Genomic DNA, 248,599 nt, shown 5'->3' on the forward strand with positions numbered 1-248,599 from the left:
GAGTGGGGTGCCATAGTCTATGACTTAGCAATTCCATTTCCAGGTATTTACCCAAGACAATTGAGTAGTATATCCACAAAAAGCAAGTACATAAATATTCATGGCTAAAAATGGAAAACAATGCAATGTCCATCATCAGGAGAATGGATAATTTGTGAAAACTTTATACAGTGAAAAGCTATACAAAGACCAAAAAAGTATGAACTGTTGATTCATACAACACAGATAAATCTCAAATACATTATGTTGATTGAAAGACACCAGACACAAAGTGTACATATGTCGATCCTATTTACATGAGATTCAAGAATAGACAAAAACTATTCTACAGTGATCGAAGTCATGATAGTAATTACTGGGGTGTAGGGAAGGGTAGGCAAATGTATATTGACATGAAAGAACACATAGAATGATAGAAATGTTCCAGATCTTGATCTGGATAGCAATTAATTATGCAGGTATAATAAACATGCAAAAATTCAGCTGAAGTCAAATATTTAAAATTTGCCTGGTTCCTATACCTCAGTTTTTAAAATGTGCTCTATATTGTGTCTACACTGTAGTAAAAGCAATGCAATAAAAGTACTTTCATAATTTAAAAAAATATTTTAAAAATTCAAGGCTATCAAAGGTTGCTGTTTTCATTATGTCATAACAGGAAGATTATATCACCTCCAACTGGTTTGCCTACTACTAATTCCTCCTGTTTTTTTTTTTTTTTTTTTTTTGCCCAGTGCATATCTGATTTTGCTAATCTCCTGTTAACAAACTTCCTTGACTCCTCTGTGTCTGTGGGATAAAGTACAAACAGCTGTTAAGACAGACTTCCCTCATCCAATCCCTGGGTCTTTCCAGACACAGAGCAGCTTCTCTTCTCCATGCCCTTAACCCCCAGTATGTGTGCGTGTGCTCAGCCCCTCAGTCATGTTTGACTCTGCAGTCCCACGGACTGCAGCCCACCAGGCTCTGTCCACAGGATTTTCCAGGCAAGAATGCTGGGATCTGTTTCCATTTCTTTCTCCAGGGGATCTTTTCCACCCAGGGATGCAACCCATGTCTCCTGCATCTCCTGCACTGGCAGGCGAACTCTTTACCACTGAGCCACCTGGGAAGCCCCCACCTCCCAATATGCAGAACCTTCCATCTCTCTTCAACTTTGGACTCATGCCCTGTGGGTCTACTGCCCCACCTCTGCTTCTTCCTCTATCAAATTCCTCCTCACGTTTCACAGCCCAGCTCTCAAGGATTTGCTCTCAAATGTCTGCTACTGGTTTCTACAACCCTCAGCTCCTACCTTCCTGCCTCTTTGTGAGCTCAGCATATTTCTCATATTAAAACCCTCTGTATTTTATATGACCTACTCCCTGAGCTAAATGTTTTCTGAGAACTGGCATCATTTCATCTCTGGATCCCTGTGCTCAGGACTTTGCTAAATAAATGAGTACTAACAGATTGAATTATAAAGTTCGATTTTGTCCCAGATTTCTGGTTTTCGTTGTCATGTTGCTTCCTATCAAATTCTTCGCTCCAAGGCGACTTGGGGCTGAAAGTGGATATAGACGTGATATTTTAAATTAGAAATAAATTGGTATCCTCTCTAGTTTGGGTTTCCTATTTAAAGAGATACAAGTCTCCTGCGCTGTCCCATAGAGTAGCCATTAATTTGCAACTGTTTAAGTTAACTATAAGTAAAGGAAATAAAAAATTCAGTTTATCAGTCTCTTTAGCCACATTTCGAGTAGTCAAAAAGCCCCATGTGGGCAGTGGCTACCGTTATGGACAGCGCAGAATGGAACATTTCCATAATCGTATAAAGTTCTATGGGACAGCGTTGGAAATTTCTGGCCTTGACGCCTACTCTCCTCTCTTAGAACACTCTTCCGTCATCTTCCTCGCTTTCCCACCATTTCTCTTATAACCATCATCATACTTATGTCTATAATTCCTTGCGGCTTTTAATAGACTGAGGGTTTCAAGACGTCAGGTACTGTGACTTACTCCTGAAGCTTCGGTGTTTTATCTCTGCAGCTCAGGCACAGAGCAGACGCTCAACAAACGCTGAATTAATGAGTGACAAATGGGAGGAACCTTCCAGCTACACCAATCCCAAGTCCTTTCTCTATGCTGATCAGTTCTTCATGAGCCTCCAGCGTTTTTCAGTTTTTACGCTTATTTTTTAACCGTCTTCCAGCAGTTAAGAGGGAACGACAACGCACCAGCCCACTCCCGAGGCGTCCGCGGCGAGCGGCGGAGCAACACGCTCCTGCGGCCCGCCCCATCCCGCCTCCGCCCCGCCCCATCCCGCCTCCGCCCCGCCTCCGCCCCGCCCCCACCCGGCTCGCCGCCAGGCCGGGAGCCGGCGCCGCGGCCCCCTGGCTCACCACTGCGCAGGCGCGGCCCGCGAGCGTGGGTCGTCTGGAGGCTGCGAGCTGCTGGCACTTCCGAGCTCAGTGGTTTGCGGCCTTCGTCTGACCAGTTCCAGCCGCGCACTACCTGAGACAGCGAGGCGCAGCGAGGCGGCGAGCCGCTCTGGGCAGTGTGGTCATGGAGAATCAAGTGCTGACGCCTCACGTCTATTGGGCTCAGCGGCACCGCGAGCTGTATCTGCGCGTGGAGCTGAGTGATGTGCAGGTAAAGGCCGGGCGGCGGGACGTGCGCCGGGTCTCGGCTCTGGGGACCCGCTGGGACCCCCGTCCCCTTTGTCCCGAGAGGCAGCAGCGTGTCAGCGGGATCCAGGACGCGGTGCGCTCTGGGCTGCCAGGCCAGAGCACGGGCTGGCCCTCATCAAGGCAGACCCCGGGCGCGACCCCCTGAAGGCTCAGATACCTTGGGTGCTGCGTGAGCCCCGCGCAGCAGAGGCTGCCCCGGCAGCCTCTTTGTTCGCAGTTTGCGGCCTGGTGGAGCTGGAGCCTGGCCCTGGAGGCCTGGCTGTCTGGATTCGGGTTTGCCGAGGCCCCTCGAGGCGTGGGATGAGCTCGTTGGGTCGGAGATGCTGTGTGACAGTGGCTTGCCGGGCCGCGGCTGGACGTCCAGCGCTGGTCTTAGAGGTCCAGAGGTCCCCTCGGACCTTCAAGAGGCCCGCCGCTGCCTCGGGCGGGGGGGAGGGGGGCACACCCACCTCCCAGCCATTCAGTGATGGAAATCATTCATTTTAAAGTCCAGAAGACCCGGAAGGAGTGATTTCCCCCTCTCTTCTGAAGACTGTGGGCTCATGTTTGCTGAGTTGCATACAGAACTTCAAAATTATCTTAACTCACATTGAGCATTTATGCTTGATCTCATTGACTTCCACGTGAACAAGCCGAGGCTTCTTAAATGGTGGCCATCTCAGGACCTGTGTACCCCTCTGTCTCTGTCAAAACCATCCAGGATTCCATTCCCATCGTTGAGGAGCTGAAGTTTGTAGTCTGGAATGTTCTTTCTACAGTCGTTCTTATTCCCTACTCTCCTTGACATCTATGGCACTTTATAGCCTCCTTCACTCTGGCTTAACTCTCTCTGCCTCTGAGTCAGGCGTTTATATTCAGTTCTGACAGCCCATCTGGCATATTGTCTTGCAAGGGATAGGTGATCTTTGGTTGTAGACTTGAGTTTATTGAATTCAGTCTTTGCTTCTGGAATATAAACCTGTTTTCCTATTGAAAGATAGTACTGGCCAGAATGCTGTCGGCTGTGACACTGCGTGCTGTGTCGTTTAACATGTTAAACCAGGCTGAACTGTACTTTTACCTCAGAGGATGAATAAATGTTCTATGCAGTGTTCCTCTACTCTGCTTCAGGGTGTTTCAATAAAAAAGGAGAAAAAGCAAAATCTTTGTAGGTGGGGATCAAAGTCTCTTTCTAGAGAGAATTCTAACAGTAATCAATAAGAAAAGCATGGACCTTGTGTCCTGGCCATGTCTCTTAGATATTCAGTTAAACATTTTGTAGACCAGTTAAACTCAGAGACCCTCTCTAGTTGTAATAAGGATGTGATATCCTGGCATACTTCTGATACACAAACAGAAAAGCTGTTTTTAGGGGAGGTAGGGTGGTGTTGGAGGGGGGAAAAAAATGTAAATTTGTTGGGCAAATGAAAGCATCGCACTTAAATTTTTCCTGAAAGTTCTAAACCTTTTAGTTAAGAAACATGAACATACGTGTTAATTGTGTTTGTTATATTTTCAACTATGAACGTATGTGTTTGGAATATCTTATAGTTAAAGAAATGTAAAGGTGGAGGGAAAAAAAGGGATTTTTTTTGGAAAGAGAAATCCTTTTTTATTTTTAGGGAAAGAAATAAATATTTTGTCCCCAGTTGAGTTTTTTTTTCCCCCCTTAGATTGCTCGTCTGTAATTCTGAGGCATCCATTGGCGCTACTGTTAGTTTTAAAGTAACGTGTCAGTATCATTCATAAAAGAAATCCCCTACCATGTGTGAAACACTACAGATTTACAAAGATGAGTCAGACAGACTCAGCTTTCCAAGGGTATTCTATCTAGGAGGAAGGATATTATATATAAACAAAAAATTCTGTGCATGAGTATGTTTATTTGTAGATTTGGGGTTGAGTATTAAACCAGGTCCCTGGTGTTAAAGGAATTTGTTACCTCTCTTTTATTAATTCCCTGGTGGCTTTTATTAATTCTTTTATCACTTCACTGGTGGCTCAGATGGTAAGCGTCTGTCTCCAATGCAGGAAATCCAGGTTTGATCCCTGGGTTGGGAAGATCCCCTGGAGAAGGAAATGGCAGCCCACTCCGGTATTCTTGCCTGGAAAATCCCATGGGCGAAGGAGCCTGGTAGGCTGCCGTCCATGGGGCTGCAAAGAGTGGGACCTGACTGAGCGACTTCACTTTCACTTTCAGTTTACAGAAATAAGGTGAAGTATTCTTGTCAGACTGAAACTGGGAGAACTTTCTGGAAAGAGGACGGCATAGACTTTCAGATCATCTGATTTGCTGTAGGAGTCAATGCCTTATAACCAGGCACTGCCAGGAACACACCTCTAGTTAAACAAGTTTGTGTTTATTGCTCATCAGCAAGGGAGAGCATACCCTGTGGGCTAGATCACTAGAATGTTAGAACTGATCATAGGATTTGGACTTTGGAGACTGAGGGATAGACTAAGGGAGCAAGGATTCACTTTAGATTAGATGCTGTCAGAAAACAGGAGCAGTGCTATGGTTGGGTATCTGAATAAATCATATATAGGGAAGACGAATTGGTAGAGAAGTGGCAGTCACTTATTTTGGCCAAGGGGCAGGGTAACTGATGTCTTGTGAATGGCAGTGTGGCCGCGTTTTTGTCTGTGCTTGTTCAGAATTATGAAATGGCTTTATGTCATTTTATCAAGGTATCTTGTTAATGTATAATAGCAGAGTAACATGTCCTAGCTGTGAATGCCAGGCCAGCTTTTGAATGTCAGGGGCTGCTCCTTTTTAAAAACTTCCCAATTAATTACTCCATGCATGGCCTGTGGAACCAGTGATTCTGGCTTGGGATGAAGCCTTTAGTTTATTTGCTTAATGAAGACCATTTGTGGAGTACCTGCTTTTGTCTCACATTAAGCTGGGTTCTGAGTTGTTGGACAGTTCTCTACCGCCCCCTGCTTTCTGTAGCTTGTGTGTAAGTGAGTTTCAGTGTTGAATTCCAGTTTGGGGGCATCAGACATGCTCCCTTCCCGGGACACAGAGAACTGTCAGATTTTCGCATCTCTTCTCTGTCTTTGGAGTTGTAGAGCTAGTGTCTGATGAGAAACCACGACTGAGGTGAGAAGAAAAAGCCTTCGTCAGCAGCTGTTTCTGTGTTTGAGGTGAGCAGTAGCAAAGACACCAGTGAGAGTCCATCGGGGCTAAGGCACAGTTACTTTCAGAATAAAGTTGCTTTACAGGATAAGCATGAAGGACAGATTTGTGCCAACAACCATAGTTGTTAAAGCATTTGTTCATTTTTCGAGGTTTTTGTTCATTTCAGTTGTATGAGGGCTGTGTGTTTAGCTTTGTTTGGAAGCTGTTTGAAAGATGCTGTTCTTGACCTTACCTAATAGAGAGTCTGGTGGAAAGAGTTGGTTCCTTACTCTTCCACTTAATATCTGGTGTCCATGGATTATTCATTTAACCTTTATGAGCCTCAGTCTCTTCATACAAATAAATGTGAATAATAACACCTAATTCACGGGATTGTTTTGAGGCTTGAACTGGATAATAGATTTGAAAGTGCTCTGTGAATTCTAGTGTGCTACTCAAGTGTAAAACATTATTGTTGTGATACTAAACCTTAGATGAGAAACACAGAGAGCAATAGAACAGAACAGACTTACCCATGTGTGAAAACTTATTGAACAGCAGTGGTGGCTTTACAAATTAATGGAGGAAAGGGTGAACCATTCAGGAGATGGTGTTGGGACAATTGGTAATCCAAGTGGCAAAAAGATAAAATAAGATCTTGTCTTATGCCATACACAAAAGTCAATCTCTCCGTTTTCTGAGTCCTTCAGAAAAGACTCAGTTGGGTGTTGTGGCTTGGGATCTCTCATGTGGTTGTTCAGATGTCATTTGTGATTGACAACATGTGATGACCTGAAGTAGACTCTTCAAGGATGTGTCACTCACCTTATTGGCAAGTGGGTATCCATGAGTTAATCCTCCAGAGAGGATACATGGGACTGCTGGAGTGTTCTCACGCCCCGGTGTCCGAGTTTTCCCAGAGCGAGCTCAGAAGGAAGCTGCAGTGCCTTTTACGACCTAGCATGAGAAGTCACATCGTTCATTTCCACTGTGTTCTATTGGTTACACAGATTCCTGATGTCATTTGGAAGGCTGACGAGTATAAATACCAGGGGGAGAAGATCATGGGGGGCATCTTGCAGGTGGCAACCACAGAAGACTTATACTTGCATTTCCAGAAAAGAGAAAGAGAGAACATTCTCCAGTTCATTTGATGATGCAATTAGAAGAAAGGGAAATTATAGGCCAATCTCATTTATAGACATAGATGTTATTTTTTTTTATCGCTTCCGTGTCTCTTCCTTCCCAGTTTTGAGCTTGTTTCTGGCAAATTTTTTATTTTTTAATCAAAATATCTTCCTTAATTACCAACACCTTCGGAGAAGCTGACATGCCCGTGTACTGCTGGGTAGGAGTTGATGGTGGTTTAGTTGCTAAGTCGTGTCTGACTCTTGCGACCCCATGGACTGTAGCCCACCAGGTTCCTCTGTCGATGGGGTTCTCCAAGCAAGAATACTTGGTTGCCATTTCTTTCTCCAGGGGATCTTCCTGACCCAAGGATTGAACCCTGGTCTCCTGCTCTGCAGGCAGTTTCTTTACTGACTGAGCTACCAGGGAAGGAGTTAGCATCTAAAATCTGACTCAGTGCTTAATGAACTGCAGGCCTTGTGCTGTGGCTAGAGCTTAAACCTTGGCTGCTCACATCTTATGTCCGAGGAGAATAAACTGAGCTCCCCACAAACTCCTTTTTTCCCTTCCAAGTGAATTGGGATATGGGGAACACAGAGTAGGCAAAGAAGTGACCTAAATAGGAAATGTACCACTAAGACATCCCAGAACTCAAGCTTTCATGATAATACGCACACTAAAACCCTGCCACCCTTAGAGAGGAACCATGCCCCTGAAAGTATAACTTTTTTTGGTGAAGTTCCTTAATTCCCTGTCCCTGGCACAGAGAAGATCATCTGGCTTATTAGCCCCTGTGGGTGAGCTTCTCAGCCTTAAGTCTGTACTCTCACCGGGGAGGTTCTTGGCTTAAAAGCTCCCTCACCCAGCCTTCATGGCTGTGAGTGAAGCATTTAGGCTCCCACTGTTAGAATAAACATACCCTTCACCTTCTCTCTGTCTTGTTTGTTTTTCTTTGATGCAAGATGGAACACAGAGGGCAGAGCCTATAGAAGAAGAGTAAATGGACTAGTTATGGCACTGGAAACATGCTGCTTCATGCCTGTTCATTTTGATCTGGGAATTAGGATGCAAACTGTTTCTCATCCCCCGGGAAAAAAAAATTAAGTTGCTAAAAGGCACATAACAACTTCTGGGAATAAATGAACAATTTAGAGAATTTCCATCTCTTCTAGTCTTGGTTTGGCTAGAGGTTAAGAGAGCGTGGAACCTAAGACTAAGGGACTGCACGTTTCCATTTCCATCCAACTGCCTGTAATCTGCAGCCCTTCACGTAACATAGAGGAATTAATTTGTTTTTCATGATGCGGTATGGGTGTCCCTCCTGGTAAGGCTGTCCCCAGCCGTTCTGTTCCTATTATACTCACTCTCTTCTTAAACTCCCCTAACACTTAACTGTTGTAAATGCCCGTAACACTTAACTGTTTTTCACTGCTCTTTTGGTCTTGAGCATATGTTACTTGATACTATATTGTTTCTTCTCACAGGGTATGACTCATCAGTTCTGCTGGCCTCCCTGCCTCCGCAGCTCGGGCACTGAGTCTGAGATGTGTGTATTCCCCCGAGGCACCTCACACGGCACCATCTACCACTGCCCATGAGCAGAATGGACTGACTCAGTATATGATTGCTCTGCACAGCAGAGCAGTTTAGGGTCCTTCTTGGGGGAGCCTGCAGTCTCCCATGTGTACAGATAGAGAAATCCTCCACAGAGATGGGAGTAAATGACCGAATATATTCTCTGGAGGAAGCACAGGGCAGGAAGGTTGAGTCCCCAAGGTGGAAGGATGTAGGGAGGGAAGTAAGCCACTGGTTTTAATTTGATTTTTCTCTTCATTAAAATGCCCTTCTTGCTTTCTTGGTCTCTTTCCACAGAATCCTGCCATCAGCATCACTGAAAATGTGCTACATTTCAAAGGTCAGTATCTGGGCAAAGGTTCCCAGGCCCCTGCAGTTAGAGAGACATTGTGAGGGTTGCTTTTTATTTTTATCTGTTTATTTTACTCACTCTCTATTGATGTTCACCTTTCTGATACTCTTGGGGTAAATTATATTGTTTTGAGGTATATGATCAGAGAGCTCAGGAATTTAACATCCCACTTTCCCCTGGGAAAGGCAGCAGATGATAGCAAAATGGTATCCTAGGTTAGAAATCAGGAGATTTATCTTGTAGCTTAAAATTCTGCTACTAGTTTGGACAACTTATTGATTTCTGTGGGCCTATGAAATTAGGATATTGGGTTATAATCTGTGTTTCTTAAACTTGAAGATCCAAGGACACCTGAACATATATCTACAGGATCCTCTAGGGCCATAGACCCTAGATTGAGAAACATGTTAAGAGTTAAATATGGTCACTGTAGGTGATATTTGACTCCATTACACTCGTGAACGCAGTGGCAAATAGCCGCTGAACTCATATAAGTAAGTATTACTTGATTATAAGGTAACCATCTAGGTGACTCCAAATATGCTTCTTTTTAAAAATATTAGAACAAAACCCCCAAATAGAAATTTTCTTAACAAGACTTTGTGGCTCCCTGATGTTATACTTACAGACCAGTTTAATACACATTGTGCTTTAGACGATATCTGAAGCCTTTCCAGCTCTGAGAGTCTTTAATTCTGTGAATTCACCTCCATCTCCTTCTTAGTTCATCAGCAGGTTTTCTGCTGAGCCTGAGAGGGTAGGTCGGGATTCACTGATACCCAGTGGAGTGGGATTCTCCCTGCTGTCTTTCTATTCTGGTTTCTTGGAATGTCATTAGTAAGTGACTGGGTTATGGGAGATTGAAGAGTTTCTGCCTTATATGAGACTCCATCTACCTTAATATACTTATGTAAAAGCACAGCCTGGCTTTTGAATCGACTTTTCCAAGTGAGAGCCCTGGTGGTAATGGCTCAGATGTTGGAGGGAGCTCAGCATTTGAAAGGAAATTAAAATGATAAACGTGTATGTTGCCATGTGGAGCTTTCTAGACTGTCCTACCTTAAGGAATTTGTGGTCTTAGAGAATAGCTACCTGTAGCACATAATAGGCAAGTCCTTCCACACACAGTCAGATGAGGAAAGATAATCCCGAAAGTTAGAGGGCAGGGACATCCCGTAGTCACTGGCCTTTAGGCGTGGCACCTGCTGCCTTTGGGGGAAGATGCCATGTCAGGGCCCAGGAAGGGCATGATGGTCAACCTGAGGTCTTTCCCCCTAGTTCCACTTGTCCTCTCGGTAATGAGCTGAGAAAATGGTACCTCTCTTTTTTATTCCATTTGGAATGTGCTAAAGGAGCAGTCAGCTGCTTCATTGTCTACCCCTGGTTGTGTGTGCAAGTTGCTTCAGTCGTGTCCGACTCTTTGTGACCTCATGGACTTGGCCTGCCAGGCTCCTCTGTCCATGGGATTTCCCAGGCAAGAATACTGGAGAGGGTTGCCGTGCCCTCCTCCAGGGGATCTTCCTGACCCAGAGATGGAACCCATGTCTTATGTTTCCTGCACTGGCCGGCAGGTTCTTATCACTGGTGTCACCTGCAAAGTCTCCTGTCTCTGGTTGGATGGTGTTAAATTTAGAATTTTCTTTGAGACGGTATATTAGAGGGTCCGTGTACCCTGCAGCTTTCCTTAACTGCAGTCAAGAGAATACACCTACTTGACTTTTCTCTGCTGTAGATTCAGAGCCAAGATAAATGTGAACATTAAATTTATATAGAGTGTTACCTTTGGCTTTGCTTTCTGTATTCTTTTTGCTTGTCTGTTATTTATACTGGCCATCATTGAGGCCTCATTAGAATATTAAATATTCTAGAGCTGATCACGAGAAAGTCATAAGGAGATAAACTTTTGTCAAAGATTTAGCTTTCATCTAGCTGTTGAGTAGCTCTGCTTGCAAGCCCCCACTCACTTGATTTGCATACTTCTGAAAGAACAGCACCAAGCTAACATTTGAACGGCATTGCTCTGCTCAAGTTCACAGCAACCCATATTTCTTTATAGCTCAGGGGCATGGTGCCAAAGGAGACAATGTTTATGAATTTCACCTGGAGTTCTTAGACCTTGTGAAGCCAGAGGTATGTTCTTTCCTTCCTTACTTCCCTTTCTATTTTAAGAAATAAATACTTATAGTTTTGTTAAATGGGGGGCAAGCCTTATGGGGAAGAAGAAGATAAACCTAAGCAGAATATACTTTTGTTTGGAACAGAGCCCAGGTGTTAGCCACAGAGTAGGAGGAAAATTGGAGAACCTGAGTTGAATCTGGGCTCTGTCGTTATTAGTGGAGTGAAGACGTCTCCTCACTTCTTCGCATTTCAGTTTTCTCATATGTTACATGAAAGATTGGGTTAAGTGGATCTCTAAGGTTCTTTCCAGCTGTGAGTTTCTTAATAGTCAGCGGTGGTTTCAGGGTTTCTTACTAGTCAGCAGTCTGGGACTTGCTTTGGAGGCAAAGAGAGAGGCTGTATAGAGAAATAATGAGCTGGAGCAGCCCCTAAGAATTTGAGTTTAGTTGAGAAGGCTCTGTAGTGAAAGACTGATTTTAAAAAAAGGTGTAACTGAGAAAATGCTGGAAACCACTGACCATTTGAATTGAATCATCTTCATGGGAAGAAGGTTTGGAAGGCAGTGGTGCACCTGAGAAGGTGGTTGGATGTAGAGCCTGGCATGATGTAGGTCCGGTAGGGTGTTCATGCTAATTTCTGCCGAGATAACCAAGACTATCTGCCTTTCTTGTCTGGCTTTCCTCCTGTGTCCCCAGCGGGGCAGGGTGGTGGGGAGGGAACCAGAGCAAGACACTGCTGCTCTTGGCGTTCTTCCGAACCAGAGCAAGACACTGCTGCTCTTGGCGTTCTTCCTCATACCAGCCCTTGGTCTAGATGTTCTCTTTGCCCCAGGACTTTTAGGAACCGAGAAGGAATGGCAGTAAGTACCATGCAGCTTCTCTGTTCAGCCACAGTGGTTTGTGCAGTTTCAAGGGAAGGAGTGGGGGATGGGAAAGGGCATTCTCACGTTCTTGCTTTCTCTCCTAGCCGGTTTACAAACTGACCCAGAGGCAGGTAAACATCACTGTACAGAAGAAGGTGAGTCAATGGTGGGAGAGACTCACCAAGCAGGAGAAGCGCCCGCTGTTTTTGGCCCCTGACTTTGATCGTTGGCTGGACGAGTCTGATGCTGAAATGGAGCTCAGAGCCAAGGTCAGTAAGGATCTGGAATCTAGACAGAAATCATGAGGAACCCAAGTTATTTGGGGCACCTCAGATATCTATCAGGATCTGATAAAATAAGGACAAAAATATAAATTCACTGATTGACCTGGAGACGTGGTTTTATAGAAGTATTGGTCACGTATTTTGTAGACTGTTCCTCAACTGGGTTTTGTTTGATGTTTTTCTCATGATTAGCTTAGATGAGTTTTGCGTAGGAAGGCCTCAGAGGTAAAGTATCCTTCTTATCATGTCATATCAAGGTTGTATACTCTCAACATGACCTACAGCTATTGATGTTAATCTTGCTTCACCTAGATGTGGTTAATTTTTGGTAGGTTTCTCCACTGTATGGTTTCTCTAGGTTAAGTTAAGTTGCTCAGTCGTGTCCGACTCTTTGCAACCCCATGGACTGTAGCCCACCAGGCTCCTCCATCCATGGGATTCTGCAGGCAAGAATCCTGGAGTGGGTTGCCATTTCCTTCTCCAGGGATCTTCCCGACCCAGGATTGAACCCAGGTCTTCCGCATTAGAGGCAGATGCTTTAACCTCGGAGCCACCAGGGAAGCTCTACTCTGATGTTACTCCTCTCCTTTCTTTACTGTTTTCTTTGGAAGGAGGTCACTGTGCACAGTCCACACTCAACGAGCCAGGAGCTATGCTTCCCATTCTTAGGGTGGAGTATCTGTATACTTTCTTTGGAATTCTGCGTGGGAGATTTTTCTTTTCTCCTTTATTTATTATCGTTTATTTATATCAGTATACGTCAGTAGCAATGAGCACTCTGAGCACCCAGATCACCCAGATTCTGGTTTCCACTATCATCCTGCAATAAAAACAACAGGTCTGGGAATATATAAGATAAACCTGGAGCAGCTTACCGTGCCAGAAATTAAGGATGCACTTAAAAAAAAAAAAAAAAAGGCCCATGATAATGGAGCTGTGTCAAAGGGACACTGTTCTGATATAAATAAATGACAATATCCATACTGATTTATATTGTTTTATAGTTTGTGCTGTAATCCAATGCTGTGTTATATATCTTGTTGCTCAAATTGTTCTGTCTTTGGCCACTGGAAGCTCTTGCAGTAGGCTCTTGTGTCCCTTTGACACAGCTGCATCATCATGGGCCTTTTTTTTAAAGTGCATCCTTAATTTCTGGCATGGTAAGCTGCTCCAGGTTTATCTTGTATATTCCCAGGCTTGTTTTTATTGCAGGATGATAGTGGAAACCAGAATCCGGGTGATCTGGGTGCTAAAAGTGCTCATTGCTACTGACGTATTACTTTTAGGTTCTCTCAGCTGACAGCACAAGGAAATATATGTGTGTATACCAGCCCATGTATATACATGTATCTATAAGTATTTCCATATATATCCATCTATATCTATATTATCCTAATATAAGTTCACACTAGTGTTGGAGATTTGATTTTAGCTTCTAGAAAATCATCGAAGTCTTAAAAAATGAAATAGCAATCTGTTTCCTGTCTGAAATTTCCGTTTTGTTTCTACAACCATGACAAATTTTCTAGATGTCTTTTCCAGCTCGAAGATCTTAAGGCTGCCCACTTTGTAGTTTGGAAGCCAGCTGATTGGTTTAATTCTGTGAGCACTGGATAGTCATTCTATAGTGCCAGTGCTACCCAGTAAGGAGTCAGGCTTCTTAGTACCGTGACTTCAGACATTCTTCCCAAGGAAGTGAGAACACAATTGGAGGAGGAGGTGGCTTTGAAGGAGTCATATCGTTTTATCTCTCATGTGGGCTTCTGCAAGCATCTGGGAATTTTAACTTGTGGGTTTTTTTTTTTTTCAGTTTATTTTTTTACTGAAGTATAATTAAAATGCAATGTTAAATACATTATTGCTGTACAGCAGAGTCACTCATTTATACATATATATACACATCCTTTTTCATATTCTTTTCCCTTACGGTTTATCACAGGATATTGAATAAAGTTCCCTATACTGTACCATACAGTAGTCTAACTTGTGTTCTTGGAAAACTTCTGTCCAAATTCTAGGAAGAAGAACGCTTAAATAAACTCAGACTCGAAAGCCAAGGCTCCCCTGAAAGTAAGTTGCCCCTACTGCTATGGTAGTTACCAGTTAACTTGTGACAGAGATGGGAGTATGGGTGAGTGTGAAACGGCAGGAGGGCTCGTATTGGGTGGATGAGTTTATGAGAAATCCTTAATGCCCAACGCTTAAGCTGTGCAAACCCACATCAAAAGTATTATTTACTTTTAATGTTTCCCTGCTGTTGGGGGGCCTGACATCATCTGAGTACACCAAGGTTGGTGTAGCAGAATGGAAGAACCTCAGCCTCCTGGACTGGCCTAGTAGGGTGCTAGGTGGCAGCAAGTCCTGCAGAGACCTGGAAATTACTGCATAGGTCCATGACTACAGTTCTTCCAGTCTGGTGGTGTTTTCCTAACTGAGATCACAAGGGCTATGGTTGTCAGCCTTAAAGATAGAAAGTATTCTGTATAGTCCTGCTGTTCATTAACCTTTTAAAAATTCAGCTCTACTTTTATGTCTGTCCAAGTGTGTCTGTCTCTAAGTGTCTTATCTTCTGGGTATCATAGATTAAATTCAGCAGCTGTCTTAAATTCATGCTTTATGGAAAGCGTTGTCCTAGGCCTTTGAGCTTTGGAGCCAGTGAATCCATCAGAGCACCTGTGCTCGAAGAGCTTATCCATTCTGGTTGGAGGACCATGCAGGTCTATACAAGATTAATGCTGAAAAGCAGAATGAATAAGTGTTCCTCATGTGTCCAAAATAAAAAAACTTTTCAAGTTTTAGTGGCACTTATTTGGCATGCCATAACTAGGGAAAGAACTTCCCTGACAGCTCAGCTGGTAAAGAATCTGCCTGCGATGCAGGAGCCTGGTTTGATTCCTGGGATGGGAAGATCCTCTGGAGAAGGAATAGGCTACCCATTCCAGTATCTTGGGCTTCCCTTGTGGCTCAGCTGGTAAAGAATCCGCCTGCAATGTGGGAGACCTGGGTTTGACCCTTGGGTTGGGAAGATCCCCTGGGGAAGGGAAAGGCTACCCACTCCAGTGGCCACAGGACTGGAAAAGGTCAGTTTTCATTCCAATTCCAAAGAAAGGCAATGCCAAAGAATGTTCAAACTATCGCACAATTGCACTCATCTCACATACTAGTAAAGTAATGCTCAAAATTCTCCAAGCCAGGCTTCAGCAATACGTGAACCGTGAACTTCCAGATGTTGAACCTGGTTTTAGAAAAGGCAGAGGAACCAGAGATCAAATTGCCAACATCTGCTGGATCATCAAAAAAGCAAGAGAGTTCCAGAAAAACATCTACTTCTGCTTTATTGACTATGCCAAGCCTTTGACTGTGTGGATCACAGTAAACTGTGGAAAATTCTGAAAGAGATGGGAATAGCAGACCACCTGACCTGCCTCTTGAGAAACCTATATGCTGGTCAGGAAGCAACAGTTAGAACTGGACATGGAACAACAGACTGGTTCCAAACAGGAAAAGGAGTCCGTCAAGGCTGTATATTGTCACCCTGCTTATTTAACTTATATGCAGAGTGTATCATGAGAAACGCTGGGCTGGAAGAAGGACAAGCTGGAATCAAGATTACCAGGAGAAATATCAATAACCTCAGATAAGCAGATGATACCACCTTTATGGCAGAAAGTGAAGAGGAACTAAAAAGCCTCTTGATGAAAGTGAAAAAGGAGAGCGAAAAAGTTGGCTTAAAGCTCAACATTCAGAAAACGAAGATCATGGCATCCGGTCCCATCACTTCATGGAAATAGATGGGGAAACAGTGGAAACAGTGTCAGACTTTATTTTTTGGGGCTCCAGAATCACTGCAGATGGTGACTGCAGCCATTAAATTAAAAGACGCTTACTCCTTGGAAGGAAAGTTATGACCAACCTAGATAGCATATTGAAAAGCAGAGACATCACTTTGCCAACAAAGGTCCGTCTAGTCAAGGCTATGGTTTTTCCAGTGGTCATATATGGATGGGAGAGTTGGACTGTGAAGAAAGCTGAGCGCCGAATTGATGCTTTTGAACTGTGGTGTTGGAGAGGACCCTTGAGAGTCCCTTGGACTTCAAAGAGATCCAACCAGTCCATTCTGAAGGAGATCAGCCCTGAGTGTTCTTTGGAAGGAATGATGCTAAAGCTGAAACTCCAGTACTTTGGCCACCTCATACGTAGAGTTGGCTCATTGGAAAAGACTCTGATGCTGGGAGGGATTGGGGGCAGGAGGAAAAGGGGACGACAGAGATTGAGATGGCTGAATGGCATCACTGACTCGATGGACGTGAGTTTGAGCGAACTCCGGGAGCTGGTGATGGACAGGGAGGCCTGGTGTGCTGCGATTCATGGGGTCGCAAAGAGTCGGACACGACTGAGCTACTGAACTGAACCCACTCCAGTATTCTGGCCTAGAGAATTCCATGGACTGTGTAGTCCATGGGGTTGCAAAGAGTCGGACACGACTGAAGGGAAAATTTTAGAGCAGTTGTTTTCAAGCTATGTGCCATGGTACCCCAGGGATTCCCAGAGATGCTTTGGAGAGGTAGGCCAAGCAGGCAGGTACACTTCAATTAGAGCAGCTTGGCTTTTGTGTTTTATGTATTAGCGTCCTGAATAACACTTCTTATGGAAGTGTTCATAGAAGTCCATAAGATTTCTTATGGAAAAGATAATTTGTTGCTTTAAAAAAATTTTGAATAACCACTAATTTAGAGGAATTTTCTGCTTTAGAAAAGCAGAGGAGGGGAGAGGATTAGTGGAGATGAAGAAGAATGACATAAAAAGGCCACCTTTGGTGTTTAGAGGGATAAACTTCTGAAATATGTAAAAATTCTTACGTATGGATTATTTTATGATCTTAGAAAAAGCTTTTGCAGTTTTATCTAAATTCATAAAGTCTCCTAATAAAGTTCTTTAAATGGGGAAATGTAATACATTTTTGTAGTTTTGAAGAAAAAAAATTTAATTTGTTAAATGTTGCTATAAGTATGACTTTTTTGACCCTTTGAGATAAGGCTGTTTTTGATTGGACATACCAAGTGTGATTATTTGAGCATCAACCAAGTGTCTGTGCTGGATATCTCTATAGAAACACTGATATGTGGCTATAAAAATATGTAGGTAGGAATAAATGTGTAGCAGCAAAACCTGGACTCCAAAGCTCTTCTTAAGAATTATCCTTTCCTTTGCCCTACTCCTTTGACTCAACCGTGGCTCTGTCTAAGCTCCTTACTCCTCCCTTAATTCCATTATTTGCTATGTCTTCGAAAACCCTTAGGCTGCAAAGTTAATGACCTTTATTCTCCTTCCTTCTTCCTGGTTTGCAGTTTTCCAGCCTTTGGTTATATCCTCATTCTTCCATCTTCCAAAGCCCTGATTAGATAACCATCTCATCCATGCAGACTGGGCCTGATACATGCTTCTCCAGCCTAAAGTCATTTTCTCACCTTGAAATTCTCACAGGATATTACCTGTCGCTCTCAATCTTGAAATATGGATTTTAGATTGGAAACTCTCTGAGGGGAGCATCATGTCTTAACCATCTTTGAGGCTCAGTGATGCCACTCACAGTATCTTGCATGTTTTAGGTGTTCACTTAATGTTTGGTTGGATGGATACATGGTCAAATATTAGATTTTTAAAATTCAGTTTTTGTTTCTTTGAGGTATTTGACCTATATGTCCTAAAAAAATTCTAAAAAAGAAACTGTAGATTATATTAAGATGACAGGAGCAAGGACTGAATATTTTTCCTGATAATGCCTCCTTAGCTAGTCAGTTATTTTTTGCCAGATGTAATTTTTCCTTTTCCTTCTTTGATTTGTTAAGTCTGTATACTTACCCCTCAAGACTGTGAGGGAAAAGACCTCTGAAGTTATGCCTTGGACTACAACGTTTCTTATAATTTTGCTTATCTGTTTTCTATGGGACTAAGAGCCTGGTTTGTGCAGACCTGGGCCAGGTATTTGTTGAGGAGCTTAGGGCACTCATGTACGAAAGAGGGATGCAGTCATCCAGGTAAACCCCACATACCTGTCTCCTGCTGTGACTACTACTTTTAACATCTTTCTCCCTTTCTTTGCTTTTCAGCTCTTATAAGCTTGAAGAAAGGATACCTGTTCATGTATAATCTAGTGCAGTTCTTGGGATTCTCCTGGATATTTGTCAACATGACTGTGAGATTCTTTATCTTGGGAAAAGGCAAGTACACAGTTTCAAAGCTTGCTTTCTTTTTTGAGTAGTTTGGCCCACTATTCACCAGAAGTAACACTTTCTGCCTTTCAGCCTTCCACACCAACCCCTTCCACCCCCACCATATTTATGTAGCACTTCAGACCTTTCATTGTGTGTTCACATCTCTCACTTCCCATGACCTTGTGAAACAGGCTGCCTGGATGTTCTGTTCATTTAATAGGTGAGGAAACAGATTGGGAGATGGTCAAAGAAATGGTCCACATCCACCCAGCTAGCCAAGGGTGCATCTTGGACTAACATCCCTTTCTTATTCACTGCTTGATAGTTCATTTATAACTAACTAAATTGATGAGATACTCCTAGTGTCAAAGTTATACAGTCCTAAAGGGATCTCACTCCTTTGGAGCCTAAATAGACTAAATGGACTATTGTGAAACTGAATGAAAAGACTATCATAAAGGTATTAGTTCTTGCTAAATTAATTTTTATGTTTAGCAGAATTCTGGCCAAAGTAAATGACAATAGAACATTTTTGAGAATGTGATCTAAAGTATTCTGAAATTTTATTGTGAACCATAAATAGTAAAATTCGAGGGAAGAAACAGTAATGGGAGAGGATTTTCTCTATCTGCTATGAAAAAATAGTATTAATAGTATAGTATTAGTATAAGGATAGACTAATTAATAGAGCGATTAAGTAGCTCAAAAATAGCTCTTATATATTATTATTACAATACATTATGTAATATATAATATATATCCAGATTATGTATATGATAAAAAGGAATTTTGAATCAATGGAAAGGAAAATATTATCCAGTCATTTTTTTCTATTAGATGGGAAATCTATCTAATAATGTTCCCAAGGAAAATTGGCTTGATTTGCGAGGCAGATAATCTGTTTAACTCTTCTCATACTGTATATAAAGGGAAAAAAAAAATCCCCCCCAAAGACTTAGGAGTCATATATCAAAAAGTTAAGTCATAATAGAAGATATAAATAAACATTTATGAAAATCACATGTGGAGGGTTAGGATTTTCTAACTTTGAAAATAATAGAAGAAATCATAAGAAAAAGGTCAATGTATTTGATTACATAAAATGCCTAAATTTCTATATATCTAAAAATATCCATCCAAAACAACATTAAAGATTAAAAGCATATTGAGTTGAGCAAAATGAGGATGGAGGGTTGGTGAAAAATTGTAACAAATATTGGCAACTTTTTTTTTTTTTACATATAAACAACTTGTAAAATTGATTTTAAAATGTGAAAACTCTACCCAATAGATAAAGATCATGTACAGGCAGTTCATAAGAGGAAATAAAACTAATTTAACATACAGCAAAATGTTTAACTCAGTAATGGTGAAGGAAATGTATTTTTTATGTATCAGTTTTGCAAAGTTCTAAAAGAGGCCTAATTGAAAATAACATGTGCTAAAATAAACATAACAGTGGCTACTGGGGAGGGTGCAGAAGTACAGCTCTTTGGGAAAATCATTTTGCAAGGTACTCAAGAACCTCAGTGACCCAGATAACCACGATGGTGTGATCACTCGTCTAGATCCAGACATCCTGGAGTGCACAGTCAAATGGGCCTTAAGAAGCATCACTACAAACAAAGCTAGTGGAGGTGATGGAATTCCAGCTGAGCTATTTCAAATCCATAAAAGATGATACTGTTAAAATGCTGCACTCAATATGCCACCAAATTTGGAAAACTCAACAGTGGTCACAGGACTGGAAAAGGTCAGTTTTTCCTTCCAATCCCAAAAAAAGGCAATGTCAAAGAATGCTCAAACTACCTCACAATTGTACTCATCTCACACGCTAGCAAAGTAGTGCTCAAAATTCTCCAAGCTAGGCTTCACCGTAAACCAAGAACTTCCAGATGTTCAAGCTGGGTTTAGAAAAAGCAGAGGAACCAGAGATCAAATTGCCAACATCTGTTGGCTCATATAAAAAGCAAGAGAGTTCTGGAAAAGCATCTACTTCTGTTTCATTGACTTTTCCAAAACCTTTGACTGCGTGGATCACAACACACTGTAGAAAATTCTTCAAGAGATGGGAATACCAGACCACCTTACCTGCTTCCTGAGAAATCTGTATGCAGGTCAAGAAGCAACAGTTAGAACCAGACATGGAACAACAGACTGGTTTCAGATAGGGAAAGAAGTATGTCAAGGCTGTATATTGTTACCCTGCTTGTTCAACTTATATGCAGAGTACATCAAGTGAAATGCTGAGCTGGATGAAGCACAAGCTGAAATCAAGATTACTGGGAGAAATATCAATAACCTCAGGTACACAGATGACACCACCCTTATGCCAGAAAACAAAGAGGAACTAAGAGCCTCTTAATGAAAGGGAAAGAGAAGAGTGAAAAGGCTGGCTTAAAACTCAGCATTCAAAAAATTAAGATCATGGCATCCAGTCCCATTACTTTCTGTCTAATAGATGGGGAAACAACGGAAACAGTGACAGACTTTTCTTTCTCGGGCTCTGAAATCACTGCAGATGGTGACTGCAGCCATGAAATTTAAAGACGCTTGCTCCTTGGAAGAAAAGCTATGACCAACACAGACAGCATATTAAAAAGCAGAGGCATTACTGTGCTGGCAAAGGTCCGTATAATCAAAGCTATGGTTTTTTCCAGTGTGAGAATTGGATCATAAGTCTAAACACCAAAGAATTGATGCTTTTGAACTGTGGTGTTGGAGAGGACTCTTGAGAGTCCCTTGGACTGCAAAGAGGTCAAATCAGTCAATCCTAAGGAAATCAATCCTGAATATTCACTGGAAGGACTGATGCTGAAGCTAAGACTCCAGTACTTTGGCCACCTGATAGGAAGAGCTGACTTACTAGAAAAGACCCTGATACTGGGAAAGATTAAAGGCAGGAAGAGAAGGGGATGACAGAGGATGAGATGGTTGGATGGCATCACCGACTCAGTGGACATGAGTTTGAGCAAGCTCTGGGAGACGGTGAAGGACAGGGAAGCCTGGCTTGCTGTATAGTCCACACGGTCAGAAAGAGTCGGACATGACTGAACGACTGAATAGCAACAACAGTAGCAACATCAAGAACCTTAATTATTCATATCCAAGAAGAAGAAGCAACTTAGCAGCAGCAGCAGCAGCAGCAAAAAGTAGTTGTAAAAAATAAACATTATGGTATTATTTATATTAGTGACAAATTAGACACTATGTAAATGTCCATGAATGAAAGATTGCTTTAGATTGTTCCCTCAGTGGAATGTTGTGAAGCAAACGTAAAGTATTTAAAGAGGTTGTAAAATATGGAAAAATACTTATGATAGACTAAAAAAGTAACAAACTTGTTCTTCCAGTTTGTTCACACCAATATCAAAAGGAGAAAGGAAACAACCAATAAATGTGGAATGATTGGAAGAAAAGGCACCATTTTCTAATGGCTTGAATGGAACATTTAAAATTTTTCTTTATTTTGTAAAGTAAATATGAGGAAAAATATGAGCATGATGGAAAATAAGAAACTGTTTAAAAAGAGAAAAAGTCCTGTAGACTATTTTATTCTTCAGTCCTAAATTTTCCCATCGGAGGTTTGTAAAGGTGAATTGTTTTTTTTTTTGTTTGTTTTTGTGAAGGTGAATTGTAGTTAGCTCCAGAATCTTTAGAATGAAGTGCACGTTGTTTTTCCAGTCTTTCCTTGGATTTCTGCAAAGCACAGTAGTAAGCTAGTGAAAAACTTCCCAAATGCCTAGCACCTTATAGTCATGTGTAACCAGAAGTCCACTGATGGTTATTTAAAGAAGCAAAGGAAGTCTCGGACAGTTGTTCTCAGATCTATAGCTCTTACTAGTATGGATTTAACACAAGTTTCATGAGTAGGGACTTCCCAATTCCTAAATAATTTATTTAACCTATCATAGTTGTATTGGTTCTGAATGTTCCTGTGTGAGCCTGCTAGCCATTAGGTGACCCACTCCAAAAGCTGCTGAATTATCTGGGTCATGTGTTTAAAGTTAGCTGCCTGGAGCTGTAATTTCTGTCTGGGCTCTGAGCCCCTTCCTAACCACCTATTGGAATGGAGCTGCTGTTGTAATTCTCCCTCATTGGTCCTCAGAAGTATAGTAAGGACCTGGGCCTGGTACCAGGGGTCATAGTCTGTCCTTTGTAGTTACCTCTTTTTGAATAAAAGGTGGTGGTGAATAGCAAATTCTACACATGTACTTGGTTTATTTACATAAACATGTATAAGCTGAACTCATGTTAAGGAAATAGCAAACTTGTGGAAACTCATGTCTATCTCTCTATTAATAAACTTTTTTTAAACTAAATAAGGTTTTTTCCTAATTATAAAAATGTGTTAATTACTTACTTTAACTCTGCCGTAATTCCGTCTATCAGAATGATAGATTCTTGGCACTTTGCTGGATATCTTTCTAATAAACCCATGTACCTTTCTTAGGAAAAGTTGTTGAAGAAGAATTATGAGACTAAAGGGTAGATTGTTTTTAAGGATTCTACTGTATACTGCCCAGAAAGAGTGTACTGTTTTATACTACCACTGTTTAAATCCTTGTCCATTAACATGAGTACCTTGTTAGTACTTTCAAGAAATTTTTTTCAGATCATAAAAGTAAATGGGCTGGAGCTTCCCTGGTGGTCCAGTGGTTAAGAATCTGCCTGCTAATGCAGGGGACGTGGGTTCAATCCCTCGTCTGGGAAGATCCCACATGCCCCAGGGCAACTAAGCCCATGCACCGCAGCTGCTGAGCCTGTGCACCTAGAGCCCGGGCTCCTCAGCAAGAGAAGCCGCTGCGAGGAGAAGCCTGCACACGACAAGGAGAATAGCCCTGCTCACTGCAGCTAGAGAAGGCTCACGCGTAGCAACGAAGACCCAGCACAACCATAAATAAATAAATAAAAATGTAAAAAAGGAAATGGAGCAATTTAATAATGTTTGGAAAATGGGAGAAAACTGGGGAGGAGGTGTGGGGGGCCTAGAAGGGGAGGTGAATAAGCCATTGTCCCTCACTTAATATTTCCATACATTTCCTTTTAGTCTTTATTTTTTCTCCTGCAGGTAAAAGTTATCATCATGCTGTGTATACAGTTTTGCATCTTGTTTTTAAAACAGTATTATAAGCATGTTAGTGTTATTAATATTCTTTATAACAATCATTTTAGAAATCAGATTTTTATTCCTGAATGGAAACAAGGATGAATTTCCCATAAAATCAGATACAGAGCAACAAGATCTACTTTTATTTACCATATTCCAAATCTTAAGTCACAATTTTCTAGTGCAAAATAATGGAGAACCTGATTTGTCAAAGATAATTTGTCCAAAAAATTAAGAAGTGAATCTCTTGAAGAAAGATACCAGAATTTCACTGTAAATGGTGAAAAAAAATTGTGATTTTTGTCTTCACAAGGGACATTTAAAATTATGAATAAATTTTTTAATAGCAAAATTTAAATTGTAATTTTGCATTACTTCTTCAAAGAAAATAACTAATCAAATTTTGAACTTCCTCATTTTGTGGATTCACATTTGACTTTGTAGCAGGATTGTATAGTGGATCATTTTTGTGATTAGAGAGTGTTTTCAGTCTTGCCAGGGCCTGTTTTTTTCATTTGATATTTAAACTATCTTCTTTTTGAGGAGCCTGCAGTGTCATCTTTACCGGTAACTTGCCTAACTCTGCCATTTCTTAAAAACTCTAATAGGCAGGGAGGCAAGAATCCTAAACCTTCACAATATGCAGGACTAAGAACTGTCTTGCTCAAAATGTCAGTGGTGCCCTGCTTGAGAAACACTAAGAGGAATGTAAGAATTCAGGATGTCAAGTGAGGATCAGCATGGAAAGTGAAGGATATTAAATTATGGACCACTCCAGATTGATACCACAATTATTGACCTCAAATAAGCAACAACTCATTTTGTTATATAATATTCCATGAAATAGATATACTATAGTTTTCTCAAACTTTCCATACTTATAGGTTTAGATCATTTCTGTTTTAGTGCTCTTAAAAATATGTAATACTTCAGAGAACAGTCTCCTTGCTGAAGCTTTTATTCTTTTTCATTTTAGATTTTTTAGTTAGGATATATTCTCAGAATGAGAATTAATAGGATTAAGTATATAAATACAATTAAGGTTTTTGAAAGTTAATTTTATTCAGTACTTTTGTACCTCTGCATGTATTTATGATTGTATAGTTTTGATATTTTAAAAAGCTAGGTTTTTCATTCAATATATGTAATACAGTTTTAGCTTTAAATTAAATGAGATAATGGACCGGAAGGGAATTACCATTGTGCCTGATACATAGATTTTTCAGCATATAATAAGTGAGTGAAATCTAGGTATGCTTTTTTTCTTGCCTTTTAAAATTGAGAGGGGCATACAAGGTTTATGTGTTAACTTACTGGTAACCAATAAAATTTACTAATTAGGCCCATGGAGGCCTGCTCCCCTCCAGCTTAGTTGAGTAGTGAACTTGAATCTGACTGGATGTTTGTTATACTTTTCCTAAAGTTCATTTCATGTAAAGGCTTATCTAGATTGCAAAATACTTGTGTGTTGGCATTTGCCAATTGATTTACCTTTAATATGTGTTTGTCCCATAGAGTCCTTCTATGACACGTTCCACACTGTGGCTGACATGATGTATTTTTGCCAGATGCTGGCAGCCGTGGAATCTATCAATGCAGCAATTGGAGTCACTAAGACACCAGTGATACCTTCTCTTTCCCAGGTATTGAGCAGTTGATCTCAAGGGTGGGGAATGCAGGGTTTTGATGTTTATTCAGTAGGTATTCACACTTTGTTGAGAAGTTTCAATGAGTAAAAATACCTGTTTGCAGAGAAATAGCATTGTTTTCTCTGAATACACACACACAAAAAAATCTGTCCAGAAATACTGGTACTGGCTTGGGTACTTTCACATTTCTACCTGTTGCAGAGAAATAGCAGTGTTTTATCTGAACACACACACATATACACACACACACACAATCTGTAACACTGGTACTGACTTGGTACTTAAACTTGTTCTAAGCTGTTCTGTCTTTTTCTATGTACCTTGAATTTAATGGGTTTATGTTTCAGATAACACATTTATGTGCTGTCTTTTACGAATGTATTTTAAACTTTTTTTTTCTTCTGGGTCTTTTTAACAGCTTCTTGGAAGAAACTTCATTTTGTTTATCGTCTTTGGTACCGTGGAAGAAATGCAAAGCAAAGCTGTGGTTTTCTTTGTGTTTTATATATGGAGCACAGTTGAAATTTTCAGGTGGGTACAAATGCCAGGATGGTGTTTGAGTGCTCCTTTGACTATGGATAAGACTGTCTTATCCAGAGTCTCATTTTATTTGAGATTAAAGTTTCATGTGTGGAGTTCTACCTGCATCTATGTGCTCTGCAAAGTTGAGATAGTGTTTTTTTTTAAATTAAAACATTAAAGATACTTTTTTAGTTAAAAATTTTATTTTTTAATTAATTTATTATAATTGGAGGATAATTACTTTACAATATTGTGATGGTTTTTGCCATACTTCAGCATGAATTGGCCACAGGTATACATGTATCCCCCCGATCCTGAACCCCGTGCCTTCTTCCCTCCCTACCCTATCCCTCTGGGTTGTCCCAGAACACTGACTTTGGATATCCTCCTTCATACATTGAATTTGCACTGGTCATCTGTTTTACATATGGTAATATACGTCTCAGTGCTATTCTCTCAAATCACCCCACCCTCACCTTCTCCCCCTGAGACTAAAAGTCTGTTCTTTACATCTGTGTGTCCTTTGCTACCCTGCATGTAGGATCGTCAGTACTGTCGTTCTAAATTCCTTATATATACGTTAATATACAGTATTTTTCTCTTTTTGACTTACTTCACTCTGTATAATAGGCTCCAGGTTTATCCACCTCATTAGAACTGACTCAGATGTGTTCCTTTTTTATAGCTGAGTAATAGTCCCTGTGCATATGCACCACAACTTCCTCATCCATTCATCTGCCGATGGACATCTAGGCTGCTTCCATAAAAGACTAGTCAAGTGCAGTAGTGAGGAGGGGGAAAGAGTAGGATGAGGAGTTCGATCTGTAACTGTGAACAATCAATCGAGATAATGCACTACCTTCGGACAAGCCTATTATTTTTAATTTTGTTTTGGCCTTATGCCATGTGGGATCTTGGTTCCCTGACCAGGGATCGGACCCATGTCCCCTGCAATGGAAGCATGGAGTCGGACTGCCAGCAAGTCTGAGGCAGTTTTTTTTTTAAAGCGCTCAGTGGATCATAATACCAGCCTGGACACTGGGGAGCAGAGGGAGAGATCCAGAGAAACCAAAGGCCTATCTTACCCTTTAGGATCTTGCTGTCTTGTTGGAAAGAGAGGACTCATTCACATGGAAAAATTCTTGAAAGGGCTGAAGAAACATGTAACTGAAGAAACATCCCAGGCTGGATGAAGTACTGAAGACCAGCCTTCGAGAAGGGATGATAGAATAAATCTTTGGCTATAAGATTACTGACGTTTGAATTGACCTCTTATCTGATTCTTCTATTTTTGATTGTCAGTAGAAGAAGTTATCTTTTAAAAAAATAATTTTGTTTTTGGCTGTGCTGGGTCTTCATTGCTGTGTGGGAGCTCTCTCTATTTGTGGCGAGTGGGGGCTACTCTCTGGTTGTGTTGCCTCTAAACCACAGGCTCAGTCAATGTGGCGCATAGGATTTAGTTGCCCCGAGGCATGTAGACTCTTCCCAGACCAGGGATTGGACCTGTGTCCCCCCCATTGGCAGGTGAATTCTTTATCACTGGACCACCAGGGAAATCCAGAAGTTATCCTTTTCTTAAAGATCTGATTAAAGTAGATGTGTTCTGTACCAGACCATACATATTCCATACTTCTTCCCTTTCCAGCCAAGTGACCATTGGTTTTGCTAACTGACTCCTCAGTTCTGGGTTTGGTGATGTTTTGGTAAAGTTGACAGTTAAGAGGGAGAAAAGACATTAGCAGCCCTAGATTATGTCTTAACTGTAGTCTGCATCCCATGGCATCCTGTATACCCTCTAGTCTACTTAACACAAAAGTGAAAGAGATTATAGGTTCTTAATAGTAACTTTTACTGTTTGGGAGAAGCAAATTTATGTTAGCTCTTTTTAAGTAGAGTATGCCTGATTATAGATTAGAGGTCTTTTTGTATACTTTAATTTTGGGAAATGTTCATTTAGGCAGAGATAAAGTGTCAAAGTATCTGTCCTTACCTACTTGGAACATAGATCAGAACCAGGAATAAAGCCAAAATGCTTCTGAGCATCTGTTCCATGTACGGACCTTTTTCATAGAGGGTTCTTTTGAGACCTAAACTTACTTTGCCATTATCGAGAATTCATATCATTTTGGAGAAGGAAATGGCAGCCCATTCCAGTATTCTTGCCTGGAAAATCCCATGGACGGTGGAGCCTGGTCGGCTACCGTCCATGGGGTCACAAAGAGTCGGACATGACTGAGCAACTTCACTTTCACTTTCGCATCCTTTGAAGATTGGAGGAAGAGCACAATGGGAGTTCATTAATGGGAGTTCGTTAATTCTGCTAAAAAGCCATGTGTGAGTGATTGTGAAATTACTCTTCTTGAATGATGTTCTAGAGTTGCATTCAGTGGTTTTTAACATGTGAATGCCTTATTTCCAATAGGTACCCCTTCTACATGCTCTCCTGCATTGACATGGATTGGAAGGTGCTCACATGGCTTCGTTACACTGTGTGGATTCCCCTGTATCCTATGGGATGTTTGGCAGAAGGTACTTTAAAGAACTCTAGGTGTTATATCTTACCTCCACTGAGTAGCCAGACCTCTTTTCCTCCCTCTGCCAGCTTTAGTCTGATACACGGGTGTTGAACTTTTCAAGAATTTCTTTCTAGTGGTTTCCTTCCACAATACTGCTGTCGAGACTGTTCCAAGGAAGTAGTTCATTTTGTTAAGGTTTGGGAGCTGGGTGGTCATGCATTGCCTGCTTCCTATCTATATGGTAGTTTTAATCTTCCAAAGCAAGTTCATATTGATGACTTCATTTTATTATGACAAACACCTAATGAGTGAGTCAGATAGGTACTTTTCTCTCCATTTTATAGAATAGGAAGCTCAGTGCTATCAAATGACTGTTCCTCATTTACCTTTGCTGTCAGCCTGAAGGCTTACTTCCTAGGAAAGCTAGTGGGGAAAAAAGAAGAGGCGTGAGCCTGTTGTACAAAGGGAGGAGGAAGCATTTTCAACAAACCTAGAACCGAAACTTTGAAGAGTTAGAAGGTTCTATCGGTAAATGTAATTGTATTTCATTTGCTTCTAAAAAGTTCTTGTTTCTGCTTTCAGCTGTCTCAGTGATTCAGTCCATTCCAATATTTAATGAAACAGGAAGATTCAGCTTCACATTGCCATATCCAGTGAAAATCAAAGTTCGATTTTCCTTTTTTCTTCAGATTTACCTTATATTACTATTTTTAGGTAAGTATTGGCTCCATAATAGACTCTCTTTCTGTTGCTTCTTAGAAGGTAGTTAGATGATTCAAAGTTTTAGAAATCCCTGTTAGTATTCTTGCTTTCAAAAGAGTGGAAATAAGTTTAAGAACGAATTACATTGCAGAACAGACCCACTGGAGAATATGCCATGTGGAAATATTTCTTCCCACATCTTGATTGGCTGAGTTCTTTTCTTGAAATGCTCTTGGTCATTCAGACTTTCCCATATTTCATGTTTAAAATAATGTAAGAAACGCTTTTAAAACTGAATAAAAAGCTCATTTAACTTTTGCTGATTTCAGTAGCAGATTCCTTATCCAGAGGAATTGTTACAGAGGTGGTAACACAGCTGGCAGCAAGGAAGAAGGCAAGAAAGGCCTCCGTTCAAGCAGCTGCAAGACATCAGAAAGCCTTCTGCCTGACGATAGGAAAGCCCCCTATTCTTCATGTAAAACCTTGCTTATCAACTTTTATATAAAATCATAAATTCTTAACTCATAAAAACTAGGGACCTCCTGAGAACTAAAAGAAGAGATAGAGGAGTAAACCTAAATTACTGCAAAGTTGAGAGATTTAAAAGCCTTCCTAACTAGGAGGACTGTTTACTCTGGATAATGTTCTGACACATTTTAATATGATTTCTATGTATTTCTCCCTGTTGTATTTCACAAAAGTCATGAGGTGGCCTTAAGTATGGCTGTTTGGTCTCCTGGCAACAGAAGGATGTGACAGATAGTGTACTAGCTATCTTCTTCTGTGCAACAAATTACCCCAAAATGTTGCAGCTTAAGACAGCACACAGTTATTATCGCGCATGTATTCTGGGTCAGGAAGCAGGCAAGCTGGATGGGCCTGGCTCGGGGACCCTCATGAGGTTTCAGTCAAGCTGTCAGCTCAGTTGGGGCTATAGTTTCTGCAGACTTGACCGGGGCTGGAGGATGTACTGCAAGCTCGCTTGTGTAGCTCTGGGCAGGAAGGCTTCAGTGTCCTGCCATAGTACTTCTCCATGTGGACGCTCATAACATGGCTTCTCTCCAACGCAAATGATCTGGAAGAAAGCCAGAGTCAAACTCCCTTTTTTTTCCTTTAAAAATTTTATGTATTATTGAAATATATTTGACATAAAACATTGTGTAACTTTAAGGTGTATCAGTTGTAATAAGATTGCCATTGTAGTGATAATTAGCACTTCTATCACATCCGCCCTTTTTATAACCTAAACTCAGACTTACTGTTACTTTTGCTGTGTTCTCTTTGTTACACAGATCAACCTTGTACAGTGTGGGAGGGGAATACACAAGGGTATGGGATACCAGGAAGTAGGGATTACTGGGGACCAGCTTGGAGACTGGCTTCCCCAGACCGAGAGAGAGACCACGAAAAGTGAACCCAAGAAGTTGGAAAGCCCAGTGATCTTGGTTACTTATTTATTTGGTTGTGCCATGCATTTTGTGGGATCTTAGTTCCCCAACCAGAGACTGAACCTGGGCCCTCGGCAACAAAAGCTCAGAGTCCTAACCACTGGACCACGAGGGGATTCCTGGTCTTGGCCATTTAGAAATGGGGGAGAAGAGAACTACATCCTTTTGGAGCCCCTCGGAATCAGCGCATGGCAGAAGCGCAGTTAAATAAGACATATTATGAGTGCCCTCATAACAAAGGTTACCTTTTGTTCCATGTCTTCTTTTCCATTTCAGAAAGGATATTACCCATTTCAGAAAGATTTCAAACCAAAAATGTTACAGTCTTTGGTGCTTGAAGAGAGTAAGCATCACTTTGGAAAATGCCCTCATTAAAAGAGCTCTTTACTTCTATTCCCGCATAAGACTAGTACTGCTGTAATTAAGCTGCATGCAATGGACCTACTGAGAGTAGGAATAAATACTGGAAAGACCCTTAAAATATTTTACTAAAAAAGATGAATGTTAATGTTCACTAACCCTAGTGGCTTTTCCTTGTGTTGCATATTCTAACTTACAAGTTTCTATACTCATATTTAGCTTGCCTACAATGAGTGTGTAGTTGTTCTTATTCTTGAGAATGATACCCTAAATCTGCATAATTTAGGAGCAGTATAACAAGCAATTATATTTGTGTATAGATCAAAGATTCATTCTCTCACAGTAAGTCTATAAAATAAGTGTTTTTAACTCTATTGTACAATGAAAAAAATGGAGGTGAGGCTTCGCTACAGAACGCCTCAGTGATCACGTGGGATTGAAATTTTTTTCTGGCTCTGAAATCCTTTGTTTTCTAGTTCACTAAATTTTGCTTCCTAGAAAAGTGTCTCACACCTTTTAGGCTATTGCTTAATACATAGTATTGCCTAGCCTTGAATTAAAAATTAGGTTCTCTGTTTCAGATTTGTATATTTCAGTTTATGTAAATCCTACCTTAAAAGAAAGGAAAAAAAGAATATTGAATTCTAATTAATGAATTTTTTAGGGGTGAAGAGTATTGATGTCTTACATTGAAATACATAAAAAATGAGATGGGAATGGGTATGTGATTAAGTAAGTGTAATAAAGTTTAAATTTAGGTGGTGTTCACTGTACAATGATTTAATCTGTATATCTGAAAATTTCCATAGTAAAGCATGGGAGAAAATGACATTGTAAAACCCACTGGTGGAAAACTGAACTGTCTCTAGTGCATTGTTATTGTGTGTTCTAGGCTGTGCTTCTTGAGGAAATGCAGGAAGCACGGGGCTGTGGGATATGAAAAACAGACAGCTAGGGACTGTTCTACCCCAAGAACTTCCGCTTATAAACAGAGACAAAGATTCTAATTGGCCTTTTTTCTTTTCCAGGGTTATATGTAAATTTCCGTCATCTTTATAAACAGCGCAGGCGGCGCTTTGGACAAAAAAAGAAAAAGATCCACTAAACGGAAGAGATTTAGATGACTTCTTGCCAGTTTGAGCCTAATCTATAGTTCTTACAGTTTCACCTTCTTGTACTGATGTAAAAATTTTTTTAAAGTTAAATGATTAAATTCTCAGTGGCGCTATCTTTTTTTCCCCAGTAACATTCCTGATTACTGTATTACCTTAGTGTAGTCCTTGCATGACATGGATTCCTGACACCCGATGACAGGTTCATTCTTGCCTATTCTGTTAGTGACAGCAAAAGACTCAGCCATGCCCCCACCCACCCCATCTCCAGTCAGTCTGTTTCACAGGCCCCAGATACTTCTTCAGTGCCCCGAGGCTACCAGCTACTGGCCATGTGCATAGCTGAGGTGTGTTCTTTGCAGCTATTGCTTGTGGGGAAAAAAACCCCAAAAGACTACGTAGCTGTATAGGAGGCTCCAGAAGTGACTCAGAAAAAGACCTCATATATTCTGTACCCAAGGCGCTGCTTGTTAAGTGGGTTGGCATTGATTTTTTTGGGGGGGGAATTAAGTTTGACTCAGTTACTGATAAAAACATTTCTGAGTCCAGGTAGGGCTGGAGGACACATATTACCTGTGAAACTTTTGGTCTCTAGCAACATCTTAACCTGCATGGGCGCTGGAGAGCCACAGGGTGATTTGAGAGAAACCAGTCAGAACCTTGGAACACCATGATCACTTACATCATTTGTAGCTAAATCATAGCTGTTTTCAACATGAAAGAAAGACGAAAACCTTAGTTAGGAAACAGTGAGACTGTAAGAGTTCCAAACCCAGATGGCACTACAGGGATCAAAAAGGTCAGTCTGGCGATGCAGCCTGTGGCACGCTGGAAACTTCAGAGTAGACCACACTAAAAGTACCTAAGAACTGTCTTAGGCTGTGCACAGACAGACACTCAGCCTTCCTTCCCCTGTACTGAGTTCATGTACTTGTGTACCTGTCAGAGTCAGCTGGTGAGACTGTCTGTTTTTGAACATGCCTCAAAAACACCAGGTTTTTATTTTGCTGTTGTTTCACCTGTTTGCAGTAGGCCAGTGAAAACAGTGAGCACTCTGGCTGAAGAACCACCATCTGAGCCTTAATGAAGATTCCTTACAGGAAGTCCACCAACAGAGGAGGAAAATCTTATATGACCATCATCAAAACCATCAGTTTTCCCTAGTACATTCCAAGTAAACCAAGTAAAATAAGTAATGTTTGCCTGTAAGAATTTAAGGCATGATAGCTCTTTCTGTTCTGCCATTCCCACTGTTCCGGGGGAAGGGGGACTTGGATTATGCTGTTTCTCTGAGCCCAAGATGGAAACTTGGTTTGACCTAAAGACATCTGGTTCGTATAGGCCTAGACGAACCAGATGTCAAGTTCACTGCACTGAAGGATATTTTGCATGTGTGCAACTTCTGTCAACATTTGTCTGTATTAATTTCTGGTGTCTTCTCAACTGACTTTCGTAATTGGGCAGATGGGCTTTACAGTAGATTATGCTGTAAAGAATCTTGTATTATTCATTGTTACAAACCTTACTGCTGTCTGAAAAAGCTAAAGATTGTGTATTTCTATTAAAACATTTACAGTCAAAATCCTAGTAACTTGTGTTTAAAGATCATTTAGTCTAATGGTTTCTAAATTATTAGTGATAAATTCTTTTGTTTATACAAAATATTATATAGGCATACCTTGATTCATTACACGTCACAGATACTTGCATTTTTCAGAAAATGAAGATCCCTGTGTTGTCAGAGGATGGTTGGCTTTTCTTTTTTTAACCAATAAACTAGTTTTTACTCAAGGTGTGTACATTTTATCTTAGACATAATGCTACTGCACACTTAACAGACTGTAGTATAAACTAACATTTTCATATCCTGGGAAACCAAGAAATCTGTGATTCGCCTTATTTCAATACCTGCTTTATTGTGGTGGCCTGGAGGTGAACCTCCAAAATCTCCGAGGTATGCCTCTATAGCAGTACAGCATGTTATTAATAAATAAAACATGGTTGCTTGGCCTGGATGGCAGGGGAGCTTGGTAGAGAATGAATACATGAATATGTATGGCTGAGTCCTTGTGGTGTTCACCTAACACTATCACAACATTTTTAATTGGCTATACCTCAATACAAAATGAAAAGTTTTAAAACAACAAACAATATGGTTGCTTGGGCTGAAGCCTATGGGAGTAATTCCTTAGGACGTTTACAGAGCAATCTGAAAAGCACTGATGATGTAAATAAATCCCAGGGAAGCTTGATGACTTGCCCAAGGCCGTGAATCTAGCTGATGAACTAGAACTATAACTGACTACGGTGATGTCAGAACCTGGCTTTAGGCAGTGAGGCCTAACCAGTGTCAGAAATAAGGAAGTCAATATGGAACCCAAGGAACCTTCAAGAATCTATGCCACTTAGGAAGCTGAAATTATATTTAGGTTATAGGAGAAACCCAAGGCAAAAACCTACTGGTTTCCCAATGAAACCATTTTATAGAAAACCAAATATTTTATTTTCATTAAAAAATTCTGAATAAATGAGGATCATACATTTATGGTTGCTTGTTTGTATAAGTTTGGTTGTTTAAGTTTGTATCTCAAGTTACACCCAAAGCACCCTAAGGGTTGCCACTGACTTTTTTGCCCAAGTTTTAAGGAACTTCTGAAACTTACGAATGTTGGGTTTGTGTTTAGCAAGTCTCCTCTCCCAACCACAGGTACTTGAAAATGTCCCTATGGTTGGGAGAGGAAAGGAGTGGAGAGGTGTTTCAGGAACAGAACCCAAGCTGTTGGGTTTCCTGAGGATGGTGGAGAGGGCTCTACACTTAGTCCTTCAAGCGTTTCAGGAGATGTTCCCATTGTGGGAGCAACAGTTGTCTTTGGGATTTAAAAGACTCCGAGCTCCAGAAAGCAGCTGCCCACCTGCAGAACATTCTTGGAGTAGCAGAGTCAAACCTGTGAGGGGTGCGTCTCAGGCAGTCTCGGGAAGGTCTTCGGGTAGCCACTGCAGAGGTGAACAGACTGAAAAAGTTTTTACCCGAAATCATTCTCACTTGAAAAAAAAGAACGCTTCCAAAGTCAGCGTCATATTCTCTCTGCACTGCTCCCAGAGAAGTCTGTCTGCAGAGGTGTGATGTTGTGGTCATACCCAGCGTACTCAGAGGTGCCAGTACTGGCCAGCTTGAGCTGCTGGGCAGCGTGGGTCAGCTGGAACGCAGCGTCGGGGTGAGCCGTGTCGGGCAGCAGTGTGCACTCCCTTTCTAGCATGTCCGCCACCCCTTTGAGCAGGTCCAGGAAACCAAACGCCAAGGCAGCCTTTCGTAAACGGTTCAGCTCCTGAAACAAAACACCAATGTTCCTAAAATGTATTCTCCTCATCACATACTTTCTAAGTGCTCACTGTGACATATATTCCCCTTGACCCCCAAACTTAAATGAGTGTTTTTATATCAGAACAAATACTTGTACAGAGATGCCAATAATAAGAGGGTGTGATGACATGCCTGGGAAGTAGTTTCTCTACAGGTGGTCAGAAGGCAAAGGACGACAGGTTTCTGAAACTGAGGTTATCCTCACCACAGTTCATGACCACTTAGGCCAAACATGGTGAGGTGCTTTGCATACATCATTTCATGGACAGTACTCGTAACTCGGCTTCCCTGGGGGCACAGTGGTAAACAATCTGCCTACCAATGCAGGAGATGTGGGTTAGATCCCTGGGTCAGGAAGATCCCCTGGAGAAGGAAATGGCAATCTGCTCAGTATTCTTGCCTGGAGAATAATCCCATGGACAGAGGAGCCTGTCGGGCTATAGTCCATGGGGTCACAAAGAGTTGGACACGACTTGGCGACTAAACAACAACTCATAACTCGGAGGATACTTCATCTCTGTTACTCAGGTATGGAAAAGGCTTGCCCAAACCTCAGAGGGTTCTGAACCCTTCGGTGCCTCTCTGGCTGGAGCCTTAGACTGAATGACAATGAGTATGTCTGGAGGAGTCAGGAAGTCAGACCCCAAAGACTGCCTCAGAAAGAGAAGTCACAGTGGATGGAAGCAGAGAAACATGAAATGCCCCATCCATCACTTAGCAGTGTGACCTGGGCAAGTTGTGGGGCCTCTCTGGGTGTCAGTGGCCTCATTTACAAAACAAGGCTCACCTCTGCTGTGCCCACGGGAGGGGCTGACACAGCCATCTGGTAGAGGCCTTTTCCCGCTCTGTTATGTAGGTTATAAAAAACCAGAAGAAAGAAACAGACTTTCTGATCACCTTTCTCCTATCATCTGTTTACAAATGAAAAGTTCAGAAGAAGGCCAAAGTATAGACCTTGAATAGACAGCTCTGCAGGCAGGCAGGGGCTGCAGCCACAGAGTGGTCATCTAGGGCCAATATGGATTAAGGGCTTCGGTTAGGGGGAGGAATGGTGGGCTGAACCACTCTCTGGTTGAACTCTTGCCTGATTTCACCAGCTCGCTACATAATTAGGTTTGAAGACATAAAGGTAATGAGATAACACCCAAAGCGCCTATGTTCTCTGGAAGAGATGCTAGCCTGCGGATGACTGTGGGTACGATATTTTAAGATTAGCAAGTTAGGACACAGTTGACAATACTGCATACCTCATACTGCCACTTAATTTAATTTCAGCCAAATATCAGCAGGACAGGAGAAGCGAGAGTGAACTGAAATGCCGCCCCCGACCCCCCAACTCCACCCCATCTCTTGTGGCTTGACTCCACCACTGGTTCTGCATTAGTGAGGTATGATCCTGGAGGGCCATTCTTTTGCAATTTATAAATGTATATATTTTTTAAAAGGCTCACTTTCTCTTTAAAAGGCAGGTGAAATCCTATGTCTCTGACCACAGATTGAGCCTGTGCCCGCGGCACGGCAAGCATGGAGTCTGAACCACTGGCCCGCCAGGGAAGTCTCCTAAGTGGGCCATTTTAGAAGTCATTACCAGCAGCAGCTCCTCTGGCAAAGTACGAATGTTCTGAGCAGACACCATCCCTGGAAAACACATCCACTGGTTGCCTCGAGTTAGACTGGATACCCACTTGGGAACAGTGAGGAGCGTTAAGGGCTATGGCTCACAGGTCCTTTCAGCTCCTTCCCTCAGCCGTTCACAGCAGCACCAACACAGAGAGGACCTGCCAGGAGACCCAGCGCAGGGTCCTGGATTTAGGGCAGGCACAGACCTATCGCTTCTACTGATTTTACTGAGGAAAAACTGGAGGCACAAGCAAATGTTTCTAATTCCTGTCCATGTTCAGTGTTCACACTACTGTGAAACAGTTTATTTCCGGCAGGCAGCACAGAGCCCACCTTCGACTACTATAATTCCTACAGTCTCACCTTATAGAATGTCTGTGTTTTTTCAGGCAGTTTCCTTGCATTTCTTAAAATCTTCTGTACATCTGTCTGTACAGGGTAAAAAGAATTCAACGTTAGAATTCTGTGGTAAAAAGGGAAAGAATACAAAAGGATACCTTTAAATGGAAAAAAATTGAAAATGAGGAGTTATAGTGTAAAGACGAGCCTCCCTTCTGAGTTAATGTTATTGTTCAGCATTAGTAAATCATCTCTCTCCTTCAAAAGGCTTGATGATACTAAAGCTCATGGTGACAAAAATGAGCCTGTCTCACAAAAACACCCCCAGTAAACCCATACATCTATGGGCAGCTGCTTTTCGACAGGGATGCCAAGACCATTCAGTCGGGGGGAGAAGTCTGTTTAACAAATGGTGCCTGGATAACTGGATAGCCACCTGCAAAAGAATGAAGTTGGACCCTCACTTCATACCATACCCACAAAATTGACTCAAAATGGATCAGAGGCTTAAATGTTAAGAGCTAAACCTATAAAATTCTTACCATAAAACTTACTTATAAAACTCTTAAAACAACCCAGCAACAAAAGAAAAAAACTTGGCAAATGATCACAGCAGCATTATTCTCAACAGCCAAAAGGCAGAAATAATCCAAAAGTTCATCAACTGAATGAATGGAGAGGCAAATATGGACTTTATACACTGGACCATCATTTATTCAATGGGCTATTACTCAGCCATCAACAGGAATGAAGGACTGACACATGCTGCAACATGAATGACTGTGGAAAACATTACGCTGAGAGAAGTCAAGCACAAAAAGGCACACGTGTGACGCAGTTTACACGAAACATCCAGAACAGACAAAGCCTTACAGATGAGAGAAAGCAGATAAGTGGCTGCCTAGAGCTGGGGCAAGAGTGACTTGTTTAGCGGGTAAAGGATTTCCTTTCGGGGTGATGAACATGTTTTTGAACTAGACAGTGGTGATGGTCATGTAACACTGTGATTATATTAACGTCACTGAATTGAATACCTTAAAACGTCTGAAATGGTAACTTTTGTTATGTGCACCTCACCATAATAAAACAACACATCCAGACCAAAACAGAATTTAAAAAGCAGTTTTAGAAAAATTCAGCTCTCCTTCAGACAGGGAAGTGCTGGGGTCAGCGATGGCAAGAGAGAGGGAGAACTTTAATTTCCAACAAAGGGAAGAGGCCTCTTAGCCAGGGCAGGATGCGTCTGCCTCGTCTCCCTGAAAAGGGGGCTGGCAGAGACTATGCGTTGACAGAGGTTACTGCTGTGGTCAGGGCCTGACTGCCTCTTCTCATTTGGCTTGGACTGGACTCATGGGAGGAACAAAGGAAAAAAGAAAAGGCACTCATGTGAGAAAAAAAGTTCAAAAACCGATTTTTAAAAATATGTATGAATGACTTTGGGAGGAGAATGACAATGGGAGGAGAAAGTCACTGAGTCCCTTGCCTAAAGGCAGCACACCTTGATAACAGGATAATTTCATAGGAGCGTTCCATAAAGCGTTTCTGTGGTATTACATGGTAATGCTTTGACTTACATTGTGCCAGTGGGAGAAATAATCACATGAAGGTTTTTATGTCTTCCTCAAAACTGGTACTAAAGATAACACCTATAATATTATTCAATGACTCACCATGTCAAACCTTTTACGTTAAAATTTAATGCTGGAAAAAAATGTGTCTCTCTAGAAGAACTGACATGCTTCCTTTTATCAGACAAGGAGAACCATATAACCAACATGTTTTTTTTCTGACCTTGGTAGCAGGAAGCTCAAGAGCCAAATTGCTCAAACACAATTATCATTCTGCCTTGGCTTCCTGGAACACTGTCTCTCTTCTTCCTCTAGGTTTTATACTGCTCCAAATTTTGTAAAAAATGATTCTGCTACGTACGTGTTTTACTGTAGGCCACCTCAAATCCTTTTTGGAAATAATGACAAATGCTAGAAGTAAATGAATTACAAAGTATCAGAGGAAAAGAAAATCAAATCAAATGTCCGCCTGCCTGCAGGAATCCCTCCCCCTGTCCCCAGTGGAGAGCAACGTGGATGGTAATGTTACCTGCAGGCCACTGGGTTTGATCCACACCGTCACATTCTGGGCATAACTGCGCTTGTTTTTGGGCTGCAGGGGGAACGGGCTCTTATTATCATCCTCACCATAAGGGTTTTCTTTAGCATCTTAAAAGAAAAAAACAAGCTTGAAATGACATCTGGCAAAACACAATCAAGCACATTTCCAATTAGGTTAGAAGCTCTTTGAATCATTCGATCTCCTATATCCTATTACCTCCCTAATTAAGAAAAATCCATCAGGTTGGGGAACCTGCTCTCAGCACTAATGTTGGACAATGAACAATCAACTGAGGCCCAGGCAAGTGAAAAACAGCTTACTGTCTTTAAATATACAAGTTTTACCTATCTGCTTTATAAATTAAGGTCATAAAAGGATAAAAATACATAATACTAAAGTGTATATAAAAATACATGTATTCCTACATACTGCAATTCTACATAGTCTAGCCCAGCACTCTCCAACACAACTTTCTGTGATAAGGAAAGGTAGCTACACCCCATGGGACCACTGAACCCTTGACACCTGGCTAGTGTAGCAGAGGAACTGCATTTTATTTAATTAAATTTGAATAGCCTCCTGTGGTGAGTGGCTACTGGTTCAGACAGCATAGGTAGAGACATTGAGAACATTTAAAAGTGAAATTACATATATCCAATTTAAGGAAAAGAGCAAGGGAAGAAACACTTTCTTGGTGAAACATACCCCATTTTACGGCTTACTAGTTTGCTGCTTCCAAAGACATAAAGCCATGTTGGGTTTATAGCCACATGGATAAACAAAGATTTCTATTTTTCCACCTGCTTCCTGAGTCAATGATACTTTGTCACAAACTTACAAAGCATGCTTATTACCTCTTGGCTCATTTTATCAGTATCATCTTTCAGGGTAGATAGAGCAGGAATCATTTCCCCAACAAGACTGGGGAGCTTAAATCCCTTGCCCACATGTTCTTGTTGAAAACTGGAATTAGCTCGGCTTCTCTAACTGACCCAGAAGTGCTCTAACCCCAATCTGGTCATTAATTTGGATGCCTTATATGGCCCCATTCTACCTCTGTCACTGCCCTCTCCTCCTACCCCCTCCAAAAATTTATTTGATCAGCTTTTCCAGATGTTCCCATGAAGACTTGTCAATCCGTAAGCCTTTCTAAGTCAGGCCAAGATCCCAACAGTCGTTTCCCAGGCAACATGCTTATTTCCAACTTCTTGGCCACTGTTTCCGTTCTTCCCCTGTCTGCAATGCTCTCCTGTCCTCACTTATTTATTCCCTCCCTCAGTACTCATTATTCCTCTATAGTAAGATCTCACTATATAGGAAGCACCATGCTAAGGAAGTATGGCTAGAGAAGATTTTTTTTTCTGGCCTCAATGAAGAATATGAGTGTTTATGAAGGATATTTATTAAATTACAACTATGTGCAAAATACTTAACATATACAACTTATCTCCTTTTAGCAACTCAAGAGAGTAGATATTATTAGTCTCATTAAACATGAGGAAATTGAGGCTCAGTTTCACAGGGACAGCTGGGCCTGGTTTCTTCCCCCATTCAACACTGCCATTCCTCACCTACTCAAATGTACTTAAATTCCAGGTCCGGATCCCATCCTGCCTTCTCCATGGAGCTGTCCCAGTTATTTCTGGTAGATGACGATTTTTCTAGCCCCGCTTATCCTACAGCACTCAGTGTCAGTACCAAACATTTTGGCATCTTATCACAGCCTACCTGTATTGACTCTAATTGCTTGGAGCCTCTATGTGGAAACTGGCTTAGCAGACATTAATGAGAAAAGAACAGGAGATCTTACAAATAATAAATATCATAATAGAAAATTTCAAAAAATATTGGTTACAAGATAAGATTGAAGATATCTTACAGAAGGTAGAACAAAAAATTTCAATAAATGAAAAATATGGGTAGGATAAGAAAATTACACACATGCACACAAATACTATAAGCACATCTAGGAAAGGAGAACAAAAAATACGTGGAAGAAATCAAAGACATATTCGTGCTTCCAGGACTAGAATTGTGAGATGGAAGCGCTGAGTCCAGCACAATGAATGAAGAGACCAAAACCGAGGTATGTGATTCTGAACATCTAGAAAGCTAGGGACACTAGAAGAGCCTCGAGGTGCACAGAAGAAAGAGAGACCAGGGTCAAAGCTCGGACGGCCAGCATGGCACAAGACTCTCAGGAGCAACCCTGGAAGTCAGAAGAGACAGCAGAGTGAGCTTCAATACTCCAAGGGAAAACGATTCCCGACCTAGAACTCACTATTCAACCCCACCATCAGCAGAGTACAAGGGATGAAATACGGACATTTCCACGTATGTGAGATTCCCTCCTGCCCTTTTCTCAGGAGGATTCCTCAAACAGGAGAGTCGCGGGAGAGATGTGAAGGGAAGACTTGGGATGACAGCTATGCAGTGGGCCTAGAGAGTAACCAGTCCATTCATGAAACAAAAGGAAGATGACTCTCAGGAAAAAAAGAAAGCGACAACAAAATGCGTAAAGGATATATTTTGCTTAGGCAGGAATTAGTGACAGGTACATGGAAAAGAGCAAAGAAAAACAAGGGGAAGAAAAAGGCAGAGGAAGGCCACGAGAGCCCAGAGCGGCGGCTGCACTCGTCTGCAGCTGGCCTCCCCCAGCCTGGCTGCCAGGCTCTTTCCCGGATTCTGCGAGGAACGTCGGTGTCTTCCCTATATAGAGCTCTCCTGTTAATTACAGTTACTCAGAATACATTAATCCTACCTGCTAGAAAAAAGAAACAGCTAATTAAAAACAACGGTAGTATCTGGGGTAGGACACAAAGAGTTGCAAAACAAAGGAAATGTCACACTGTACTTAGCAGTGACTAACACTGACAGCGAGGACAGAGAACTGACTGAGCCGCCGAGAGCGCTAGGACCATACTGCAAGGAGCGAGCAAGGGGAAAGTGAAAACTATGACCACACGGCAAGGAGCGAGCAAGGGGAAATGTGCTTCTTGGGTGAGCAGCTGGGCAGGGATGGTAGTAGTAAGAGAAGAGCTAAGCAGTTTTCCCTGAAAAGTAAAAAAATGGCATTAAAAATACAGTCAAGAAATAGCTATATACTTAAATTATTTAGAAATGTAAGTAAAATATCAGAAGAAAAAATTAAAATTGGAGAATGGTTATCTGTAAGAACAGAATTAGGAGTAGAAGGGGTAGGTAAACAGTACTATTTTGCAAGCTTCCCTTTAATTAAAAAAACATAATTAAAACAGCAAGCTCTGTCATTCAAATGTGCCAACTGTGTGTCAGGTACTCATTTCCTAAGAAACTTCTCTCACCAACTAGCTAAGATAGGTTTTGTTGTTACTTACTACTTGTTACCATGACAATCCCAATCTCCTAGGACTGTTGTGAGAGTTAAATGAGATGACCCGTTTCATTTTGTCTAGCACAGTGCCTGGCACAGAGTTAAATTCAACAGATGTTAGTTCTTACTACCCTCATTGAAAAGAACAGAGGGAAAGAAAAAAAAAACAACCACCATGAATACAGGGCTGAGAAGAAAGCAGTTCCATCTGATTTAAGAATATGCACAATGAGCCAAGCATTGCTAGGTTGGCAGCCGGATCAGAAAGGAATGTGAATGCTACTACCTTAGATTACGGACAGGCAGCTGTGGTAAAAACTATCGCAACAGTTTAGGTTAAGTATCAGATGTAAATATTTTAGGCTTTGTGGATTATATGGTCTCTGTTGTAACTGCTCAATTTTGCCACTGAAGCAGGAGAGCAGCCATAGATACGTAAACGAATGGGAGAGATTCTGTAATAAAACTTAACAATAAAACTATAATTACAGAACAAGCAGTGGGTTAATTTGGCCTGCAGGCCATCGTTAGCTGACCTCTGATCTAAGTGACTTGCTTTCTGAGAAATCTGTATGCAGGTCAAGAAGCAACAGTTAGAACCAGATGTAGAACAACAAGCTGGTTCCAAACTGGGGAAAGAGCGTGTCAAGGCTGTATGCCACCCTGCTTATTTAACTTACATGCAGAGTACATCATGTGAAATGCCAGGCTGGATGAAGCACAGGCTGGAATCAAGATTACTGGGAGAAATATCAATAAGCTCAGACATGCACATGATACCACCGTTATGCCAGAAAGCGAAGAGGAACTAAAGAAAGAGCCTCTTGATGAATGTGAAAGAGGAGAGTGAAAAAGCTGGCTTAAAACTCAACATTCAAAAAACAAAGATCATGGTATTCAGTCCCATCACTTCATGGCAAACAGATGGGGAAACAATGGAAACACTGACAGGCTTTATTTTCTTGGGCTCCAAAATCACAGCAGATGGTGACTTGGCAGCCATGAAATGAAAAGACGCTTGCTCCTTGGAAGAAAAGCTGTGACCAACACAAGGACAGCATATTAAAAAGCAGAGACGTTACTTTGCCAACAAAAGTCCATCTAGTCAAAGCTATAGTTGTTTCAGTAGTCATGTACGGATGTGAGGGTTGGACTATAAAGAAAGCTGAGTGCAGAAGAATTGATGCTTTTGAACTGTGGTGTTGGAGAAGACTCTTGCGAGTCCCTTGGACTGCAAGGAGATCAAACTAGTCAATCCTAAAGGAAATCCACCCTGAATATTCATTGGAAGGACTGATGCTGAAGCTAAAGCTTCAATATTTTGGCCACCTGATGCAAAGAACTGACTTATTGGAAAAGACCTTGATGCTGGGAAAGATTGTAGGCAGGAAGAGAAGGGGACGACAGAGGATGAGATGGTTGGATGGCATCATCAACTCAATGGACACGGGTTTGGGTGAACTCCAGGAGTTGGTGATGGACAGGGAGGCCTGGTGTGCTGCCAGGCTTGGGGTTGCAAACAGTTGGAACACGACTGAGCAACTGAACTGAACTGAACTGATCTAAGTAAAAGGTAAAGAAACCCAGTACAAGGCAAGAGCCCTGAGGATCAAAGGTCAGAATGAATGTATGAATGCTGCAGAGTGAATAAAGGGGGTGAGGAATCCCTTTTTACACATACACACACCCCCCACCCCCCAGGTTCTCTTCCAATTACTGTCCTAATTTCTGTCCTCTTGTGGTCAAACTCATCATTTTCATTTCCTCTTCTCTAATTCATTCCTCAGCCTGTCTCCTGGCTAATCATTTGCCAAAACTGATTATTACAAAGCCACCAAGAATCTCTAACCTGTCAAGATCAAATGACTCTTGATTCATAGTGTCCTCTTCTTTCTTCTTGGTTTCTATTCTTCCCTAAAACTATTTAATCATTTAAAATACTCACTCTTTAATCATTTAAAATACTCATTCTACAGTATCTTTCAGATTAAGTCCTCAAGGTGCTAATCCTCCTATTGCTCTTCCTTCAAATCAAAGACCTTCACATGATTTTACAACTTTTTTTTCTTCAAATCACAAACACATCTCCAGGGAGGACTGTTTTTTCTGCAGTAGGGCCTCCCCTGTGGCTCAGCTGGTAAAGAATCCGCCTGCAATGCAGACCTGGGTTCGATCCCTGGAGTGGGAAGATCCCCTGGAGAAGAGAAAGGCTACCCACTCCAGTATTCTGGCCTGGAGAATTCCATGGACTGTATAGTCCATGATGTCGCAAAGAGTTGGATTCGACTGAGCAACTTTCACTTTCCCCCTGGGTTGTAGAGGAGTTTCTATAGAGCCATTACATTAGCTTCTGGAGGATGCACCACAGGTTTCACTGTCTCGGCTCCAGTGTTTACACTGTTTGGTTAGGGAATGGGCAGGGTTGAGCCGCATGGTGCAGGCCTTGGGCTTCCACGTCTCACAGGAGACTTTCAGACTTCTTTATGTGTAAAAAGTAGGCAGAAACAATGAATAGAATTTTTTTGTCGTCCTCTCACTTAGAGGGTAGACCTTCCACATTCCCTGCTTTACTCAAGAGATTTCAGTTCAGTCTTGTCTCCTGTTCCTGTGTGACCTTTAAAATCCCAGCCCCTGGAATCTAGCTCAAGAGCTGACAAACTATGGTTGGCTGTGTGTTTCTGAGTTAAGAATGTTTTTCTAATATTTAAAATGGTTTATGTATTGTGCTATGATGGCAGAGTTTAGTAGTTATGCCAAAAACCATAATTACCTATAAAATGCAAAATATTCATTATATACGGCCCTTTGCTGGAAAAGTTTGCTGACCCTTGGCCTAGCTTCTAGGGCCTATATTCCATCAAAATCTCTAGGCTTCGATGGCAAAAGGTATCCTTCAAACCTGAACTGACATGCACGCACATGTGTGTAAGACACTGCAGGCCACGACTTACATGTGCTCATGAGACACGGTACTTCCTTCGTGAATCTCTTTATTCTCTTGGCTTCTGTGACATCCTTTTTCGTGTACATTTTCTCTTATCTGCTTCTTCCTTCTCATTTTCCTTTACTGGTGCCATTTAGTGACCTCTAGTAGTTGGTCCTTTCTAGGGGTCTGGTCCTTTTCCCCTAAGGTATATACTTTCCTGAGGCTGCTGCTGCTGCTGCTGCTGCTGCTAAGTCGCTTCAGTCGTGTCCGACTCTGTGCAACCCCATAGACAGCAGCCCACCAGGCTCTGCCGTCCCTGGGATTCTCCAGGCAAGAACACTGGAGTGGGTTGCCATTTCCTTCTCCAATGCATGAAAGTGAAAAGTGAAAGTGAAGTCACTGAGTTGTGTCCAACTCTCAGCCACCCCATGGACTGCAGCCTACCAGGCTCCTCCTTCCATGGGACTTTCCAGGCAAGAGTACTGGAGTGGGGTGCCATTGCCTTCTCCGTTTCCTGAGGCCAGGACTTCTTCAAGTGTGGTTACTGACCTAGATTGTAATCAATTAGGTAATATTAAAACTGCAAGTTCTTGATCTTAAATCCAGACCTACTGAATTAGAAACTCTGTAAGTGGGGACCAGGAAACAGAATTTTAAAACAAGTTCTCCAGGTTTACTTTTGTATACCAAAACTCAAATTTGTAAACTATTGCCCTAGCAATCTCCCTCATTCTCACCATTATAAAGATCACTGATATGTTTATAACTAAAAATTGTATTTTCAACTCTGTCCTCTCTCCTGAACTCCAGATTTTTACAGGAATTGTCTATAGGTACCTTCACCTAAATCTCACAGGCATAAACATGCACAAGAGAAGTCCTTTCAAATCTACTATTCTGTTTCAATTATTAGTACCACCTTTCACCCTGCAGCCCGTCAGACACCTGGAATCATTCTCAACTCTGTTTCCTTTTTCCTTGTATCTAAATACTGCTGCTTCCACCTTCGAAATATCTTTGCATGGATCACATCCTCTCTTTTCCCAGCCACTGGCCTTGTACTGCGTCTCATCTTGAGATCCCCAGGACTGTTACAGGAGACTTCTAACAGCCAAGATGCCCATACCTTTTCAAATCCATATTCCACAGAGTTTTCTTTCTAAATGCAAAATTCATTATCTCTCACTTGGATTTCAGCCACACTGCACAACTCCAGAAGTTACCAGTACTTAGAATACACAGTCACCTAACTGGTATCTCCACTGTTCTCATCATAGCCAGAAGGATCTGATCATATTACTCTCCTTCAGCAGCTTCCCCATATCTGTAGAACAAAGTCTCAGATGAGGCCTGCCCTGCCTGCTGTCCCACTGCCAAACTCTAACCTACCATCTGGCCTTCCCACCCCTACCCTCCCACTTTGTGGTCTAGCTTCTTTCTTTTCTAGAGATGCTCTGTTTGGAGCAAATTTCTCTTTATCGTCAAACTCAGTAATGGTCTCTCTCCTCTGTGGAGATATGCCCAAGTCCTCAAGGAAGAGCTGACCATCCCCTACTTCAGGCCAACTGTGATCTCATGCCAGTTTAGGTTTACTATTCCACTTTCCACTAGTCTTTTGAGTAACTTCTGCTGACTCTTTAAGCCTGCAGACATGGCACAGAATAGGCTGCTTGGTAGATGTTCCTAAAATTGAAATGGGCCCAAATGAGTTCAGGGAGACACTACACTACAGTTGGAGCCTGAGTACCTAGGGGTACAAAGGCCTCAATCAGTAGGAGCAGAAAAATCAGAAGAAGAAATGGTTTATGGGAGAGAGGAAAGATGGTGGTTTCTGCCACAAACATGCTGATCTGAGGACCGTGACAGAATATCCAGGTGGAGAGGTCCAAGCAGGAACCTGGAAATACCGGTGCAAGATTCAGGGAGAGATCAAGCAGGATGAGAGTTAAGAGATATGTTGAGAGTCTGAAGCCAAAACAGCTGATGAAATAAACAAGAGAGAATAATAACCCAAGAGTAGAAGGCAAAGACCACCACCCTGGGAAATAGTGAGGCAAGGGGAAGAAAAGACAGGATGACAATTGGAAAAAGTTGCCAAGGAAAGAGATAAGCACCAGGTGAATGCAATGTGAGGAAAACTAAGGGAAACAGTTTCAAGAAGGAATGGGATTAAATTATCTAAGAATGTCTAGGGGTACCTGGGTTAAAAATAGTACAGTAAGGAAAGTTTGTTTCCCCTGAGCTGTAATGTTTAAAGTCCAAATGTTACACTCTCTTGGGGCTGTCCACATACACATCCAGCATCAGGAACCACAGGGCACTCATAAGGGAAATCATGCGCTCTCTGACTCACAGAGAGCGCCATTCAGAACAGTAGAGAGAAAACAAAGTCAGGATAAATAAAAATCTGATCTGGGGTATACCTGAAATTGGACCCAACTGCACCATTTTCCCTAGCCATGGGAGAGGTTCTGGGCCAGGCTCAAAGAGAGACATCATGAGGTTTGATTTCTTCTTGCTGTCAGCTTGAGAGTAGAGCATCCCATGCCATTCAGGACTAGATGGAGAGAAGACAGATGGTGAGAACAGCTTTACGCCTGGGACCGTCAAGCTAAATAACTCTACCCTGTGTTTTTCTCTCAAGAGACATGGCTTTCAGCTTTGAAATTAGGTGCACCATTCTTATTAAAGCCGAATCCTAAACCTACAAATGCATACTGCTGCTGCTGCTGCTGCTAAGTCACTTCAGTTGTGTCCGACTCTGTGCGACCCCATAGACGGCAGCCCACCAGGCTCCCCCGTCCCTGGGATTCTCCAGGCAAGAACACTGGAGTGGGTTGCTATTTCCTTCTCCAATGCGTGAAAGTGAAACGTGAAAGTGAAGTCGCTCAGTCGTTTCTGACCCTCAGCGACCCCATGGACTGCAGCCTTCCAGGCTCCTTCATCCATGGGATTTTCCAGCAAGAGTACTGGAGTGGGGTGCCATTGCCTTCTCCAAATGCATACTATTGCCCCCTAATATTAGCATTCTTTGGAGATATGTATTACTATTTAGCTATGTAGATACGGAAATAAAAAATAGTCTTATAAGAGAAAAAGAGAATCACAAGGGCAGCAGATAGCTGCAGGAGTGGTGAGGAGTAAGAGCTGTGACCTATAGGTCTCTTCAGCCACCTCCAAATCATTCACAGAAGTATCGCACAGAGAAGCCCTTCTAACACAGTGTGCAAAGCCATCACCCAGCTCTGTTCACACTTCTCAAAGGGCTTCAGGTGATTCTTGTATTCAGAATTAGTGCAAGTAACTTGAGCACCAAGAATCCAGCACACCGATATCTGAAAAGAATTGCATTTGTCTTTTTGGATTAGCTAATTTTAACTCAAGCAGAACTGGAGCCATGCTTCCTCCAGGTATTCTTAACAACTCTTGATCTTCTCTACCACTCAATCCCAGCTGATGGCCAGAGGATGACCAGTCACCTCTTCTTCTCTAACAAACAGGTATTCTCGAAAAGGAAGCAGGCGGTTCTGCATATTTTGAGACTATATCCAAAGTCAAAGCTAGAAGGGCATTCCTTATAGAGAAGGAATATAGCACAGTGGCTATGAGCATGGGCTACAGAGTCACACGCATGGATAAAAATCCTGACTCTTTCATTTAATATCTGTGTGACCTTGAGCAAGTACCATGACTTTGCTCTCTAAGTCTGTTTCCTCATCTAAGGCAACAGGGGGTAATACTGATACCTCTTGGATAGTGTTATGAGGGATTAAATGAGTTAACATATGTAAGGTGCCTAGAGGAGTATCTGGCACATGGTAAAATGTTCAGTATTATCAGCATCTTTTTTCATTTTATAGCTGAGAAGTCTGTGCATACTGTCTAAGATCCTAAAACAAGTTGGCAGCATTGCTTTAACTGACTCCAAGTTTCCTAGATAGGACAGAAAAGAGGAAAACTGAGAAGAGATATAATATAAAGGCAATATAAAGATCTACTGTACAGCACAGGGAACTCTGCTCAATGTTACATGGCAGCCTGGATGGGAGCAGAGTTTGGGGGAGAGTGCTGCTGCTGCTGCTGCTGCTGCTAAGTCACTGCAGTCGTGTCCAACTCTGTGCAACCCCATAGACAGCAGCCCACCAGGCTTCCCCGTCCCTGGGATTCTCCAGGCAAGAACACTGGAGTGGGTTGCTGTTTCCTTCTCTAGTGCATGAAAGTGAAAGGTGAAAGTCAAGTCGCTAAGTCGTGTCCGACTCTTAGCGACCCCATGGACTGCAGCCCACCAGGCTTCCCCGTCCCTGGGATTCTCCAGGCAAGAACACTGGAGTGGGTTGCTGTTTCCTTCTCCAGTGCATGAAAGTGAAAGGTGAAACTCAAGTCGCTAAGTCATGTCCGACTCTTAGCGACCCCATGGACTGCAGCCTACAAGGCTCCTCTGTCCATAGGATTTTCCAGGCAAGAGTACTGGAGTGGGGTGCCATTGCCTTCTCCTGGGGGAGAGTAGATACATGTATATGTACGGTTGAGTTCCTCTGTTGTTCACCTGAATCTATCACAACATTGTTAATCAGCTTACTCCAATACAAAATAAAAAGTAAAAAAAAAAAGAAATCAATGTAAAAAATACTTTATTAGGGAGGTGACATATGTATACACCTCTGAGTGATTCATGTGGATGAATTATCGTCCAATTAAAAATAAATAAATTTAAAGCAGGAAATAAAAAGTGCTCATCATCATCTAAAAAATATAAAGGCAATATAATTAGAAGACGCACTCTGTACTTATTCTAGTGGATGCTTTAAAGAGAAGTATAGACGGTGACAGTAGGTGGGAAGGATAAGGCAGGAAGAGAAGAAGAGTGATGAGATCCTTTCTATTCTTTCAGAAAAATCTGGGAAATACTTCCCTTTGTAAATTGATTCTCCCTTTCACTCAACAAACAGTAAAAAAGTTTCTTACCCTAACTGAACTATCGCCACCATTCCTTCCACTTTTAGGCTGCCATGAAGCAGGACACAAAAGTTGGGTATCTTGCCTGCAATCTGATTGGCTGAATTTTCATCTTCATTGTCATCAGTGATACCAGTACCCACCTCATCACCTTCTGTGAAAAGAGAGAAAACCAGTCAGACTGATATTAGCTAGAAAAGCCCCAAGCTCCAATTGCACTCTGGGCTGCTTCTAACCTTGGAAGGAGAGTACACAGAATTATAAAGGAATATTATAACAAGGAAGAAAAACTCATATTCTGGTTTTCCTATGTCCATATAAAATTCAGATTTCACATATTATATGAATTCTATTTATAGGAAACATCCAGAATAAGCAAATCTATACAGATAGAAAGGATATCAGTGGTTACCTGAAGCTAAGAGAGATGGAAGGTTAGGGATTGACAGCTAAAAGGTTTCTTTTTGAGGTAGTGAAAATTCTAAAATTCTGATTCAAAAACTGTGGTTATGGTTGCATAACTCTGTAAATACACTAGATACTCCTGAATTGTACACTTTAAATGAGTGAAGTATTTGGTATATGAATTATATTTCAGCAAAACTGTTACACAAAAAAATCAGTTTTCCATAGTTTCTACTAGAATACTAAGCTAGATGCTCTCTGGGAATTTTAGGCACCACTGAAACAGAAACAGAGGTTCAGAGATGTCAAGAGTGTTCTCAACTGACAGCCTTCAGGCAGCAAGTGGATGGGACACCCCAAAGAGCAGGGACTACTCCACAGGCTTCTTGACTCGCTTCTCCAACTCCAGCTTCTCTCATACACTCTGCCGACAGATGCATGCATCTTCCTTCAGGTAACTTCCTTCTGGAACCATCCGCTTACTCAAGCTGATTCAAAGACTTTCTAATTCAATAGGAAGACTCTGCCTGGCTTGATATTCAACAGCCCTTACAACATGGCTCCATTTTACCTTCCCATACTTTTCTTTCCACTGTTCTCCCCCATGAACTCTTTATTTTGCCCACTTTCTTTCCTGGCAATTTATATGGGTGTGCAGAATCCCCCCAGGACCTTAGAAATAGGGGAAACCTGGTTTTTATCAATACCAAGAACAATAAGCTAAAGTATAAACACAGTGATCACAACCAGTCATCTATGAGAACATATCAAAGATTTGGTCTATGTGATGGACGATTGTGGAACGCCCAAAACTCCAACTGAAATGACCGTGAGTAAATGGAATGTGATCGTAACTCAGCAGGGGGAAACCTGATTGACTGTATACATTTCTTGGAGAAAGCTGGTGAACATAAAGGAGATGGTCAGCCTAAAACAGAGAAAGGAGAAGTTTAAAGTGCTAGAGACTAACATTCTCCAGAGAGATGCTGAATTCAGGAGCTGTAGCTATAGTTGCTGGAGAAGTATACTCTGAAATAATGTGGCCTCACAAGGGCCTGGATTCATTCATTCATTCAACAGTGTTTACTGAGTAAGTGCTGAGTGCTGAGCGCCAGTAGAGAGCAGGTGCAGTCTCTCCTGTTATAAAGCTACATTCCACATTCATCAGGCAACCTTCTAAGAGAGACTTTGGTTTCTCCAGCATGATCCCACAGGGAAAGACAGAGCCCAAGATGAGGAACTAAGCAAGCATTCTCATCTCTAGGGAGGACTTCCACTGTAACTTAACAAGCAGCACACAGTAAATATGTGTCAAGTGCTTTCCAGTTATAAAGCAGAAGAATTCGTTTTTAATATATTAGGCAACATTCCATTTTTTAAAAAATCCAACCCAGTAAATACTCCTTTCCTCCAAAGTCTTCAAAATGGGCTATTCTACTATCTAACATTTAAGAATAACTTTAGATAATAAGATACTTCATACCTATCACTGGAAGAAGAAGAGAACTCACCTTTGTTAAGTGCTATAGGTAGGACCAGATGTCTGGACAGAACTGGGGGACTTGAAATATCTGCTATATCAATAAATCCCACTATTTCCAAATCTGAAAAGAAGGAATCAACATAGAATTAATTTGTTACAAACAATAAATGTTGGAGATGATGTGGAAAGAAGGAAACCCTCCTACATTGTTGGTGGGAATGTAAATTGGTACAGCCAATACTGTTCTCTATGGAGAACAGTATGGAAGTTCCTTAAAAACTAAAATTAGAGCTACCACATGACCCAGAAACCCTAATCCTGGGCATATATTTGGAGAAAACCACAATTTGAAAGGTTGCATGCACCCTGATGTTCAGTGCAGCACTACTTAGCCAGGACATGGAAATGTCCATTGACAGAGGAAGGGATAAAGAAGATGTGGTACCAAAACGCAATGGAATATCACTCAGCCGTAAAAAGGAATGGAATAATGCCATCTGTAGCAGTATGGATGGACCTAGAGACTGTTACACAGAGTGAAGTAAGTCAGAGAGAGAAAGACAAGTATCATATAATGTTGCTCATATGCGGAATCTAGAAAAATGTCATCGATGAACTTACTTGCAAGCAGAAATAGAATCACAGATGTACAAAACAAACTTATGGTTGCCAAAGGGGGAATTGGTGGTGGGACGAACTGGGAGACTGGGATTGATATATACCTACATTGAAACTGTACACAAAATAGATAACTAATGAGAAGCTACTGTATAGCACAGGGAACTCTACTCAGTGCTCTGTGGTGACCTAAATGGAAAGGAAATCTAAAACAGAGGAGTGTTTATATATATTTTATATATACATATATATACATGTATATATCTGATTCACTTTGCTGTACAACAGAAACCCACACAACATTGTAAAGCAATTATACGCCAATAAAAATTAGTTCATCTTATGGGAAAGTACATTATTTTCTATGTACTGGATTTCATAAACACTGTGTTTAGTTGGGGAATTCAAATATGTGATGACTAGGAAGGTTATTAGAAGTCTTTCTGAATGACTCTAGCACTTTGCATTTCAAGTAACTAAGAAAATAAACTAATAAAATTGAGAGAAAGAAATACATTTTCTACAAAACCAGGATTGCAGTCTATATATGACAATGATTTCTTTGCTTTATAGAAACTGTATTAAAGACCAAAAGTATTTTTTGAAAATTTAAAATTAGTTAAAAAAAAAAAAGTTGAAACCCAAAGTACACTCTAAAAGTTTCTCTCTGATTATATAGATATTAGTATGCTGCTGCTGCTGCTAAGTCGCTTCAGTCGTGTCCAACTCTGTGTGACCCCATAGACGGCAGCCCACCAGGCTCCTCTGTCCCTGGGATTCTCCAGGCAAGAACACTGGAATGGGTTGCCATTTCCTTCTTCAGTGCATGAAAGTGAAAAGTGAAAGTGAAGTCGCTCAGTCGTGTCCGACTCTTAGTGACCCCATGGACTGCAGCCTACCAGGCTCCTCCGTCCATGGGATTTCCCAGGCAAGAGTACTGGAGTGGGGTGACATTGCCTTCTCCGATAGATATTAGTATAAAAACTTAGAAAACACTAAAAACTGTAAAGAAGAAAAACAAAGTCATTCATTATTTATATCATTGGAAGAAGCCTTCATATTTTACTCATTTTCAAAAAATTTTTTAAAAAAGTCAGGATCATGGTGAGGACATACTTCTTATATTGAATAATCAGAAAATCTGATTCTCTGGACTTTTGGTGTCATTACCTTCTTTAGCTGATTAACAAATGAATTAGCATAAGCAGTTATATATATTTTTTCATTTGAGTAGAAAAAGGCCTATGTTTTAAAGTGGTTTAAATATAAGCTTTAACAAAAATCCTGGACTAAAGTTTATATAACGTAGTCCATTAAATAAAAAACAATTATCCTTATTTTCTTAGTGACTTAAAATGCAAAGTATTAGAGCCATTCAGAGAAATTTCCAATAACCTTCTTAGTCATTGTATTTGATTTCCCTACCTAAATACTGCTTATGAAATCTGATACATAGAAAGTAAAGTGCTTCTTGAAAGAAAAGATCTATTCAAAGTTACTCATCAAAAAAAAGATGGGAGTCTAACTGGTTTGAAGGCAACAAAACATTTGGCACCTTGCTATCTAGTTGCAAAGAAAGAGATGGATGCCCTACTTTTAGACAGCCGGGTACAGAAAATAAAGGCCCAGAAAATAGAAGAGTTTGTGCACAGCCTTTCCCTCAAAAACTCCTTAAAATCTATACATTTAAGAATGAAATGAACCTCCAGTTGTATTTAATTTTAATCATTTGGTGACTGAACAGCTACCTGGTGAATGTCTACTGAGCATGAGACAGTATGCCAGGCGCAGAGGGAGTCATGGTGACTAAAACAGTTGATGGTTCAACATGTACCCACCACTCAAGGAGTCCACCTGCCAATATCAGACAATTCTCTTCTCTACCACCCTAGTTACTTCAGATTCTTGGCTTTGCCAATCTAATCTAAGCATAGCACCGGCAAAATGAGCCACGTAGAAGTCATATACTTTGCTTTCTTTTAGTCATAATACAAGCAGCAGGATTAGAGGGGTACAGTATATCAGAGCTGAGACCTGAGAGATTCCACTTACCCAGCCAATAAGAACTAGAGGAAGTGACTTGTCCAGGGTCACAGAGGAAGACTCACACAGATAAGCCTAAAAGCTAGCTCTTCATACATGACCTTAATAATGATGCTAGTCAGCCTCTGGTGGCTCAGAGGTTAAAGCGTCTGCCTCCAATGTGGGAGACCCAGGTTTGATCCCTGGGTCGGGAAGATCCCTAGAGAAGGAAATGGCAACCCACTCCAGTATTCTTGCCTGGAGAATCCCATGGATGGAGGAGCCTGGTAGGCTATAGTCCATGGGGTTGCAAAGAGTCAGACATGACTGAGCGACTTCACTTTCAAGCTTCTACAAAGCTTTCCATGCTTCTCTCCATGCCTTTCAAGTCAGTCTTACTATCTCTATTAAAGAACCACCTCAAGGATTTCAATCCTAGTGAATTTGGCTCTGGTTTCCAATCTCTAGTGGTTATAATCATCTAGGACTGGAGATTAATTCATGACGTCCCCATGGAAGACCACTCATCTGCCAATCCTTAGGCAATGCACCCTCCCATCCAAAGTATACTGAGTATATATTTCTCTACAGCCCTCCTGGAGAGAGGAGAAGAAAATCAGAAGTGAGAAGAAAGTAAGGGTAACAGAAGAACTAGGGAGGAAGTTTAAAAAAAAAAAAGTTACCTGTATTAATGACTTTAGGGATAGGATCAATTTCCTCATCTATTACAAAAGGTTCTGGCCTGGGGAAGACTTGCACGTCAGCGGTTAGGTGGCCGCACTTGAGAACAGCGTGGAAAGGTGTATATGCCAGGTCTATCAGCTTTCTAGAATATGATGATGATTTGTTATAGGAAGACTAGTGTGACACATGTACTTTTTTCCAAGTAAATTTTTTTAAGATGTTAACTTTGTTTTCCCTTCAAGTTTATTCCAAAGCTATGATCTGACCATTCATGAAACAGAACAAAATCTGACATTTTTGGTGAAATTTCAATTCTGAAAAGCCCAAAAGCAAGTTCATCTTTGAAACTGCTGTCAATGTAAGGAAGTCGGTACCTGTAGGCATTATAGATTTAGATATGCTTAATTTAAAAGGGAGTAAACTTTTAAAAGTCACTACTATCAGTCATAATATCTGAAAAAATGTGCAACTTGGGAAAATGAAATGACACAATTAGAAATAGTAAACTAGATATTATTGTTTGCTATCAAATTATAATAATAGATTGTAAGAAGGCAAAAAAGCTCAATGTGTATACTCACCCAAACATAGACTGTACATTTTTCAAGCACAGAGGACCATCAATAGTAAAAATCTGCCCTTCACCATTGTTTAAATCTATAAGACGTTCAAGGCAATCCAAGGAATCAGTGCTCTGAAGCTAGAAAGCAAAACAACCCTTTTAAAGTGGCATAAAATGAGACATTATTATCAACACACCAAGGTCACATAAGGGAGATGATTTTTTTTTTAATCAATGTGAGAAGGAAAACAAGTTTGACTCAAAATTACCAAAAAGGAATGTTATAGAAAATTATACCAGTAGAGCTATTTCATTTCAAGTAGCTTTGCAATGATTCAGAGGTGACTGCAGCTAGTATTCACAGACCAGCTTCCATTCCAAATATTTCTAACATCTTTTAGTAAAAGCCATCATTATCTACATTTTACAGATAGAAAAACTGAGATGAAGAAAAATTAAATAACTTTCCAAACTAAATGGGAAAATCAGGAAGTGGAGTTTAATAAAACACTCATCAGAATAATGTTACTTTACAAAAAAAAAAGCATACTTCTGTCCACATTCCTAGCTTAATGGATGTTAAGACTTCCTAACTGAGGGAAACAATGAACACCAAAAAGAACATTTTGACTCTTCAGCATGTGAAGGATCTTTGTGGGAAGTAGGATGGATAACAACTCCTGCTATGTCTCTTGAGATGGGGCAACACTGTGCTTTCAGAGAGCATTTGAGACAGAAAGTCTTTTCAAATATAATTAGTAATCAGTCTCAGCTGAAACAATGCAGGTGGATGTGATAGTACAGGCATACCTCATTTATTGAGCTTCGCAGATACTGCCTTTTTTTTTTTAAATTGAAGGTTTGTGGCAAACCAGTGTCAAGCAATTTTATTGGCCCCATCCTTCCAACAGCATTTACTCACTTTGTTTCTATGTCACATTCTGGTAATTCTCCCAATATTTCAAACCCTCCACAAGCAAAAAGATTACAACTCGCTGAAGGCTCAGATGATAGTTAGCATTCTTGGGCAATAAAATATTTTTAAAATAAGGTATGTAGATTTTTTTTTTAGACTTAATGCTATTGTACACTTAACAGATTACAGTAAAGTATAAACAGAACTTTTATATGCACTGGGAAAGCAAGAAATTAATGCAAATTGCTTTATTGTGATTCCCACTTCAATGCAATTCCCGCTTCGTGGTGGTGGTCTGGAATATCCTACAGTATCTCTGAGGCATGCCTGTATACATAATGCAATATTAGTGGAATGCATTAAAAATTAAACTGAGTCCCAAAACATATCTAATCAAACTAAAAAGAACTTAGTACAAAGCATTACCTCCTCCAGATTTGCCATGCACATGATGTACAACTTAGATGGAAAAGGAAAAGGTAGTGGAAACCTGTTGCTCTCGCTGCGTTGGTTGTGAGTAGCCAAGGAGTGCCGCAGAGACCCTCTACCGATGCCAAGACAGCCATCTGTCACCAGAACAACCTGTTTGCCAAGAGTGAGAGGAGCTTTGTCCATGAAATAACATATTTATTTAAGGCAGTCTCATTCGGCAATGTTTGCATTTCTCCTGACTTACATTTGCACTGAAAAATGTACCTCTGCAGGGATACAAGCAAAGATGTGAATAAATCTCAATAACATTTTGTCAAGTGAAAGATGACAGACACATTGTATGATTCTATACATATATATATATATGTGAAGTTCTAGAACAGGTAAAACAAAACTAAGATAAATCAAATAGGGAATGTAGGGAGATACTGGGTAGGAAGGGGCGTGAGGAAACTGTAGGCTAATGGAAATGTTCTATAGCTTAACTGCAACAGCAGTTACATAAGTGTATACACTTGTATAAAACTCAATAAACTGTACACTTAAGATCTATGCATTTTACTATATTTTACCTAGTTAAACCTTTAAAGAAAAGCACCTATCTGTGAACACTTAAAAAAGGACAAAACTATTCATAACCAATTCTTACTTAACTGTATTAAAACTAGAATCCTACTTCTCAGACGAGGAGTTGGCACCTAAGGCGCTGCTGTCAAAAATGGCATAAGGATTTACGTGTGTCCCTAGGAGGTATCAGCACAGAGGTCTGAAGACTGATTCAGGATACTTTATTTTCAAAGATGACAAACTTTATCTACCCCTGGTCAACTAAAATGACAACTCCTTTAAACATGTATTTATTTACCATATATAGACATGACTTTTAAAATGCACTATTTAAAAACTATTTATTTATTGGCTGCACTGGGTCTTTGTTGCTGTGCGGGCTTTCTCTAGTTGCGGTGAGCAGGGGCTTCTCTTGTTGCAGAGCACAGGTTCTAGGTGTGAGTGCTTCAGTAGTTGCGGCACATGGGCCTGGTTGCTCAATGGCATGTGGGATGTTCCCAGACCAGGGATCGAACCTGCGTCCCCTGCACTGGCAGGTGAATTCTTATCCACTGTACTACCAGTGTGTATGAGCGCTCAGTCGTGTTAGACTCTTGTGACCCCATGGACTGTAACGTGCCAGGTTCCTCTGTCCATGCAATCTTCCAGGCAAGAACACTGGAGTGGGTTACCATTCCCTCTTCCAGGGGATCTTTCAAACCTAGGGATTGAACCCACATCTCTTATGTCTCCTACATTGGCAGGTGGATTCTTCACCAACAGCACCACCTGGGAAGTCCTGAAATGCATTCTTAATCAACCTATGATGTTTAAAAGACTTCAAAACATACCAACAATAGAGGTTAGTTACAGATCGTTTTCATTTTTCTCATTGCTTCCAAGTGATCCTGTGCAGGGTGGACTTCGCAAGCAATCCAGAGGAGGATTATTTTTGTTCCCTAACCTAGTCTAGTAACTTGACAATAACAGGCCAGTAAGGCAGTATTAGGTGGTTGTACCATGTGAAGTGCCATGATTCACATGTGCACACACGTGTATTCACTTATGTCTGACTCTTTATGACACCAAAGACTGTGGCCTGCCAAGCTCCCCTGTCCATGGGATTCTCCAGGCAAGAACACTGAAGTGAGTTGCCATTTTCTCCTCCAGGGGATCTTCCCCACTCAGGGATCGAACCCAGGTCTTCTGCATTGGCAGGAGGATTCTTTACCACCTGGGAAGCCCGTCAAGACTGGCACTTACTTCTAAAGCCCAAGAAGGCTTATTAGAGGTCCCCTGGAGAGATGTCATCTCTTGGGAAGGCAGGCAAGGCATATCCCTCTTCCAGGTACCAACAGCTGCTATCTAATGATTTACTTCTGCCACTAGCCTTTTCAGATGCTATATGATAATGAAATATTTTTTATAATGTCCAAATGGAACAGATTTACTCAGCTAATGACGACACAGTCCAGCTTTCTAAAAAATTGGCTAAAAATATTCCATATTAAAACAAATCCATTTGATATTAACTGATTATAAAAACAATCACTAATAACTTCCACTGTGTTTTGGACCTGGTTCACCCCAAAACTCACCAAGCAAGTCTAAGTGGATCCAGGCCCAGCTCCTTGCCCTCAGGGTACAGTATATCTCAAATTCAGATTCTTCCTTTTTGCAAAGGAAGAAGAAAACATTAAAAGGCACAAGTCTGCATGGTGCACAAGGTCTGGCTCTTACGTACTTTCTGAGTTTCTTCAAACACTGAAGAAGTAGCAAATGATACTAACTGTGTTATCTGCTAGCTTTCAGTTTGGAGGGTATTAACAACAAAACTTTACTTTTCATTATAGTTAGGAAGTTAGACAGTCTGTAATGTACCAAATAATGTTTATGAAGTAAGGTGCCAAAGATTTTAGTTTCTGAAAAGAAATAAAACGTATTTATTGGCTTTTTTCAGCAAGTGTCCACTACAGTGATCTGATTTTTAACCTTATTGTAGTAGCTCAGGGTCTTCACCAACTCATGACTTCATACTCTATCAACAGTATAGTTTTACGGTAAGAAAAGAGAAAAAAGCTTAAGAAGAAGCTGGGTTTACTGAGATACAATTTACATGCAATAAAACTCACCCTTATCTGTATATAGTTCTATGAGTTCCAACAAGTGCGTTCAGCGATGTAACCACTTTTGCAATCAGGATACAGACCAGTTCCATCGCTTCTCATATTCCTTCATGCTTTACTTAGGTCAACCCCTAATCTTTCCAACTGTTGATTCAGGTAGATTGTAGATTGCAGGCAGCTACAATCTTATATTTATTTAAAAACCAAATATCACTGATGCTACTGACACTACTGAGGAATTCTGTATTTGACCCTATAGTAAAAAATCATATACTATGGTCCACTGACTATTTCTATAAGCAAAGTTTACTGGAACAGAGCCACACTCATTTATTTACTTAATATCTATGGCTGTTTCTATGCTACAACAGAGCTGAGGAGCTGCCACAGACCTGCAAAGGCTAAAATACAGAAAGTTTCCTGACTCCTGTTGTAGACTATTATGATTTTCCCTGTAGCAACTTTACGGTTTTCTTCTTTAAAATAAACCACTTCTCAAAGTACCTCTTTATGGCAAATGCTCAATTGCTACAACTCTGCTCTGATTTGATGCTAACGTAGACCTATTGTGGACTCGAAGGAAAGGGCAACTGATTTTATGACATTGATACACCTCACTTTTTAGATGAGTCAATAGTTGAGAAGGTTAAAAGTGTGCTGAATAAATGCTACACTGGAATAATGCAGACAGACTATATTGTACAGATGTTTACAATTCTATCGCTCAGAATTATAATCATCCCTTTCAGAGAGTGTTCTAAAATTCCACTGCGAGCCCTCTGTACTTTATACAAATAATACCAGCCTTCAATAAGTCAATTTACTTGGAAGATGCTTTCCTTAACACATAATTGCACTGCTTTTTGAGTATACTGGTGTTGATTTGGTGTCTTCTTTTAAAAGATACCAATGGCATATGAGATAGTTTGTGGGAATTACAATGCATGCTGTGTTAGAGCCTGAAGAAAACTGAAGCACCTCAGTGGTTAATGCTTTTAACTTAGGGCAAAGAAAAAGAATTAATCTTTTACCTGACAAGGAATTGCGCCACCCCATTCTTGCTGAACGATATTGCAAACACCAACTAACGCAGACTCCAAGCAGGTTTTATCATAATCATCCATATTACTTAGTGCTTCCTGATTGAATGAAAGATAAAATTCTTCATTATTCTTTATTGTTTTCATTTTACTAGAAAAAAACATAAACTGTTCAAAGAATGAATGTCACAGGGGACCCTGCATTTCCGAGAGCCCAAAGTACACTTTCTTAAAGAAAACTGGTAAAACAGACTTCTTCAGCTGTAAAGGATGATAAAAAAGAGCTTCCCTTTATTTTGTTCTCTCATCAGGTGAGACTGAATAGCCCATCAAGTTTGTATTTTTGTAAATGATCTTGACAGAATAGTTAAAATGAAAAATGTTTAAGCACATCAACAAAAATAATGGAAAATTTACTGACTACTACCACCATCTTAGGCACTTTACATGCATTTAATCATGATAACATCCTGTAAGTTGTAGATGATTAACCTATTTTTAAAGTAAGGAAACTAAGGTACAAAATGATTAGGTAATTTTCCCAGGTCTTATGCCCAAGTGGCAGAATCTAGATTTGAACCCAGTCAGTCAGACTCTAAGGCTCCTGGTCTTAATCATCACTCTGCACTATCTATACAGCAATTCTTTACATTTCAAACTACTAAACATCCAAGGTCCTTAGTTTGCTTACTTATGAGAAATCTGGTACAATTAAAAAAAAAAAAACGTTGAGTCACTTTTTTAAAAAGTGAGATAAGTGATTTAACAAAATTTTATTACTTATATTTAAAAAGCAAACTACACTGATCCTGAATTTCTAAACTGCCTAGCAATTATTAAATTGTTCATGTTAATTTCACAAACACTGACTGCTGCTCCCTATCTGCAAGGAACTGCGCAAGGCATTGTTGGAAATATTAATAATTTAGAGATACTGCCAGAAAGTAAATTCTTTGGCATATCATAGACAAACCTTTGGAAGATAACACTAATCAATCAGTTTTAAAATGAGGATTTCTTGGCATCTGTAAATCAAAGGCTATTTGTTGGGGAGGAAATATACTCCTGAATTACTCTAGAATGAAGGCTTTTGTAAGGAAGGGCTATTTTTCATCTCAAGTTTATAGAAAAGTAGAAAATAGTAGTGTTGAACCTAAAGATCCCGAAACTTAGGGAACAATTCTCCCACAGAGAATTTCAGAAAATCAAGAGACGTGGCTACGGCAACAACTCATAGCTCTAACTGAGAGCTCTACCAAAGGCTGAGGGCCTACTGGTTTATAATCCTTGTTTTATAGTTATATTCAGAATAGTATACTCAGAGACTTATCATTAAGCAATTCCAGTTATAAATATTCAGTGCAGTATGATAACACTGCTTTCCTTCCTATAAATTTGGGCCCCGTACATATAATAACTCATTCCTTTTAGTACCTGTAGGGTGTTATAATCTCTTGTGAAGGGAACCATCAACTCCCAGAGGGATGAAAAAACCACCAGAGCTGTAAACTCAAGCTTGTAATTTGTGGCCATGTGCTCAAACAGCATTGTCAAACCATGGGCTGCCAGGTGCTTGCGCTGATATTCCTCGGACCCCTCGATAGACACAGGTCGGGTCATGGAAAGAGATACGTCCATTACCACCACTGTAGGCATGATGAAAGTGATCCCGGTATTCCCAATCCGAATGCAGACAGAAAGCTATAGAGAAATGCTGCAGAAAACAAACATGATTAGGTCTTTCATGTCATGGAAAAAAATGCGTTTTTTTCATCGCGCATGTGTGTGTGTTATTCGCTCAGTCATGTCTGACTATTTGCAACTTTGTGGACCTGTCAGGCTCCTCTGTCCATGGAATTCTCCAAGCAATAATCTGGAGTGGGTTGCCATTCCCTTCTCCAGGGCATCTTCCCAATACAGGGATTGAACCTGGGTCCCTGATGTTGCAGGCAGATCCTTTACTTTTCATCATAATTTTAACCAAACTTGATAGAAACAAGTGAAGGCAAACCCCATCAAGTTGAGGTAAGGGCAAATCTGCAGGGACATCAGAGGGAAGCAAGCAGCTTTGCTGATCTAGGTCCTCTGTATGAGGACCACTCCCAGAATCACCCACTAAATGGCTATAAATCAAGGATCATCTTAAGTTACCTCTAGTAGAAATAAAATAAAACAAAATATTAAATTCAAGTAGCCCCTGAGTTGAAGATCTTCAAATGTCATATAACTTAAAATAACAAACATTCCTACATGACCTCTCTAACACTTAATTTACTAAAGAACATTTCTAAAACATTTCTAGTCGTCTTGTGGTGTTTTTTGACAATCAACCATTTTGGGGGGCTATCCTACTCAATACAGCAGTGTTTGGGCAAGTGTTTGCTGCATTATCTCGTTGCTTGATGTCCTCATTAAAAAAACTGAATGCAAAATATACAGCGAAAGGGCTAGTAAAGTTATAGTTCAAACTAGACAAAGCAGGAAATCATTAAGTATGGCAGAAGCAACCAGTTGCCTCAGCAGTACTCATTATAGACACATCAGCAACGGTGTTTTAAATACGAAGGAAAAGAACAAACTTAAGAATATGTATGACAGGGGGCTTCCCTGGTGGTTCTAGTGTTAAAGAACCCTCCTGCCAATGCAGGGGGACATGGGTTTGATCCCTGGTCTGGGAAGATTCCACATGCCCAGGGGTGACTAAGCCCATGCACTGCAACTATTGAGCTGCAACTACTGAGCCCATCGCAACTAGAGAAAGCCTGTGTACTGCAACAAAGACCCAGGACAGCCACAAATAAATAAAATAAATAATAATACAAAAGGATATGTATGACAGCTGGCATTATCTCATGAAACTGTGTGAAAGTCAAAATGGAAAAAGAGAAAACAAAAAGCTCTTTAAAATTATGAATTGAGAATCAGTATGAAGAAAACATTTCTGTACTCAGAAATAAAAAAGTTTACAGATATATAGACCTGCTCTTGCTGCTGCTACTCTATTATTAAGAAAACTATAGTCTAGTCACACAGTGAAATATCATATAGTTATAAATAAATGACACATCAATATCAGAAATATTTATATAAAGTATCAGCAACTGAGAAAAGCAGGTCATAGGACTATATGTATATACTGATTACAACTTCATAAAAATCCTACTGCATATATTTAATTAGAGAAGTCTCAAGATGGACATAAATAAGTTAGAAATTAAATGTTCACTTAAGTTCTTTTTGGAACTTACTTCAAAACACTGCATGTTTTAGTACAGTGTCCAACTGCAAATATGTGATATTCTCAAATTCTATTTGTAAAAAGGCTGTTGGGAATTCAGGACATTAGGGATCACAGAAACAATGTTATAAAGGGGGATCAGGGGCTCAGGTTAAGTAGGAAAAGCCTTTTTACCACATAATAGCCTAGATACATTTCAAATACAGTAATGCCTCATGCATTCAACACAACTATAAACATTAATACTGCCCAGCACATTGCTGCCCTGATGTTTTAATTTACACTACCATTCTTCCAAGTGTGTGCTGCAAAACACTCTCCTGGACGGATGTTCCAAGACAAATGAGTTCAGGTCTTACTAAAGACACCGAGGGCTTCCCTGGTGGCTCAGTGGTAAAGAATGCACCTGCCAAAGTGGGAGACATGGGTGCAAGCTCTGGTCTGGGCAGATCCCACACATCACGGAGCAACTAAGCCCGTGTGCTACAACTATTGAGCCTGTGCCCTAAAGCCAGGAACCGCAACTACTGGAGCCCGTGCACCCCAGAGTCTTGCTCTGCAATAAGAGAAGCCACCGCAATGAGAAGCCCTGGCACTGCAACAAAGAGGGGCTCCCACTTGCTGCAACTAGAAAAAAGCCCACACAGTAACAAAGACCTAGCACAGCCAAAAATAAACACAAAAGACACAGAAACTCTACAGCAAAGAATTCAGTTTAAGTTGCTAACTTAAACTTTCCCATTTAATCCTTCTCTGATCATCAGTTAAGGTCCCATGGAACAAGTATTATGTAGAACAAACCCAGAAACATTGCCTTTTACTCAAGGGATCCAGGCTGTTGTGTTTTGATGCCTCCTCTTCATAACCAATTTTTGGACCATCAGTTTGCATTCTACTTGTCTCTGTAATCATCCTCCTTTTCAATTCTGGGCTTTTGGAGACTATGAGCTAGAAAGCCAAGTAATCCAGCTTGTTAAAACTGTGTCCAAAGTTAACAGGCTCAGAGAGTTTCTTCGAGAGTCAAATGCATGCACTGAGGCTTATCAACTTAGTACTATTTCATCTACTCATCTTTCCAGACCCTTTTTGGATCTCAGCTGTGTTGTTCAAGAAGTGAGGGTCTGTGCAATCCTGGTTCAACTACACTACATTAGACCACAAGCTCAACAGGAGCAGGGGCAGTGTGAGTTCTTGCCCATCAGTGTCTCTGAAGAACCCATCACATCAGAACCTCCCTGGTGGTCCAGTGGTTAAGATTCCCGGCTTCCATTGCAGGGGACGTGGGTTCTATCTCTGGTCCGGGAATTAAGATTCCACAGGCAGTGTGGCAAAAAAAAAAAAAAAAAGGAACAAAAGACTTTCCCACAATTGCCATATTGTATGTACTTGACAAAACTTGATAATTCTCAGTACCAGCTATAACATTAATTTTTGGCAAAACACATTACAATTTTTAACTCTGCACGCCAGAAACACACTTCCTCCTCTCCTCCTTCAGGCAGAGGTATCAGGAACTCCTATGCCTCTGCCTACACAGAGTTTATCCACCTCCTATGGTATTCCCACTCAAGCATACAGGCCTTTATGAAAGTTACTGAAAGTTGGGGATGAGCAGTACTGACCTCATCTCTTAGGAGAATGAGAATCAGGGGACACAGATTTAGACCATATATAAGAAAGCATTTCCATCCAGCTCATGAAATCTGCTGTAAGTCTGCTGTAATGGGTGACCACAGTCTGCAGTCTTGCCTTCTAGGAAGGCACCTCTGGAGCTGGCTCTTCCCACTGATGCGCGTGTGTCCACCCCCAAACATACCTCCTTAACAATAGCAGAGTCATAGGAAATCAATTCAGAACTCAGGTTGTAAACACAGAAGTAAAAGATTGAAGTGAATATTCTTGAAGAATGGTTCACTCAAGCAGCCTAGGCCTGATTAAAAGGAAAAAAATCCCTCCCCACACAGTCCAGTAATTCTGTGAAAACACGGTTTTGTCTCTCTTGGGTTGATTCTTACCTTTCACCCCACCCCCACACTTGTCGTAAGTACTGTTTGCAAACGATGCTTAAGACAACTGGTAGCCTTCTTTTCTCCAGAACAGTCTACTCTTGAGAAAAGCTCTTAGCCCCTTGATGTAGCCATCTCCATCAGCTACATATTTTTAATTCTTACCAGAAGGAGACAATTAGTTTATTCATAAAGAACTGATTCTTACCGCTCTTAAGGCGTGATTCCACTCGAATTTCTAGGGATCCACTAACCCACTCTTAAGTTTCTCTGTTGGCCTGGCATCCCTTGCCCGGTTGAGTCCCTCCACCTTTTTCAGTTAGAACTTCACCTCTCAAGTGCCAACCTGGAAATACAGAACTCCTGGATTTGGATCGCGTCTGCTTGGGGTTGTGTTTTTACCTTAAAAATCACTCAAACAATTTTGAGATCTAGAAGTCTTTCTTATGAGAAGAGGCGAAGGGGGCCTGGGGCAGGGGACCGAAACGGTGTGCTTGTGCGGAGCTTCAGCGCCGCACAATGAAGAGAGGCGCAGAACTGGCACCCAGGCAGCAGAAAAGCCGGGCGTTGGCCCCGCGCTGTTCCCCGCCGCGGACCCCTTCTCCTGCAGCTCTAAAAAACAATCAAAAGCAGCCTAGGCACTCCGGCCTCCTCCACTGACCCCGTGCCCATCACCGACCCAGTCCGTCCGCAAAAACTTTCCGCCCGCTCGCAGCAGCCGGAACTATAGGGCCGCGCGACGAAACGGAACTCAGCGCCCGGGATGCGCGAGTCGCTTGGGGCGGGGCTTTAAGGACTTTGTGGGCGGGGCGCTGATTCCGCGAGAAGCTACCGGGCTTGTCTTGCTCAGCGTCTCTCATCACAAAGATTTTGACACGACCGCCACCGACCTCTCTCCCCACAGGACCTCGACTTCGCCGGGCCCTGGGCTATGACCGCCTCTTCTCTCTTTCCCCGTTCCCGGGCTCTTCCTTTTTGCTTCTGGCCTTCTGCCCACCTGCCTCCCGTTGACTCATGGGCCTCAATTATCTGGGTAACCCCATGACCTGTTCATAGTCTGTCTCCTCACTCACCTGGGCCCGTTGGTGCACCAGCTTGACCCTCACTGGTATTTGCCCCTCTTCCCCGTCCCTCTTCAGACCCCGACTCATATCCTCTGAACCAGGTGACAGACCCCTCTTCCTACTCTTTTTTAAGTAATCCCTGCTTGAGTAGTGCCCATAAGCATACTGTGTATTTTTCGTAGCTGACGTGAGCCAGTTTCCATATCAAGACTTTCCCTCTTGGTCTCCTCGGCCCAGATGCTCACTTTGTCCCTCGCACAGAGTCGGACACGACTGAAGCAACTTAGCAGCAGCTTTTGAGGGAAGCAGGGAGAGGGTTCAGTCAGTTCCCTTGCCCTGGCCAAGGTCACTGCTGAGGATTTGCACTTAGGCTTTTCTGTGAGGCATCATGGGTCCTTGTCTGCCTCACCTCTGGCCACCCAGTGTCCCCATAGCAGCCTATGCCTCAGCGAGGTCTTTGAGGGGACAAGAAGAGACTTTCTTTCTAACCTCTTGGGAGCCAGGAAATGTCAGCTAGAGATAAGCCTGAATGAATGCCAGCAGGCCCCTGGCTAGTTATGGTTCAAAGAACAATTCTGTACCACAGAGGTTACAAGTGGGAACAGAAAGGCATCTAGAAGGCTTTGGGCCTTTGCCTCCTTTTCTTCCGATCTTCCCTGATGGGGTGTGGTAGGGGGTGGGTCAAGGAGGGAGGATGTTTTGAACTGAACAACTGAGTCTGACTAGTCACAGTTTGTTCTGTGGGAGAGTGTGGGCTCCAGTCGCTGTAGTTCTTTCCTGTCTCCTCCTTCTATCAGAGGAGGCAGAGGACAGCACATCAGTCCATGGGCATGTCCCTGGCAGAATCAGGGGCCAAGGACAGACTGCCTTATTTACTTCAGAACTCCTCTTCCAGCTTGGCTGGTCCCACCATCTCAAGACTGCTGTGCTTGAGCAGGCACTGGACTCTAGGTAAGTAAGGCTGCATCCTGATTACTTTGTTATAGTTTAAAATTCTTTCCCTAGTTGGAGGGATGTGGCCAAGAACGTGTGGGTAAGGGAGTTGTTGAGTTACCCCTAATGTGTGACAACAACCCTGTGCTCAGTTCCAGCTCAGTTCCACGGCCTGATTCGTTACCTTACCCAGTACTAAAGATTGAATATATTAGTTTGCTGATGGGTAATCACATCTTCTGAATACAGGCTTTCAGGAAACCTGGGAAGCAAAAGGACAGTTGATTAAAATTGATGATGAAAGGTAAAACTATCAAGAGGACCATATCACTTGAGGCAACTGGTAAGTGTTTCTGTTTTTTAATTCTTAGTAGAATTCCATTAAACAACAAAAGGTTGTTCAGTGAATATAAAATCAGAGAACATTAGCACAAAGAGTTAGAAGGTCTGAAAGGATGTGTCTTTCAAGTCAGAGCAGGCTAATGAATTTCTTTTTCCCACTCAGGAGACCTTTTGCATTTGCATGTTTCCACACATACATTAAAGGAAATCAATAAACAACTTCTTTTTGCATAATTTGTCATCCTCTTTATTTTTTCCTGCTTTGAAACAGTGGACCACTGTCACAGAGGCTTTGAAAGGCAGAGTGATTTGGTCTCCAGTTTGGCAGAGTAAAGGTTAGTGACAGAAATAACATGCTGCTCACAGAAGCCAGGTATTGGGGCTCAAGGGAGGTTCAGATACCCATCCAATCTCCTACAGCATGTGTTGAAATGTAGATTCTAAGGCCATGCTGACTGAATTGAAATTTCATGGATTGGTTCACTGTTAAGTTCCCCATATGATTTTTCACCTACAGAGAGGAAAGATAAGGAGTGAGTGAGGAAAAGGGGAAGAGAGAAAGTGAGGGGAAGGCAGTGAGTCCACATTCCTTTTCTGTTCTTCCCTCCCTTTCCATCTCCTATACTGTCCTTTGCACTATGTCTTCCTCCCTGCCTTCTCTAGTCTAGACCTTGTCCAGTGACAAATCATACTTCTAAGCTCCAGGCTATCTGCTTTCCCTCATCATTCCACCTTATTCCTCTATTTTCACCAAAGTAGAAGTCCAAAGAAATTGTAGATATGTCCCATTTGTCTTAATAATACTGAAGATGTTCAAACATAGACAAAGATGGGGAGCAGCATAATAAACCCCCACATACCCTTCACCTCGTTTCTACTGTCAGCTCAATTCTCAGTCCTCTTTCATTTATACCCTACCCACTTCTCTCCAACATTTTGTTTTGATGCAGATCACAGATTGCATAACATCTTATCCGTAAATATTTTATTATGTATCCCTAAAAGAGAAGGATTTTTTGATGAATAGGATTTATTTTTAGAGCACTTTTAGGTTCACAGTGAAATGGAGTGAAAGAACAGAGAGTTCTCATATCCTCTGCCTAGCACACACAGCCTCCACCACTGTCAATGTCCCAGCACCAGAGTGATACATTTGTTATACTCTATGAACCTACACTGACACAGCATTATCACCCAAAGTCCATAGTTTATTATAGGGTTCGCTCTTGGTGCTGTACATTCTGTGGGTTTTGACAAATGCATGGTGACATATATCTAGCATTGTAGCATTATACAGAATAGTTTCACCGCTCTAAAAATCCTCTTTGCTCTTTTTATCCCTCCCTCTTCAATGACTTCCAGGAACCACTGATGCTTTTACTTTCTTCATGATTTTGCTTTTCCAGAATGTCATATAGTTGGAATCATACAGTAGGTAGTCCTTTCAGTTTGGCTTCTTTTGCTTGGTAATATGCATTACCAAGTTCTTTCATTTCTTTAATATGCATTAAAGTTCTTTCATGTCTGTTTATGTGGAGAAGGCAATGGCAACCCACTCAAGTACTCTTGGCTGGAGAATCCCACAGACAGAGGAGCCTGGTGAGCTGCAGTCCATGGGGTCACTAAGAGACATGACTGAGTGACTTCACTTTCACTTTTCACTTTCATGCATTGGAGAAGGAAATGGCAACCCACTCCAGTGTTCTTGCCTGGAGAATCCCAGGGAAGGGGGAGCCTGGTGGGCTGCCATCTCTGGGGTCGCACAGAGTTGGACACGACTGAAGCGATTTAGCAGCAGCAGCAGCAGCAGCAGCATTGGTGGTTGTACTGTTACATATTCCTGATGCTCTACCTTCTCACCAGCATTTGATGTTGTCAGTGTTCTGGATTTTGACTATAGTAATAGGTAAATAGTGGTATATCATTGTTTTAATTTGCAGTTCCCTAGTGATATATGAGGAGAAGGCAATGGCACCCCACTCCAGTACTCTTGCCTGGAAAATCCCATGGATGGAGGAGCGGGGTAGGCTGCAGTCCATGGGGTCTCGAAGAGTCAGATACGACTGAGCGATTTCACTTTCACTTTTCACTTTCATGCATTGGAGAAGGAAATGGCAACCCACTCCAGGGTCCTTGCCTGGAGAATCCCAGCCTGGTGGGCTGCTGTCCATGGGGTTGCACAGAGTTGGACACAACTGAAGCGACTTAGCAGCAGCAGCAGCAGCAGTGACATATGATTTTGAACATCTTGTCATGTGCTTACTTGCCATCTGTATATCTAATTTGGTAAAGTGTCTGTTCCGGTGTTTTGCCCATTTTTTAATCAGATCATTTGCTTTCTTCTTGTTAAGTTTTAAGTGTGGTTTGTATATTTTGGATGTGTGTGTGCTTAGTTGCTCAGTTGTGTCCTACTCTTTGTGACCCCATGGACTGTAGGATTCTCCAGAAGAATACTGGAGTGGGTTGCTGTGCCCTCCCCCAGGGGATCTTTCCAACCCAGGGATTGAACCCAAGTCTCCCGCATTGCAGGCAGATTCTTTACTATCTGAGCCACCAGGGAAGCCCTTATTTTGGATAATGGTCCCTTATCAGATATGTATTTTGCAAATGTTTTCTCCCAATCTGACTTGTCTTCTCATCCTCTTGAAAGGGAGAGACTTAAGTCCATAACAATTACAGTACTATTATCACATTTAAAATAAATAGCAGTAAACCCCTATTTTCATCAAATACCTAGTCAACTTTCAAATATCCAGTTGACTCATAAATATCTTAAGTTTTACTTTTTTACACTTTGGTTGTTTGAATTAGGATCCAAGTAACATCCAGACATTGCAATCTCTTGATATATGTCTAAAGTTTCTTAATCTGTAGGTTTATTCCTACATATCTTTCTTTCTTTGCAGTATATTTCATAAAGAAATTCTGATCTCCCTCTCAGTCCTCCTTCAGTTTTTCCCACAGCATTTGAGAAAACGGCAAAGCTTTCTCAGTCTAAAATAATGGACTCATTGAAAAAAACAATTTTATACAATTGCAGTTTCAATTAACTTCATCTCTGCTCTGTGAATAGGGGTGAATCTTATCCACAGTTGGATCCCCAGAGTCTGGAATGTGACACTGAATATATATTTGTGGAAAGAAGATAGGAGGCAGGAAGAGAGGTTGTTAGGAAAAAGGTCAAAGAGAGAAAACAGAAAATTTGGTGGATGCTACATTTGTCTGAGAAAGTAGAACTGAACGTTTTCATTTAGAACATCCTCTCCTTTGAAAAATGATATAAAGTCTAAATTTTTAAAGGCTTCTCATAATATAGGCCTACATCTCTCTCTCCAGGCTCTCCCCTCACCCTCTTAAAACTTTGGTAATATCTTTCACTGAAAAAGCAGATAAAGCAAAACAAAACTATTTTTTTCAGTCAGTTCAGTTCAGTCACTCAGTCATGTCTGACTCTTTGCGACTCCATGAACTGCAACATGCCAGGCTTCCCTGTTCATCACCAACTCCTGGAGCTTGCTCAAACTCATGTCCATCGAGTCGGTGATGCCATCCAACCATCTCATCCTCTGTTGTCCCCTTCTCCTCCTGTCTTCAATCTTTCCCAGCATCAGGGTCTTTTCCAATGAGTCCATTCTTCGCATCAGGTGGCCAAAGTATTGCAGTTCAGCTTCAGCATCAGTCCTTCCAATGAATATTCAGAACTGATTTCCTTTAGGATGGACTGGTTTGATCTCCTTGCAGTCCAAGGGACTCTCCGGCGTCTTCTCCAACACCACAGTTCAAAAGTATCAATTCTTCTGCGCTCAGCCTTCTTTATGGTCCAGTTCTCACATCCATATATGACTGTTGGAAAAACCATAGCTTTGACTAGATGGACCTTTGTCGGCAAAGTGATGTCTGTGCTTTTTAATACACTGTCTAGGTTGGTTATAGCTTTTCTTCCAAGGAGCATGTGTTTTTTAATTTCCTGGCTGCAGTCACCATCTGCAGTGATTGTGCAGCCCAAGAAAAGAAAGTCTCTCACTGTTTCCACTGTTTCCCCATCTATTTGCCATGAAGTGATGGGACTGGATGCCATGATCTTTGTTTTTTGAATGTTGAGTTTTAAGCCAGCCTTTTCACTCTCCTCTTTCACTTTCATCAAGAGGCTCTTCAGTTCTTCTTCGCTTTCTGCCATGAGGGTGGTGTCATCTGTGTATCTGAGGTTATTGATATTTCTCCCAGCAGTCTGGATTCCAGCTTGTGCTTCATCTACATTTCGCGTGAGGTACTCTGCATATAGGTTAAATAAGCAGGTGACGGTATACAGCCTTGACATACTCCTTTCCCAATTTGAAACCAGTCTGTTGTTCCATGTCTGGTTCTAACTGTTGCTTCTTGACCTGCATACAGATTTCTCAGGAGACAGGTAAGGTGGTCTCATATTCCCATCTCTTTTAAGAATTTTCCATAGTTTGTCGTGATCCACACAGTCAAAGGCTGTGGAGTAGTCAATAAAGCAGAAGTAGATGTTTTTCTGGAACTCTCTTGCATTTTTTATGACACAGCAGATGTTGGCAATTTGATCTCTAGTTCCTCTGCCTTTTCTAAATCCAGCTTGAACAGCTGGAAGTTCTCTGTTCAGTTCATGTACTGTTGAAGCCTGGCTTGGAGAATTTTGAGCATTTGCTAGCATGTGAGATGAGTGCAATTGTGCGGTAGTTTGAATTTTCTTTGGCATTGCCTTTCTTTGGGATTGGAATGAAAACTGACCTTTTCCAGTCCTGTGGCCACTGCTGAGTTTTCCAAATTTGTTGGCATGTTGAGTGCAGCACTTTAACAGCGTCATCTTTTAGGATTTGAAATAGTTCAACTGTAATTCCATCACTTTGACTAGCTTTGTTTGTAGTGATGGTTTCTAAGGCCCAGTTGACTTCACATTCCAGGATGTCTGGCTCAAGGTGAGTGATCATACTACTGTGGTTGTCTGGGTCATTAAGATCTTTTTTGTATAGTTGTTATGTGTATTCTTGCCACCTCTACTTAATATTTTCTGCTTCTGTTAGGTCCATACCATTTCTGTGCTTTATTGTGCCCGCTTTTAGAAAGTTATAAAAAAGACTTACCTGAGGGGTGGTCCAGTGGTTGAGAATCTGCCTTGCAATGAAGGGGATACAGGGTTGATCCCTGGCCAGGGAACTAAGATGCCATATGCCACAGAGCCGCTAAGCCTGTGCATCACAACTAGAGTCCACATGCCATGCAAAAGGTCCCATATGATGCAACTGAGACCCAAGGTAGCCAGTAAATAAATAATGATAATAATTAAAAGTTACAGAATTAATTCATTTATATGGGAAAAATTCAAATTGTTTCAAAATACATGAAGTGAAAATTTAGTGAAAATTTATCTCCCTGCCTTAAGTATGATTCCAGTCACTGGGTTTGAGAGATATAGTACAAGGTTTGTTTGTTTGGTTGGTTTTATTCATTCTATATTTGCTGGTGACAAAAGTACATCCATTCTTATATAGTCTCTGCAGAAGTGTTTCTCCAGAAATATATTATGATTGGACTTACTATGGGCAGGGCATTTACTGTGCTAAGAATATTTAGTCAACAAACAGTTCTTGAGTTCCTACTTTGTGCAGGCACTAGGCAGACAGCCATGAACTGGTCAGGCAGAGTCCCATACCTCATGAAGCTGACATTCTGGGTGTCATTCCTTTTAGTTTTATGTCTATTTATTAACTGTGTGAATCACAACAAACTGTGGAAAATTCTTAACGAGATGGGAATACCAGACCACCTTACCTGCCTCCTAAGAAATCTGTATGCAGGTCAGGAACCAACAGTTAGAATGCAACATGGAACAACAGACTGGTTTCAAATTGGGAAAGGAGTATGTCAAGGCTGTGTATTGTCACCCTGCTTATTTAATTTATATGCAGAGTACATTGTGTGAAATGTTGGGGTGGATGAAGCACAAGCTGGAACTAAGATTGCCGGGAGAAATATCAATAACCTCAGATACACAGATGATACCATCCTTACGGCAGAAAGTGAAAAGGAACTAAAGAGCCTCTTGATGAAAGTGAAAGAGGAGAGTGAAAAGGCTGGCTTAAAACTCAACATTCAAAAAACAAAGATCATGGCATCCAGTCCCATCACTTCATGGCAAATAGATGGGGAAACAGTGGAAACAGTGAGAGACTTTCTTTTCTTGGGCTGCACAATCACTGCAGATGGTGACTGCAGCCAGGAAATTAAAAAACACATGCTCCTTGGAAGAAAAGCTATAACCAACCTAGACAGTGTATTAAAAAGCATAGACATCACTTTGCTGACAAAGGTCCATCTAGTCAAAGCTATGGTTTTTCCAACAGTCATGTATGGATGTGAGAACTGGACCATAAAGAAGGCTGAGCGCAGAAGAATTGATACTTTTGAACTGTGGTGTTGGAGAAGACGCCGGAGAGTCCCTTGGACTGCAAGGAGATCAAACCAGTCCATCCTAAAGGAAATCAGTTCTGAATATTCATTGGAAGGACTGATGCTGAAGCTGAACTGCAATACTTTGGCCACCTGATGCGAAGAATGGACTCATTGGAAAAGACCCTGATGCTGGGAAAGACTGAAGACAGGAGGAGAAGGGGACAACAGAGGATGAGATGGTTGGATGGTATCACCAACTCGATGGACATGAGTTTGAGCAAGCTCCAGGAGTTGGTGATGAACAGGGAAGCCTGGCATGCTGCAGTTCATGGAGTCACAAAGAGTCGGACATGGCTGAGCGACTGAACTGAACTGATTTCTTTTAGCTACTATATGATTGACTACTGCTGGAAAGATGAGAAATCCTTTATGTAACCAGTAGTTCATCACTGATTAGGTAGATTTCAGTTTTTGCTCTTCAAGCAATGCTGGCAGACTATCATTGGAGCTTTTCCTCTGAGTGAGATGGGAAGCCACTGGAATGTTTGGAGCGTGGAGAGACTTGATCTGACTTACCGTTTAGCAGGGTCACTTTGCTGCTATATCAGATTTACCCGCTATCACCAGTGTCTTCACCAGCATTGGATAATACATTTTTTAGTCTTTTTCAATTGATAAGCGGAAAATAAACAAACCCTCTCTACTGCTTCAGTTGACATCCCTTTTTTAAAATCAGATTTGACAGGGTGAGTTTTACTCGGTGGGCTGTTTCACACTTATTTAGAGAGCAGTTGTTAATTGTACTGATACTGTGTGGATTCCTGAGTGGTTGCACTGAAGCCCTCTGATAAGGCCTATTTGACCTGTCCTCTAGACCCCAGGCCCTTCTGGATAGGTACCTGACTGTGACGCTAAAATCCTGTCTCTGAAGTGATACCACCCTGAAGTGTCACCCCCTGTTGCAGGTATGGCTCCAGTCACTGGCTTGGAGAGAGGAAGTGTCATGGAATGTTTGGGGGCTTATTTTGCTCATTTCCACCAGTGACAATTGCATAGTCAGTTTAAAAAAATTCTATAAATGATATAAAGAATTAAAACACATTATTAGAGAAATGCAAATCAAAACCACAATGAGGTACCACTTCACACAAGTCAGAATGTCTGCGATCCAAAAATCTGCAAGCAATAAATGCTGGAGAGGGTGTGGAGAAAAGGGAACCCTCCTACACTGTTGGTGGGAATGCAAACTAGTACAGCCACTATGGAGAACAGTGTGGAGAGTCCTTAAAAAATTGCAAATAGAACTACCTTATGACCCAGCAATCCCACTGCTGGGCATACACACCGAGGAAACCAGAATTGAAAGAGACACATGTACCCCAATGTTCATTGCAGCACTGTTTATAATAGCCAGGACATGGAAACAACCTAGATGTCCATCAGCAGGTGAATGGATAAGAAAGCTGTGGTACATATACACAATGGAGTATTACTCAGCCGTTAAAAAGAATACATTTGAATCAGTTCTGATGAGATGGATGAAACTGGAGCCGATTATACAGAGTGAAGTAAGCCAGAAAGAAAAACACCAATACAGTATACTAACACATATATATGGAATTTAGGAAGATGGCAATGACGACCCTGTATGCAAGACAGCAAAAAAGACACAGATGTGTATAATGGACTTTTGGACTCTGAGGGAGAGGGACAGGGTGGGATGATTTGGGAGAATGGCATTGTAACATGTATACTGTATGTATAGACTGCCAGTCTATGTCCGACGCAGGATACAGCATGCTTGGGGCTGGTACATGGTGATGACCCAGAGAGATGTTATGGGGAGGGAGGTGGGAGGGGGGTTCATGTTTGGGAACGCATGCATATACACCCGTGCTGGATTCATGTCAATGTATGGCAAAACCTATACAGTATTGTAAAGTAAAATAAAGTAAAAATAAAAATAAAAAAAATAAAAAGGTAAAAAAAAAAGAATTAAAACAAAACAATATAAGCAAAAGGTCTTGGACAGTAACACAGTTCAATATCTGACGAATCCAAGTGCTTCCCCACAAGTTCTCATTGTACCTCTTACAGCACCCCATGAGGAAGTTTGTCTTTCTTGGTTTTATAAATGAGGAACCTGAGTATAAGAGACCTTCAGAGACTTCCTCCTGAAGCTTGTTACTTTATTAGAGGTTGCAAAGTAGTAGTAGGTCAAATCAGCCCTTTGCCTCATTTTGTTTGTCTTTAATATTTTAAAATTATTTTAGATGGAATGCTTATTAATGAGTCATTCATTCTCTGTCCAGACATAGCCCTTGTTACTCTCCACTGATTTTGAATAGAGCTGATTTAGCTTAATTTTGGACAAGGCAATGGCACCCCACTCCAGTACTCTTGCCTGGAAAATCCTATGGATGGAGGAGTCTGGTAGGCTGCAGTCCATGGGGTCGCTGAGGGTCGGACATGACTGAATGACTTCACTTTCACTTTTCACTTTCATGCATTGGAGAAGGAAATGGCAACCCACTCCAGTGTTCTTGCCTGGAGAATCCCAGGGATGGGGGAGCCTGGTGGGCTGCCGTCTCTGGGGTCACACAGAGTCAGACACGACTGAAGTGACTTAGCAGCAGCAGCTTAATTTTATCTGCCCAGGCCCTGAAGGTATTTGATTTTTGCAACCCTTGCCAAATCTTGTCTGCTTTTCACTGTGTAACTGTGGGGTCGATATCAACTTCTAAGGTAGGCCCAGAAATAAACAAGCCTCAGCCACAAGCCTCCTATGTCAGGTACAAAGCCTAATTCCTTCTCCCTCCTGTTCTAATGGAACCATGCATGAGAGAGGCCCTGAGCTGTAGAGGAGGGAGAGGAAAGCCCTGCCTGCCACCCGCGCAGCCCCTGATGTTCTAGTGACGGTCAGAGCTAGATTTACCTCACCTGTCCTGCCAGCTTGTTCCAGGCAGAGGATAAAATAAAGTGTGCATGGATGTTCAGTTGCTAAGTCGTGTCTGACTCTTTGTGATTCTGTGGACTGTAGCCTGCCAGATTCCTTTGTCCATAGGATTTCCCAGGCAAGAGTGCTGGAGTGGGTTGCCATATCCTTCTCCAGGGGATCTTTCCAACCCAGGGATTGAACCCTTACCTCTGGCACCTCCTGCGCTACAGGCAGATTCTTTAACACTGAGCCAGCTGGGAAGCCACAAACTAAGGCAAGTCTGTAGAAAAAGTACATTAGCTTCCCCTCTTTAGTGGTGCTGGTCTTTCTCTAGCAGTTTGATCTCTGAAAGGCCATGAGCTTCTATGAGTGGGATCTCCCCACCCAACACATGTGTAGTTCAGGTGCCCCATCTCTGAGCATCTCCTCACTGGGATGTACATCTCCAGTCCATCAACAAATGTATTTATTAAGTGACAGACACTGTTCTAGACTCTGAGATTCAGCTGTGATTAAGACAGATAAGGTCCCCATCCTTTTGGAGCTCACCTGCTAGTAAGAGATTAATGCAAGCATTAATCACTTTATTACACTAATAAACACACAGTAAAGCATCACAAAGAACTGACTCACTGAAAAAGACCCTGATCCTGGGAAAGACTGAAGGCAGGAGGAGAAGGGGACAACAGAGGGTGAGATGGTTGGATGGCATCACCGACTTGATGGACATGACTTTGAGCAAGCTCCGGGAGCTGGTGATGGACAGGGAAGCCTGGCTTGCTGCAGTCCTTGGGGTCACAAAGAGTCAGACACGACTAAGTGACTGAACTGAAAGTTTTGTCACAATGAAATACACGGAGATCTGCTGTACGCTAACAGTCTATGATCTCCAAAAGCAGAATAAGAACAACAGTATCAGGCACTTTTAATGTGTTTTACATAGTAATATTTGTGTGTATGTGCTAAGTTGCTTCAGTTGTGTCTGATTCTTTGTCACACTATGGCCTGTAGCCTGCCAGGCTCCTCTGTCCATGGGATTCTCCAGGCAAGTATACTGGAGTGGGTTGCTGTGCCCTCATCCTGGGGATCTTCTCAATCCAGGGATCAAACCCACGTCTCTTCCTTCCCCTGCCATGGCGGTGGGTTCTTTACCACTAGTGCCACCTGGGAAGCCTAACATTTATGTTAATATTACTTAATTCTTACAAATTTACCAAGCAAGTAATATCATTATCACTCCCCTTTTACAGGATAAGTTTACAGTCATTGAGAAGTTAAATTCTTGCCTAAATCACACTAGTACAGACAATGCTTCCACTCTTGGTTGAGCAGCACACTTTTCTACAGCCTGTGGTTGTTCAAAGTGTGCCACAATCCCATAGGAACAAGACACAGGAACCAGGTTTACCCCCAATAGTTAGGCTGTAGATACTAGATTGAACTCCTTGGTAACAGTTAAGAGTGTGTAAGAGAAAGGAATTATTTTCTGAGTATTTGTTTCTCTCCTTAATTTTCTTTCTTTCATTGCCATGCCTTGCGGTGGCTGCCTGGATCTTAGTTGTCCGACCAGGGATCAAACCCGTGCCCCCTGCAGTGGAAGCACGGTCTTAACCACTGGACTGCCAGTGAAGTCCTGTCCTGAATTTTCTATACTGCACAAATAACACTGTAAAAACAGAGGCATTATTCTAGAAAAAAAAATCACTCATAATTCCACCTCATGAATTGGGTTCCTTTTTCCCATCTTTTGGAATCAAACTGTGACTGTATTCGTTGGTATGAGAAGGAAAGTAACTAGATCTGGTTTTGCTTGTAGCATCTAAGAGGCAACAGTGTGGTAACTAGCAGAGGTCAGCCTCTCTACTCAAGCTTCCAACATCCAGAATGACCCCTGGACACCCAGAGATGAAGACAGCTCTTCCTCAGGAAGTGAGCTGTGTGTTGCAGCAGAGGGAGCTGGGTACCTTCACTCAGGGTAAAGTATGAGGCTGTGAGGGATTACCTGCTATTTCAGATGGAAGTAATCAAAGCATCATGTCCTCCTTGTACTGGGGGGGAAAGGAATGGGAGGGAGGAATAGTCAGTAAGTATCAGGCAGAGTTACTGGAATGATTGAAATGGTTTCCAGGTGAGTGGTTAGGATCATAAAACACCACCTCCCTCCCATTCCTTTGCTCCACTCCTGCTTCAGCCAGCTCCAGCCGGAGCTGGATGCACAACTTAAGTATTTTTGGGATCGTGGACAAAGAATGTTGCCCCTAGACAGTTAAGGTGCATATCAAGGAATACTTGCAGTAAGCTCTAATGCTTGCATCTTCCCATACCTAGAAAAGCACTGAACTCATTAGCTTGAGATGTCTGGTTTTCCTTTAACTGGCAGTAATTGTTTGATGTTCAACTATCTGGGTTTTTTACAAACACTTCTATATATCCTGACTCCTCCCTCACCTCTTCAGAACAGTCCCTCAGAACTATCTGAGACATTGTATCCTGGGCTTCAGTGCTTAGTAATTCCCCAAATAAAACATAATTCTTAACTTTCAGGTTATGCTTTTTTTTTCTTCAGTCAACACTTTGGATGACTATAAACGGACCCAGACTTCCCTCCTTTGCCTGAACTTTATGAGGAACCAGAGCCTTGGTACCAACAGAGGCCTCTAGGGCCCATTCGCCTCCTTGGAGGGTCCATATGAATTTGGGAGAGTCTCTTTCGGTTCTTGGATCTCCCGGTTGTTGGTTGATACTCCTGAGCTTTAATTGGCAGTGTGCAACAGGTACAACTTCGCTACCCATTTGAAAAAATACAAGGGGAGCCTCGTTGAAAGATACTAGGAGTTGCTTAGTTGAGAGACACTGAGCTGTCTAGATGGGCTTTCCAGGAGGCTCTAGTGGTAAAGAACCCACCTGTCAACACAGGAGACATAAGAGACATGGGTTTGATCCCTGGGTCAGGAAGATCCCCTGGAGGAGGGCATGGCAGCTCACTTCAGTGTTCTTGCTAGGTGGCCTAACATGTTTCCTAAATGAGGGGAGTCAGAAAGCCAGCTTGCAGTAATACTGAAGCCAGGTTTATGTATATTTAAACTTGTGAATATACAAACAAGTACTCACATAATTGGGAATTAAAGGAAGTCTCTCTGAAAACGGCCAATATGGGGGTCTTTATTGTATTCGCAATCAAGTCAGAGAAATCCAGCTTGGTAGAATTTTTTCTTTTCTTTTCAGAATTCTGACCTTAAAGAAACAAAAAGCCCTTCTAGGGAGAATTTGTAGTTCTCTCTTTGTGCTTTGAAATGTGAATGTGCTGCCTGATATTCTTAGTTGGGCGTGTGTGTGTTGAGAGCTTGGCCTCTGTCATCCGGAAGGTACACATATGGTGTTCATTTGACAGCTGGTTGAATAGACTGGAATTCTGAGCAGTTTGTTTGTTTGTTTTTTGGTCTTTCTGGTCTGACTGTGCCAACTCTTAGGGAAATTTGTCATAAGGGGCCCAGCCCAGAAGGGGCCTTTGTCATCTCCACCTTCATTGCATCCGCCTGTACAGTGGCTATACAGGTCCTTTACTTTCTTAGACTGTTTTTGGGAATAAACTTTCTAGATTTTGTGGAGTCTACATCTTTTGCACTCTGTCATGGGGATGCCTCTTGGCGTCTTACTGGTTTGAGTCACTGTTAAGACCCTACTCATCAGTAGCCAGACAGTGGATCTTCTCAATTGAAAAAGCTTCTCAATTGACAAAATTTTTAGAGAACTATCATTATAACCAGCTGTTTTATTGGTACCTATGAAAAAAAACAGATTATAAGGTAGAAGAAATACATACATATAATGGTTAATCTAATACTGCCTTATTTAAAACAAATAAACCAGTTTGGGAAGCCTTATTTGTGGTTTCTGCTTCCCCTCAATGGGTCTTACAGGTCCTAATAATAAACATTAGGATAATTAATGCTAATTAGGTTGATTAATAGGGAAATAAGGAAAAACTGAAGGGAAAGTCTAGCGACTTCTTTCCAACAAGGTGGAAATTTTAAATGGACTCATCCCAAAAGGATAAAGAAATCTTGAGATGGTTATTAAGAAATGGGGTAAATAAAATGGACATTAATAGGATTAAAACAGAAGATTTTGATACAATACTACTTAGCATTGGATGGGCCAGAGCAACCTCATATTGGTCCCCAATGTTAGAAGGCCCCATCCCAGTTTAAATACTGGGAGATATATGTACTGAATATGTCTATACTATAAATATATATTTACTGACTCTTGATTTTCAGTATATATTTATTTAAAAGTCTGGAAGAAGATTATACTGAGCTACCTGGCCAACAGTTACTTGGGGCCATAGGCCAATTAATAAAGTTAAAAGATTGATGAAAGGGCCTGGTCCCTCAGTCCCTCCATGGGGACCCCAGAGCCTTTTATACAAAAATAGATAAAATGATTAGGGGATAAAAAGAAAGGCAAGTTCCTAGGACTCCTTGTAAGACCAAGGCTTATTGATGAGGTCCTAATGGGAACTAAAGTTGATAGACTTGAAATAAAGCTTATAAAAATTGGTATATTTAAATAAGCTTTATCTAAGATGCTTTTATCTCTTTTGCCTAATTATATTGTGGGGTAGACATTGTATCTTACTGGGGAATGCTTCCCCTGCCTGGTATTATAAGATAGGGCATATAAATCTGCTTGTCAGACAATATTAACTAAATATGCTAAAGGAAACCACTAGGGTTACCTGAATTTGCACTATATAAAGTAGAAGCTGGGAGTTGATATTTAGGGGCTAGTAAAAATAATAATAGAGGTTTGTTTTTTTGCTCTGGGTTTAACCTGTACACGCAGATAGAGGACCTTTGTTAAATGCCTTGTACAAACTTTTGAAGGCATGATAAATTGAGCTAAGTTCTAGAACAGCACTTTTGATTTTCAGTTTAGTTGGAAATCTTTTCCTTGATATACAGTATATACATATATGTAGAAAGCAAATTAAAGAGAATATAGTTGGGCAAATTAATATTTTAATATCACTTAGGTGGCAGACCACTTCTTTGGGGGAATTAGAAGTAACTGTCTTTCCCTTGCAGATCTCTACAAAGCACAAATGTAAATACAGCCTCAGAGACTGAGGCTGAGCCTAATTAGCTCAGTCAGGTAGGATCTAAAACCAAAAGGAAAAAAAAGACTTTTTAAAACTCAAACACTGGAAAGGCTCCATTACCCAAAATCTAATTTATAGCCTCTTTAAGAGTTTGTTGTGCACAAATGCAAATCTTAAAAATCTGTTCCACAAATAGCAAAGCCTTAGTCATTTAAGCAAGCAAATTTAACTCATTCCTACTGTTATTTATAAACTAGAAAGTTTATATTGTAGTGCCTGATTTGTATTTATTAAACTGAAGCTATGAGGGGAATTTCCTGGAGGTCAAATGGTTAGGACTCTGAGCATCCTCTGCAGGGGGCCTGGGTTCAATCCCAGGTCTGGGAACTAAGATCCTGCAAGTTGTGTGACACAGCCAAAAAAAAGAAAAAAAGAAAAAGTGAAGCTATGAGATTTCTAGTTTTGTCTGTTTATATGTCTGTGTGTAGAGAGAGATGTCTCTACCTCTGGAGAATATTATCAAAATAAAAGTATGAGAGTTCTATTTAATTGACTTTAAAGTAAGCACTTACAAATTAAATATTTCTAAATAAAAAGGAATCTGGCCAGAATAAATTTCAGGTTCACATAATTTAGGAAATAGTCAATATTAAATTCAGTCCAATCGCTCAGTGGTGTCCGACTCTTTGTGATCCGTGGACTGCAGCATGTCTGGCTTCCCTGTCCATCCCCAACTCCCAGAGCTTGCTGAAACTCATGTCCATTGAGTCAGTGATGCCATACAACCATATCATCTTCTGTCATCCCCTTCTCCTCCTGCTTTCAGTCTTTCCCAGCTTCAGGATCTTTTCCAGTGATCATCTTCTGTCATCCCCTTCTCCTCCTGCTTTCAGTCTTTCCCAGCTTCAGGATCTTTTCCAGTGAGTCAGTTCTTCACATCAGGTGGCCAAAGTATTAGAGCTTCAGCTTCAGCATCAGTTCTTCCAGTGAACATTCAGGACTGATTTCCTTTAGGATCGACTCGTTTGATCTTGCAGTCCAAGGGACTCTCAAGAGTCTTCTCCCAACACCATAGTTCAAAAGCATCAATTCTTCGGTGCTCAACTTTCTTTATGGTCCAACTCTCACATCCATACATGACTACTGTAAAAACCATAGGTTTGACTAGACGGACCTTTGTCAGCAAAGTAATGTCTCTGCTTTTGAATATGCTGTCTAGGTTGGTCATAGCTTTTCTTCCAAGAAGCAAGTGTCTTTTAATTTCATGGCTACAGTCACCATCTGCAGTTTTTGGAGCCCCCCAAAATAATCTCTCACTGTTTCCATTGTTTCCCCATCTATTTGCCATGAAGTGATGGGCCTGGATGCCATGATCTTCGTTTTTTGAATGTTGAGTTTTAAGCCAGCCTTTTTACTCTCCTCTTTCACTTTCATCAAGAGGCTCTTCAGTTGCTCTTTGCTTTCTAAAATAAGGGTGGTATCATCTGCTTATCTGAGGTTATTGATATTTCTCCTGGCAATCTTGGTTCCAGCTTGTGCTTCATCCTCCCCGGCATAATAAGCGGGGTGACGGTATACAGCCTTGACTTATTCCTTTCCCAATTTGGAACCAGTTTGTTGTTCTATGTCCAGTTCTAACTGTTGCTTCTTGACCTGCATACAGATTTCTTAGGAGGCGGGTAAGGTGGTCTCGTATTCTCATATCTTCAAGAATTTTCCACAGTTAAATTAGTGTTTGGTATTATAGCTATCTTAAGCTTGTTGGTTTAATCAATACAGACATCTTATTTTTATTATACCTATGCTTCCCTGATGGCTCAGATGGTAAAGAATCTGCCTGCATTGCGGGAGACCCGGGTTCGATCCCTGGATTGAGAAGATCCCTTGGTGAAGGGAATGGCAACCCACTTCAGTATTTTTGCCTGGAGAATTCTATAGGCAGAGGAGCCTGGCAGGCTACAGTCTGTGGGGTCACAGAGTCAGACATGACTGAGAGAGTAACACACACACACAGATGTACTTATGGTCAACGTGTATGTGTTAGTTGCTCAGTCATGTCCAACTCTATGCAACCCCATGGACTGTAGCCCACCAGGCTCCTCTGTCCATGGGATTCTCCAGGCAAGAATGCTGGAGTGGATTGCCATGCCCTCTTCCAGGGGATCTTCCTGACCTAGGGATTGAACCTGGGTCTCCTACATTGCAGGCAGACTCTGGCATCTGAGCCACAAGGAAAGCCTCCAAAGGTCCATAAATTCATGTTATTTTTGTTGCAGAGTTGTCAGCAAGAAAAGAAAAGAAAACTTGGTATGATATTTTCACAAGTTATTAAAGTACAATACATGAGATAAGAGTTTTAAGATGAATTCTTTATGAATAATTATGTTTTGGGTATATCTATCTAAAATAGTTGCTTCATATTTTTAGTAACTTACAATTTTAGAGTTTTGCCAAATTATGTTAAATAATGGGAATTCATTGAATATTTAAATAAGATAAAACACTAGAATATTAATTACTAAACTGGTCTAAATTTATCTACTTTTGTCTTCCTATGAGAGGAAAACTAAAGATGTTTGGGGTTTATTAGACACATGTCTTGGAGAAGGCAATGGCACCCCACTCCAGTACTCTTGCCTGGAAAATCCCATGGATGGAGGAGCCTGGTAGGCTGCAGTACATGGGGTCGCTAAGAGTCTCTTTTCGCTTTCATGCATTGGAGAAGGAAATGGCAACCCACTCTAGTGTTCTTGCCTGGAGAATCCCAGAGACAGGGGAGCCTGGTGGGCTGCCGTCTCTGGGGTCGCACAGAGTTGGACACGACTGAAGCGACTTAGCAGCAGCAGCAGCAGCAGACACATGTCTTGCACTAAATTGAGAAAAAGAATTTTGCCATGAAGAGATCTATATTTAGATAGAATATTCCTAAACTTGCCAACCAGGAAATACTGGTATGACAAAAAGTAAACAATTACTTGCTGTTGGTTTTCTCTAAAGATCAAGGTTCTTAAGGGTTAAAATTGTAATATGTAATTAAAGTTACTAGAAATAATAAAGGAAATGTTTCAGTATTTCCTTCATCAAGGAAAATAGGGTGTGTGTTTTTAGCAAAAGATATGGAGAATGGAAGTGCATTTTGTTAAGGGGAAAGTGGTTTTGTGCTAAAGCTGATTATTCCTAAATGGAAAAGAAAATAAAAGATAAACTAATAGAAAAGTTGTGAAACGTTTTTGAAAAGGAAGCCCTGAGGAAAAATTTTGTACATGCTAGGCTGGGATTGGATTAAATTAATTAGGTAAGGGAATTTTGCTATTGAGAGTGGGCTAGTGCAGGATTAATGTTTGGTTTTCTCTCTATTAAGAGAGCAAAGGTTTCCTGGAATGTTGAGCTACTTTTGACAACAGATTGTGAGGTTTTTTGCTTTCATAATAATCTGTATTTGTTTTAAAAATCTTTTCTTGTCACTTTGGGTGGAAAGTTAAGTATTGTTTCACAGTGACCTATGATCCTATTTGATCAAGTGCTTTAAGACCTTTTGATATTTTTGACAAACTTCCTTTGGTCAAATTCTAAATAAAGTTCCTTTGACTTCCAGCTAACTTTGGGATGCTTCAAAGGGCCTCTGAAACATCACAAAGAGAGGAATATTAAACTAATTGGGCTTATTTGGTGTGTTAAATTATTTGAGAAGTATTGTTAAGTGACTTGAGATAAATGTTCTTGGATTATATTGTGTGAGTAAATGTCATTAATATAGATATTTCAGTTTATATGGAATTCCTAAAAGTTTGACATATCCTGGTAGTATCAGTCATATTCTAGTTATTATCTTAACATATTGTATGCTGCAGAAATGTCCACGTTTCTTGTTAATTGTGTTGTAATCCAGTCTTTAAACATGCCATTTTAAGTCTTTTGTCATTCGTAGACCATTGTTGTTTTACTCTGATGCAGCTGTAAAATGAAGGTTTCCAAGAAAATTCATAAAAAAGTCTTTTTGACAAATATAAATTTCTGATGACTTTTGGATTATATTACTGAACTGGGTAAGAAATTACAAAACTCCAATGGAAAATCTGGGAACTTCATCCAGATGAACAAGAATTAATTGCATGGGATTGAATCAACTGATAAGTATGATTTATAATTTTATAACTTTTTTATGACATATACTGGCTTTTAAATCTTTGTTTTCCAGAGAACCTTTCCTCTTACACTGTGACCTATAACGAGTTGATAAAGTATCCCTTTGTAAACAAAGATGAAACATTATCTTTTTTGTTTTACCTTATCCCTCCAGAATTTGGCTTCTCTAGCTGGCTCTCCGTGGACTTAATTGCTTATTACAACTGGTTCTGCCACTCATTATTTTAATTTTTTATCTCCTGTTGTTTTCAAATTATTTATTCCTTGTATTTCTCTCTGCTGTATTATGATTTTATTAACATCCTAGCTGTATTTTTATATCCTATCTATTTTTTGAGATTGTTGTCTCTTACATAAACCAATGTGTAGCTAGGCCTCCAATAAAATTACTGGTGACTAAAGGACTTCCCTGTAGCTTAGACTACAAATCTGCCTGCAATGCGGGAGATCTGGGTTTGATCCCTGGGTTGGAAAGATCCTCTAGAGAAGGAAATGGTAACCCACTCCAGTATTCTTGCCTGGGAAATCCCATGGACAGAGGAGTCTGATGGGCTACAGTCCATGGGGTTGCAAAAAGTTGGACATGACTGAGCGATTATCACTATGACTACTATGAAATGTCATGAGGCAGCTGATCATATATATAACTCTGCATAGAATAATTGTAATAGTGCAACTCGAGGTATGAGAAGCAGCAGCAAGGGAAAATATTTCCTGGATCATAATAGACTAATAAGATAGAAGATCCAGAGAATGTTTAAAAACAATTATTTATTTATTTATTTACTTTGGCCATGCCATGTGGCTTGAGGGATCTTAGTTCCCTGATCAGGGATTGAACCCAGGCCCTGGGTAGTGAAAGCACCAAGTCCTAACCATTTGGCTGCAAGGGTATTCCAGAGAATTTTAGATTATCAATAGGGCTTGATCCAAAATTAACACATTAACCTATCAACGGAATCTTTGCCTGATCCGAAGAATTGATGCTTTTGAACTGTGATGTTGGAGAAGATGCTGGAAAGTCTCTTGGACTGCAAGGAAATCAAACCAGTCAATCCTAAAGGAAATCAGTCCTGAATATTCACTGGAAGGACTGATGCTGAAGCTGAAGCTCCAATACTTTGGCCACCTGATGCGAAGAACTGACTCATTGGAAAAGACCCTGATGCTGGGAAAGATTGAAAGCAGGAGAAGGGGATGACAGAGGATGAGATTGTTGGATGGCATCACCAACTTGATGAACATGAGTTTCAGCAAGCTCTGGGAGTTGGTGATGGACAGGGAAGCCTGGCTTGGTACAGTCCATGGTGTTGCAAAGAGTTGGACATGACTGAGCGACTGAACTGACCTGACAGGCCTAGTGCCATGGGACAAACTTGGTCATAAAATGCCTCCTAAATGTTGGTCAGATTTATGACCTAGAGGAGGTGCTATGGGCAAAGGATAACACTTGCCATATCAGTAAACAAAGTATGTTATGGCCATCGAGCCATCGGATTCTGCCTCTGCCGCTGCCCCCACCACCATAGGTAAGGTGCATATCAAAGGAATAATTTCATTAAGCCCAGATTCTTGCACTATTCCATACATAGAAACTGGTAAACTCAATTTGAGATGTCTGCTTTTCTTTAACTGGCAGTAATCTTTTGATGTTGACTATGTGGGTTGTTTTTTTTTTTTTTGCAAAACTCCTATATTATTCTGGCACCCCCCATAGCTCTTTGGAACAGTCCCTCAGAGCTATCTCAGAGGCTGTATTCTGGGCTTAAGTCCACAGCCCAAATAAAACCTAATTCTCCACTTAAAATTTATTCATTTATTTATTGATGGCTGTATTGGGTATTCGTTGCTGTGTGCAGGCTTTCTCTTGTTGCAGCAAGCGAGGTCTACTCTCTGGTTATGGTCCACAGGCTTCTCACTGCACTGGCTTCTCTTGTTGAGAAGCGCAAGCTCTAGGCACCTGGGCTCAGTGGTTTGTGGTACTTAGGCTTAGTTGCCCCTTGGCACGTGGGATCTTCCAGGACTAGGGATTGAACCTGTGTTCCATGCATTGGCAGGCAGATTCTTAACCACCGGACCTCCAGGGAAGTACCAATTTTCCACTTTAAGGTTGTGCATTTTTTTTCAGTTGACAATATGTGCCAGCCTGCACTGGGGTGATCTGTCAGTGCCCTCTCCTCCAAGAATTTCCCTTAGAACTGATAAGATAGTTTTATGTGTGAAATGCTTTAAAGTTTATAAAGTATTTCCTCCACATTCCCTGACTTTTAAAAATAGATTTTATTTCTTAAAGCAGTTTTAGATTCACAGCAAAATTGACTGGGTATTCCCTTATTTTTAACTTTGATTTTCACATCCACCCTACAGATAGGTATGACAGGTGTTATTATCTCTGTATTTACATTTAAATTACATTTAGAATCATACAATAGCAAACAGAGCCTGGTGCTAACTGAGGTCGTCTGATCTTTTAAGCCTCAGATATTTTCACTTGGTTCCCAGAGTGCCTTCTAAATCTCTTCAAATCTATCTTCCCCCTGAGCATGGGAACCATGGATACCTGCTCATTCTCAGAGCTTAGAAATAAGTTTGAGAAGTTCCCACCATTTCCCACTTGAATGCAGGGGCCCACAGAGAACCCACCTAAGTCTCTGGTAGAAGGTCTACTCTCTCAGGCTCTGGTAGAGGCAGTGGGACTGAGAACTTGTACAATGCCCTGATAAGCTTCTTAGAAGCGGGTATTAGCTGGGATTGGATATCCTTCCCCTGAGACGCCCTTCACACCTGACCCTGCCTTGAATTAGGATTCCATAGGGTCAGGAGACAGGAGAATGGGGTGTTTTCTGCTGTACAGCTTCAGACCCACTCTTTGAGACCCTGATTCTGACAAGTTTCCAGAACTGAGAAGACACCCAGATGTCCAGGTTTGAAGGTAAATGATGTGATTATGTAGGAGGGACCAGCTGGGGTGTCAGCTCATCTCTGTTACGTAACATCAGAAAGAGATACTCTCGAAAGTTTCTTTAGCAGATTCAGAGTGTTGAATATATGGCAAAGGATAGGGTGGACAGGGAGATGGTGGAAAGACAATTATAGGAATCAAGGACAAAGAAGGAAGTTCATTTATTTCATAAGTCTCCTTTTGCTTTTTAAGACAGCTGTATTTGCATTGCTAATTAGAGTGGTATGTCCAGAAATACTGGTTCCTTAGGAAGCTCATCTGCACTGCTGCTCACTAGCTATGTGATATTGAGCAAGTCACGTCTCTCTGGACCTCAGTGTCTTCATGTCTCAAATGGGGAGTTGTATTAAACAGTGTAATTCATTCCACCTTTAATGACCTAAGATTCTATGTGTTATTCATTTCATTTCTAATATATTACTTCATATACAAAACTGATCATTTCTAGTTATTGTTTTGTAATTGTGGACATTGATTAGAGATTTAATATTTACTTGGACTGGGCCTTAAATATCCTTCCCTTCTGAGTCCTTATATAAATTTAATCCATATGGGGCATCGATTCTGTACAATGCTTTTCATAAACCTTATGTGTTTTTGCTGTCCCAACATTCCTGTGACATAGGTATTGTTATTGCTATTTACCTATATAGGTATTGTTATTACTATTATTATTTCTGTGAAATTAAATTTAAAAAGTTATAACACACATGATTAAAAGGTTAAACAGACTAAACAATAGACTACTGAAAAGTAAGTCTCCCTCTCATCCTGGATCCTTAGTTTCTCTTTTCCAGATGTCTTTTCAGAGATAATCTTTGCATAATCAAAGTATATGTTAGCATGCCCATTTTACAGATGAGGTGCTGAGGTTCAGCCTGTCCAGGGTGACACAGCTAGTAAGCAGCAGGTCTGGGAACCCAACCTTTGACTCTATTCCCCGTATTCCTCCCATGATACCGTGCTGTCTGGGAAGCTTTATGACATTGACTTTTAGGCTTTTGTCCGCTCTGAATGATGGTGGAATCATTTTAAGTCAGTCCAGTAAAAACACATAGAGCCTCGATGTCTCTGGATCTGCTTTCCATTACTGCCTCTTTCTGTCTAAAGCTTGAAATCATGTCTCCTTACTTCCTTTTTGCCTTTGATAAGTTAAGATCTGTGGCCTGGGGCACCAGCTACAGATGAGTGAGCTCTCAGCAACTCTGGCTGGACCTGAGGAGTGTGGGCAGACCTTTTGCAAGGACCCCAAGGAGGGCTGGGTAGACCCAGCTTAGGAACCTGGGCTGCTGGCATGCCTACACAGCAATGAGGACCTCGAGATGCTCTTTTTCCCATAAGGAAGCATTGTCTCCTGGAACAAAGGATAGTTGGTTTTTTTTTTTTTCCCCTGCAGAAACAGTTACCTTCTCAACAAAGGCTCCTGTGTGAATAGTCGCTCTTCCAGATGAGGGTTTAGTGGATCCCAGCTGTCCTTTTAGGAACAAATAACCTTGTCTTTTCTTTTTCTTTCTAGGTTTGTGGCTACCCCCTGGCTGGACTTTATGGAGGAATCTTCTCTGCTTTCTAATCTGAATCCCAGAGCATCCCCCATTTTTCTGTGGACAAAATGAGAGGCCTTCTATAGCCAGGCATAACTAGCCATCATGGGGAAATTGATCAGGATGGGGGCACAGGAAAGGCGGTCACTCTGGCCAAAGCGGCTTCATTGGAGCCGCCCCCTCTTCCTATTGGGAATGTTGATCATAGGTTCCACCTACCAGTACCTGACGAGCCCGCAGGGCCTCCCCACACTGTGGGCAGCAGTCTCTTCCCAGCACCCTGTAAAAGTAGCCAGCCGGGACCTTTCCAACAAGGAGATGATGATGGTGAGCAGTGAGACTTCAAAATCTAGCTCTGAAATGGAGGTTGAGGCATGGGCACCTGAAGCCACAGCAGGCAGAGATGGAACAACACCTGGCATAGCAATGAAGAACACCCCCAGTACACCTAGAAGAACAGCCAGCATCACTCCAACGATACCCAAGAATAACTACAGCCCAACACCAAAAGGCACAGGAAAAGTTAAGGAAGACACCTCAGCCACACCCAGCGGAGAACTGAATCACTACACTCGAAGCAGACCAATGGTAAATAGTTATACCCCCGTGACACCCAGGGGAGAAGTAAAGAGCTCCCGCCCAACTCAATCCAGGGGAAAGGTGGAGAAATACTCCCCATCCCCACTTGGTAGAATGGGAAACAGTTATGCCCCATCTACACTCGTGACAATGCCGAGGAGCCATGGGATCACCCCCAGAACAACAGTGAAAGACAGTGACATTATGGCAACCAAGAAAACGCTGGCGACCAACCCCTCCAAGAGACTAGTGGAGAAAACCACCCCAGCTCCTCTCAAGGAAATAAGTAACACCCCAACCTTCCTGTTAAGTGACTTAGAAACAGACACCTTGACTTCTCCAAGAAATTTGGTAGAAAAGAAGACCCTAACTACCCCCAGAAGAGTGGACAGTAATATCTCAACCAACCACCAGGAGTTGGTGGGGAAAAACAATCGGACAACACCCCAAGGAATGGTCCTGGAGCACACTGCGGCCGTCTCTGAGGGGCAAGTAACAATAAGCACCATGACACGCAGCAGCCCAGCAGAAACCAAAGCTTCTACTGATGCTTGGAAAGTCAGGAATCCCTTGTCCAGAACCAGTGCACCGACCATCAGAATATCCTCAACCACCTTCAGGGGGCTTTTGAAGAACCCTTCCAAAGCACCCAGCACCCCAGCAACTCCCAGAGTCAGGGCAAATCCGACCGTTCAGGTCCGCCACTGCCTGGTGGTGGAGCCAGCCCCAGTTGCACCCACTGCCCCCTCCCCTAGTTGGACAACAGCTGTGATCCCAGAGATTCCTAGTCCCTCAGGACAGCCAGACCTGCACCCCAAGGCAGAGTACCCCCGAGACCTGTTCAGTGTGGAGGAGCGGAGGCAGGGCTGGGTGGTCCTGCACATCTTTGGCATGATGTATGTGTTTGTAGCCTTGGCCATCGTTTGTGACGAGTACTTTGTCCCTGCCCTGGGCGTCATCACAGACAAGCTACAGATCTCTGAGGATGTGGCAGGCGCTACATTCATGGCTGCTGGAGGCTCTGCCCCCGAGCTTTTCACCTCCCTCATCGGCGTCTTCATCTCCCATAGCAACGTGGGCATTGGCACCATAGTGGGCTCTGCGGTGTTCAACATCCTCTTTGTCATTGGCACTTGTGCCCTCTTCTCCCGGGAGATCCTCAACCTCACCTGGTGGCCCTTGTTCCGTGACATCACCTTCTACATCTTTGACCTAATGATGCTCATCCTCTTCTTCCTGGATAGCCTTATTGCATGGTGGGAGAGCGTGCTACTGCTGCTGGCTTATGCCTTCTATGTGTTCACCATGAAGTGGAACAAACAGCTCGAGCTCTGGGTGAAGGAGCAGCTCAACAAGAGGCCAGTGGCCAAGGTCATGGCCCTAGGGGACCTCAGCAAGGTAAGAGCAGGTTGGCTCAGGCTTGTTTAGCCCCTTTTGGGCAAAAGAACGGAGGGGAGAAGGCAGGGACTGAAGAATGAAAAATGCTGGATCAGACCTCAAGAGATGAGTGAGTGTTCTGGTTCCCTCGCAATTCATTCAATATTTATAGAGTCCTATTCTCTGCCAGTTGCCATGCTGGGCCTTTGCAAGAATGACCTTGGGTCAACACCTAGTCATCCCATAAAATGGTCATTATTATGATCCCCCATTGGCAGGGGAAGAAACTGAGGCCTAATGAAGTTAAAGCACTTGTTCAGTGTCATAGGGAAAATAGGTGGTGGAGCTAGGATGAACCCAGGTTGGTTGGATTGGGTCTTCAGAAATGACATTTGAGCTGGGCTTTGGGGAATGTCCAAGGAGATATCAGGCAGGGAAAAATGATAATCTTTTCCATGTGCATGGTGTTTAGGGTTTATCTAGCAGCCTTACTTTCAATTAATCCTGTTTGTTCACATTCCAGACCTGGGGGAGCAGGGCTGGTAGCTTGGTTAGGGTCTGAGAAGGAGGAGGTTATTTGAGTTTGGTTTGGTTTTTAAAATATTGGAGGTGGGAGCTCCTCTCATCCACTGACAGGCCAGCCTTGGGTGTAGAGCTCTGTTTCGGTGCTGACTGGAGATCAGATATTAAGAGCTCCAACTCTGGGGCTTTCTTCTGACTCCACAGTTCCGTTCCAAGAATTTCTCTGCCTCTGTGAGGGACCTTCTTGCTAAATTCATTGCTGGAGTCAATAGTCTGAACAGTGCGATTTAACTGGAGAAGTGATCTCTAAACATCCATCCCAAAGTTTTTTGTTCCTTGAGACTCAAAAGTGAGAGGACCCTAGGGAACACAGACCTCACTTCTCTCATGCTCCTAAAGGTGAGTTTGGGCAAAGGTTGGCTCATAGCCTGCCTATTTCAGATCTCAGAGAAGCCACTAGTGTGAGCAGAATTTTGCGTGCAAAGAGTAGAAGGATTTAGCTGCTTAATCCAGCACAATTTTGATGAGCGGGCAGGATGGAGACCAAAGGCAGCAGTACATCTCAGAGCTATGTGGCACAAAGGAAATGAAATGCTCTCCTTTAGGACTTCTGAGATAACATGTGGTGTTCAGAGCATGGAACTGAGTTGCGAAATGTGGGTTCTAATCCAAGGCCCCCTCTAACTATTTGACCTTGGACAGACCCTCTTCCCATCTCTGGGGGAAATGACAGAGTCCAACTAATCATGAAAAGGTTCTGTTTCGCTCTAACATTCATTGTTAATGTCCTGTGTCTAAGTGAGTTCACTTCTGGCAGGCCCAACACAGCAGTTATCTATCTGATCAACTGACCTTCAATTAGTATATTTGTGTGGTGGCCCCAAAAGGAGAAATATCCTGCCCAAGTTTGGATAGCTGGAAGGCTTCCAAACTGGAATGGGAACCTGGTATCCTAACTTCCCATTCAGTGCTAACTTCCCAGATGACTGCTCTAAGAAGCCAGAGGCTTCAAAAAGAAAGGGAGACTCAGAGCATTACCTCGTTTAAACAAACAGGCCTCTCTCCTAACGAAGTTGTCAGGGCAGGCTTTGCTGAAGGTGGCTGTGAAACCTGGTACTCTTTTCTGGGAAAGCATCTGTGGTTTGGTGTATGTTAGACAAACAGTTTTCAAAATGCCTCTGACTTTCCTCCCAGTCCTTCGCAGTAATTCTGTTTTCATTGAAACTCTACAAATTCTCAATTTTCCATTTTATCAGAACTAGAGAAAGCTTGCCAAGCAAGTAAAGTATAATTGTGATTTCAAAAGAGAATTTGTAACTTACTTAAAAGACTCTTCAAGGTCTTTAGTAGCAGCTCTTTGCCAAGCAGTGAGAGCAGTGCTAATTACAACTGTTCTTATCTATTTATTAAAGCGGATCCAGTATGAATTTTAATTAACAGCATTATTAAAAAAAAAAAGTTGAAATACTGGCTGTCCTTGACAGTAAATTTGTATTTATTTAAAATTGAAAGCCTATAGTGAGGACTTTCTGGCATGAACAGCTGCCTTCTAAAAATTAGTGCAAATAACTAAAAAGCTATAACTATTTAGAAACGGATTTTGAAAACATGTGAATTTGCAGTTTCACCCCAGGTTTCTTATAGCCAGAGAGAGGGGCAACTGCTTTTGCTTGTATCGTTAATGTCTGTGTTTGGCTGCCCAAGACCTGTGATCATGTTCAGTCCAGTTCAGTTCAGCCGCTCAGTCGTGTCCGACTCTTTGCGACCCCATGAATCAGGGAGATAAATTAACCTGCCCTTCACTAACAGACTGAGGCAAGCTATTCTGTTTGAATTCTTCAAGGATTCTCTGAAAATCCAATCTTTGATCTGTGTTTTTCTTTTCTTTTTTGGCCATGCTGAGCAACATCAGGATCTCAGTTCCCCAACCAAGGTCTGAACCTGGGCCATGGCAGTGAAGGCTCAGAATCCTAACCACTAGGTGACCAGAGAACTCCCGTCTTGCAGGGTTTTACTGAAAAGTTGTTGAGATGATGTACGTATGTCACAGGGCCTGCACCAGTGTGGATTCCTTCCCTACTCCCTTTTCTGTGTTGGTACTCATTTTTGTGATTTATGCAAGGGTGTGTACTCACCCCTGCAAATTACCTTACTTTAACTATGAAACTTTAACTCAGAAAATGAGCTTGCCTTGTATGTCACTCACACTGACCTATCAGTTCACACCTCTTCCCTGACTAATGGGTCCCTTTGAGCATCACTTGGAGAAGGCAGGAAAACTAGGCTTAGTAAGTCAGCCATGCCCCAAAGGTAAGGAAGTAAGAAGTAGGGAAGGGGCAGACAGTGGTCAGGAGTCAAGGAGGAGGAGGGTTGGGGAGAAGTCAGAGCCACAACTGCTCAGGAAGTTTAAGCAGGGCAAAGAGAAGTAGAGGGCAGTGGGAGCCAGCTCCCAGGAACAGGAAAGACACTTGGGCCTCTCCCTTCCTCTCGTGGTAGCCGGGGGTGAGGTGTGGCCACAGGATTAGCCTCATCATTGCTATTAAATAGGGGAAATAATCTTTGTGTCTCCCAAAGGGCTAAGCTCAATGCCTCATCCCTAGCAGAAGCTCTGCAAGTATTTGGTTGTTTCCTTAGGGAAACAACCTGTTCCTCTAACAGGTCAGGGTCTCCGGTTTACAGAGAAAAGGGAATAGGGAAAGGAATCCACACTGGTGGAGGGCCTGTGACATACGTGCATCACCTCAACGACTTGTCAGTAGAACCCTGCAAGACGGGAGTCCTCTGGTGGCCTAGTGGTTAGGATTCTGGGCTTTCACGACCAAGGCCCAGGTTCAGACTCTGGTTGGGGAACTGAGATCCTGCATGTTGCTTGGCATGGCCAAAAAAGAAAAAAAAAAGAAAAAAGAAAAAAACCTCTGCGAGAATAGATTGTGATTGCCATTTTGCAGCTCAGAGGCTTGGAGAAGATAAGTAACTCAGCCGAAGTTGATAACTAGCTGGTGGTCCTTGTCAGCAGTTCATGAGCCTGTTTATCTGGGTTTTAACCCTGTTTCCTCTGATAACCTTCCCTGTTACCCTGGGAAAGTCAGTGCAACTTGATAAACCTATATTACTGAGCACTTAGATGAAAAGCAGTAAGAGGGACAGGCACAGACAAAAGCTTCTGTAAAGGGGACACTGTGCAAAGTGCTACAAAGTCGTTTTGCTTTTCTTCCAGATCTCACGCTGTTCATCTGTAAAGTGAATAGGATGAACTAGGGCAGGGTTTGGCAGACTTTTCCTGTAAAGGGCCAGACAGTAAATATTTTAGGCTTCTGCAGGCCGTATAGTCTCTTATCACAACTACTCAACTCTGTCACCATAGCCTGACAGCAGCCACAGACGATCAGTAAACAAATAGGAATGCCCTGTGGAGTTTTCCTGAGAGTTCTCCCACCTGAACAATTTGAAGATGTAAGATCGGCATAGAACAATTCATTTTTTAGTAAAATATTCACCCAGCTGTTATCTGTGGAGTTTCTCAGCTAGAGGAGCTTTCACTTTTTATTCTGCTCTGATAATCTAGAATCAGAATAAAGTGGGTTTTTTTTTTTTTTTTGGTGAATGATTCTATTCAGAGTTCACACTTGAAAATATTTCCAGAAAAAAAAATGATATAGTACCAAACACAAACACATAGTAACTAGAGTCTTTCTTTTAACACTGGCTGCAAAAAAAAAAAAAAATCAAAGCTAAGAATATTTCAGACAACATTGTCAAACTGATATGTATTGGTTTGAGAGTGCCTTTTATGAACCCAGTAAAGAAATGATAAATGTTTGTATCGTTATCAACACAGTCTAACTTAGCTTGCTCTGAAACTTTTGCACCTGGGTGTTATTTGTTGTGGTCCCAAATGATAAATATCTGACCTTCCTTGACCATGCATAGTTGCAGAAAGCTGGAGTTGAGGCTCTAACCTGGCTAAAACGCCTTATTGTGCTTGAAGGATGCTGGGCCCTTCTTTGTAGAGAGAGCTGCAGTCTTAGGTAGAAAGAACCAGCTGTCTGCATGAGATGCTGGCTGGCGAGACAGCCCTTCGCCACAGAGCACGAGAGGTGAAAAGGTATGCAAGCTGGGGAATGAGACTGGCCCAGGCTCCTTTGGAAGCCGTATCCTCATTCTGCCCCCGAGCATACTTCAGAGTGTGAAACCCCAGGAAGAAGTCTGTCACTCTCTTCTTCAGTGTGCTGCAGGCTAGTTTCTTCCTGGCAGTTAAAAAAAAAAAAAAATTAACAGGAACCCCAAGCAGACAGACCTGGTGTCTCTTTAGGAACCAGTCTTCCCTTTCTTGTCAGGGTTCACATTTATTCCGGTGCCTGCGCTGCCAGCCAGCCAGCTGTTTGCTGTGAACAAGCAGCAGCCACCAGCGCCCTTCCTGCCTCTGTGGGTCTGCCTTTGCCAGCTTGCCTGTGCTCCCGAAGCACTCACCCTAGTTAGTCTGAGGGGTTCCCTCCTCTGTTTCTCTCTCTCTCTCTCTTTTATTTTTTGGCTGCAGCATGCAGCTTGTGGGATCTTAGTTCCCCAACCAGGGATCAAACGCAGGCCCTTGGCAGTGAGAGCGTGGAGTCCTAACCACTGGATCACCAAGAGTTCCTTAAATTCTTAAATAATAGTCAGCTTCCCCCTAGTTATCAGGAAAATATGGCAAGAATCAAATCCTGAGTGTTAAGGCTTCTTTTCTTCATAAAATTCTCTTAAGCTTTCAGCATTCGTCTGCTGCTGGGTGCTAGCAGAGGACAAAATGAATCATAAGAAACAAGCAGATATTAACAGAAAAACTCAAACATCTGATCACACATTTAGAATGACTTATTTTTTCCTATAGATGTATGTAAAATCTCTTCTAGAGATTTTATATCTACTCATATAACAGGGTAATCTTTTTTCCCCTAGTGTATGTGATGGGATTAGATATGAATTTAGGTGAATGTGGATGTGAAGTCGCTCAGTCGTGTCCGACTCTTTGTGACCCCATGGACTGTAGCCTACCAGGCTCCTCCATCCATGGGATTTTCCAGGCAATAGTACTGGAGTGGATTGCCATTTCCTTCTCCAAGGGATCTTCCCAACCCAGGGATCGAACCCGGGTCTCCCGCATTGTAGACAGATGCTTTACCGTCTGAGCCACCAGGGAAGAAAACAGCATGACTTCTGGATGCTCTGCCACCTGAATACACTGGAAATATAAAACTGACAGAAAATGTTTTAATGTGGGGGAGTGGGCATGTGGATGATAGACAAGTAAAATAAGTTAACATATTTCCGAGTATGAAAAGTGCTGTGAAGACCATAAGCAGTGCACATGATGGAGAGTGAAGGTAGCGGGCCCTCGTCAGCCAGGGAGAGCAAGGGAGGCCTCCTGGAGGAGAAGTCCAAGTAGACTTGCAGAATGAGGATTCTTCTGGATTTCTTCCCCATGCTCCATAGGGGACGACGAGGAAACATTTGCAAAGACTCAAAGCAGGGACAGACCTTGATGCATTAGAGGAAAGAATTAGAGGTCAGGATTCTTGCCTGGGGAATCCCATGGAGCTGGGAGCCTACAGGCTACAGTCCATTGAGTTGCAAAGAGTGGGGATACAACTTAGCAACTAAATAGCAACAGCAGATATTTAGTGAGTAAGGGGAGAGTTGCTTCTGCAGGGCCCTGTGGTTCACATGCGGAGTTTGGGTCTTATGTGAAGTTCAGTGGGAAATGATGTAATGAGGAATCATATTTAAAAGGCCACTACCTAAGTGCTGTGTATAAAGTGAGTGGTGGGTGTGCGAGGGTGGAAGCAGGGAGTCAAGTCAAGAGATTGTTGTAGGTGTCCAGCATGTATTTGTGTGTGTATCTTTGAGAGGTATTTTGAAGGCAGTCACCTGGACTTGGTGGTACCATGGATGTGGAGGGCCAGTGAGAGCGAGGCAAGGAGTTGGCTTGAGCAGCGGGGTGGATGGTGGCACCATCTAGTGAGAAAAGGACGAGTATGGGAAGAACAGGTTCTGGGGAGACAAGTTCCCACCCTGGAATGAGTTTGAGAGTTTATGTCACCTCCAATGGATGCCTCTGAGAGGCAGTTGCACAAATGGACTTAAAGCTTATGAACAAGGTCAGGGCTGGAAGTAGAAATTTGTGAATTACCAACAAATGTATGGTTATTACAATCAAGGACCAGCTGATGCTACTCTGAGAGGGAGAAGGGGAGAGAGAGTTTAGGATTAAGCCCTAAAGAATTCCAGTGTTTGTTTATTTGGCAAACATTTATGGACTCTCTTTGTCAGAGACCTGTGTAGGAATTGGGGATACAGTGAGATAAGGCACAGTCCCAGCCCACAAGCGGCTCAGCCTGTCAGAGGAACAGGAGTTGATCCAGGTTTTGTGGGGTCTGACACTGTTTAAGAAAAGGAATATAAAACCATTGCTACAGAATTAAACATGAGGCCTTGGAAGGGTTTGTGTAGGGGAGAGATGGACCCTGAGGTTTAAGCTTTATCAGTTCTGTGGTAAATTCCTCTCAGTGGGGAAGACAGAAAAGTAAGGCTAACCTTTACCGTATCACGTGTGATGATATAGTTAAGTGCTGAGGGATTTAGCACTGCTGAGAGTGGACATCTCAACAGAAAGTCAAGGAAGGCTTTGTAGGGGAGGTGATGCTTAGCCAAATCTTGAAGGACAAGCAGGGGTTGGCTGACGGAAGAAGGGATAGGAGTCTCCTAGGCGTGTGTAAAGGCCAGTGCAGCTTCACCATCTCTCCTTCCCCTGGCCTTTATGCATGTCAAGGCACATTTTTAAATAGTAAAAAAAAAAAAAAAAAAAGGCATGTGAAACTAATTTTAATATTGCACTTCTAGCTACTGAGTTCTTGAAGTGAGGCTAGTCTGAATTGCAATGTGCTATAAGTATGAAAGGGTTTCAGAGGGTTAGGTTGAACAAAAGGGGCTTCTCAGGGGTTTCAGTGGTAAAGAATCTGCCTGCCAGTGCAGGAGATGTGGGTTCAGTTTCTGGGTTGGGATGATCCCCTGGAGGAGGAAATGGCAACCCACTCCAGTAATTCTTGCCTGGGAGACCCCATGGACAGAGGAGCCTGGCAGGCTGTAGTCCATGGGGTCTCAAAGAGTTGGGCATGATTGAGCAACTGAGCACGCATGTATGCGAAAAAAGGTAAAATTTTTTGTTAACATTTTAAAATTAATTACAAGTTGAACTATAATTTTGATATATTGAGTTAAAGTACATTATTAAAATTAATTTCACCTGTTTCTTTTATTGTTTAAAAATGTGACCACTAAAAAAATTAAAATTACATATGTGGCTTGCATTCTGTTGCTATCAGGCAAGCACTGGACTGAAGGTAAGCAGGAGGCTAGAATATGCTTAGCTAAGGAGACTCCCCCCTGAGGACTTTGAGCCCCCAAGGTGCAGGGAAGGGACATGATGTCCTTCTCTCAGAAAATCACTCTGGCTGAGGGGTGAACAACGAACCAGAAGAACAGACCAGGAGTCAGGAGGGAGTTATGGGATGGTAGGCAGGAGAATAGAGAAATGAGGCCACATTTGAGGACTTTCAGGAGCTAGGTCTGACAGGTATACATGAGCTATGGGGGGAGGAATTTGGGCAGACTTTCAGGTTTCCAGCCTAGACAAATGAGTGGGTCAGGGTGCTAGACTGTGTTCAGTGAAGTTATGGCTCAGACCAGGGATCTAGAAAATCTTTATTGAGTGAATGCCTAAAAGAATATCACAGACTCGCATGTGCAGTTTAGGAACTGTGTCTCAGATGATCTAGAAAGGGAGAGGTGGATCACCTGCTGCGTCGGTGGGAGATGGGAACTGGAGGTCAGGAGGACAGGCCCTTGAGGGGTTGCCCCGTGTGCCACCATTCCTGTGAGCAAGGGACCCTGCCACTCATCCTCATCAAGATTCCTCACAGGTGTTGGGGGCTTGGCTGGTATGAAAGTCGTCTTTAGTTTCCTCAGCCTCTTGGTTAGTTTTCATGAGGAGACGGTGGGCTGGTGGGGCTGAAGAAAGAGGGGGATGATTGGTGTGGTGTGAGAGGTTCATAGGGGAATGTGTGTGTAATAAGGGCATACTCTGAAAGCACCTCATTGCCGGTGCCAGTACCCATATATGGACCCATCTGTCACACTGAAATGTAGGCAGACGTTTGCATCCATTTACCTGAAATGTCAATAGTTTGAAACAGAGCCACTAGGAAATATAAATTTGACTTCATGTGATTTAGTAAAAGTAACACCAAAACAAACCTCTGAAAAGAGATTAGGAGATGGGGAATTCTGGCACTATTGTTGTGAATGTGGGCAAGTCACAGACCCCTTCTGCATCTGTCTTGTTATCTGCCAAGATTGCAATAATACTAGTCTTGTCTGTTTCATAGAGTTAGTATCAAGTGAGAAAATGCATGTGAAGGGCTTCAGAAAGTTAGAAGTGCCTACTGAGGGTAGAAGACGTTGATATATACAATGAAGACTGAACCCACAGGGGAGTACTTTGATTTAAATAAGTCTGACTGGAAGAGAAATCACTAGGCATGTGCTTCTTGGGGCAAAAGTCAGTCTCTCCTTTCCTTTTGTGGACAGAACCACTCATCCTAAAGGGTAGCTTGGCCACTCATATTTCTCAGAACTCACTGGTGAGAATCGGACATCATAAATAGTGAGGTGGCTGGGTTGTGGGGTTTGGTGCTGTAACCTCCTGTATCCCAGTGAAAGAGCGAATTTGTCCAAAAAATCCACAGTGCCCCCTTCATAATCCTACCGGTTGTTTCTATTTTGTTTCGTTCGTTGTATGTTCGTTCATCCATTCAACAGTGTGTGTCCAGGCATTCCAACCTCTACCACCCTTCAAAGATTACCTAGATTTCACCTACTTTTCAGAGGCTTCCGTGTCCATCCTAGCACATGTCTCTATCTATGTCTCTCATTTCTTCAGGCACATTCTGCTTTGTCATGTGTTGATGTTATCGTCGGTCTTGATTCTTTTCTGTAGCTAGAATCCATGCCCTGGACACCTTTGTGTCCCCACAACACTAGCACAGTTCCAGGTAGACAGCAGGTGCTCAGAAAATAAGAACTGAATGATGAGCAAATTGGGTGGATAAATGTTGGGTAGCCCCGAATCAGGCAGCATTTTCTGCATTTTCTGATCAGGCTGAGATGGGAGTGTAGGAAGTCCAGTTCTGCCGCTTGCCATGGAAGGTGATGGCATGGTGGTGGCAGTGCTAAGGTGAAGACGATTACTGGAGGAGGCCATTGGTGACTGTTCACTCATTCAGCCAGTATTTACTGAACCCTTGCTAAATGCCAGGCAGCGTTCTTATGCTTGGCATATAAGCAGGTATCATAAATGAAATAGATAGTCTATCTTTAAGGGTCTAGTGGGACAGTCAATTTATTTGTGTTTGCTAGCATACAAATGAAAGTGACGTGTTAGTTGCTCAGTCGTGCCCGAGTCTGGGACCCCATGGACTGCAGCCCACCAGGCTCCTCTGTCCATGGAATTCTCTAGGCAAGAATACTGGAGTGGGTTGCCATTTCCTTCTCCAGGGGATCTTCCCGATCCGGGGATTGGACCCTGGTCTCCTGCATTGCAGACAGATTCTTTACTTCTGAGCCACCAGGGTATCCCATACAAATAGCATACAAATTGGGGAAAGTGCTATGAAAGAAAAGAAGAGGCGTCCATAAAAGAGGATTAGATACACACCTTAGCTTCCCGGAGGAAGATGGCATATAAATGCAGACCTGAGCCATGGCAGGTGGGGAAGAGGGCTCCAAACAGAGGAGGAGGGGCCGTGTGATGCGGGTGAAGAGGGTGGCGCTGAGGGGCTGAAAGACGGTGTAGCTGAGTTGCTGCGCCTCAGCGAGTGGACACATTTGACTGGGAATGCATGCAGACTGAAGCCAGACTGTGGAAGTCCAGGCTGGGACATGTTAGAAACATTTTCTGAGGCCAGGTTATGTCTGGGTGTGTTTCTGTGTTTCCGCACGAGGGCTCCCTGGAGAGAGAGGGAAGTAGGGAGGAAGGGGGAGGGTCTCTCTAAACATCTTGTGATTCCTGTCCCTGTTTGCAGCTGGGCGATGGGACAGTTGTGGTGGATGAGCAGCAGGATAACAAGAAGCTGAAGGTGGGTGTCATGTGGAGTCTGCCCAGGGGGCCACTGCAGGGTTTCAGAGGACGACCACAGACCCAGGACGCTATGGCCCAGAAGCCGGGGATCCTGGGCTGGGCTCAAGCCTGGGAAGCTCCTGGGAACTCTGTCAGGGTGAGCAGGGAGGGAGCCAGAGGGACTGTCACCTCCAGGTGGCCTTGGAGGGGGCGCTAGCTTGGGAGCTAAGCCCAGAATGTCACTGCTCACTGCCTGTGTGAGCATGGGCCTCAGATTCTGCATCAGGAAAATGTCTGGACTAGACAAACTCAAGTCCCACTTTGTAGCTCCAACACTCTGGTCTAAAAGCCGAATTACTTGTGGCTTTGGAATGCCCTAGAACTAAGAGAAACATACAAAGGGCGGGGCAAAGGAATCTGAGGTTTCTGAAAAACTATGTCTTAGCTGCCTTTGGCCTGTGGGGCATTTGGGAAGAAGTTTGAGGACCTTAGAAGAGGCTGGGTGCTGAATGAAACTTCCCCCATCCTACGAAAATTCCTAGGACTGTTGTGAAGTATTATGTGACCATAGCCACTAAATGGCAGAAGAGGTCAGGTCCAGAGGGCTGGAGGAGGACCGAGCAAGCAGTTCGTCTGACTTTGGATGTTTCCTTGTAAATCAGATGGTGTTTCTATGTGTGTCACTAGTGTGAAAAAATGAACAAAAAATCCAACGGAGTCAATTTAAAGATCAGATTGGCTTTATTCAATAATTCCTGAATTGGGCAGCATCCCATTTAGCAAATAGAAAGGAGTTCCAGTTTGCTTCAGGCAAGGTCACCTTCCTTTGGGGGATAGCAAGGGTCTGTCAGTAGATCACCTCACTAGTGTGCTAACCAGGTCTTTCCAGACTAACTGATTAAGAGTACGTTCCTTGGAGGGGCTGGAACTGCAGTTAGGTTAGGTGTCTTATGTTTCAGTTTGGTGATGTGAGCAGAGCACAAGCGACTCCATTTGGTCTGCCTTTTTAACGCTATGGGTGAGTAGGTGTCACACCTGTGTGTCTGCAGATGCAGACGTGTGTATGTGTGTACCTGTGAAGGTCTCTTGAGCACATGGGTAGAAAAGAAAGGGCTGGATTCCGAAGACCTGGGCCCCCGTCTTAACTCTTTCACTGATGCCCCAAAGACGGATAAGCACTCGGCCTTGGTGACTTTCGGTTTTCTCTGTAGGTGGGTGTCACAGCCTTGCTTGTCTCCGGGGGTGGGCCAGTGACACAGCGCCAGGGTGTTCTCTGGGGACTGTCAGGGGCTGTGCGCATGCGCAGTGGGGCTGTCTGTGAGGTGTGTGGGTGAGACTGTTTCTTAGAGGGTGGACTTGCAGGGATGGACCATCCCTCAGGAATGTGGTGTCCTTAATATACATCGTCTGCTCCCTGTCAGGAGCTTGGGGAATGACTTGGTAGGTAGAATTAACCAGTCATGGAAGAGTTGAGGGGAGGCTGAGAAGGGAAGCACTGTAACTCTCCTGTTGAGGTGAAGGGAGAGGGGACGCCAAGATAAGGCTCTGATCTTTACTTTTCACGAGGCCCCCCCTGTGGCGCCTCCCCTGGCTCTGACGGGGGCCCAATGAGGCCTGTGCGGCTCTTTCCTGTTCAGCTTTCGTCCATGCTGACCCGAGGGAGCAGCTCGGCCTCTCTGCACAACAGCACCATCCGCAGCACCATCTACCAGCTCATGCTCCACAGCCTGGACCCTCTGGGGGAAGGTAAGCAAGGCCTGCCAGACCTGCGTGGTCTCCCTTCTGAGCTGGACAGAACTGGGGCTTGTGAAGTGCAGAGGCAGTGGAGTGAGGGCGGGAGAGGGTGGGTGGCAAGGGCAGGCCGTCGGGGAAGCCTCACCCAGAGGACCCTGAGGAGCTGAGGCCCTTCATTATGCACATCCCCCTACCTCCCTGTCTCTTTGTCCCTCCTGTGAAACGAGAGGGTTCATCTGCAGTGAGTGAGGCCGTGAGGGTCGCGTGCCCTGCAGTGGTCTCCATGGGGGCTGCTCTCAGTGACTTCCTGCAAAGCCCACTCCCATGAGTTAGCCTCAGTGTCCCACAGAGTCTCCAGCCAGGTAGTGTGGCCAAGGTTGCTTCTGGGGGCACCTCCTGTGGGCCCCCATGGCTGGAAGTTCTGGCTGGTACCTTCCTTTGCTCTGTATTCAGCATTGGAGTCCTAGGAAGCTGGCTGACCCCTCCCTCAGCCAGGAATCCCAAAGGACACCCTGAGAGCCAGCAGGACCTCTTCTGGGAGTCATGAGGGTCCAAAGTGCAGTGGAGGCTAAAGTCTAACTTGGCAAATGATAGAAACAGCTGAGAGTCTCACCATCCACCTATCGCATCTCGCCAATTGCCCCGCTTCCTCAGAGAGCCGTCTTGGACATGCTTTGTGGGCCCCAAAGGGCACTCTCAGGTACACTCCTATTCTCTTGGGGTGCCTCTGTCTCTGGGACGCTGGTACAGAACTGGAGCCGGGCAGGAGGCCCATCAGAGAAAGTTGACTTTTGGGTAGAAGCCAAGGAGTGCAGTTGGGCAGGAGGCTGAGGCCTGAGCTGAATGTGACACCAGAGACTGACCCGTGAGGCCCAGGGACAGATTTTAGGGGCTTCAGATTTCTCAGACCCTGAAGCATCTTCTTCACATAGGATATTGGTTGTTTAAGACAAGCATATTGTACTGTGTAAAGTAGAGTCAAAAATAAGGTGATCAAACCTTCCCTACAAAATCTTGAAGGAGAGCCTCCAGAGACATTGGGAGAGGCCACCCCCATGTCAGCTCCAAAAAAACAGCACCCCTGGGGTTTCGGGGTGCAGTCTACAGCATCGGCCACCTACGGGTGGTCAGTGCTGGGGGTGTATCTGGCCAGGGCACCGTGAAGGAAACTGTATCCCTGGGTTAGGCCTGGCTCTCCTTGTGGAACTGTCGGCTCTAGTAAAGTCCTAAAGATAAAGACTTCATCCTGAATGGGCCTTCAGGGGCCCCTGCCTGAGCCTCTTCCATGACCAGTAGCTGCCCGCTGGCCTACTTGTCCTAACAGGATTATGTGAAGTCCAGGCCGTGTCCAGGCCAGGCCGAGGTCAGAGGAGATTGATACTAAGGAGATGATCCGGCCACACTGAGAGCTGAGAAGCCACGTGAGGAAACAAGCGCTGGGGGAGCCAGTGACAGTCATCCCCGGGAAGACAAGCATGTCTTGTGTGGGTGTGTGGTGGGTGTGCAGCTGCCCTCCCGGAGAAGGTTTGCTGATGTTGCTGGCGTGCGGCCCTGCTCAGAGAAGCCGGCCCTGATCCTGCACCCCAAGAGTCCATCCAGGAGGGGCTGGGATGAAGGCCTTTGTTCCCAGCACTTTCCAGACACGTTTGTGTTTCTGTATGCCATTTTCAGATGGCTGTCCAGATGTTTCTACCCTTTCCAAGTGTTCCAGCTCTTTCCACAGAGCTGATCTGTGGTCTGAACTCTTACCCTGGGCAGGAGCTTTACCTCTCTAGTACCTCATGCTTCTGGTGACTTCACATGGATGTGTGCGTGTGTATATGAAAGAGACGAAGGAACAGAGAAAGGCCCTGAAGCTGACCTGCGTTCCTTAGTGGCGTGGGAAGTGAGAGGTTAGGGCGTGTAATGAAGAAGAAGAAGAAAGAGGGAAACTTGGTTTTCTTGCCAGCCCCTCCAGGCAACAGTCCACAGGTATTCTTGGCACCAGGACAAGGGTCAGGGGAGCCCTTGGAAAAGTTATGTGTTGTTCAGCAGAAGACTGCAGTGCTTGATCAGTGTCCACGGGGGCGCTGGAGCTGTCTGCGTGAGGGAGGCAGTGGGAGTACCCACTTGCTGACATTTCAGTTCTGATGGGACCTGCTGAGCAGGCCCACCGGGACAGGATGCTTCACGGGATCACACGTGCCAGAGTGATGGCTCTGTGGGGGTGGAGCCAGTTGCCAGAGGCAGCTGCAGCTGAACCACCCTGATTGCTCAGGAGACAGGTTAAGAGAAGGAAACTCCAGACCTGTTTCTGCTTCTAGACCCAGGCAGAGTGGATTCCCAAATCTTGAGTGTGCCAGTGTTGTGGACCAGAGGATCTTCGGGGTCCCTTCTAACTCAAAATTAACACACACATTCCAGTGTGCCTCTGGAATGCTGGGCCTCAGCGGCGCAGAATTGCTTCCTGGGTGGAACAGCTGCTCTCAGCGAGTGTTGTCAGCTCATCATCGTTGTCATAGCTAACACTTAGGTAGTATCTTGTAGCTGCCAGGCGCTGATTTAAGCATGTTTGAATATAAATTCATGTATTCCTCCAACAACTCTGTTAAGATTTTATAGGTGAGGAATCTGAGGTACAGAGGATCACCCTGCTGGATCCATAGCTAGCAAGTAGCAGAACTAGGATTCAAACCCAGGCATCCTACTCCAAAATTTAAACTCACATGGCAATATTTAATGCAGCAGTTAAAGTATTTCTGTTTATTTTGTCCCTTGGACCCCCACATCAGTGTTCTGAGTATATCATATTGTTGCTTCTTTAGAGAGGGGACACTGAGGTGTAGCGGGGGTGCACAGGCTTCCCCAGGCCACCCGGCACCCACGGGGCACCAGCCTGGACCCCAGATAGACCCACGGCCTTGCTCTGTTGCCGTGCCCTTATCCTTGCCCTGCGGCCGGCCCAGCTGTGAGGAGGGCCCTCCTGAGCCCCTGCAGCTCAGGCTCGTGCCTCTCAGCTGAAACCGCAGCGCTTTGCATGTTGCCTGGAACATAGTCATTGAAAGAGAGTTGACTTCCCCATGTTTCTTTTCTGGAAATCAGGACAGCACTGTTCTGTGCATGATGCTCTGTGGACCACCAGCAAAGCATAAGGCGTGCACAGGGGTCTGGAAGGAGGCTCTGGAGGTTCCAGGTGTCTGAGGTCGAAAGGAGTGTGACAGGAGCTTGATGGTCCGTCATTTCCCTTTCCCACTGGAGAGGGGGGGCTTATGAGCATAGCCACCAGGAGTGCCCTGGAGCCAGAGCAAAGTAAATTCATAGACGGTAACCTGCAGACCTTACAGGGGTTGTGGGAACACCTCCCTGTCATTATTTCCCCATTCCCTGCCCATTGCGGACATCACCAATGAATCATGGTGCTCTGCAGCCAAGCTTGGAGCAGAATTCTCAATTCAGCACTCAGGCAGCCATCGCTTGAGTTCATAAAGGACATAAATACTATTTGTTGCCCCCAAGTCTAACCATGTCATTTTATCAGAAAAGAAACAGGCCTAGAGTGGGGAAGTGACTAGCTGAAGGTCATAGCCAGTTAGTGACAGTGTAGGGAATTTAAGGCAAAACTGTGGGAATTGGGCACTGTGGATAGGCCTACGGGGACCAGAGTCTGCATGTTGCAACTTCCAGGCCAGACTCCTTCCACCCACGTCAGCTGCTCTGGCCGTCAGCTGACCAGGCTAGCTGAAGGGTGTAGCAGGGACACTGCAGTCCTGGATAAGACGTGTTTCCTTTCTCATTCACAGCCCGGCCCTCCAGGGACAAGGAGGAGGAGACCTTGATTCAGGAGGCAAAAGCCACGCCTCAGGCCAAAGCCGAGAGCAGACCAGAAGGTGAGAGGATGGTGAGACCAGTTGGCTTTCTCCTGCCGCCTCCCTCACCCCTGTCACCAGGGTCTGGGCGTGCCTTCTGCCCTCTCTGGGCCAGTCAGCTGGTGTGATGAGCTGGTGCTGCCCCGTGCCCGCTGTCATCCGGCCTCCTCCTTCCACTGTGCTCCCTTCCTGACGTGGCTGCAGGCCCGAGGGCAGCTCTGTGCAGCTCCTTCTGTACCCTCCTCACATAGGGTAGGCAAGGCCTGGCAAGGGTGTTGGACTTCTTTGCTAAATCTTGTCCCAAATGAGAGTCTGTTGGACTCTGTTTCTTCTTCCTGTTGCTTCTACACAAGGACTCTGCTGCTAGGGAATTGGTATGAGACCAGCAGCCCCAGTAATGGAGGGCCGTCAGGGGTCTGGTGACACACAAGTCCAGCATCCGTGTGGCAGCCGGGACGAGGGACTGAGACAGCTCTGCACAGCACCCCAGGCCTGCCTCATCCACCCAGCAGGCAGGTACAGCAGCATTGTTACCACTCTGTAGACAAGGAAACTGAAGCTCAGAGCAAGGTAGCCAAGAAGTGAGAGAGCGTGTTCCTAAACCCAGATCTCCAGATTTTGCGATTCTCTTTCCCGCCGTCCTATTCCAAGGCTCCCTAGCTGCTGCCTTGGAAAGCAATGGGCTCCTCTCCATGTAGCTGGTTAGGGGGAAGGGCCAGGCGCTGAGGGCTGGGGCTTTGCCCTTTCTTCCAAGCTGTTCACAGTATCCTTGGCCACAGTGCCAGGATGTGAATGCCTGGAAATCCAGGAAGAGTGAGGAGAGGGGCTGTCCTCATGTGCAGACATCTCTGTGGACAGGACGGGAACGATTCATGTCACATCATTTTCCTTCTCCGGTTGATGGGGAGTGCCCCAAACAGACCTTCTGAGACCCTGAAGTGGACAAATCCAATAGCCCTGTAGCCACTCCCACCATCTCTGCCAACTGCCCTCAGCACCCAGCACACTCTTCTGACCTATCCCATGTTTATCCTTTAAAGAGGAGGAGCCGGCCAAGCTCCCTGCGGTCACGGTCACACCAGCCCCTGCTCCATACGTCAAGGGAGATCAGGAGGAGGATCCTGGCAGTCAGGTAGGCACAAGCCTCTTCCCAGGTGGCGGAATTTGAGAGGCCCAGGGAAGCACTTGCCATCCAAAAGTCAGTCCTTCCTTGAAGGTTGGAAATGGCTGTTGGAGGTTCATTCCTCTGGGGTAAGCATTGCCCTTTCTTTGAAGATCGAATACCTCATGGGGCCAGTTAATTCACTGTAATACCTTAGTATGAGTGAGATAATATGTGTGAGAATATGTTGCCAGCTGTCGCATGCTTTAAAAACGTGAGAGTAACTGTTGGGGGCGGGGGGGCGGTGGTTCTGTCAGGCGCTAGGGTACAGTGGAACCAGGCAGTGTGAGGCGCAGTGGGAGGATTGCTGGGCAAAGGCCTTGGGACCTTCCAGGGTGCCTCAGCCTGGCTCACAGCCCTCCTGAGTTCTGACTCTGCTGCCTTTACAGTCTCACAGCCTCGCTTCTACCTTGCTGCAACCACACTGAACTTCTTGTCTCCATGCATTTTACCTCCAGGCCTTGCTTCACATGGCCTTCTCCCTCCAGAATGCCCCTTTCCCCTACATCTTCATATATCCTAATCTCACCCATTCCTCCAAGCTAGTGTAAATGCCTCTTTTGCCACAAAGCTTCCTTGACCCCACAGTGTGAATGCCCGTGGTGCTCTCTTCCTCTCTTAGGGCCCTTACTGCCTTCCCTGTACTCTATTTGTGAGTCTCTCCGAGTGCCCCTGTGAGGTGGTGAGATTCCGGAAGGCAGGATCCGAGTCTGAGTGGTCTCTGTCCCCCGCTGCTCCCCTCCCCTCCCGCCCCAGAAACACAGTGCTCTGCAGGCGCTCAGTGAAGGGTCAGTGACTGACAGTACATGTGCATTTAGTTCACAGATTCCAGCCCTGACATTCTCCTCTACTGGACACCCAGGAGCACTCAATTATATTTCATCCTTAAGTCAGCAACTTTGGGTTCAGTGTCTAAGACATCTTCAGTGGTAGCATGAGTGTCCTGAGTAGGCCAGTTACAGCTGGCTTAAGTAAAAGGGATTGAGAGGATACAGAGGCGTCTCCCGGGACCCCAGGTCAGGAAGTGAAACTTGGTCCCACAGTGAGTTGGACCTAGGCCTGGGAGGGCACCTGTGGCCCTGCTGGCCTCCCTGCACGTCCCACCCTCCCTCATGTCCTCCTCCGTGTGCAGCTTTATCACTCCTGGCAGCTGACTCCATTGCTTCCTTATTAGCACACGGAGACCTAAACTACTACCCCAGTCCTCCAGTCCACAATGGGATCAATCAGTGACTGGCTCCCTGTCTCAGAAGACAGCGAATCCATTCAAACCGGGGCACAGGTCAGGGGTCAAGCCTATGTCCAGTCAACTGTGGCAGGGAGAGTGGGGTGCTTTGACTGCAATGTGGGCAAAGGAGCCACCTGTCAGGGACTATTGGGGTTGACAGTTGTCAGAGAAGAGGATGTTATTGATTCAAATGACTTGTCATTTTCTCCAGATTAACTTGGGGAAGGGAGGGCAGGAATTATTCATTCCCATCTGAAAGCACAAGCCTCATGGATATTAATATTTGACTTCTTCTTTGGATGGTCTGAACCCTGGTTGCATATTAAAATAATTTGGGGAAACTTTTTAAAAAACCACCCAGGGCCCACTCTCAACCAGTGAAGTCAGGATATCTAGGGTGGGTCCTTGGGCATGAATGTCTTTAAATCCTCTGCTGCTGCTGCTGCTGCTAAGTCGCTTCAGTCGTGTCTGACACTGTGCGACCCCGGAGACAGCAGCCCACCAGGCTCCCCCGTCCCTGGGATTCTCCAGGCAATTAAATCCTCTAGGTGATTTTAATATGCAGCAGAGTTTAGAATCACTGAGCACCCACTGGGGATTGGCAGTGTCATGAAATTTGTTATGGACGATGTACTTCATGAGCACACAGCCCGGGTCATTTACTCAAGGGATTGGATCAGCACATTGTGAAGTTGCTCAGTCGTGTCTGACTCTTTGCGACCCCTTGGACTGTAGCCTACCAGGCTTCTCTGTCCATGGGATTCTCCAGGCAAGAATACTGGAATGGGTTACCATTTCCTTCTCCAGGGGATCTTCCCGACCCGGGGATCGAACCTGGGTCTCCCACGAGGCAGATGCTTTAACCTCTGAGCCACCAGGGAAGCCCTGTTATAAGTTATTAGGAGCCTCATCTGAGGACCCTAAGAATCAATGGCTTATAGAGCATGTGGAGTCAGTCCATGGTACCCAAACATGTCTACAGATGCACTTATTAGAAGTACTTGGCAGCATATGAAAATAGATTCCTGGCTTTCAGTCCTACTTCAGTTGGTTCAGTGGGGCAAGGAAATCTGTATTTCTAATAAGCTACCAGGTTTGGGAACCAAATATCTCATTCAGTCCTGGCATTTGGGAAGCAGGGTAGCTTGGTGGTGAACAGGCCAAGCGCTGGACGATTCACATTCAAATCCCAGCTTCATTACTGACAAACTGTGTGGACCACGAGCAGGTTATTTAACTACTCTGTACCCTTGCTTCATCTGTCAGATGGGTTTAGTTCTATCTGTATGATAAATTATTTGACTCAGGAAACCTCCTAAGTGCTAGTTGTTGTTGTTATTACTATACTACTTAGCATGATGCCCGGCGCATAAAAACCTTCAATGAATTGGTATCTTCATCATCATTTTACACATATAATATTGCTGTTGAGTTTTAGATGGACTCAGAAATGTGATGTAACCACCAAACATGCCATTTTAAGCAACATTAATGGAAGCATCGTATCTAAAATAAGGGGCATGATAATCCTGTTGGATTCTGTGAGGTGTTATTTTAGAAACCTCCTCATGGGATATAAGCTAATTAGAATGAGTTCATCAAGAAGGGGAGGAGGCTGTAGGACATAGCATGGGGAACCATAGAAGGACCTGGAAATCTTCAACCCAGGGAAGAGAGGCTGTCTCTGTGTGGAGAGTGTTCTTTGTGGCTCCAAAAAGCAAACCTATACACAGGGGGTGGAACTTTGGTATAAATTTTGGACTTCAAACCAATCAGAGTTGTCAGGAACTGCTTTATGTGGTGAGTTCTCCATCCCTAGAAATCATCAAATAAAGACAGAACTGGGTAGGAGTGTTGTAAAGGGAATTTTGCTGAATGATTGCACTTGTTTCTTCCTCATACTCAAGCTTTTAGATACATTCTGAGAACAACAACAACAAAATGGTGGGGAGAAACAGGAAAGGGAACAAGCAGAGCAGTCATTTCCCATTAATCTGTTGGTTTTGGATTGCAGGGAGTAGGGGCCGAAGCTGAGAGCACAGGTCAAAGGACAGGTGGCAAGGTGGAAGCTCCTGCTGAAGGTGAAAGTGGAGAGCAAAGCGGAGGCGACGCTGCATTAGAAGGTGAAAGTGCAGGAAGAGGAGAGAATGAAAGTGAAGGTGACATCCTGGCGGAAAGGAGAGGAGGGGATGGAGATGAAGGTGGAATCCAGGCGGGAGAAGGTGGTGAAGAGAAAGGTGACGGTGGTGAAGTGGAAGGTGATGGAGATGAAGGTGGAATCCAGGCGGGAGAAGGTGGTGAAGAGAAAGGTGATGGTGGTGAAGCGGAAGGTGATGATGGTGAAGGTGAAATCCAGGCGGGAGAAGGTGGTGAAGTGGAAGGTGATGAAGATGAAGGTGAAATCCAGGCGGGAGAAGGTGGTGAAGTGGAAGGTGATGGTGGTGAAGTGGAAGGTGATGGAGATGAAGGTGGAATCCAGGCAGAAGGTGGTGAAGGTGAAACTGGAGAGCAGGAATTGAATGGTGAAATTCAAGGTGGAGCCAAAGATGATGAGGAAGGTGTAGATGGTGAAGGGGGAGGCGATGGAGGTGACAATGAAGATGAAGAGGAAGATGAAGAAGAGGAAGATGAAGAGGAAGACGAAGAGGAAGAGGAGGAGGAGGGAGAGGAGGAGGAAGAGGAGGAAAATGAGCAGCCTTTGTCCCTGGAATGGCCTGAGACCAGGCGGAAGCAAGCCATTTACCTCTTTCTCCTGCCCATCGTGTTCCCGCTGTGGCTGACAGTTCCCGACGTCCGGAGGCTGGTGGGTTTGCCCAGCTGTCCCCAAGTCGCCTATCCTTAGGGAAGCTCTGGGGCCTCTCTGCCTGTCCACTCAGAGGAAGGAGACGATAGGGCAAACCAGCTTTTCGGGGCTCAACCACAGAGGGTCTGGGATGGAACCTGCAGCTCTAGAGGGGACCGTGCACCTAAGGGACATAATGATGGACTTGGGAGGCCCTGGAATGAGTTTGTTTCCACCGCTGTAAGCAACGTGAAATAATCTCCTTAAATTCTCAGTTTCTTGATTTGAATATGGGAATGATGCCACTGCACCCCCTCTATATTTCATAGTGACACTGTGAAGACCTAGGGTTCTAAGTGCTATTTCTACTCTGTATTCCTGTTTATAGGGAAAGGTCTGACTACTGTACTCCACCCAAAGGGGAACCATATTCTGTCTCTGGATCCAGAGAGGGGCAGAGTGGGGGAAAGTTGCTGAAGTCAAACCAAACACCCAGACTGGCTGGTCCTAGTGCCAGTGTATAGCTCCCTTCATTTTGTCAGTGCTGAACCCCCGTCTAGTCTCATCTAGAGTAGGCCACTAAGCCCATCCTTTTTGAGGTCCTCACCGGAGACAGAGGTCAAACATCTCCGTCACTCATGCAGATCTCCTGGGGTTCTCTCAGAAGGGCCAGAGCCCGTTAGCCTCTGCAACTTATTTCTCTTCCTTTTCAAACTTTCAAACAGGAGGCTAAGAAGTTTTTTGTTATCACCTTCCTGGGATCCATCCTGTGGATAGCCATGTTCTCATACCTCATGGTTTGGTGGGCTCACCAGGTGAGTGTGGGGCAGGAACTAAATCCTGCATCCATGGGCCAAAAGGACTTTTTTCTTCTGGGTGACTTTCTGGCACCCAGGGAATGGCGAGCACCAAGTGAATTTGTAGTTCACACATTGTTTGTAAAGGCTTAAAAGTAGACTTTATATATATGCAGTACTTTTCAAGCAGGGCTCTTCTGTCCCCTGTCCACACGGCCATCTGACGGAAGGCCCTTCTCAGCCTGATGCAGCTGACCACTCCTTATTAGCCTTATTCCCTGCTTTCTGTCCTGCCTCGGCCACTTCTCTCCACCCGGTGAGGCCGTACATGCTAGAGAGAGCAAGCTCAGTTTTGCCTCCTTCCTGGCATTAATTAGTCTTCTTGAGTGCGCGTGGCTTTTCTCCTCTGCCTGGGACACTGCACTCAGCACAGAGCTTTGTTACTGTTTACATGCTTTTCTCTTTTCTCCCCAGCTGCGAGTTTTGCGTGGCCCTACCTCACTCAGGCCAAGGGAACCTCATCTCTGAGGAAGGTGATGGTTTTGCACAAAGTAGTGTATGGTTGGCGCTTCAAAGAGTAGGGTCAGTGTTGCGCTGTTCACACTTCTGCCTCCAGCCTCTCGAAACTGCCTGGCACATGGCAGGTGTCTGTGGCTCTGGGAAGGGAAACATACCTGAACAGGCCTTTGGAGGAGCAGTTCTTCTGGGAAGGTAGAGGTGTTGTGGTTAGAATGACAGTAAGTGGTAATCACAGATGGACTTGAGTCAGGTTAGAAAAGAGCAGCAGCATCCTCTGAAGCCTTGAGCAGAGGCCCTGCTCTCTCTCTCCATGGCCCATCTCCCCAGCTGCGAGTTCTGCGTGGCCCTACCTCACTCAGGCCAAGGGAACCTCATCTCTGAGGAAGGTGATGGTTTTGCACAAAGTAGTGTATGGTTGGCGCTTCAAAGAGCCTCAGATTTTTCACCTGCTGTTGCCATGGTTTCTCCATTTACCAGGTTGGCGAAACAATAGGGATTTCTGAAGAGATCATGGGTTTGACAATCCTAGCAGCAGGCACATCAATTCCTGACCTCATCACCAGTGTGATTGTCGCTCGGAAAGGCCTGGGAGACATGGCTGTGTCAAGCTCCGTGGGCAGTAACATATTTGATATCACCGTGGGGTAAGTGGCAAACTGGCTTTTCTAAGGCATATCATGGCTGGAAAACACTGTGTTAGCTCTGTCCACTCACTATACATGGAATAAAATGGTGTTTATGTTATTGGTTTCCACAAGGTAACAAAGTATCCTCCTTTCATTCATCAGAGCCAGGATAATAGAACAAAAATGCTACCTGAAATCTGACTGGAATTTATGGATAAACTGAAAACCGAAGTCCATTAAATTCCATTACCAAATACAGTCAAATGCTTGGCTCATTGACCCCCAAGGTGGTGGAGGTGGGGTTGGAAGGAGCAATGACTTTCTGTCTTACTTCCTGGTATTCCTGCTCCTTTGCATTTGGACTCCTGCCTGCTCAGAGGGTCTAAAAAGCATTTTGTATAAACAAGTAAATGCTGCGTCTTCTGTAGGGATTTGCCTGCTGGCTCCTCCCAGCTCCGTCACAGCACCGCGCCTGTTTTCACTTCCCCAGTCACCTCCAGGATTTGGGTGTGGCTATGATTTTTTTTCATTTGAATTTGTTTATGTGTGTGTTTGCAGGGTGGAGCAGGTTAAAGGGCTGAGGCGAGCCCGAACTACCAACAAGTGTCAGGAAATGTCCTGAGCTAGGCCTTATCGTAAGGATTTAAGAGATTTAGGTTAGTCATACAGAACCCACAAAGTATGAAGAAAACAATTCAGACCCAGAAAACCTGTTTTAATCTAGGGTTTCCAGTTACTATCTGTGAGTAGTGGGTACATAATTTTAATTTCCCTGGACCTGAGTTTTTTATGGCAGCCCACGCCAGTACCCCTGCCTGGAAAACCCCACGGACGGAGGAGCCTGATAGGCTACAGTACATGGGGTCACAGAGTCAGACGACTGAGCGACTTCACTTTCATTTTCTAACCTTTGACATGCATATTTTCTGTTCTATTTCATATGTTTGTGTAAAAATAAGTGCTTTGTAAATTGTGCAGTACTGTTGTGTATGTGGGACTATCATTGACATAAAGAACATTCACACCGTTTCTTGTCTTGCAGCCTGCCCCTTCCTTGGATGCTTTTCTCTCTCATCAACGGATTGCAGCCTGTTGCTGTCAGTAGCAACGGCTTGTTCTGTGCAATTGTTTTGCTTTTTCTCATGCTCCTGTTTGTGATCTCTTCAATTGCATTATGCAAGTGGAGAATGAACAAGGTCCTGGGCTTCACCATGTTCCTCCTGTACTTCGTATTCCTGATCATCAGTGTGATGCTGGAAGATCGAATCATATCCTGCCCTGTATCTGTCTGAGTCAGAGTCACTGTTGCTCAAAATGGACATGGATCAGAAAAGCACGCCAGAAGTTACTGCACCTCTCGTACAGAAAAGAATGAACGAACCTGACTGGGAGAGGGAAGTGAGTGGCCAAGAACCTCTGATGTGGGTGTGATGGGGGCTGAAGTTTATCCTTGGAAGCACCTGCAGCTCATTGCGGATTAGGACTCTGGAGGGGTGGTGTTCCTACCACCCCTCCACGGAGGCCAAGAAGGGCCTGAGTGAGAGGCTTTTCTAAAATGAGGCAACTGGGAGGGAGGGTTGGGACAGTCATCATAGCGCTAAGACGAGCACCCCTGTGACAGTTCCCTGATTATTCCTGAAGGGCTGCTGGTCCCAAACAGGCAGGTGTGGTCTCACCCTCCTGGCCCTCGCCTCAGCACATGCTGCCATTTGCTCTTCTGCTGTTCAAAGTACGTGCTTCTAGCAGGTTTGTACTCCTTACAGTTCAGTTATTGGTGAGTTTAAGGGGATGAAATCTATAGATTAAAAAAAAGTGTAACAAGAATCAGTTATCATTACACATCATGGTGAAGTTGCTCAGTCGTGTCCGACTCTTTGTGACCCCGGGGACTGTAACCTACTAGGCTTCTCTGTCCATGGGATTCTCCAGGCAAGAATACTGGAGTGGGTTGCCATTTCCTTCTCCAGGGAAATCTCCCCGACCCAGGGATTGAACCCGGGTCTCCCGCATTGGAGGCAGACGCTTTAACCTCTGAGCCACCAGGTCCAGTAAAATGTGTATCAATGTTTTACAGCTTTTTCAAAGGAGGACATTTGGTCTCGTTGCATTTCTGAAAAGTCAAAGTAAGCAGCCCAAGAAATTATAATTTGCCGTTCAGTTGGAAGGTGTGGATATTAGGGGAGGAAAACTATTCTGAGGGTCATTTAAAAATACGTACTTACCCAAGTTTGTGTGGTCTCCATCAGGTGGGCACCTTGAGCAATTAGACATTGTAACAAAGCTGTCCTGGCTGTGCCCCACCCCTCTCATATTCTCACCTAACAGTGGGAGCTGCTGCCAGTGAGGGAGAAGCAAAGTAATTTTTAAAAAGAGTCTAAAGTCAGTAGATCCAAATCTGGTTTACAAAGCAAGAGATCCAGTGGGGCAATGCTATTTTTGTATGTCATCTGAGACAGGATTATAAGCAGGAAGATTGATTTCTTGTGTGGATTACAAGTGGATATTAAGGCGATTACAAAGGAGAAATGCTTAACACAGTGCCAAGATGGAGAGGAAAAAAAGTGTTACTACCTTCAAGGTAGCTGGTGTAAAGGACACCTGTGTTTTTAAAAAATTGTGTGGTTAAACATTTCATGTGGAAGCTGAAATGCTTGTATATTAAATACTGCTGCTTGCTGCCTTTTACTGGCATCAAGTTAAGGGGCACATTAAAAATGAAACAGTGCTATGTCACTGGTTATGAAGCAGAGGGAGCTCAGGTGAATGTCGTTTATGACAGTGAATATGGCTTTAATTACAAACATGAGAAGATTCACTGAAGACTAGAAGATAGCTGGACAGATGTAAAATGGGAAAAAAACTGAACATTTTGGTGTTGAAGGGCTGTTTTCAAAGTACTTCAGTCCCTAATCCATCTCCTAAAATGGGCTGGTTAATTTAATTCATGGCCTCACTACTCCCAAGATTCACCTTGTTTGGAAATGACTGTTACTAAATTTCAATAAATTGTGAGTCCCAATGATCTTTTATTTTACAAAAATGGATGTGTTCATGGCTCCAGAGAAGACTGATGAATATAGGATCGTATTCAAATTCCACATTCTTAAATTGGTCATCTCATTCCTGATGCTGCCGCACTGCCTGGTCTCCATACGCTGTGGCCTAGGAGTGAGAGCGGGCAGTGGCCATAGAAGGGAGCTCCACCTGCCAGCACCCTGGGCCGCAGCCTGGTCTCTGCCCCCAGTCTCAGCTGGCCTCAGGGATGGCTCCTCCTCACCAACAGCCTGGGAGCCGATAATCTTCCCCAGTACAACTGAGGAGTGATGGACAGTGAAATGTTCTGTAAAGAGAAAGTGCTGGACCACCATTTAATGATTAAAATCAACTAATGATCGAATATCCTTTTCCTGATCAGTTTGCTAAGTTTCTGGCATTTATCTTTGCTGAGAAAGGAAGTTCTGACTTCACACTCTGAAGAAAAGGGTTAAGACAAAGTGAAAGTTGGGTCTTGATGGACGAGCACCTGATAGGGAGAAGGAGGAGATTGCAAGGAGATGGAAAGCTTGTATAACTTCCAAAAGATCAATTTGTTACGCTTGGAATTAAGATTGTCATACATTACAAATCTATAATTTATTAAAACTGTACTCATTTAGAGGTTAAGTACCATCTTAAAATATCAAGATAATGGTTAGATGGTCCTTTCATTTGATGGGTAAAATGACCTGTGTAGCTAGTTACATTCAGCCTGGAAAGTCAGACCTGTCCTACGCGAGCATCTAAATTGGGACCAAGTGGCTGAACAGATGATTTCTCCTTCATCCTTGTTGAGGCTGCATTTCCTTGATGGCCCTGGTAACAGGTTTGGGCCATATTTATAAAAATGTAAAACTCTTTCTAATTTAATGGGTAAGATTCTGTATAGTAACAAAGGATATATTCCAAATGTTTTAAAATCAGTATTTTTTAAACAGTTACTATACATTTTGAACATTATATTCTCATATAGATCTGAAAATGTTTCTATCAAATCAGAGGCATGGCCTTTTATGATACTATAAAGTATCATAAAAACTCTATATCCCAATTACCGTTTAAAGATTGAGTACCAAAAGAGGTAAGAATTGGAATTTAATATTTAAGACATAGCTTGGTAGATGCATTTGAAAAGCAAGTTGGCCTTATGGCTCACAGAATATCCTTAGTTCTGGCCCCCTTTTTGTGGGAAAGTCCCGCTGCAGACGCAGCTTGCAGTGTATTTTTGGCCTGGTTACCGTGAAAAGTATGAGATGAGGATGAGATGATTGGATGGCATCACCGACTCTATGGACATGACTTTGAGCAAGCTCCGGGAGTTGGTGATGGACAGGGAAGCCTGGCGTGTACAGGCTTATGGGGTCACAAAGAGTCAGACACAACTAAGCGACCGAACTGAACTGACCATGAAAAGTACAAAGAGAGGGCCCATGATCAGGGTTGCCCATCCCTGTGGAGTCACTAGAGCCAAGCAGTACACCTTGGCCTAAGGCTGTCCTCAGGGCCTTCTGGGATGAGCCGGTCAATATGGAGAATTTCATTTACAGAAAATTCCATCAGTTACTCCAGTGGTTTTATCACAGTACTGTGTTTGAAAAGAAAATCTTTAAATGCAAAAGGAAAGAGCCATCCAAATGAATAGCAACTGTGGAAAGGCTACAGTAACTTTATCTGAAGAGTCTGTTACCATCTCACACAGGCACATGGACTTTTTGAGTCAGACAGAAATTGCCATTAATTTGTGCAATACTAACTTTGTAAATAATAATTAAGCTGGCAAATGTACTTACTCTTCAGAGAAAGAAGGTGGTATGAAGGGGTAAGAAGATACCAAGCACTGAGGATATTAAGGTAAACTGACCTGCAGGCACCAGAGAATTCAATTCTGAAATAAAACTTAGACATATCTTAACAGGAAGGGCAGAGCATGCCAAGACTGGCACAAAGGCAGACCAAGGACCCTCTCAACGCGGCAGCCTTGCCCTTCCTGCTCAGTGACAAAGTGCCTAACAGCAGCTGTCAAGTCCCAGTGAGAGAAATAAAGCTGGGCTACTGCACATTCTCACACAACTGGTCATCTTCTTACCATGTACTTACAAAACACGTAGAAGGAAAATATAACTTACATATGTAGCACTGGCTAGTTGCACTAAAGTAGCATTAGTCACCAGCATAAAATAAAAAAGCTTATCACTTAAAATTCTGAACCAGCACTTTCAGGGGCCGTTTCTCCACGTACAAAAATGGAAAGATTTTATTAGAAAACCTTATAATAAATAAACTAGTGGCTTTAGGATTGTAAAGCAAAAAAAAATCTTCCCCCCATCAGAAAAAGAAAGATAAAAATCAGAATACTGCATAACTCCCTCTCAAGAGGAAAAAACTGAATATTCAAACATGATACACAAATGTGTGACATTCAAAACACAATGGAAGGAAGTAGTAAGTAGTAAACAAGTTATACCAGGACACGGCATGATTTATTTTCAGCTAGTAAACATATAAACAAAACCAAGAGAAAATAAAAGATAATGTACTAAAAGGGAATTTCTTTCCAACGTGATTGACCATAATTCTCTACAATGTATGGTCAACAGAGAGAAAACTGAAGAAATGTTTGTATGGAGTTATTTTAAAGGATAATTACATATTTTCTTTTGATCAGGATTTACCACTTTCTATTCATGTTTTAGGTTTTTAGAGAGTAAATTTGTACAAATAATATTCCCTGGGGATTAAAAATAGGGGAAATAGAACCCAACCAAAAGTAGAAACAAAACTTGGTGTCGGGGGTTGGGGGAGGAGAAAAAAAATTACATTCACTTTTCCAGATGAGTCTGAATCATCAAGAATGAGCTTTACCTTTTTTTGGTTAGATATTTGAAATCAATAAACTGCTATTCATATATATGTTGCTTGTGTTAAAGACAAGGTAATCAATAGTGAAAGCTGTTCTTATACAAAACAAACAGACTAGAACCGTAGAATTCTGTTTGGACGGATGCTTGTCACCAATGCCAAAAGCCTCATCTATCAAATGTTTCTCTCACTGGCTAATTTTCAAATGATTATGATTCTGAGACTGTAAGACTGAATTAGATTGTGAAGTGTGGACCTAAATAGTAAAGAAGGTAAGACAAGAGTGATATTTACAAAGAAGCAGATACATGTGCGTAGCACCAGATTTTTCAAGTAAGCAAGTTCAGCCCCAAACTAACTGAAGTAAATTTTACATTTTTCAGTTTTCCCCATTATTTCCCAGAATAGAAAGCTGTGAAATGTTTCAACTTGGTGTTATTCACCAATGGGGTTTATGCAAAAGTGTTTTTTCTATAGCTGAATGGTTCTGAGTCTCAGGATTTTAAGATATCTCCAAGTCCAAATGTCCTGAACCCTACCGGCTTTGACATATCTAATTTAGGACCATTCATTTTTTCCTTCTTTGACACTGGCTAGAGAATTCCTTCATTATGACAATGTACAAACACACACTACATGAACATATTAAAATCTGTAATTCTAACAGCTAAAGGATACCTTTTTTAAAATCAGAAATTATTGAAAGAAAGTGATCTTAGAAATGATGGGACTACAAGAATTTTTTAATATTCTATTTAATACCCATGGTACTTAAACATTCAGTTTACTGTCTTATTTCTGGATATTTTGGATTAGATTTCATAAACCAGATTCAGAAGGCTTATTAAAAAAGCCAAGTTCCTCAATATGGGAAATTCTATCTGGCTGTCCTTTTAGTGAGTTACTATTTTTCTACTTTTGAAAAAATATTTTGAATATTTATATATAATATATATAAACAATACTCCAGTAGGTCATATTCCAGATAAATATAATTTGTACCATACCCAATATTTTAGATATTAAAATAAAGGTAAAATTTGGGATAAACTGACATATTTCCCAACATAAATGTTCATGTAGAATATTAAAATTTAAATTGATATTTGGCTGTGTAAGCTATTTCCCCTGTGTATCTAGTAGCAGTAGAGAAAATTCTGGAATCATGGCATACTGAACCTGATTTTGCAGAAGCAGACTTGGAACCTCTCTGGCTTTCCTCCCACAAGGCTCAGTGAGTCAGTCTGGGCGATGTGCACCCCGCCATGACTCACCCACTGCAGTCAGGCTCAGGAGTTCTAACACGCGATCCTGGGACAACACTGACGCTAGCACTGACGTTTTGGAATCATTCTTCCAAGTAATAAAAAATATATAGATATACATATAGAGACCTGCAGCTGCACTAATCACTTCACATAGCAGCAGACAAGGAAAATAAGCACTTAACTGCCTTGCTTCGTAAGTTTAAGTTCATTTTGTTGCTATATTAAGTTTAAAAATTAAAAAAATATCAACTTACTATAAACAATTTAAAATACGTATAATACAGCTTCATGGTGAAAACATTTGAGCAGTCTATGAAAACAGGAGATACTCTGATCTTACACTTATGTCCCATACATGATTTTTCAATCTGCCTCTTCCAAGAGAATCCATAAAACAGCTGTCTTATTTTATGGGGACTAATTTTGTTTAGGGATTTTTTTTTTTTAATCACAAAAATACTTAATTGTTACCGGAGAAGAAGAAGAAAAGAAATGAGACACGAAGTGGCTCTCTCCCACTTATCACTATTTTCTTCTTAACACTCTGTACATAAACTATCTGAACCTCCTGAAACATCTTACAAATGTGTTTTCAAAAATCGAAGAAAAAAGTTGAGAGTCTAAAAGTGTTGTTTTATACACTGACTATACAATACATATTGAAGGTATACACACATATATCTTAAAGATAAGGTTCTCCAAAGGTTTTTCGGCATTCCATCACCCCTGTACTTGGTGGCCTGTCACAGTTGTGGGTGCTCTTGACTTGACTAGGTGTGAGACGATCATATGCCATCTTATATTCTTTATCAAATGCATCTGTAAAAAGTCATCAGGGAAGGCATGAAGAAATTTATCTTTGATATTATCAGCAATCGAGTTTTGGTAATCCTATAGAACCACAAAATTAGGAGCCCAGAGGGAATATCTAGGTCATGTCTGCCAACTAAGGGACCACACAACTTCAGAGCTGGAACGGGGAACTTAGTCCCCAGCGACTTTTTTTAAGTCAACAGGTTTGGAGTTAGGCTGCACAGACCAGTGAAATGTAAAATACTAAGACATCAACTGTTTACAATTCTTTTTTCCCCATCTTAAAAAGATTTGGTGAAATACATATAAAGTTTGCCTCTTAACCATTTTTAGGTGCCCAGTTCTGCGGTATTACATACATTCATAACGTTGTGCAATCTTCACCATCCATCTCCATACCTCTCTTCATCTTGTGAAACTGAAATCTATGCCCTTTAAACCAGCAGTCCCCAACCTTTTCGGCTCCAGGGACCGGTTTCGTGGAAGACAATTTTTCCACGAACTGGAGTGAGGAATGGTTTTGGGATGACTCAAGTGTATTACATGTATTGTGCACTTCATTATTATTACATCAGCTTCACCTCAGATCACCAGACATTCAATCTTGGAGGTTGGGGACCCCTGCATTAAACAATAATACCCTTTTCCTCTCCCTCTAGCTACTGTCAACTACCATTCTACTGCCTCTATGATTGTGACTTAAGTACTTAAGTACTTAAGTGGAATCATACAGTATTTATATTTTTATGACTGGCATAGTCCACTTAATGTCTTCAAGTTTCACTTATGTTGTAGCATGTCAGAATTTCCTTCCTTAAGGCTGAATAATAATTCACTATGTCTATAACCCATTCTGCTTATCCACTCATCCTTCAATGGATACTTGGGTTGTTGCTTCCACATTTCAGCTATTTTGAATAATACTGCTATAAACATGTGAGTACTAATATACCTTTGAGACCCTGCCTTCAATTCTTCAGGGTATATACCCAGAAATGAAACTGCTGGATAACGTGGAAATTCTGTATTTAATTTTTTAAGGAAAATGCCATACTGTTTTTGACAGCAGCTGTACCATTTTATATCACAACCAACAATGCACAAGTGTTTCAATTTTTCCATATTCTTACAAACACTTGTTTTTCTGGGGTTTTTGATAGTAGCTATTCTATTTAATGGTATGAGATGGTATCTCATTGTAGTTTTGATTTGCATTTCCGTATTAGTGATGTTAAGCATCTTTTCATGTACTTAATTTGCCATCCATATATCTTCTTTGGATAAATGCCTATTCAAGCTCTTTGCCCATTTTGCAATGGCTTGTTTTTTTTTGTGGCTGAGTTTCAGGAATTCTTTACATATTCTTGATATTAATCTCTTCTCAGATATATGATTTGTAAGTATTTTCCCCCTATTCTATGGGATGTCTTTTTACACCGTTGATACCACTTTTGATGCACAGAAATCTTTAGTTTTCACAATGCCCTATTTGTCTGTCTGACCTTTTGTTACCTGTGTGTTGGGTGTCATATCCAAGAAATCTAACAAATCTATGTCATGAAGCTTTTGTCGTATGCTTTCTTCTGATTGTTTTTGGACTCACATTTAGGTATTCAATCCTTTTTGAGTTAATTTTTGTATAAGGGTCCAAACTGATTCTTTTGCAAGTGGATATTCTATTTTTCCAGAACAATTTATTGAAAAGAGTCATTTTCCCACAGAAGAGTCTTGGCATTCTTATCAAAAATCATTTTTACCACAAATGTGAGGGTTTATTTCTGAGCTTTCTATCCTATCCAATTTGCCTATGTATCCATCTTTATCCTGGTACCACTGTTTTGATTACTGTAGCTTTGCTGTAAGTTTTGGAATCAGTTAGTGTGAATCCCCCAGATTTGTTCATTTTCAAGACTGTTTTGGCTATTTGGGATGCCTTGCGATTCCATAAATTTTAGGATGGGTTTTTCTATTTCTGTAAAAAATACTACCGGTGACTGTATTAAATCTGTAGACTGATTTAGTAGTACTGATATATTAAGAATATTAGTCTTCTAATTTATGAACATGGGGTGGGTTTCCATTCATATATGTGATTTTTAATTTAGGAAATGTTTGTAATTTTCACTGTATGAGTCTTTCCCAACTTCCTAAGCATTTTATTCTTTTTGATGCTACTGTAAATGGACTGCTTTCTTAATTTTATTTTTGTATTATTCATTGCTATAGAAATTAAGCTAATTTTTGTATCTTGATCTTATATCCTATAAACTTGCTGAATTTATTATTAACTCTAATACTTTGGGGTTTTTGTTTTGTTCTGTTTCAATTTGGTTTGGAATCTCTAGGGTTTTCTATATACAAGATCATGTCACCCATAAACATAGTTTAACTTCTTTGTTTCCAACCTGGATGCCTTTTATTTCTTTTTCTTGCCTAGCTGTTCAGCTAGAGTGTTGAAGTGTGGAAGCAGGCATCCTTTTCTTGTTCCAGATCTTAAAGGGAAGACTGTTTTTTTATCATTGAATATGGTGTTAACTCTGGGTTTTTCATAAATACCCTTTATCAGGTTGAAGATATTCCCTTCTGTTTCTAGCTTTTCTAGTTTGTTGAATTCTGTCAAATGTTTTTTCTGTGTCTACTGAGATACCATGTGGTTTTGTCTTTATTCTATTAACATGGTATTACATTAATGTAGTTGTTTTTATTCTGAACCAACACTGCATCCTTGGGCTATATCCCTCTTTGTCATGGCATACGATCCTTTCTTTACATTGCTGGATTTGCTTTACCAGTATTATGTTGAGAATTTCTGTGTCTATATTAATAAGGGATATTGCTCTTCAGTTTTTTTTTTCTTGTGACATCTCTGTCTGGGCTTGGTTCAGTTCAGTTCAGTCGCTCAGTTGTGTCTGACTCTTTGCGACCCCATGGACTGCAGCATGCCAGGCTTCCCTGTCCATCACCAACTCCTAGAGCTTGCTCAAACTCGTGTACATCAAGTCGGTGATGCTATTCAACTATCTCATCCTCTATCATCCCCTTCTCCTGCCTGCAATCTTTCTCAGCATCTGGGTCTTTTCCAATGAGTCAGTTCTTCGCATCAGGTGGGCAAAGTATTGGAGCATCAGCATCAGTCCTTCCAATGAATATTCAGGACTGATTTCCTTTAGGATTGACTGGTTGGATTTCCTTGCAGTCCAAGGGACTCTCAAGAGTCTTCTCCAATACCACAGTTCAAAAGCATCATTCTTTGGCGCTGAGCTTTCTTTATGGTCCAACTCTTACATCCATACATGACTAGTGGAAAACCCATAGCTTTGACTAGAAGGACCTGCGTTGGCTAAGTAACGTCTCTGCTTTTTAATATGCCATCTTATGTTGGTCATAGCTTTTCTTCCAAGGAGCAAGTGTCTTTTAATTTCATGGCTGCTGTCACTGTCTGCTGTGATTCTGGCCTAATGCATAGAATGAGTACTTCATTTTCTTCTACTTTTTTAGTCAGAGTTTATGAAGGATTAGTGTCTTAGTTTGGGCTGCTATAACAGAATACCATAGACTGGGTGGCTTAAATGATGAACAGTTATTCAAGGTGCCAGCAGATGTGGTGTCTGGTGAAAGCACTCTTCCTGGTTTGCACATAGCTGTCTTCTCCTAATATCCTCATGTTGCTGAGAGAGAGAGGGATAGTTCTCTTCTCTCTCTCTCTTTTTTTTTTTTTTGGTGGGCTTGCAGGATCTTAGTTCCCTGACCAAGGGTTGAATCCAGGCTGCAGCAGTGAAAGTGCTGAGTCCTAACCACTGGACTGCCAGGAAATTCCCTCTTATTTTTCTTATAAGGATACTATCCCATCCTGGAGGCTCCAACCTCCCGATGTAATTACTTTCCAAAAACCATCACATTAGGGCTTCAATATATGTGAATTTTGGGGAGGGGAACATAAACATGCAGTCTATAACAAACAGTGTTAATTCTTCTTTAAACATTTGGTAGAATTCACCGTCTGGTCCTGAGGGAGATTTTTGTATACTAACCCAATCTATTTACTTGTAACAGGTCTATTAAGATTTTCTAATCTTCAGTCAGTTTTATAGTTTATGTCTTTCTAGGAATTTGCTTGTCTCTTTTAGGTTATCTAATTTGTTGGTATATAATTATTTATTATAATTCTTTTTATTTCTGTAAGCTCAGTAGGAATTATCCCCCCTTTTATTCCTGATTTCAGTAATTTGAGTCTTCTTTTTCTTAGTCTAGCTTAAGGATTTTTCAATTTCGTTGATCTTTTATTTTTAAAATAAAAATAATTTTTTTTGGCTGCATTGGGAGGTAGAGCATGTAGGATCTTAGTTCCCCAACCTGTGCCCACTGGCTTGGTAGCGTGGGGTCTTAACCACTGGATTGTCTGGGAAGTCCCTATTGGTCTTTTTAAAGAACAAACTTTTGATTTCATTTTTTCTATTTAAAAACATTTTCCCCCTTTTTTCTCTAATTTATTTATTTCCACAAATATTTATTTCCTTCTCTCTGCTTGCTTTGGGTTTAGTTTGCTCTTCTTTTTCTAGTTTCTTAACATAGAAACTGCTTTTAGTGAATCTCAAAGTTTTGGTATATTGTATTTTATTTTCATTTATCTTGAAAGTATTGTCTCATGACTTTTTGGACCAATCTGTTATTTAGGAGTATGTTGTTTAATTTCCATATACTTGTGAATTTCCTATCTTCCCTCTATTATTGATTTCTCTTTTCCTTGTAGTGTGGTTAGAGAATACACCTTGTATGATTTCCAAGTTTTTAAAGATGTATTGGGAGACTTACTTTCTGGCTTAACGTCTGGTTTCTCTTGGACAATATTCCACGTGCAGTGGAGAAGAGTGTGTGTTTTGTTGTTGGATGGAGCGATCTGTAGCTACTTCCTAGGTCCAGCTGGTTTACAGAGCGGTTTCAGTCTTCTGTTTCCTTCTGATCTACTGCCTAGTTGTTCTACCCATTACTGAAATATCCAACTATTAATATTTTGGCTGAATGTCTATTTCTCCCTCCAATTCTGCTGGTTTTTACTTCAGGTATTTGACAGCTCTGTTGTTAGCAGCATATATATTATAATTATTATAAATAATTAATAATTCTTGGTGGATTGTTTCATCATTATAAAATGTCCTTCTTTGACTCTAAATTCTACTTTGTCTGATATTAATACAGTCACTCTAGCTCCCTTGTTAGTCTTACTTGCATGGAGTATCTTTTTCGATCCTTTTAAAAACTTTCTATTTCTGTCTCTGACTAAAGAAGCCAAGCACAATAACTGAGAGATGATCAACCAAAAATGTTTGAGGCCTCCTAAAATACACACTCAGCTGCCTTATGTCTTTCTGAAACAAGCTTAATGCTGTTAGTGATATGACACAATAGTCAAAAGCATAGGATTGGAAATTAAGGCTGCTTGTTCAAGTATGGCTCTGTTATTGTTGGGAAACCCAAGTTCAAGCTACTTAGCCTCCTGGATCCTCAGCTGCCTCAATAGCAATATGGAAGTGATGACAGTACCTACCCCGTAAGACTTTTGAGAATTACATGAGATATAGCATGGAAGGTACTTGCTACAATGTAAAGCACATCATAAGCCCTCAAAAAATGTTAGCTTTCATCATTTATCATTGTTACTACCAACATGACCAAAATATCAAAGTATCTTTTACATTATATTAGAAGAGAAACCATTCTAATATATTAAATATAATCATATTAAACTAATACTACCAGTCTAAAAACATTTTGAAAACTATACCATGGTATATAAGTATTCCATGTTTTAGATTATGCTGAATTACCTATATCGATGTTTTCTCTTCCCAGTGCCACCAGTGAGAGAAATAGTATTTCTCTATATAAACTCCTAGGGGAGAAAACGAATGGAGAAGACAGATTACTATTCATACATCTGTATATATCTATAAAATTTTTTATGTTAATATAAGCATGAGATATTCTAACAAGTCACCAAAGAATATGAATCTGCTTAGAGGAACAATATATTCACTTAAGAGAATGACTTACCTCTGTCTTTTAAAATGAGGACATTTATTCAGTGTGTCTAAAATCTGACTCATTGGTCCATAGACATCATTCATTTTAATGCTTTTTACCATATTTTTCAACAGTTCCTGGTTAAATGAATTATCACCTTTTTGCAATAAATGGACCATTGGATACTTTTGGGCTGTAAAAGAACAAAAGAGCAGATGAACAAAAATGTTCTGTGTATAAAGCAGAATGTAATTAAGCAGCAACTGATAGCTATTTAAAAAGCTACGAAGCAGTAAAAATAAATTAAGTGTAATAGATAAAAGAACTGAAATCTACGAATGAAGAAAGAAAAGAAAAAAAGGAAGAAATAAGACAAACAATGATAAAAATAAGCTTTTTGTGGTCTCAAATACACAGTAACTAAAAATACTATTTTCCGTATTACAGCCCCTGGAAGGAATTTTAAATCAGCAGCCTGGGATGGAAACAAAAAAATAGGTAAAAAGAATAGGGACAAGCAATGTGCTAAAGATGGAACTGTACAAAATGTAACCCCTCCACCACACACAAAGCATCACTCAGAAACAAAAACCCCTGGACTTCCATAGCAGATAACACCAAAAACATCAAACTTAACACTCACTCTCAAACAAAAGAGTACGATTTTGACCTGTAAGACAAAAAGTAGTACAATAAAATAAAAGTCAGTTGCACATTAGGCTATTTAAAGCAAGTAGAGAGTACTCTTATATGAAGGAAATGGGCATTCTATGACAGCACTTACTATGCGCATTCCAGAGGATGTACAAGGGCTGTCCTGGATCCTGATGTAATTTCATATTGTCCCACAACATCTGTATTAAAACATATTTACTATCTTCAGACATACAGTGGCGAGGAATCTGTGTTGAAGAATTAAAAAATACTCATTAATGATCCTTACATGATAATGTTTTGTAAATATTTTATAAAGATCCTTAAAAATATTTTTTAGGATGTATGGGTGCAAAAGAGAAAAGAACAGAAAAACCATTGGTTTGTATACATTTTATAACCTACTGCAGGGAGATGACCTGAGTTGAGTTGAGAAGTCAGTGGTCCCTAAAGTCACAGATTTAACAAAGTACTAAGATCATGAAGAGGTAGTCTTGACCAGCTTTCGACTGAGGCTCCACAGAAAGATAAATCCAGGAGCCCCATTCTCCAACATTTCAAGGCCGCAGCACAGATACTCAGTCAACCTCTCAGTCACTCCTTCACTGACAATCCAAACACACGCACAGTCATAGACGTGAAGCACAAGAGAGAACACAAAGCTCCTAAACTGAGACCTTGCCATTTAGTGGCAGTAACAGCATAATGAAAAAGGAAAGAACATATCAAAAATGCAAGTGGGCATACAACAAACTACCTAAATGTTAAATGACAATTCAGAGGGATGAAGAGAACAGCAGCTAGCACACGACTGCAACGTGAATTACAGACGTCCTCCTAAAGCGCTAGGCTTCTTCTTGAAGGAGCTATGAGGCATGAGTGGAGCCAACTCACAAAGTCATCTTATAAGAGTCATTTACAGTTTATTCTTGAGGCTGTAACAGAAAGCCAAGCCCATTTTGTGTAAATGTTTATAAGAAGTCCAAAAAACATGACTGTCTTACTGCTGAACTGCAAGAAGAAAAATTATTTACAAGAATTTTATTGATTCGGATGGTTACTAAAAATATTTAGCATAAAATTACTTTTTTGTCATTAGGAATATGCAAACATTACAGTGGTGATAGTAGCACTGAATTTTAGATAATTCTTACTCTCGTACCTTTGAATACTTGTTACAATGCTCAGAAGAAAGAATCAATCCAGGTAAATTACTGGGTAAGTCAAGACGTCTAAAATACCACACCAGGTTCCAAAACACAATTGGATGATGATCCACAAAGTCTGCCACTGTTATTGCACGATCACCTTCATTTTCCAATAAGCTCTCAAGTTCCTTCCATACCACCAGTGGACTAAGATATGGAACAGTGATAGGATCTGGACTTGGGAGGTGCCATTCTAATCCTAAAGAATCCTGTTGAGTAAATAAAAACTGTAAAGAGCAAATACAAGATGATGATACTAAATCATTCTTTTATATGCCTGTCAATGACTTCTACATAATTAGAAATGTAATTGTATAATATAACAAGATACCCTTCTTAATAAAATTGAAGCTTATGAGGCTGCTTAGTACAAGGGGAACAAAATCAAATGCAAATAATCAATATCCAAACTGAAAAACACTGAAATACGTACTGCAGCGCCTTGTAAAGTAGTTGGCAGGCTGCCTGTAGGAACGAGCTTCTGCCCTCCAATGTCTTCCTTATCCAAGGTGCCATAAGTACTAACACTCCTGGCCATTGGAAATATCGGACATTTTGACATAGCTGCTTTTGATCTATCAGCAGGGATCTGAATACTTCGGGCACATGTATTTTCCAGTGGCTTAGATTTGCTTGGGCATTAAAAAAGGAAAAAAAAACATATCATTCTCTAGATTTATTTTCATCTGACCATGTTCTCTTTAGAATCAGACCTGCAGGTAGCAAAGTGAAACAAAGGAAAGATGTAATCTGGCTTTGGCTTGGGAAAAAGGATACGGTTTAAAGTAGCCTAGTCATGTTAAATTTCCTTTTTATCCTGTAAACTTTAAATATAAGTCATTCATTTGTTCAAAACATTTAGTGGACAACTTATACTGAGAACCCACAGTAGGCCCAGGGATACAAACCAGAAACAACAGGCACCTATTCCTCCAGGAGTCAGAACTAGTGGGAAACAGTCAAAGAAAGGGCCACAGCAGACCTGTGATGAGAGAATGCACACACCCAGACTCGCAGTTCTGTAGTCTGAGCAGTCAGGATCAAAGCAGGCTGGCAGGCCACGCTAGCCCGCCAGGGCCACGCATGCCCTTTCTTCCGCACATGCAGTTACCAGTGTGACTTCTGCCCAGCCCTATTCGCTGCAGTTGGCACTTCTCCAAATGGAGACGATACTAGCCTTTGTTCTAAGCACAGACTTACTTGTATTAGGCTTACTGTATAATCCTTAGTTTGATTTTGACAGTTCATCTAACATCTCCAAATGTTTTCTTAGGTTATTAAATATTCCTAAGTAGAAAATTAAATACTACAAAGTAGAAATATGTTCAGTTCAGTTCAGTTCAGTACTGACTTAATTCCTCAAGAGAGAGGACAGAGATAAGAGAAAGATGTTCATTTTAAACCTCAAGTGTTCTACAGAATTTTTACCTTTAAAATAGTAAACATTATCAATCATGAATTATACAGCTTAAGCTCTGGGGATTGAGGTATAAACTGGTTTTAAAATCGTTCATTTACTTATGGCTACACAGGGTCTTGGCCGCTGTGCGTGGGCTCTCTCTAGCTGTGCTGAGTGGGGGCTACTCTCTGTTCGGGTGCACAGGCTCCTCACTGCAGTGCCTTCTCATTGTGGAGCACAGGCTCTAGACTGTGGGGCTCAGCAGCTGTAGTCAAGGGCTTAGTTGCCCTGAGGCATGTGGGATCTTTCCAGATCAGGGATCAAACCCGTGTCCCTTGCATTGGTAGGCAGATTCTTAACCACTGGACCACCAGGGAAGGCCATAAACCATAAACTATTAACTGTTGAAACATTTAGATTATTAGAGAATTTCAGTATTATTTTAATTAGGACTAAGAATTTAAGATAATAAATCTATTATATATAGGGATTTAAATCTTAAAATGGTCAGCTAATTTTTCTGTCATAAATGGAAATGTATATGTTGTTAACATATAGTTCCACATAATCATAATTACCTATTCAGATCAAAACTCCCTTGAACAGAGAGAAGAGATGTGTCAAGACCAGAGGCTGATGTTGAGATGCAAGACTGCCTTGTCTGACTTGAAAAGGAGGATGGAAAATGCATATTTTCTGTAGATGGGCTTGACTTCAAAAAGTATCTGTAATGCGAAAGAAAGGAGCTTTTTGAGAAAGAGACAGTCTAGGAAGCATGATCCTTAAACATGAAAGAAAAAAAAAACACGTAAATCATTACCTTCCAGGTCGTCTTAAATCTCTTATCTCTATATTCAGAAAGGGCAAGAAAAGATTGCCACAAAACGGGCAGGTAGTATTGAGATTTGAGTCATCTGCTGTCCAGCCAGCCATGATTTCCTCATCGTGGACTAGACAATCACAGGTTTTACACCGAGAGCAGCTTGAGATAAGGACCTACGGGAGAAAACAGCACTTTACAAAGTAAGCTAGTGAGTGCATAAAATTATTTCAATTAACAAGTCTATTGGAAAACTAAAATTCAGAATGATTTAGAAGTTACAAACAAAAAAATGGATTTATCAGTACATTATATAATACACTCATCTTTAACTACTTCAGCTAAGTCTATTCCAAAATTTTTGCTGGAAGGGAAACTTGCATTTAAGTGAGCATCTTTACCATTATAATTACATACTATAAAATGTGCCATGATTTTATTTGGCTTCCCAGGTGGTACTAGTGGTAAAGAACCCACCTACCAATGCAGGAGACATAAGAGATGTCAATCCCCGGGTTGGGAAGATCCCCTGGAGGAGGGCATGGCAACCCACTCCAGTATTCTTGCCTGGAGAACCCCATGGACAGAGGAGTCTGGAGGGCTACAGTCTACAGGGTTGCAAACAGTTGGACACAACTGGAGACTTAGCATAGCACACACACAAACAAACACACAATTTTATTAATGGAAAACTAAACCCAAGCATTCATTTATTAATACACAAAACAGGTACTGGTAATTCCATGTTATAGATCTGTGCTACTCAAAGTGTGGTCACCAGAGAAGAGGTGGTCTACAAACTCTTACTGGTTTGTGAGGAGCTAAGTAAAGAAATTGAGAAGAGGATCTGGGGACGTATAAAGTCACTGGTCATTCTTGCAACAGCTAAGTTGGTGATCAACAGATTTTACAAGTGTATCAGCCATGACAGATTGGAAATTAAAAACAGCAACAACCGAAAAACCCCTGGTCCTTCATTATAGACAGTTTAAGAAGCACTGCTAGAGAGAAATGTAAATACTGTTGTCATTACATTAATAAAATATAGAATTCCTGAAGCCATCAGAAACTCTGTAATTGCAACATTAGTGTTCATCATTTATTTCCAACTACATGCAAATTTATTTTCCAAATTTATGCAAATTAGTGTGAAATAGCAACACTCACAAATGTATTTGAAGCAATTTTTGCACAAAAATTAGGGGAAATTTTCAAGTATAAAAGTAAAACCTTTTCACTGTAAGAAAATGGGATATAGCAGCATATCCAGCAGATTTATATATTACACTGATACAAAGAATGAAAAACATGATGGAAAAAGTGGACACAAATGCCAAAACCACTCCCAGTATCCTCATCCAAAAAGTGTGCCTACACAGTGAAACTAGTTAAAAGTGTTTAAGAAGCGAAATAACTATTGAAAGAGGACATACATAAAACAAGGGTCAAATATAAATGCTGAAAATAAAAGTGCAATCAAAGTATGGAACTTTTCTAAACAGAAAAAGTCATAGACATTTTAAGTTTACTCAGGTGTAATATACATTCTGAAATTTTCAGATGCCATATATTTAATTTTATCACTCTACCAGAGATTATCAATATTTAAGAAATTTTATTAAGTAGCACATGAAGATATTCTTTTGATTAAAACTGTACCTCCATTGCATAGTTCTGGAAGATATTTGTATTACTCGTGTTGCAGGAAGATGCCACCTCTGATTTCCCAGGTAAGGCAAACTTGGATAAGGATCCTGTTCATTATTAAAAAACAAACAGCAAAACCATTAAAATTAATAAGAAAGGATGTGAGAATCTCTCATTCTCATAAATCCTCTGGTAAAATATCAAACTGTCCTATTCAAAATTTAAGAAAAAACACATAAATAATGAAAAATGCTTTCCAAGTGTGCATTTGTCTTTTGCGTATACACCTAAGGAAGTGTGTTTTAATTCATTACTCACTTATTTTCATTACTCACTTATTAAGCACGTTGCATGTACAGGCTAGAAAGCATACTGGTTGTTTGTAATTACTATTTTGCTGTTTCTGTTCTTACATGTTTAAGATATAACAAAGTGTTTAGTTCTAAGGCTTAAAAAGTATAAACAGCTGATCTTATTTCAGATCATGAAAAGAATTATTGGCAACTTTCTGCCTTGTAAGACTCTTTAAAATCTGTAAGAGTAATCTTGCTCTTAAGCACTAGGGAAGAGTCTCCACGTATATTCTCAACAGCAAAAAGATATGAGTAGGTATTAGAATGACAGCAACAAAGAGTGAGAATAGTTCTGTGGTGGATTGCTGACAGTGGCTCTATCTAGTTAGGAAAACTGGAGGTAATCTATACTTCTATACTTTTTCCTCTGTAGTCACTACATTTTATGAATGAACACTGGTATTTTTTATAAATATAAAGGTATTAAAACAAAGTAACGGTATAAACTAGCGGTTCCAAGAAACAGAGAGGAAAGGAGAACATGAAATACCACCATGGGGATGCAATCAGCATAATCGAGACTAATGATCCAACTGCTTCAGCAAATAAATCACAAGAGGAAAAAAGCTCTAGACCATCCGTTAGCCGAAGCCCCTGCCTCAGAGAGATGCAGAGAGCGCGGAAGCCTCGTATCATCCTGGATGCTTAGAAATGGTCATCTGTTCTTTCCTGATGGTCGCCCAAGAACCTTCTGTAATTCCGCCTCCCTCTGCTAAAGCTAGTTCAAAATTGCTATTAGCCTTGACTAATTCAATCATTTATGCTGGCAGTCTACCTTTTGTATCTGATCAATTTACAGTACAGAATATTCTTTTTAGCAAAGTGAATCAGGATGTGAGGTTATCTTACTTAGTTCAATAAACTCTTCTTGTATGTTAGAAAAAAATAAGGGGGGAGCTAATCACCTGAGTATATGACAAGGGAGGGAAAATACAGGGAATGAAGATGAGAGGGAGTTAACAGACATCAAACAATGCAACAAATAGATCCTGTCTGGGTCTCAACTTGAACTAACCATCTATAAAGAGTTTTATGAGATAGTTGTGAAAGTTTAAACTATGTATATATTTTATACATTGTGTAATAAACCTTGACACATTAAGAAATATGATGATATTAAAATTTTGTTTTAAAAAATGAATGCTTCGCAAAAGATACATACTGTGAAAAGTGAAAGTTGCTCAGTCATGTCCGACTCTGTGACCTCATAGACTATACAGTCCATGGAATTCTCCAGGCCAGGATCCTGGAGTGGGTAGCCTTTCCCTTCTCCAGGGGATCTTTCCAACCCAGGATTGAACCCTGGTCTCCTACACTGCAGGCAGATTCTTTACTAACTGAGCTATCCTCTAAGGTCTAAAGGGCTTCCCTTGTGGCTCAGCTGGTAAAGAGTCCGCCTGCAATGCAGGAGACCTGGGTTCAATCCCTGGGCTGGAAAGATCCCTTGGAGAAGGGTAAGGCCACCCACTGCAGTATTCTGGCCTGGAGAATTCCATGGACTGCATATAGTCCATGGGGTTGCATAGAGTCGGACAGGACTAAGTGACTTTCACTTTCACTTACATCCTGTATGAATTCATAAAAATGTTGACAAATGGCTGGCTATAGTGTCAAGATAATGCTCACCCGTGTAGGGAGTGGTGAGTAGATGTGGGCATGAGAGGGGGATCTGGATGCTGCTACTGAACTGTTATCTTAGCCTGGTACTGGTTATTCAGTTGTTCTCAATTTGTGACAGGGACAATATTTACATACATAAAAATGCACACAGTACATGTATGACAGAGCAAATAACAACTTTCTTATAAAAATTAAGTAACTTTAATAAAAAGTTAAAAAAGATATAACATTAAAGTCCTTATGTTTTAGAAATACACACTAAAGTATTTATGAATAAAATTATATATTGTTTGGGATTAACTTTAAAATAATTCAGTGGGGCAGGAAAAAATGTTGGCAGCAGAAGACAGAGGGGATAAGATAAAGCAAGACTGGCCATTTGCTGATAAGTGTTGAAGCTGCGTGAAGGACACACGGGAGCTTATTGTGCTAGCCCTTCTACTTTTGTGATTGTTTGAATACTTCCGCAAGAAGAGCTTTTTAAACCAGTAGAGATGCAAATTTAAGAAATGTTATAATGCATTCATTCCTCACATCATATACCAGGAGAAATTTCAAATGGATTAAATGTCTAAATCAGGAGTCAAATCTACTTTTGTATAATCACAAGAATGATTTTTACATTTTAAAAGCACTGTTAAATATATATATATCCCACAAAACTTAAAACTATTTACGATATGGCCCTTTATAGAAAAAGTCTGCTGATCCCAGAAAATGTTAAAGAGGGAATGAGAGAAGTATTGAAGAAAGTAGTGGTGAACCTCGGGGAAGGGAAAATCTTTTCCAATGACTCAAAATCCAGGAGTAATAGGGCAAAAACTGATACTTTTAATGATACAAAATTGAAGACTTTTATGTGGGGGAAGAAAACCCCCAAATTCGACACCGTTGGAAAAAGCATCTGCCACTGATATAAAAGACAAAGGATTAATTCCCTAATTTAAAAAAGAGTGATTAAAACTTAAAAAAAAAAAAGGTGGTGGGGGGACCAACAAGCGAAAGTCAAATGTAGGCAAAAGACAGTTCACAGAAATAGTTCCTGAATGTACAACTAGATATGCAATTTAATTTATAAAATAAATATAAACAAATATTAATTGAAATACACTCTTCACCTATCAGACGGCAAAAATCCAAGTGTGCTAAACATATTTTCTTCACAAGGCTGCTGGGAAATAGGTATTCGTCTACACTACCTGTGGGAATACAAAATTGTATACCCCTGAGGAAGGAACTTGGCAATATCACTTCAAGGAAGAACTTGGAAGCATCTTCTAAAGCTACCCTGGCAAAAATATAACATGGCATATGTGCATCATAGCATTATTCATAACAGTTAAAGACTGAGAATTTAAAGCCCATCAACAGGGAAGTGGCTAAAATAAACTGATACAGTCACACATGATGAACTGTGCAACCTTAAATGCTACGTGAAGATATGAAATGTTCTTCTGAATACAGTGTTAAGTGAAAAAGCAAGTCACAGTTAATTGTTTAACAGTTATGTTACCTTTTGAGTAAGAAGACAAGGAGGTGTGAAGAACACACAAACACAATACACATGCTTTTAAAGAAGTATATATTTTTCAAAAAAGCAACAATGAAAGGATAAATCAAAAATGAACAAAAATGGCTGCCTCGAGGGACAAGGAGAAAACAAGCTGAGGGGATGAGGATGGAGGCCAGTGTTCTCTGCAAGTGCGTTGGTTCTCTGTTGCTTTGAGCCATGCAAATCTTTTACAAAATTAAAAATGTAAAGGAGAAAAAGTAAAGGTACCACATATCAAATGCAGGATGACAGAAGGGTTTGGACAAACCTTCTAAGGAGGCAGAACTTTCCAGGCTTGTTCTGCTGAAATCAGCTCCCTTAGTCCCTGAAGCGGTGCTGCTCTCCTGAGAAGTGGCTCCTTCCAACTCATGGCAGACATCTTCATCTGTTAAAGAGGTAGATTCAGAATCCTGGGCTCCCACTGAAGAAAGACTGGTACGGTCAGAACTTTGATCCTAAGGACATAATTATAAGCTTAATTTCCTTCATATTTAAAGTTATTTAAAAGGTCACTTCTAAGGCAGAGGAAATGCCTAATTACTCAGATGATCAATTAATCAACATTATAACTTCTAGGGGAAAAATAAAACCAACCAACTTTACAAGGTCATCCGAATTTGGACAAACGAGCTGGAGATCAATTTTTACGGCAGCATTTCTTAGTTAGATCAAAGCAGATACCTGTTAGATAACTGTTATCTTTAAGCCTTTGTTTATTGTTAATTTTCTTTCCTGCAAATCCTGGTCCAGGATGATATCACCAGAAAACTACATTCTATTCTCTTTTATTTGTTCACATTTTATTCTTTTCCACAGCAATCCAGGTTATTATTTCTGGATCCCATGAAAGTTACTGTGTAGTCTGGGTACTGTTATATTCTCTTGGAGAATGTTGTACTATTGTTTTAGCAGACAGTCAACTGAGTTATGTTCAGCTTGTAATTTGTGTTTTGATTTTTGTAGGTGGTGATTTAATACTCAGTTTAATTCTCTAAGCCTTGTCCTCATGCTGGTCTGCAAGTATGCCATGTACGTGTAAGCTCAAGGGTGAGGCAGATGCTTGTGTGGGCCATACACAGAATCAGGACTCCTTTCACAGCTTCCCCTCGTACTCTCCTGCCCAGAGACCGCCTTCCCTGGTTCCTCTCTCTGGGAAATATGGGGACTCTCCTGACGTTTCAGCTGCCAGGATGCCAGGCCACACTGTGACTGGGACCTGCTCTTGGGGCAAAGATGCATGAGAAAGAAAACAGGAAATTTTCTTCACAATCTGTCACTTTTATTTTTCAGAATCCTTAGATAGTTGCTGTTTTGTATTCTGTCTGGAGTTTTTAGTTGTAAGCTGAGGGATGAGTTTTAGTGGCCTTATGTTACCACAGTGGAACTAAAATTTTCACCCAAATTTTTAAAGAATATTTTTGCTGGGTACAGAAAAACACGTTGGCAGCATTTTCTTTCAGTACTCTGATCAAGATGTTTTTCCGGCATCTTTTGACATCACTTTCTTTTCAGGAGACCACTATCAGTTTTCATATTGTTGCTTTTTTTTTTTTTTAATAAATTAAAGCTTTATTTGAGAAACTTACTTCCAAATTACTTTTATGTGTTTTTAAGTCATAAGGAGTACCCAAGAAAAAAACATATACAGTTTCCATAGGAATAAGGACAAATAAATGGGGTTGATGACTGCCCCAAATGATAGTTCCTAAAGGAAAAAAATGTAATATTTTTCTTTTGAGGCAGGGTAAGTGAACTACATACATCATAAATAAAATTTTCTTATTTTATGAGGAGGAAGGACTATGATCCTGTTTTTGATGCATATTAAATACAAAATCCACTGTTCTGATCAAGATGAGGGAAAAAAGATCATTCTTCAACACTTCAGTTCTCACGCAATGAAATCCAAAGGTCTGTTGAATCCACCTTTTCGACTTATGTACTGCATATCTTTTCTCTTCTGAGATCCATTTATGGCATAGGCCTTTACAGAGCCATCCACCTTTTTCCCTTTCGTGGAGGCAAATCCCATTAACGTCACCATTTCTACTCCTCTCTCTGCTGTGCCCTCTGTATTCCTCAGTTATCTGACGTTCTTTGCTCTCTGTTTCTTCTCCTCAGCTCTTCTTTCTTTCAGTTGAGAAGGGCAAGGAGATGTGGATCTCTGGTGTCTTGGGGACCTGGAACGCCTTCTGTGCGGCCTGAGAGCGGTCCCAGGACTGGGACCTTTCTCGGCGCCTGCGTTCTCTTTCCCGGGATGTGGCCCGGGACCATCTAAGTTCCCTCTGTGGGGAGCGGCTGCGCTGCGACCCATTTGGAATCCTCCTTCAGTACTAGTTGCCCCGGAAACGTATTGTTGCTCTTTTGAAGGTAATATATCTTTTTTCTTTGGCTCCTTTTAAGATTTTCTTTGCATTTCATTTTCGTCTAACATTAGATGCCTATTTTTTTTTTGGCACTTATTCTGCCCGACATTCATTTATCTTCTAAATATGTGACTTGACATCTTTAATCACTTTTGGAAAATTCACGGCAATCAGCTTTTAAATTTTTCTTTCTATCCTGTTCTTTCTTCTTCTGGAACTCAATTACATCAGTGTTAGGCAGTTCCACTAAACTGCACATTCTTTTCAATATTTCCCTCCCCTTTTTTTTTTTTCTATCTATACTTCCGTGTGGATATTTTCTACTAACTCCCATCAAGTTCACTAATCTTTCTTCTCCTGTGTTTTGTTTGCTGTTAAATCCAACAACTGTATTCTTAATTTCATATCTTTTTCGCTTCTAGAATTTACACTGGTTCAATAGATGATTATCTGGGGAAATTTTCCATCTTTCTAGCTTTTTTTTTTTAAACCCTTTCCTCTATTTTCTTGGACATACTGCAATTACTTCCAAGTTCCTTGCTAATTCAAATACTTAGATCACCTGCAGGTCTATTTCCTCCACCATCTGGTTTTCCTTTGTTTTTAGCTATGGGCCTTGTCTCTCAGTATAGCTGTTTTTTCTTTTGGCTGCACTGGGTCTTCGTTACGGTGTGTGGGCTTCTCTTGCTGTGCAGCGCAGGATCTCAAGAATGTAGACTCTACTTGCCGCACACGGGCTAAGTTGCTCTGTGGCACGGGGGATCTTAGTTTCTCAACCAGGAATTGAACCCACGTCCTCTACATTGGAAGGCAGAACCACTGGATCACCAGGAAGTCTGCCAGTATAGCTATTTTTAATTGGGTAACAGAATATAAAAAACTACATAGAAAAAACTGTAACTCCAGTTAATGTTCTGTTCCTCTGGAAAGGACATACTTTTTCCTGTTAAAGCAAAGGCTGATTGGTTTGATCTAATCACAGACTGAGCTGAGTCCAGCATAGGTTACAGTTTTGGTCTAAGGCATAGCTCTGCAAGAATTTGAACTAAGGGCCTGCTCTGTGTACCAAAGATTCCCTGCCTCCACTCCTCTCAGCTCTCAGCAGTTAAATTATTGTATTCCCAGCACCATAAAATTGCTGAGAACTTTGTTTTATCAGAGTCTTCTTGCTTACCTTTTCATACTCCTGTTTCATGCATTATTTGGAAAGCATCTTGAAAGAAAAACACTTGTGCATCTGAGGACTCTCAAATTTGTCAAAGGGACAAATATTTTTGTCTCTCTAGTTCCACAAGATCCCCAAAGTCCTGCTGGCCCCCTCACCTCTCCACAGTCCTCTGCTAAGACAAAGCCTGAATTTGCAACCTTTTACTCTGTGCTCAGATAAGCAAATACCCTCATGGAAAAAGTAGCTATAGGACTTCAGCTCATCTCTGCAATTCTCCTCTCTAGAATCTTGCCCATCTATTTTTCTAGTTGTTTTAGCCGTTCTGTGATGACTTTAAGCAAGTACTTAAGGGTACCTACTCCAGTATTCTGGCCTGGAGAATTCCATAAACTGCACAGTCCATGGGGTCACAAAGAGTCGGATGTGACTTTCACTTCACTTCTCTATTTCATCTAGCTTTTTGCTTTGGGAGGTATGTGGGTGTATCACAAGGTACTCCACTCTAACCAGGAAGAAAAATCCTATGCCTAGCTGGTAATTTTTGAAGGCAATAAATAATGAAGCTCAGTAAGCACTTTAATTCCAGCTACAAATCACTTTCTTTCAAAACTGAACTACAAATAAAACCTTAGTTGGTGAATTCTTTCCTTTTGAAGTGATTATTTAAGTTCAAATTCTGATACTTACAAACCTTATGCATCCCAAGAGTCCTTTCTGTAAAGCTGCATTTTAGGAGAATGGTAAAAACACATCTTTGCAAGCAAGGGACTTCTGGTGGTAGAGGAGGGTAAAAGGAAACGTAGAAAATACGAATAAACCTACCTTAGATGATGCGGTGTACATGGTGAATCTTGAATACCATCTGCTCGCTTTCTCTGCAACTCCTTTTCCAGCAGTGAACATACTGTTTCTTAGAACATCTAGTTTAGGTACTAGTAGTGTATCTAAATTAAATGAAGGTGATGAGTGGGTTAATGCATCTTGAGATTCTTCCCTAAATGGACAAGTAGGTGAGAAGGCTGGAGAAGACCAGAGTCTATCCCTTGGCCTGTCCTCATTTTTTGAGTAACTTTTAGATTTGGTAAGTCTCACTGGTCTGGGAGAATGAGGAGGCAGGCTAGATCTTCTGCATGCCTTGACCAATGTTGGACTTTTCTTAGTGGCGACTTTATCATCACAGGCCCGTTGTAAATCAATGCTTGGTGTTCGACTTGTCAAAGGACTGCTCATGTTATTCATATACATCTCAATTTCTTCAGCTAAATCCCGCCTAGCAGATGGTGTTGAAACACTTTTGCTATCATCTTCCTCCTCTTCCTCCTCCTCTTTTTGCTGCTGTTCAGTCTCAGCAACCAAAAGTGAGAGGGGATCAAATCCTGTGGCAACATCAGTTTTTTCAAAAGGTTTCATTGAAAAGCTGCTGTTCAAGCGTTGTCTCCTCTTGGGATTTTGTGGAACAATGTACCTCGCTTTTGAAATATCTGTTTCATTGTCTAAGTCTTCTAAGTCAAAAATAACAGGAGAATCCACTTTATCTGCCAAACAATTAGAACCATCAAAAGGTATATCATCATCACTCGATTCCTTTTCCATACTGTCTCTCTTTGATCTTAAAGATGGTTTTCCAATATTAAGACTATTTGGTCTTGTGCTTTTTGAGATTACATTTGAAAGAATTTTTGCATCAGCTCCTAATTTTTCAACCATATTTCCAGGGTTTGCTTCCTGGTTAATTCTATTGAGCATAAGTCCCATAAGTACTCCTCCACTAAGATTGCGGTTTCTATTTGCCCAGGACATTTGCTGCTGCAAATTAGGCTCATTGTCACTTTTATGTCTTTTCCTGAAGCATCTACTTTGAATGTTTCCTGTTTCATTTGTCTCCTCAAAAGACGATATTAAGAGCGGCTCAGATGTGCTTTCTAAAAAACAAGAAAAGTGCTTTAGCTATGAAAAATGTAATATGCAAATATAAGTTGTCTTAAATATTTAAGATACCGGTAATAAAAATGACAACAGCAACAATTTATCAAGTACCTGCTATTTCACAGATGCTATACTAGGCACTTTATTTACATTATCCACCATAATCATTCCAACATCCTTATGGGTGGAGGAAAAGCTTATTCTCAGAGAGATTAATTACCTAGCCCAAAGTTAACTAGCCCTTAAGTGACAGAAGTAAGTTAGTAAGTTAGTGTTAGTCACTCAGTCGTGCCTGATTTTTTGCAACCCCATGGACTGCAGCCCATCAGGCTCCTCTGTCCATGAGATTTTTCAGGCAAGGATATTGGAGCGGGTTGCCATTTCCTTCTCCAGGGGATCTTCCCAACCCAGGAATCGAACCCGGGTCTCCTGCACTGCAGGCAGATTCTTTACCCGCTGAGCTACAAGGGAAGGCCTAACTGGGATTCAAATCAAATATGAAGGGTACGCTCTGAGATTTAAGGATGCACTACTTTTTAAAATTTATAAGACTAATATTTACCCTTGGTACATTTATAATAACAACAATAATAATGCATTTGTGTCCATTTCACCAAACTGATTAAATAACAATGGTTATACAATTGTGGTTGTGCTAGATAACCTTAAGATTCTGAGTCTTCTGCCTATAAACAGAAAAATAAAACCAAAAACACTAAGCCAAACAAAAGACAGCTATGTGAGCTTTATAAATAAAACTTAGTTTTAAAACTCTAAATCCTCATGACCATAGATGTGGCTAAATAATTTTATTTTTTCTTTAAATATTGATTCAAGTTTATAATACTTGAATGTGAACAGCCAGTTTCTATTCAGAAACACTGTTCGCTGCTTCTAGCCAGAAGCAGAAATCAAGACTTTTGATCACTTTAATTGTCCTTATTATGTGGGAGTCTCCTAAAGCATTAGTCAGGCATAGTATTGTCAACGACTCTTTTTACATGTTTTATACAACAGAATTAGCTCTCTATACCCAGGCAATCACTAAAAATGGGCCTTTTTTCCTGTCATACGATGCATTCAGGTAACAGGATAGGAGATAAAAAGGGACTACTAGAGACCTTAAAAGCCTACAAACTAGTACTGTTTAATAAACATATATTAATAGCATTAACAAGGAAAACAGAATAGTAGAGAGGTAAAGTATATTCTTTTTTTCCTATATCAGCTTATGATTAAGACTATAAGAAACCAAGAATACACTTTCTTCTAATATTCTGGGAAACTTTCTACTGGACAGGTTATATATTATCAAAGACCTGGAGGAATCTTGTAAGCCGAAGATAAAACTCAAGGACTGCATTCAAATAGAAGAGCAAGGGTTCCTTCACAAAGTAAGAACTATGCAAATGGCCTAAAGACAAATAAAGCTGGTTATCCAATTATACCAGGGGTCGGCAAACTGCACCACTGAGCCAACCGGTCTGTGGACTGTTTTTATACAGTCTCAAATGGTATTAACACTTTAAGAGCTGTACACATGGCACACATAAAGAACAGGCACCTGGATTTCCCAGTGGTGCAGTGGTCAAGAACCCACCTGCCAATGCATGGGACACAGGTTTGATTCCTGGTCTGCAAAGATCCCATATGCCACAGAGCAAGTAAGCTTGTGCGAGTAAGCCACAGCTACCGAGCCTGCGCTCCAGAGCCCGGGGGCTGCAGCTACTGAAGCTCATGTGCCCTGGAGCCCGTGCTCTGCAACCAGAGAAGCCACCACCACAAGCAGCCTACGCACTGCAGTGAGAGCGCAACCCCCACCTGTCACAGTCAGAGGAAGCCTGTGCACAGCAAGGGAGACTCAGTGCACTTCAACAAAGACCCAGCATAGCCAAAAATAATAAGAAATTTAAAAAATAGAACAGGCAACAGAGGCTGTATGTGGCCTCCAAACCAAAACTATTTACTGTTTGGCCATTTGCAGAATAGTTTACCTGATTCTAAGTTGATATGCATGCTAAATTCTACCAGACTAGGCTGGATGCTGCTCTGGCCCAGGGGTTGCCCTTCTTTAGATCTGTGAACAAGCTGTAATCCCCTCCTGCTATACAGTCTTGACACACTGCTTCCCATTGCCTGGAATGCTCCATTTCAATTTCTCCTTCAGAACTCCTGTGTGCTCAGCTGCTCAGTAGTGTCCAACTCTTTGTGACTCTGGTGGACTCTAGCCCACCAGACTCCTCTGTTTATGGGATCATCCAGGCAAGAATACTAGAGTGGGTTGCCATTTCCTCCTCCAGAGCATCTTCCCAACCCAGGAAGTGAACTTGTGTCTACTATGTCTCCTGTACCAGTAGGCAGATTCTTTACCAGTAAGTCACCTGGGAAGCCCACATCCTCATTTATTTTCTATTCATTCTTCAGATGTAAGCTCAAAAACTGTATTACCAAGGAAGCTTTCTTGACCAGTGTCCCCTAAATCCAGGATAGCTTCTCTATTACATGCTCTCAGCCTTCTTGACAGTATTTAATATCAGGGTGTTTTCACATTTACTTGATGTAAATTAGATTAATGTTAATTAATGTTATTAGATTAATGTTATTAGATTAATGTTTTCTCAACCCTCCCATGTGTTTCTCTATGAAGTCAGGGACCATGTTTATTTTTTATTCTTTACTATACCCTAGGTAGTACCTGGCATATGGTAGCAGGTAATATGTGTGCAAAAAAAAAAAAATACTGCTGAATGAATACTGTCTTCTGGGAAACAACTGCAGCCAACAGACCAACCCAGACTATAACACAGCATAATATATTACAATATGACATGTTATAGCTAAATGTAGTAGCTAAAGATAAAAAGCTAAAACACACTTAAGGCAGAATTAGGCCTAAGAACATATTTCAAAGTATGTTTTCAAGTTTAGAGTATGTTTCACTTCAGAGTAAATTTTTTTGTGCTTGAACGCTCAGTAATTCAATATGCATTTATCAAAATGTTAAAATTCCTGGGCTTCCCTGGTGGCTCAGTGGTAAAGAAACTGCCTACCAATGGAGGAGACCTGGGTTTGATCCCTGCCCTGAAAGGTTTCACACACTGCAGAGCAACTAAGCCTAGGCGCAGCAGCTGCTAAGCCCATGTTCTAGAGCCCAGGAGCCCAGTCACCTTTGGTAACTGCTGCAGTCCGCGTGCACCAGAGCCTGTGCTCCGCAACAGGAGAAGCTGCTGCAGTGAGAAGCCTGCACACCGCAACTAGAGAACAACCCACCCAGCAACGAAGACCTAGCATAGCCAAAAATAACTTTTTTAAATGTTAAAATTCCCAAGATAATCATGAAGTAACTAACTACAGGGTGATGCTTTTAACTATTAAACATTAAAACATGTCTTTGGTTATTCCATTCCCACGTCTTTTGGAAGCTTTTATTTATGTAATGATGTAAATAAAATATACACATATTGTACTGCAAAACATAAAGAACCTTGAAAGGTGTTTTGAATCCTAGGAGTACTGGTACACAAGAAAAAAGATACAGAAAAGTTAATTATTCCTATAAATCCCACATACAGTCTTTGGTAGGAGTGGTAAACCCAAAGTACTTAACAGATAGAAAAGTTTTCAAGTCAAAAATCTTAAGGATAAACTAACAACTCCAGGAAACACCTAGGAAACCTATCACAGGCTTTGAAAAAGTGACTTGTTCAGCACAGAGGGCAAAATCAAAAGCCATATGCTGAGTCAGATGCTGATGACTCTGACAAAATGTCAGAAATACAGGTTCGTTGACAATCATGTGAAAATAGATTCATAAAAATAGATCTAAGAAAACCGCGAGCACGAACAGAAAGGAATAAAAGAACAAGAAAGCAAAGATTACCAAAGGCCAGTTATTAAGAGTCAAAATTAGACAGTGATTAGGAAGAACTAAATGGCTGTGAAGCAATGATACCAATGAAACAATTTTTAATCTTTAAGTTATAACAACTATCTAACAAAGAAATGTGAAGAAAGACAGCTGTAGATCATTTAACACTTTTTTTTTTTACAGCTGCAGCAGGGGTCTGCACACTTTTTCTGTCAAGGGCCAGACGGTAAATATTTTACCCTCTGCAGGCCATACAGTCTCTGTGGCGACTCCTCAGCTCTGCTGACACAGTACCAAAGCAGCCACACACAAGACGGAAGCAAATGAGCTGGCTGTGCGCCAGTCAGCCTTTGTTGATGAACACTGAGCTGTGATTCATTTAATTTTCATGTGTCACAAAATCAGTGGTAATCTTCTTGATTTTTTTACCATTTAAAAGTGTGAAAAACCATTCTTTGCTTGTGGACCTGTACACAAACCAGGCTGCAGGCCCACTTTGGCCCATGGGCCACAGTTGGCTTACGCCTGAATGAGAGGCATATCTACTTAAAACAGAAAAACAGACATCATAGCAGCAGGGCCATTTACAGAGATATCTCAGCCTTCACAGCACAGGTCCTTCAATAATTGTCTAAGTTAAAACAATGCAGAACTGAGCTAATACAAGAATAAAATAATTATGAAATCAGACTGAAATACTAGAAACACTGAATCTTAGGTCTGTTTTGTTCCCTCACAAAGTTTGTGAGACCAAATATTACCCAGGATCCTAAAATGATTTTCCCATTAACTAACTGACAACTTATGTGACATGCCAATAGTCTGACTATGCCTGAGTTTTCTCATCTTTGAAAGCGTGCTAATATTTCCTCTCTCACTAATATAAGCACTGCTATAATAATAAATATGAAATACTATATATGAAGTGCTTTGGAAAGAAAAAATATTACATATTCTTATCTAAACTATCTGAAGAACTATCCTTTTGCCTCTGAAAACCAGGAATAATAGTAAGACTAAGGAACTCATTTAAAAACTGGTGAGAAGTATAGTACCCTCAGAACTGAGCATCTTACTTGCTTCCCATTTCCCCTCCCCCAAACTTCCCACATTCCAAACTCAAAAGATGGTTCGTGGCTTGTATGTCCCCTTAGTTTGTTATAATAAAGCCTGAACAAACTGTATTATAAAATACAGAATTTAAACTACTAAACTGTACCATTGAGAGGCGGCACAAATATAAAGCAAAACAAAAACACCCTGGAGAATTAAGACTTTAAAAAACTAGTCACTAGAAATACAGACGCAAGGTACTCTGCATGTAACAGGAGGGTACTATTCCACTTACCTGTGCTTTCTCCTGATATTTCATCAGCACTGTTATTTGTACCACAGAGGCGAACTATACTGGAAGAACTTTGATAACTGAGCTTAGGAAGGCAGTCGGCACTTCCCTTTGCACTCTCGCACTCTGACACTGTAAAGATTAAAATGCAATTTGTTTAGATGTAATCTATACACATCAATGGAGCCATAAGGAGAAGTGGCTTTTAGTTCTAAATAGTTCCACCTAAAAAAAAAGTGATAAGAAAATATTGAACACCTCTGTATCTATTTGTCAATCAGAAATAAGTGATGTCAATTGAGTCATCAAGGTGTGTATCAAACAGCTAAATACTGGTCATGCATGAGGTCCACGCATACAATGCATGCCTTTTATATTTATTCTTTAGTTACGAAGCACTGCTTTTGATGGGGAGAGGTAAGTGAGAAAAATATAAATCACAGACCACTAATAAAAGCATTAAGAAAAATATTATTAAGCCCCAGGAAAAAGCCACTGTTTGAAGAAATATGGATTTCTACTATAAGAACAGTGTTTGATTGGAGAGTGTTTTGCCACTGAGACCACACACTTCACACATAAGGTATTTGCATGCTGGAATATTAGGTGGTGGAGAGGGCTTATAAGGTGAGGAAAGAGGAGTTTCCATGGGAAAGTAAAAAGCAAAATTAGTACTTTGACACAAAGTAACTTGCATTTTCTATTAATGCAATCTCACAATTTGATACCATGTCAACTTAGAACCTACAGGAACTAGAATCACTCCCTTTCTTATCTTTTTCTTCTTGAATGTCCTCAGTGGATGTATCCCCTCTTCTAACTTCATCCTTAGATAGCGAATTATATCCAAGGTCAGACTGGCCACCTGGAAAAGGAAAAAAACCCTATGTTGTTTACCATAAAATTCTTTAATAAGAGAAACTGGATTAGAAGATATTTAGGCTTACTGGTATTTAGGCTTACTGGTATTTAGGCTTACTCATAGAAAATGTTCTGGGTAACTTCCAGTTGAAAGCATTACTTTGTTAGCTCTTCCCCACCTCTACTAAGGTAAGAAAGGAATGATCACAAAATGATCACATTTATTTTTGTCTCCACTTTACAGTCAAAAGTAACCATGTGTGTTTACACTACTATCTGGGCTCCAAAAGACACAGAAAAACCAAACATTCTTTATTCAAGTCCATGACCTTTCTAGGTGAAGGTCTGAGATCCAACTAAGCAGTGGAGAAGAAAAATCTGCAGGGAACTCTTAACAGAACACCCACACACAGTTCACTGAAGCCAAATGTCTAAAGATCTTACCAAAAAATGGGCCTGTTTAAATTTCTTGATACATAATTAGTTTCTCTGAAAATTCAGTTGAATAATTACTGAACTGCACATGAGTGCAAATACATGGGAATGAAAAGAAATCTAGTGTTAAATTTATTAAGCAAATGTTGCACCAATATAAGAAAACTTCTAATACACTGTTCTATTAAAGAGGCACTCTATAATTTTCAGCAAATTGTTCTCACTAGACTGGCATCAAAACATAAGGTTTTGAATCCTAGTTCTCGATCTTAGGAGACATGATTTTAAGTAATCCACTTAACCTTTCTCTTTGACTCTCAAGTTCCCAGAGGTATAATATAAAAGGCTGTTTGTTATATGAGAGGCCACACATAAAATGATTTTATAAACTTGCAAAGAACTACTTAAAGAAACTATTATCATTAGGTGTTTACCTTAATATCTTTCTTATAATTTTGAGTTTGTATTTTTTTCTAATCAAAGTTTCAGCTCTATTTCCAAAGAAACAACAAATTAAAAAATGTAAATATAATCTTGATAAAATTCAAGGTTTTATTAGGTTCTTCACTGCAGATATCCTTTTCAAAGGCCATCAGTTAAAAGACAGAGCTCTTCATTTTTAAGAGAGAATGCCTGAGGATGACTACTACCACTCTGATTAAATTCACAATTGCATGAACAAGAAACAAAACCAGCCAAGGAAGAACTATGAAAATGATACTTCAATGTACACAGCTTATATTTATTACTCTCAAAAGTACACATAAAAAGAGATAGACCAAAATAATGTTAAAACTTATGGAGCCATAAGTCTTCATATTTTATTATTAATACTTGGATTTTTAAGTTTAAAGTTTCTGCTCATTAATATGAAGCTCTTACACTATATTCAAAAATCATGCCTAATTTTTATAATGTACAAATGAAAAGGGCAGAATTATTCAAATAACATATTTTTTATGTGTATCAGTTTTCATAATACTTACAGAAAGCTTACACACAAATCTTTTAATGAAAGTAATGCTATCTTCAGTGCTAGAATGCTGTAAGTTTTAAATATGTTTAAATTTTTACTGTGATTTTTAATATAGATGAAAACTCACAAGAAGTTGCAAAAATAATACAGTAGGAAGAGTTCCTTTGTACCCTTTACCCAGCTTCCCCCAATGATAGTATCTTGCATGAAACATGGAACACTGTTAAATCTTGGAAACTGATGCTGATATGGTACTATTAACTCAGATTAGGGATCTAAGTTTCTTTCTTTCAAACCCTAATAACATAAAAAAAAACTCTCATAACATGCTCCTAATACAAAGAACTTATCCTAAGAAAAGGATATGATAAAGAGACCTCTGTGCTATTCAGAGTTAACTGGATTATCATGGGCTAAAAACTCAAACTCTCTTAACCTTTCATTTTGACTCAGGTAGAGAATGCATAAAATTACATAGATATTAAATATACTATCAAACGCCTACCATATAAAATTTAAAAAGACAAATATACCATTGAAAATTAAAATCTAAAAAAGACAGGTTAGCAAACTTAGTTCTTAAAATGTATTGCAATAAATGTATACATAAGCACACACAAACCTGTACTAGATCTATCATCGGAAGCATACACTTTGATTAAACCCGTATTAAAAGGTGCCTGCTCCACACTGTGTGTCCCATGACCACTATCCATGCTGCCATGACTAACAGCATCCAGGTCACTGCCATCTGCTTAAGAACACAATTTGACAGCATTTTACTACTCAGGGAGATAACCAAAAATACATATTAGTTTGTTGTTCAAGCTAATAATCTACTAATACTGATCATGAAGACTGTCTCAGAATTAGCAAAATACAACTATAACAAAGACGCCTACCATGAATTATTAATGAACACTAAAGCAAGACCACCAAAGGTTGGTAACAGTTACAAGAAAAAAAATTAACATTTGGTACTCTTTAAGTGGTAAGAATAATATTAGAATTTGCTTAATGACAATAAAAACTAGAAAACATTCAATATTTTGAAACATTAAAATTTCCAAATAGTGTACATTATAACTAGTCAATTAATTTTAAAGAAAAAGTACAACATATACATCCCTTAAAAACCTGTAATTACCTGAGAGAGCTGTTTGTGATAAATTTGAATGCTTCTTTAAAGCTCTTTTGAACTGTGCTACTCCTAAAACTACATTTCTCACTTTTGTCCAAAGAAAATATCCACTACGACTCCTTGAAGGCCAAGTGCTTTCCAAAACAGCCTATTCAGTCAACAAAATAAAACAATTAGTGAAATAATTTTTATAAATGAACATTCATTAGCTCTAGAGTTAATCTAAAGAATAAACACACTGTACATCCCAAAATGGAACAAAAAATCTTATTTTCAATTTACAAACTATATTTTAGATACTCTAAAGTAAATACCACAAAAGCCCTGCATCATTTATTTCTGCCATTAAACTAAGGTTGTGAAATGACAAAAGTTATACCTAAGTCAAAGTAATTACCTTATTGTAATAGCCATAAGTAATGGCATTTGGGTCAATACCAGCTTTCTGCATTTCAAAAAGCACTCGAACTGCAAGCACAGGCTGATCATATTGTCCACAGAGCTGCATAAGAATGCGGTAGCACACCTGGAACACAGAAGTTTTGAGAGTGTACACCCGCAAAATATCTTATCTGCATAAGTCTTGAATAAAATAATAAGGATAATTGTTACCTCATCAGGTGGATCCATCTTCTTTGACTGCATTTTTTTAAGTACATCATACGCTGTTTTCAGAGCCCTGACTTTTGAATGACATACTTTCACATAAGCTGGGAGACAAATAAACCAGAGTCCATAACAGTGACGCAATAGACACCTAGACCACATCTGAGGAATGGAAGAATATCTCTTGGCAATTTTATGGGCTGATTTAATTTCCTGGAAAAAAATGCAAGGATCTTATTAATAAATTTCCATACTGAAAATGTCCTTATTTAACTGAAGGCTGAACAAGTGTAACTCACATGCTTTTATAATGTTTCCCTAACATCTGTCTATAATTAATAAATATTCAAGCCTCTGTTTAATCTGTATTATACAATATGTAAAATAAAGTTCGAGGACAAGAGAACTGGTTAATTTTTTGAAGTCAGATTATTCTACATTTTCTTCACAATGCTTCAGGGAGCTTAATGTGTGGTAGTAAAATATGGGAGGAAGAGTGTCATATTTATTTTTGTTCTAATGCGTGATTACATGAAAAATACAAAATCATCGAAGCACCTGTTTTGTTCTTCTGAACATGGGAGAAGGGCTACTAGGACTACTTGATTTTGAAGGCAATTTGCTCTTTCGTGTTTGTAGAAATCCTTCAGGTCTCTCAAATAAATTGTTCCTAAGAACTGGAAATCCATTATAGCTGTTTTCGAAAAGAAAAGAAAAACTCAAGCACATATAGATGAGCATCCTGGTTACAAGCTAAACAAATTATGACCAATGACTTCTTAACTTATTTTAACAGTCTTCCTCCATAAGGGTTTGATATATAATCAACAAATATTCATATTAATGATGCTTTTCTTACTATAATAGTTTAAAATGTAATAGCCAAATACATATTCAAGGATATATTTTGGAGAGAAAAAAGTGAAACACATTTAAATTTTGCTAAACTTGGCATTAAACTCCAAAGTAACTCAAACAAATTTTGCAAGTGAGTATTCATGCAGATAAATAGCAAACATACGAGATAATATGAGAATGGGTAAAAGGCCCACCAAATCAATACTCTTTCAGACAGTTGAGTTATTAATATCATTGCTTGGATTAACATATTACTATAGAACTTTCCTCTTGAAAAATGCAAATAATATCAGTCAACCAGGACAAGCTCTCACATTATTATGAAAGGATTTATCAGGTTAGCTAAGTAGATCCAGGGCCTCATTTATGAGAAAGAAAATTGAAGAAGTTGGAGAATAGGAAGAAAAGATTAGACTGGGTGACTATGAGGAGGTGGGCCTAACCTGGGGGCTAGCGTAGTGTGTTTGGGCATTTAAAAGGTAGCAGCAGGGACTTCCCTGCTGGTCCAGTGACTGGGACTCCATGTTCTCAATGCAGTGGGCTCAGGTTTGATCCTTGATTGGGGAACAAGATCCCACAAACTGCAACTAAAGATACTATGTGCTACAGCTGGGGCCCAGCACAAACAAATAAATATTAAAAAATGGAAAAAAAGGTAGCAGCAGCTGGGTAAAGGAAATGCTAAAAACAGAAGCCTCTGAGGAGCAAACCTATCCTACTTTAGATTATTCTTAAAGGCATATAAATAGTTTTAATTACCTAAGAAGAAAACTAACTACAATAAAAGATAAACTGTATCTATTATACGTTGTTACAGGCAAACCCAACAGAACAAGAAGCTATTAGTAATGACTGAATATTAAGTAGGAATAAAATAGCAAAGAAGTTCAGGAAAATCATGTCCCTTAAAAAAGTTCATTGTATGTATATGGTGTGATAATAAGAAACAGTGCTTCTTATGGAAACTTAAAGTGTCTTATCATTTTATACAGACTATGTAAGTATATATATGAATTGCTACCTCTTACTAACAGGATCCACTGTGCCCATTAAAGACATTTAAGTTTATTTCCGATGATGGGTATGATTACACCAAAATCATATTAGTAGTCTCAAGAAAAAAAAATGACACTCTTTTAAAAAATGAGAACTTTTAAAGATAAGTAGTATTCTTTTTAAAGGACTAAATCTAAAGGTAAATTTTAAATTAAATAATTAAAACCAACCCACAAAAATAAAAAGAAAACAAAACTATATTAATGAAATACACCAAAAGATGTCTCTTAGAAGTATAATGTACAAAACAGAGAAAAGAAATGAGATCTCATTTAGAAAGAAAAAGAAAGAGAAACTATCAGAAGTATTTTAAATGTCTTTGAGAAAAGGCAGACTTTTAAAAAATTATATGAGCAACATCAGCAATAGATAAAAATGAAGGGTAGGAAGCAGGTAGCTTATGAATTCATCAATATTCAAAACATCAGTTACACCACTTGTAAAAGGAAGAATTTAATCCAAATGATAAATAAGGATGTCCCGAAAAATTTCTTTTCAATGAAAACGGCACACATGATTTAATTATAGGTATAAAATGGTTTTAGAATCTTTAAAATAAGAAATTATTATGGAAAATTTTAAAAATCATTTACAATCTGAATGGAATTGCCATTTTAATGGTATATTAGAAGCTATCTCTAGTTATAACAAATGTTATATATATATCTGTGTGTGTGTGTGTGTGTATTTAGATAGATAGATAGACTATGATAAATCCACTTCTATCATAACCCTATCACTGTGCTCAGAGCTTTTCTCTTTTCCACTAGACTTGAAGGCAAGAACAATATATCATTCAAGTCTATATACCAAGCACTTAGCAGTGTCTGAACGAACTTCCTAAATTAACAACGACTAATTCCAACAGTTTTGAATTTCCTTGACTTTAAAACTCATGGAAAAATTAAAAGCCTAAAAAATTAAATCATACAAATCAAAGCCACAAATATCAAGTCTACAATTGAAATATAGCTGATAATCCTTTTGTAAACCAAGTTACACTAATCAGTATGTGTTGGGGGAGGGGATGAAAGTGAGTAAACCAATCTTAGTGAGAAACAAAAATCAAAATTCTGTAATAAGTGTGCTGCATTTTGGTGGGTCCTAACTTAAAATTTATGAGAACATATACTTATGGAGATATAAAGAGCTTCCTAAGTCTGTATCATGCAAAATTATATATTTTTTCTTTTTATACCTCAAAACTTAGTAATGGATGTGGGATAAGCTCGCTTACCCCCTAAAAATTAGGGATCTGTACAGTTTGGATTTTTGAAAATACCACAGTCCTTAGAAAGCTACGTCACAGATGATGGATTGCTTCTCTCTTTCAATCTCAAACATTCTGCCTCTTGAATACCTGTACTGTAAAGGGGGTTCTTCACCATTGGGTAGATGGGGGATCTCAGGAGGTGTTACAAAAACAGTATGTTCACTTTTGAAAGATTCATCCAATTCTATAAGTCGCACTTCACCACTCTTGTCCATATCCACCTGAAGGAGTTAAAAATATATATATTAAAAAGATACATTGACTAGACAAGTGTTCACCTATAAGGGAATGGTTAAATAAACCATTTACACAACTAGATACTAAGAAGCTATTTAAAAAAAGAATGAGAAAGTTCTCTATGTATTACTATAGAAAGTTCTCTGAGATAGTTAAGTGAAAATAACATATTTGGTTCTCGCTTGTACTCACATAAAGAAATACTCAAAAATACCTTTTTAAGAAAGTAATTATCTATATGGCTAAGAGGCAATGAAGGGAATGTACTAGAATGGAATAGGACCCAGATTTCCCAACATATTACCTTTTAATGTTGTTTTGCATTTTGAATAGTGAAAATTTACTCAAGAAATACAACCTTAAAATGTTATCATATCAACAAATACTACCATTTAAATGTGCGTGCGTGCATGCGTGTGCGTGTATGTTGAGAATACTGGGTCTGTCTTTGATTTCCACTGAGTAAAATAAACTTCCCTAAGTTCTTCCAGTATATGCAGAAGCACATTTGTGTTAAGTTCTAGTCACATCAATATTTAAAGCATTTTAGTTGTCTGTTACCTCTAGATACTCTATGGTATGGTAATATTCATAACAATAAAACCTTCATAGAGTCTAAACTTCCCAAAAGGAGCTCATAAATGAAACAGCACAACATTCGCATTAATCTGAAGCAGATGTCATACATATGACAAAATAGAATGCACAGAATTTTATCAGGTTAGACAGAGTTAGTGTCACATAACAGGAATAGATGGAGAGTAAGCCTGATTAACAAGTTAAATCTTAAGGTGGGGATTCACAGAAGAGCAGACCAAAGCAGGGCGGAAACAGCTTTTCCCACTTTCCTAACCTTTGAAAAGAGGCGGCGCATCCAGAGTCTTATGTAAATTGTTGACTATAATTTCACAGCACTACCTGCTGTGATCTCTAAAGAATGTTTTTAATGGTACATCCATATAGTGAACTAGGCAATAATCAAGGCATGTTTCAGAAATGGCAACCCACTCCAGTATTTTCACCTGGAGAATCCCATGGATGGAGGAGCCTGGAGGGCTACAGTCTACGGGGTCGCAAAGAGTCGGACACGACTGAGCGACTTCACTTTCACTTTCAGAATTACAATTAATGACAGGAGAAAGTGTTCACAATAAAAAACTACTAAATAATATATATGTGTATCTATATACCCATACCACACACACATGGAGTATGATTCTAACTTTTTTAAGACTGTGCCTTGTCTGTTATATAGATATATTTCTGTGTGTGCACACTCTCCCCCCCACACACACACACACAGATGCACACACACAGTTATCAAAATGCTACCTCTGGGTGGTTTTATTACTGGCAATACTTTTCTTCTTTATATTGTTATTTGTTTTCCAGTTAAAATAATGAATATGTATTATTTTTACTTGCTTTATAAAAATTACAAAAGCAACAAATGTTCAGAATAAAAATGTAAACAAAAAAGACTATATTAATTTTAGGATAAGCACTTATTTCAATTCTGTCAAAGGGTTTAAAAATTAATCAGTATATTATAAAAGAAGGTATCTTTCTTTTTAGCCTTTCAAGACTTTTATACAGTGAAACAAGCAATGATATAATAAATATAGTAAACTGCATAATCACAAACCCAGCTGGTACTCAAAATTGATACAATCTTTTTTTAGAAAGCAAGGTATGTTTAAACACATCCACCATATCCTTTTTCTCCCCCTTAGGCTGCACTGCATTGTGCCATGGATCAAACCTGTACCCTCTGCAGTAGGAGTATAGACTTAACCACTGGACTGCCAGGGAATTCCCTTTCTCCTTATTCTAAGGAAAAAACCTAATAGAAAAAATTATCAGTATGAAAGTTTTGTTTTTGTTTTTTTTGCAGGACTGCAATAAGCTTCCCTGGTAGCTCAGATGGTAAGTAATCCACCTGCAATGCAGGAGACCTGGGTTTCATTCCCTTGGTCAGGAAGATCCCCTGGAAAGGGAATGGCAACCCACTCCAGTATTCTTGCCTAGAGAATTCCATGGACAGACCATGAGGTTGCAAAGAGTGGGACAAAACACTTTCAGTTTTGGGGCTTCCCAGGGGATGCTAGTGGTAAAGAACCTGCCTGCCAACGTAGGAGATGTAAGAGACGTGGGTCTGATCCCTGGGTTGGGAAGATCCCTGGGAGGAGGAAACGACAACCCGCTCCAGTATTCTTGCCTGGAGAATCCCATGGACAGAGGAGCCTGGAGGGCTATATATAGTCCATGGGACTGCAAACAGTCGGACATGGCCTAGCACACATACACACACATACAGTAACAATAAACTGGAAGTCACCTACATGGCAAAAAATGAGTAAATAACATAGATGACATATACAGTCATTAAAAATGAAAGAGTATGGAGAAGGAAATGGCAACCCACTCCAATAGTTTTGCCTGGGAAATCCCATGGACAGAGGAGCCTGGCGGGCTACAGTCCATGGGGTCACTAAGAGTCAGACACGACCGAGGGAAGGAGACAGTCCCAGGAAAGCTGCGGTGCTTGCCAGAGGCCCCAGAGCTTCTGATGGCAGAGCCACAACTGTGGCCGAGAACTCCCAGTTCCCAGGCCTCTTGATCCTGGCCTCTCTCACCAGATACGCGTGTGGAACACTAGAATCGAAAATATGCCCGAGGGCTTCCCTGGTGGCTCAGCAGTAAAGAGTTCCCTCCCTGGTCTGGGAAGATCCCACATGCCTAGGAGCAGCTAAGCCCGTGTGCCTCAACTGCTGAGCCTGTGCTCTAGAGCCCAGGAGCCGCAACCCCTGAACCCACCTGCTGCAGCAACTGAAGCCCGCACACCTTAGAGTCTGTGCTCCACGACACGGGAAGCCACCACAGCGAGAAGCCCACGCATCACAACAGAGAGTAGACTCTGCTCGCTGCAACTAGAGAAAAGGCCATGTAGCAACGAAGACCCTGCACAGCCTTAAATTTAAAAAAAAATCATTAAAAGAAAAAAAATGAAAAGAGTAAAGGTTACGCAGGCTTCTAGTTGGACAAGACAAATTAAACACAACTATTTACCTGTAATCCTTCCTGAAATCTCACCAAAACAAGAGTAAGGAGATTAAAAAACAATGAAGGCAAAATGAACTGGAGAGAAGTCAACAGCAGAGCTGAGTTCAAAGCATTTTAGAAGCCGCATAGTAGCTTGATGTGACCTATGAAAGCTGAAAACCACACGTCTGGCACTGGGGAGGGGATAAAGAAGAAAAACCATAAAGTCAGCCGTTTGGCTCTACAGAGCACCAGAAAGGTCAGGAATGAAGAGCATGATGCCCCTGAAGACAGGACGGCAAGTGGGTTCAATCAGGAGAATTAGTTAAATGCCTGCATTTGAGAACTCCTAGACTCTTGCCCAACCCAGTACAGTTACGCCATGATCTCTCCCCAGCAGCAGAAAACTGGGTTGGGTCTTTCTGAGTGAATCAGAGAAAGCTTACATTTGAGGATGCCAGGCAGAGCTGGGGAAGATGAAGGAGATTAACACCATAAAACAGGAGAAATGAGTAAAAGCTTACAGGTTACAACAAGTGGAAAATCTTAGCTACCTTCCCCACTCAGCTCTGAGAATATCTGTGGTCAGGCTTACGCATCCCAGGCTAAAGACTGGAGATATCTCTTGGGGAAACTACGCAGAATAACAGACACTGATCAGATAGGGACTCTAATGAAATAGCTGAGTTCCTTTATGATCGTCAATCTCATACCTAAGGAAGCTCCAAGCTTCACCTTCTAGAAAGAGCTCCACTGAGTTCTCTGTGCCTCATACTTGGTAACAAATACCAACTAGAGATCACACACACAAAACCAAAAACCTGAAAAAGAATAAAATAAATATTAAAAGGTTCTCAGAAGGAGAGACCAGGAAAGGGGAAAAAACCCTTCAAAATAACTAAAATGAATAAGCCTACATCCATGAAACAAGAGATGCTATAACACAGACACACATAAGAAAGGAGCATTCAGAGAACGAGAAGGCACTTATGGCAATTATAAATATGATAGCAGAGGTTAAAAGTATACTATAAAGGCTGAAAGATACGATTGAAGACATCTGGAAAGTGGAGATATGACAAAGAGACAGAAAATAAAATGAAAACAACAAGCAAAAGAGAAAGAAACAAGAAAATTAAGAAGATCAGGCCAGGAGGGCCAATACACAAACAATACATATTTTGGAAAAAGAGAACAGAGAAATTGGGGGAAAGTATATCTAAAAAAGGAAAAAAAACAACAAACAAAACACAGCAATTTCCTGGTGGTTCAGTGGTTAAGAATCTGCTGTGCAATGCAGAGGACATGGGTTCGATCCCTGCTGGGGAACTAAGATCCTACATGTCTCTGAGCAACTAGGCCTGTACACCACAACTACAGAGTCCATGTGCCACGACAAAAGATGTGGCGTGAGGCAACGAAGATCCCGCGTGCAGCAACCAAGACCTGATGCAACCAAGAATATAAATACATCTTTAAAAGTTATAAAAAAGAAAAGTATAAAGCTTCGCACAACAAAGGAAACTATCAGCAAGGTGAAAAGACAGCCTTCAGAATGGGAGAAAATAATAGCAAATGAAGCAACTGACAAACAGTTAATCTCAAAAATATACAAGCAACTCCTGCAGCTCAATTCCAGAAAAATAAAACACCCAATCAAAAAATGGGCCAAAGAACTAAACAGACATTTCTCCAAAGAAGACATACGGATGGCTAACAAACACATGAAAAGATGCTCAACATCACTCATTATCAGAGAAATGCAAATCAAAACCACAATGAGGTACCATTTCACACCAGTCAGAATGGCTGCGATCCAAAAGTCTACAAGCAATAAATGCTGGAGAGGGTGTGGAGAAAAGGGAACCCTCCTACACTGTTGGTGGGAATGCAAACTAGTACAGCTACTATGAAGAACAGTGTGGAGAATTCCTTAAAAAACTGGAAATAGAACTGCCTTATGACCCAGCAATCCCACTGCTGGGCATACAAAATGAGGAAACCAGAATTGAAAGAGACACGTGTACCCCAATGTTCATCGCAGCACTGTTTATAATAGCCAGGACATGGAAGCAACCTAGATGTCCATCAGCAGATGAATGGATAAGAAAGCTGTGGTACATATACACAATGGAGTATTACTCAGCCGTTAAAAAGAATACATTTGAATCAGTTCTAATGAGGTGGATGAAACTGGAGCCGATTATACAGAGTCAAGTAAGCCACAAAGAAAAACACCAATACAGTATACTAACGTATATATATGGAATTTAGAAAGATGGTAACGATAACCCTGTATGCGAGACAGCAAAAGAGACACAGATGCATAGAACAGTCTTTTGGACTCTGGGAGAGGGCGAGGGTGGGATGATTTGGGAGAATGGCATTGAAACATGTATAATATCATATATGAAACGAATTGCCAGTCCAGGTTCGATGCAGGATACAGGATGCTTGGGGCTGGTGCACTGGGACGACCCAGAGGGATGGTACGGGGAGGGAGGAGGGATGGGGGCTTGGGATGGGGAAAACGTGTATACCTGTGGCGGATTCAAGTCGATGTATGGCAAAATCATTACAATGTTGTAATTAACCTCCAATTTAAATAAATAAATTTATATTAAAAAAAGAAAAATAGGAAAGAAAATACCCCAGAATCTGAAGGCCATGAGTTATAGATTAAAAGAGCCTATATATGTCCAACTCAAAGACGAAAATGAAGGCTGATATCAGGCATATCCTCGTGATTTCAGAACATTGGGGATCTTAAATGCTTCCAGAAAAAAAAAGAGATCCGGCACAAAAGATCAGAAATAAAGACAGTACTAGACTAGATGTTATTCTCAACAGTAACATCTGAGGCCAGAAGACAATGTAGTAATGACTTCAGATTTTATATCCGACCAGACTAGCAATCAAGTATTAAGGGAGAATAATGAAATCTGCAGACAGGCAGGGCATCAAAACATGTAACTCCCATGAAGTCTTTCTCACTAAACCACCGAAACCTGTGATTCACCATAACAAGGAAATAAATCAAGAGGGAAGTTACTGAAGCCAGAAAGCTGGGGATCGAACTCTGAAGGTGTACAGAGGTCAGTACCGTTCCCAAGATGATGGCGAGGGAAAATCCTAGGACGACAGTCTAGAAAGCAGTTCAGACTGAAACACAAAGATGGAAAGCTTCAACAAGAATTTAAAACAAACAAACAAACTGATAGACTACCTGACACGTTAGAAAAATTGAGATTTTAGATTTTTTACCTTCATAGAAGAGCTTAGAGATGAATTAATAGTATGCACAAAATCAGAAATATAGCAATTATTAACTTTGGGAAAACAAAGTCCATACGTAAAAGAAAATTTAATTACAATATATACATATGACCTATCTGTGACTGCATACGAAGTGAAATTGGCAGACAGACACATTGATAAAATATCAATTAAAATATCAACATTGAAAACCAATTGACCAACTATGGGAGAATTTTGGTGATGGTAGTAGATACAACCTTAATGGATAATATATAAAACAATAGGCAGCAATAACAAGACATTATTTGGAAACCATAAAGTAAATGACTGATGAAATAGCTGAAAGAGAAAGTCGTTCCTCAGAGAATAGAAACTAGGGGTGGGAAAAAAATGGGACCTAAGCCTTGTAAAAATCATTTGACTTTTTACACTATGCTATGTTTTAATGTGGTAAACAATTAAAAATTACTTTTTTGAGATTTGGCAGCAATATAAAAATGTTTATAAGATCTGGTTATGTAAAAAATTAGGAAGTATATCACAATTATGTTAAAAACATTGAAAGTAAATGTAAAATGGATATTAGGGCACTAAGCTTATGGAGTTTTTCCACCCTTTTATTTTCCACACTTCCTGTTACTTCCTAAAACATTAGGAACATGTCAATAATAACTGAAAATCACTGGTGTCCCTAGAAGAATATAATGTTTATCAGTTTAGATTAGTTCAGTCGCTCAGTCGTGTCTGACTCTTTACGACCCCATGGACTGCAGCATGCCAGGCCTCCCTGTCCATCACCAACTCCTGACGCGTGTTCAAACTCATGTCCATCGAGTCGGTGATGCCATCCAACAATCTCATCCTCTGTTGTCCCCTTCTCCTCCTGTCTTCAATCTTTCCCAGCATCAGGGTCTTTTCCAATGAGTCAGTTCCTCGCATTGGATGGCCAAAATATTGGAGTTCCAGCTTCAGCATCAGTACTTCCAATGAATAGTCAGGATTGATTTTCTTTAGGATGGACTGGTTGGATCTCCTAGGAGTCCAAGGGACTCTCAAGAGTCTTCTCCAACACCACAGTTCAAAAGCATCAATTCTTTGGCACTCAGCTTTCTTTACAGTCCAACTCTCATATCCATACATGACCACTGGAAAAAACCATAGCTTTGAATAGATGGACTGTTGGCAGAGTAATGCCTCTGCTTTTCAACATGCTGTCTATGTTGGTCCTAGTTTTTCTTCCAAGGAGCAAGCATCTTTTGATTCCATGGCTGCAGTCACCATCTGCAGCAATTTTGGAGCCCCCCAAAATAAAGTCTCTCACTGTTTCCATTGTTTCTCCATCTATTTGCCATGAAGTGATGGGACGGGATGACATGGTCTTAGTTTTCTGAATGTTGAGTTTTAAGCCAACTTTTTCACTCTCCTCTTTCACTTTCATCAAAAGGCTCTTGAGTTTTTCTTCGCTTTCTGCCATAAGGGCGGTGTCATCTGTGTATCTGAGGTTATTGATATTTCTGCCAGCAATCTTGATTCTAGCTTGTGCTTCATCCAGCCCAGCATTTCACATGATGTACTTTGCATATAAGTTAAATAAGCAGGCTGACAATATACAGCCTTGACGTACTCCTCTCCAGATTTGGAACCAGTCTATTGTTCCATGTCCAGTTCTAACTGTTGCTTCTTGACCTGCATACAGATTTCTCAGGAGGCAGGTTAGCTGGTCTGGTATTCCCATCTCTTGAATTTTCCACAGTCTGTTGTGATCCACACAGTCAAAGGTTTTGGCGTAGTCAATAAAGTAGAAGTAGATGTTTTTCTGGAACTCTCTTGCTTTTTTGATGATCCAACAGATGTTGGCAATTTGATCTCTGGTTCCTCTGCCTTTTCTAAAACCAGCTTGAACATCTGGAAGTTTGTGGTTTGCATACTGTTGAAGCCTGGCTTGGAGAATTTTGAGCATAACTCTGCTAGCGTGTGAGATGAGTGCAACTATGTAGTAGTTTGAACATTCTTTGTCATTGCCTTTCTTTGGGATTGGAATGAAAACTGACCTTTTCTAGTCCTGGTCCATGGGCAACCCCAAAATGAAATGAGAAGCTCTATATGATATGCAAACATTTTTATGTAGATGAAAAGAGGTTAATGTCATTATAACAGCAGCAGTGATAATGAAGTAGAAGAGATGAACCAGAATAAAAAGGTTACAACCAATACCAACGGACACTGGAAAGGAAGCTGGAAACCAACCACTCTGGTCTTCATAATGGAATATTCTAAGAGAACTGTCTGTCTGTGAGCATTAGGTGTTTTTAAATTTTTATTTATTTATTTATCAGCTGCTCCCTGTCAGACCTGTCCGTTTGTTTGCATAGGAAAAAACCTATAGACATGGACAACTGCTCTAAGTATTGTAAAGTCTACTAAAATATTAAAATGGTGCTCTGTAAATTCAGTATCTTGGGATAACTTCCCTTAGCTTGTCTACTAATAAAATCTCATTTCAACATTACCAAAACTACCATGTAATAAATGCTTCATTTATCAGTTGGGCATTTCTGTCTTTTGGAAAACACAGTGACATCTGTCTCTATTGGGAGAAAAAAGAAATCCAACACCCACGGCAGGATAAAATTAAAGTAATTTTCATATTCTCTTCGTATTTTTTCACAAGACATTAATATGCTCAGAAAACACTGCAGAGGGATGCTTAGGAGACCAAGAAAAACCTTACCAGACTATTTGTTACACAAAACTGCTTTTGGTTAAGCTCCATCCTATAGGAACAGATTGTAAGGATTTAAAATACAATCATATGAAGAAAAAGAACACAAGGCTTTCAAATTAGTCATAAATGAAACACAAATAAGTTTCATATATTGTTCTTCTTAGTCCTAGTCAGCTTTACCCACTCCAGGTTTTTTAAAGTTGATCAAATGTTTTCTGTTTGGATAGGCTAAGATCAAAAGAGGAATATGTCTAATTTTTGTTCAATCTTAGTCATGGATTGGCTGAAGCACTTAATGAATATCTAATATTATTTTGTTTTCATAGTCAGACTGCCAGAGGGAATCTGTTCACTTAAAAAATTAAGCTCACAGTCACTTAGCTAAGGAATAATCCCATATGAATGTCTATTTTAAAAGTATTATTGATATTCAAAAACCATTTACACATTAAAAGCAAGCACTGACTTTCTGTGCTTAACGCACTGAAACCATGCTAGTAAAATATGAAAAAGAGTAACAGTACTGTACAATTATTTACTATTTCAGAGAGTTCTGCTAATACTAGGAATACAATTAACCTCTATTAAGATATATTTTATGATATCACAAATAAAATCACTTTTAACTAAGAAAAAGATCCACTTTGGATTTTTGACATTTTATTATTTTCTCTAAGAGTTCCTTGAATTATAAAAAAGCAAATACAAGTAACTATGTCTTAGTGAGTAAATGTTCCAGTTTTGACTTTCTTAGTAATCATCAAAATTCTTAAGTATAATATGAATCCACTATATATAAGTGATATTTTGTTGGATCCAGACTTTGAATAGGTAAACAGCATTTTAGGGAAACAATCTGCCTAGACACAATAATTATACACTTAATTGGGTTGTTTCTTTTTTGAGACTTCTCAGAATTTATATTCTTTAAGTCAATCATGCCTCACACTAACTTTTATCAACTAAACAGTAAGTAACCTATTTTCAGAAAATCCTAGACAATACAGAAATTTTCAGTAATAAAATATCCTTCTTCGAACACGATACCCTAAATATCTAGCAAAATTATAAATCCCGTGTGTCTTACAATATTGTAAGAATTTTTTTAAACCATGTGATACCATTATGAGTTTTTAGCTGAAACACAAACTTGTGAAAGCAAGATACACAAAATGAGCAAGAAGTAAAAGGGAACAATACAAGATTTTTCTTTTCTGCACTGTTAATTGGATTCTTCCAACTAATTCAGTGTTCCTATGTAGATTCATAAATTTATTGGCTAAAGCAGGCTATTAGCAAACCCTGTCACTAATTTGGTCCCTTATGATTCAGTTGACTTGGCACAAGGAACAATTGTTACCCAATTATTAATATATGCCATTGTTCACAAGGGAAGCTCAGCACCATAGAGGAAGCCAAGCACTACAGAGGAAAAACATTCAAAGTGCATGTTAGTCAGAAACATTTTTATTTAAAAAACCAACAGAATTATTCCTATAAAAAAGGATTTAGAGAAATTATTCTTTAAAGCATACTCTTTTACTCATTGTACACCTTTTCTATTTATTTATTCTTTTTACTCATATTTAACTTTAAAAGCACCAAAAAAGAGCAAACTTAAAAATTTAATTAAAATATTGAAAAGCGCATTCTTAGTATAATGCTACAATAAAGACAAAACTACCAAGGACATATAATGTTACGTCTCAAAATAAACAGGATTTCAAGGCAGAACTCAACTTACAAAAAAAGCAGGGTTCTAAAAGTCTGTCTTATTTATATAGGTCATTTAAACTACAAAAAATGAATTTCCCAAAAAAGCAATATCCTTTTTGGGGTGACAGAAATGTTCTATGTTTTGGGGTCATGGTTACATAGAAATCTATATTTGCCAAAACTTACCAAACTGTACACTTCAAAGGTGCATTTATTGTTTATATATTTATTTCAATAAATTTGGACTCTAAAAATTTGTCCTAAAAGGTGGTCAGAATACCAATCCACCAAAAAGAAATTTAATACATATCTCTGGCACGACACTATAGCCATGCACCATCTGAACTACAGACAGTCACCATGTATATCAGTGTTTCTATGAGAAAATGAATTCTGAGTTCTAAGAAATATTGGCATATATCCACCTTTTCCCTATTCTAAAGGATTTCAGGGTTTTGCTGATGGCTCTGCAATGAAGGGAGATGCGGGTTTGATCCCTGGTTTGGGAGGATCCCTGGAGGAGGAAATGGCATCCTGCTCCAATACTCTTGCCTGGAGAATCCCATGGACAAAGGAGCCTGGTGGGCTACAGTCCATGGTGTCTCACGAGTCACACATGACTGAACAACTAAGCAAGCAAAGCAAAGCATTTCAAGGACTAGGGTGGTTATTTCTGGGCATCTTAAGCTTGTCAACTCTCTATCAGCACCAGAAACAGTATTTTTCCACATCAATTATGCCTCACATGTTCTAATTTCCAGATCAAACTCTGATACCTCATTTGCTCACCACCCAATGGGAACACTCAGACTCTGCCTTGCTTAGACGCTGACACTCTCTGCTGTCCTCATGTCTACATGGATGTATCCTGTTTAGGTTCTGACCCCTTGGAACAGTCTGTCCTCCAGCATGGACACTCTCTTCATCCTGCTCGTCCTCTGACAGCACCCCCCATGCTACCCTTGCGTGGATGAATGCTCTCCTCACCGTTTTGGGCTTCAACACCCCATGCTCAGCTGCTCCTCCTTCACCCATTCAGATTCTGGCACCCCTCTCTGCGCCACTGTTCCCCAAGCTCCTCTCTATCCAGCATGAATACTCACTTTGCTCTACCTCACTAATGACAGTGGACTACAGGGGAAGGGAAGGTTTCACAGATGAATATAACAGAATTAATTCACTTAATTTATGCTACAAATGCACTCCCAAACTGCAGAAATGTTCAGGTGAAATGTTATGTTCTACTCCTACTCTCAGTGTGTGACAATTCCCTCCAGACCAAAAGGAGAGGTGAAAATTAAGGATGCTCAGGTTAGAGGCCCACAGACTTGGATAAAATCCCCTCAGTCTATAAATGGACAGGAAGGCTTACAGACGTGGTTGCTAAAATAAAACTCATAATAGTAAAATCCTGCAAAGTTATAAATTCCATAACATCTAGGAGGCCACCAAAACATTCATAATAAAGGGTCAATGATTAAATGGAATTAATTAAAGTTTTGTTAAAAGCTGGTTAAGTTATAAATAGAAACTGTAACTCAAAACATTTATAATAGTCACACAAAATAAGTTAGGGCACTGTGTAGACATACTATATGACTTACTTTATCTACACAATCATCAAAAAACGCCAGGCTTGCATCTTTATCACTGACGAAAGAACATTCCTCAATGAAGCGAATAAACATCTGTGTTTTGGTCATCATGTTATAGAATTTCTGATGTGACCGGTCCCGACTTCTTAAGAAAGCTGTTCAACATAAATTTGCAATGTTAGTATATATAATACATTCATAGGTTCAGAGAATTTTTGAACTAGCAGGAACTAGATCAAACATGTCATCTATACCCTCCACACTCTACCGTTTTGCAGAAAAAGAAACAGACTCCCGAAGGAGACATGACCTGACAAAGATACAAATAGGAAAGGAACCTGAACCCATTCCTTTGAAAGGAATCTTTTAAATCCCCCAACCCAGGGGCTCCTATGCTTGCCCAACACTGCTTGGCTGCCCTGAAAGCTGAAAGCATCAATATCTTAACACACCTGTGACAAAACAGAGTACAGTGGTACTTTTCAAACAGTCTCTTCTGTGTATTTTGCTACTGGGGTTGTACTTAATGTGCCTGAGAAATAACTAATTCTATGGAAATGGATTACCAACTGAGTTGACAGACACATACTGTTGAAATAGACAAGTGTATTTTGATAAATACGAGCTACTAACCCAGAAAGCAGTCATCGCAAAGTCAAGCTGAATAACATGAAAGCTGTAGTACTGTACAATCACTTACCTTGCAGAGCAAAAAGAGAAGTTGCATCTGTGGCTGTCTCAGATGGGGCTTGAGTTATCGGTCTTAAGTATGATCTATAACCTTTTAAAATAGAGGCCATGAAACACAAAAATGCCTCTTGGATTTCCAAATCTATCATGTGCAACCTCTTTCCAGAATTAAAGTCATAATCATTCATTGCTAAGTCCATAAGTCCATCATCTCTCGGTCTCTGCTGTACTGTGAAGAAATACAGTGTTAATGTTTTCTCCAGAACTGTCAAAACTAAGGTTCATAATGGTATCAATATGTGATTCAAGTCATTATGCTGAACACCTTATACAGTCCTGTATTTCAATTATATCTCAATAAACTTGAAAGAAAAATAATAAATGCGTTGAGTTTTCAAAAGAGCTCAAGCTACTTCAACCATTGTTTACATAACTCCTTAACATACAGTAAAACTTGAAATTGGTCTAAGGACGGTAGCAATGCTCAATGTTAATTTCCTGATTTTCATGGTTATTGCATACAGTAGTGACGTAGGAGAATGTACTAGTTGGTAGGAAATATACATTCCATTTGGAGATGATGGGGACATCTATTCTCGAAAAGTCAAAGGAACAATGTTTGTGATTGTTTCAAAATGTAAAAACTTTTTAAAATATGAGGAACAATAAGTCATCTTAGGAAGTTTTTGTGACATTCTTATTGTCTAAGAAAGCAAAAAAGAAAATGGGCACTGGAATGGAAGACCTAGGTTTTAATCTTAGCTTCAGCCTTATTAACTGTATGATATCTGACAAGCTACCTCCCTCAAATTTATTATCTCCATATTTGTAAAAACAAAAGAATGTATGTGAAAGTGCTCTGAAGCTGTAAATTGATATATAATCCTAAATAATATCAGTATTTTTTAAGCCTGTAATTTTAAGCTTTAGATTCTACCCTTCAGTAGAGCTGGATGGGCTATTTCACTTATTTTCATAATATTTGAATATTGCCATAAAAGCTGCTGGACTTCTCAGCTATTCAAAAGAAGTGCATGAATTAGAAAGCAGTTAAGTAAGTAGCTTAAATAAAATTCCATATGTAATTAATTTGTTCCATAGGATAAATTTTTTTCTACTTTGTCATTTTTTTTCATATCCCAATACTTTGAGCCACTTTTGAATTATCTACTTGCTGTAAGGTTCACTTTGTGAACACTGTCTTTTCCTGTGTCTACTTCCAACAATATTACAGGTACCCTTGAACTCTTGAGGATGTAGGCCTCCTCCCATGTTTATATACCACTTATACATAAATGAGAACCGCAAATATCGCTACTTCATTACTGACTACTTTTCATACCACAGCATCAAATTATGAACCCTGAATGGACTGTTCTTATAGTAATTCTGGATCACTATCAAGATACTCTTATGTAAGCTTTGAACTGTAATATGCCAATCAATTTTCACTTTAATTTCTGCATGCTTTTGGCAAACTTCTGTTTTCAAATTATTTGGGGTAGGCTACAGCATTAAGATCTACCGAAGGTGAAAGCATATGACCATGCTCCCACCCCATGGAAGTCATCAGCATTTTCTAATGTATTTTAAACCATCTGTCTCAGACTTTCAAAACGAACTTTCTATTTTATGTACAAAGAAAACACATAAGTAGAAAACAGTATTTTTCCACAGTATTTGAAAATAATCACCTTAACTTCTTTTTCAATTTTATTATGATATAAACTTCATAAAATCTCCCATTCAGTTTCTAAAAACTTGCTTTAATGCTCATTTCTAAAAAATTTTCTTTTAGATAAAAACTATCCTTTAACAAGTAAGGCAAAGTAATTGGAGACTTTTCTTCAGATTAAATTACTTCCTTTAATTAAATTATACACTTACATTTTGCCAGTTGCTGATGCAAATTATTCAGTGTGTTCATCAGATTTTTACATGGTTTCTTTGGAAGTATCTTCCAGGCTACATTTTTCTTGTCACCAGTTCTGAGATTAAATGATAACAATAATATATTTGTCAGATTAACATGGGGAGAGGTGGGGCAGGTATATACCTGTTATTCATAAAAAGGGGAAAAGAGAAAACACATTGAATAAAAATAAAGCATACAGAATATTCTTGTTAACAGGAGAAAAATACTTCAGGTGTAAAATGGACTGCTTAATGTTGTAAAATTAATTTATTTTGAGGGTAGAGCTTTGTATTAAATATAGCTCAAAAACGTATACTTATGTTGATACTGAGTCAATTCCACCTGCACTGGAATCATGCAAATCACTCCAAAATTTAATGTGGTGGTCATCAGATCCCCCAAAGGAGGAAATAGCAACCTTCCCCAGTATTCTTGCCTGAAAATCCCATGGACAGAGGAGACTGGTGGGCTACGGTCCATAGGGCCACAAAGAGTCGGACGTGACTGAACACACACATGTGCACACATTATCCTTAAGCTCATTTAGAGTCTTTAGACACTTGAATATTGGGGAAATCCTACCATTGGGACTTTTGTTTTTCTCTTATAGACTCTGAGACAAAGCACTCTAGAATACATTCAGTGAACTTATGATCCCTAAACCTTATCAAAACACTTTGATATATTCAATATTTAGTTTCTTAGTTCCCTAAAAAATAAGTAAAATTTAGTTTCTTTCAGAAAAGAAATAATCTATAATGTTAGATCATTTGAAAGAAGTGTAACATCCCCCAATACTTTTCTAGCTATAAAAGAAGATATCTGACAGTGATTTCTTTGTTTCTATGATGAACTCCAGTAATCTCCTTTATCACAACTACTACCACACAGTTGCTCTCTAAACTATAGATGGAATAGAAAAAGAAAAGAGCATGGTGACAAAACGTGGTAAAGCTTTTGGACTTAACTATAACTTTGTTGATTCCATTCTCTATTTATTAAAACTTTTTACTATTTCAAAAGCAATAAACACTCATTTTAGGAAACTTGAAAAAATGTAGAGAAAAAGGGGAACAAAAGTAAATCACTTATGTTCTAACCACCAAACTCAACAACATGGTGCAGGTGTTAAAGGGAACATGCTGAACTTTTTTTTTTTAATGTTCCCTAAATTTCCCACAGAACAAAAAGGGCAAATAAAACTCCACAAACTAAACAAAGAAAAAACGAGTGGATGGGAAAGCTTAAGCTGACAATGAACTGTCTTGGAATCTACCCTATCTTTCCACAATGAGAAAAAAAGTATAGACAGGGCAGGGTCAAACTGCAGATGTCCTGCTGTGAGATTTTATTTCACTTATAATGTGACCAGGACTACGGGAACCCTGTATTACAGTGAGAACACAATATAAAAATACTTGGCATTATTTTCTTGCTGAAAGTTTCAAACACAGCACTCCCACTGTGCCTTAGCATTCACTGTGTGTCCCTTGCTAGATTATTAGCAATTTAAGAGAAAGGAGTGTATTTGGTTTGTTTTTTTATTCCCGATGCCTAGCAAAAAAAAAAAAAAAAGGGCGGCGGGGGTGGGAAGGACACTTGAGATGTCTGTAGCATGAATGAATGAACAATATTTTGGTATCGTTTCATTACATCGAATTACTACTATTTACTCACATAATTTTCCTCCTCTCGCCCTTGATAGCATCACTCTAAAACTTAGTTGAGGAGAAGCACTTTATCTAGTACGTAAGTTTGAATCTATGACAACCTTTCACATTTTTATTCATGGTGAGTTCCATTTATTAGATTACTATTACAGAATTAGTTAGCCAATAATTAGTGAAGGAAGTACTGGTTGTGGAGTCAGACCATGATGTTTTCAAAATCAGTCCTGCCAGTATAAGTTATGTGCCTTTTGATAAATTAGTTAAAAATCTAAGTTTTGGTTTTCTTATCTGTCTAGCAGAGTACTTAGTAAAAACTACCTCACAAAATACAGAGAATAATAAGAGATACCTTAGGCTATGCATACAGTTTTATGCCTAGAACATCATCACATATTAATTTCCCTTCAGAAACTTGACATTCATAACATGTTCTTTATGTATTTATGAGTCAGAGAAGGGGAAAGGAAACAACAAATTTCATATTCAGGAGTTTTCTTTCAAATTTCAGGTTGAGGTTCCAGAAATTCAGGATGACGGAAAGTAGAAAGTGATTGGTTCACTCGTTCAGTCCTCCCATAGGTTTGAAAGGGCGATAGGACCAAGAAGGAAGACCACTGATGAGTGCAAACAACTCATGTTTTTTTGATTTTTTAAACTCATTAGTGATCAAAACAGAAAGATAAATAAGAAAAAAATTATTTTAACAAATCAAGTATAAAAAGAAGGAAAATGTAATTTATTACCATAATAAATACAGTATACACTTATTTACAACACTGCATTTCAATTTTTAAAAACATTACGTCACGTAACATTTAACAACTGGCCAAAAAAAAGAGATGTTACTTTTATATTTGAAGAATTAAACTGTAAAAGGTACTAATTAGCTTTGGGGCTTTACTAACAGGGTAACTCGCAGTTATTTTAAGTATGTCCTGTGGATGCAATGTGGTATTGCATCAATTTCCTCTTTCCTGAAGAGCTTAAGTATGATTAAACTGAAAATAAAGGACACAAGAGAAAATACTGAATTAAAGAAAAGCTATATAGTTACAGTAGGTACAACTTAAATATTATTTCAATAAAGAGAGAGAAAATTATAAAATCCTTATATTCCTTATATAAATTTCTAAGGCATAAGATTATAATATTTCTTAAATATTTAAATATCTGAGGATTAAAACCTTCTCTAGTACACTAAATCCATCTCATCAAAGTATAGTAAGAACTGATTCAAAGATGGTAAAACCCCCAAATATAAAAAATATATAGCTCAAAAGAATTCTAGTTATTATCACAAGATATACCACAAAAAAAAAAAAAAACCTACAAAGTTGCAAACTACAGAATGTAGAATCACTGAAACAAACTTACTGAGAAATAGTGTTGGTATCTAGGTCAACACAACTGACATCTGGTGGAGGGTCATAGAGATCAAAGTATCTTGAATCAATTCCTACTATGAATGGACATGGTGCACTCAAGACATCTGCTAAAGCCAGTGGGCAGAGAGGAACATAGGGGCATGGCCAGTGGAAAGGGAAAATCATCTTGGATAAAAGAAAAAAGAATATTTAGCTGTTTTAACATTGAAGCATAATTCATTGGCAACACAGAAAATTGTCTTTTAAATATTTATATCTAAAGTAGTTTAATACTTGTTAAATAATTACCATTACTGATAATGGTCAGAAAATTAAAATTCATTACACTCTGGATTTTAGTTAAGCACTGAAATAGCTTTAAATTATATGAATAATTAGGTTTACAATGAAACTGATCGCCAAGAAAAAACTGTGATACTCACAGATACTAATGCTTCTGTCACACTGGTAAGCACGGAAGGCCGTAAGGAATGAATGAGAATTTTATGTTCTGTTACTGCAAACACCAGGAGTGTCACAGCATTTTCAGGGCCTAAATTCTGGAGCAGTGTTGAAAACTTGCCACCACTGTAAATCCAAACAAAGATATATAATTTAAAAAATAGAGATCCAAAATCTCATTATACAAAATAATGTTTAAAAGTTTATGATTAGGGTAGGGTTACAGTTCACATTATATATTCAACTTTAAAGATGACTGTTGCTCTTTTGTAGGGAAAACGCTGCATCAGAAACACACTATGAAAACAATGAAGTTTTATGAGGTTTTGAAGTCATTCGCGTCTTCTGCCTTGTATTAAATATGGAAAATGAAAACTTATCTGCTTCTTTTTTCTATAAAATGATCTGCCATGTAGATAATGTTCAAATAAATAATTCAATGTATATACAAAAATGTTGTTATATGATTACATTTATACAAAGTGTCCGGGACAGGCACATCTGTAGAGAAAGAAGTAGAGAAGCAGTTGCCTAGGGCTGGGGACAGTGTCTGTTTGTATCTGAAGGGATGGTAGAGGTAAGGGAGGGTAACTGCTAAAAGATATAGGTGTTTTTTGGAGCTACAAAAATGTTCTGAAATTGATTATAGTCATAGTTGCAGATATATTCATTGAATTGTACAATTGAACTGTATAGTATGTGAATTATATATCAATAAAGTCATTACCAAAAAAAAAAAAGTCTCTTGGTAGTCTCAGTATTTCTAGTTTATTCTCAGTTCAAACAAAGGTTAAGAAAACACTGGTCACTCAGGGCCAAGACCTGGTGATGAAATAATCTGCAATTCTTACAAAATTAATGTCAAAGATGGCAGCCATTCTCCCTTAGGTATGTGCCACCAAATAACTTAATTATATTGTAACTACTTCCCTGCTAGAAAAAGTACATGGCTAATTAAATATCAATAACTGATACTTTAGAAAAAACATACTTCATAATCTCTGAACTTTTAAGGTGATGAAATACATTATTCTATTCCATGGGCTAGTATTTATAAGTAATTTTTTATTTGGGGGTTAATTTTAAAATGAATATTTTTTCAGAGGATATTTAAAGCTAAAAAAGAATCGTTTTCATAAACTATATACACATGTACTCATTTATGCATTAATAGTTGTACACACTTGATCACAGTTAAGTGGATATGCAAAATACCAAACACTATTGTAAAAGTTTTTCTGTGTTTTTCAAGAACTTTAACCTAAATTTTAAGTAAAAGAAATTTAGATAAGAAACAATTAGATGAGAAGTATTTCCATCAATGTTTGCAATTTTCCCTAGGAAAAAGAGAAAATACTGGAATGCTATTTTAGTTTACACTAAACATTTAGAGAAACACAATGAAGTTTTACTTGCCTCAATGGAAGAGGTGAAGAAACAGGCTGACTGAGGATCAGATTATCATGTGGTGATAACTGAAAATAGATAAGAAATACAGTATTTCAAATATAAAGATTAAAACACCACCTTCCAGGAAAAAATTTCACATACATACATATAGATGATGCCCATAAAGTTTCAATATTCCCATGCACCAGTTATAGGAATAGTCTAAATCACTTACTAAGATCCTAAAAGATATGTCCTGATGACTGACCTAACTACTAATTCTCCTTACTCTAAACCATATTCTTTTCTTCTGTTCCTCAACATTTCCCTGATGCCATGTTAACAAACCTGTATTAAAAGAATAAACTGCTCAATTAATATCATAAAACCAGGGTTAACTAATCTATGGCCTCAGGGCAAATCCACAGACCACCTGCTTTTATAAATAAAGTCTTATCAAAATAGAGCCATGCTCTTTTGTTTACATGTTACCTAGAGCTGCTTTTGTGCAATGAAAGCAAAGCTGAGCCGTTTTCAGAGAGACAATACAGCCTGTAAAGTTTGAAATATTTACTGTTTGGTCCTCAATAGAAAAAACTTGCCAACTTCAGCTATAAGATAAATCTTTTATGTGTATCCAACCTGAGTGTGCTGTATATTCTGGCACTAAATATCAAGAAGTAACTTGGGATGATATGTGGATATGCAGACTATTTACAATGCTTATCAAAATGATATATTTTTTAGACACTTTATCTGTATCAATATATTAATACAATTAATCTACATTCAAAATTTTATGCATATTTATACAAATCTTAAATATCTATTTACAAATAATTTCTAATTTTGAATGATACTCCACTAAGGTTTATGATAAATACAATAAGGCACATACAGAGATAATACATGAAATATTTTCTCAAGATCACTTCAAAAATTATGCTTAGATTAAAAAAACAACTTACATATCGAGAGTATAAACAAAAAAGAAATACAGACAAAAAAAGAAAGATAAAGTCAACTGGGAAAAGAGATGGGGAAAATAATTTATGTTCACTTTAAACTTCCCATCACAAGGATGTGAGCAATTGTTCCCGCAATTAGGAAAACACACAACTTTTTATTTCATCTATTCTAATACACTTAACTTAGGGAATAAGTGCCAAAGGCAAAACTTTTAAATACCAAGAATAAACGTAGGGAAAGCAGTCCCTTTTTTGTGTTCAAAGTGTCTACTGCTGCCTACTTCTTCAAGTCTACAACCCTTTATCTAAGAGGAAATATTAGATGTTGTCTGGGAGGCAGTTAATAAAATCATAAAGGTCCAAACTCCAGCATGAAGCAGCATCTGGTTCTCTTTAGATTCTATTTGATGTTTTTCTCCTCTTATAAAACTGTTTTACTTAGGTTACATTTTGACAGAGTCCATAACCATTCAACAGAGCACTTACATCAAGAAAATCTTACCTGAACTAGAATCCGTGGTCTCTGAGGAGATGGAAAAGGAACTTTATGCATAAAATGAGAAATATGCCTTAAAAACAAACAAACAAAAACCTAATTCATTCCAAAGAGAATACCATATGCTATAAAGGTCAACATGTCACCACAAGTTCATGCTGAGTCAAAAGCTCTGTGTACCGATAATTTCGAAATCCCTACTACCACAAAAACAAGTGAACAACCAACCAAAATCATTTGTATCATTTAAGCTGCTTCCGAATAAACCCACCCCCCAAATTTTCATATTAGTACTCTCTCATATCCAGTAATAATTGTGTTATTAATATCTCAAAAGCCACTCTAAGTTCTACCTTATGTGGGCATTACCAAAGAAGCTAATTCTTACACTGCAATACACTTATTTTTAGTCAATTGCTCATATTTTTAAAATGAAGCAATCATTGAGTATTTCAGAAAAATGAAGGAGTTTAACTATTTCTAAAATAAGAACAATATTCTTTTGATTAACAATAGGTTAAAAATTCTATTGCTGATTTTTTGGGCTTTTTCCCCAGAAGAAGACAGATAAAAAGATAGATTGATGGGTTTTGTTTTGAACACCATGGAAAAGGAAAAAGGAAACAATAGTAAACAATCCATTTTAAAGAAAGAGTTATTTTATTTCTATATTACTTTTAAACCATTTCGAAATCATCTTGGCTGCAGAACAGATAATTTCATCTGGATAGAAAACATCAGAAGAGCATGATATGGTATCGAAAATATCTAAAGTGAAAGTGAAAGTGTTAGTTGCTCAGTCGTGCTCAACTCTTTGCGACCGCATGGACTGTAGCCCTCCAGGCTCCCCTGTCCATGGGATTTCCAAGGCAAGAATACTGGAATGGGTTTTCATTTCCTTCTCCAAGGGATCTCCCCAACTCAGGGATTGAACTCAGGTTTCCCAAGCCACCAGGGAAGCCCTAAGATTCTGCCCTAAGATTCTAAGTTCAATTCAGTTGCTCAGTAGTGTTCCACTCTATGAGACCCCAGGGACTGCAGCACACCAGGCCTCTGCATATCTAAAATGATATCTAAATGATATCTAAGATATCTAAAAACAGTAAGAAATATAATAAGCCCAGATTATATGTAAAATAATCACAAAACCTGTAAAAAAAAAAATTCCAATTAGGATCTCCAAACTTCACAAGATCTAAAAAATGAAACATTTATGTCATTTTGTTAGAAATAAAATTATCTAAAATAACAAAACTGTAGATATAATTGGGGATTTCCAGATGGCTCAGTGGTAAAGAATCCACCTGTCAATCCAAGTGATGTGGGTCGGGAAGATCCCCTGGAGGAAGAAATGGCAACCCCACTCCAGTATTCTCGCCTGGAGAATCCCATGGACAGAGGGGCCTGGCAGGTCACATCTCATGGGGTCGCAAAGAGTCAGACATACTGAGCAGCTGAATACACACACACACAGTTATAGTAAGAGAAACATTACCTAACTGAATCAACCAAATCTTTTTTTTCTCTTGAAAAATTTAGTTTCCAAATAAAATCCATTTAATTACCAGTACAAATATACCACACATAGTGGAAAGAGCTGCCAAATTTTGAACCGAGAAGGCTGCTAACTTACTTCTCAATTGGAAGGACGTGAGGTCCTGAGATGGAATAACGATATAGAAAAGTCAAAAACTTCCTGAATGCGTCAAAAAAAGGCCAGTGAGAGAGAAGACAGATGCATTTATTAGTGTGAATTGTCTTGGAACTATCAGACTTCTCATTTGCTGATGATGCTAAACCCAAAAGAAATCTCTGTTTTTCTGTGAGATTCTCCTCGGAGTATGGTTCATAAAACTGAATAGCAGCACCATAGACCTGGAAAACAGAAAGTACATTTGATAAATATGCCTTATATCATTTACTCAAATCACATCATTGGTTAAATATTTAATGGATGAGCTATTATGAGCCATTATATGCCTATGAGCCAGGCAAGGTGCCAGGCACCAGAAACAGTGGTGAAGAGACATTGCTCTTGCTTTCTCGAAGTACATTAAAACTTCACTGATGATGTCAACAACAAAACTACACAGTGCAAATGTCAGGTCCCCTTATTTATCACTGGAAAACAATAGGTTTAATTAAATTTGTTTTACGAAGAGTGAAAGCAATTGTGTTGACAGTCTCTATAAGAAAATGACTGAAAACAATGAGTTGGCCAGAAAGTTCATTTGGGTTTTTCTGTAAGATGCTACTGAAAAATCCAAACAAACTTTTTGGCCCGCCTAACAATTATTTAGTAGAGAGTAGGACAGAATTTTAGATAAGGAAATACAACTTCAGACAATTCACTGAATTTCTCTAGACTTCAATTTCTCAATATATGAAATGAAGATATTACACTAGAGATCAAAGTCCATTTCAATGATAATAGGCTATGGTTCTAAACAGCACTGCATATTTAATCAAGTCTTTAGTATTACTTTAAAACTTTTGTAACACAGAAAATGAAGCAATGCAGAATCATCATTTGATAATGAAAAAAATCTTTCGCCGTATTCACAAGAAAGGCATTTGGGTATGTGAGACAGACTGAAAATTTTCTTTTCCTATGTCTCCAGATATAGTTATTTTAACAACGTGAAAGAGGTACATATAATAGATCCAATTTAACCAGTTATTGTTTCTATTGTTACTGCATATAAAACTTAAGACTTGAAAATGTACAAGAAAACTGCAGATATCATTTGTTAAACACAGAGTACCTTCTCAGCTGAGGCTCCAGTTAACACGAACGTAGAAAATACAGGGAGGGGGTATTTGCTATTTGACGGCCAACATTCAATAGTTGCGCCCATTGGTAAACAAAACAGGGGAACAGATTCTGGGAGTGAGAATGACTCGTAATCTTCTTGAGGGTATCTACAAATTAGACCTATAAAAACAATAATAAATATTAGCTCATCAGCTCTTGAATTTAGCAGCTCATAATTTGAATGATGCTAAAATGCTTTATTATTTAACACATCTGGAAGACTAAAACACTATATATGTTCACCAAGTAACTCTGAATGCTTTAATAGGATTCAAGTGGATTTTAATCGCTGAACTAGTCATATTAACTACTTAATATTTATCAAGCTTCATCCACAAAGGCTAGTAAGGTAAACAGGAAAAGACTATTCCCTGGTAGCTCAGACAGTAAAGAACCTGCCTGCAATGCAGGAGACCTGGGTGGGGAAGATTCCCTGGAGAAGGGAATGGCAACCGACTCTAGTATCCTTGCCTTGGAAAATCTCATGAGCAGAGGAGCCTGGTGGGCTACAGTCCATGGGGTCGCCAAGAGTCAGACATGACTGAGCAACTAAGCACACACAAAGAAACATACACAAATACGCACATACTCCTAAAAAAAGAAACATTCAGACTTCCCTGGCAGCTCAGATGGTAAAGCATCCGACTACAATGCAGGAGACCCAGGTTCGATCCCTGGGTTGGGTAGATTCTCTGGAGAAGGAAATGGCAACCCACTCCAGTACTCTTGCCTGGAAAATCCCACGGACGGAGGAGCATGGTAGGCTGTGGTCCATGGTGTCGCAAAGAGTCAGACACGACTGAGCGACTTCACTTTCTTTCACTCTCCTAAAAATTCATTTTGTGTTCATACTACCTTACAGCATATAAACATACTATTTTGGGAGGAAATTTTCAATATGCATATATTCACTTTACTAGGTTTTGACAGCTTTACCTTAGGGTTGTTTTTTTTTTTTTTTGACACATTAAAACAGATATTCCATAGGACTATATATATATGACTTCTAGCACAAATACAAGAAAAATTATACATAAAAATAGGAGTCACATATTTATAATGTCTTTAAAACAGTATCAACTTAAGCCCAGCTTCTAAATAATCTCAGATTATATGAAAATAGAGTTTCAAGTGGTATATGATTTCATGTTAAACAGACTAGCTGACAAAACAGTCCAGGTGTCTTCTACTTAACAAACCCTCAAGAACAGACTCTTTTACTGGATTTTGTGGGACCAGAAACAGTAATAGGTTTCCTAAGCTTGGATCCTTAAAGTCAAGTGGAAACCATCACGACACAATGTTAAAAATAAAATGACAAACTGGGACTATGACTGGTTCATTCATTCATTCAGTCACTCAGTCGTGTCCGACTCTGCAACCCCATGAATCGCAGCACGCCCGCCTGGCCTCCCTGTCCATCACCAACTCCCGGAGTTAACTCAGACTCACATCCATCGAGTCAGTGATGCCATCCAGCCATCTCATCCTCTGTTGTCCCCTTTTCCTCCTGCCCCCAATCCCTCCCAGCATCAAAGTCTTTTCCAATGAGTCAACTCTTCGCATGAGGTGGCCAAAGTACTGGAGTTTCAGCTTTAGCATCATTCCTTCCAAAGAAATCCCAGGGCTGATCTCCTTGCAGTCCAAGGGACTCTCAAGAGTCTTCTCCAATACCACAGTTCAAAAGCATCAATTCTTCAGCGCTCAGCCTTCTTCACAGACCAACTCTCACATCCATACATGACTACTGGAAAAACCATAGCCTTGACTAGACGGACCTTTGTTGGCAAAGTAATGTCTCTGCTTTTCAACAAGCTATCTAGGTTGGTCATAACTTTCCTTCCAAGGAGTAAGCGTCTTTTAATTTCATGGCTGCAATCACCATCTGCAGTGATTTTGGAGCCCCCCCAAAAAAAGTCTGACACTGTTTCCACTGTTTCCCCATCTATTTCCCATGAAGTGATGGGACCGGATGCCATGATCTTCATTTTCTGAATGTTGAGCTTTAAGCCAACTTTTTCACTCTCCTCTTTCACTTTCATCTAGAGGCTTTTTAGTTCCTCTTCGCTTTCTGCCATAAGGGTGGTGTCATCTGCATATCTGAGGTTATTGATATCTCTCCCGGCAATCTTGATTCCAGTTTGTGTTTATGAGTGGTTGTCTGTCCCTAAAAGCTGTTCGACTTCAGACAAGTCATGTACCTATAGGTCTCCAGTTTTCTCATCTATAAAGTGAGATGAACTAGATATACTGAGGTCCAAGGCAATTCTAAAATTCTCTAATTATATGCTGGTGCTGCTGCTGCTAAATCACTCAAACATGTCTGACTCTTTGCAACCCCATGGACCATAGTCTGCCAGGCTCCTCTGTCCATGGGATTCTCCAAGCAAGAATACTGGAATGGGTTGCCATGGCCTTCTCCAAATTATATGCTAGCCAACCAATTGATCTCATGAGGATTTACACTTAACTGTCCATTACTTTCTCAAGTCATGAAATAATGGTATAGCCTTTAAGAAACTACAGAAACAGCAATGAACTGTGGATCCTAGAAAATCACAGGCAGAAGAAGGTAGGAGTCTAAGATACTAACTTTAAAATTTTATTTGTTGAAAAACTGAATCTGCTTTCTTGTAAATAACTTGATATTTTGAGGCTCTTGGCAACTGAAAATTTCAACTATGCATTATAAAATTATAAATTATTTATAATATTTCTGATTATTTTGAAACATAATTACATAAAACTACAGACTTGACTAAATTTAATATAAATATTAGGCTTCCCAGGTGGCGCCAGGGGTAAAGAATCTGCCTACCAATGTAGGAGACATGAGAGATTCAGGTTAGATCCCTGGGTCAGGAAGATCTCCTAGAGAGGGAAACGGCAACCCACTCCAGTGTTCTCTCCTGAAAAATCCCATGAACAGAGAAGCCTGATGGGTTACAGTCCATGGAGTCGCAAGAGTCAGACGTGACTGAACGTGAACACAGTACAGTAGCAATATAAATATTCAGGAAACTAATTCAAAAGGAACATTAATATTTTCCTCACATTTTCTGATTTAAGACTTTAAGAGAATGATATCTACTTATTTACTTAAACCTATTATTTTAAAAAACCTTACCTTCTTTTAAAATAAATATTCCACTAAGCATCCAAAAACGTATGGATAAAGACAAACAATTAAAAGATGTGTGTTATAGTCTCAGCCCTGACATTAACACATTTTAAGACAGTTTTTTAAAATCTTATTGGTCCCATAATACATTATATATTAAGTATTCCATGAAAAATTATACTTACCAGCTTTGTAAGATATAGTGTTAGTCTTTGCCACTGATTTTTTATAACATAAGTACACTGCTGATCCCCACTGAATTTGAAAAAAAATAAAAGAAATATCATTAAACTTTAAAAAGGCAGTAACTTAATAAAACAGAATCTCTTTGATTTCTGCAGTATGTAATGATGGATTTCTTTTCATTTTCAGTTGGTTATTTTGCTGGCATTTTATTGGAGTTATTGCCCAATTTTCTTTCAGAAATAAAATTTAATGCATTTTCTCCTTGCAACAGAAATAACACGAGGAAAACAACTATTTAAAACAAAACCGAGCCACAACAATTTAGATTTTATTCTAAGTTCAAACTTTGGACAGAAATGATAAACAAGAAATATCCACTCATGTGGATACAGACCTTCCTTCTGATTCCACAACACCTTTCAGATATTGCCAGATTTTCCACAGTTCTTTATACCAAACTCTAGAGCTGTACTTTGCCATATCCATTTCCCTATTTCCTATTCTGCCATCAATCTATTCCAAACCAGGTTTTAATCCCACCATTTCTTAAAAGAACACCTTAAAAACTTTAATGATACCAATTCTAATAGTCAATTCTTAGTCTTCATCTTTTTCAGTCTCTCAGCAGATCTTGATATCACTAATGACCCCCTTCCTGAAACATTTTTCTTTCTTGGCTTCTGAAGCGTCACACTCTCCTGGTCCCTCGCCACCACATCTCTGGCCAGTCCTCAGTCTCCCTCATAGAATCCTCTCTTTCCCTGATCATTAAATGTGGTCTCTTCTTTACTTCCTCTAAAGGATCTCATCTGTTTGGTACCACGCTTTTAAATAATAGCTATTTTCAAAAGAGTCTCAAATTCCTAGTCCCAAAAGGAGATGGAGAAGACTGTGGGTAAAGCAAATCTGAGAGTAAAGGAGTTTTAGACACAGTAAGTTTGGAAACATCTATTAGACATCCAAGTGTAGAGTCAAATGGAGGTAAGGTGAGAAGCCTGAAATGGATGTGTAACTTAGAAGATGCACCCACTTGACAAGAGGTGATAACAGATTCATTCACAAAGCGTTCCTTCCTTTAGGTTTCAACTCAAACGTCACTTTATTAGACAGCCCTCCCTTCATCACTTCATATGCAATACCAAGTCTCCCTCTCCCTTCCTTGGTCCTCCTTATTGCCCCTCGCTTGTTGTTGCTGTTGTTTTCCACCATACATAGCACTTACCACCATTTGGCATATAGCATATTTTGTTATTTATTATCTGCCTCCCGCCACTAGAACATCATAAGCTCCATGACGGTAGAAGCTTTGCTTTGCTCACTGCTGTATCTGTGGGTGCTGTAGCACCCGCAACAGTGCCTATTACATAAAAATACTTAATAAACACTTGTTAAAGGAATGAATGTGAGGTGATGTGTTTGTGCATACATGGAGAGTGCTTGCACGGACCAGTACCTGAGGACAGATACTTAGCACTGAGAACAAATACATATAAAGAAGATACACTTACTTTAAGAAATACATTTTACCCAGAGAGATGTTATGGGGAGGGAAGTGGGAGGGGGGTTCATGTTTGGGAACGCATGTAAGAATTAAAGATATTAAAATTTAAAAAAAAAAAGAAAAATACATTTTAAAATTATTAAGAGACTACCATAAAAACACCCATTTACTCACCACCCAGCTTTAACAAATGTTAACAATGACCATTTTTGCTTCCAATATTTTAATGTATAAACAAAAAAATTACAGATTTAACTAAAGCCTCATCTTCCATTCCTTTCTGTCCTCTGAGTTAACTATTGGCCTGAAGCTAGTGCATTTCATTCACATGCATTTTAAAAATTTCTACTACGTAAATATATATATCTTTAAGTATATATCATTATTTTATATGCTTTATAACTTTACATAAATGGTGAAGTGTTGAATATATGCCTTTATGGCTTGCTTTCTCACTCATCAAAATGTTTTTGAGAATTAGTAAAACTGATACAGATCTACTTTCTTCATTTCAACTGGTAGATAGTACTCCATTAATGGAACACTTTACTTTATCCATTGCCTTCCGGAGGGACATTTAGGTTGCCTCCTCTCAGGGGGTGCTGTTATGAACAAGCTGCAGTAAGTTAGCTCCTCATCCAGAAATTTCCCACTTTTTAAAACTTTTTTAATGTGTCCCCAAGCAGATTAGCATGTTAAATCATACTTATTTGGACATTAAGTTATGTTTGTTACTCTGTTAGATTTTGATTCTAATAAACATTTTAATATTTTCACTTCAAAAGAAGGGATGTAAAAATTCAAGTGGATATTGTGAGTGTCAGCAGATTGGGCCTTTAGTTTATTTGGTGGTAAAAATTTTACAAAAGGTCCTGTATAGCAAAGTCCCAACTCCAGTTCCTAATAAGCCAAATTTGTAAAGATAATAAAAAGCCTTCAGTAACCTTTGTGATGATAAAAGAGAACTATATGTGACCATGTAGATGTGGTGGAAATCAAAAAGAAAATCCTAAATTAAAACATAAGGACTTAGAGATAAAGTAAAAGTTATAAGGCCCTGGAAGAAAAGAGCCATGGATATCAAAACCAAATATAAGAACGTTTTCTAAATTTTTTCTTATAAAAAGGTTCAGCAAAAAAGAAAGTAGGAAGGGCTGTTGTTCTTAAAATACTTTAAATGTTTAACCCATAAAATATCCATCCAAATATCTTTTGATATAAACCACAACCCATTGCCCAAACCAAGAATAATCTATAATATAACTATACTCCTGAGCATTATCAACACATCAATAATTTATTCCTAACCATTTCCTGATTATATATACAATCAACAGATATGAAAAGAAGTTTCCTGCATTGCATGTCTATTTTAGTATTTCTGAAAGAGTTAGAAGTCATTGTATGTCTACTCTGAAGATCTAAACTTACTTTTACTACCTTATAGACAGTAGAAACAGAAATTGTTAATAGATATAAACCACAACCCATTGCTTAAAAAAGACACCAACCACCAAGATCAGGACAGTTTCTCTACATTTAGGACTGATAACTAGATTTAAGAGTAAGGAAATAAACATTTAAGAGGTTTTTATTCCTATAATGTTTCTTAAGGGAACTAACAGGAGCTTCAATATTGGGCAAAAATAAAAGTTCTTCCTTACTGTATGTTAATTATATCTCAAAACTCAACAACCAACAAAAAAAGAAAAGCTCTTTCTCAGTCATTAAATACACATAGAGGGGACTGAAAAGGCAGAGTTAATTAAGGAGTAATTAATAACAGCTAACTTTTGTTAGCTCAGATCATGAATTCCTCATTGCCAAATTCAGACTAAAACTGAAGAAAGTAGGGGAAACCACTAGACCATTCAGGTATGACCTAAATCAAATCCCTTCTGATTATACAGTGGAAGTGAGAAATAGATTTAAGGGGCTAGATCTGATAGACAATCTTGGTCATCCAAGTAGGGATCACATAGCTGCAAATAACTCTTAGGACACAACTGAGCTATTACCGATCATACATAATGATCTGTATAATAATGGCCTCAGGCTACTGAAAGAACTTTGGCTTTTACTACTAAGAAGAGTGAGATGGGAAACCATAATGGTTGTAAGCCCAGGAGAGACATGATCTAAATTATGTTTTAAAAGGATCCTTCTTGCTGTGATGTGAAGAACAGGTTGTAGGAAGCAGAGGAAGCAGTGATCAGTTAAACCAGGGGTCTGGCAAACTATGGGCTGCATTCCACCCAAGGCCTGTTTTTGTACAACTGAGCTAAGACTGATCTTTATGTTTTTTAAAGATTGTTTTTAAAACAAAAGGTGAATCTGCAACAAAGACTGTATATGACCTGCAAAAGTTAACTTATTATTTAGCCCTTTCTGCCAAAGTTTGTCTAACTCCTGAATTGTAATAATCCTGTTAAAGATGATCATGGCTTGGACCAGGGTTGTAGCAATGGAGAAGTTGAAAAGTATTCAAATTGAAAATATGTTTTGAAATTGAAGTCGACAGAATTTACAGAAGAATTGAATGAGACTTAGAAGATGAAGGTTAAGGATTACTCAGAGGATTCTTAGTCTGAGTAACTAAAAGAGTGGAATTTCCTTTTACTAGAGGAATAAGACTATGGGGATAAGTAGATTTGGAGAGGGACACTAGGAGTTCAGTTTTGGACATGTTATATTTGAGATGACCTATTGGTAAGATATCCAAGAAAAGAAAATGAATTAGAAAAACCCAGTGGGGACACAGAACTTTAGGATTAAATGATTAGATCATCAAAGAAGTGAGTTTAGATTATAAACATAAATGGTCTGAGGACTGAACCCAGTGACACTGTTGCACAGAAATTAGGGAATTGGGAAGGAATCAGCAAAGGCTTTCCTGGTGCCTCAGACAGTAAAGAATCTGCCTGCAAGGCAGGAGACCCAAGTTAGATCCCTTGGTCGGGAAGTTCCCCTGGAGAAAGGAATGGCAACCCACTCCAGTATTCTTGCCTGGAGAATTCCATGGACGGAGGAGCCTGCTGGGCTACAGTTCACAGGGTCACAAAGAGTCGGACACGATTGCATCTTCTCTTCTTGCTACTGTTTCAAGAAGGAAGAAGTGATCATCTTTGTCTAAATGTACTGAAACATTAAGATGAAGCGTTGAATCACTGGATTCAACAAGAGAAATCTTTGGTGGAACGATGGAGACAAAAGCCTTACTGGAAGGAGTCACAGTGAGGAAGGAGATGGAATATAGTCAACTCTTCTAAGACCTTTTATTATAAAGACAATCAAATGGGGGAATACATGGAGTGGGATATAAAGATCAAGAAGCTTTGTAAAGATGGGAGGTATTGTAACATGATTTTGCAGGCTGAAGGAAATAATCCATGAGAGTGAAAAACTGATGAGTCACAAAATGTAGGGAGGATTGTTGAAGCCATGGCCTCGTTTCAAATAGGTGAGTTTATGGGATCTAGTGCACAAGTGGAGGGGTTACCCTCAGCTATCGCGTTACTTTTGCAGTAAGGGGAAAAAATTATTCTTTTTAATTAAAAAAAAAAAGAAAGAAAGCTTTTTGCACAGTTCTTTTTGAAAGTACAGCTAAATTACTTTCCTAAAAATAAAATATATGACATCTTTAAGAAATCTATTTTCTTAATTCAGTAATTGTGCTATGCTATTTTCCAAAGATTTATTTTAAATTATGCTCTTTTCATGGGTGGCTAATTTTATCCGTGCAGAAGAGTCACTTACCATACTGTTATTGAGATTCTTGTCAACTTTGCAGAACGTGTGTGGTGGACTTTCTCCTTTACTGGGTATAATAATACATATGTCTGTAACAGCCAACGTATTCTGAGTCATGTTTTCAGAGGCTCTTCGGTAAGTGATATAAATTCTTTGTGATGAGGTACTGCCGCTAATATTTGCAGGGCGTCCATAGGGAGTACTCTGGATAATTTCACACCCTTGTTTCAATCTTTCTTTCCAGTCATATAAAACCCTAAAAAATAAATTAGTACACAATTACAAAACACCCTCAAATATGAAAGGTAATATTGTCAGGAATCAAACTGATCCTTAAATGTAGCAAATATTCCAACTGTACTGCAAGTTTGAATTGTACAGCCCCATATAAAATTAAAGAACAACTGTTCTCCCTACTAAAAATTAATAATGTAAGGAAAACACAGATTAACCTCTGTGTTTATTGACATAAACCACAGAATGGCATTTTGCAGAATGTGCCAAGGTGTTTTAATAGATAGATGGACAGATAACATAGATAGGTGTATGTATGTATGTCTCTAAAACCAAGCATCTTTAGAAAAAGCAACCTTGTATTTTGACCAAAGTTAAAGTTTTTTAAGGCTTTCAAAAGAGAAAATGACCTCAAATCTATCTGTCATCAAAGTATAAGTGAAAGTTTCCCCATTCTCCTTTATGGTAAAGTCGTAAGTTTTTAATAATAGGCCAGGCATCCAATTCCTTAAATTTTCTAAATATTATTACATAAAGTACTTGGGAACACAAAGAAAACATCACACTTGAATAATATTAGTTTATTCCCTCACAGAATTCACTAACTTGGACTTTAACACTGTCTGTGACCTTAGCCAAAAAACTAAAGAATTTAAATTAAATGAAAAGTGAAGTGAAAGCAAAAGTCACTCAGTTGTGTCCAACTCTTTGTGACCCCATGGACAGTTCATGGAATTCTCCAGGCCAGAATACTGGACTGGGTGGCCTTTCCCTTCTCCACGGGATGTTCCCAACCCAGGGATCAAACCCAGGTCTCCCGCATTGCAGGTGGATTCTTTACTGGCTGAGCCACAAGGGAAGCCCAAGAATATTGGAGTGGGTAGCCTATCCCTTCTGCAGTGGATCTTCCCGACCCAGGAATTGAACCAGGGTCTCCTGCATTGCAGGTAGATTCTTTACCAACTGAGCTATCAGGGTAAAAATGTTTCTGCATTTGCTGTAAAAAATTATTATAGAAGGCAATGTCTCCAACATTAATCAGTATTACCTTTTATAAAATCCCATTATACAAATAAAGTAAAGTGAAAGTCGCTCAGTTGTGTCTGACTCTTTGCAACCCCATGGACTGTACAGTCCATGGAATTCTCCAGGCCAGAATACCAGAGTGGGTAGCCTTTCCCTTCTCCAGGGGATCTTTCTGACCCAGGAATCGAACCAGGGTCTACTGCATTGCAGGCAGCTTCTTTACCAACTGAGCTATGAGGGAAAAAAAATTTGGCCAATTTTTGAAATGTAGTGCCAAAAATTGGTCAAATTCTAATATAATTTTTAATTTCCTTTTTTGTCTCAGCTGTCAGCAAACTTAATATTTTTCTTTCTTTTGACATTCTATTTTGAAAATTTACAACAAAATTTGATGCTTAATTATAGCAGCTATGTATATCCCAACGTTAGCCTAACTGCTAACTCCTCGATTTGATCTTGCTTTTTTCTTTTTTTAAAAGAAAGTTTTATTGGAGGATAATTGCTTTACAATACTGCGTTGTTTTTTTTCTTAATCCTAAAAAATGGCATTGTCAACCTATTACATATGGAATGGATAAAAAAACAAAGAACTACTGTATAGTTCTATATACAATATTCTGATATTCTAATACAAGGAACTATATACAATATTCTGAGACCATAATGGAAAAGAATATAAATGTGTTATATATATGAATAACTAATACTTTGTTGTACAGCAGAAATTAACATTATAAATCAACTATACTCACAATTTTAAAAAAAATAAACAATTTTTAAAAGGTATTTGTAACAGAGAAGTTAGACATATCTGGATTTGAATTCCTACATCCTGGTACCAGCTGTATATCTCAGGTTGTTACTTAACTTCTCTGAGCCTTATAATACTCAGCTGTAAAATTTAAAAATTTAACTCATAGGATCTTGGCAGAATTAGATGAGAGTACAAGTAGGGTCTCCAAAATAATGCCTGGCACACAAATGCTCAACTGAAATCAAGAGAAGAAAAATACAACACAGAGAGCAATTTTTAAAAAACCACCATTTATCACCTCAAACTCTTAAAAGATACAGGAACATAAGCACATTTGATATATAAGCTACCTGTTTCCTTTAATCAGGTACTGTGCTGTTGTATATACTGCTTGTTTTGCTGTTTTATATTGTTGGGTAACTTTTCCTATTTAAACTGTAAGCTTTTTAAAGGCAACAGTGATGTCATATCCTCCACAATGACAAACATATGAGGATAGCCATAATAGTGGTTAATTTATTCATTCCAGTTCATGTCCTTCCCTGTTGGAAAATCTTTTCTATGCCTGGAAAATTTCTCATCTTTAAGCAACTCCAACACCCGAACAAGAATCTGCAACATTCCCTTCATTTCATCTGCAAGCCAGAATTCAGACAGTGATTAGTGATCATAGGAGCTACTTAACCTAATCTTTTGAAAATACAATCTAACAGTTGGCTTATTTTCCCAAGCCATTTACTAATTATGTAAGCTTCATATGAAGCAATATGGTAGCTGTTCTGAAACCTACTTAAAATTACAGCAATTGAGTCAAGAATTAGCACAATAAAGAATGAGTTTAAACATTAGATAATAGAATTTTAAAAATAGAAGTAAGTTTCAGGAGCTCTTCCAGTTCATCAATCTCCATTCAGGCATGAGTCAACTTGACTATTCACTTTCTGACTTAATATATTAGGAGATGGAACTTTTATAGCTCTTTGCTGATATTAGTAGGGACATTGCTATCTTCCTTATTTTTAACCAAAATATTGTAAGTTAAGCCCATCCTCTTTGGCAACAGAGCCATGGAAACAAGAAGGCTTAAAACTGTCAGTTATTCAAAAGGTTAAACATAGAATTATTGTATGACCCAGCAATTCCACTTCTCTAAGTATACACACAAGAGATATGGAAACATACATCCATATAGAAATTTGTACATTAATACTCCCCAAAGTATCATTCATAACAGCCAAAAAGTGGAAACCACTCACATATCCATTGTCTGATGAATGCATAAACAAACTGTGGTAGACCCATAAGATGGAATATTATTCAGCTATATAAAGGAGTAAAGCACAGACACATATTACAACAGGGATAAACCTTGAAAATTTTATGCTAAGAGAAAGAATCAGCCACAAGATAATCATATACAGTAGGATTCTACTGACATAAAATGTCCACAATAGGCAAATCCACAGACACAGAAAGTTAACTAGTGGATTGTCTATAGGGAGAATTAGACAAACTATAATGAATATAGGTGGTATTTATTTGTGGGGACATGATAAAAATGTTCTAAAATGTATTGTGGTGATTCAACTCCATAAATAAACTAAAATTTACTGAATTGTACCATTTAAAAGAGTGAATTGGATGGTGTAAACTGTAAATCAGTAAAGCTATTATTTAAAAATGAAACTACAAGGTCAATACAACAGCCTAAATAAAGCACTAATATACCCAAGACCTTTGTTTCATGCACACTGACTTAAACTCCCAACTATAAGGATCATTACAACGGATCCTTGAAAGCCATCGTTTTCTTATATTTTAAAAATAATAAAGTATATGATCAGAATAATACATTGATTTCTGATATTTTTCTGTAAATGATTTTCAAATTATCTCCCCTATTTTTAATAGAAAGAACTCAGACAAAAGTGGTAGAACACAGAGACACTGAACAATGGAGAAGGAAATGGCATACCACGGGCAGAGGAGCCTGGCAGGCTGCAGTCCATGGAGTCACAAACAGTCAGACACGACTTACCAACTAACATTAACACTTTAATGCCCAGGAGCGATTTTCTAGCTCCAAGTCACCCTTTGAGGAACTGTCTCTCTTTGTACTACTTTGTGTAAATATAAAGCCAATATTTTTTAAGACAACAACAGCAAAAACAGAGACACTGAAAAGATAAAAGGAGCACAGGAAAAGAAAACATGATTCTGGATATAAATGTGTCTATTTTTTTTAAGTATTTACTAATAAACAAGTTGAACAGTTAACTTCCAAATCTACAAGGCATATTATTTGAGTCAATAACAATAATTCTTTAAAAAAAAATACTTACCCCAGATCCGTAAGTGGAGGCTTATCTCTTCCTCTTCTATAGCAAAGGAAAATCTGTGGCCCCACAAGACTTCCATTATTGAGATCAGCTGACAGTCCCGTTGGGGTAATATCAATACATGTGTAATCCCGTGGCACTTCCTCCCCAAGAGATTTAATAATAACTGAAACATCTGTGATAGGCTCTTTTGGTCTGGCTACTTTATGACAGGCATCATTGAAGTGAATTTCTTCTTCAAGAGGTTTTGAAACATCAGTTAATCCTGCTACAACAAAGTAGTCAGCAACACGAGGCCCCTTATCTTCAATCATCTTCCATTACAGAAGGTACATCTAAAAGGAAAGTAAAAGACCAGTATTTTCCTATAATAAGTCAAATAAATATAAGTGGTTTGTGTACAAACAAGGATAAAAACTAAAAAAAAGTGTACTATACCTCTGATAAAACACGCTAGTATACATTTCACTGTCATATGTTAAAAGTATTTTTAAAGAAACGGGACTATATATAGCATTGGGAAAAGACCCTGATGCTGGGAAAGACTGAAGGCAAAGAAGAAGGCAGCAGAGGATGAGATGGTTAGACAGCATCACTGGCTCAATGGACATGAATGTGAGCAAACTTGGAGATAGTGGAGAAGCCTGGCATGCTGCAGTCCCTGGAGTCACAAAGAATTGGACACGACTTAGCAAATGAACAACAACAATTTTATTATAAAAGGAATGCATGAATTTCCATTTTTGGCAATATGAAAGTTTAGATTACCTAAGTAGCCAACAACAAAAAAACACACACCCCTCTAAATGCATAGTGCTAGTCACTCAGTTGTGTCCGACTCTGCAACCCCATGAACTGCGGCCTGCCAGGCTCCTCTGTCCATGGAATTCTTCAGGCAATGATACTGAACTGGGTTGCCATTGTCTTCTCCAGGGGATCTTCCCAACCCAGGGATCAAACCAGGTCTCCTGCATTGTAGGCAGATTCTTTACCGCCGGAGTCGCCAGGGAAGCCCTAAATGCACAGACCAGCTTGTAAAAATGTAAGGAAGGCCTTCCCTGGTGATGCAGTGGGTAAGAACCTGCCAGTGCAGGAGACACGGGTTCAACCCTGGTCTGGGAAGATTCCACGTGTCACAGGAAAACGAAGCCTGTGCGCCACAACTACCGAGCCTGTGTGCCACAACTACTGAAGCCCTCCTAAAGCCCACGCACCCTACAGCCTGTGCTTGGCAACAAGAGAAGCCACCACAGTGAGAAGCTGATGCGCCTCAACGAAGAGCAGCCCCCATTCACTGCAATTAGAGAAAGCCTGTGGGCAGCAACAAAGACTCAGTGCAACCAAAAATAAATACAAAATTTAAAAAATAAAAAAAAATTTTTAATGTAAGGGGAAAACAAACAAACAAAAAAAGGGGAAAAAAAAAATGTCATGGCAATTCCCAGGGTCCCAAAACAGTAAGGAAACTGAAGGCCAGAATGCAATGTATAATATTGCTGATATTGGGTGGGAGAATTCTGCTGATCTCATCAGTAATCGGTAATCAAGGGGCCTGTGTTTTTAAAAGGTGTTGCAGGGACAGGAGACAATGCATTGGGACCACATAAAATAGGGAATTGGAACTGAGACATCTGTATAAAGCCAAGAGCCTCAAAGGACTATATCCTCTGTTTAAGAGCAGATTTTAAAAATCCATTCACTGCTACAGGGAGATAATCAAGTTTGCTTCAATCTGGGCCCTACTTTGATGGGAGTAAAATATCTCTTCTGAGAATGTATAACAAAAGGCCTACTCACACTTGGATTTGAGGTTTGACCTTAAGCCATCTGCATGGCCCCAGGAAGGTCCAAACTAAGTTATTAATAATAACTGTGTTCCCAGGCTAGTGATAACCCTGGGGGAGCAAATATAACTCCACACAGGCTTTCCACAGAGAAAGCCCCACTGAAGATGACCTCCTATTTTAAAATTACAAAACAAAAAAGAAAAATCCACCCTAAATGAGTTTTAGCAGATACAATAAATAAAAGAACTTCAAATAATAAAAGTAGGGCAGTAATTATAACACTAATACATGCTTGTAACAAATTCAAAGAAAAAATTACACAAAGTGAAATTCATCGTGTAATCAATATTCACAAACATTTAACAGCAAAATCTCCTTCAGTTGTTTAGTATCCCTTAAATCTTACTTGTTTCTTGAACGAGAAGACGCCCCCTCTGTCAGTACTGTCATTACTAATATAACAATTATAGGAAAACAGTTTAACCTAAAACAGAAATTTCCCAACATGTGTCTCACGTTAGACTCAGTTTCAATAAATGCAAAGAAAGGATTTTATGGGCAAATAAATTAGATATACATACTATATGCCTCTTCTGTGTATTTATAATATATATGTAAAAATATTAAAGATGTCAATACCAAAAGCAGGTTGATTATATTCTTTGCAGCCAAAGATGGAGAAGCTCTATACAGTCGGCAAAAACAAGACTGGGAGCTGACTATGGCTCAGATCATGAACTCCCTATTGCAAAATTCAGACTTAAATTGAAGAAAGTAGGGAAAACCACTAGACCATTCAGGTATGACCTAAATCAAATCCCTTACAATTATACATTGGAAGGAACAAAGAGATTCAACGGATTAGATCTGATAGAGTGGCTGAAGAACTATGGACGGAGGTTCGTGACACCCTACAGGAGGCAGTGATCAAGACCATCCCCAAGAAAAAGAAAGGCAAAATGGTTGTCTGAGGAGGCCTTACAAATAGCTGAGAAAAGAAGAGAAGCTAAAGGCAAAGAAGAGAAGCTAAAGGCAAAGGAGAAAAGCAAGGATATCCCATTTGAACGCAGAGTTCCAAAGAATAGCAAGGAGAGATAAGAAAGCCTTCCTCAGTGACCAATGCAAAGAAATAGAGGAAAACAACAAAATGGGAACAACTAGAGATCTCTTCAAGAAAATTAGAGATACCAAGGGAACATTTCATGCAAAGATGGGCTCAATAAAGCATAGAAATGGTATGGACCTAACAGAAGCAGAAGATATTAAGAAAAGGTGGCAAGAATACACGGAAGAACTGTACAAAAAAGATCTTCACAACCCAGATAGTCATGATGGTGTGCTCACTCACCTAGAGCCAGACACCCTGGAATGCAAAGTGGGCCTTAGGAAGCATCACTACAAACAAAGCTAGTGGAGATGATGTAGTTCCAGTTGAGCTATTTCAAATCCTAAAAGATGATGCTATTAAAGTACTGCACTCAATATGGCAGCAAATTTGGAAAACTCAGCAGTGGCCACAGGACTAGAAAAGGTGAGTTTTCATTCCAATCCCAAAGAAAGGCAATGCCAAAGAATGCTCAAACTACCAAACAATTGCATTCATCTCACACACTAGCAAAGTAATGCTCAAAATTCTCCAAGCCTTTAACAGCACATGAACCGTGAATGTCTAGATGTTCAAGATGGATTTAGAAAAGGTAGAGGAACCCGAGATCAAACTGCCAACATCCACTGGATCACTGAAAGAGCAAGAGAGTTCCAGAAAAACACCTACTTCTGCTTTACTGACTATGCCAAAGCCTCTGACTGTGTGGATCACAACAGACTATGGAAAATTCTTAAGGAGATGGGAATACCAGACCACCTAACCTGCCTCCTAAGAACTCTGTATGCAGGTCAAGAAGCAACAGTTAGAACTGGACGTGGAACAACAGACTGGTTCCAAATCGGGACAGGAGTACGTCAAGGCTGCTTTGTCACCCTGCTTATTTAACTTATATGCAGAGTACATCATGCGAAATGCCAGGCTGGATGAAGCACAATCTGGAATCAAGATTGCCGGGAGAATTATCAATAACCTCAGATAAGCAGATGACACCACCCTTATGGCAGAAAGTGAAGAACTAAAGAGACTCTTGATGAAAGTTAAAGAGGAGAGTGAAAAAGTTGGCTTAAAACTCAACATTCAGAAAACAAAGATCATGGCATCCGGTCCCATCATTTCATGACAAATATATGGGGAAACAATGGAAACAGTGACAGACTTTAATTTTGGGGGCTCCACAATCACTGCAGATGGTGACTGCAGCCAAGAAATTAAAAGACGCTTGCTCCTTGGAAGAAAAGCTATGACCAACCTAGACAGCATATTAAAAAGCAGAGACATTACTTTGCCGCCAAAGGTCCATCCAGTCAAAGCTCTAGTTTTTCCAGGAGCCATGTATGGATGTGAGAGCTGGACTATAAAGAATGCTGAGCACAGAAGAATTGATGCTTTTGGATTGTGGTGTTGGAGAAGACTCTTTACAGTTCCTTGGAGTCCTAGGAGATCCAACCAGTCCATTGTAAAGGAAATCAGTCCTGAATATTCACTGAAAGGACTAATGCTGACACTGAAACTTCAATACTTTGGCCACCTGCTGCAAAGAACTGACTCATTTGAAAAGACCCTCATGCTGGGAAAGATTGAAGGCAGGAGGAGAAGGGGACAACAGAGGATGAGATGGTTGGATGGCATCACCGACCCAATGGACATGAGTCTAAGCACGCACCAGTAATTGGTGATAGAAAAGGAGGCTTGGCACGCTACAGTCCATGGGGTCGCAAAGAGTCAGACACGACTGAGTGACTGAACTCAGCTGAAAAATATTAAATCCTCAGAAATTCTCTGATAAACGTGCCTGATTGATTTTGCTTTTATCCATGATTTCCCAAGTTTATTTGAACAATGAACCCTATTTTCCAACTTAAAAACTAGAAGAAACCCTCAGAACATGCTTTAGAAAATGCTATTTAAAGTAAATAACCATTTTCACCATTTTCATCATAATCCCAAAAGTCATTTAATTTTTTATATGGCTAATTTCATGGTTTTCAGAATTCATGTCACATATTTTGGAATTTATATCCATCGCTCAAATGGTCTCTGTAAATATTCTCAGTATTTGCTTAGAAAACATGCCTAAAGAAGGACCAAATATCCCTACTTGTTTTATTTGGTATATATGGCTCCTGTGTAGCAATTTCCTAACATATAAGATTTCTGCACAAAAGAGCGAGCTTAAACTTTCAGAAATCTCTCCCAGACTGACTGTAAAGAGAAAGTAATAACCTGTTCTGTTCTCTCTGTTAAACACTATTACAGGTATTCAACTGCCTATTACAGGTGTTCTACAAAAAAAAAAAAAAAAGCCAACAACACACACAGCTGACTAGCTCTCCATTTTTTTAACGTAGGAAAACAAAAACAGTTCTTTAAAGCACTTTTGTATTTAACTTTTTTCATTAAATAGTCTTTGAAAATAACTCTTTAATGGCTATATTTTAATGAGTATAACATTACTGACCTGTTTCCTTACTGTAGATCATTTACTGTCTCTACTTATTTTGCTAATATTTTAAAATGCTAAGATAAATAACTTTGAACATAAACCTCTGGCTACAACTCTTATCATTTCTTCAGGACAGATTTATTAAAGTAGAATTTTGGGGTCAAACAGACATATACACTTACAGCTTCTATAAGTGTTCATTTGCTTTTATGTGGGCATGAATTTTAAATTAAAAGCTCTTGATAGGCACGAGTCTTAAAGAGTACCTTAGTAGAGCACTTTCCTTTCATCATAATGAAGAGATTAAATATTCTTTTTCCTAAACTCTAACTTCACATTATTTAAACTAAAGTATACAGTTACTATTACATCAATAAAGTTCTATGTCTTGTTACGCAGAAAGAAGGGAAAGAGAATGGAAATAGTACTATAATGAAAACATATATATATTTAATAGGTTCTTCTGCAAGCTACGACCTTAGCCATTGGAAATAAACAGCTATTATACTATTAAGCAGATATTGGGGGGAAATTGCATGAAAATCTTGTTTTTGTTATATCTTCCTGGCTCACAAATTTTAATAATTTGATTTGATTCACAATTGAATATGGTAAATAACTACTAAAAGGGAACAAGTCAAAAGTTCTTCATCAATACATATAAGAGTAATCAGGAAGTTCCCTGGTGGTCCAGAGGCTAAGACTTGGAGCTCCCCATGCAGAGGGCCTCGGTTTAATCCCTGGTTGGGGAACGGAATCCCACATGCTGCAGCTAAAGGATATGCATGCCACAACGAAGATCAAAGATCTAGCGTGCCACAAGTAGGACCTGGTGCAGCTAAATAATTTTTTTTTTAAATAGAGCAATCAATTTCAAAGTGGTGATAAAGTTATTTTATTAACAGAAAAGTAAATTATATATCACTTCAGTTATCTTGCCTTTTATTCCATTTATTCATTTAGGTGTGGAGAGTGGTAAGGAAAGCAGGCAAAATATTTGAAGCCATTCTCTAATGACAAAGTATATAAAGTTAAGAGCATCGCTGGCAACATCCCATATGACTTCTAGATCTCAATGTTCTTTAATTCACTCAAGAAGAGTTCATAATACTGAAAATGCACCTCTACTTTTTATTTTAAATCAATTGTTTATAAAATAAATTTGAGGTTTAGAAACTAGGGGTTAGATACTGTTACAAATTACAAGGCAAAGAAAATAATGAAAATCTTTAACATAGGGTAGTTATTTCCTAACAATTTCAATAAATCATGAGACTTCCATTGGAATGTGAAATTTACAATCCTCATAGAAAATAATAAACATATATTAAGACAAAACGCCTTATGTTGGTAAGAGCCAACAAAGGTTACTTGGAAAAAACATTTAAGGAAAGTATTCGTAGTCATGTACAAAACTTGGACTCTCAGTGTAGAACATCACAGCAAAACCCCTAAACAAGGGGTATAAAATTTAGGAGGTAAATTTTTCTTTTTTATTTTTTTTTTGGAGGTAAACTTTTTAAAATTCATTTTGGAAACTGGGGGCCACACAAAATAAGCATTTGATCCAATAGTTCTCTACGTAATCATAGTAATGTAAACCCATGAAACTACTAAAGCTCGAGTAACAATACCACATCATTAAACAGTTACTGTTTTTTTAATTCTTCTTTGTTCAACATGATACAGACAACTTAAAGAATTAGTTCATAATATGTTTACAGACATCTTTTTTAAATTTCACATCCCTACTTGGTGTATTTAATTTCAGATTACATCTATTTTCTTTGAGATTAGAAAACAAGAAGGATGTGCTCTCTATTCCTAAAAGGTTCATGAGAATGAAACTGAGAAATCATTACAAGAAAGCTCTTGCCCATTCAGCAACTAATGGAGACTGACTTGCTTTTCTCCCTTTCAATCTCTGCCCAATCAATTCAGATTCTTTTTTATTTATTCTATCAATCCATTAAGTCAAGTAGTAAAGCATCTGCTATCTAGGCTAACTCTAAGGACAAGAAAAGGCAAGAGTGGAAATCAGAGGCAACATTTTAAAGATATATGAAAAACAAAAATATCAGAACATAAGTTTTACAAAATTGTAGACTTACTGAATTGGTCAAAGGAGCAAAGTCTTTCAGATAGGGCCTAAGATAGACATAAACTCAAGATTATACATGAAAATGGCTGATAACACAATGGACCAGCTTAACGGCCCCTCACTCCAGTTCACTTAAATAAGCTGGAAGAAATTTTATTAAAAAGAAAAATAAAATTTGTTTAAAAATTAAAAAAAATTTTTTTTAATTAAAAAAAAAAAAAAAACCCACTGTAATTTCACAGTTAAAGCCTAACCAAGCTCATCTTTTCTTACATTATCAAAACTGGAGACTATCATTCCCATCTTTTTCTAAACTTCATCTCTCATTGTTCTTCCAGGCAAGGCAATCTATCTACTGTCCTGCAAGCACACCTCTGCTCTTCCCCTTTGACGATACACTATTACCTTTTTCTAGTTAATATATGTTCATCTTATTTTTCAAAACAACTTAAACATACGTGGAGTTTCATTTAAACTTTATGAATTGTATAAAACAGAAGAAAAAGAAATTCAATAATTCCATTCACAATAATAAATCTGGTTTATATTTAACTAAGTTTCCTAGTTTTCTTTGAGCATAGAAACATCTTTCTAATCTTCATCTCCCTCTCAGTCACTAAGTTGTATCCGACTCTCTGCAACCCTATGGACTATATAGCCCGGCAGGCTTCTCTCTCCACAGAATTTCCCAGGCAAGAATACTGGAGTGGGCTGCCATTTCCTTCTTCATGGGATCTTCCCCAACTAGAGACTGAACCTGTGTCTCCTGCATTGCAGGTAGATTCTTTACCTGCTGAGCCATCCGGAAGCCCTCATGCACAGTTATAATACAGAAGTATTTTTATTTTATTTATTTAATAAGTATTAGTCAGCTATAATCTTCATAATTATATTACATGACCACATAATACTCCATTAAGTAGACACTATAATCAGTACCCAATACTTCCTCTCCCTGCTAGTGCCCAAAGTACATAGGTAGGTGCTTAAAAAAATGTAAGTGAATAAACAGTTCACTTTACAAACTTCCCCAGGTATATAAACTTCCTAAATGTAAATGTCTTTTTTCTATAATTCAGAATCAATTTTCTGAACCTAGATTACCTTAAAGACTATAGCTATTGAATGGAGGATAAACACAGATAAACTAGATTTGAGTCTAACTTACCAGGGACGTGGGCAAAAGTACAAATTTATTGAATAAATAATTGATTCATTCATCCAATGAATTTTTTCCAAATAGTTTTTAAAATCTAACACTATTCTAAAGGTCGATGACAGTATGGATGAAAGCTAGCCTGTGCCTTCTTGCTTAGCTTTACCTTTCCGTATCTCTCCATTCTTTTATTCCACCTCTAGTCATCTTTTCTCCTACCACATTTCCAGATTTCAGTGGCTCGCCTTCACCCTGCCCAAAGTTTTTCTACCAGTTTCTCCCTAAGGCCCCAAGGAGAGAAGTGACTCCTACTTTGTTTTCCCTTTCCCCCAGCTCCATGAAAATTGGCACAAGCTGCTTAGAAAATGGCATTCTAGGGAGATTTTGAAAGGAAAAAAAAAATCTTATTTGTATACCATAATTAATAGGTTTACTTAAAAAAAAAAAAAAGGTTTAACCCATCCAAGCCAACTGACTTTTTAAAGGTAAATTTTAGTAACAAAAACTGATGGAGTATGTGGGGCAAAGTTCTTAAGCAAGGGGGGGTTTATTTGTCTTCTAGACTACTTTGAAACCACTTCCCCTCTCAATACCTATTCGCAAGAAAACACCAATAGTAAAAAAAACAAAAACAAAAACAAAACCACAATATGTAATTTGGCAGCTCCCTTTTGAAAGATTACCAATACCTAATTTTTATTAAAAACAAAAGTTAGGATAAGAATAATAGACATTTAAAGGGGAAGAGATCTTTCATTAGTGATAGTCTTAACTCTTACTTTAGAGCCAAAGAAACTGAAGCACAAAAGATAGCTTACTTAAGGATATCTAGTTAGTGGTAGAGCCTAGGCAAGCATTCAAGTCCCTTAATCTAGAATTCTCTACACTTGGAGATGCTATTTCTAAGATGTTTCTAATAAACAGTGTTGAATTAATACTAACCCAGGGCACACCTGAAACATCTTTTTCTACCAAGTTATTTCATGTCACTTGTTACTTAAAATCATTACCTGGTGAATATAGGCCAAATTCTTGTAAGAGATCTGATAAATTAACATTTCACTGTGTTTATATAGCAAACAGTTAATAAAAATAAATATAAATGTAAAAAAACACAAAACTACTTACACATTACTGAAAGTCTCTCTGAAAATGATGCCAGATCTCAATTTGTGAATTCTGCAAGCCTCAGAGTTTGAGAAATACTGTATTAAAAAGAGTAAGAATTGAGCTCAAATTAATTCCAATCAAGTATTTTCCCCTAAGATGCCTGTGTATACTTAAAAGTTCTGTTAATAATGATAATTTTCAAACAAAAAGATTGCATGTATTGTTTTCATATGGTTAAGAGTCCATAAGTAATTTTCATATACCAGCTCTTCCAGAAAACACATTTCAGTCAAGAATAAATAACACTTGAAAAATAGATAAAGGGGACAGAGAGAGAGAGAAAAAAAAATAAGGGCACAAAAGAGTAAATGTGTACAGAAACAAAAAGAAAGAAAAACACGTCAGTTTCTGAGACATTAAGTATAGTATCTCATTCCTAGAAGAAAAATACAGGCACAAGCACAAGAGGAAGAAACCATAGTTTTAACTAATACTGAACATCTAATAGTAACAGGGAAATAGCAGCAGCAGCAGACACCAGATTGACCTAACTTGGTGGATCTTTGGTGCGTGTCTGGGAAATGGGAGAGATGTGGGGAAAGGGCTAAAATAAATTAAAGCGATTAAAGTGTCTTAGGATGAAAAAGTGGATAAAAAGACTGAATGCAAGATAACGTTAAGTACAATCTTGCTACATTCTGGACTGCTGAAAATGATCGAGATAGACGTGTGTTTGAAAAAGTAGGACACCACTCCACCTCAGAGTCACTGAACATCTTCAGTCAGTAAATATGGAGTGGTGGCTCAGATGGTAAAGAATCCACCTGCAATGCGGGAGACCTGGGTTTGATCCCTGGATTGGGAAGATCCCCTGGAGGAGGGCATGGGTATTCTTGCCTGGAGAATCCCCATGGACAGAGGAGCCTGGCGGGCTACATCCATGGGGTTGCAAAGAATCAGACACGACTGAGCGGCTAAGTACATCTATTTTTCAAATAATTCTAAAATCTAAACCAATACAATTTTGTAAAGTAATTAGCCTCCAATTAAAATAAATTAAAAAAAAAGAAAAATCCAGTAATGATAAAAAATAAAATCTTATCGCAGACAGGCAGCAAAGAAACAATGTAAATACAGACCTGCTGAAACAATTTTTAAATTCAGCATCGGATTATCACAAAAACATTCTAGTTGAAATATGCGATGTATATGAAAAATGTTGGAAAAATTTGAAAACTGCACCTCCTATTTTATTGGTAGAATATCAGGCTTGTTTGATGCAATTATAAATTATGAATGTGGTATATAATCAATTCCAAACAAATTTTCTGCACACCGAGTTTCCTTATATAGTAAGAACATTTTATGACAATGACTTCCACGTACCTATGCTCCACTAAATATTTGTTACTAAACAAACAAAGCATTTAATGTTGAAATTTTCAGATTAATTTACAGCGGCATTCACAATATGAAATGTTTCCTCCTTGACAGAAGAAATTTCTAAAACCTTTACTTTGATTCCATAACTGTATGAAAAAACTGAGCCATTATTAGAATTACCTAGTTTCCCATTACACAGAAGGTGAGACTGATTTGAAACTGGCATCACTTAGTGTTTACAAAGTTCTTCTGTTAATGGAGACAACACATCCCCACTACTGCTTCACTTTCTGTACATGCATAAGAAAAATTGCAACAAAAAATGCATAAAATCTATTTAGGAGAGCATCCTTTGAAGTAAATGGAAACTCATGCTCCTCAAAGTGCTTCCTGCAGCTAAATATGTTCAATTATCTTTCAGCACATACTTCTTTAAATTGCTGTTATTTTTAATTGAACTTTTCACTTTGAAATAATTGTAGATTTACATTCAGTTGAAAAAAAAACAATAGAGATCTGATATAATTTTTACCCAGTTTCTCCCAATGATAACATCTTGAAAAATCATAGTATAATCATAGTGGGGACTCCGAATGATGCAATTCTATCTTATTCTGATATTCCCAATTTTACTTGTATTTGAGTGTGTATATGTGTGTATTTAGTTCTATATAATTTTATTAAACATGCAGCTTCATGTACTTATCACCCAACTCAAGATACAGAACAGTTCCATCCCAAGGATCCTTAGTGTTGCCCTTCTATCAGTATGCCCACTTCCCTCCTGGCCTCCCCACGCTGTCCATTTATCTGTGGAGTGGTGTATTTTTACCAGAGAGCACACAGGGCCAATGAAAGGAAAAGAAAGTCTCTATAGCAATAACCCCTTACAAAATAGGTGGAGAAACCAACCAGAGAAAAAAGCATATACATGTGCAAAGACTTACTGGTCACATTTACTCAGCCATCTGGAACATCACATTTGAATATAATTATGCAAACATAAATGCACAGGCATACACATACACGCAAAGATAGACACAGAGTGATCATCTACTAAGTCACAGTGACAATCGATCTCCTTGATTCTGAGATAAATTTTCCTATCATGAATAAATTCCAGACTAGAATCAAGTGGACAAATAAAATAATGCTACAGAACGGCTGGGGCCTCCTGGGCGGCTCAGTGGTAAAGAATCTGCCTGCTAATGCAGGAGACATGGGTTCAATTCCTGAGTCAGGAAGATACTCTGGAGGAGGAAATGCCAACCCACTCCAGTACTCTAGCCTGGAAGATCCCATAGACAGAGGACCCTGGTGGGCTATAGTCCATAGGGTCACAAAGAGTCAGACACTATTGATCAACTGAGCACCTGAGCATGAGAATGCACAGAATGACTACAACGGGGATTCCTAGATGTGTAAGAAAATTTAAAAAGAAGAGGAACAGATTGGAAATAACTGAGGGTTAATATGCAGATACCTCTTGTCTCTCCAGACAGACTATAAACAATTCAAAGGCAGAAGAAACCCTGTCTTTTCTTTTGATTCCTCACATAAATTATAGGAGTTATAAATACATGGCAGGTATATAAATATTTGTTAAATGAATGAGGTAAGCACAGTAGAGGAAAAATGTGAAGGATAAGACACCACAGAATCATATGATTTTAGAGCGAGGAGGGTACTTTCAATCCTTTTTATAAATGAAGAAATGGAGGCATAAATGTTAAACAGCTTGCCTACAGACCACATACATCAGTTTATAACTCAACTCCCATGGCTTTAAATTTGGAGTTCTTCTATTCCATATTTCAATTAAAGAATGACAGAGAAGAAAGTAATTCCTGGGGGAGCCCTGTATATTAATTTATGAATGTGAGCTTTGATGAACCAAAAAAGTTAACAGGTAAGTGAGAGAAGTTAAACCAGCTGGGTGGGGTGAGAAATAGAATGGCAGGTAAGAAATAGAATGAATGACCAAGAATCAGGGAAAAGTGTGAAACAGAAAATGAAAGAAGATAAACAAAGAGATATGGCAAGAAAAGTAACAAAAAAGATGAGTAAAAAAAAAGTACAGAAATGGGGAGGAGAAAAGTGAGAAATGGTTAGAGAGGTTTGAAGAGATGGTATCCGGGGAATTTTTAATGCTATTTATATGTTCAAGAATTTAAAAAAATATTCATTTATTTCTGGCTGCATCAGGTCTTCGCTGTCGGCACACAGGATCTTCATGTGGGCTTCTCCTTTGTGATGTGCAGGCTCTGTCTGTAGCTGCAGCCTGTGGGCTTAGTTGCCACACAGCATGTGGGATCTTAGTTCCCCCAAAAGGGACCCAACCTACGTCCCCTGCATTGACAGGTGGATTCTTAACCACTGGACCACTAAGGGAATCCCAAACATATTTCTTAAATAAGCGTGATGACCATCTCAGGAAACTAAATTAGGATATTAGGAAAATAATAAGGAATAATGAAGAACCAACTACAAATACTGGGTATTAAAAATAATAAATTTTAAACCAAGTTTAATAATGAAATGAATATAAATACAGTTGAATATATTTGATACAATAGAAAAAATCAATATACTTGAAAATGAAATCAGTGAATAGATGATCAGAATAAGATATTAAGAAGGCATAAAGCAATTAAAAATATATATTATAAAAGTTTAAAAATATGGAGGCTTTAAAGAATAAGAGGACAACCCACAAAGGAAACATTTGCAAAAGATCTATCTGACATAGGACTCTTTCCCAAAATATATAAAGAACATTTGAAACTAAACAGTAAGAAAATGAATCAACCAATTAAAAAATGGGCAAAAGACCTGAACAGACACTTCACTAAAGATGACATACATGTGGCAAGTAAGCATCTGAAAAGATATTCAACATTGTGTATCATTAGGAAAACGCAAAGTGAAAGAACAATAAAAAATCACCCCACTCCTATTAAAATGGCCAAAATCTAGGACACTGACACCACCAAATGATGGCAAGAATGTGGGGCAGCAGAAACTCATGCACCGCAGGTGAAAATGGAAGATAAATCATATAGTCACTCTGGGAGACAGTTTGGCAATTTCTTACCAAACTAAGCATACTCTTACCATACGATCCAGCAATCACACTTAGTATTTACCCAAATGACTTGAAAATGTGTAAACTCAAAAACCTGTATGTGATGTTTACAGCAGCTTTATTCATAATTGCCACAGTTGAAAGGAACTAAAATGTCTTTCAGCAGGTGAATGGATTAAGTAACTAGTACATCCAGACAAGGGAGTATTTTTCAGTTCTAAAATGAAACCATGAAAAGACATGGAAGAACCTTACTTACTTCACATTACTAAGTGAAAAAAGCCAGTCTAAAAAGGCTATGTGCTGTATAATTTCAACTATACGACATTCTGGAAAAGACAAAACTATGACAGTAAAACTTTTTTACAAAACAGTAACAAGCTCACCAGTTGCCAGCAAGTTAGGAAGAAAGGATAAACAGCCTGAGCACAGAGGATTTTAAGGCAGTGAAGCTATTCTGTATGATACTATAACGGCACATACATGTTACTATACATTTGTTAAAACCCACGGAATGTACAACACAAAGAGTGAACCCTACTGTAAACTATGAACTTTGGTGACAATGAGGTGTCAGTGTAGGTTCATGGGTTATAACAATCGCATTGCTCTGGTGTGCTATGTTGACAGTGGGAAGAGCCGTGTTTGTTGGTGGAAGGTGTACACAGACACTCTCTACAATTTCTGCTCAATTTTGCTGTGTATTTAAGACTAGTCTAAAAAATAAAGTTTAATTAAAGGGAAGAAATAAAAGAATTAGTTGTGAAGAGTTAGTTGTGAGCATATATGGAGGCTAGGAGAAACAGAGTCGATATCTAAATAATAGGACTTTCAGAAGGTAAGAAAGAAACAGAAATGAGGAATAATGAGAAATAATGACCAATAATTTCCAAAAATTAAAGATACATCAGTTTGATACATAATAAAAAATACCTAGACACTTTATAAAGAAATCTTAGAACATCTCAAAGAGAAAATTCTAAAAATTCCACCCCCCCCAAAAGTAGCTCACCTACAGGAAAAAAAAAAATTCTAGGTTTCTAATTATTGCTAGTAATAATGTATGTAAATGGAGTTAATATTTTTTAAATGTTGTAAAAATGAAATTGAACATATAACTAAGTGAAAGTGTGTCTGTCCGTCTTGTCTGACTTTCTGACCCCATATAATTAAACTATTATTTAAACACAAGGATGAAATAAAGACATTCTTAGGAATGTAAGTACTCAGATGGTTTACCATGAAAACTGATAAACAAAAAAATCAAAATACCAGTTCAAATGCTATAAATCTAGGCAGCTCAATAAGATATGGCAAGAAAGAGGGAGTAAATAACTTAAAGGGGACTTCTCTGGCAATCTAGTGGTCAAGACTCAGTGCTCCCAATGCAGAGGTGCTAGTTTGGTCCCTGGTCTGGGAAGATTCCACGTGCCTCATGGTATGAAAAAAAACAAAGCCCAAAACTTAAAAGGTTCACTCTTGTTAAACAATGGAAGTGGGGAGAGAGAATGAAGGTAGAAAAAGAAGAAGGAGAAAAAAAAGTATACCATAATAATCTTGAATATTAAAAGACCTGAGAATGTTAACACGATGGGGACAGAGAGGAGGGCCTACTAAAATACATGCCTTGTTTAGCAGTGAAGATACATATAATCAATAAGTTTAAAAATTTGACAAATATAAATATCGAACAGGACTTAGTGACTGAACAACCACCACCACTATAAATAAGAATCTAAGTAAAGGGCACCCACTAGAAGAATAAAAATAGAAAACATAATTTTAAAACTGGCACCAAAAAAATTATTTATCCTCAGAAACTGGAAAACAGAAAGAAAAAAAACTAGGGTAAATAGAAAACAAAGAGTAAAATGGTAGGAGTGATTCCTGATGTAATAGTACGAGTTTAGCATACTAAAAATCTGAGAAAGCACACTTAGAAATAACATGCCGATCTTCTTACTGATCCTTGAATAAATCAGGTGTGTTCCAGCCTCGGACCTTTTCATCCCTCCTGCTCTCTCTGCCTGGCATAGTCTTCCCAGATGCTGGCTGGTCGAATCTGTGTCTCCTGCTCTGGGAGGTGGATTCTTTACCACTGAGCCAACAGAGAAGCCCAGGATAGCATGCTAAGTAAACATGTTAACTAGATATCTGTGGGGGAAAGGGAATGGGAGCGAAGGGGAGGATAAAGGAGGATAAAATGAAAACAGGACCCCAGACAGTCAAGGACGAAAGAGTATCAGGTAGTCAGAAATACGATTAAATCAATTCTCTATACCTGAGGCTTCCTCGCCACACTTCCTCCCAAAGAGATATTTAGCCACTGGTTTCAGCAAAACTTGGGCGGTACTGGTGACTCAGATGGTAAAGAACCTCCCTGCAATGCAGGAAACCTGGGTCCAACCCTGGGTTGGGAAGATCCCCTGGAGAAGGGAATGACAACCCACTTTAGTATTGGCGCCTGAAAAATTCGATGGACAGAGAAGCCTGATGGGCTATAGTCCATGGGGTCACAAAAAGTCAAACCCAACTGAGCGACTGACACTTTCCGTCTTTTTTTCCTAGCAAAACTCAAATCATTGTGACCTTGAGAAGACCCACTTCAGTAAAGTGATAGTAAGAAGAAAGCCCAACTAGAATGAGCTGAGTAGAGAATGGAGGAAGTATATATAAACCTTTGCAGGAGTTTTGATACAGAGGGAAGCAGGAAAGTGGTGTGGTAACTTCAGAAGACATGGAACCAACCACAGACTTTTCCAAAGAAATGAACAAAATTAAGGGGGTATGCCAAGATCAGTCATCCAGCAGAGATGGGAAATGGAGAAGAAGAAGAAAAAGATAACTGTAAAAGCCTTGAGAAAGTATGAGAAGGTGGAGTCCAAAACAGAGGATCTAATCATAGAGACAAGGATTTCTCTACAAAAACAAACTTCCCATACAAATGTTTAACAATGATTCTTCTGAATATGTGGGCTCTGGCAATGCGGGTTCTTAACTTTTTTTGGATATACCTCCTTGAGAATCTGATTAGCGCTATGGATCTTCTCTCTCTTAAAATACACATACTTATTTAGATAGATATTCAGATAGAACTTTACATACAACTTTAAGGGGGTCACTGAACCATGCTCCCCAAACTAATCCATAGAGAAGTCTGTTTTGGGTGGGGTTTTTTTGCTTTTAATTTTTAATTAAAGCATAATGAACATATAAAAAACTAGAACTGCAGGAAAGTGAACACAACAGTACCATTATATATACCTTTGCTGCTGCTGCTAAGTCGCTTCAGTCGTGTCCGACTCTATGTGACTCCATAGACGGCAGCCTACCAGGCTCCCCCGTCCCTGGGATTCTCCAGGCAAGAACACTGGAGTGGGTTGCCATTTCCTTCTCCAATGCTGGAAAGTGAAAAGTGAAAGGGAAGTTGCTCAGTCATGTCCGACTCCTAGCGACCCCATGGACTACAGCCTACCAGGCTCCTCCGTCCGTGGGATTTTCCAGGCAAGAGTACTGGAGTGGGGTGCCATTGCCTTCTCCGATATATACCTTTAAGAAACAGAATAGTACCAGTAACTGGAAGTCCTGAATCCCCCTTCAGTCCTCCCAAAAAGAACCACTATTTTGACTTCTAGCACTGAATTATTTTTGTCTGTTTCTGAACTTTATATAAATGGAAGGTGGAAGGATTCATACAGGATGTATTCTTTTGGTCCAGTTTTTTTCACTCTACATTGTTTTTGATATTCAGTCATATAGCAGTGGAGAAGGCAATGGCACCCCACTCCAGTACTCTTGCCTAGAAAATTCCATGGACGGAGGAGCCTGGTAGGCTCCAGTCCATGGGGTTGCAAGGAGTCAGACACGACTGAGCGACTTCACTTTCACACATTGGAGAAGGAAATGGCAACCCACTCCAGTGTTCTTGCCTGGAGAATCCCAGGGATGGGGGAGATTAGTGGGCTGCCATCTCTGGGGTCGCACAGAGTTGGACACGACTGAAGCGACTTAGCAGCAGCAGCGGCGGCAGCAGCATATAGCAGTAGTTTGTCCACTTTCATTTCTGTATTGTTTTTCATTTAGAATATCATAATTTTATGTATCCATTCCACTGTTAATAGACATCTGGACTATTTCCAAAGTTAGGCTATTACAAATAATTACAAAGCCATGTACAAATTATTTTCCAAATATACCTACAAATAAAGGTGGTAGGATATAGGATAAATGTATACCCAACTTTGCTACATAATGACAGTGTTCCAAAGTGACTGTAGTAAGACCTTACATTTGATGAGTAAGATGCCTTAGAAATAAAAACTTACTCTTTTTGAAAGCAGAAGCATTTCTCTGACTGATCTCTCTAAAATACTCAATCAGTTCAGTCACTCAGTTGTGTCCTATTCTTTGCAACCCTATGGGCTGCAGCACGACAGGCTTCCTTATCCATCACCAACTCCAGGAGCTTGCTCAAACTCATGTCCATAAAGTGGGTGATGGCATCCAACCATCTGTCATCCCCTTCTCCTCCTGCCTTCAATCTTTCCCAGCACCAGGGTCTTTTCCAATGAGTCAGTTCTTCGCAGCAGGTGGCCAAAGTATTAGAACTTCAGCTTCAGCATCAGTCCTTCCAGTGAATATTCAGGACTGATTTCCTTTAGGATTGACTGGTTGGATCTCCATGCAGTCCAAGAGACTCTCAAGAATCTTCTCCAACACCACCGTTCAAAAGCATCAATTCTTCAGCGATCAGGCTTCTTTATAGGTTCTTCTCACAACCATACATGACTACTGGAAAAATCATAGTTTTGACTAGATGGACTTTGTTGGCAAAGTAATGTCTCTGCTTTTTAATATGCTGTCTAGGTTGGTCATAGCTTTTCTTCCAAGGAACAAGCGTCTTTTAATTTCATGGCTGCAGTCACCATCTGCAGTCATTGTGGAGACCCCAAAATTAAAAAGTCTCTCACTGTTTCCATTGTTTTCTCATTTATTTGCCATGAAATGATGCATGAAGTTAGCATTACTTTGCCAGCGTGTGAGATGAGTACAACTGTGTGGTAAGTTTGAACGTTTGGTATTGCCTTTCTTTGGGACTGGAATGAAAACTCACCTTTTCTAGTCCCGTGGCCACTGCTGAGTTTTCCAAATCTGCTGGCATATTGAGTGCAGCACTTTAACAGCATCATCTTTTTGGATTTGAAACAGCTCAACTGGAACTCCATCATCTCCACTAGCTTTGTTTGTAGTGACGCTTCCTAAAGCCCATTTGTCTTTGCATTCCAGGATGTCTGGCTCTAGGTGAGTGATCACGCCATCATGGTTATCTGGGTCATTAAGATCTTTTTTGTATAGTTCTTCTGTGTATTCTTGCCACCTCTTCTTAATATCTTCTGCTTCTGTTAGGTCCATACCATTTCTGTCCTTTATCGAGCCCATCTTTGCATGAAATGTTCCCTTGGTATCTCTAATTTTCTTGAAGAGATCTCTAGTCTTTCCCATTCTGTTGTTTTCCTCTATTTCTTTGCACTGATCACTGAGGAAGGCTTTCTTATCTCTCCTTGCTATTCTTTGGAACTCTGCATTCAAATGGGTATATCCTTCCTTTTCTCCTTTGCCTTTAGCTTCTCTTCTTTCCTCAGCTATTTGGAAGGCCTCCTCAGACAACCATTTTGCCTTTCTTTTTCTTGGGGATGGTCTTGATCACTGCCTCCTGTAGAGTGTCACGAACCTCCATCCATAGTTCTTCAGCCACTCTATCAGATCTAATCCGTTGAATCTCTTTGTTCCTTCCAATGTATAACTCTAAGGGATTTGATTTAGGTCATACCTGAATGGTCGAGTGGTTTTCCCTACTTTCTTCAATTTTAGTCTGAATTTGGCAATACTGACTTGCTCAAAAAGTTCGCTTGGGGTTTTCCATAGCATGTTATAGAAAAAAACCCCAAAAGAATTTTTGGCTTATTCAACACAAGTTTATTGTAGTTTTGTTTCAGTTAAGTCACTGCTGAATACAGCGATACCAACACTATAAAAAGAGCAGCTAAGTGCTCTGGAATCAGTTTGGAGAAGTTCAAATCCTAGCTCTAATATTAGTTTATTATATAAGCAAACAAACATGTGCTTAGGGTATGGCAAAAAAAGTTTAATTTGAGTAATTTTACTTAAATATGAGGTATCATTTTAAGAAATCAAAACTTTGCTGATATTGCTTATCTATGTTTTGGAATTGATTTTGTTCTGAATTATAGAAGTAGCATCATAGTCACTTTAAGGCTTTATGCTGTAAAGGTTTAGAGACAGGAAATTCTGATGGATACTCTTCATCATTTAACTAATAAATACTTACCAAATGGTTACTGAAAAGGACATGTGTCAGCTCTATTTTTGACCATCCGGCATAAGAACTCCTTTACTATATTAAAAAAATCTGCCACGGTGTCTTAGAAGCCCTAGAGTCAACCATGAAAGCCAAGAAGACCAGATAACTTGTTTCCCTATTTAGGGACCAGGTACATAGATGGGACAATTAGATGCTTTCACGCAGAATGAGAGTATAGAGCTAAAACTGGAGAGTTTAAAAGTCATTCTCAGGGCAGTGACATACAGTATTCAGTGGTGGTGTTCCAACAATGGCCTCCAATATCCTGTGGAGAAGTCAATGGTGTCTTAAACAGGAAAAGGACATTTCCGTGGCATAACTTTGGCCATAGTCAAGCCAAGCCTTGAGGTTGGTTAGTCGGTTTCCTATTTGTTCTCAGAGTCTGGTTCTCCAGTCTTTCAGTCACTTCTGTAAGCTAACTAATATCCTTCCAATAGATTCTTTTCAACCAAAGTTGATTTCTGTAGTTGGCAAACAAGAACCCCGAAATGGTAATCTTACCATATGCCAGGCTCTGTACCAGGCACTGGGAACACAAAGACAAATAATTTATGGCCCTGCCTTACAGGAGTTTGAGAAGGCAGACAGACAGACAACTACTGTAAGTGATAAGTCTATCACAGAAGTAATCACAGATCGTACACGGACACATGGTTTAGGCTTCAAGGGTCAGAAAAGAGTTATCATCTACATTTTGAAAGATGAGTAGGGTAATAGAGAGAAGAATATTCCAAACAAAAGGAGCAACAAGTAAAAGTCATACTGCCTTTTCTTTGCTCATCACTTCCTTCCAAGGATAAAAGTGACAAAAGGCGAACTGAAGAATTTGTGGAAGAGGATGAGAAACAGTTACAATTTGTGGTCTGGGTGACAGGTCACAAACTTTTGAGCTTGCTACAGGAAAATAAACTTTATACTTAAAACACATACACCCACCATTACTGCTCTTGCCACAACTATCCTTTCTCTCTTTCTCACCTGAATCAGTCACTTCTCAGAACAGTCAACTACGGACCTCTGAATTTGATTGGTTTTTCTTTTTTTTGTTTGTTTGGTTGGTTGTCTGTGATAGGGGTGGTATAGGAGTCATGAATGAGTGGATAAAGGAATTGAAAAGAGAAGTAAAGGTGTTAACCAACTGATCAGTGTAATGAAGCAAAAAGTGTCCTGCCAACTGCTCACACTACTTTTGCTCAAAGGTAGGTACAAACACCACAGGAGAAAAACAGCTGATGTAAAATACTTTATAAAAATATTGTGTGTATGCTTTTCCCTTCAAAATTACAAAATGTCAGTACTGACATGGGTCATTCTCAGAGCTTTTCTTTTAAAATTATACTAGGCTTGTGCTATGCATTGTTCTCACTCTTTACTTTTATAAAAACTGTGATCTTCGTAAGTTTTAAAAGCCCTTGCATTTCAGTCATCCACTGTATAAAGTTCTATGCTTGAACAGGAAAAACAAACACACACTATGTAAGTAAACTAATCAACCAACCACTCTTAAAAAATTTTGATAAAAGAGGCTGAAAGCAAATGATCAGTAAAAGCTCATTTCCACAAGCGACATTACAATACAAATTCAGAATTTGAGCATTCTAAAAGTCTACAATTCTCCTTTTAAAAAAGAAGTATTTACTAACAAGTGAAGGACAGATATGAAAAAATAAGTTTTCATTTCGGCTCCATTAAACTGAATGCTGTAAAATTCACTTCAGCTATACCAAGCTCCACACCACCTTTGTAAATTCAGTTCTTCCTGTCAGAATGCCCCTGTGACAGCCAGCTCCTGAGTAATATGTGAGACCTGCTCCTTGAAGCCTTTCCTAATCCTGCTCCCCAGGAGAGACTGTCCTTCTCTTACACTTCAAGACCATCCTGTACATATCTCTGTTATGATTATCACATTAATACTATCATTGTTTCTTTGAGCATCTACTCTTCTCAACTAGATTAGGAATTCTTTGAGAGAAAGCAGGCAACGTTACATCTCTATCTCTGTAAGTATCTGTTTTAGCACAGTCCCTGGGAAAGGACAGGCAGTCAGTAAACGCCCGTTGAATAGAAAATGACATGATGTGTTAACAATAACATTAATATAAGACTGATTGTGTTCAGGAAATAGCATGATTCAAACAAATTCTGTATGCAGAAACTAAAAACATCACTTCCACTGGTTCCTATTTTTAAAGGGGGAGATATTTTGATAGCTTTCACAATATGGATTGGGATGAAATAACTTTTAAGTTCTTTTCTACTACATAAAGCTTAATGAGTTGTCTCTTTTTTATTTAAAAAAAAAAAGCCCTTAATTTTATTTCACATTATTTACTGTTCCTTTTTAATCACCACATTTTAGGATATCCATGAACCTACACCCCTCTTCCCTGAGAGTTGTGTGCCCTGCATCTACTCCTCTACTATAAAAATGAGGACTGAAACATTCTCTGAAATCTTGGTTTCATCGGCCACAGCTGATTGGACCAGACACAGACATCTGCCTCAAACTGGACTTTTTCCCAGGGTTTAGAATGGGATCACAGAATCATGATTGAATATATGAATTTAAGAGTTAGAGGACTCGCTCAGCCATGCGCAGTGGTAAAAGACAACACGCAGAGAGAGAAAAATGAAGCAGACAAGTTGGGGGAAGCAGAAGAGATCATGCTGCCCCAGGGCGGGGAGAAAATAGCTCTCTAAGTTACTGGTGAGTTTCCAGTTTCTGGGTCCCCTCCCCCTCACAAAAACCTGGTTGTAATATTAATAATTCTACCTTCAAAGTACTGGGAAAGCCCTAGTATCCTTGCCATGAGCACTGATTTCCTTTTCAAAGTAAATTAGTTTGAATTTGGTTTCTAATATTTACAAAGAAAAGAAATTTTATTTTAAAACCTCGAAAAAGAAAAGATCGAGTAGGAATACCAAAATGACAGTTAACCACAGAAGGAAAAAAAAAAAAACTTTGTTAAAAATGGCTGTTACACTGGTACCTTCAGTCATTTTTCAGCATAAGAAAATGAAAAATATTCACCAACCACAACAGGCTCAAACAACAACCTATAAATCCAACTTCAGCACAGTTGTCAGTATGAAGAAAATTCTATTTCAAAGTTCAGGGGAAAAAAAGATTAAATAAGAGGGAGTATCTCAGAGCTTATTAGAACAAATTATTTTATAAACAGAAATAATACCACTTACTACAATTCTGACCAAAAACGGGATGGGAATATGTCTGGTGGTGATAACAGCCAGTCCTATCTAACAAGCCTAAGTATCAGTATACTGTTTTCCCCATCCATCTATAATGCTCAGTGGTAGAAGACAGTGATCTTAAAAAATAATAAAAAAGGAAGTAGAACAGTCAGTAGCACAGTCATTATATGGCATTAACATCTAGAACAAAAAACAACCAATATATTTTTCTTTGAAATTAATTAGTAAGAAAATTCCTTTAGCAACTCAGATTTTAAAAAAGAAAATGAGTTTGTTTAGAAACAATTTTCAAAGGGATAATGAAGGAGTGAGAAGACATATGTATACCTGTTACTGATTCATGTTGATGTATGGCAGAAGCCAACACAATATTGTAAAGCAATTATCCTCCAATTTAAAAAAGAGGAAACAAAAAAGAGTGAACACTGGCAACTTCTACTGTTCAAAACAACTATTTATAAGAAAAACTGACTAGTTTCACATAGTTAAGATTTAGCAAGATGGGGAAAATCTACAAACATAATAGAAAGTTCAGAGATAAAAAGAAGCCGAAACAACCAGTACTTCTATCAAATTTGTCAAGATTACATAGACAGTTCTGGGTACTGAGAAAAAAAATGAGATGTTAGAGTAGAAGAAAAAGCTTATGAAAAATTAAACAGTGACTGCCATAAAAAAGATTTTAAGTAAACAAGTCCCAATTGTTTACAATAATGAAGGCAGGCAGAGGTATCGATCATTTTTAATGACTTATACTGCTTCCAGACTGTACTTACTGAAATTACATTTGATTATGATTGTCCAATATTCTGAGAATTTAAGTCTAGAAATGAAGGAATACTCTGCAGGTTTGACACTGAAGTGGGAATTTTTCCAATTTCCCCATTCTGCCCTGTTGTTTAATCTTTCTCTGCAACATACTTCAGTTTAACTCCCAAATTAATAAAAAGCACAATATCAGCAGAGCTACCACTCTCACACCTTAATCCATAATAGGAAAGCCTGGATAATGCTACAGAACAGACTATATGAAGATTTAGTGTAAAATAAGGGCATTCCTAGAGTTTAGTATTATTAATAAGTTTTAAAAAAAGTGTGCTGGAATTTAAATAACTAATGAAATAGAACAATGAAGAAATGCTAATTATTATTAATGCCAATTTAAAATCTGTGACAGAACCCCAAATGCCAGCGCTACTAGAAAGACTAATAGTCAGTTTGCCAAAACATTCTCGAAAGCTAGGAATTTATTTTTCATTTTAAAAACCAGGATTACTTGGTTTGTTCATTCATTTGATAATTCTAGGATAGTGGGGAGACTTGAATACATAAATTAAAACATTTGAAGAGCAGCAATGACTATAACAGATTACTTAGTGAACACTAAACAAGTGCTTTTTCATAAGAGGAGAGTGAAAAAGTTGGCTTAAAGCTCAACATTCAGAAAATGAAGATCATGGCATCTGGTCCCATCACTTTATGGGGAATAGATGGGGAAACAGTGGAAACAGTGTCAGACTTTATTGTTTTGGGCTCCAAAATCACTACAGATGGTGACTGCAGCCATGTAATTAAAAGACGCTTACTCCTTGGAAGAAAAGTCATGACCAACCTAGATAGCATATTCAAAAGCAGAGACATTACTTTGCCAACAAAGGTCTGTCTAGTCAAGGCTATGGTTTTTCTAGTGGTTATGTATGGATGTGAGAGTTGGACTGTGAAGAAAGCTGAGCGCCAAAGAATTGATGCTTTTGAACTGTGGTGTTGGAGAAGACTCTTGAGAGTCCCTTGGACTGCAAGGAGATCCAACCAGTCCATTCTAAAGGAGATCAGCCCTGGGATTTCTTTGGAAGGAATGATGCTAAAGCTGAAACTCCAGTACTTTGGCCCCCTCATGTGAAGAGTTGACTCATTGCAAAAGACTCTGATGCTGGGAGGGATTGGGGGCAGGAGGAGAAGGGGACGACAGAGGATGAGATGGCTGGATGGCGTCACTGACTCGATGAACATGAGTTTGAGTGAACTCCAGGAGTTGGTGATGGACAGGGAGGCCTGGTGTGCTGCGATTCATGGGGTCGCAAAGAGTCGGACATGACTGAGCGACTGAACCGAACTGAAACAAGTGCCAGGCACTGTTCTAAATGCTTTACCTGCAGTAGCAAATTTAAGTTTCACAACAATCTTATGAAGAATTACTCCCATTTTACAAAAGGAAAGAAAATGAGGTACAGACACATAATAGGTAGTCAAATAGCAAAGCCAGGTTTCAATCTGGAACAGTTTGGGTCTAGATCAACTACTTTATTCATTCATCAAATTCTTAACTGAGTGTCTTCTCTGTGCCAGAAGCTGTTATATTTGCTTGAGATATAACACAGTAACTAACAAATTATTTCAGAAGGAACTTGATAATCCAGACAAGAGGATGGGCCTGACAACCCACAGAATGGGAGAAAATATTTGCAAACAAAGCAGCTGACAAGGTATTCATCTCCAAAATACACAAGCAGCTCATCCAGCTCTGTGTTAAAAAAAAAAAAAAGGGCAGAAGATCTAGATAGACATTTCTCCAAAAACAACATTCAGATGGCCAAAAAGCACATGAAAAAAATGCTCTACATACCTAATTATCAGAGAAATGCAAATCAAAACTACAATGAAGTATCACCTCACATCAGTCAGAATGGTCACCGTCAAAAAGTTTACAAACAATAAATGCTGGAGAGGGTGTAGTGAAAAGGGAGCCCTCCTATACTGTTGGGACTATAAGTTTGTCCAGTCACTACTGAGAACGGTATGGAGATTCCCTAAGAAACTAAAAATAGAACTACCATATGATCCAGTAATCCCGCTCCTGAGCATACACCTGGAGGAAAGTTTAATTTGAAAAGATACATAGCTCAAAGTTCATAGCAACACTATTCACTATAGCTAAGACATGCAAGTAACCTAAATGTCCATCAGCAGATGAATGGATAAAGATGTGATACTTACATAACAATAGAATATTACTCAGCCATAAAAAAGAATGAAATAATGCCACTGCAGCAACATGGATGGACCTTGAGATTAGTGTATTAAGTGAAGTCAGAGAAAGAAATATACAATATTGCTTATATGTGGACTTAAACTTATCTGCAAAACAAAGTCACAGATAGAGAAAACAGACTTGTGGTTACCAGGAAGGGGAAAGGGATAAATCGGGAGATTGGGAGTGACATACACATACTACTATAAACAAAATAGATAACTGACAAGGACCTACTGTATACATAGGGAACTTGACTCAATAATAGACCTATACAGGAAAAGAATCTTAAAAAGAGTGGCTATAAGTGATTTACTTTGCTCTACAGCAGAAACGAACACAAAATTGTAAATCAATTATATACCAATAAAATTTTTTTTTAAAAAAAGAGCATGGGTCTGAGAAGGCTTTCCAGAAGTAAAGCCTACACTGAGTTTTAAAAGATTCAGAGGAGTTAGAGAGGCAAAAAGAAAAGGGAAGAAAATGAAGTCATTCCAAGCAGGACTAATAAGCAATGGTAAACAATTCAGAAATAAGCATGTACATTCAAGGAATCTTTAAAAAGTAGTTTTATACAGCTGAGTGGAAAATGGAAAGCAGAAATTTAAAGAGCTAAGGTTAGAGCTGCTGCTGCTGCTAAGTCGCTTCAGTTGTGTCTGACTCTGGGCAACCCCATAGACAGCAGCCCACCAGGCTCCCCCGTCCCTGGGATTCTCCAGGCAAGAACACTGAAGTGGGTTGCCATTTCCTTCTCCAATGCTGGAAAGTGAAAAGTGAAAGTGAAGTCGCTCAGTTGTGTCCAGCTCTTAGCAACCCCATGGACTGCAGCCTATCAGGCTCCTCCATCCACGAGATTTTCCAGGCAAAAGTACTGAAGTGGGTTGCCATTGCCTTCTCCGGTAGGATTAGAGAAGCAGTCTCAAATCATGATGAGGCTTGATGACCTGCTAAAGAGTTCAACCTTTATTCAGTTGACAATAGGATGTTAAACAAGAATTTTCTAACTGTGTTTTAGATCTACTAGTCTGGCAATTCTGACGTGAATTTCATGGAGATAAAACCAAAGACAGGAAAACCAGTGAGAAGGTAAGGAAGCAGTTCCTAATAAGGCAGGGGTTAAGACAGGAATACTAGGGCAATGATTGACTGAAAAAATATTTAGGTGGTAAAATCAGCCAAATGCACAGTACATGAATGGATGCAAGGAGAGAAAGGAGGAAAGGTGAAAGACTCCCAAGTTTCTTGGATGATGAAGTCAATAGTCAAGATGTTTCTGAAAAACAATAGATCAAAGAAAAACTTTCGACAGGTAAATAAGTACAGTTTGGACAAATGGAGTTTGAAGTGAAGATACATAAGCAGTTAGATAAGAATCTCTGATGCTTTGGAACAATATTAATACTGGAAAAATAGCTTGGTGGGTAACTGAAACTACAGGGATAACTGTGACTTGCTTACTGTAAAGGCTAAGAGCAGCTGACTAACCCTGGGACCACCACGTCTTTTAGGACAGGCAGAGGAAGGCAAACCCTCAAAGGGAATGATCAACACACTGAGAAGCTCCAGGATTAACAGAAGAGGGCAGCATTAACAGAAGTGGCAGTCAAGGGGCTGAGCTTCTGAGAAAGTGCCCAGAACATTGCTCTCCTTGGCTACCTTAGCAAGAGCAAGTTTAGTGATCTAAGAATTAGAAACTAGACTGCAGTGGATAAAGAGTAGAGTACAGAAAAGATGTAATTTGAACCAATGCAGATTGTTATCAATTTTCTAATCTATACATTTGAGGCAGTGGGTTATTTTGAGCACTAAATGACTTACTACATGGAACCTCACCTATAAGTAATACCACAGGTCCTCAAGCTCACTACACATAGCCATACTGGGCGCCTTTCTTTCTTATTTCAAACTCCTCTATATGGCAAGGCTTTGCACTTGATGTTCTCCCCTAAGAATCATGCTTTCCTCAGCTCTTCACATTAAGCTCTTTCTCATCTGTCCAATATCATCTACTAAGAGAGGGCCTCCCTAAGAAGTACCCTAAGGACCCTCTCAATCATTCTCTCACATCATCATGTTTTACTTCTTTTGTAACTCTAATGATACTTTCAACATTTCTTGTTTATTTAGAGGTAATACAGCAAAGTGATTAAGTGTAGGCTCCACAAGCAGACTGGCTGCATACAAACCGCAGCTCTGCCATTTACTAGCTATGTGATCCTGGAAAGAAAGTGAAAGAAGAAAGTGAAGTCGCTCAGTCGTGTCAGACTCTTTGCGACCCCATGGACTGTAGCCTACCAGGCTCCCCTGTCCACGGGATTTTCCAGGCAATAGTCCTGGAGTGGGTTGCCATTTCCTTCTCCAGGGGATCTTCCCAACCCAGGGATCGAACCCAGCTCTCCCACATTGTAGACAGACGCTTTACCATCTGAGCCATCAGGGAAGTCATGTGACCCTGGACAAGTTGCTAAATCTCTCTGTCCTAATCTCTTCAGCTTTTAAAGGAGCAAAATAATAAAGTACTTACCTCACAGACTTCTTGAGGGAATTAAATGAGCTAATCCATGTAAAAATTATTATAAGACTATAAGTAAGTTCTGAGCACTCATATTATATTTATTTACTTGCAAGGATCTTAATGCTCCACTGAACTGCATTTTTCAAAATGTACTATTAAAGATATTTGAAGTTGTAATAACCCTGAGCCCAAATCATAAATATATCAACCAATAACCAAATGAAGGAGTACTGTTCTGACTAAGCCTCAGGAAGTGTTACTTTCATAAAAGAGAATTTTTCTGGCCACAAAAGTCAGAGAGGGAAAAAAAAAAGAGTTAAGGCTCTTTAATAAGTAAGGGAAATTTTTGATAAGTTATATATAGAATTACCATGTAATTTAAATCAGCCTATAAAAAGCAAAGCTAAAATATGAAGAACAGAGAAAAGAAGGTCTTGAAAAGTTCTGACCTAAGTAACTTTGAAAACAGTGTTTTGACTAGGAACTTTCAAAGACAAAAGGATTTAAGGGAAAAAAAAAAGATACAACTTCTCTAGTTGGTAAAGTCATTTCTCACTGGGATATGATTAGCAATTACGAAACTATACATGTATAATGAGACTGAACAAACAAGTAAGTGGACAGCGGATGGTGAGAACCAAGTTCTTCATTTCTGGAGAATAAGGTCACAAATAAGCAAGGGAGTTAAGGCTAGGATGAACCATGTGTTACTGAAGTAGAGTCAAAAAGATATTAGTATGAACTTATGATTAGCTTCATATAGATACAGATGTACATATATTAAAAAGTTATATAATTGTATACATGGGTTAGTATACATACATATATCTCCTAGGTCTGTACACTGAGGTCTAAAAGCAATGATATCCCAACAGCAATGGGCATACCCAGTGCCCAAATCTTGGTTTCTAATACCCTTCTCTAATGAAAGTAACCAAGGATCCTTAAATAAATGATTGATTATAGGGCTGGGGCAGGGAATATAAAAGATTAACCTGGAGAATTTTGCAGTGCCAGAAAGTAGGAAAGGGCTCAAAACCCAACAACAATGGTTTCTGTCCTGCTGGTTACAGGAACCAACCAGAAAGAGGTGGAATGACTTGCGCAACAGAATACAGTATTGGAGTAAAACTCAAATTTAGAAATGAATATCCATGAGTCCACACTGATATACATGATAAAATTTAAAAATGGGGGAGAAAAGGAACATCTCCTTTAAAGAAGAATTCCAAATAATTTTGTAGATACTCACCCCTGGAGGAGCTGGAGCTTAACTTCCCACCTTAACTTTCCCATTGAGTATGGTCTGCTCTTAGTTACTGGTTCCTAAAAAGTAGCATATGGAAAAACTTTACAGTAGAGAAACCTGGCAAGCAGTACCTCAGCCAGGTGAACAAGGTTAAAAATATCAGTGATAAGTCATACTGATCTAGGTACCCTTGATATGACCCGAGAATGGCATTTTATCTCTGCAGTCATCCTCCCACAAACCCATAACTCTAGTCTGAGAAGAACATCAGACAAACCCACATTGAGAGCCATTCTACAAAACACTTGACCCACACTCCTCACAACCGGCAAGGTCATCAAAAGCAAGGAAAATCTGAGCAGCTGTCATAGCCCAGAGGAGCCAAAGGAAACATAATGACTAAATGTAGTGCGGGATCTGGATGGGATTCTGGAACTGAAAAAGGAACTAATAAACTATGGACTTTAGCAATGTTCCAGTGTTGGTTCCTTAACTATGGCAAGTGTAACACAGAAATGTCGGATGTTAGCAACACGGGAAACTGGGTGTGGGGAATGTGGTAACTCCCTGAAACTTCTCTGTAAATGTAAAATTACCCAACTGATAAAGTTAAAGTTTATTGAAATTAACTGATAATAATAGCAGGGAAGTTATTGCCTTAACCAGACTGATTTTGGTCCTTTAAGTCATGTATAAGTGGGTTGGACAAAATTAGAAATACAGTTGGTACTATGTACAGCAATCTCAACGTCGATGAACAGTGTATAATATAGTATAGGAAAGTGCCTAAAGTCATTTCATATGTGCATGTTTTTATTCCTTAGTTGATAAAGCACTTTAGGAGCAGAAAACTCTCCTCTAAGTAAGAAGCCACTCAAACTTTAGAATAAAAATTGTGGTACTAATTATTACTAATAGAAATTCCACCTGGCTTTTGAAGTCCACGAAGTTTAAATAGTTCTACTCAAAATATATTCACTTGTACATTACTGAGACATTCCCTCATAGTCTCAGAAGGAGAGGAATATAACCATACGTATTTTAAGAAAGCACATTGGGAAGTTCACTAATAACAGTATATTATTACCAGTATACCATAACAGTATGGTACCAGTATGTACCAGTATACCATACAGACAGTATGGTACTGGCACAAAGACAGAAATATAGATCAATGGAACAAAATAGAAAGCCCAGAGATAAATCCACACACATATGGACACCTTATCTTTCACAAAGGAGGCAAGAATATACAATGGAGTAAAGACAATCTCTTTAACAAGTGGTGCTGGGAAAACTGGTCAACCACTTGTAAAAGAATGAAACTAGATCACTTTCTAACACCACACACAAAAATAAACTCAAAATGGATTAAAGATCTAAATGTAAGACCAGAAACTATAAAACTCCTAGAGGAGAACATAGGCAAAACATTCTCCGACGTAAATCACAGCAGGATCCTCTATGATCCACCTCCCAGAATTCTGGAAATAAAAGCAAAAATAAACAAATGGGATCTAATTAAAATTAAAAGCTTCTGCACAACAAAGGAAAATATAAGCAAGGTGAAAAGACAGCCTTCTGAATGGGAGAAAATAATAGCAAATGAAGCAACTGACAAACAACTGATCTCAAAAATATACAAGCAACTCCTGCAGCTCAATTCCAGAAAAATAAACAACTCAATCAAAAAATGGGCCAAAGAACTAAATAGACATTTCTCCAAAGAAGACATACGGATGGCTAACAAACACATGAAAAGATGCTCAACATCACTCATTATTAGAGAAATGCAAATCAAAACCACAATGAGGTACCATTTCACACCAGTCAGAATGTCTGCGATCCAAAAATCTGCAAGCAATAAATGCTGGAGAGGGTGTGGAGAAAAGGGAACCCTCCTACACTCTTGGTGGGAATGCAAACTAGTACAGCCACTATGGAGAACAGTGTGGAGATTCCTTAAAAAATTGCAAATAGAACTGCCTTATGACCCAGCAATCCCACTGCTGGGCATACACACCGAGGAAACCAGAATTGAAAGAGACACATGTACCCCAATGTTCATCGCAGCACTGTTTATAATAGCCAGGACATGGAAACAACCTAGATGTCCATCAGCAGATGAATAGATAAGAAAGCTGTGGTATATATACACAATGGAGTATTACTCAGCTGTTAAAAAGAATACATTTGAATCAGCTCCGATGAGATGGATGAAACTGGAGCCGATTATACAGCGTGAAGTAGCCAGAAAGAAAAACACCAATACAGTATACTAACACATATATATGGAATTTAGGAAGATGGCAATGACGACCCTGTATGCAAGACAGCAAAAAAGACACAGATGTGTATAGCGGACTTTTGGACTCAGAGAGGGAGAGATTGGGATGATTTGGGAGAATGGCATTGAAACACGTATACTATCATGTAAGAATCGAATCGCCAGTCTATGTCCGATGCAGGATACAGCATGCTTGGGGCTGGTGCACAGGGATGACCCAGAGAGATGTTATGGGGAGGGAGGTGGGAGGGGGGTTCATGATTGGGAACACATGTACACCTGTGGTGGATTCATGTCAATGTATGGCAAAACCAATACAGTATTGTAAAGTAAAACAGAGTAAAAATAAAAATTAAAATAATAAATAAATAAAATTCAAAATTCACAACTTGGGTTCATAATGGGCACTGTTCGAGAGATTTGGAAACTCTAAAAATAAAAATTTAAAAAAACACTTCACTAACGTTTGTAACTATCTTGAATATATTAAAAAGAACTCTTACGAAGCAGTAACAAAAAGTCCAGTAGAAAATGTGTGAAGGATAGATATAGGCAAATCACTGAAGAGATAACCAAAAATACCCAACTATAAGAAAAGATGAAATAAACACAGAACACAAATGAAATGCCATGTCACACTAATCAGATTGGAAAAATCCAAGAGTCTGACAACACCAACTATTGGTAAGGATATGGACAAATAGAAATTGTCAGTATTCTATAAACACCGGGGAAAGAGGAAAAATGTATATTCTAAGACCAGGCAATTTGACAATCAGGTATATGACCTGGAGAAACTCTGGTATGTTGCTTGAAGAGATACAAGGATTTCATGAGGCACTATTAATAATAGATAAAAAATGAAAACACTCTAAATGTTTATCAATAGAAGAAATGACCAACTCTAATACATTTATTCAATGGAACACTACAAACCAGTCAAAAATAAATGAACTAGACCTATAGTGCCAACAGGAATTGAGGGGAAAAAAAGTAAAGAAAGCAAGTTTCAAAGTGTATATACCATGACACAATCGTATTAATAGCTGGCTAAATTTACCAGAGCAGTTTTAAACAGCTTAAATATAAAATTAAAAAGCACCTCATTTAAATTTTACAACCTTATGAGGTAAATATTTCTATTATCTAGATTTGATAGATGGGGACACTGAGGCATGCAGAAATTTTTAAACTTGCCTTACTTTAGGCCACAAAACTATTAAGTCGCAGAGTCAAGATTCAAGCCTAGGAAGTTACGGCTCCAAAGTCCACACTCTTCAAAAGCATCAAAAGCAATGTCATGCACTACACATACACACACACACACACACACACACACACATATAGTTTATTGAAAGGTAAACTGGAAGGATATGCATCAAATTCATCACAGCAACTGCCTCTGGGAGGGGAGATAAGGAGAGAAAGAGGATGAAATTGGGGAGAAAAGAAGAGACTTTTCATCAGCAATGTTCAGGTAAAGTATAAAGTTCTACACTGAAATTTTAGAATTTAGTGTGTTCTTTAGAAAAAGAACACACAGTTCTTTTAAATTAAATGTATATCTCAAGCAAAAATGAAAGAGATGTCAAATTTTCTATGGTGAGTATGTATGTTGTTCACTACTTTGGGGAATTTTCTGTATTTTTTAAACTTTTCAAAATCAAAATGTCTCCCCTATAAAACAGTATTTTAACAAAAATAAATGTAACAAATTTCCAATCTCCGTATTTCAGCTTTTATTTGGAAATGCCAACAGCTAAACCGGGAGTTTATGTATATGTATACACTTTAACATACATATAGAAAACGCATTTTTATATGGCTCAAAAGAGACAAACTAAACATACCAGAAACAGTATTTCTTACATTTTGATGACTCACTATTCTCAATGAAAATGAAGTACATATAGCACTAGCAGGAAAATTCCCTTAATATCTTTCTATCTCTTTTTTTCTGCTGCTTTCTACTTGTCTGTGGTTTTGAAAAGAAGGAAGCAAAAAGAAAGTCCCAAGAAATTGTCACATACTTTAACAAATAACAGCAGCCATGATAAACATATGTGGAGTCCTTCTAAACTTAAGATTTCCCAACATACAATCAAGTAACATTCCAAAAACTTACTTGTAAATTGGCTGTCTGGAACTCAGAACATATTTTCCCACAGAGAAAGTTAAAAGAGGATGTAATTACCAGGAAAAAAGATACTGCCTGAGGTGCCAGGCAGTGAGACAGAAAAAGCAGAGCACGCTATATGCACCGATGAGCCAGAAAGAAAAGAAAGGGTTTTCTCTACCAGTGTTTGAGGTCAGAAACCATGTGCCATTCATTCACCTTGGTATTCTCAGTGACTACCAAAGTACCTGGTACCTCATAAACATTCAAAAACCCGCTGCCTACTGACTGATGAGGTAATGAAGACAAGACTTGAGTCAAACTGTTCATCAGTTGGTGGCACTGGCAACATAGAATAGTAAGGGTTACGACACAAACAGAAAAAATGTTGGAGAGTAACAATGTGCAGTAATAGGAGCATCCATATATGGAAAACTGTTATCGGGCTGGTGCTGGTAGCTAAGAGAATGCCTTCACCTGTATTACTAGCTGTTTCTATTATTGTGTGTATTGCATAAACACCATATTTTCAGTTAGTTTGCTAACAATGAGGCATAAAGTAGTCTCTATTGGGGCAGTGGTTATGTGGGATTTTCAGGATTTTCTATGACTCTTGAAAATATATTAGTTCCATTAGTTTCATTTTAGTGATTATTAGAGCAATACTATTCAGAAGAGAGAAGAAAATGCTAACACTAAAATAGAAATTACCTGAAATCCTATCATCCAGAGATAATGTCTTTTAATATTGTATGCATTTCCTGAAAATCATTTTGCCATATATATGATATATAAAAAGTAACATAGTAATTTCTTTTATTCCTATTTTTCTCTCAAGATTATATTGTGCTTTCTCATGTTAGTAAAGTTTTAAAAAAAATACGACTTTTAATAATTGCATTTACCGCAACTGAACTGAACTGAACTGCCATTAATTTTACCAATCCTCTAGTATATGGCATTTTAACTTACAGATTTTTCACTATTATAGTAACATACTATATAAATTAATCCCTTCTTATATATAAAGCTCTACATTGCTATTTTAGAATTCAAAGTGGTAATTATGACACACAGTAATAAAGCATGGAGTACCTGACTTGCCCCCACAATTTCTACTGAGCAATAATCAATGGGACACTGAACAAACAAGAAAGAAAGAAATTTTTATTGACTTTTCTTCATTTTCTTCTTCCACATTTGATAGGAACAAGGAAAAATTCCCACAAAATAATTCTCTGATATCAGAGAGGACAAGAACAGTAAGTTAATTTCTCTGCTACAGCCACTTCTTTTTCCACTTAGAATAATGAACCATCAATTTAAATAGGAATAAATAAGATATAATATTTATATCAAACATCTCTGCATTGGTGCTTAAATCTAAGCACATAAACAGTAAGTATGATTCGAAAAGTTCTGCAAACAAAAGATAACATTAACTAGTTTTATCACTCAATTAAAAAATAGCTTTCTTTTACAATTCTTCCATATTTTTATTATTTTTTGAATGAATTAGAAAATGTCATGCACTCTATCTCTTCCTTCTCACAGCCTCCCAATTACTCCAAATTTTATTCAAGTTGCCATAAATAGGTCAACAGCTCCATGAGCTTAAGAATCAATAACTATTTAAGCCAGTGGTAACTCATGTGGAAAAGTTCAGAACAAATCAGCATCAGCTTCTTGGCTCTCTTGCACAAACATAAAATTTATACTGCTTAACCAATTTTCAAAAGTGTAACTTTGTGTACATAAATTTAAAACTGAGGGCAAATTTTACTTATTATTTATTCCCAGTACGGGGCTACTGTCAAGAGCAATTAACTTTCCTAATAAATACATTCTTATAAAATTCCACAATGAAGTTAAGTCTATGCTTAATCATTCAGAAAAAGAAAATTATGTAACATACAGTAGTGTAATGATGACGATGATAATATACGCTATTCTGGACACCTACTGAGAAGCTGCAGTTCAAAAAGAGAAAATGTGAAAATGAGGTAAAAGCTACCCAAAATGTTTAATTCTGGCCAAAACAAAACAAAGTTCCCATAAAAGAGGCCTAATAATTCTTTGTTTCATTACAAGTTCAAAAGGGGTGCAAATATCTCAGAAATCTTGTATACTTAGATTTTCAAAAGCTGAAATCTTAGTATCTAAACATAAAACTGTATAACTTGCCCAAGAGTCCTTATTTACTACCCAATCTTAGGTCCCCCGGAGACTACTTTTTACAATAATCTCAAACGCACTACAACAGATTAATGTAACCTGGGCTACGCTGTTCACAGGTGTCTCTGCCTCCTTCCCCCACCAGGAGAGAAGAGGTAGACTAGGGCAAGCAGAAAATAGAAAGGGACTATATACACCAAACAACAGCCTGTAATCTTGTAAAATTAATTCTTTTAAACTTGGACTATTATTGTCATTGTCGGATATTTTAAAGAATAACATATTCACGGAGTAGTACAATTCCTGCCCTTACGGGTCTCTAGCTAGCTGACACGCGTTTTCTTCCCAGATAAATACATGCCTGTTGACTGATGCTTATCCTACTGTTGCAAACAAGAAATAACTGTCCTATGAGACAAAAACCCTTCTCTACGGCTCCAGGCGTAACCATACGTTTGAATTAAAAACACACTGGAACAATAACAAAAATCTTTCAGTACATCTATCATTTAAAAGCATGATACTGAAAAGTCGTTGCTGCGACCCAGTTTTAGGTCACAAGCTTTTTTTTCCCCTCCTCCCCCTAGAAAGCGGTAAACTTCAAAGGGAATGGTGGCGACCAGGAATTGTTTATCACCTCCCCGACCCCCCCCCCCACAAAAAAAAGACTGGGGAAAAACCCCAAACTGGCCAACTTGGACCTTGAGCAGGCTCACGTTGGCCGAGGTAGGCTAGGCAGACCCCCGCGAGGAAAATCGGGCCTCTGGGGGCCCGCCAGGCTCCAGCTGCCGCTTGTTTAAAACGTGGAGCAGGTGGGATTCCGTGAGGCCACCTCCGTCTTACGTAACGAGCTTGTCAAAATCCCAGCTCCAGGACCTCCCCTCTCACCGTCCCCGCCCCCACCCCCCAACAAGAGCCCCAGGCCAGCCCGGAATAGAAAATCCCGAACGAAAACAGAGGAGACCCCCAGCTGCCGACGCAGCGGCGCGGGAGCTGCTCTCAGCACCACCGCGCCGCCCGGAGCCGACCCAGCCAGCGAAGGACAGCCAGGCTCCGAGGAGCCCCCGAGCGGAGGTCGCGGCCATCCACGCCACATCTCCGAGCCCAGCCGGCCCCGCTCCCGAGCCCACGCTGTCACCGCTCCGGGCAGTGACAGCTCCACATGCCACCGCTGTCCGCGCCGCCGCCCCCGCACTCACCTCACCGCTGGCTCCCGCTCGAGAAGCGGGTAGAGCTTGGAGAGCGGTGCGGCGTCCACTCAGCGGTGGCGGGACACGAGGGGCTGAATGCCGCGGCGCTCCGAACCCGCTTAGCTCATCCCCAGCGGCGCTCCGCCCTGCGCGGCACCCCCGCCCGCCCAGGCCTGCCGTCTCAGTCAGACGGGACTCCCCCTCCCCTCGCGGCCGCCGCTGCCTCCGCCTCCTGCTCTGGCTCCAGCCGCCGCGGCAGCCGCCGCTGCGACCGGCGCCATCTTGACAGTGACGGAGGGGACGGAGGCGGGCATCGCGGCCTGCTAGCACCAATAGCGGACCAGGCCCTGGCTCGAGGGGGCGGCACAGGGACGCGTTGAGGGTCGCGGGGTCCTAGCGCCGGATACGCGATAGGCGTAGAAGGTGGGCGGAGCTGAGCAGTGTTCTCTCGTGACGCGCAGTGGAGTTGGGGAAGTGCGCTGTGGTTCCCCTTCGGGTGGAACCGAGGCGAGCGTGGGCGACACACACCTTCCCTTCCCCTTTCACCACAGCGAGGGTCAGGCCCCATCATGGGCCAACTGACCTATTTTCTCCTTCCTTCCCAACAGTCTCAGGAGTCCAGACGTTGGCTAGCCGGAGCTCGCGGCGTCTGCCTGAGCGGCCGCTCCTCTACAAAGGGCACTCAGATTCCCCAGGAAACCCCCTCAGGGGTTAGCAACCACCTCCGAGTTGCTTTCGGTACCAAGATACTGCAGGTCAGGTGAAATAGGGGATTCAGGAGGGTTCTCTGAAAAGTACATCGATGAAACACTAATTGTTGACTGAAGGGGTGTAGGTTACATTGGATTAATGGGTTATGGCCTACATACACCTGGCTACGGTGCCACCATGAGTGGCTGTTGGCAAGTTGCTTCTGAAAAATGAGGATGATAAAGACTGATTACTGCTACTGGGTTGCTCAGAAGGTTAAATGGTATAATACATGTGAAGTGCGTAACGTAGTACCTGAAAGTACTCAATCAATGTTCAATATTATTACATGGAATAAAGGCTATGAACAGAATTCTGGGACAGCAAATACCAGGATAGTTAAAAAAAAAAAAAAAGGAAAGGTCCGTCTGAGGCATGAGAAGGAGCCAGTAATCTGAGAAATGCCCTGGAGAATTAAGGCAGAGGAAATGGGTATGCAAAAGACCTGTGGTAGGAAGGAACTTGGCTATTGGAACTGAGTGGAGTCCATAGTGCCAGGGAATCTGTGGTGCAAAGAGGAGTCTGCCCTGATACTGAAGAGGTGAGTGTGTAAGCAAGTGAGGGCCCATTTCCCCAGGCCCTAGGAAGACAAAGAAACAAGATTGGATTTTATTGTAATTGCAGCTGAAAGCTATTGAAGAGGAAGCGATGCCTGTTAGAGCAGGGAATTGAGAACAGTGATGTTTGGAGTATAACATTGTATCTGTATTTCAAGCAGTATATGGGCCAAAGGGGGCTTCCCTAGTGGCTCAGCTGTAAAGAATACGCCTACGGTATGGGAGCGTGAGGATATGTGGGTTGGATCCCTGGGTTGGGCAGATCCCTTGGAGGAAGGCCAGGCAACCTACTCCAGTATTCTTGCCTGGAGAATCCCATGAACAGAGAAGCCTGGCAAGCTACAGTCCATAGAGTCACAAAGAGTCGGACACCACTGGAACAACTTGGCACTGCACAGCATGGGCCAAAGAACTGGATTTAAAGGAAAATAAAAAACCTGGGATTGAGCCTCTTTCAACACTAAATTGTTCAAATTATACGTTCTGATCTTCAGTTCCCTTATTAAAAAAAAAGTGAACATCACATAAAACTGCATATGGAGAAATACCACTTTCATTGACAATTGTTAAATAATGTAATTTCTAAGTGTTTTGTATGTCATATATAGTTGCCTAAACGGAAGTTGCTGAGTCGTATCTGAGTCTTTGCAACCCCATGGACTGTAGTCTACCAGGCTCCTCCATCCATGGGATTTTCCTGGCAAGAGTACTGGAGTGGGTTGCCATTTCCTAATCCAAGGAATCTTTCTGACCCAGGAATAGAACCCGGGTCTCTTGCATTGAAGGCAGATGCTTTACTGTCTGAGCCACCAGGGAAGCCCTAATCAGCGCAATGCTATTTGGTAAGTACATTTAGTGGTCTACTTACTGCAAGTAGTAATCCAAATCAGTGATTCTTACTCATTTTTGCACAGAGTGCTACTAAGGAAAAGAATATGAACTGTTATGAATATGTAGTTTACTGATGCTGTAATTCCAAATGTGTTTTTCTTTTTTTTGGCTCTGTGTGCCATGTATGGATGTGAGAGTTGGACTGTGAAGAAGGCTGAGCACCGAAGAATTGATGCTTTCAAACTGTGGTGTTGGAGAAGACTCTTGAGAGTCCCTTGGACTGCAAGGAGATCCAACCAGTCCATCATGAAGGCAATCAACCCTGGGATTTCTTTGGAAGGAATGATGCTAAAGCTGAAGCTCCAGTACTTTGGCCACCTCATGTGAAGAGTTGACTCATTGGAAAAGACTCTGATGCTGGGAGGGATTGGGGGCAGGAGGAGAAGGGGACGACCGAGGATGAGATGGCTGGATAGCATCACGGACTCGATGGATGTGAATCTGAGTGAACTCCGGGAGATGGTGATGGACAGGGAGGCCTGGCGTGCTGCGATTCATGGGGTCGCAAAGAGTCAGACACGACTGAGTGACTGAACTGAACTGTGCCGTTTCCAGAACTTTTTCATCATCCCAAACTGAAACTCTGTAGCGAGTGTATTATAAATCCTATTCTACATTATAAGACATGTACTTTTGAAAGGTATCTGGTAAGTTCCTCTCCCACGCCCCTCAAAAATGGCAGTAGCCTTGGTGATCAGTAGGATTGTTTACTGCCATTTGAGGGTTTAATGGATTACACCATGTGAGTTTATTATTATGATTTTTTGGGGGGGGAGGGACTGTGCCTGGTGGCCTATGGGATCTTAATCCAGGAGTCAAATCCAGATCCACAGTAGTGAAAGCAATGAGTCTTAACCACCAGTGGTGGTGGTTTAGTTGCTAAGCTGTGTCCGACTCTTGCGACCCCGTGGACTGTAGCCTGCCATGCGCTTCTGTCCTTGGGATTCTCCAGGCAAGAATACTGGACTGGGTTTCCCACCCTCCTCCAGGGGATCTTCTCAACCCAGGGATCGAACTTTCGTCTCTTACATCTCGTGCATTGGCAGGCAGGTTCTTTACCACTAGTGCCGCCTGGGAAGCCCCTAACCACCAGACAGCCAGGGAATTCCCCTATATAAGTTTAGAAATCACCAACTGAGAAGTAAGAGTAAGAAATAAGTGTCAGTTTTTAGCTCAAGATGGTTAACACATCATACTAATGAGGAGGACTAATGTAGGATCAGTTAATTTTCAGCACTGAAAAGGTGTGTTCTGTTACCATAAAATGTGCCCTTTGGTGTTGTAAATGTGCGTTCCAAGATGGCCCAGACAACCTGTTGCTCTATTTATGTACAACTACTCTAACTATATCTTTTTAATGCTATTAATTTTCCTTACAAAATAAATGTTTCCAGCTCTGGGTAAATTTAATTTAAAAAAGGAATCTTCTGTGAAGAATGGATTAGAAAAGAGCAAGAGAGAAAGCCTATTTTTGTCACATTTCAGATAACCCAGCATTCCATAAAGTTCAAAAGATCAAGATCTTGACCTGAAAATACTGAGTCGACCACTTTTTTTGTATTTTTGAGCACATCCCAGATGCAGCATTTTAACTCTACTAAACAAAATGTTAAATCTCTTTTCCAGGATAGATCCTTCCTCCCCACTGCCCATATCATTCACAGGATTCTTATTCCTAATGTGAGGGCATGGCTGTAGGTCAATCAGTGATTGAAAGGGGAGGATTATAACATAAAGGGACAAGAGGGAACTCTTTTGGATGGATGGATGTCTAGATATCACTATCTAGATGGTAGTGATGGTTTCACAGATGTATACACAGATCAAACTTAGCAAGTTGCACACTTTAAATGTGTGTAGTCCACTGTGTGTCAATTACTTCTCAATAAAGCTGCGAAAAAAAAGAGTTCAATTGGGAACCTCTCACTCTTAACTGTCAAACAAATTCACATATTTTCATCTGCGTTAAAGAATGCCAATTAAAGTATTGACTATGCTCAGTCACCAAGTTGTGTCTGATTCTTTACAACCCCATGGACTGTAGCCCTCCAGACACCCCTATTCATGGGATTTCCCAGGCAAGACCACTGAAGAGGGTTGCCATTTCCTTCTCCAGGGTTAAAATATTATAGACATATAATTGCAAGCGTAGTTTATAGAGTGGAATTCTAAAAAGCTTCAAAAGTTGAAAAGTTTTGGGACTTCCCTGGCAGTACAGTTGTTGGGTATCTGCCTGCCCATGCAGAAGACAGGGGTTTGATCCCTGGTTTTGAGGAGGATCCCATATGTCACAGAGCACCTGAGCCCCTGTGCCACAACATTGAGCCTGTGCTCTGAAGCCCAGGAACCTCGATTAGTGAGTCCACGTGCCACAGCTGCTGAAGCCCACACACTCTAGAGCCCGTGCTCTGCAGGAAGAGAAGCCACTGCAATGAGAAGCCCACACAAAGCAATAAAGACCCAGCACAGCCAAAACAAAATTTAAAAGCTGAAAAGTTTTGAATGTTTCTTTTTTTTAATCAAAGGTAACACTTTCTGAAAGAACATACTAAAAGGCAGTAGAAAGACAATAAGGAGCATTTGACTGCATGCTCAGGAAATGTATTTAAGTACCTTAGAATCCTTAACAGTCATATCATGAGTCCTCTCAGAATTTGTCACAGTAGTCACAGTTAAACCCTAAATGTGATTTGGCTAAGGGAGTCTAACCTTGCTGTCACAGCCAGATTTTTTTAAATGTGCCTGAGAAACTTGGGCTCCATGCCTTTTCTGAGATTACATTATCTTTCACACCTGGAACTCTATCTGGTTGTTTCTTAGAAATTTTGTTTTTAATGCTGTGGCTTGAAAAATCCATGAAGGAAAACTATGAAACCAGTAACAGTTTAAAACACTGGAAACTCAATTATTGTACCTACTACCTAATGCTCACCACCTGTTAAATCTATTTAATTGCTAAACCAGAAGCTTTTTTTATATCTTTTAAAAAAATTTATCCATGTCTTTGGAAGAGTATTCTAGAAAGCTGTTCTTGATATCTGTCCCTTGCAGCTTCCTTATGGATGAGAAAGCCTTCCACCAAGAATTGATGGTCTTTTAGAAAATCTTCAGATATCTCCCAAAGCAGAACACATGGTTCTATTCACCGTGAAAGTGTTAGAATGACATTCCAGTGTATTTAATCCACAAACTGAAATTTATTGGCAGTGTTGTCAGATTATCATCTTTCTTCCTAAAAACACAAACCTGGGACTTCCCTGGCAATTCCTGATTAAGACTCTGAGCTTCAAATGCAGGGAGCAAAGGTTCAGTCCCTGTTTGGGAAACTAGGATCCTACATGCCAAGAGGTGTGGCCAAAAAAAAAAACAAACAAAAACAAACCCATAAACCTGATGAAATACTTTTCAAAGACAAATTATCTGAACAACTTGTAAGAATAATAGTGAGAAATGTCCTGTTGCAAATAACAAATTCTAAACCTGATACTTGAGTGTCTAAGGATAAGAGGGCTGCAGCAGTCTGAGATACTGCTCTCTTTACCCTCTCTGTGGCTGAGGAGTCATATCTTTGAGTCAGCACTTTCCCACAAATTTGAAAATTATCGCCTCTCAACATCTTCCTCAAGTTAATGCTTTTACTTCTCTCAACAATTCCTGCTATTAATAAATCCAACATTTAGTTTTTAAATGATCTGCAAAAGGAAGTTATTTTTATGTAGTATATCTTGACTATCATTGTCCATGGCTGAATATTTTCAGAACATTTTATGAATTCACTTCAGTTGGCATTTATACACAAAGCACTGTGCTGGGCACAAAAGGGAATGAAAGTAGATAAGTGCATATTAAAGGCACAAAGTATGCTCCCAGGCAGACTGAGAAGTTCCACACTAGGTGTTTAAATTTGTTGCTGTGGGAGCTTAGGGAAGTTGATTAATTCAGAGTGTATGGATTCAAGGTGATGGATAGATGACATTTGAACCAATCAAAAGAGAACTTAGACTTTCTATAAAAGGTGTGTGTGTGTGTGTGTGTCTGTGTGTACGCTCGCATGCATGTACACACTAAGTCACTTCATTCATGTCTGAATCTTTGCGACCCTATGGACTGTAGCCCACCAGGTGCCTCTGTCCATGGGATTCTCCAGGCAAGAATACTGGAGTAGGTTGCCATGTTCTCCTCCAGGGGATTTTCCCTACCCAGGGATCAAATCCGTGTTTCTCATGTCTCCTGCATTGGCAGGTGTGTCCTTTACCACTAGCACCACCTGGGAGTTAGTTCAGTTGCTTGGTCATGTCCAACTCTGTGACCCCATGGACTGCAGCACAACGGGCCTCCCTGTCCATCACCAACTTCTGGAGTTTACTCAAACTCATGTCCATTGAGTCAGTGATGCCATCCAACCATCTCATCCTCTGTTGTCCCCTTCTCCTCCTGCCTTCAATCTTTCCCAGCATCAGGGTCTTTTCAAATGAGTCAGCCCTCTATAAATGGTGACAGCACCTTGTTTGGGATATGGGGGTTGGGGTTATACAAGATAAAAGCTTTTTTTTTTTTTCTCTGAAGCTTTATTCCAGATGTACTAGAATTGTTCTCAACAAATGAAACAAATGCTCATAAATTGTTCCAACACTTTGACTCTATTTGGGAGTGGCCAAAGGTTCAAATAATTTGGAAGGATGGATATCTGTGCTGACTTGCAGGAAATATGAGTCATCTTTTCTCATGTACTCAGCACTGTTGTTACAGCTAGGATATTTGGGAAACACGAAGCTAAACAAATCAGACACTGAGTCTTTTCTTTTTTTTAATTGATTGGCCCAGACATGCGTCCTGCAAGGGTAGACAACTGGGACGCCCTTTTTATTGTCAAAGCTTAAAGAACACTGCCGGCAAGGGGAAACACCTGCAATGAAAAAAAAAAAGCTTAAAAATATAATACTTCTGTTTTCTTTATAATCCCTCAGACTAGGAGACAAACACATCTTTAGTCTATACATCTCTTCTAAGCTTCAGGATTGTATATTCATTTGCCTCCAGACAAATAAGTCCCAAGTGCACCTGAAAGGAACATTTTCAAAGGTAAACTCATTATCTTGACCGGAAGCCTGTTTCTCCTATATTCTCTAATTTCTTGAATAGGACTCACTATACAGTAGTCAGAAAAGTTAGAACCTGTGAAGGGAGTTCCCTAGAGGCCCAGTGGTAAAGAATTCCCCTTCCAGAGTAGAGGACTCAGGCTCGATCCCTGGTTGGGGAACTAAGATCCCACATGCCATGGGGCTGTGCGTGCAACTAAGCCCTGCACTGCAAGGAAGATCCAGCACAGCCGAACAACAGTAACAACAAAACCAGTTGATACCATCTCCTTAACATCAAGCATATCCTTCTTCACCTATCTGCATTCCTACTGACCCAGTTCAAATCCCTGTTTTTTCGGCTTTTTTTTTTTTTTACTTGAAATTTTGTAGCAATCAAGTAATTGGATTCCCAATCTCCTGTCTTTTCTCCTTCATCCATCCCTCCCTTTGTTGCCAGGCTGATCTTTCTAAAGAAGAAATATGATCATTTTTTCCAGAGATAGCTTGAGGTTGCTAGCTTCCTATTTTCCTTTCTTTCTACTCTGGGTGGAAAAGTTCATCAGTGTTCATTCTCGATGTTACCTAAGAGGAGCAGGGTGTTAGGATCTGTTCCTGGTTCTTCGGTTCTCTTCTCCAGCATGTTGATCCCTCTCATTCAGAATACTTTCAGGCTCATGAGAGGAGGCTCTTAATGGAACTTAAGAAAGCATTTAAGCCTTTACTGTCCATGAGTACATATATGCATACAAAGAGATGGATTGGTTAGTTATATTAAGGATAAAGTTAATCCAGAAGGGAAAAACTCTAGCAACTAGTTTATTCAGGATTTGGAGAATAATAGACTAATAATAAAGATTTAAATTAGAAATGCTGCTAAGTCGCGTCAGTCGTGTCCGACTCTGTGCAACCCCATAGATGGCAGCCTATCAGGCTCCTCTGTCCCTGGGATTCTCCAGGCAAGAACACTGGAGTGGGTTGCCATTTCCTTCTCCAATGCATGAAAGTTTAAAGTGAAAGGGAAGTCGCTTAGTCGTGTCCGACTTTTAGTGACCCCACGGACTGCAGCCCACCAGGCTCTTCCATCCATGGGAGTTCCAGGCAAGAGTACTGGAGTGGGTTGCCAGTGCCTTCTCCGTAAATTAGAAATAAGCAAACATAAAGATCTCCAAAGCCTCTCCTAGGGCTAGTTTAGGCCCTTATGTCAGTCACTTTACTATCTCCTAGAAACAAATATCCTTCCTCTACATTCTCTACTTACAAGTCTGCAAGTTTTCATGTTTGATTGTAATTATCTTAACTGCATTTGAAATTTAATAAAATCAGCATATTGATTTAATAGAATTTAGATGTTATAATAATAATTTACAGAGTTTTAAATTATACTAAAAAGGAAACAGAAGTTGAGATGAGGCTATCTTTTATTTGAATGTATTAGAACTGAAGTGGAAGAACAGCTTTTAGAGAAGGCACAATAGAGCAGTACTGGCAAACCCCTGCCTGCCTGTGCAATGCTGTCTGGAGAGTACCGAATCCTACAGTGAAAAAAGCACAACCGGAGAGCCCTTGATGTCACGTTGCGGAGAGTATGTAACAATACCATTCATCTTTAACCAACTTTGTGATAAAAGGGAATGAGGAGTTAATGGAGTCATAAAAAAAAGAGAAACGTATTCTTCCATTTCAGATTCTCCTGGTAATCACACAGCACAAGGCTTTATTTGCCACAAGGTTAGAACCAAGTATTGAAATACTAGCAGTAATAAAAATGGTCATCAGTTGCAAATGAGAATCTTAAGGGTGGAGTTCAGGTAACATATAGGGCAATTGGACAAGGGTAGGGCTAAATGGATTGGATTACAGAGTGACTGAGGTGGGGCCAGCAATTAGAAGTGGATTTAAAATGTATCATGTGACCCATGTGGTGTTGGCTTTATAAGAATGATATTTTCATAAATTGACTTCATGTTTCTATAACCCAGAACATAGGATTTTTGAGAAAGAACCTTAGAGATCATCTAGTGAGCATTTTATTTTCCAAAAAGTGAACATTTACCTACTTGTGATTTGTCCAAGGTCATAAACATACAATAGTGAGAGGAGTTTGAAGACTAGAATCTAGATCCCTAAATTCTTTGCTTTCTCTATTACAAAGATATGAAATCAGTTCTGACAACTCAGTATTCATGAAGTAAGCTGGATACATAGGAAATTACTGTTTAAGAGGTGAAAAAACTGAGCCTCAGAAAGGTGGAGTAAATTTACCAAATCCCATGGGTGGAATGGATCAAAGCCCAGGCCTCACAGTTCCTGGGCCAGTAATCTACTAAACCACATTGCTTCAGAGATTAAAAGAAAAAAAGTGAAAACGAAAAAAATGCCATGTGTCTAGGCATTCACTCTTTCAATCTGCAGGTGTTTTACTGTTGTTATATCCTGGGCACTCCTCTAGGTGCCATAAAAAAGATCACAAGGTTAAAAGATTTATTTTGCAAGAATAGATTTCTATTTTGCAAGACTAAAATTTGAACGTTACCTAATTATCAGGGAAATGCACATGCCTTTTGGTAGTTGATAAGCTAGCAGGAAGTATGTCTTGGTATAATACAGTATTGAAAACATTTTCACTTTCACCAAAGGATGGGTTTCAAAGTGTCTACTGTATTACCTGCTACTGTATTTTTGTGTGTATATATATAACATCTGACAATGCCAAAGTTTTTGAGACTGTAGGAAAACTGGAACTCAGTGCTCTGCTACGGGGAATGTCAAATGGCCCAACCCCTTTGGAAAGCCGTTTGACAATACTTACTAAAATTTAAAATGCATATACCCTACAATCCATCAGTTCCATTTCTGGGTATATACTCTAAAGCAGTTTTTTCAAACTGTAATTCATGATCCATTAGTGAATTGTGAAATCAATTTAAAGGTTATAATAAACATTTATTTTTTTTAAACAAATGAAATAGAACAGAAATATCAGGGTAAGGATTATTTTGTGAATTTTTGAGCACCACCTAGATTCTCCCTTTCCAGGACTAAATGATTAATTCTCTGAGCTGCTAGATATGTTGCAGCCTACAGCTTTTGGGTGAGTCCCTCTGTAGGACTGTCTCCTGGAAGAGAGCTACTTGCCCAAGGTCACACACACCCTCTTCCTGGGTGCAGCTATATTCAGTAACTGAGCAGTGCAGGTATATATAAAAAAAAGCCGGATCCCCTTGCCCTGATTCCAAATGACTCTGAATAATCACTGAAGTGAATATGGGATCAACTGAGGCCTTTGTTATCACTTTGTTAGAGCACAAAACTACCTCTGCCCGTATTCCTGCTTCTTTTACTTCCCAGCAGGTGCTGATTCCTGGACACTCCCTCATAAACAGCCTGTACACAAATTTCTGTCTCAGATCTACTTGCTAGGCAACTCAGCCTGTGGTGATATGTGCATGTATGCATGTACAGGAACTTAATATAAAATTATTTCTTAATGTGTATTGGCCATAAAAACTTAACTCCTGCAGTTAGGAAAAGTCATGCACATATGCACCAGGAGACACTATGAAGATGTTTGTTAGGGTATTGTTCACAGTGACGATGACAAAAACTAAGTGTCCACAGTGATGCAATGGAATCTTATATAATACTTAAAATTAGTGAAATCTCAGATTTAGAAAACAAGCTTATGGAAACGGGGCATGGGGAAGGGATAAATTGGGAGATTGGAATTAATATATACACACTAATATATATGAAAGATAACTGTTAAGGACCTACTATATAGGGAGCATAGGGAGCTCTATTCAATACTCTGTATGGGAGAATAATTTTAAAAAGAGTGGATATATGTATAACTGACTCACTTTGCTATATGGCAGAAATTAACACAACATTGTAAATCAACTATATTCCAATAAAACTAAAAAAAATTGTCTAAGAAAAATTAGTGAATCTACTGACATCTAGCAACATGAACAAATTTCTACAATAAAGGAACGCTTACAAACTTTAGGATAGTGGCTTCCTCTGAAGAAGGCGTGTGGGAAACGAAATGAAATCGGGGCTTCGATTGTGACATTGTATTGTTTCTTAAAGAAGTATCTAAACAAATACAGTGAGATGATAGCATTTATTAAATTTGTAAGAGTACATATGTTTTTGTCACTTTTCTGAATGTTTAAAATATTTTAAAATTGAATTTTGTTCAATGAATTATTACTGCAGAAAGTCTACATTAAAAAAAAAGAAAAGCATTTTACCTTTATCTTACTATCAGGAAGTAACAAACGAACAGCTAACAGGGTCACTTCCTCTTACACAAGCCATTTGGTCAAAATGTAATGGCTCATGGAGTCCAGATATTCTAGTTATAACTGTTTGGCTGGTTTAATTACATTATTTATGCCTCCCCCCCCATTTTCATTACTACTAAATTCCATGTAATAAGAACAATACTGAAATCTTTTAGGAGTTCATCAATATGTCTGTTGTACTCTGTGAAGCCAAAAGTGAAAGTTGCTCAGTCATGTCTGACTCTTTGTAACCCGTGGACTCTACAGTCCATGGAATTCTCCAGGCCAGAATACTGGAGTAGGTAGCTGTTCCCTTCCAACCCAGGGATTGAACCCAGGTCTCCCACATTGCAGGCAGATTCTTTCCCAGCTGAGCCACCAGGGAAGCCTGTGAAGCCAAACGAGGGAATTGAAAAAAATACTAAGCAAGGTATTTGGTTGACCATATAAATAAGGTCACTCTGGTTTAATAGTAGCTTCACATTAGTGGTGATAGGCTTCAAGTAGAGAAGATGAGAAAGGACAGTAGAAATATTATTACCAGGGACTTCCCTGGTGGTCCAGTGGCTAAGACTCCACACTCCCAAAGCAGGGGACCTGGTTCAATCCCTCGTCAGCGAACTAGATCCCAAAAGTGGCAACTAAGAGTCTGAATGCCAAAACTAAAAGATCTTGCATGCTGCAACAAAGATTGAAGATTCCCATGTGCCACGATTAAGACTGGCCACAGCAAAATAAACAAAATAAATATTTTTTTAAAAAGGAGAAATATTATTACCATTACATTCCTGAGTCTGCACAACATTGCCTTTGTATCATATAGTACACCTAGAATGCAAATGAAACTGGCCAGGTTGTATTAGAGGAGGAATTCAGTAGAGGTTCGTGTTATTATCCAAAAGCATGTGTAACAGATCTGAGGAATGCACTAAAAGAAGTAAGCAAAATAAAAGTGTGGCCAGTAATGAAACTATGAATTAGGGTAAGAAGTGGTTGTGGCTTTGGGAGAGTCTCTGCTGGATTGCTTACTTGACCCTTCATTTTACTTACTTAGGTTTGGTTTTCTTTTTCTATAGAATATATGCAAAGTGCAACCCTTTGCCTATGTAGACTTAATATGATTTACAAACTTTAATACAGAAGCTTTTTTAATACTTCAACTCATGCATATATTTAGGGAAAGGAAAAGCTGTGGAATATTAGTAAGTCCTATGTATAAAAACAACCAAAATAAAGCAAATCTTCATAGCTTAATATGAGAACAGAATGAATCTATTTATAAGGAACTACATTAATGCAAAATAACTCTAAATGATGTTACGTAGGGGTTTCCAAAGCAACAAGGAAGTTGAAACAAGCACATCTGGAGGTTAAACTCTATTAGAAATAGTTGCAGATGGAAGTTTGGGGAAAATTGCTAATGCCTACCTCAGTCCTCAGAACTAAGAATTCCAAAAAAATTGAGTAACTGGACCATAAGCTGATTTGGATGAATAAGAATATCATTTAGACAGGACACATGTATGCTGCTAACTAAGGTGGGTCAGAGAATATCTTCCAAAATAATTTGTTCTTGTCACTATTACTACTTGAGTAAGTGCACTGTCAATGAAATAAGATTTGTTACAATGAGACCCGTCTACTAGATGTAGAACTGGAATAGGAAAGACACTTGAGACGCGTGTTTTCTTTGTGAAAAAGCTGTGCCTTTGGAACATAGCTATTAGCTCATAGTTCCAGGGAAACTTCACATTCGGGGCCTAAGAAACCTTACTCAATGTTTTTCTATTTGACCTAGTTAAATTTCTTGGAATAGGAAGTTACGATGCTAATTTTTTCAAGAATTGTGCGGATGCCTCTGAGAAACTTTTGTCCTTTAAAACCTGTCACTGCAGTATAATCTATAAAAATTTTGAGTCACTATGTTGACACCTGAAACTACTATAGTACTGTAAATCAACAATATCTCAATAAAATTTTTTTAAATTTAACATATCTGTAAATTTAGAGGGAACAGGGAAAGGAATTTTTGTGAAGGATGAAGACTAGAAGGCCTACACAGGAGGCAGCTTTCGGGCAGACTGTTTATTTGTTTGGTCTTATTCACAGCTGAGAATCTATTAAGACATTAGCAAATCCTAGTCCAGATTTTGGGACAGAGGGGTAAATACCTGACCTTTTATTTTCAATTAACCATTTCCCTTCCTACAACCCGAACTACATCTTTTTTTATTTTTTATTGGAGGATAATTGCTTTACAATATTGTGTTGGCCTTTGCCAACTACATCTTAATCATTTTGTCCTTTTGAGTATTTTGTGATCAAGTCTATAATTATCTGATGGACTTTTCATATCTTTCATCTTTCATTTTGTGAATATGTATTGTCCCAATTTTTAATTACATGACTTATACCAATTTATGTATTTGGGTAGAATAATGGTTAATTATCATCATTATTAAAAACATTCAGATCTCTACATATATCCACACAAGTTGGCATTTACGAAAGAAATTCCTCAGACATATTTATTTTCTTCCATCAACCAAAAATAGCCTCAACACAACACAATTATTTTATATAATAAATTTTTGGTCTTCTATTTTTATCACTAACACCCATCTCAAACCCTGAAACCTCAAAAGGAATCACACAGGACTACATACCTTATTGATATTTAGTAAACAGTCATCTGTTCTTATTGTGTTGGTCTTTGCAGTTCTCATGTAATGATGACAATCATTTATTTGGACCATTAGTTGTCCTTAATCCAGTTTTGTGCTAAACTTTAGAGTCTCTGGAAAGGCCACTTTAATCTTTGGTGAAAACCTTCAAGGTAGAAGCTCAGAAAACTTAAAAATTTTTTGTTTTAATAATCCGTTACCTACTTAAGACCCTCACGTGAAAAGTTACACGAAGTACCTTTTCCTGTGGTCTCTTCTTCTTTTTTCCCCCTGCTCTCTTTGGTTTACAACAGACACAGTTATGTTACAACCACATAGCAAAGTTTTGCAACAGAATGGCCTTGAAATAGAATACTGCCCACTTGAAAACTTAAGCAATCATATGGAATAAACGAAATGGTGACTGCTA

General features: G+C 40.0%; 4 protein-coding genes and 1 pseudogene across 29 annotated transcripts; 2 read left to right on the plus strand and 3 right to left on the minus strand.

Annotated features, from left to right (window-relative positions):
• The first annotated feature begins 2,028 nt into the window (after window positions 1–2,028).
• Window positions 2,029–33,309, plus strand: HACD3 (3-hydroxyacyl-CoA dehydratase 3). The gene is made up of 11 exons (XM_069597621.1): window positions 2,029–2,631; window positions 8,770–8,812; window positions 10,881–10,954; window positions 11,909–12,073; window positions 14,107–14,158; window positions 18,199–18,309; window positions 24,929–25,056; window positions 25,481–25,593; window positions 28,007–28,113; window positions 28,683–28,814; window positions 31,639–33,309. Exons 1-11 carry the CDS (start codon window positions 2,545–2,547, stop codon window positions 31,713–31,715), a joined length of 1,089 nt encoding a protein of 362 aa, XP_069453722.1. The 5' UTR covers window positions 2,029–2,544; the 3' UTR covers window positions 31,716–33,309.
• INTS14 (integrator complex subunit 14) lies at window positions 30,240–67,216 on the minus strand. 2 transcript variants are annotated; one of them, XM_069597619.1, is made up of 12 exons: window positions 66,672–67,216; window positions 62,654–62,933; window positions 61,211–61,318; window positions 57,502–57,657; window positions 56,179–56,297; window positions 55,597–55,739; window positions 52,302–52,394; window positions 50,395–50,539; window positions 47,853–47,986; window positions 39,140–39,258; window positions 37,067–37,132; window positions 30,240–35,048 (listed from the first exon to the last, which is right to left on the minus strand). In XM_069597619.1, exons 2-12 carry the CDS (start codon window positions 62,873–62,875, stop codon window positions 34,797–34,799), a joined length of 1,557 nt encoding a protein of 518 aa, XP_069453720.1. In that variant the 5' UTR covers window positions 62,876–62,933; window positions 66,672–67,216; the 3' UTR covers window positions 30,240–34,796. The 2 variants fall into 2 exon arrangements, with proteins under 2 accessions (XP_069453720.1, XP_069453721.1); XM_069597620.1 differs by having other exon boundaries at window positions 34,202–35,048; window positions 66,866–67,201.
• Window positions 67,217–68,251: 1,035 nt separating this feature from the next.
• Window positions 68,252–120,625, plus strand: SLC24A1 (solute carrier family 24 member 1). Of its 3 annotated transcripts, XM_069595441.1 has the most exons (11): window positions 68,252–68,478; window positions 68,710–68,803; window positions 91,883–93,884; window positions 104,501–104,554; window positions 106,173–106,281; window positions 110,049–110,135; window positions 111,155–111,246; window positions 114,519–115,307; window positions 116,012–116,101; window positions 117,080–117,246; window positions 118,271–120,625. In XM_069595441.1, the coding sequence occupies exons 3-11, from the start codon at window positions 92,013–92,015 to the stop codon at window positions 118,518–118,520; spliced, it is 3,510 nt and encodes a 1,169-aa protein (XP_069451542.1). In that variant the 5' UTR covers window positions 68,252–68,478; window positions 68,710–68,803; window positions 91,883–92,012; the 3' UTR covers window positions 118,521–120,625. The 3 variants fall into 3 exon arrangements, with proteins under 3 accessions (XP_069451542.1, XP_069451543.1, XP_069451544.1); XM_069595442.1 differs by lacking the exons at window positions 68,252–68,478; window positions 68,710–68,803; window positions 104,501–104,554; XM_069595443.1 differs by lacking the exons at window positions 68,252–68,478; window positions 68,710–68,803; window positions 91,883–93,884; window positions 104,501–104,554; window positions 106,173–106,281 and adding an exon at window positions 106,784–106,969.
• Window positions 120,626–125,003: 4,378 nt separating this feature from the next.
• Window positions 125,004–234,350, minus strand: DENND4A (DENN domain containing 4A). 23 transcript variants are annotated; one of them, XM_069595421.1, is made up of 35 exons: window positions 233,948–234,093; window positions 226,174–226,247; window positions 205,334–205,410; window positions 195,614–195,945; window positions 191,264–191,513; window positions 186,006–186,075; window positions 182,650–182,819; window positions 181,518–181,759; window positions 179,891–179,957; window positions 178,448–178,506; window positions 177,013–177,157; window positions 176,580–176,755; window positions 173,508–173,608; window positions 171,631–171,849; window positions 170,940–171,085; window positions 158,445–158,578; window positions 155,729–155,864; window positions 155,177–155,383; window positions 154,962–155,090; window positions 154,571–154,712; window positions 154,046–154,174; window positions 151,900–152,016; window positions 151,155–151,283; window positions 144,835–145,934; window positions 140,747–140,933; window positions 136,966–137,060; window positions 135,307–135,482; window positions 135,065–135,232; window positions 133,521–133,719; window positions 133,042–133,296; window positions 132,010–132,127; window positions 131,869–131,895; window positions 131,256–131,418; window positions 131,030–131,094; window positions 125,004–125,210 (listed from the first exon to the last, which is right to left on the minus strand). In XM_069595421.1, exons 4-35 carry the CDS (start codon window positions 195,922–195,924, stop codon window positions 125,074–125,076), a joined length of 5,769 nt encoding a protein of 1,922 aa, XP_069451522.1. In that variant the 5' UTR covers window positions 195,925–195,945; window positions 205,334–205,410; window positions 226,174–226,247; window positions 233,948–234,093; the 3' UTR covers window positions 125,004–125,073. The 23 variants fall into 23 exon arrangements, with proteins under 23 accessions (XP_069451522.1, XP_069451519.1, XP_069451520.1 ...); XM_069595418.1 differs by having other exon boundaries at window positions 154,046–154,177; XM_069595419.1 differs by lacking the exon at window positions 226,174–226,247 and having other exon boundaries at window positions 233,948–234,350.
• LOC138443990 (U4/U6.U5 small nuclear ribonucleoprotein 27 kDa protein pseudogene) lies at window positions 142,301–144,039 on the minus strand (annotated as a pseudogene).
• Window positions 234,351–248,599: the final 14,249 nt, after the last annotated feature.

The sequence above is a fragment of the Ovis canadensis genome, chromosome 7 (assembly GCF_042477335.2).
Source record: "Ovis canadensis isolate MfBH-ARS-UI-01 breed Bighorn chromosome 7, ARS-UI_OviCan_v2, whole genome shotgun sequence".
Lineage (NCBI taxonomy): Eukaryota > Metazoa > Chordata > Mammalia > Artiodactyla > Bovidae > Ovis > Ovis canadensis.

What these genes read in the sequence shown, in the direction of transcription:
- DENND4A (XM_069595416.1), bottom strand. Translation starts at nt 195,924, where the DNA reads ATGATTGAAGATAAGGGGCCTCGTGTTGCTGACTACTTTGTTGTAGCA. An exon ending in TGTACACCGCATCATCTAAG is followed by an intron (nt 140,934 to 144,834) that starts GTAGGTTTATTC and finishes TTATGTCCTTAG; the next exon opens with GATCAAAGTTCTGACCGTAC. An exon ending in AAGAGAAAACATCGATATAG is followed by an intron (nt 125,211 to 131,029) that starts GTAATTCAGCAT and finishes GACTTTTTACAG; the next exon opens with ATGCATTTGATAAAGAATAT.
- INTS14 (XM_069597619.1), bottom strand. Translation starts at nt 62,875, where the DNA reads ATGCCTACAGTGGTGGTAATGGACGTATCTCTTTCCATGACCCGACCT. An exon ending in GAGATTATAACACCCTACAG is followed by an intron (nt 61,319 to 62,653) that starts GTACTAAAAGGA and finishes TCATTCAATCAG; the next exon opens with GAAGCACTAAGTAATATGGA. An exon ending in ACCTATAGCACTTAACAAAG is followed by an intron (nt 50,540 to 52,301) that starts GTGAGTTCTCTT and finishes CTCTTTTCACAG; the next exon opens with AAGGTGATGAGGTGGGTACT.
- SLC24A1 (XM_069595441.1), top strand. Translation starts at nt 92,013, where the DNA reads ATGGGGAAATTGATCAGGATGGGGGCACAGGAAAGGCGGTCACTCTGG. An exon ending in CCCTAGGGGACCTCAGCAAG is followed by an intron (nt 93,885 to 104,500) that starts GTAAGAGCAGGT and finishes CCCTGTTTGCAG; the next exon opens with CTGGGCGATGGGACAGTTGT. An exon ending in ATATTTGATATCACCGTGGG is followed by an intron (nt 117,247 to 118,270) that starts GTAAGTGGCAAA and finishes CTTGTCTTGCAG; the next exon opens with CCTGCCCCTTCCTTGGATGC.
- HACD3 (XM_069597621.1), top strand. Translation starts at nt 2,545, where the DNA reads ATGGAGAATCAAGTGCTGACGCCTCACGTCTATTGGGCTCAGCGGCAC. An exon ending in ATTCTTTATCTTGGGAAAAG is followed by an intron (nt 18,310 to 24,928) that starts GCAAGTACACAG and finishes TTTGTCCCATAG; the next exon opens with AGTCCTTCTATGACACGTTC. An exon ending in AGCACAGTTGAAATTTTCAG is followed by an intron (nt 25,594 to 28,006) that starts GTGGGTACAAAT and finishes TATTTCCAATAG; the next exon opens with GTACCCCTTCTACATGCTCT.